General features: G+C 40.7%; 17 protein-coding genes, 1 long non-coding RNA gene and 1 other non-coding gene across 23 annotated transcripts in view; 8 read left to right on the top strand and 11 right to left on the bottom strand.

Annotated features, from left to right (window-relative positions):
- Nucleotides 1-2151, bottom strand: part of adam9a (ADAM metallopeptidase domain 9a) — a 42434-nt gene extending 40283 nt beyond the window's left edge. For both annotated transcript variants that reach the window (XM_070833684.1, XM_070833685.1), the window contains exon 1: nucleotides 1873-2151. In XM_070833684.1, coding sequence (XP_070689785.1) covers nucleotides 1873-1966 — 94 coding nt within the window. In that variant the 5' untranslated portion in view covers nucleotides 1967-2151. The remainder of the gene's footprint in view (nucleotides 1-1872) is intronic.
- Nucleotides 2152-5528: 3377 nt separating this feature from the next.
- Nucleotides 5529-12707, bottom strand: ercc6l (excision repair cross-complementation group 6-like). Its single transcript, XM_070834134.1, has 3 exons — nucleotides 12652-12707; nucleotides 11437-11481; nucleotides 5529-10079 (listed from the first exon to the last, which is right to left on the bottom strand). Exons 1-3 carry the CDS (start codon nucleotides 12705-12707, stop codon nucleotides 6182-6184), a joined length of 3999 nt encoding a protein of 1332 aa, XP_070690235.1. The 3' UTR covers nucleotides 5529-6181.
- Nucleotides 12708-16800: 4093 nt separating this feature from the next.
- Nucleotides 16801-18914, bottom strand: sdhaf1 (succinate dehydrogenase complex assembly factor 1). Of its 2 annotated transcripts, none has more exons than XM_070834246.1 (2): nucleotides 18745-18914; nucleotides 16801-17676 (listed from the first exon to the last, which is right to left on the bottom strand). In XM_070834246.1, the coding sequence occupies exon 2, from the start codon at nucleotides 17296-17298 to the stop codon at nucleotides 17050-17052; it is 249 nt and encodes an 82-aa protein (XP_070690347.1). In that variant the 5' UTR covers nucleotides 17299-17676; nucleotides 18745-18914; the 3' UTR covers nucleotides 16801-17049. The 2 variants fall into 2 exon arrangements, with proteins under 2 accessions (XP_070690347.1, XP_070690348.1); XM_070834247.1 differs by lacking the exon at nucleotides 18745-18914 and adding an exon at nucleotides 18410-18463.
- Nucleotides 18915-19249: 335 nt separating this feature from the next.
- nudt18 (nudix (nucleoside diphosphate linked moiety X)-type motif 18) lies at nucleotides 19250-23966 on the top strand. Its single transcript, XM_070834141.1, has 7 exons — nucleotides 19250-19300; nucleotides 20244-20416; nucleotides 21011-21121; nucleotides 21199-21301; nucleotides 21574-21697; nucleotides 22044-22168; nucleotides 22431-23966. The coding sequence occupies exons 2-7, from the start codon at nucleotides 20246-20248 to the stop codon at nucleotides 22811-22813; spliced, it is 1017 nt and encodes a 338-aa protein (XP_070690242.1). The 5' UTR covers nucleotides 19250-19300; nucleotides 20244-20245; the 3' UTR covers nucleotides 22814-23966.
- A 262-nt stretch (nucleotides 23967-24228) lies between these two features.
- On the bottom strand, nucleotides 24229-31162 carry LOC139204470 (protein FAM240B). The gene is made up of 3 exons (XM_070834504.1): nucleotides 31030-31162; nucleotides 29316-29437; nucleotides 24229-24395 (listed from the first exon to the last, which is right to left on the bottom strand). The coding sequence occupies exons 2-3, from the start codon at nucleotides 29435-29437 to the stop codon at nucleotides 24284-24286; spliced, it is 234 nt and encodes a 77-aa protein (XP_070690605.1). The 5' UTR covers nucleotides 31030-31162; the 3' UTR covers nucleotides 24229-24283.
- Nucleotides 31163-38484: 7322 nt separating this feature from the next.
- lrrc2 (leucine rich repeat containing 2) lies at nucleotides 38485-46664 on the top strand. 2 transcript variants are annotated; one of them, XM_070833835.1, is made up of 10 exons: nucleotides 38485-38560; nucleotides 40679-40823; nucleotides 41641-41756; nucleotides 41864-41952; nucleotides 42036-42192; nucleotides 42379-42515; nucleotides 42630-42775; nucleotides 43275-43427; nucleotides 44182-44369; nucleotides 44898-46664. In XM_070833835.1, the coding sequence occupies exons 2-10, from the start codon at nucleotides 40687-40689 to the stop codon at nucleotides 44945-44947; spliced, it is 1173 nt and encodes a 390-aa protein (XP_070689936.1). In that variant the 5' UTR covers nucleotides 38485-38560; nucleotides 40679-40686; the 3' UTR covers nucleotides 44948-46664. The 2 variants fall into 2 exon arrangements, with proteins under 2 accessions (XP_070689936.1, XP_070689935.1); XM_070833834.1 differs by having other exon boundaries at nucleotides 41861-41952.
- A 5054-nt stretch (nucleotides 46665-51718) lies between these two features.
- On the bottom strand, nucleotides 51719-65734 carry mfsd14bb (major facilitator superfamily domain containing 14Bb). The gene is made up of 12 exons (XM_070833367.1): nucleotides 65544-65734; nucleotides 63311-63403; nucleotides 60781-60843; nucleotides 60084-60211; nucleotides 57415-57529; nucleotides 56520-56738; nucleotides 55637-55750; nucleotides 55032-55103; nucleotides 53840-53952; nucleotides 53486-53583; nucleotides 53253-53395; nucleotides 51719-52247 (listed from the first exon to the last, which is right to left on the bottom strand). Exons 1-12 carry the CDS (start codon nucleotides 65598-65600, stop codon nucleotides 52017-52019), a joined length of 1446 nt encoding a protein of 481 aa, XP_070689468.1. The 5' UTR covers nucleotides 65601-65734; the 3' UTR covers nucleotides 51719-52016.
- A 1947-nt stretch (nucleotides 65735-67681) lies between these two features.
- On the top strand, nucleotides 67682-78202 carry spinb (spindlin b). The gene is made up of 7 exons (XM_070833792.1): nucleotides 67682-67766; nucleotides 74104-74459; nucleotides 75555-75603; nucleotides 75860-75954; nucleotides 76192-76347; nucleotides 76654-76887; nucleotides 77523-78202. Exons 2-7 carry the CDS (start codon nucleotides 74408-74410, stop codon nucleotides 77720-77722), a joined length of 786 nt encoding a protein of 261 aa, XP_070689893.1. The 5' UTR covers nucleotides 67682-67766; nucleotides 74104-74407; the 3' UTR covers nucleotides 77723-78202.
- Nucleotides 78203-83816: 5614 nt separating this feature from the next.
- Nucleotides 83817-83915, top strand: LOC139204548 (small nucleolar RNA U13). The gene has a single exon (XR_011584434.1). It is a non-coding gene; the product is annotated as a small nucleolar RNA U13 (small nucleolar RNA).
- Nucleotides 83916-84932: 1017 nt separating this feature from the next.
- mak16 (MAK16 homolog (S. cerevisiae)) lies at nucleotides 84933-91135 on the top strand. Its single transcript, XM_070833795.1, has 10 exons — nucleotides 84933-85098; nucleotides 85848-85897; nucleotides 86369-86478; nucleotides 86721-86785; nucleotides 87218-87369; nucleotides 88007-88061; nucleotides 88149-88223; nucleotides 88830-88937; nucleotides 89034-89099; nucleotides 90074-91135. The coding sequence occupies exons 1-10, from the start codon at nucleotides 85084-85086 to the stop codon at nucleotides 90320-90322; spliced, it is 945 nt and encodes a 314-aa protein (XP_070689896.1). The 5' UTR covers nucleotides 84933-85083; the 3' UTR covers nucleotides 90323-91135.
- A 7217-nt stretch (nucleotides 91136-98352) lies between these two features.
- Nucleotides 98353-104854, bottom strand: LOC139203804 (ras-related protein Rab-14-like). Of its 2 annotated transcripts, none has more exons than XM_070833690.1 (8): nucleotides 104740-104854; nucleotides 104186-104244; nucleotides 101992-102045; nucleotides 100818-100995; nucleotides 100631-100697; nucleotides 99766-99853; nucleotides 99602-99632; nucleotides 98353-98784 (listed from the first exon to the last, which is right to left on the bottom strand). In XM_070833690.1, exons 2-8 carry the CDS (start codon nucleotides 104235-104237, stop codon nucleotides 98607-98609), a joined length of 648 nt encoding a protein of 215 aa, XP_070689791.1. In that variant the 5' UTR covers nucleotides 104238-104244; nucleotides 104740-104854; the 3' UTR covers nucleotides 98353-98606. The 2 variants fall into 2 exon arrangements, with proteins under 2 accessions (XP_070689791.1, XP_070689792.1); XM_070833691.1 differs by having other exon boundaries at nucleotides 104186-104241.
- Nucleotides 104855-107358: 2504 nt separating this feature from the next.
- LOC139203559 (actin filament-associated protein 1-like 2) lies at nucleotides 107359-121713 on the bottom strand. Its single transcript, XM_070833365.1, has 16 exons — nucleotides 121698-121713; nucleotides 115486-115620; nucleotides 114109-114186; nucleotides 113847-113905; nucleotides 111972-112080; nucleotides 111671-111888; nucleotides 111340-111519; nucleotides 111047-111136; nucleotides 110113-110182; nucleotides 109760-110013; nucleotides 109576-109688; nucleotides 109326-109443; nucleotides 109151-109238; nucleotides 108190-108356; nucleotides 107906-108016; nucleotides 107359-107398 (listed from the first exon to the last, which is right to left on the bottom strand). Exons 1-16 carry the CDS (start codon nucleotides 121711-121713, stop codon nucleotides 107372-107374), a joined length of 1833 nt encoding a protein of 610 aa, XP_070689466.1. The 3' UTR covers nucleotides 107359-107371.
- Nucleotides 121714-122639: 926 nt separating this feature from the next.
- On the bottom strand, nucleotides 122640-124625 carry LOC139204123 (uncharacterized). The gene is made up of 2 exons (XR_011584416.1): nucleotides 122897-124625; nucleotides 122640-122852 (listed from the first exon to the last, which is right to left on the bottom strand). It is a non-coding gene; the product is annotated as an uncharacterized lncRNA (long non-coding RNA).
- Nucleotides 124626-128185: 3560 nt separating this feature from the next.
- LOC139204036 (dematin-like) lies at nucleotides 128186-156076 on the bottom strand. Its single transcript, XM_070833981.1, has 18 exons — nucleotides 156000-156076; nucleotides 141076-141129; nucleotides 137976-138031; nucleotides 136860-136894; nucleotides 136242-136325; nucleotides 135989-136117; nucleotides 134556-134600; nucleotides 133299-133491; nucleotides 132867-132911; nucleotides 132205-132357; nucleotides 131616-131725; nucleotides 131355-131460; nucleotides 130050-130108; nucleotides 129927-129969; nucleotides 129210-129217; nucleotides 129041-129097; nucleotides 128671-128751; nucleotides 128186-128540 (listed from the first exon to the last, which is right to left on the bottom strand). The coding sequence occupies exons 4-18, from the start codon at nucleotides 136869-136871 to the stop codon at nucleotides 128427-128429; spliced, it is 1239 nt and encodes a 412-aa protein (XP_070690082.1). The 5' UTR covers nucleotides 136872-136894; nucleotides 137976-138031; nucleotides 141076-141129; nucleotides 156000-156076; the 3' UTR covers nucleotides 128186-128426.
- Nucleotides 156077-156453: 377 nt separating this feature from the next.
- rsph14 (radial spoke head 14 homolog) lies at nucleotides 156454-162417 on the bottom strand. Its single transcript, XM_070834527.1, has 7 exons — nucleotides 162243-162417; nucleotides 161727-161829; nucleotides 160579-160697; nucleotides 160086-160332; nucleotides 159359-159495; nucleotides 158425-158798; nucleotides 156454-156552 (listed from the first exon to the last, which is right to left on the bottom strand). Exons 1-6 carry the CDS (start codon nucleotides 162415-162417, stop codon nucleotides 158491-158493), a joined length of 1089 nt encoding a protein of 362 aa, XP_070690628.1. The 3' UTR covers nucleotides 156454-156552; nucleotides 158425-158490.
- Nucleotides 162418-163576: 1159 nt separating this feature from the next.
- Nucleotides 163577-168203, bottom strand: srp19 (signal recognition particle 19). The gene is made up of 5 exons (XM_070833762.1): nucleotides 168015-168203; nucleotides 166040-166115; nucleotides 164720-164791; nucleotides 164530-164638; nucleotides 163577-164143 (listed from the first exon to the last, which is right to left on the bottom strand). Exons 1-5 carry the CDS (start codon nucleotides 168050-168052, stop codon nucleotides 164013-164015), a joined length of 426 nt encoding a protein of 141 aa, XP_070689863.1. The 5' UTR covers nucleotides 168053-168203; the 3' UTR covers nucleotides 163577-164012.
- A 1381-nt stretch (nucleotides 168204-169584) lies between these two features.
- LOC139203560 (serine/threonine-protein phosphatase 2A catalytic subunit beta isoform) lies at nucleotides 169585-183271 on the top strand. Its single transcript, XM_070833366.1, has 8 exons — nucleotides 169585-169996; nucleotides 171837-171875; nucleotides 174369-174539; nucleotides 178496-178669; nucleotides 178939-179028; nucleotides 179666-179827; nucleotides 181310-181428; nucleotides 182476-183271. The coding sequence occupies exons 1-8, from the start codon at nucleotides 169895-169897 to the stop codon at nucleotides 182546-182548; spliced, it is 930 nt and encodes a 309-aa protein (XP_070689467.1). The 5' UTR covers nucleotides 169585-169894; the 3' UTR covers nucleotides 182549-183271.
- A 924-nt stretch (nucleotides 183272-184195) lies between these two features.
- On the top strand, nucleotides 184196-188122 carry shld3 (shieldin complex subunit 3). The gene is made up of 3 exons (XM_070834213.1): nucleotides 184196-184266; nucleotides 185689-186459; nucleotides 187915-188122. The coding sequence occupies exons 2-3, from the start codon at nucleotides 185815-185817 to the stop codon at nucleotides 188116-188118; spliced, it is 849 nt and encodes a 282-aa protein (XP_070690314.1). The 5' UTR covers nucleotides 184196-184266; nucleotides 185689-185814; the 3' UTR covers nucleotides 188119-188122.
- Nucleotides 188123-189594: 1472 nt separating this feature from the next.
- On the top strand, nucleotides 189595-214060 carry LOC139204217 (phosphatidylinositol 3-kinase regulatory subunit alpha-like). The gene is made up of 17 exons (XM_070834198.1): nucleotides 189595-189769; nucleotides 191794-192285; nucleotides 193346-193475; nucleotides 195866-195958; nucleotides 197003-197074; nucleotides 198165-198281; nucleotides 198367-198565; nucleotides 199570-199652; nucleotides 204474-204579; nucleotides 206362-206460; nucleotides 207956-208136; nucleotides 208220-208345; nucleotides 209744-209886; nucleotides 211172-211348; nucleotides 211449-211523; nucleotides 212705-212875; nucleotides 213855-214060. Exons 2-17 carry the CDS (start codon nucleotides 192094-192096, stop codon nucleotides 214042-214044), a joined length of 2154 nt encoding a protein of 717 aa, XP_070690299.1. The 5' UTR covers nucleotides 189595-189769; nucleotides 191794-192093; the 3' UTR covers nucleotides 214045-214060.
- Nucleotides 214061-214404: the final 344 nt, after the last annotated feature.

Genomic DNA, 214404 nt, shown 5'->3' with positions numbered 1-214404 from the left:
TTGTAACAGAGATAAAGCATCAAAACTGTGGTGACATCTCATCCGTGAACCCACACAGTGACAATATAACAGGAAGCTCTAATAAAAGATGTTATCCAGGTGCATTATGGGAAATGTAGGATCCAGTGTTTTTTTTAAAAAAAAGTAAAAGTCAGGATTTCTTCAACAAAGAATCTCTAATAAAATCAATCAAAGACGGTGCATTACAAGCTGTGCTGATCGTGTGACACAGTCTTCACTTCCTGTATCCTGAGTGGGCGTGGTCGCCTCGTTCATCAATAATCCATCATTGAACAACAAACTACAACCTGTACTGAGCAACAGCTGCTTGGTGATTTAATATTCTTCTATTCTTTCATATTCTTACTCAGTGCCGTAGTTGGTTGTTGTTCAACGGTTGACAGACTGTCTAGAAACGACTGCTAGCCTGATGCTGTTGTTAGCTTACATGCTAACTAGCTTTGGACGACACTGGGTTGATAAAATAACTTAAAATAACCTGGATGAGCAGGTGCAGAGTGACAGCTTTCTATTTAAAACAGCTTCAAAGAACAGTGAGGACATTAGTTTGTCTTTGAGACGTGTTAAAACTCACAGTGGTTCTGTTTATTGTTATGGTTCGGAAACGATATCTGTGTCTCTGAGACAGAATCAGGTCTCAATAAAAGCTCATTTCCTCCTGATGTGTCCGTCTCAAAAATACCTTTTTAGTGTCACAGTGTTCAGAAGTTATGTGTCCTGTGAAAACTGGGTCCAATATTCACTTTACTGACGAACTGATCATAATCTGTGATCACGTTCACGTCCCCCATCAGGACTGAACAGACTCAGGACCTGGTGCTGGTCTCCTAAAGGGGGCGGGGCCGAGGACAGACCACCTGACACAGATACAGGAAGTGATTCCACCTCCGCTGCTCAGATTCAGTGTTTGTTTGTCTCTTTGTTTGTGTGTGAACATATTGTACTACATTTATTTGACAGCGTACTAATTATTATAAATTAAGAGTTTACATTAAAAAAACCAACATGTGATCAGATTAAAAAATACAATCTGTTAATAAAAATTAAACAAATTGCTGGTCTAGTTTGTCTCATGTGTCTGTGAGTTATTTGTGAGACTAAACTTTTCAGGTGGTTTCACTTGAATAATTCTAATATCACGAAAAGATCAATTTATCCATCATTTCACAAAAATAAAAGACAAAAAACCAAAATAAAAACAGATATTTGTTCTTCCTCTTTCCTTAAAACTACCTCCTCTGAATGCTACAAGCACATTGATTCATCAGTACCTTTTACTTCTCATACTACTAAACACATTTTGATTATACTTCTATAATACTTCTGTAACTTCAAGACTGTACTTTTAAGATTGTGAATTAAGTACTTTTACTTGTAATGGATAACTTATACATTGTAGTATTGATACTTTTACCAACACTGGTAACATGTTCGTTCTTAAGTTGTACTTTATGCAGTATTGTACAGTGTACTACATTAAAAAAAAGTAGTATGTAGTGTATAGTACAGTTTAGTACAGTACACTGTACTGTAGTAGTACGATGTACTACATTAAAATACTATGAAGTAGTAGTGTGCAGTACAGAGTAGTACAACACAGTAGTGTATGTAGTACTGTACTGTGTAGTGCACAGTACAGTACAGTACAGTGTAGTAATGTGTAGTACAGTTTAATGAAGTACTGCACAGAGCAAAGTGAAAAACCAGAGAAGAGGAGTGACTGAACCACACACACACACACACACACACACACACACACACACACACACACACACACACACACACAGATCTGTCCTGACCATCATCCTCACCCTCTGTGAGCTCTTCCTCACCCTCCTCACCCTCACTCACCTCTGCAGTGTGTGTCTCCGCTCAGCAGCAGCAGCAGCAGGCAGCAGATCTCCAGCAGCTCCACTCTTCCTCCCATCTTCTTCTTCATCATCATCTTCTTCTTCTTCTTCTTCTGCTGGAGAGAATAAATGTCACCGCGCTGCTCTCACACAGCCTGTCCTCCTCCTCTTCCTCCTCCTCCTCCCACTCTGTTTCTTCTTCTCTGTGTTGTTATTCTTGTAGTTTTCCTTGGTGTCTTCCAGCCGTTTCCCCCCGCAGAGCCTCATACTAAACACCCAGGAGTGGTTTTCTTCCTCGGCCGAGCCATTCCCGTCCCAGCCGATGATCCAGTCACAGCGGAGGGTTCAGGTTTTAGCAGTTAGCTAACGCTCGCATCCAAAAATGTCTCCCGCCGCGGTTTTAATAGTTAAATCTGTTGATTAAAACACAAAGTGTGGCTCTGGGTGTTTCCTCAGTTCCTCAGTCCTGTTGTTTGAGTCAAGTGTGTCCTCACCGTGTGGATTTCTCTCCTCGTAAACTCGCCTGGAATCTAAACCAGATCCAAGCTAGCGGAAATACACAGTACTTCCTGTGGCGCCCTTCAAAGTAAGAGTAACAAGAAGAAGAAGAAGAAGAAAGAAATATCTTTATATATCTAGCTGAAATATCTAGCACATAAAAAAAAAATCTGCAGTCAGCATCATCTTGACTTTATTTCAGGCACATTAGTTCATATCAATATAAAAAAAAATGCAATAAAATAAAACAATAATGAAGATAAATAGTCATTTAACGGTGATTAAAAACACAAACTAACAGACAAACTAGCCTGTCACTTTGTGGTGGCTCAGTTAAGACCATTATGATTACATTTTTTGAATCAGTTAGTCAACACATGATCTCACATGAAACTTCTTAAAGAGCATGAAAAGAGGGAACAATACTGTCACAAACACTTGTGCACATTGTCTCCTTTTCTTTTTCTATGTATCTAGTTTTTTAATCCTGAATTGGCACTGAAGGCGAGGGGGCAAAGCAAGAATGTCATTGTGCAGTAAAACTTGTTTTTATCTGTAGACATGACAATAAAACGATTGAATTGAATCTGACTGACGTGTGTGCCGTATGGAGAGGCCTCTAAAAAGGACAATTTTAACATCATCTGCACACATTTGAAGTTTGCATGCCAGCTGTATTATATATATTGGCTCGCACATACAGCACATTACTTTTTCTACCACGTTTAGCACTTGGTCCACCATAAAGAGAGATGGAAAACTCACTTCTGATCCTCTTTACTTCTCGCAATAATGACAACACTCTTCTTGGAGTTAAATTTGATTTAACGGTGAATAGTGGTGGAAAAGCAGCGTACATTTACATAAATACTGTAATTAAGAAAACTTACGAGGAATAACATTTGATTCTTTTCATTTTATGCTACTTTGTACTTCTGCTTCACTATATTTCAGAGGTAAATATTCTAAATAAATATAGAGTAGTAGTCTCCACCTGGAGCAGCTACAACAGTAACATGCTGCTCTGACATTAATGCATCAATATTAATCTAATAATCAGTCACAGGAGTCATTTTACAGCAGAACAGGCACTGACACCTCAGATGCATTAAATATTAAAGTATCATTATACTGTGAGCATACACTAAAAGTATAGTGAAGCTATATTATATATAATACTGTTGTATGTAAGTATTTTCATCTTCTTTAGCTGTATATTGCAGATATTTCTGCTTAAATTATGCATTATACACAAATTAGGCAAAGCAAAGCAGGGCAATTTTATTTATATAGCATCATTCAGACATAAGTCAACTCAAAGTGCTTTACAGGGGCATAAAAACACAATAAACACAAGTCACAGCAACATTAAAACTGCACATAAAGGACAGTAAAAGCACAAGCAGATAAACAGCTAAGTCAATAAAACAATAAAAGCATGCGGATGAATAGTTACCGATTAAAAGAAAGTTATTTAGCTCATTCACTGGAAAGCCACAGTTAAACAGTGATGTTTTAAGGCCTGATTTAAATGAGCAGATGGCTTAAGCAGAGCTCAGGTGTCCCACAGGTGAGGAAACGCTGCTTCACCCTGCTTGTTGTTGCACCAGATGACCTGAGACGTCTGGATGATTCATAGCAAGTAAATCAGAAATATATTTGGAAATATATCCTTTCACTAATACCAGTGAGGACACTTTTGCTGCTGTGAAGATAAATGCACTAATGAGTTTTTCTGTATCTTGTTTAGACAGAAATCCTTAAACTCTGGCTTTACTTTCCAGGTGGTTGTAGGCTGATTTGTTTGATTGTTTTATTGTGGCTGTTGATATTTAGGTCTGAGCCAAGAAGACTCTAGCTTTAATTAATGATAAGAATTAATAGTATATTCTCCAAATTAATATATACCGTTTAACACGTTGGTAGCTCCTTGATCTGCTGTTGCTGAAGTCTAGGAGCAGCGGGGACTTTTATTTTGAAGTCAAACTAGTTAAAGCGGAATCCGTTGGCTGTCGGTGTCTGTGACGTCACAACACTAATCTTCAGCTGGTCGAAAACGCTTCAACCGCGCACGCGCCGCTCGCTGGGCTGCACGGGGAGGAGAAGCGAGCGCTCCCTTGTTCACATCACAACTTTATTATAATTTTAGCAGCGGGACGAAGGTGAAGCTGCTCCGCTCAAAGCTCGACCTTCACCGAACACCTCCGGGAGGTCCGGGCGCGTTACTCAAACGCACCTTGGAGCCCGGAGCCAATCAAAGAAAAGAGTTTTTGAGCGTGATCGCTGATTGGCTGAAATTTAATCCCAATAAAGAAGATTGTGATGCGTTCAGGTGTTTCAGGTAAACAGTGCGTTTTCATTGTGATTCAAATTTAACAGACTTAAAGTAAATGTTATTTCCAAATAAACTTTATACTGAGGGATCTTATCAATTGATTGGTTATTGACAGCCATGTTAGAAGTTTATTGGCTCTTTTTTTAGCCATGTAAAGTGACTGACCTCTGCTGTTAGATGATGAGTTACACAGACTATTTGTTTTTACTGTTTAAATTCCCACTCAACTTTCTTTCAGATTTGCTATTACCAGTTCTGTTTTTAAATAATCAATAATTTAGTCTAAACAGCATATATTTTTATTTCTCCTCCTGCTTATATGAGTGTCCACTATTTATTTATTATTTATATTGTACTGAACGCTCTATTTCTGTCACCCACTGCTGCTGTAACATTCCCCCGTTATGGGTCTAATAAAGAAATATCTTATCTTATTTCAGAAAATAATGAAAAATTTACATTTTCATGACTTCTTGACCCTGTAAAAGTTCAAATAAGACTTATATTTGACTGTTAGAGCTGAAATTAGCTAATTTGAGAGAAAATTAATTGGCAATTACTGTAATAATAAAGTAATTTTTTTTAATTTTTCATGAAAAATATGCCAAACATTTTCTAAATTTTCTGCATCTCTTTTTTCGATTGCAGTAAACTGAATATATTTGTTTTTGGCAAAACAAGACATTTTAACACTTTTCTCTAATATTTGAGAGACAAAACAATTCATGACATCAATAGTTAAAGACGTCCCAACACAAAAAAACTCAGGAATTAAAACATTTTACTGGGAAAATTTCTTTTAAACTTTTTTCTGTAGGTTACAATATACACAACAAGTACAGGTTAGAAATAGAAAAGTATTTTCTGAAGGATAAGGAGAAATAAAATGGTTACAGTTTCATAATAATGGGCGAATTTTCCCAAAAATGAAATGTAACCAGGCAGCGTTCAATAAACAGGCATCACCACCACCCTGAACCCATTTAACAACCGTCCTGGGTTTATCATCACTGACAGAAACACAGACAGACACAGACGTGCTTTTTTTTTTTACATTTTTTTTTTTTTTTTTTAAAGAAAACATTGAGTCACCTTCAATACTTTCAGTTGCCGTTTTGTGCAAAGATTCAAGTACCTTGGTTTAACTTGTCTATTAGATCAAGTTGGTAGCTCAACATAAATACAAATGATTTGTTATAGTTTCTGAAACTTGGAAAAAGATTAAGGAAAAAAGTCTTTGTATTAGTGAGATGGTATTGATTATACCTTTTTCTTCCTGCCAACAAATCCCTCGTTCAAACCAAACAGATATTTTGTCCTAATATATCTTATTCCTCGGTGCCACAGGCAGGGTAGAGAAGTCAGAAAGCAGAGAGTCGGAGGAACACGTTGGTTTTGTCGTGCAGATTGAAGCTGTTGAACGCCTGATTGTCCACTCTAACAGCTGAAGTGCTGATTTCAGGATTGTTCAGAAGGGTTAACTCCTCTGACTCAGCTGCCGGTACAGTTGGATGGTCATGAGCTGAATTTCAGGATCTCCAGGTTTGATGTCGATGGCTCTCAGGAAGAAGCCCAGCGCGTCGTCCTGCTTCCCTTTGCCGTAGCACTCCTTCCCCCTGCTGACCAGGGAGTCGTAGCTCTCGTCCTCGGGCGCAACGCCGTCTTTCGCCCCGTTCGTCTTGACTCCGGCATCAACGGTGCACTGATCCATTCTCTCCGAGGAGGTTAGCTCAGGCTCGCTGGTCGATTCCTCCATGTTACTGCTCATTTCTCCTGACTCACTGACGGCATCAGCTGACTCAGAGAACTCCTCTTCCTCCTCCTCCTCCTCTTTTTCTTCTCCTTCTTCCTCTTCTTCTTCTTCCTCTTCTTCTTCTTCTCCTTCTTCTCCCTCTTCCTCCTCACCCTCTGTGTTTAATGTCTCTCCGACAGTTTCCTCCAGCTGAAACTCATCATGAGTTGGATCAATGATGTCCTCCTCTTCGGCCTCATCAGAACGCCTCTCTGAAATATCATCATCGTCGTCGTCGCCTTCATCTTCATCATCTTCATTCTGGTTGTGGTTCTCCATGTCTTCGATGATTGACTGGAGGAGCGACCGGCGTGAGGCCACAGAGGTGTTTCCTCCAACACTCTTTCTTGATCGTAGAGGGGTGGAGCCGGAGGTCACTGATTTAGGTGTGGAGGCCCCGAGAACCTGGAAGGAGTTGTCAAGTTTACTCCTCGTCAAATCCTCCATATCATCATCATCATCATCATCGTTATTGTCTTTGTCTTCTTCGCTGTCATAAATCACTGCTGCTCTTCTCCTCTTGGCAGCTACGATGGAATCGTTCGCTGACTCGTCCATTGCAGAGACATGGGTGTTGTTGAGGCTTTGGCCGAGTGCTTCTTTATGTTGTCTCTCAGAAAGAGATTTATTTACGTCAAAGCTCCCCTCCACCTGCAGCTGTGACAGCAGCTTACGCTCCTCTGCTTCGGTCTCCTGGTCATCCAGCACGTCATGGTCTGAGAACCCATCGCTGTCGTCCAGCTGCAGATTGAAGTTGCCTTCGAAGGACTCGAGCGTTGTGCTGACTCTGGATGATGTGTCTGCTTTGAAGCTCGACTGGGACGCTTGCAAGACAGAAAGCCTTTTGTTCTGCAGCGGTGTAACATGCGAAATATGCCCCAAGTCCGTCTTGGAGTTGTGTTTTGAGTCTGAAAATCCACTTAGCTGTTCTTCATCAGCTGCTGTAACATACGGCAGGCTGGCGTCACCGGCTGGAGAAACTGCAGCATCAATCATTAGAGACGTGTCCATTAGCTCATGAGCAGAGGCATCCGCCGCATCGCCTGCTGCAGCAGCAGAGGCCTCCAACATCACCAAAGACTCCTCAAGAACCTCCTGAGGAGAGATTGTTGCTTCTTCTGCGTAACTCTCTTGCTTGACAAACTGAGCTTTTGGGGAATACAGCTTCTGCTCAGAAAGCTCGTCTTGGCTTACTTGTACAACAGATTGTTCTTCTGTCGTGCTCCCATCTGCAGTTAGATCAATAACTTGATCACTCTGATTCTGTTGGCCATCGTCCTTGTCAGAACCAGACTGGTTCAACTCAACCACAACCAGTGACCTGTTGATGTTGCTGTCGCTGTCATTTTGTGGATAGGACGGACTTGGTCTTGGAGTTCTTGGTTTTTTCTCATGAGACCGCTCTCTGTTGTTGTTCTCCACTGGTTGTCTGAGCCAGGCCGGTTCGGTGCTCGACGCCATGCTCTCTGCCAGCTGCATCTGTAACTCTGCCTCTGCCCTCATCAGCTCCTGGGCCTTTTGGACCCTCCCTTCGATGTAGTGGTGCGCCTCCTGGTCCTCCGGGGCATCGTCGTTGTTGACGTCGAGGGAAAACATGAGGTCGTGGTCAGAGATCCCAAACATCTCCATGGCGTGGAGGTGGGCGATGTGCTCATCCAGCTCAGGGTCAGTCCGCCGGTGCTTGGAGTGCAAAGCCTGAAGCTGCATCTGCGTGGACGAGGACCGTGGGTCCTCCAGAATGAAGAGCTCCTTCAGCTCCTGCTTGCTGAAGTACCGAAAGGGGTTCTTCTTGTCCCCGGTATTCTGTCTGATGAGGGAGTCTTTGAAAACCTGCCGTCTGTAGATCTTCTCCTCCACTGTGCCGCAGGTGATCAGCCGGTAGATGACGACGTTTTCCGTCTGGCCGATGCGGTACGCCCTGTCGACAGCCTGGGCGTCTGTTGCTGGGTTCCAGCTGGGATCGTAGATCACAACTCTGTCTGCTGCCGTCAACGTGATGCCAACTCCTCCAACCTGGGTGGTCAGGAGGAAGACGGAGTAACGTTCATCCTTCTGGAACAGAGTAATGCGCCTCTCTCTCTCTGCAATCTGTGTTATTGTGCCGTCCAGTCTCATCACTTTGAAGCCTCTGTTGCACAGGATGCGTTCGATGATGTCAAGCACTTTCCTGTAATGAGCGAAGACGAGCGTTCGGTGTCCTTCCTCTCTGAGTCTTTCAAGAAGTGCAAACAGAAAGACGAGTTTCCCAGACTCTGATATTAAGGTGTGGTCAGGAATGTTGGCGATGCTGTGAGCGTCCGCCTCCCTGTCGTCATTCTGCTGACTTTCATGTGTGTTTTCCTCCAAGCCTAACTTGGCTATGGCTGCAGCAGAGAGCAGTCTCGGGTGGTCGCACAGCTTTTTCAAAATGGTTAATTCAGCTAGAGGTGACCTGCTGGTCATGAGCAGCTCCTTGATGTGGTCTAGTGAGATGAACTGCCTGTATATGTCTTCCTGAACAGGGCTCAGGTAGGTCCAGACAATCAGGTCATTCTTTCGCGTCAGTGTCGGCATGTCTGCGCCAGAGTCTTTTGGAGCAAGGACTTTGCTGTCCTTGCCGTCTGACTGTTCCTCTTCGCAGGGACGCGCGCCTTTCATTTTGTTTTTCTGCACTTCTGCTTTTGTCCTGCGGAGGAAGTAGGGTTTTATTATAGCCATGAGGTTCTCAGACATCCGGGACCCCAGAGCTTTTTCCCCCGGAGTGGAGTCCTTCTCTCTGGCGCGGGTGATGGGGTTCTCATATTCGCTTTTGAACGTTTTAGCTGTGCCGAGGAGCGTGCCTTGGCAAGCAAAGTCAAAGAGAGCCCACATTTCTTTCAGGTTGTTCTGGACTGGAGTGCCTGTGAGAAGGACTCGGTTTTTCGAAGGTATGGCATAGGCGCTTTTTGCTGTTTTGGTGGTCGCCGTTTTTATTTTGTGCGCCTCATCCAGGATCATGTAGTCCCATGTGAACTCCCGGTCGTGGTATGATGACAATTGCTGCCAGTTGTTTATAAGCATTGTGTACGTGGTGATGATGACGCCACCTCTCCTCTGAACTTTCACCAAATTCCTCGTCCGCTCTCCTTTGCTGGAACCATGAAATTCCTTCACCCTCATACCGGGAGTCCATTTGGCAAACTCCTTGGTCCAGTTAGTGATGAGTGAAGTTGGCATGACGAGCAGTGTGTGTTTAACCAGCTCGTTATCGTACATACCAGAGAGGAATGATATCACCTGGATGGTTTTACCAAGGCCCATGTCGTCAGCCAAGATCCCACCTTTATGACCATCTCTGTAGAGGCTGTACAGGAAGGCGACTCCATTTCTCTGGTAGTTATAAAGCTTGTCATACAAGTCTTTGAACAGCATTAAACCGCTGTTGTTCACATTGACAAACTCTTCTTCTTCATCCTCTGAGTCATTCTGAGAGAGAAGTTCTTCAATTTTGTTTATCCTGCTTTCCAGTTTTTGACTCTGGTGAATGTTGTACGCCAACTTGAAGAACTTCAGTGCTTTCTGCATGTCCCCTTGCCTGGCAACATCTTTACCATCCTGAATGAATCTGAAAGGGAAAAAAGGGAAACACAGGACATCAGTGTATTCTTAATAAAAACATTGCTGTAGTCTAAAGTAGTGCGGCTAAAGACGACCAGTTTCATTACTCTGATAATTATGGTCTTGATTAATCTTTTAGTCAATTTATCTGGTTTATAAGTTGAGAGAAAACAAAAAAACTGTTAAAAAAAATGTATGTATGTATGTATATATATATATATATATATATAACTAAATAAATAAATAACACAAAAAAAGCACAAATCCTCATATTTAATTTTTTTATAAGCTGGATCCATTGAATTTTGGGCGTTCCTGCTGTGAGAAAAAAAGAGAATCACTAAAAACAACCAATTAATTATCAAAAAGGTTGGATATTAATTTTTTGACAATCAACTAATCATCATCATTGCATCTCTAGTCCAAAGTGCAGAAACATGAAAAACCGTTTTGATTACTGATTATGATATTAAATTATTTGAATGTGAAGTTCAAATTCAAGTTCATCACAACACAAAACACAAATCTCCCAACTGTATCCTTTTACTAAAAGACTGAGGTCCTTTAATGATTCTTTTAACTCATTCTTCCTAAGAATCAGTTTTTAGAGTAAATTAGTATTTCACTAATTTGCTCTCTAGATAATTGGATGATGTGCTCATGTTATCGATGTCGCAACAGTTAATTCAGCTTTCTATTCAACCAACCACAACCCTCCTGGAGATTCATGCATATCGATACAAACACCACTTGTGTCTGGGGAAGTTCACCTGTACAATCTGCCCGACAGTGACCTCTCACCTGGTCTGAGATTACCTGTGTAGTTTGTGCACCTTCCTGCCAACATCACAGCAACTCAGATTTTATTCAAGACTTGTATTTGTCACGTTTATTCTGATGAATTTCATTTAGACTTCTCATCATCATCATCAGTTTCAAGACAGCTTAGACAGCAACAAGTCTGACGTCTGCTGGTCAAAATTAGTTACTACATAAGACAGTTGTGAGAAAACACTGCAATTGTGAGCAGAAACATTCTGTCATCCTTTGATAAAATAAAAAATACAGCATGCTTTACACCATGGGAACATGAGACTACATTAAAGTCCCTCTCAGATCCAGTGTTTCTGCCTCACTTGAAATAAAGAGCATCTCCACTACTGTCAGAAGAAATTATTTTTATTTAGCATAATTAGGTTAGTTGAGCTGCAGAAGAGAAGCCTCCACTAACCAATTTCTTGGGTAAATCTTGCCCTCATGGTAACTTTTCCAGTAATCATTCATGTAAAATTTAAATATCTTTGGAAAGCTAAAATTTTAACAACGTGGTAAGTGTGTTTCTGTATTTAATGTCGTTTAGTTACTTGTGGTAGGTTTCCATCTTGTCGTCTGTTTCCATGGACAAAGACCTGCGGAGACGAAATCACAGACAAAGTTAGAAATACTGTCACATGTACAGTCATCCAACGCACATCCTGTAACAACTAGCCAGCTAATTATCTAATTGCCTTTGTGCTCTGCATGAAAAATTATTTTTAAACCTCAAATTAGGGCGGTAAACACCATCTGATGTATCAAGAAAGAAAAAAATATATAGATATTTTGAACAAAGCACAACAACCAAACTAATATAGCACATTATAATAATACCATGAAAAACAACGTAGTGGTTTGAGGGAAGACTTTAATACAATAATAAAAAAAAGAAATACTCAAAATAATTCAAAATCATGATAATGTAAAGGTATTCTCAGTTGCAACTTTAAGTATGAGCAGCAAAGTGAAAGTGAAAGTACTTGTTCTGCAGAGAAACAGGTGTGGGATGATCAGTGAGAGAGGAAAGAGGAAACTGTGCATGTGAGTATGTAAATGTGCATAACTGAATACTTTGATCTCTTCAGTACAGTCATTACAATGAAATGAGCAATGTCTCTTTGGTGAAACTACAGACTTACATGCGTCTTGCTTTATTGTGTTTTATGTCCCTGTAAATCACTTTGAATGGCCTTGTGTCTGAATGGTGCTACAGAGATAAATTTGCCTTGCAGACGTCTCATAAACATCCAATAAGTGACGCTGAGACAGAACTACACACTGATTTTACATTAAAAGGTCACAGTTTTATCTTTGATAATACTTTTATAAGCTGATCATATGTTTTGTGCACTTAATTTAAAAAGCAACCAGTGACTGAGGCTGTCAGATAAATGTAGTGGAGTGTACAAGAACAATATTTCAGTCTGAAATGTGGTATAAAATGGTTCTCAAGTTAAGTACAAGTACATCACAAATATACTTAAATACAGTAACGTTACCTGAATAAATGTACTTAAGTAGTTTCCACAACTGGAGAATAATGACTAAGATCAGTACCAGGTGACACACTTGTTTCCAGTCCAGTTAAAAGTCAAGTATAGATTTATAATATAGTGATATATAGTGTTTTTCATCCCAAACACAAGTGAACACATCCGCCGTTAGCATACATGTGGCTAACCTTCAGTCATGTTAACCAGTGGGATGTTAGCACGGATGCTAATCGTTAGCCGTTCGCGACACTGACGTTAGTTGTTACTTACTTCTCCAGTTTCTCGGAAATCTCCGCAACTTTGCCGTTATGTTGAGAAACATCCATCCCGACAATGTTAGCTTCTCAGCGGCAGGAAAAACAAAACAAACCCCGGCGGATAAAAGTGTTTTCTTTGGTGGTAAAAAGCAAACAAACACACTCTAGTAGCTGAGGACTCACTGACTGGGAAGGTTGTGTGTTGTTCCATTTGAACCCGCAGCTTTTCCCCCCGCCATTTTTTCTCAGCGAATCAGAGAGGACGCTGTAGTGACGCCGCGACGAAGCTGTCCAATCAGACAAGCAGAAAAGTGTGGTGGGCGGGGCCAACATCAAACCACAGCCAATAAGGAGCGTTGCGTCAAGCAGGAAGAGGGAAGCTGCTGATGTTTTACAGAAGTCGTGGGAAAACTCTGTTCTCTTCATACATCCATAGAAAAGTCCCTAAATTTCAGCTTTGGGAAGTTACTGGAAAAAAATAGATCAAACAAAAGTAGGAATAAGAAGAAAACTGAAACCTCCATCCAAATTTATATATTGAATATCCTATTCAATATGTCTCCTCAAAGTAAATGTGTACATGATTTACATGCAGGGTTATAGATGAGTAATTACTTTGAGATTGCAAATGATATTTTTATGATGTTTGTTTAAGAATATAAATTTTAACAAGATTGCAAAAACCACCAAACTTGCAGACATACGTGTTCCTCAATGTAATCTAATAAATAATTTGTCTAAAATAATCTAATTAAATATTGACAAGAAAATAGTATCAATGTGTACAACAAAAAACATTCGAACCCTGTCAGTGTAAAGCTGGTATGGTTATGCTCTATACTGTATTGTACCGTAAAACTTTTCACTTTATTTTTTTCATAGTACATCATTTTCTTTCATTGTAGAAACACCTTTTGATGTAAAAAAAATAAAAAAATAAAAAAAATCAAATACTCATTTCAGAGCCTACCATGTGCAAAAAAACCCCCAGGAAAATCCCTACAATTAACTCAGCAGTGGTTTGTGGTTTGTATGCAACAGTACATGTCTTCACATGTCTCACCCTTTTCAGCTTTTATTTTGAAGAGTCAGATCAACACACAGCTTTAAGGCCACAACACAAAGGAAAACAGGGACATTGCAGAGCTTCTTCAACCTCATTAGACCAAATTCAAGCACTTTTCAACTGAAATTAACACTCGCTGATTTTCCAAATTATATCCTTCACATGTGCAGAGCTCCATTTCAGGATTTCTTCTCTGGATGAAAAGAATTAGTTAATTAATTAGTTAAGAAGCTTAAAACATACATTGAACAATTAGACAAACATACTGTATAATATAAAAGAAGTGTTTTAAAATGTAGGATTACAGCTGTAAAGATATAAAATGTGCCCACAGTGTCGAGGTTTTCAGACCTCTGATGTGTATTAAAGCGTGGAGCAGTTCAGAGTATTGGAGCCTTTTCCAGAGCTTTGACTTGAGCAGCGAAAAGCAGAACTCTTTTCTCCACTTCTGAGTTGATCTGGGCCTGCGACGCTCGCGGGTTGTCACGGATGAACTGTGAGATGGTCAGGATGCACTCTCTCTGAGGAAAAACACAGACGCTACATGAGACAGATTCCTGATTTCTGCTTTAAGCTCATTTTATAAAACTGAAATACATTCAGTGTTTTACCTGTTTATTATGAAGCCACTGCGACACCAATATTTAATATTCTGTTGCTTTGATACATCTATTTTTCTAAATACACAATTTTATTTTTTATTTTTTCCATACAGAAAACAGAATGATTTGTCACTATAAAACCTCTTTGCCTGTTAAGAAAATATCCATCCATTGTCTATACCGCTTATCCTTTAGAGTCACAGGGCAGATGGAGCCAATCACAGCTGACTTAAGAAAACATTTATAAATACTCAAAAGTTTCATGCTTTTTTCAATTGATGTGTTTGAAGCACATTTGATTAGTTTGTTATTATTATGTTTATAGATAATTTAATCTTTTATAATGTCCCTGATTCATTATTCTGCAACTGAAATGTGTTCCGTCATTCTTCTGTTCAGCTTATTTCAATAAAGTTGTTAACAGAAAATGACACTTCTGGGCTCCCTTACATGAATCTGAACCAAAGGCAGACTGGTACCTTGTAGGCGTCCACTTTGTCCTGGCCGGTAATCCGGTTCAGCAGCTCTCTGCCGACCTGGACGCCCGTCACTGCCATCAAAATCCCCCGGTCTGCCTCAGTCTGAGAGGACAGCCAGCGCAGCAGCGCCATCTGCAAACAGGAGGAAGACATTTCAAAATGATGAGCAGACTTTATGCTTTATATTCACTTTCAAAACAGCTGTTTTACAAGATGATGTTTTAGTGCTTGTCCTGATTGTTCCTCCAATCTTCTACCTTCTAGGTTCACTTTCCTGTAACTGGTCCAGTTTCTCTCTGCCACCCACATCCTTTTATACGTCCATTGTGTTTGCTGTTTCTCAGAATATTCAGTTCAGCGAGTTAACTCTAGAAAACTGTCCTTTACTTTGTTCTTAGTGACATTTGTTCTTTACATTTCATGTGGGTTCAATCAGTGGTGGAAGAAATATCAAGACTAGTAAAAGTACTAATACCCCAAAGTAAGAATACTCTGTTACATGTAATGTTGTTAAAGTATTCAAAGTAAAAGTACTGTTATTTATTCATCATTAGATTATTATTCATTTAAAAACAGGATTTTACTGTGTGAGTTGGTTGAGATGGAGCTCATTTTAGTATCAGACTGGAGCTAATGATTATTTTCATTATCGATTAATCTGCTCATTATTATCTCATTAGTCGATTGATTGTTTGCTCTGTTCAACTGTGAACACGTGAGCTCAGATAATGCATATTGATATAACACAAAGGTGATAATCTGCGCTGTCAGAACAGATTTATGAAGGTTTTCTGTCTCACCTGCTGAATTAGCTGAGCGTTGGTCATTTCTCCTCCTGAGTTCAGTGACCCCGACATGACTGCAAACCCGAAAAACGGGAGGAAATAACGCTAAAAACACAAACCAGAGGACAAAACTAAACCTCAAACCGTCCGCTGTGCTGAATAATTGAAGCTAAATTCGTTATTTTTACAGATATAGACAGAAAGAAGCTGTTCTGTCGCTAAAGGATGTAAAATGTCTTACTTCCTGTTTACATCCCTTCTTCTTCGTTTGTGTTTTTGTCGGTTGTCTCTGAATCAGACCGCTGCTGCCGCCCAGCGGTCAAAACAGGTACAACCAATATTTTACTGAATTAAAAGTACAAAAGTATTAACAATAAATTGAACTTAAAGCATTAAAGAAAAAGTACTAGCTGGGCCTATAGAGTATAAAGTATTATTACTGATGCAGCCTGTTATTGTCACAGCTGGTGGAGGTGGAGCACATTTTAATACTTTATTACTGTAATACTGTTGGGTAGAGTCATGTTTTGTTTGTAAAATCTTAATCTGTAAAGTAACCCATAACCCCGGCTGTCAGGTGAATGAAGCAGAGTAAAAAATACAATATTACCCTCCGGAAAGTTACACAGTAGACTTAGTTTAAAGGTATTAATTAGAATATTTCCATGTTTGATCGAAAATTCAACAATAAACTATTGGTACATGGGATATGTGGAGGCCTAAATAGAATGACCGGTCCATAGTAAGGTTTATTGATAAAACTGTAGCCTCAACAATTAAGTTTTTGCTTTCAACATGGCTTTAAACTGAAGAGACTCACTGTAAGATGATCACAAATAGTCTTTTTTTCATGAGAAAAGGTTTCATTTTGATCTTACAGGATGTGCAGTGTGGAGGTGTGACTCTGGGGGTGGCAGTGACAGTCGGTCCACCACTTTATTCCAGGATAAAATGCCTAAATATTTGAATCGACTGCCATGAAACTTTGTGCCGACATAACCAAATACCTGAAAGTATTTCCCATTAGCCTCAGCCGCTTAGACGGTAACCATGGTCACCATTATACCTGCTAAACATCAGTCAGCATGTTAGAAATCTGTCAGCACCACTGTGTCTAAGTACAGCGTCACTAGAGGATTTTATTTTATTTACATGAACGCAAGCTTTAACATGTTAATGACTCTATGATGCCGTATAAAAACTGCAATATGAATCTTTTCCACATCACTGAGTTTATTATTATCATTATGATCACGTGAAGTCTGAGCAAGTCTATTCATTTTCATGACTCTCAACAGTCACAGACAGTTTCACTTGCACATTTGCATTTAAAAGTCACACGTTTTCTTCATATTGAGCATGTATTTCCCCACTGGACTTGAATGCAGCATGTCAGCATGACATGTTGGCAGCAACAAAGTCTTTCAGAGGTATTTCTCTGTGTAATTCAGGGTCACGTGGCGTCGTGCAGGTCAGAGATCAGCTCTTCTCTTCGGGTTTGGAGAACGTGCCCAGCTGTTTGGTGTTGACGTCCTTCAGCTGCTCCAGCTGTCTCTGTGCCCGTCGGTACAGATACTCGATGTGCATCACGTCCGTCTTCTTGATGCGGGCGTTCTCTCTGAACTCGTCGCGGATGCGGGGGATGAAGCCCGGTTTGTCTTGGCCGGCCCGCAGGAACTGCCGGTACAGAGCCAGGACCTGCTTCTGCAGCTTACTGTGGCGCGCCATCGGACAAACTCACCCAGAAACCAACAGGAAACAGGCTGACGGTTCCTCCTGATGTCCACCAGACGCTGCTGTGGTCAGATCAGTGAAAACCTCCAACTTCTTCCGACGTTTTCAGCTCGCAGGAGGTCACTGATCACTGACACTGAAGGTGGTGCTGAACCCTGAATGTGTCATGAGTGTACAGCTGGAAGTACAGATTAAACACAGAGGACCCTAAATGCACCACGACTCTCTTCTTAGACTCCTACAAACAGCCTCGTCGCCTCATTCTTCTCCGACAGATGTCTCAGGGCTGAGGGGGTGCAGGGGGAGCTCTGATTGGCTGAGAAGATTTTCAGGTGTCGCTGCAGAGCGGACTGAAGAGGATCTGATGTTTGACTGTAGGAATAAAAACACACACTGAGGTCACATGATTGTTCAGAACAACATGATTCTCACTGATGTTGTGTTTTTTAATTTTCCCATTATGTCAGAAAAAGGGTCCAACACTGCAGTAAAAACCTGCAGGAACCAATAAAGATACAATAGCTGCAAAATATTTCCTCATTTAATCGATTAAACATTTTGACTTAAAAATTATAGAAAATTGTGGAAAATTCCTGTCACAAATCACAAAAAAGTGCAGGTGACATATTTGTATGTATTCAACATTCAAAAAGTCTGATATTTAAATAAAAACAACAACAACATAAATAAAGTTTTTTTCATTTTCACTCCCCAAACGCACCTGTTTAATATTCAGGTGAGAGGAGATTTTATTTTAGTTTTTTAAAGGGTTAACATACTTTAACAATCATAAAAATAATCAAGAAAAAAATTCACTTTTCTGTCTGTTCTGTTTTTTTTCTTGACTGTCTGCTGATCAACTGATCAATGAATGTTTATGATGTTAGAGCTCTAATAACACAGACGACACAGATTAGAAATAAAACGATTCATACAAGTATCAACAAGTTGTTGCCTAATTCAGTCACCCGGAGCACAATTTAATAATCTGAAGCAGTTTCAGAAACAAACCTGAACATGAACCTGATGACGGTAGAGTTCATTTTATTAATGATTAGATCCACAAATATGTATTACAAATCCATTTCTACACAGATTGACATACCCCTCTATAGTTCTGTGGATGTTTTCTGTCTTTCTGAGGTAGCCTGGCAGCAGATATGATGGTAGATGTAGGAGAACTATTAGAAGCAGCACAAAATACAGGTAACCTGTGAGTTTATGTGTTAATACGAGCCAGAAGTTTGAATAATGCAGAATTAGAGCAGGTAGTAAATATGGATATAAGATGGGTTTCAAAATGAAGTTAGAGGCGCACAGAAACTGTCAGCCAGCTGTCAGCATTTTAACTGAACCCACAGCAACAGACACACGTGTAATGTTGATGAAATCAGGGAGCTGGAGGGTAAAACAGCAAAGACATGAACCAGGTGAACTCACCTGAGGATTAGCAAAGCGATTCAAACCGTTTCAGCAGCGCAACACTGTTTGTTTCCGTCAGCAAACCATCAGTTAGTTAACTTCCCGAAATATAAATCTACAAATTGCTCTGCTTTGGTTTAAATGTGTGTTTTAGCTAATGAACGCAGCCTCTGTGCGACCTTTCTGCACGTTACGACACCACAGTGGAGCCGCTGACCACAAACACTGTGACATCCGGTGAGAGACTTCACAATAAAACGCTTATTAGGTCACAATAAGTTACAAAGGGCGTAAATGGGGAGATTTTATCGAAAATTGTAGCACACAGACCAATGTACTATTAGTCATGCAGATATGTTTTAGCATAGAGCGTGTTTATATATATTGAATCTTACCCATCGCCTAATCCGGGGCTACATATGTCCACTATGGCTTTTATTTCGAAAACCACGAACCGGAAGAGGAAGTGTATTTCCTGTTTAACTTGTAAGTGTCAAATGTCAAAACACGGCAGCAGCAGTCAACTGCAAAGTCACTGAATGGGAAACTAACACGGCAAAACAAATACTGACAGGTTCGCATTTTTATGAATTATGAATTTTATTTCTGAACTGCTGATTTCGGTTCCGAAGTTAGAAGCTAAAAGTGGAAAAACTTGTGTTTTTTCTCGATTTTCTAATGACATTAGCTAACGTTAGCTTCACTCTGTCGTCAGACTTCTCCAATTTTATTACATTATATAGCGTTATACATAAATAGATTAATTTATTGTTAAATGTTTTCAAAGTCGTGTCCAAAAACATGTAATCAATGTGCTTATTGAAGGATACAAAGTGAGTCTGCTGCACCAGACTCCATTCAGAAATTTGCCTATTTAAGAATCCAATGTCTGTAGTTTTTGTCCTCATTTAGTTTTAAAACATTTGCTACACATTTAATGCTGGATATCAGCCTGTCTGGATATTTTATCAGTTCACTGTCTCTCATTTAGTTTTCGAGCAAATGCTTTATATCATGATAATAAAACTAAACTACAACCTCCAAAATAAACAAAGCCATCTCCTCCATGACACAGTGGGAAGAAAAACTTTAAACTTCACAAACTTAAACTTCACGTTTGTACTCATTGTCCGGTTGTTGAGATGTTCATCCTACTGTATGGATGTAATGAACCAACCAGGCAGCCAAAGTACAACATGTCAACCTCTTTCATCACATTGTCACTTCATTATATTTAGATGCAGAAAATACTACATGTAATTGTACATTTTCCTTTCAATAGGCCCATAATTTAGTTTTCCCTGCTTCAAGCCCATTTAATTGTGTGATCCTGTAATGTACAGTGACAATAAAGGTGAACCTTGAACCCAATGTGTTTTTGATATAACCATAATCATTAGTTATATACTTTTAATCATGTCTGCTATTATCTGCAGTCTGTTACACACTCACATAACATTTACATCACAACTAAAACGTGTGAGGAATAAAGTGTGTTGTCCTGTGTGTCCCTGCAGACATGGAGGTGACGGAGGAGGAGCGGCGGCAGGTGGAGGAGCAGGTGGAGAGGCTGCTGAGCGGGCAGGGGTCAGAGGTCACCGGGTGTGACGTCGGCCTGGAGCAAAGCAAACCGGCAGCTCTGAGGAAGACTGTCACCTACATCGTCTGCGCCGTCATCTTCAACGACAAGGTTACCTGTCCTGACAGTTTCCTGTTTCTGAAACGTTAGACTGTAAGAGGAGTGATGTGTTAAGTTACACCTTCATATGTAGTATTACTGTATATGTAGTATTCACAGTTAATCATGTAACAGCACGCATCAGGAGTTTGGTTTCAGAAGGTGACTTAAATAGATGAATTGTTTTTACTTTTTAGTAGATTTAGTATTTAATTCATTGTTGGTTTTTAAAAAATCATACAATTTTGAGAGATGTGTCGATGTGGAGCTCATCAGACCTCTGCAGGCCCACTGCTCATCTCTGCTGCAGACTAGAGGCTTCAGGCTGTGTGTGTGTGTGTGTGTGTGTGTGTGTGTGGCCTGTATTGCTATATTTGTGAGGATTAATCCAACATAATGAGTTTATTTTCTGTCCCTCACTGTTCGAAATGACTGTTTGAAGGTTCAGAGTTAATTTTAAGGTTCAGGTTAGAATCAGGTTTAGTTCAGGGTTCAGATTAGGAATTTATTTATGATGATTAAGGTTTGGATGAATGAATAACTGGTGTGTCAATAAGGGTCCTCAGAGGAATAGAAAGACATTTTTATGGGTGTGTTGTTCATCAGGAGGAGGTGCTGATGGTGCAGGAGGCGAAGCAGGACTGCTATAAGCAGTGGTACCTGCCTGCAGGGAGGGTGGAGGTGGGGGAGAGCCTGGAGGAGGCACTGAAGAGGGAGGTGAGACACACACATTATTACACACACTCACACACACCTGTCCAGGTTACCTGAGGTAAAGCTCTGTTCATCTGCAGGTGAAGGAGGAGTCGGGCTTTGACTGTGAGCCAATCACCTTGCTGCTGATCCAGGAGCAGGGACCACAGTGGATCCGCTTCATCTTCCTGGCCAAAGTCACAGGTCAGAGGTCACACACACACACACTCACTCACATGACGACCATCATTGAGAGAATCCATTCCCAAACCCCCAACTCTAAACTGAACCTAAACCTGAGTCTGAACCCCCAAAAGCCTTTAAAAGAAATGAGGACCAGATAACATGTCCAGTTCTCACTCTGCAGACTATTTTGTCCCTCTTCAGTCAGAAACATGTTTTTTTTTAATACTCCTTCACTGTAAATTTGTCCACTTAGTTCTATCATCATCTCTTTTTGTCTCCCTGTGTGTCAGGTGGGAGTATAAAGACTCTGAATGCAGCAGATCAGGAGTCTCTTCAGGCCTCCTGGTGGGACAGACACTCTGCCCTCCCCCTGAGAGGACGGGACATCCTCCGACTCATCGACTGTGGACTCAAGTATGATTCCCTCAGCTCTGGAGCTTCTAGTCTCTGTTCTAAACTTGGCTAAACACATCTCTGCATTGGACCAACAAAAGTGATCTGAAACATCAGGAGAACACAAAGATTTAACTAAATCTCAGGCTTTTCCTACAGAACCCACCCTGGCTTTATTTTGTTGGTTATTAAGTTGAAGGCCAAGCAAAGTTTTTCATGTAATTCATCAAATTACGTTCATCTCTCTTAATGTAAGAGTTTTGGTCTTGACCTGCTCAAAAGTGTCTTGAGATAATGTTATTGATTGATTGATAATCAACATGGTCTACAACACTGACGCTGACTGTGGCTGCCGTGCTGCTTTCAGGTACCATCAGGATCCCTGGCATCCTGTCACGTTACCAGTAGACATGAGCTGCCGTCACGTGGTGCAGAGACTCGTCCTGGTCTTCACCAACGCCGAGGGGCAGATCTGGGTCCTGCTCATCAAAGGTAACTTATTGCTTATCAGATAAAAAACTAATTCTCTTCAGGTTTCTGGTGTATTTCAAGCCCCAATTTAGTCAAAATGTAACATTTGACAGCTTTGGCTTCTTTTGTTCAATGTTTAAAAAAAGATTTGTAGAAGTTTTTAACTCATCTTGAAGACAAAACAGTTTTTTATCTTTAAGATAAACTCCAGTCAGAATGAAAACTTCATGGACAATAACCTCCTCCATTTTACTAACTAACCCCCCTCCCCTGTGGCCTGCAGCCCCGGCGCTCCACCTCCCCACGGCGGCGGCGCTCAGGACCCATGCGGTGACCTGGGCGGCCAACATGGTGGTGCAGGAAGCCATGCCGTCGGTGTACTACGACCAAGACGTGAACACCCTGGGTGTCTTCAGCCTGCAGCACAATGGGCGGCAGCATGGAAAGACGGACGGCATATGCTTCAACTCGCTGGTGGCGCTGGTGCCCGACCACGTCCAACGCAACGAAGACGGGGTGAAGGTGCAGTGGACGGGGACGGGACGGCCTCCGCCCGTGGAAAACCCTCGATACATCTGGCTTGAGGTCCAGAAACAAACTCTGAGAGAGAAACTGCTGGAAAAGACCAAAAACACCTCGATCTTACCCGTCCACAGCATGTACTGACCAAATGATACCACACCTCTGGGATTTAACAAGAGCACTCTTATTGTGAAAAGAACCGTTAGCTTTAAGAAAGCAGCTTTTATTCTGAAAGAAATGTAATTTTAGTAAGAGTTTAAATGTCAATGGAGCAATAAAATACTAAAATCTGTTATTAGAATTAAGATTACGCTTTTAAAGGTGGAGTCAAATTCAGAGAATATCTCCTCACAGTGCGCTAGCTGACCGTTCTGTGTACTAAGGCTGCGTAAAAGAAGTGGACGTAGCCACCCACTGGTTTGTGGACCGCCTCTTTGAGGCCTCAAGTTTGGCTTTATGGTCATTGCCATCGTGGTTTCATGGCACAACGTAGCCCCACCCTAAATCCTCCCCTGCTTTATCATCTACTTTCCTCTAAACGGGATCATAATTTACTAAATGAACGTCCTGCTGTGTTGAAGAAGACTGTAAACTAGAGACTGAGACCAGAAACTCATCAGCAAAATGTTCACTGAGCTGATAAATGAGAAGTTGGCTCATTTCCTCATAGACTTCCATCCAATCAGACTTCAGTGGAGTCGCCCCCTGCTGGACATTAGAGAGAATCCAGGGGTTTTCAGCATCGGCTTCACTGAGATTACGTCCACTTCTCTTATATAGTCTATACAGCCATGGCTCTGGAAGTGGGCCTCAAACAAAGCGGCGCTGAACAAGTCACACAACACTAATCCAGCCAGTCAGCACCAGGAGGCACTCTGAGGAAGAGGAGGAGGAGGAAGAGGGACGGTAAATGTGGTGCATGCTGATTATGTAAACATGCTAAGCTGCTGCATATCAACAATGATTCTCCAAAATCACTGGCTCCATCTTTGAAACACTATAAATTAATACTTCTAGGAATTTATATTTATAATTTTTCAGATGTTCAGATGGATCTCAGCTTCGTGTCTGATGATCAACATGTCGTCTGAGAGGGTTTTCAGGACATTCAGGACAGTTTTTTTTGCATTTTTGCAATCAGTTTGCATGAATACGACGCCGAACTGTTTGTGACAGGAAATGTACCAACTGTTTGTTAGCTTTGAGTCAGCAGGAGCTTCAGTTCCATGTTCCTGTCATCTCTGCTTCATAATAATAATAATATGAATAATATTAATATTATTAATCATATTAAAATGATAATTTACAGGTTTTTGTCTCATCAAATGTGTTACAGCTCTGATCTCTTCATCATTAAAGTTTCCATGTTTGTTTTTCATCATGATTCACAAATCCAAACCTGTGCAAAACTGCAATTAGTCAAGAAAATAGAATTTATACCTTTAGTTTCAATATTTTGTGCATTGTTTCACAATTATTGCAAACAAGTCACTCACCTCAGCAGCGTTCAGTCTGCAGAATCAAATAAAAAACAAACATCAGAGTTTTAATCTCACACATGAAGCTGCAGCCACTTTATTTCTTAACATCAGGACGACACAGTGCGTCTTCAGCTCATGTCTGGTCAGCCGGCGTCTCCACCTTCACCTTCCTGACGTAGTTGTCTTTGAGGCTCTTCAGGTGTTTGGTTCGGTTCTCCAGGCGGACCAGCCACTCCCCCCTCAGCCTGAAAACACACACACACACACACACACAAAGGTTTTAGAGGAACACAGTAGACGGTCGGCCGCTTGTTCCGCAGCCTGCAGAGACGAAGCAGGTGAGTGAAGGGAGACGGGGGTTCGATCCCCAGCTCCTGGGGTGAATGATGTGTGAATGAGGATGTGATGTAAAAGCCTTTTGAGTAGTCGAAATGACTACAAAGGTGCTTCTAGACCATTTACCACTTATCATTAAGGGTCACAGGGTCACTGGGCGAGAGGCGGCGAACACCCTGGAGTGCGTGGCAGCCGATCACAGGGTCGCCACTTAGAGACGGACAACCAGAGTCACCAGTCAACTGTGGGAGGAAGCTGAAGAAAACCAATGCAAACTCCACACAGAAGGATTCAAGGCTCGAACCAGGAACCTTCTGCCAAACCAGCGCACAAAAAAAACATAAATCTCATAAAAGCAGACGAGCTGCATCCAACCAGATTAACTACCAGCACGTTTCCACCGGGCAGGTCGACACAAACACCAGCACAACTGGTGCAAGTGACACGAACACGAGTTCAAAATATGATAAATACTAAATTGAATCACAGACCCCCCCACTGTGGCCCGGTGAGGTCATATTTGGTGTTAAATGTGCTGCTGTGGTGTCCAGCAGGCAGATCTGGTGTCTTGGTGACAGCTGGAGTGTTATCGCCGTCACATCAGCGTTTCCCCTTCACCATCAGTCCAGCACACACACACACACACACACACACACATCAGTGTCACTGTGTTATAGTGTGTGTGTGTGTGTGTGTAAAATGTAAACGTGAAGAGACAGAAAGACAAAGGAATAGTGTACGTGAGTAAATGTGTGTGTGTGTGTGTGTGTGTGTGTGTGTGTGTGTAACCTAACCCTCACTGTCAGCTGTCCTCACCGTCGCTTCACCACCTTCCTGTCGAGTTTTCTGGATTATTCCATTTGTTCTCTCAGCTGCTGATAATCCTCCTGACCTCAGCAGAGACAGACAGACAGACAGACAGACAGAGAGACAGAGAGAGAGAGAGACAGACACAGAGAGACAGAGAGACAGACAGACACAGAGAGACAGAGAGACAGATAGACAGACAGTCTGCTCCTCTGCTCAGTGTTCATGCTGCCTTCAGTGTCTCTCTGATCATCATCACTGGGTCTTTATGCAGCTTGTTGTCGACTGAACAAAGAAGAAACTGTGCTTCACTCTCTGCTCACAAACATGTCGCCCAGCCGTCACCTGTAACCTGATAAAATCTTTATTTACGTCGTCTCCCAGAATCATAATTCCTGGTTAATGACGGCAGCTGTTGAAATTTAAAATGAGCGATCACAGAGAAAGTAACTCCTCCTGCTCCATCTTTCTGTAAACACGCCATTTAGATTTGGCTCCCTTTGTGATGTCATAAGGGGATGTGCTGATCATGTGACCTCCTCCAGCCCCGCAGCAGGCCGACTGTCCCCAAACATGGTTTTTACATTAAATCATGTAAACCTGCTCTTGTAGGACCTCAAAATACAAGTCGAGCTCGAAAATTGAGCAGAATATGGGACCTTTCATCCTGTCCGAATTAGGTTTAAAACATTTAATCAATTATCAAAGCCGTTGTATTGATTAATTGATTGCAGATCCACTAATTGTAGCAGCTCACTGAGAAAAGAGAGAGTAAAAATGTATGTTTGGTCCCAGCTTGAAGTGGAAACTTTCCCTTCCACGTTAGCCGATTAAGTCCTAATGTTATTATTTAGAGTTGAATATCTTCTAATTTCGGCCTCGGAGTATCTGAGCTTTCTGTCTGCGTGTCAGCCGGCCGCCATCCGTCATCGCTCTGTGATTATCACCTCCACTCTCCACAACACGTTTTTCCAGCCTCCAGCCGGGTCACACATAACATACACAATTAGCGGGGACTAGAGCCGGGGTTAGAGGCGACGGAGGGGCACATAGCTGCGGGGTTGGGGGGTACGCGGTAATAGATAGCTGGAGGATTAGAGGATACATGGTATTGATAGGCAGGGGATTATGGGTTCAGTGTAATGGATAGCAGGGGGATTAGGTGTGTTGGGCTGAAGAGGTGGTGTGAGGTTAAGGGGGATAGAGGAGGAGAGGACTGGAGTTAGGAGGGATAGGGCTAATAGCTGGTGTAACGCTAAGAGGTGAAGGTTTAATAGGAGGATCTATACCGTACGCCACAACATCCCATTATAATGTGATGACGGAGAACCGGCCTGCCGATAACTTCACTGTCACGCTGTGGCTTATCAACGTTTCCACAATGCAGATCAAAGTCTCACTGCACACACACAAGAAAAGGGTCAGCGGTTCTTATAGAACATCTCATCTGTTTACAAGAACCTGTTAAACTCCTATATGGTTCTTCGGAGTTTAGTTTAGTTGGATAAAGGTTTTCATTTTAAAAAGTTGTGATGCAGCACCTTTGAGGGGAGGTTCTATAGAGCATTTCAAGCCAAAGAAACACTTTTAGTGCTTTTTAGGACCATTTTTGTTTATTGTGTGGTGATAATCTATATGAACCATATCAAAAGTGACTGTATAAACATATTTTATTGACTACAGAAGCACCTTTTACTGACTTCATTATGTTTTGATGTATATTTTTATATTTATTGGCTCTATGTGAGGGACATTATTGCAAAATGAACTCTGACAGGATGATGCAGGACTCCCAACGCGAAGCGGAGGTCAAATCGTCTCATATCAAATCATCCTGAAGGAGTTCGTTTTGCAATAATGACACCGCTTATTTCACAGCTTCGTACTAAATAAACCAACAGCTTGACAGAAAATAAAATACTGACTTAAAAGCAATGTTATTGATTTAGAAATGGTTTTCTTGCTTTCCGCTATCAGACCTGCGTCTTAATTGACCAATCAGAATCAAGTATTCAACAAAGCCGTGTAATGAATATACATACATGTATTCACTGCTGTCATACCTCATTATCTCATATTCTGTTTTTACATTGATTTATAGATCTTTATTTTATATTTTCATATGTCTTTAAATACATCTGTAATGGGGAATTTCACACAGGTGCAACCGGAGTGACAATAAACATCAGAGGCAGAGCGGGTCATCCATCGATCAAAAGGTCGCTGGGTCGATCCCCGGCTGCTATGAGTCAGCGTGTCACAGTGTCCTTGAGCAAGACACTGAACCCCAACTTGCTACTGAAACAGCTTCAGTGTGTGAATGTGCGAGAAAGCAGAGTCTCCTCCAACTGAGATTCCTCCTGAACGAATGATGTGTGAACGGGTGAATGAGGATGTGATGTAAAAGCGCTTTGAGTCGTCGAAATGACCATTTATTATGAAATTAGTGAACATTAACAGTTGTCACACGACGTCTCTGTACTTTACAGAGTACATTTTCATGGTAAAGGATGTTTGGCAGAGAAAAGATAATTGTAAAGAATGTCTGACCACACACTGTGTGACGGCAGTTAAAACATCTGCGGATTATAAAACTCTGGACTATTGATGGTCACTTATTTTTTGTCAGTTTACAGGGTGAGATGAGCTCAGGTTACAGTCTGGCTGATGTTTCCTCTTATTAGTGATCATCATCACTGAGACCTTTAACAACCAGACTGTCTGCGAGGGTCGAGTGTGTGTGTGTGAGTGTGTGTGTGTGTGTGTGTGTGTGTGTTTGTCCTGGTATGTCCTCCAGCTCGCTGAGAGATGAGAGGCCGTTTGTAATGAGAGCATCTGTTTTTAGATGTGTCTATTTGCCAGACGGTCACATGTCCTCCACAACTGCGACCACATTCGCTCTGAGTTTGGTCACAGAGGCATTCAAAGTTCGCCGTCTTCAGGTAAAAAAAATAAAACTTTACCCAGAATAGAGTCTCCCTCTGAGCCTGGGAGGTAAACTTATAGGTGTGGGCCTGGTGGGTTTCCATCAGGAGGGGGTGTAATCCCAACAGAACCAGTTCATACGACATGAGATGTGATGCATTGTTCAAATGGGAAATAAAGACAAGGGCCGTCTCTCTCACCTCCACAACAGCGGCCCAATCACAGAGTAAAACAGGTGTGACTGGTGAATTGAATTGGTTTTGGAAAACCACCATCGATCCACCCGTCAGACAAGCACTCGGTCAGACCGTCGTGCTGGAGGAGTTTACTGTCCAGTCAAGGCTTCAATCCAGTCACACTGGATTGGACTGAATATTGATGAGGCCACTCATTAAACACGCCGGACTGTCTGGCAAAATACGGTGAACTTGGCTTAACTTTTACTGGAGCACAACACAACGTCATCCAAACATGGTTCTTAGAGAACACTAGAACACTGTAATGTGGACTCGTCTTCCACTTCCTGCTTGTTTCACACCAGCTTCTCCTTTTCTGTCTCTGAGGAGTTTTTTCAGTCCAGCAGGAGTTTTAAACACAAACATCACATCTGAGTTTTTTTACTCTTTTAAATCAGAGTTGGACATTCAGACTGGTTGTGTGTGTAACAGTATGAGTGTAAATGTGTGTGTCTAACAGTGTGTGTGTGTGTGTGTGTGTGTGTGTGTGTGTAAAAATTTGTGTGTAACTGTGTGTCTGTGACAGTGTGTATGTAAGTGTGTATGTGTAGCAGTGTGTGTCTAACAGTGTGTGTAATAGTGTGTATAGCTGTGTGTGTAACAGTGTGTGTGTGTAACATTGTGTATCTAACAGTGTGTGTGTAACAGTGTGCCCAACAGTGTGTGTGTAACATTGTGTCTAAAAGTGTGTCTAACAGTGTGTGTAACAGTGTGTATAGCTGTGTGTGTAACAGTGTGTGTGTGTGTAACATTGTGTGTCTAAAAGTGTGTGTAACAGTGTGTGTAGCTGTGTGTGTATAGCTGTGTGTGTGCGTGTAGCTGTGTGTGTAACAGTGTGTGTAACCGTGTGTTGTTTCTTACTTCCTCAGCTTGCTGCTCTTCATCCTCTGCTCCTCGCTCTCAGCATACTGACAATCACTGTTAATCCTCTTCTCCCAGAACGTCTTGATGTGCAGTCTGTCATGGATCAGAGCCAGATTCATCTGCAGCAACAAAACACTAATCAACACTGAACTTGTTGCACTGCACCTTTAACCTACACCCTCCAGGCCACTGACCGCAGCCTGGAGGAGTCAGAGACAACCAGCAGTGGAACAAGTACTGAGAACTTTTCCTTATTAAGTACATCTATTATTGGACTTTTATTCCTGAGATAAGGATCCTCTGAATGATAGATTTGGTAGTTTCATCTAAAACATGATCATATTTATAAAAGCTTTATGTGAAATGTAACTAAAGCTGTCAGATAAATGTAGTGACGTTAAAAGAACATTATTTCCCTCTTAAATGTAAAACCTTTAGGATCTTTTGTTGGACTTTTTAAGGGTTCAATCAATATCCCAAACTTTCTATCGCCTTAAATTAATAATCCTGCAGAATCACCATGATATGAAGCTAATTCAACAACCTAAATCTAAAACTCAGTCTAGTGTAGATTAAACTTGCACGTACTTATCATCAAAAAGTAGTTTCACCATATAAAAATCATTACTAAACACAATATAAATATTAGGCAACATTAGAAAAAATAAACTATTACAGCATAAAAAGGAAAAAGTAATATGAAATATTCAAGTACAGTAAAAGTAGCTCAACGTTTCTACTTAAGAATGTTAAATTTCCACCAAATGGCGAAAACACTTTCTTCTGTTGGTGTTAACTTGCACTTTATATCAAAACTCATCAGCAAGTATTAAGATCTTGTACTTCAGCACGAAAATACTCCATTACATTTAAAATGACAGCATTCAAAACTTAAATAAGAGTGCAGATAAACCGCTGATACTAATGCTGTTACTATAATACTGTTACATTATGATTAAAGATGGTCGTATAACACTTCTAACGAACTATAAATGAATGACATTTATCCAGAAGGTTTCATGTGCTGAATAATAATCCTATGAATGTACCATTTAATCCATCCGACCATATTAACTGTGCACAGCTGCTGCAGACGTGTTTCCAGCACTCTGATCATTTACTTCAGTGAAATAATAATACGACAGTGTGGAAATACTCTGTTATAATAATAAATATATATAATATAGAATATTTATATATAGAAATATTCTTAAAGTACCAAAAAAGTGAAATACTGCCTCTTATTTTGCAGCTGGTAAATGATTTTATCTGCTGCTTCGTTGCTTGTGAATTTTAACTAAGATGTCAGAAAGGTATTAGATTTATTATTTATTTATTTTATATCATTAATCTGACTCTGCAAAGTAACTTCAGTTATCAAATGAATATAAAGAAGGTAAAAAGTGTATTATTTCCCTCTGAGATGGTATAAAATAGCAGAAATGTTGATATAATATAAAAGTACTTGAGTAAATGTCATTAGTTACTTTACACCTCTGGTAAAACACATCTAATGAATAAAGGACTAATATTTTTAATTAATTTGATGCTTAAAATGCTGTTATTGAGGTATAAAGAAGCCAGTGACTATACGTGAGAGCAGCAGATAAATAAATCTGTTCTTCACTGAATCTGATTCTAATAAACGACCTGAAAAGTTAAAACATCATTTGACGACAAACTGGTGAAATATTAAACAACAAAAACAAACCTTTGTTCAGAGCTTCAGCTGAGCGTCCGCCAGCCTCACTGGGTGGATGGTGTGTGTGTGTGTGTGTGTGTGTGTGTGTGTGTGTAAGTGTGTGTGTATATGTGTGTGTAAGTGTGTGTGTGTATATGTGTGTGTGTGTGTGTGTGTGTGTGTCAGATCCCCCTCCCTGCAGAAATAAATGTTTTACATGTGAAGCAGCTTGTAAACCAGGATATGAAACCTCTCTCTCTCTCTCCCTCTGTGTCTCTCTCTCTCTCTCTCTCTCTCTCTCTCCCTCCCACCCAGTGAATTTACTGTACTGGTATCTGGGGTTTAACTGGGATTTAACCGATCTGCAGGGACACTCGGGGGGGTGAGAGACGGACATGAACAGAGAGCGAGTGAGAAACAGAGGATGGTGATGGAGGGAGAGCTCTGATGAATGAAAGAACATATTTATAGACGGCAGCCGGAGACGAGCTTTAGACCATTTACTTCAGTAACAGCAAAAAGTACAAAAGTACTGGCATCAAAATGCACTTTAAGTATATGAAGTAAAAGATATATATATAATATTTAATCAATAATAACACATCAACATATACCAGCATCAGCATCATTTATTTGTTGATATATTTATAAAAATGATAGTATTCATGTTTGTTTATGTTTTAGGAACAAAAGATCCCATGTGGAATTAAATCCTGCAGAATTAAAAACATTCCCATCAGCCTCGGCTGTACTTTGTGTTTACTGCTAATTAGCTAATGTTAGCATGCTAACCAAGATGGTGAACATTGTAAACGTCACACAGGCTAAACATCAACATGATTAGCACATCAATGTTAGCATTTAGCTGAAAGCAGGGCTGTGTCTAAGTGCGGCCTCTGTCAGGGCTCGTATTAGCTAGTAAACACGATTTAGCGTCGACACACAGAAGCTAACGTTAGCTAGCATAGTGTCAGCTAGCTGTATAACACACTCCCACAACGCCATTTTGATTTATAAATGTACGTTTCATACATGTATGTTACATGAACGTTATTCCTGCCACAGGCTGCCAAGCTGCTCTTTTAGTTAGTGTCAGACAATAAACGGTTAAATGTCACAGGGAGCTAAAGGCAACGGTGAAACAAACAAGAGTCTGACCGCAGTTTGTAGCTTCATGACGCAGCTTCCACTGACAGATGTAGTCGCTCATAGCGAGACCACGATCTTCAGCCGCAGCCGACTCAGGTGACATCACTCGAGTCAGACCTCACACAGCGTCACCCTGGAGACGCTAACGGTTTAAGGCCTCTAGAGGTAAATACAGTGGACGATGTAGTAAACAGGGAGTGAATCCAGCCATTTCATTTACCTGCACATTAGATGGTGACGTCTTATACGCACCTGAGTGTTCACCTAAACAATGAGCTCTTATCTTATCTTACCTTACCTTACCTTACCATATCTTATCTTATCTTATCTTATCTTACCTTACCTTACCTTACCTTACCATATCTTATCTTATCTTATCTTATCTTATCTTACCTTATCTTACCTTACCATATCTTATCTTATCTTATCTTATCTTACCTTACCTTACCTTACCTTACCATATCTTATCTTATCTTATCTTATCTTATCTTACCTTATCTTACCTTACCTTACCATATCTTATCTTATCTTATCTTACCTTACCTTACCATATCTTATCTTATCTTATCTTATCTTATCTTACCTTATCTTACCTTACCTTACCATATCTTATCTTATCTTATCTTATCTTACCTTACCATATCTTATCTTATCTTATCTTATCTTACCTTATCTTATCTTATCTTATCTTATCTTATCTTATCTTATCTTACCTTACCTTACCATATCTTATCTTATCTTATCTTATCTTATCTTACCTTATCTTATCTTATCTTATCTTATCTTATCTTATCTTATCTTACCTTACCTTACCTTACCTTACCATATCTTACCATATCTTATCTTATCTTATCTTACCTTACCTTACCTTACCTTACCATATCTTATCTTACCTTATCTTATCTTATCTTATCTTATCTTATCTTATCTTACCTTACCATATCTTACCATATCTTATCTTATCTTATCTTACCTTACCTTACCTTACCATATCTTATCTTATCTTATCTTATCTTATCTTATCTTATCTTATCTTACCTTATCTTATCTTATCTTACCTTACCTTACCATATCTTATCTTATCTTATCTTATCTTATCTTATCTTACCTTACCTTACCTTACCATATCTTATCTTATCTTATCTTATCTTACCTTACCTTACCTTACCATATCTTATCTTATCTTACCTTACCTTATCTTACCTTACCATATCTTATCTTACTTTACCTTATCTTACCATATCTTATCTTATCTTATCTTACCTTACCTTACCTTACCATATCTTATCTTATCTTACCTTATCTTATCTTACCTTACCTTACCTTACCATATCTTATCTTATCTTATCTTACCTTATCTTATCTTATCTTATCTTATCTTATCTTATCTTATCTTACCTTACCTTACCATATCTTATCTTATCTTATCTTATCTTATCTTACCTTACCTTACCTTACCATATCTTATCTTATCTTATCTTACCTTACCTTACCATATCTTATCTTATCTTATCTTACCTTATCTTATCTTATCTTATCTTATCTTATCTTATCTTATCTTATCTTACCTTACCTTACCATATCTTATCTTATCTTATCTTATCTTACCTTACCTTACCATATCTTATCTTATCTTATCTTATCTTACCTTACCTTACCTTACCATATCTTATCTTACCTTACCTTACCTTACCTTACCTTACCATATCTTATCTTATCTTACCTTATCTTATCTTACCTTATCTTACCTTATCTGACCTTACCTTATCTTATCTTACCTTACCCTATCTTATCTTACCTTACCATATCTTATCTTATCTTATCTTACCTTATCTTATCTTACCTTACCTTACCTTACCCTATCTTATCTTACCTTACCATATCTTATCTTATCTTATCTTATCTTACCTTATCTTATCTTATCTTACTTTACCTCTGCTGTCATTTCGGACCCCGTCACCGCCTCCTGACCTGCAGTAGCCCCTGTTCCTGCCATCTCCATCACCTGACGGCCCCACCCACCTGCTCACCTGCTCCCCATTCCCTCATCACCCCTGCATATAAATATTTATATATATAGAACTAATTTCCACTCATCCCCTGCCAGACTGCCTGTGTGGTATCTGAGCCCCCGTTTGCTGGAACCTGCTCGCTTTTCTCTTGTGAAGCTGCTCAGTGGTGCATGAAGCCAACAAAGTTTGACTTCAAGGGTTTAGAAGTACCCTCATCTTCAAGTTAGCCAGCTAGCCCTCCGCTAACTTGAATGGATATAAAATTATGTAATTATGGGGGCTCCTCCTTGACTTTCTAAATGTTATCGGACTGAATGGAAAAAAGTCTTTTTGACATCACATGACGGACGCCGGTGTTGTAAAGACACGGTTTGACCACTTCAAAGCCTGTTTCACTTCCTGGAGGCTTGTTTTCTCCACTTTTCTCCTGTTTCCTGTTTCCCACTCAGCTAATTCTGTGCAGATTTATGCTGCCTACAAATGTAACTTGTGAGCTTGTGGACGTATAAACAGACCTGGATACAGAGTTCCTATTAAAGTTGCTCAGTCAAAGTCAAAAATGTCTGATTTCTCAGACATAAAGTTTCTGATCTTCTGCACTGTTGGGCCCACAGAGTGTTCACACTTCCTGTTAGCCCTCCTGGAGCACTTCCTGGAGGCTTGGCTCGAGTGGTCACGTCGTAAGAACCTGCCTCGCACCCACCTGTCAGAGGTCTGGGTGCATTGTGGGTAATGTAGGCATCAGGTTATCAGGTTTCTTTCTTCTTATTTCTTTTTTGCCCCTGCCTATGTTGCTGCTGTAACATGTAAATTTCCCCCTATGGGGGATCAATAAAGTAAAAGTCAAAGTCTAAGGTTTTGACAAAGAAGAAGAATATACGGAATAAAAGAGCTGATGTCTCTGGTTCTGCTGCAGCAGTTTAGATGCTTTTTGTGCTCATAGAGTCTGACAGTGTCACAGATCAGATTAAATCAGGCAGAGTGAGCTGAGCTTTAACACTGAACTCAGTGCAGCGTCTCGGCTGGAGGCTGCTGAAGCTCGTTAAAGTTTACAGAAACCACAAAACGAGCTGAGGACACGACACCGACGGCAGAACCCTCAACACTCATATTTAAAAGACCTCACTGTTGGTTTTTATATGGTTTAGGTCGTTAACTGCAAATAATGTACCTGTAATACGACTTTTAATCCATCTATCGATGTCTAGATTTAATTTCTATGAAACTCAGCCAGAAGAGAGCTGAAAAGTTAAGTTTGTGTTTAATTTAATCTCCGTCGACGGAACAGTTTCAGCTCAAAGTCCATTTGGTAGCTGTTCAGGACCTTTCAGTCATGTCACATGATCACATGATCATCATCAGAGATGATGGACGTCTCCATCTGTTGATGAAGATCATGTGATTTAATTAAAGAAATGAGTTATCAGATGTCAATCATCTTAGACACACACACACACACACACACACACACACACACACTCTGTCATCACTCTGACAGCTGTCACATCCTGAGTCATTAAAGAAAATAACACACACACGTGTTTGAATCGTTCTGTGTGTGTGTGTGTGTGTGTTAGTACATTTACTCAACACTATGCAGGAAAACTGACCCGGGCATGTATACAATGATGTCATGTCAATTCACAACTCTCAATGTGTGTGTGTGTGTGTGTGTGTTGTAGACACATATATCCTGTAGACCATGAAGGCACGCTACGTGTGTAGAAACAGAAAGTGATCTTCTCTTACAATGATGTCATTCAGGACACATTTTATGAGTGTGTGTGTGTGTGTGTGTGTGTGTGTGAGGGAGAGAGTGTGTGTCTTTTGGGTGATAACACATGTTTGACATTTCAACCCTCTCGGGGCGTGATATGATGCTGTCCCAGGGTGTTAAATACACACACACACACACACACCGTCTGTTGTACTAATATAAACAGCTGTCTGTTATAATTCCAGCATCACATGGCTGCTGCTTTATGAACCAACAGGAAGTCGTCTTCTTCTCTTCCTCTGAGAGTTCAGATCGATTTGATGATCAGAGATCACACAGACTGTGGGTCCCTGCAGTGAGGCAGAAAATGTACAAATGAGGGGAAATCATCTGATTTAACAGAAGTAATGGATGTTAGCACTGTTATCAGGGTAAAAAAAGACTTTTAAATGATTAGAGCATCACAACACATCTCACCGGCACTTATTAAATAATACAAAAACAGAAAATATAAAAAATAGGAAATTAAAAGAAAATACATGGAGCTACAGACAGCAGCTTAGCTTAGCTTAGCATAAAGACTGGAAACAGAGGGAAACTGCTAGCCTGGTTCTGTCAAAAAGGAAACTAAATCCACCCCCAGCTCCTCTAAAGCTCATTGATTAAGAAGCCAATCACTCTGATCAGTCTGTGTGTGTTCGTCTGGGTTTGACTCCATAAATTTTCCTAAAACATCAAAAACACATTAAAATCCTGCTTTTGTATGACTGACGAGGAACAATAATGTAATGATAGAAACATTTTTAGTACTTAAAGAACATCTTCCTCATTATTCTCACACACTTTTACTTAACTTTTCTTACTTTGCTTTTGTTTGATGTGTTTTTACAGCCTGGTTTTAAAGTGATTTTTTCTTTAATAAGGGATCTGAATACTTCCTCCATCACATTTTATACTCTGCATGTTTACAGACTGCGTGTGTGTGTGTGTGTGTGTATGTGTGTGTGTGTGTGTGTGTGTGCAGCAGCGCTCTCGTGTGGAGGATCAGCAGACCTACAGCAGGCTGCTGCTGCTGCCCTTTGACCTGCAGACCAGGACTAAAGAAGCTGACTGACGACGTGATGCTGCTCTTATGGACTTTGTTTTTGAATAATCTTACACAAAAGTGAAGAATTTGACATTTATAAGTACCAAACTTTTCAAACAGTGGTGGAAAATAAAATGGATAAAACGTTGTTACTGTATCTGTAATTTTCAGTAACACAAGTGTTGTGTTATTCTACATTATCTGTGACTTTAAAAGATAAAGTAACGAGAGGAATCGGTAGAAGGTTCAACATTCAGTATATTAAGGAGGGGAGCTGCTGCCTCACAGTGGAGGAAAATAACAATGTGCATTTACTCAAATGCTGCATTTAAGTACTATTTTGACTTGAATTCTACTAGTAAGAGAGTATTTCTACACTGTGATATTAGTACTTTAAATACAAGAGTTTCTTCTTTCACCACTTGTGTTACAGGGAAATACTTTCAAAATAAAATTAATATGACAATTACTCACTAATTAGCTCCAGAAATGATTATAATCTGTAACGTGTCCATCAAAATCACATAAAGACACCATTTAAAATAAAGATTTTATGTATATGATGACCAAATTCCACATAATAATATTGAATCTTTTATCAGAACACCAATATTATATTGATTTATTCATTTATCTTAGTTTCCAGTGTGAATCTGTTTGACCAGAGATCTGGATTTTAAAAGAATTACTGCGTAAAAACTCTGAAAACTGATATATTTTAGAAGAAAAGCTGCAGTGTGTGTGTGTAAACTGCTGCTGGAGTTAAATAGCAGCTACTGTTTGTCGTACTGTAGTACAGACGGAGGTTTAACATACCGTCAGTATGTGAGCATGTATTTAAAGAAGGTGACACACGTGTTGTAAATATCTGCATAAATGTCACGCAGACGGATATTTTTAGATGAAACACAACACAAACGGTGTCGCTCACAGCTGTTTGGATACTTTTTGTACTTGAAACAAATATTTCATGACATTTGTGACCTTGAAACCTAAAACAATGAAATTATTATAATTTTGATATATATATATATATAATGTAATTAATATATTATATATAATTTAAAGTTTTAAAGTAGTCAAACCATCTGAACTGTTGGTATTATTCAACCGCACAATAATCTATAAGCTTAGTATAAACACTATAATAGAAAATCTATAAATTCAAGTTTCACTTTCAGAAACAGATATTGTGTTTTGGGGTCTTTACCTCCAGTCCAGGTAATACAGCCCAAATATCACAAATGTTCCTCAAATGGCTCCACAATCTGTAGAAAATACGACTCAGAGCCTCAATTCAGATTAAGAAAATTTCCCAGAAGAATGAACTTTAACAGAAAAAGGGATCTCCGTCAGTAGCCACAGTTTATATGTTGTTTTAAATGAGTTTTACACAAAAAAAAGAACATTATGTGAGTGCTCCAGATGAATGGGTCAATGTGAGGGATGTCATGTGACACACACAGCAGGGATCACATCTCTGCCGATAAAAATAGCATGTCGTGTCACACACACACACACACACACACACACACAGAGTCAGGTCTCAGTAAACAAGCTGGTGAAAGTGAGCAGGACGTTAGCAGGGATTCACAGGTAAGAGGACACAGGGATCTTTGTCTTTATCACAGCTGGATGTTGGTTTGGATTCACTGCAGGTTCTGATGGGGATCATGTACACAGGAAACACGGCAGGATAAAAGGAGGATTAGCAGCTCTTAAAGGGAAAAAGTTGTTTCATAAACAACACGACTGCAAACATGAGCGACGATTCGTGTTCCTCCCTCCTCAAATTTAACATGTTAGCATGTCAACATACTAACATTTAATACAACATGCTAACCTGTAGCATGCTGAGGATGACACCAACTTGATTTAGAGAAATTATGTCTTGATCTGAAGTCAGAGGATCAACAGAGTCATCGCGGTTCATCCTCTGGGGATCAGAAATGTCTGAAATCGCCGATACATCCAATAGTCTTTGGGACAGTTCACTCTAGATCAAGGTGTTGAATACATTAGTAAGTACATTAAATCTATGTGTCATCTCTAAATAGAAAAACATCACAAAGTGCTTCAAAAAAGAAACCAACCGGCATAAATACAGACTGAGGAAGAATAAAACACCCTGAAATAGAAATGCAGTCTCAACAAGTGGATTACTTTTTAAAAGTGTCCACAGATCTAAAGTCTAAAATTAAAGACCCACAATCTTAAAGTGTCCTTTAGTTTTCCGTCTGGATGGAGGAACAACCAACAAACCTGATCAGAGATTTGTTTGTCTACAGTAGATCTAATCTAATGTCGGCAGCCGTCTGACCGTACAGATCTCTACAATCAATCAAGATCAAGATCAAGACTTCCTGACCTGGATTTTGAGTTTGATGAGGAGTTAGTGAGGAGAAATCGATGCCACATAAGAGCTTTTGGAGAAGCTTTTGGTACTTTATACCTTTATTAGACAGTTAAGTCTGACAAACAGGAAGTGAGAGTTCTCCAGAGATGATGTGCAGAGGCAGGTGAAGGTGAAGTGGCAATAATCAAGGCAAGATGAGAAACATTTTCATTTCCATCTCTGCTTTGAGATTCATTGAGCCAGGGTTCAGTTTCTCAGTTGGAAGAAACAGGAATGAATCAAACATTTGGCCTGTTGCAGAGTCAGAGCCAAGTCCATAGTTACACCTGCACTTCAAAGAATTAAAAACAAAGAATTAAGCAAAAGGGGAAATAAAACCAAGACCCTCTGGAGCAGAAGTAAGAGCTTCTGTTTTGTGAGCATTGAGCTGTGGGGGTGTAGTTATTTGAAACTGATAATTTATCTACATTTTGATGCTTAAATGTATAGTTGGATATCATCTGCGTAGAAGTGACAGAAGACTTTAAAGAGTCTTATCTGTCCGAGCAGACTACAACGTTACCACTGAGAGTCAGTCGCTCTACATTTTGCGAAGGAAAAGTCCTGTTGTGAGTGAACTTCGCTGTGATGTTGGCAGACTCGTGGGAAACGTGAGCGACATCAGCAGCCTCCAGCAGCAGTCGTGTTTGTCATATTTATGTCTGCTGAGCGATGAGAGTCACTGCTGCATGTAGGTCAGAGAGCTGCACTGATACTGAGAGCTGCACAGCGGTGGAGGAAGTATTCAGGTCCTCTGCTCAACTAAAAGTACTAAGTAGGACACTAAAACACTCAACACTCAACAAGCAACGGTCCTGCAGGAAAAATGTTACTTAAGTAGAAGCATGTGTGAATAATAAGGAAAATGTAGTTCAAGTATTAAAAGCAAAAGTACTCGGTGCATCATTGGATTATTATTCCTCATACATTCATGTAAATGCAGGATTGTACTGTTTTAGTTTTCTTGATCAGTTCATTTAATGTTGAAATGGTGAGAAAGTCTAAAATGACCAATGACTGATCAGCTAATTGATTGTCCAACAAATTGTTTAAACTTAAATTGTTTTTACTGCTGCTATTTTGTAATTATTTGCTTTATGTGTGTTGTGTGCAAACTATTTATTTGAAAGTAACTTAAGCTGTCAGATAAATGTAGTGAAGCATGAAGTCCAATATTTCCCTCTGACATGTGGCGTAAGATACGATACTCCATACTTTTGTCAGGTAACAAGCTAACAAAGCAGGACCTTAATATTGATGAATAAAATCTTTGGATGATGGTCTCCTCCTCCTCCTCCTCCTCCTCCTCCTCTCTCCAGGAGCAGAGATGGGTTTGGGGAGGAAGGTGGACGTCCCGGTCTGCGATCTGTCCCTGTTGAAAGGAATCTGGGAGGTCCGAGAGAGGAAATACAAACAAAGACAGAAGAAGGAGCAGGAGAGGATCGAACAGAGCGCACTCACCAGGTGAGACGATCACAGCTGTCACGGTCAGTTATGGCGAAGACATTAGTACTCAAGTACTGTACTCACATCTTTTACTTAAGTTGAAGTAGCAGTAACACAGTGTAGAAATACTCACTTACAAGGTGGTGCCGTACCTAAAAAAACTAAAACAGAAAACTGATAATAATAAAAGAAAACTGAAATATATAAACTGACAAATAATTTGATACAATTTTCTATTGATTTCACTCAGGATTTGAATCCAGTTCTTCAGGGAGGAAAGTAAAACTATTCAGCCACCAACATCAATCTGAGGGGGGAATTTATGGTTCTTCATACTCATGACTGGACGGCGGGTAACAAGCCAAATAACGGCATTCTGGATATTTGCACATGGGTGAAAATAGATTAGATTTCCTTTAAATGCAAACAAACAACGTCATTTTCACAGTGTTACTAGCATGAAAAAGAAAAGAAATGCGTGCAAAAGTTAAGGCATTTTAACTTGAAATGTTTCTGTCATGACTATAAACTAGATTTAGTTTTCAGATCTTAACTCAGCTGTAAACAAATTCTGTGGAGTAAAAGTAAAACTGTTAGCTGACTGTTAGTCATGGACTATGAGCGTCAGGCCTGATTTTAGTAATATGAACACACAGACTGCTATTAATATCCCAACATCAGTGCTGCAGTCCAACAGTGACGGCAGGTCGGCGTCTGGCTTCCAGAGAGGAGAGAGGTCACGAGTTTGGAGAATGAAGGGGAACATCCAGTCTGCCTGAAAGCTAATGTGATGAAGCTGTAGATAATTCATCAACACGTCCGTTTGTGTGTGCAGGATCGACCAGCAGTGGCAGTATCGCATCTACTGTAAGACACTAAAGGCCGATGAACGTAACCTTCTGCATCATTACCTGCAGAGAGCTACACTGACTGATATACAGCCATGCACAGGTAAAGTGCACCTGTATTTGCTGATGATGTGTTGTGGTATATTTGCATTCGCTAATCATGTTGTTGTGCATTTGTTTATGTTATTGTTGTTGCTTACTTGTTAGAAGCAGAGCAGCAGGATCAGAAAGACCAACAGGATCACAATGATTTGGAGCAGAGCAAGCTGATCTTCCAGCTAGATGGAGATCGTTGGACGGTAAGCTAAGAAGAAGAATTCAAGATGGAGACACACAATCTACCTGTGAGAAAATAGCAGATAATAAGTGAATGTCTGTGCAGGACTTCCCCAGGGAGCTGCAGTGGATGACCTACCTGAGAGAGTGGCATGTCAGAGGGACAAAGATCCGTCAGCTGCCCGACTACCTGGCTCAGTTCACCCAGCTCACCGTGCTCGAGATCCCCAAAAACGCCATTGCCGAGCTTCCACCTGAGATTGGTGAGGATGAAGCACAAAATTTCCAACATGATAAAGACTCAGAGGTGAAAAATAGAGATAAAGTCACTGTGTTCCCTGCATACTTAAATGTAGGGTGTTTTTGTTCAGCCTCTTAAAATGAGTGGATAAAAAACCAAACAGAGCACACATGTAGCTGAAGAACACATTAGTCTTCTCTGTCCTCAGGTAAGCTGACGGCATTGAGGGAATTAAGCGTCAGCTACAACCGTCTGTCCAAAGTTCCTCCAGAGCTCGGAAACTGTGAGAACCTGCAAAGGCTCGAACTTGCAGGAAACAACAACCTGTTTGAGCTGCCGTTTGAGGTGAGACAGAGAAGAGGAACTTCCTGTGGTAGTGTCAGTACTTGGCTGATTTAATTATGCAAAACAGGTTTGGTTTTCACTGTGTTGCTGACGTCGCTCTCTGACCTTCATCAGCTGAGCAGCCTGAAGCAGCTGGTCCACCTGGACATTGCGGAGAACAGGTTTGTGTCGATCCCCATCTGTGCTCTGAGGATGAGCAGCCTGCAGCTGTTGGACCTGAGTAACAACAGTCTGACTGACCTGCCGCAGGACATGGACAGGTAAGCGATGACATCGTCCCCACCAGTAATCTGATTACCTGAGCAAAGACAGACTGATCCCGCATGTCCACCGGATATGGAAACACAACTTGTTAAACTGTGTCAGCAGAAACTTTGTGTCTGTGATTTACTTTTTTGATTGGCTGTGGTCATCACGCTGTCTGATCTTCTTTTATTCCCTGAGTATTGATTATTATGAGAAAGAAAACTCTTATTCTCCTCTCCCTCTATTTGTCTCTCTCTCATCAATTACAAAGTAGGAAAACTAGATTTTGCTTATTGTCAATAACAAATTACAGGCATCATTAAATATCAACTTTAAGTTGTCAATAATGAACATTTATATAAATCCAGAAGTGAATTTCAATTGCTAATCGTGTCTTGACGAACACAACATTATACTTTAGTTGTTGCATATTGCTAAACAAATATGCACTAAAATGACCACAAACTAATTGCATGTATAAATATAAATATAAAAATGTGTGTGTGTGTGCAGGTTGGAACAGCTGGTCACCCTGTTCGTCCATAAGAACAACCTGTCTTACCTCCCTCACTGTCTCACCAACATCTCCACGCTCAAGGTGATCGTCGTCAGCGGCAAGGAGCTCACCTGCATCCCGACCAAACTGTGCAGAAGCCCGAACATCAAGTAACCAAACACCACAGGACATCTTTGTAATTGTTGGCAGAATATGAAGCTGTGATGGAAAAAATCAGGGAGAAACAGTATTTTACCAGCCTGATAAATGAAAGGATGAAGGGGAAGAACATAAAAAAAACAATCTGTAATCGTCAGGGCTAAAGAATCATTCAAAAACTACATGTTTACCATAGAGTTTAGTGATCTGCATGACAATAACAACGACTATTGTGCCGGCCGATGATGATCTCTAGTGGCAGCATGTAAAAACTGAATAGAAGTGGTCCCAGAATTGAGGCTTGTGGAACTCCACATATAACTTTTGTTCATGAATCAAGAGATTCTGGATTAAAACTAAAGCAGATATCTGTCCTACTAAGAGGACTTTTATTCTAGCAGGTGTCAAAAGTCACAGTTTGGTCTTTTTATTTTATTTTAGGTACTTTTAAGATCAGTTACAAAGCAGTTATTTTGTCTAAGCAGCAACATTTCATGAGTATGAGTGTCGGAAATATAAACATGTGTGTTGTTCAAGTCATTTGTTTACAGCCACAAACTAAACTGTATTTATTTGTTAAATGCTGACGAAACATTGGTGAGACACAAAGATGTTTAAAACCTAAAACACCAAAACGCTCACAGCCTTCAGCTGCTATTTCTTACTTTGCCTGTAGGTGGCGACGAGAGACACAATCCCTTTTGATTGGCTCAGTAAACCTGCAGCAGTAGTAGCTCATTTTATCGGACTGTCCTCCTCCGACAGGTTTATCCGACTGTACGACAACCCGACGAGTGAAGAGAAGAAGAAGAAGAAAGAGGAGGAGGAGGAGGAGAAGAAAAAAGAGAAAAACAAGAGGAGGAAGTGGAGAGGGCCGAGAGAGGAGGAGGTGAAGAAGGATAGCAGAGAGAAGGAGTGCATCGAGGCGTACATCAGCACGCTGCAGGACAGAGGTGAGACTCTACGGAGAGACGGAGACAAAAAGCTTTGTTAATTATAACCAACTTACTGACGAGCAGGTGGACTGCAGCACCATTTATTAATATTCCTTATAATATATTTATATTATAGATTTATAGATTCCTATATGAGAACAAACTGTAGTTACACATTGAAAAATTTACAAACTATGATGCTAAAATACTTTTGTTTTTAATATTAAGTTGTGATTTTTGACAATATACTAGTGTTTAAGTATTAAAGTGGCAATAACTTGTAAATATGTGAATATTGTGAATTGACCTAATGCATTTTTTGTCTGTTTAGTTCTAGCTCTACAACCCAGTGATTATATTTATGTTAAATTATTAATTAGGTATATTTATACCTTCTGTAATCTTTAAGAAGTTTGCTGTAAAGTTTGTCCTGTGTGTAATAAAACAACATAAACTGCTCTGACTGTAAATCAATATTTTTTAGTTCTCATTTTAAACTGTAACTGATCAGATAAACCAGCTGACATGCTGTTTGTCCCACTCCAGACTCTGTTCCTGAATCCACCACCAAGGTCTCCATCGCCTGCCTGCTGTGAGGAAGATGACGAAGAGGACGATGAAGGTTGAGCTGAGAGTTTGCCACCTTATGAATGACTGAAAGATAATTTGAAGCAGCACTTATCACTTTTTTTTAGGTTAAAACCTTCGTAGTGTAAAAAATCAGAACACAAAGAATTGTAATTTAACTTGTTTACAGTTGAAGGTTTTTAGTGGAGGTCTATGGGCTCCCCTTAGAATGAAAAATAGAAAAACATATTTTTCCTCCAAAATATGTCAAATATTAAATGTTTTCTACACAGGAACAGCTGTAAGAATTTATCTTTTAAATAAAATAGTCTTTTTTTGATGGTGGAAACATTTACATACTCAAGTAAAATGGGGGACAGTAAATATGGTGCCTTCAAATGCGGTCATGTTTAGCAAGATAATGATAATAAGAGTCCGTATAAACGTCCTCGTCCACGAGTTGTGACGTGTTATTGACGTTTTCAGGTAATTATTCTGATGGCCTCAAATTTCCTGCACTAACGTTATGTTACCCGCTTGCTAGTTAGCTAAATCGTTAGCTCCTGCTTAGGAGTCTTTTTCCCCACATTGTAACCACAAGCGCAGTTGTTTTACTTGAAGGCAGTGATCTCATTTCACCAGGCTAACGTGCTAATGCTAGCTAATGCTCAGCTTTGACTCACTGAGGATGAAGAATCAGGAGCCGATTGTGTTTAGTAAAAAATATCGTCCGGAAGGTTTCAGAGAGCTTTAAGAAAAGTATTATTTGATTAGAGACGTATGGAAGTCTGTTTCCTCCATGATAGGAAAAAATAAGAAGTTGTTAAGTCTTGACATAGTTTTGACATAAATCAAAATGTTAAATTTGATTTTTATGTGTAATTTCTAACATTTTATCTGTTCTTTTATTGGCAGGAATGAACTTCTGTACTTTTCAGCTAATATTTGAGTTTTGTTTTTGACACATGGTGATATTTAATTTATTTCATGGATACCTGCCGACGTTTTGAATCTTTTTTGTATGTTTGAGCGTTTGTAAAATTAACTTTTCATTCCGAAATCTGATTTCCAACATTTAAAACATCAACTCAGACTCTGACGTATTGAATTCAGACAGTCCCATATTACAGATTTACTGTTTTAGAAATGTTGATTTTGAATATCAAGTATTTTGAATTCTTATGATGCATTATGGATCCATGCAGCGTGTGTGTGATCATTTCAATGTTTTTTTTCCTCCACATGAACTCAGACGTATTTGGGATGAACCTGATTTTATGGTTGAAGGTGTAAATGACCAAACAGAGACGAGGCTGAACTAAATAAATTGATTTGCGTGTTTAAAACAGAACGCACTGATTTCCTACATTTCATTAAAAACCTGCAGTATATTTATTGTTCATTGGACAAAGTTTGTGAATTTGGTCATTTTCTGTTTTACAGTTGAGCTGCAGCTTCAAACTTTGTAACAAATGTGGGAAAAAAATTGTATTTCGATTAATAATTCTGCAATAAAATGTAAATACAAATTATATTTCTAATACTTTTTCCACATTGAATGGTTTTATTCCTGATTTGGCCATGTCAGTTTCCTCAAAATGAAGACAAAAATATTTTTACTTTTATATTTTTTTTATTTGTTGCGTAACTTATTTCTTTGATGCAAGTTCCTGTGTGATGCTTTGATCGATGAGTGCGGTTGTGTCGGTTTTATTTTAATCTTAATAAATGTTTATAAAGACAGTATTTTTGATATTTAATTATCTTAGAAGCTACCTGCAAGCAAAAATCCTTAAATATTTCTAAAAATCTCATTTTAATTATTCAAACACACATATGTCCCACGTCACACTAATTCCATAAACTTTGTTTTTAATGTTTGTCTACTTTCTAATAAAATAATCTGAATTTTCTATAAAACAATCACATAATTAATGACTACACATTTCAAATTCCATACATTTCTCTTTATTATTCTTATTATTTTCATAGATATTATTCAAAATTATGTTCTTAACAAGATAAAAGAAAGCAACTTCAAATGCACAACACGTAGACGTCATTCAGCGTCTCTTTGTTTATGTATAAAAACAGATATGAACATGAAGAATGATTAGAGGCACACGTTCAGAGAAATTAAAGTGCAGCAATCAGCAAATGTTCTGCATCATGTACACAAGAGGAGGAGGGGTAATATTTGGAGATGTTTGACTGCATAAGTGACTTTATCTGTTCTAACAATTATCATCAGCTAAAATTAAAGTCGCATAGATTCATATTCAGCAACAAGTGTCGACGTACAAAAAGAGAGTTTGAAAAAGCTTCACCCGTCCGTTTACCCATCAGTCGTCATCAGCGGCGGCCATTGTTGTTGCTGCTGCTTCACGTCCCATCGGAAAGATCGTCAAATCAAAAGGAAATTAGTGCCGATATTCAATAATCGATCAATAAGTTTCAGTAACATAAAATGACTTAGTAATCTGACAAAATGTTTTTCTACAGAAGTTGTTAAATGTTAAAATTCAGAACTAAATTAAATACAGCTGGAAGATGTCAGATTTCAATCCATCAATACAACAAATCTTAATCGTGATTATAGTTTAATAATTCAAACAACCACAATAAGTTTAATAATTAGAAAACTAATTACAGAATAATCATAATAATATAAACCTGTTCTGACGAAATCAAACAGGGCGCAAAATAATCTTGAAATCCGAAGGAAGCAAACTGTTGGTGTCCACAAGCCCGACAGCATTTGACTCATGAAAAACTCCATCCAGTTGCATTATGGGACATGTAGTCAGTGTTTTTAGACTAAAAGTCAAGATGTCTCCACCACATTGCTGTGGGTCGCCTTCTTTAAATAATGTAGGGAGGACTCAGCCGGAGAGAAAAAAGGAACATTTTGTGTTTTACAGTAAATAAAAAAACTTCACGCTTTTGAATCAGCTACTAACATTTAAAGACCGAAGCGATTTATGGCCGACAAATTCTTTAACCACCTGTTTTTTCCCCCCTATTGTAACTAACGATTTATGAAATGTCGTTTAATTATCAAAATAGTTGTACAGTAACTTTCTTCCAGTCTAATCGCATTAATTGTTGCACAGACGCCAAATTATTTTAAGTCTAAAAAGGATCTGATCTCATTTTATTTTCAGTTTGAAAAATCTGTAGAAACTAAAAAAAATCTGGGGGAGTGACGACGCTTCAGAGAAACTTTCCAGTGGGACGCGAACGCAGCAGCAGCAGCATTAAGGCCAGAGAGAGAGGAGGGCAGTCCAGTATGAGACCATACAGGAAGTGGGTCATAACACTGTGGTGGATTCTGGGATATTGAGTAACAACTCTGCAGGGCTTCAGACTGACTGTAGAAAAATATAGGTCCAACCTCCTGTTTTTGACATCATCTTAAAGTGACGGAGAGAAAAATCAGACGTAAGACGAGAGTAAAGTCTCAGTCGAGTCCGAAAAGTTTGGTTCCGAAAAAAGAAAAGCCCAAAAAGTTTCACGAAATCTGAACGAGGAGGTGAAAACTTCTCTTAACAGTCTCCTGCTGTAATAAAAGGACGAAACCACTCTGGTTGTGACGTGATTGTGCTTCATGAAGCTTCACACCTTCATCCACCTCATCATCGGGACACTCAGGTGTTACAGCCGTGACGGCGTTAATGCTGCATTCACGTTATGTTGGAGGGGAAAAGAAGAAAAATAAAACTGGTGGTGGTGAAATACTGATTTGACACAATCCAACATGGAGACTGTAAAGTTTTTGGTTACATTTCATCAGTACCAAGAACTGCAACAGCGCCCATCCCCAGTCAGACACTGGTATTTACCACACATCAGCTGTAACCTGAATGCAGCACGTGCTTCATTTACAATAATTTGGATTTAGGACATGTGGTGACGGCAGTCAGTACTGTGGTTATTCTTAACTCTCACCACAGGCTCATCACCTGAAGGTTAAAACCCGTCAAGCTACAAAATAAGAGCTGGATTTTTTAAAGAGAATCAACAGCAAAAGAAGAACGACGATCTTCCTGATACGGCACAAGATCCTTTCAAACTCTGCAGTGTTTGTTTTCATGTTTGATCTATTCCTGCTGACCTTTCTCCAAAACCCTCCACTGCTTTTTAAGATTCAGCTCCTTTCTTTCAGGCAGCTGCTGGTTTCTGTCTGTTTCTACAAAAATAATCAACCTGCGGAGATTTCAAGTGATTAAGAGGACGTTTTAAGAGCTTTTACAGAGACCATGAGTCAGTGTGTCCTTGAATGCACCGCCAGAGACCCGTGTCCCACTTCTGTACGACACACTGACAGTGCACAGTGCATACAGTATATGCTACTGCTGATCTTTATAGTAGAAAGTAAATTTAATATTTTATTTTATACTAAAACAGGAAGTGATGTAAATAGTGACCTTAAAATGACGCTGCAAACATATTTTTCCAAAAAGTGTAAGTAGTGTTTTACTTTCTTTCTTTTTGAAGTCTCCTCAGACTGATGGTCTCAGAAATAAAAGTCAAACAAATGTCAAAAAAAAAAGAGGTGGATTTGAGAAATGATCAGCAGGAAGGTAAATTATACAGCTGGCATGAAAAAAAACAACAACAACCAAAGATGTAGTACTTTAAACATCACATCCATCCACTCTCTAAACCGCCTGTCTCATTCAGGGGACTACTGGGAGCCGAAGCCTTTCCCAGCATGCACTGGGTGAGAGGCGAGGTATCAAAACGGGTTATTTTATCTTTAACCAGAGAGGAACGCTGTCTGCCATTTTGTCTCAGCTTGTGCGCTTGTATCCATGGCAACAGGCTTGTTTCTGTATGAGTGGTGTCTGAAGAGGGGAGGGAGGATTATTTTGAAATGACATGGTTTGACCTCTTAAACATCTGGTGAACGAAGAAGGCAAGAGTAACGAATGAAATGACAGAAAATAAAAAAAGAAAATATGGCACGATTTGGTTCAGCGACCTGCCGTCTCTCAAACCTCTCTGTGATCCAAAGTTTCTGTGGCGTAAAAACCAAACTAACACAGATGAGGATCAGACCCGACTGGAAAATACATAAAGAAACTACATCAGTAACTGGGAACGCTTGATTTGTCCCACCTGGAGTGGATCAAGTGGCCTGAAAATAACCAACAGGCTCAACACATTTCAAGTATTTAAACACATGAAGAGCAGATGAGGGGAGGAGCTGTCGACAGATCTGATGCCGACAGCGACCCGGTGAGATCAAACAAACGTACGGAGCCTGCGGGTGGCGTGGAGCGAGAAAAAATAAATAAATAAAAAAATTAGTGTGCTTGATTTAGTCTGGTCTGGTCTTGTGTTATTTTCTCAAACATTCACTGGAGGAAATGATATAATGTGATATTAAATCATGATACATATATATTTTTTGCCTCCACGACACCTTCAGGCTCTGTAAGTGCGACTAAAAGCACTTGAGCCTCCTAAATACATCAGCGTGTGTCTGACTAGACACCGTTTGTCTCCTCAGCATTAAAAACACACTGCAGAGGAGGATGACGACATCACAGCCGGCCGGAGCTCGCACATGCTCAGTGCGAGTGACGGCCATGCCGGCTGTTGTCATGGTAACAGTTATCCACGAGCCATGTCATTCGCAGCCGGAAAATCCAGAGTATGAACCGTCGGTATGTGGAGACCGTTTGAGATTATATATATATATATATAAACAGCAACAACAGAAACGAACACGCTGCTCCTCGCAGGCGATGACGTCCCACAATCCCGAGCAGCTCTGACCTCACCTTCCTCTCCCCGTTTCTCCGTCCTGCTGAGAAGTTTAAAGTCCGTAGTTTTGGGGACACTTGTTGTCAGCTGACCTCCTCCTCCACCTCACCGCTGGTCCTATACAACTGGGAGCGTTTGATCTCCTGATCTCTGCAGATCTGACGGGTGGAGTTAGGCGCAGCAGACACACGCATACACACACACACACACAGGGGAAGGCAAACCAGAGTGTTCAGGCGGCAACCAGACTGACGGCTATGAAAAGTGATTTCAGGAAGTGGTCTGGAGGTCGGAGGTCAAACTGGGAGCAGATGTGACTCACAGACGTCTCAAAAGAGACACTAATGACCAAAACTAGCTCCCTGACATGGACACGGTGATGTTCTGGTGTTTGAGTGGTTCAGATACGCATCCTGTGACTGTGACGATCCTGGTTTGATCTCAGCCAGCAGCCCAGTTATCCTTCCCTCTTTCTCCCCGATTCCTGTCTATACACTGTCGTCCAGTCAAGAATAAAAAGGTAAAAATGCCATTAAAAAAGTGAGAATACACAGCTGAAACCCAGTGAATCTTTTCTGCGATAAGACATTTAGAGCAACACAATTTACTGGAACCCCTTGAGGAGATTATCCAGGTCTAAAATTGGCGTTACAGTGGAAAAACACAAACAACCAACTCTAGTAAATAGTTGATGTTGTTGTTAAAAGTCCTGAAAACATTTTCTCGTTCAGTTCGGTGATGAGTGACTGTATCTGACACGAACACGCTAATGTTTTCAGGTTTTTTTAACATTACCAGCTCTCACTTTGACCACACAGCACGTGTTAGTTTTGACGCGCAGACGTCCTGGTGGGTACTGAGGTACGTCCACACTGACGGTTCAAAGCCCTTTGGTTCTACCTGCCCAAACACACCCGGGCAAGGTGCTAAAAAATGGCTTTAGATGTATAAAGAACGATGCAGAACTTGATCACTATTAGAATAAAGGTTTGCATTATACTGATGATATAAACACTCTTATCTTTTTTTTTTATTATTTGCACCAGCTGGGAAGTGGGCGGGTGCATGAAAGTTAAGAATTGGCAGCTAAACTAATGAATGAACGTCTGTATATTCATCAACGTGAACAAATATCACCCATCATGTAAAGAAATAAAGCTCGTCAGTGTGTTTGCCGCCTAGCGTTACCTGACTCTTTGATCTGAACAGTCTGAATCTGAAGAAATAAAAAAATAAAAGCTGAAAATGGTCTAATCTGAAGGGGGGGCGGGACTAGCAGACAGGGCTCAGGGGCTCAGTGCCGTGATTGGCCGGGCCGGCTGTCAGTCACATGCTGCTGTCCTGTAGGAGCGGCTCGATGTCCTCTGCGTCGCTGGTGGGCGTGGCCAGAGGGCTGGTGGTCTGAGCGTGTGCGGTGGATGTGCTGCTGGACTTGCGGGCGGAGCAGGTCTTGACGTCGGCCATTCGGTGGTGGTCGGGGATGAAGATGGCGACTAGAAGAGCGAATAAGACGGCACACGCTCCGAACAGGAAGGGAGGACCGGGGATGAGCGACTTCTACAGACAAGGACAGAGAAATAATACATTCTGTAAAAAATGAAAACACTCAAGTAAAGTAGAAGAACCTCAAAGCTGTGTGTAAAGGATAACTCTGGTAAATGGCCCAGCAGATCGCCTCAGATCACCGCAGCCACAAATCAGTGCAATGGCTGTAACATAGTCATTAATGTAGTCAAATGATCAAAGTATGCCAACTAAAAGAGCTTGTTTTTGCCACTGACAGACTCAGATTATTACTATAAGTGTCTGACAACTTTACAGAAAGGATCCTTACAGAGACAGAAATGTAAGATCCTGGAAATGAGAGCGTGAGGAGAAGCTGGTCTGCTGCTGCCTCGATCAGTTAGTTTGTCACAGCAACTAGACGTGTTTTTGTCAATGGAGTCTGGTGTGTTGTCTGGTGAGAGCATCATAACATCTGTTTGTGGTTAAACCAAAAGGATCCTCCAAGTCCGTCTTTGTACGGATCCTTGACATAATGTTGTCAGACACTTAGAATAACAATCTGAGCCTGTCAGTGACAAGAACAAGCACTTTTAATGGAAATACTTAGATAAATTGACCACATTAATGACTGTTACAGCCATTGCACTCATTTGTGGCTGCGAACTGAGGCAATCTGCTGGACCATTTTTAGATCTATTAGTCATTTAGACACCAAAATATGTACAAATAAGATTCACATTGAAAAAAGAGCTCTTTAAAAAAATACTTCAGTAAATCTACTTTGTTGCTTTGGCAACATGTTTTTTTTTCTTTAATCAAAAAGATGCATTACTGAAGCTTCACTTCAGAGAAAGAGGCCAAAAAAGGTGAAGACTGAAGCCTCGTTTTTAAGACGAGAACCAACTGGAGCTGCCAAAACACTATATACTATATTTTTAATTCATTTTGACACACAGGTTAATGTAACACATCGGCTACACTTCATCTCTTTCCCCCCTCACAATGGGATTAATTTATCGAGTGAGTGTGTGTGTGTGTGTGTGTGTGTGTGTGTACCTCTGTGTTTTGTGTGGGTCTTCCTGCTGCCGGCTCCATGTCGTTCAGCTCCACGTTGAAGAGGAAGAAGATGAAGCCATAGAGAGCCGGACCCAAACCGTTACACAGCCCTCTGATACCTGTGATCATCCCCTGGGCCACACCTGAACAAACACACACAGTTAATAAATCTGTAAACATGCATCAACAAAGAAACTACACACGAACACGGAGGAGACGACAGGTGTACCGACCTTGCTGGTCAGGTGATGCGCTGTGTGACACCAGAGCAGAGACTGCTGGGAAGGTGATGGAGGACATGGCTGCTACAGTTCCTGCTGCCCACATCATCCTGGTGTAAATAAAGCACCAATGAGACAAACTGAACTGAGCTGTGAGAGCATCCAGCAGACCAACAACCCCGATACGAGCAGAAATAATGAGTTCGCTTCATTCAAATCTGAACATGATTTTAAGGCAGACAAGCTATTAACTGTCATGATTTCACATGAGGGAAAACAGACAGCACAATATCTATACTGCCAGGAATGAAAAATTCACAGCCAGCGAAATATTAATGACAACACAGGCACACTGGGAGTGCTCACCATGGTTCAGAGCCGAAGCCGTACCAGGCCAGCTGGAAGAGCTGAAAGCCCAGACCGAGAAGAACTGTGTTCTTATTGCCAATGGTCCTCATTAAAACACTGAGGAAGAGAGTCTGACAGAGAGGGAAGAGTGTACACGATGTAAAAAAGGCACAAATTCAGCAACACCATCAAACATACTTTGATTATACTCCAAATGCTAATATGAAACAGTGCTGTGCTGTTTTGAAATCCAGCTGAAATGTGAAAAAAAAACAAAAAAAAAAAACAGAGAAATTTATATACATTTTATACTTATATTTTATATTTCTTTTAGTTTCATCATGGCGCCCCCGTACCCAACAGTACCAGTTTATGGCTGCAAGACTTCATCCTTTAACTTGAATTGGTATTAATTTTTTTCTTATTGTGGTGAAAAAGCACACACACACACAAAAAAAAAAAAAAAAAATAGCTGAGCATTGTGTGGTACATCACGCTTTTATGACTCTTCCACTAGTCCTACTATAAAAACATAACTAAATAAAATCCCACTTTTGTTTCTTCAAAAGGCCTCAAATATATGATGGAAGACTGAACAGTGATCATTGTGTTTATATTTCATACATAATATATTATATTTCACCAGCAATAAAAAAAAAAAAAAACACGGTAGGCATCACATGACATATTACAGTTATAGTCACAACTCGCTCACGCTCCTCCGCTGACCCAATGATCAATAGATACGGCCACTAAAATAACCTCCCTCTCTGGCTCCAGCTAAAACTTTGTCAAACACAAAGATTCCCCTGTGAAAGCCGGCATATATTAAAGAAACTCAGACAGATTTTTACTGAACTCCAATGTGACACATAACTAAATATGGAGGAATAAAAATCACATCTACAGGCAGTTTCACTTTGGCTGTAAGTTAACAACATAACATAACAATGGCAGAATTTTAATTTTTAATCCTCTTTCTGTCCATGATGAGAATAAAGTCATGTTTTCAGAATCTATTAAAAAAACTGGCCAATGGGAAAATAATGTAATAGTATTTTCTAAAAACTCAGTATTCCTCTCAGGATTTAAGCCTGTTTGTTTTCCAACAACTCCACAAAAGCCAAAAAACAAAACAAAGCCAAAAAAACAGACGACCAGTTCTGTAACAAATCCTACAAGATGGTGCCAGCTGGTTGTTTTTCTGTACCTGAGCGACTATGGAGAGGATTCCCACCATGGCGATGAAGGCAGCGATGGCTGCAGGAGAAAACTCGATCACCTGAAACACAGAAAAACAGTCAAACAGTCAGCAGCTGAATACGTTTCACTGCCCCACCAACATGTTTTAATAAATAAACACCAATGGGGTTAAAATCAAAGATCATTTCATTATATCCCTTTATATTAAAAGGGATAGTTGAAGTAGGGTTGCAAGAAGTTTTATCCAGAGTCAGTGTATCACCTATAGCAGACGGCAGTCATCATGACCCTCATATACAAGTTCAGGTGACTGTGTGATTAAAATGTGATCATAACTGTGATAAAATGACGACTAAATGACTCACTGTTCTATTTTCATGTCCCAGTAAACCGGACAGTGTGAAGGTGAGACGACACGATCAATACCAGGACATCTTTTGCTTTTATTATTTACACCTGGGATTTTCTTACTGTGGCAAAATTGTCTGCTGGAAAAAAGCCCTATTTGGATGAGTATGGTGATAATATATTCATCAACTAAAGATTATGTTTATTACAAATTAATCATGATCAATACCTGTGTGTGTGTGTGTGTGTGTGTGTGTGTGTTACCTGTCTCAGGTAGAGGAAGAAGCTGGAGTACTGTCCAGCCTCAGGCAGGTAGGACAGGAACACTGTGACACAGATCAGCAGCACTGTGGTGTCTTTCCCCACACGACGCAGAGACTGAACACAAGAAAAAGAAAAAAAAACAATCAGCTGTCAATACAACTCATCAATACTTCTGTCATTAATCCATTTTTATCTCACTAGTTTATTTCCTGCTCCATCTGTAGCTCTGTTTTCTCAGACAGCTTTGAGGATCATCTTCTAAATCCTCCAAATTAAACAATTATTAATACGTCTACATTTGTTTAATTCCATTTTTAGACCACAAACCTATTCCCCACCACACGTGCCAGCGTATCTATCAACAAAGAGGCCAATTTTAAAGCCAGTTTCTCCTCTAGAGTCCCACTTATCCAACCGTGGGAATCATGTCCACATTTCATGCCTCAGCCTGTAAATTACAACACTCTTTGTGTTTATATACCCACTAAGCTTTTGTCCATAGTCGCTGTATTCACAGATGGCAGTAAAACACCCTGACAGTTTGGAGATGCAGGCAGGAGTCCCGGCACAGACGCTAAGCAATGAACTGCTGTGGACGAGGGCAGCAGGAAAGTGTGTTTTAGCCACCTAATAAAAGGCTTAGCTAAAATAAATAAATAAAATCAATATCAGTTATAGTGAGTGTGAAGTGAATCCACAGCAGTTCATTGCTTAGCGTCTGTGTCGTAACTCCAGTCTGTTACTGCAAAGCGTTTTCCTCTGGGGCTCAACCTCCTCTGACCTGCTGTGTGCTGAGGTCAGCTGGTCAAACAGACTAGACATGACCTTTGACCCCCCCCCCCGTGCTGTCACACTGTGGGGGCATTAGCGTCTCTGAACTCACTGCGAAGGGGTCGGCCTGCTCCCAGGAGATGGGGAAGCCCCAGGACGTCAGCCTCATCTTGTCCGGCAGCGACTCGGGGACGATGAAGAACACGAAGGCGATGTCAGCCACGGCGATCACCGTGGCAACCAGGACCACCAGGCTGTCGCCGTACTGTGCGGACAGGTAGGCCCCGATGGCCGGGCTCGTCACCAAACTGGCCGCGAAGGTCGCCGAGACCTGATGAGACACAAACACACAGCGAGTGAGAGGAGAACCAGGACCGCTACTGAGGTCGCCTCCACATCCAACCTGTTTGGTTCAGTTTGTTCAGGCTGGTGATGTGGACCTCAAGACCTCTGGGGCAAAGCAAAGAGTCAAAACTTAACAATCAGAGAGAAAACAGCGAGCAGGCACCTACAGCAGGGCGACATAGACCAGAATGCACTGCATCAGCTTAAATCTCTCATTTGTCCTCGCCATAACAATCTGTTGGCACGATTACTGTTGGTCTCTATACCTCAACATAAACCACGCAGACAACTCAAAGAGTCCATTTCACCCTGTACATCCTGTCCTGCCTGTGACCCTGGTTCACCGCAGATCTCCATAATGGCAGGAAACACCATGAACCAGCTCTGCGAGTACAGACAGGACCTCCATTATAGCACACACAATATGCTGTTCCAGTAAGCGCACAGTCTGCGGCGCGGCTCCATTATGTCGACATAATTATAGTCTGGCATCAAAGCTGTGATGTGCATCAGCACCAGCTTCATCTTCAAGCCTGCGACTTTCTAGTTGCTTTGGTTGTCGTCCGTCTGAGTCATGCAGCTCAGTGAGAGTTTTGTGCCACTTGCTGTAATAACGGACAACAGGCTGAGTGATAAAAACTGAAGTGTGCGGCTGTGGTTACCAGTCCGTAGGCTGTGCTCCTCTCGTGCTCCTCCGTAATGTCCGCGACGTAGGCGAAGATCACAGAGAAGGTCACGGCGAAAGTCCCCGAGACTGAGATGAGAGCAAAATACCACCTGCACACACAGACGGGAAACAGCAGCTCACATATACATGATCATACACACATTTAAAGCCAACAACATTTTCACAACATCTCAATTCTGTCACTTGGGTGAAAAACAGTCTTATCATTTTTCAGAATGAAAAGCACAGCTGCTGGGACATGGTGGTTTTATGTCAACAATGAGTCAGCTGGAGAGCTGATCATCACCAAAATGATGGTTAAACTGGCTAAACATCTACATCACCAAGTAACTGCTAAAAAAAACACTTCCCACAAGGTGAATTTCGTCCAAGACAATTCTGTCATTAACCATCTAACCTGTGATTTTGATAGAAATAACGTATAATAAGACTGAGCTTTTTATTTTGCATTTGCTTTTAAATTTGTGCCCTATGCTACAAGGAACCAGTCAGCACAAGATCCATCCAATCAAGTATACAGATTGCAATAAAGAGAGACAAGGACTACAATCAGCAGACAAGGTCATCACATACCGACACATGGATTACATTATTATCATCTATACTTCTTCCCTTTCCTTCCCTGATAACAAGATACACAGCAAACAAACATCATTACAAAGCTTATCGTTTACTTGTAAAAACAAAGGAAGAGCATCCCTTTGGTAGCAGACCAAGAAGGTCATCAGGAAGATAATGCCCTATGCTGTTTTATAAAGAGAAACACTGTCACTTACATAATTAATTAATCATTCAAGTCATTTTTCTAGTAAAAACACCAAACATTTGGTTCAAGACTCTCAAATGTGAGAATTTTCTGAAAAACAGTGAATATTTTTTTGTAATTTTGGCCTTTAAATCAGAATAGACATTTGATGGCATTGTGCTCTAGATGGGTCAACAGGAAAATAATTGTTGCAACCCTTCGGTCACTTTTAAGATTCACGCTAATGTTACATAAGCAGTGGTTCAGAACGTCTTTTTAACTAATGTCATTATGGCATCAAACTGGGAGCCAAAAAAAGGGTTTGTGAACCGCGATGCCCAAACCATGTGACTGATCTCAGGCTCAGCTGACCGGAGACTACAGCCTTGAGTGCGAGAGCTTCAATTACTTTAAAATTCAATAAAACGTCAGATGTTAGAGCTACTTTAACCATAAATGAAGACAGTAAAATCAATGTTTTCTGTCTGATAATAAACAATCTTTCTTTCAAAAGCAGCGATCTAGACTGTGTATGTGGTTTCTTTGTAATCCAGAGGTAATCAAAGGGATATTCAACACTCCTCTTCTGCTCATGTTTAAATAGTTTCTAAGAAGTACGTAGAGTGTACACACACACACACACACACGTGTACTTTCCATGAAGAACACTTGAACCCTGTGAGGCTGCGCTGGGCTCTGTGACACCAGCAGGGGAGGGAAGTGTGTTTTAAAGCTCTGGCTGTTTGCTGCCTCGCTGACTCTCTGCTCGGCAGCGTTCATGCTGATCCTCAGCCGCTCACATGAACAACATGTGACTGTTCAAACTCTAAGGGTTTGCCAAAAGGTTGCAGCAGACCCTCCAAATACTCTACCAACTGGGGCTGCAACTCTTCCTGCCGTTTACCCACTCGATTGATCAATTAGTAATTTATTCTGTCAAAAACATCAGAAAACAGACGAAAATGTCCAAAATGATGTAATCAAATGTCTTGTTTTGTTCGACTAACACAGAAAACAGAAAGGCACAGAGCTGCATCCAGGTTTAATAAAGTACTAAAAAACAATTCATGAATCATCACACTTCTTGCTGATATCAGTTGATGAACTAATCAATTAATTGTTGCAGCTCTAGATAAGAATCAGTGACACCAGCATGCCTCAAATCCACAGACTGATAAATATTCAGGAACAAACATCAGTGAACTTATTTCATTTTAAATTCCTCTGAGAGGCTGCTGCTTTAAACTGATCCTGCTGAATCCAAACTCCAGTCTGATGTTAAAATCATGTATTGGAAAATATTCTGTTCAAACACAGCAGAACTTTAGCAACCAACATTATCTAAAAAGATCACCAACTGTTCCTTTTCTCATTTTTATAGGAAATTAAATTCGATCTCTTTGGGTTTGTTGGTTTGACAAAAGATATCTGAAGACGTCAATAATGAAAATGACTGTTAGTCGCAAACACAGTCAAAAACGCGTCACCCTTCAGTGTCATTAGTAAACAGGAGACTTGCATTGTAACCTGACCGATTTAAATTGTTTTCAGGAACAAACCGACATAGGCAGAGCTCTGACAGAGAAGAGATGAAAACTAGCAGCAGTTAAAAAGAAAACATTGATTAAAGACTTCCTTGTTTTGCAGCGCTTTGATTGGCTCAAACCCTCTGATATCAGGTTTCTCCAGAAAAAGAGGATGAGTTGCTCTAGTTTGGGCAAACAAGCAAACAGAAGCTCTCAAAAATAATTCAAAGTTCAAACTAAATATTTAATAGCCAATATTTTGCTTGAAATCCTCCGTCTTCGTCGGGCTGTGCTGCCGTTTCCTACTGGCAGATAAATGCCACCTCACACTGCTCGAAAAGACTCAAAACTATAATTTATTTTGCATCTCACCATGGGCTGATGCGCATGAAGGGGATGGGAGCGCAGGTGAAGAAGACCGTCATGAGGAGGAAGGACTTCCTGCCCCAGATGTCTGACAGTGCGCCAATCAGAGGAGCCGACAGAAATGAGAGGAAGCCCTGAACAGGAACACAGAAAACCGTCAGTGACAGAACATAAAAAGAGTTTCCACACAATGTACAAAGTGGTCCTGTATGTGGTTGTGTGGGTGGGTGCACCTTGTTTTTTAAAAATCTTTTACAGCTGCAAAGATTTATCAATTAGCAGGAAGTTATGAAAAACAACTCAGTAGTTATTTTTAAGCAAAAATTACAGACATCTGATGGCTCCAAGTTCTCAACTGTGACCATTTTCCGCTTTTCTTGATCACATGAGGTGTTGATGTTACAGGTTTGATGATCAAAAGCCTTTTCAGTTCCTTAAATTCAAAGACAATTTTCTCAATAAACATTCTGACTATAAGTAATTTTATTTAGCATTTGGTTTCAGCACTACTGTATCATAAAGAAGAAGTACACTTTGAAGAATCACTTGGAGCTGCAACCATAAAAAAGGTAAGTCATAATATCACAGATTACAGAATGACAATTAAAAATAAAAAAAAAAACTGTCAGTATTTGCTGCTCTGACAGTCTGATAACTCTTTCAGAGCTTTATATTTGTGTTGGTGCTGTGAAAGAGGTCTTACCTTCACCCCCTGAACCAGGCCGTTCATCAGGAAGGTGTGCTGAGGAAACGTCTCATGGAGCACCTGAAACAACCCCAGAGAGGTCATATCCATGTTTTCATAACACTCTGAATTATTTAGCTCTCTATTTAGGCATCAACAGGTCTGTCAGTCTGTAACCTCTTACATTCACGCTTACTTGAGGGGCACAAATTGTGGCAAATGTGGCGCTTAAAGGGTGTCTTAATCACTGGGATGTTTGACTGATTAAGAAAATGTACCAAGCAAAGGCAATTTCTCATCATGCCTGTCACACTTGGCTGCTGCAGGACGAACAAATGGGGACAAAACAGGACAAGACGTCACCCTGACTGAGGTTCCTAAGTTAGCACAAAGACTGTAAGTGGGGGATTTCAAAGTTTATCCAGACAGAAACGAAAAGTGACATCGTCCAGCAAAAACAGAGCATCCGCTTATTAAATATGTGCAGGTCTAGATTCCTTATCAGAGCATGAAATTAGTCTGTGATAACTTCAAAAGATCCTGTCTGCGCAGTGTTTTGGTGACTTCCTGGATCAGATTTCATCATCACATGTGCACCTATGATTTTTTTGGATCAGACGTTGCTGTAATATAATCCAGTAAAACTGGATTGTTCATTAGATGAGTTGTTATGTTTCGCTTCAAAAAACAAATGACAGCCGATACATCTCACGAATATCTTTCATTTCTCTACAACGCCCAACGATAGATTTGCCGCTTCTGGACACAAACACCTGGTAAACAAATAACCACATGATATTTCATCATTAAAAATTCTGCAGAAAAGTCTAAATTCCACTATTTTGAAGAATGGTTGTGTTCCTCCTTGCGCTGCTGGCTTGTATTCACCTCAATCAATTAAAGGATAGCTTCACATTTTTTCAAGTGACAAAACAATACTCACATGCACATATGTACATTAAATAGAGTTATTGTTTACCGTTATCGTTTCTCCGGCTCAAACAGGCAAAGAGCACAAAGAGATTCCCTCTTTAAAGTAAATCCAATATAAGAAATTAAACACAAAATCCACAGCCGCTGTCCTGTTAGGGTTAGGGTTATATACATAAACATAAAATGGCTCCTACAGGTTGTCAAAAACAAATTTGGATGTTTTCCACTTGATTATCTATTAGAGCCATCTTTGCATTGCTGTCCCTCAGCAAGGAAACACTTGTGGAGGCACAAAGAGGGACGTTTGTATTACAAAGTGTAGTCTTAATGTCCTGTATACTCCCCTTGTCCTCCTTCACTAAATCAGTAAAATAAAGCAGCTTAATTGAATTTTTAAACCACAAATCTTTTATACGTTACGAAACAACCTGTGATTCATCAAAAACTTTGGTTTTCCCTCTTCACAGTGCAGAAAAACTGCATTTTACAGGTATCTTCTGCAACGAGGAATTCTGCTACAGAACACTAGTCATGTCCCATTTTTCGCCTCTGACCACATTCCCATAGTGAACTGTGCGTTTGAGAAATGTTTATTATGCCTGTTTTCTGCTTTAGTTTGTCTGTGTGCGTGTGTTGCAGCAGTACACCAGTTTCACTGCACACCATAGCATGAAAATTTACAGTTTTCATGTACCAGACTATCGAGTATCTGTCAACATTCGCCACACAAATCCACTGGAGAAAATGTCAGAGAGAAGGGAGACTGATATGAAATCAGCAGAGTGGGATTGCTTCAGATATCCCAAAAATGGGGGAGGAATGGGATGGAAGAACCAGGGGGTTATGCTGGAGGATGGATATCCAGTCTGTAAAAAATGTGGACATGAAGTGGCTGCCAAAGGAGTAAACGCATCAAAAGGTTTGTCCATCATCGAGAACACCATTCCTCTGTGCAGATCGAGGCGTGTGTCCCTTGTTTATAACTTTAAGCTCCAAGGGAAGAAAAACTTTTGAACGTTTGGCAGTTGATCGTGTGTGTGTGTGTGTGTGTGTGTGTGTGTGTGTGTGTGTGTGTGTGTGTGTGAGAGAGAGAGTCTGGATATGTGTCACTGTGCATCTTTGTGGCTTTTGTGGTGTGTACATGACTTTTTAACAGTTGGTTGTTTGTACACTGGTGGTATACAGCTATCATGATAATATAGGCCATGTCTCACTTTTTCCAGGTGGTTAGGTCACTGTGAGAAAAGCTACCAAAGTTCAAGCAGGAAAAAGGCTTTTCTCTGCTGTTAAACACTGTGGAAGAACATTTTTGAAACTTTCGACACCACAAGGATTTTCATTTTAGAGAATACCTACTTGATTTGGCAAAATCAGACTGCTGAAGACTTACATCAACAGTGCAAAAAGATAAAACTGACAAAGATGTGAAGTCGTCCTTTAATAAAGGAAGACTTAGAAAAGCAGGAGACTCAGTTCCCTCAGGGGGACGTGTAAACCAGGTGATGGACCTATTGACATCCAGCTGACTGGTAGAACAGCTGGCTAGAAACTGGCTGGTGAGTTTTATACTTTTAGAAGTGTGTGTTGATGTTGTTGTTCAGTTGTGTTTACTCACGGTCAGCATGGGCGTGGTCAGCAGCCCCCAAGCGAAGAACTCCAGGAAGATCACCACCACCGCATGAGTCACTCTGGCTCGGCCTCGGCCGTGCTGCGGCGGGAAGAGAGGCACGAACATTAACTATTCATCTGTGGGAACGAACCTCACTTCCTGTACAATCTGATCAAAGCTGTAATCTGATATCTCCTACTTATTATCTTATTATTTTAATTATACCCCTGACCTGTTCTCATTTTAGTGATCCAGAAATGTCTATGCTTTTTTATTGCTGATTTCACTTTACTTTACTTGTGTTACTTTACTTTCAATAAGAGGTTTAGAAAAGCACTTCAAAGCAACAGGAAACCACATCTAGAGTCTTGCTTTGCTGAAAGCAGATACAGGCTCATAAAGCACTTATCTATCATGTACTGCCATAAAGTCTAAAGTCACTAAAATCACTGTTAAAAGTTTATTCAGGTATTTCTGAGGAAAGGAAGGAAAGGTGGAAACTGTTTTACCGTTTCCGTTATAGGCATAATCTCAATAATTTACAAAATAAAAACACTAAATGGCTCTGGTTACTATAATGACATGATATTGGCTAATGTATCCTATAGCCAGGTAATGTAGGGCTGTGTCTGATGTCACTCCCTATTTACTATACAGTGCATTACATTTACTGTACACCGTTTCATTCTCAGCTCCAAATTCTAAGTGTAAATGAATCCACTTTGAACATTTACACAATTCAATGAAAACTTAGTGCCTATGGCACGTACAATAACTGCATGCTATGTGTAAAAATTAGATCTTAATGGAGATTTAAGTTGTGGTACTCTACAGCAGTCAGTGGTGAAGCAGAATGATGATGATGACGATTTCAGTTTCCTACTCACTACAGAGTAAACTGGGAGTGTTATACAAAGTGACTGAGGAGGCCATCTGGGACACAGCCTAATGTTAAGCCATAGCAGCTTTAATGAGTTCAACACCTTCAAACCCCAATTATTCCTACATGTTGTTGTGTTAAGACTCTGCTGGCACATCTGGCACTCCCCGTTTATCCCCACTGTCCCAAACAATTCATCATAATATCAACAATATGATATGGCTGCAGTAGTAAAGTCTGCTAGCAGTGTAAAAAATTTATTTGCCATTCTTGCATAAAGAGCTGCAGACCAAACTCAATTGAGATTACTATCAAATTAAGGTGAAGTCAAAGTGAAACTATTCTAGAGCTGAAGCGGACGTAAATGAATCTGAAACAATTTCTCAAGTGTGTTAGTGCTTTAACATGCAAACAAATACCTCAGTTTCTGGTTCCAGTTTATCCAATGTGAGAACACCTTGCTTGTCTCTGTTTTATATCGTTCTAGGAAGAATCTGTGTGTGTTTTACTTACAAACATCACCCTGGACTCTGGGAACTTGATTAATCAGATTAACTAAACTAATAGTTAATAGCTGTAGACTCTTTGGATGTGAAGCTGAATCGGGTGTTTGAATCTCACAGTGTGTCCAGAGGAAAGTCTTATTTGGATTTTACAGCTGGATGAATGAGATTATACCCACACATGGTTACTGTCATTTGCATGGTGCCAGTATCTCCTCTATAAACTTTACTTTACAAGATTATACATTCTGTGAACAAAACTGCACAGTTCCACCTTAAATGTCACTTTTTTTTTTACACTTGTGAGCAGCTGTAAAATGTTAAACCAACATTAAGGACCCACCGAGGAATCGATTACATGCGAATTAATCACAAGAAAATCGCCGGTATCGCACTTTTAGTCTTAGTATAAGCTAATCATGGGATTACCTTTGTAGAAAAACACAGCAGCATTTTAACTAGCAGATATTTACAGGTGTCAGACTGTCTTCAGGTAACATCCGAGTACTAAACATCCATTCAAGGACAGGAAATGAGCGGCAGCAGTGCAAGCTGTGGTTTATCCACAGTAAACATGAGCTAAAGACCTAGTTAGCTAGCTCAAGTTAACGATAACCTCTCATCCTAGCTAGCTAGCTAGCTAACTCTGATTGGGCTACTGGTGTTTACGTTAATCTACGGCTGGCAGCACTGACTAAACCACAGTGACACATCTATTGTTTCACATTCATCTATCCATCATTTTCCAGCAGTTGTCACCGGTTTAGCTTTATTTTAAGGGAGTGTTATGCTACGGGGGAGCGCTAGCTAACAGTGCTAACCAGGTGCTAACACGCTAACCGAGCGCCGCACTTACTGAGCTCCGGACCAACATGATGTCGTTGGCCTCGGTCGCCGTTTTCTCCCGGTTCATCTCACATCTTGCCGTGACGATTTTCACATCAAGTTCATGTCGCTCGGCACCCTCCTGAGGTTTCTCCGTCTCTTCCAGGGTGTCCCGCTGTGTGAGTTATACCAACGTTTTTCTGCGCTATCATGGGCTTCTGCTGGAGCGGAGCGGTACACTGTGGAGAGGGGCTCGGCTTTCGGTTTTCACCAAAAAATTCCTCTGCTCTGATTGTAATTTATCAGTTAGATGCTTCGTTTTACTCGTCGGGGCTCTCCGGGTGGGCGGTGCTGTCGTCTCATTTGTGAGTAAACCGTGTACATTTGGATAAGCACCGCCCTGCTGGGTAGTGATTTTACAACAAAACGAACGTCACCCGGTTCCGCCTCCAACGTATGTGACTGTAAACTGTTAGCTGCTTCCAGATCAGCTGCTATTCAGATTCAATTCTGCGTTACATCATTGATAGCTAACAGATCTGACCCCGGGTCAGCTCTTCCACTCACAGTCTGTTTAAACCCAGGAAAGAGCGCGCCGCCTGCTGTGCCGCCGGCCGCACTACAATGCAGAGGATGTTTTATTAATTTAGCAACGCAGAAAGCGAACGGTGTCGTTCAGTTTAAAATGTCAGCGCACATTTAAACGTGAATATTGATCAGGTTTAAGTGATTCTGCTGTTGCGGCTCCGTCTGTGCGGAAAACAGGTCAACGAGAATCTCAGTATTTGGCAGGAAGACGCGGCCGCTAACGGCGCAGCCAGTTTAACACGGCTCACTATTTAGCAAGAGGCAGAAAGGCGGGACTCGACGGTGGAATTTTTGACTTTAATGCAAACCTGCACAACAACCAGTGTTAAGACAGCCAGCATAACAAATTACACCTCCGGTCACAAAACTGTAGAATAAAACCTGCTCACATGCACCGACAGTAAAAACACATCCTGTGGGTTTAACTCCATCAGCAGGGAGACGTTTTACACAGGTATATATTCATTTTGCACATCTGTTCTTAAAATCTGTGCCAACAAAGTGACATTGGCCACATTTTGTAGGTAAAGATGGTTTTTAGCGGTGACCAGTTTTATATTTGTGTAAAAGTTAGTTTTCAATATATTAAAGTAGCTAACAATACTATTTCTCACTGATTAATGTCTCGATTATTTCCTGATGGTCTGTTAAATTTCAGAAAATACTTAAAATCTCACAGTTTCTTGACGTGCATGGTTGACATCTTCAAATTGCTTGTTTTCTATGACAGCCCCAAACCCCAAAAATCAATTAGTCACACGAAAAAATAAACGCAGCAAACTAATGTTTAATTGACTAATCATAATGTAACACAAATCAGATTTATATAGAAATGAGGTCATAAAATTATGGATAAAAGCTGTATTATAGTCATATAAAAGAAGAAAAAAAACATATATGGGACACTATAACAACATAAGAGCTGTTTAACACTATAAGACCAATGGAGAAAAATACCACAGTTTCTGCAGCAATAATTTGAATTCGAGTTGTGAAATTAAATTTTGCAATTTAAAAAAAATATTGTCGAAAGTACTGATTATAATTTAGTAATTTTAAATAATTTGCCAAATTATTGTATAAAGTTGTGATATAAAACGTATAATTGTGTGGTAAATATAAATAAATAAGTAACTTTTCCCTCACAGATGTCTTTATTTCGGTTGATATCAGGATTCTTTATTTCCTAAAATAAATTAATTTAAAAAAAAATCACATTGCACTTAAGTTCAGCTGTTTAAAACTACAAGACCAATGGAAAAAAATACCACATTCTCTGCAGCAATAATTTGAATTCAAGAGGTGAAATTAAATTGTGCAATTAAAAAATATATATTGCAGAAAGTGCTGATTATAATTTAGTAATTTGAAATAATTTGCTAAATGATAACATAAAGTTATGATATAACTTTCCCCTCACAAATGGGTTTATTTTGGTTGATATTGGGATTTTTTTTATTTACTGAAATTAATTAATAAAAAAGAAAAATCACATTACACTTAAACCGTCGCTTTTATTTTGAAGGGCGCGTCACCCCACTTCCGCCGTCCCTCCATTTTAGCGCAGCTAGCTTGACGCAGCGGAGCGCCAAACGGAGGCAGAGCGGATCAATTTGGAGCCGCGGCGGTTGATCGGGATTATGCGGCGACACTGATTGCTGCATCGGTAAGAAACTGCGGCCTCCGGCACCGCCGAAGGAGCCGGTTACCGGGCCGTTTGTCCGCTTTGACGTTTTACCGCAAACCAGCTAGCATAGCGCCTGTGTTTTTCTCCCTCACAGACCTCCCCTCTCCCTTTGTTCGATTGCGCCTTTTTTTTTTTTTTTTTTTGCACCGGTGCGGGTTTTGTAAATACTGGCGCAATATGGCTGCCGTCTGGGGGTTGAGCAATTATCTGTGCACATATTTTGATATGGTGGAGTGTGACCGTGGAGGAGGGGGGGCAGGTTTAGCGGCGGTTGGTTAATTAGGAGGCTAAAAACTGTGACCTCTGGCTGGACGTCTTCAAACGCAGAGAAAGTCTGGAAAAACACTGAGCTGAGGGAGGTGTGTGTGTGTTGTGTGTGTGTGTGTGTGTTGTGTTTTTTGGGTTCAGGAGACACGAAGTTCCACCTGAGTGTCCGCTGTCAGGTAAACTCAGGTGAGGTCAGCCTGTAGATCTGGGTGTTACTGACATGATGGACGCTGCTCATCACCACACACCACTGATGGTAGTTCAGTAGATGATCATAATGTCTTCTGGTCACTCCCATGATGCCACTGCAGTTATTCTCCTGGAGGCTCATGAATTAAACCGTCTGACTTCTTCCACTATGTTTCTAGGTGTGTGTGTGTGTGTGTGTGTGTGTGTGTGGTGTCGCACAACAAAGGTCATTTTTACTCCCAAAAACAAGTAAACAGACCACATGTGAAGCCAAGTTTGTCATCGAATGGGTTTGTCGCTGCACAGGAAATCAGATGTGGCAATTAGACTCAGTATTTTCATGATCTGTTACTTGGTTGGAGTGATTTTTAAAGGAGAACGCGGTCGTCGGGTGGATGCAGCGTTGGGGAAGTTCAGCTCCCCTTGTGATAAATCATGTTTGTTTACTAAAGCGACTGATCAAACTGACAACGTGCATCCATCCATTGTTCACACCGTTCATCATTAAGGGTTCACGGGGGGGGGGCTGGAGCCTATTCCAGCTGATTTTGGGCGAGAGGCGACCATTCACACTCACACAATTTAGAGGCACCATATAACCTGCATGTGTTTGGAGTGTGGGAGGAAGCCGGAGTACCCGGAGAGAACCCACACTAACACGGTGAGAACATGCAGACTCTGCACAGAAAGCTTCAAGGTTAAAACCACAAAGAAACTAGAGTCCAGGTGGGGGTGTCGCACCCAGCAGGATTACTCATGTGCTCCTTTTCCACCAAAGTGGAAGTGGTTGTTCAGGAGTGACGGTAAAATGGAGCACGAGAAGGACAGACGGTTGGTGCGGCGTCAGCAGTAATTCAGGCCGGTCCGTCGTAGTGAGGAGGGAGCTGAGCCAGAGGGCAAAGCTCTTGATTTACCAGTCGATCTCTGTTCCCACCCTCACCTGTGGTCGGGAGCTCTGGGTGATGACCGAAGATAGCGGACACAAGCGGCTGAAATGAGCTTCCTCCCTCCGTAGGGTGTCTGTGCTCAGCCTCAGAGAGAGGGTGAGGAGCTGCTCCTTCACATCAGGAGGAGCCAGTTGAGGTGTGTTGGGCATCTGGTTAGAGTGTCCCCAGGGTGCCTCTCTGAGGAGGGTTACTGGGCACGTCCCACCAGGAGGAGGCCCCCGAGGCAGATCCAGAACTCGCTAGAGGGATTGTACATCTCATTAAGCCTCGGGGTCCCCCAGGAGGAGCTGGAAAGCGTTGCTCGGGTGAAGGACGTCTGAAGTGATCCGTTACCACCACGACCCAAAATGGATGGATGGGTTTGTGTGGCGGGTCGTGCAGCTAATTTTTAACTGTTCAGAGCTTTTTGACGGATAAATGAATCCGATTGTTATCTGAAAAGTTGGTTCATAGTTGGGACCAAAAAAAATGGTACGCTCTCGTTGATTTGAAGGGCAAAGTGTGACAACAGCATCAGTGGGCGTGTCAGACCCTGTAGGCTGGAAAGAGAAGATGGAGAAGGCAGCGTTATGGTCCTCTGCATCTTCATTTCATCAGTAGCTGCTCCATGCTTGGTTATGTTGTTGGTTAAAACAAATATCTATGAATACAGAACAAAAGCTTGCAGGTAATCTGTGTTTTTACTTCTGTTGTGTATTGTGCAGCGCTCTGATGATGCACCCTGGATTGAAATGGTTCCGCTCAAAACTGTGTGAAATGCGAGAGGACTCGTTCTCTAGAATCCTGCACAGAACCGGAGCAAATGTAGGGTTCACTGTCGTGTATTTGCTGAAGCATGGCAGAGGCGATCCTACCTCAGGCTGAGGTTCGGCAGGTTTATCCGGGATGACGTTGTGTGAGCGCTGAGCGTCACCCACCCTGCAGCACATGCACTACACAAAGGTCAAGTGTGTGCGTGTGTGTGTGTGTGTGCGTGTGTGTGTGTGTGGCGGATGCCTGACGAACACATTTCCTGGGTGCCTCCTCGGTGGCCTCGATGAAAGAAAAAGAGGTCGGTTCAGTCAGAGGGGGTGCAGTTACCGTTTGTGGTTTCAGTAGTTAGCAACACAAACATGGCAAAAGAAGAAATTTAACAACGTAAATCATCATGCGAATATGAATGTAGCTGAAATCCCAGCAAGCTACTGCAGAGTGTAGTTACACTACTAGTTTAATTCACTACTCCTGCCTCACTGCTTGGATGTAGCTCCAGTTCTATGAGTACGTGTTGGTTGTGTTGTCTTCTGATTAAATGGCTGCCATCCGAATATGGATGTAAAGTTCATTATGACGACGTAGCAGCTTCTTCTTCTACTCTTTAGTGCTAAGATGTTCAGTGAATCACGATCGGATCAAAATCTGACACACCCCTTATTTCTTCTCCTCACTGGGTCTGTCAGGAGCTACTTTTAGTCTGAGTGATTACGACCCCTGGTGCCTCATCAATAAACCAGACTAATGATCAGTTTTGATCCTAAATATGGCTTAAACAGAAAACCATGTATAAGAAGTCATTGATGGAACCTTACTTTGACATGGAAGTGATCTTTTCATGTTGAGGTGGCCATGATCTCACCTCCCAAGTTGGCTCTTCTCTCTTAATTCCTGAACAAACCTGCATTATTGAAGGGAAACCGCTGATCGTTAGGCAGGTGCTGCTAAGTTTAAGTTAATTAGAGATTGATAGAGATGCACAGGTGTGTAAGTTACAAATGGGCTTGCGCTCAGTATCTTTTCTATGTTGAACATAAGAAAGAGTTCAAGTATAAACCTAACTATATTTTCATTAATGGGGCTTTTCCATGCCGTAGCATCCTGGTGTCTGTGGGATTACTGCAGCCAACATGTCCACAGGAGGGATTATCTGAAGCAGCTCACTCACAATTAATTCCTGAAACCAGGATTTGGTGTTTACATGTGTAATATTATAACCAGGATACTCCGGATAATAACCGGGCTACTAGTGAACGAGTAAACACTCAATGTCAGTGTCTTGTTTTGCTGTTACACTTCAAATATGTCCAGTTCACTGTCACAGAAAACAAAGAAAACTTGTAAACCTTCACACGTGAGAAGCTGGAATTAGCTGGAGTATTTTGGATTAAAAAAAAAAGACTTAAGTAATTAATTAGCACCATTTTTACATATTTATTTGTCTCTTGATTCACTAATGAAATAATCAGTAGAGCTGAAACAATTAGTTGATTATTAGGTGCAGCGATTAGTCAAGAATTCCTTGATTGTCTCGGTCTGATTGTAATCTGAATATCTTGGGGGTTTTTGAGTTCAAATGAGACATTTTAAAGACACCAGCTCGTCCTCTGTGGCACGAAGACGGACATTGTTTACTTTTTTCTGATGCTTTATAGACCAATAATGAAAATAATGGTTGGTTGCAGCCCTGTCTGTTTTGGACAGTCTTTGCTGTGGAAACGTTTCAGTCGCCACCAGTTCCCAAAAATATCCAGAAGTGAAGTAACCCGGTGCTGTAGGAAAAGTTCAGACGCAGTTTTGTGCTTTTTAATGATGTGTTGATGCTAAAAGCAGCAGCCCGTCTTCTGTCTACCTCTGGTCCTTTTTAGTTTTTAGTTTTACAGCCTCTGTCCTGAGCTCTAATCCCTCACATCAGATCTTCACCTCCTGCGGTGCTCCTGGCTTTCATCTTTCTCTCCGTGTCCTCGGCCTCGTCTGTTCTCGGCCTCATCCTGGTCTGATCTGCCGTATAGTGTTACTGCAGCGCTGCATGTGTGCGATCAGGCTGCTCATGTAGCAGCAGCAGCAGCAGCAGCAGCAGCAGCAGCAGCAGCGGCAGCAGGTCTGTGGTTTGTGTTGCAGTTGTTGTGGTTGTTGTTGTTGTGCAGCTTGCAGCTCTTCAGAACTCCTCTCTGCTTATCGCTGGTTTCATCACAGTAAAGCAGTTATCTGTAAAAACATCAGGAGTGTCTTTCTGTGCGTTTCACAGGGAATATCATCCCATTAATATGATCTCTGCAGCTTCCCAGCAGCACTGTCTGTGTTTTTGCTGCCAGCGTCTGTGACCTTGTAGACAGAATATATTTCTGGTTATCAGGGGATTTTCTTTCCGCTGCCAGTTGGATTAAAGTTCATCCTGATTTTTATCGACAGTTTGGTGTCTGTTTAGATACCAAATCATTGAGAACAGCTATTATTCCCATGGTCTGCTTTGTACCTTTTTTATGGTGACATTTTCTAATGCAAAATATCAGTTTTAATAGGCTCCAAATGAGGAATGTCACAGTTTTAGGTCAAGAACAATAGCACAGATCACTGCCACCCACATCCAAACACTATATATTGTAGATTATGGACAGCAGGTCTTTATGCAACTCTTCATAATTTGGAATTGATTATCCATTAATGGCAAAGCATGAAACAAAAGGGTAAATGAGATTTCAAACGGTGAAGGTGACTCAGACAAACCGACAGCTTCGCTCCTTATCACAACAAATATATTAGTCCATCCTCAAGTCATTTCAAGCAATAACGACAAACCAGCCTCCAGTGGGAGAATTCTCTGCTTTTCTTTGTCTTATTTCAGTACAAACTGAATTATCTTTGTGTTTTGGACTGTTAGCGGGACAAAAATGACATTTGATGATGACTCTTTGGACTCTAAGCTAAAGATTACTCTTATTATTGATTATTCTGTCAATTATTTTCTCGATAATTGATTATATCCTTGGTTTATGAAATGTCTGTCTCGGCCTCTCAGATCCTCGAGGTGACGTCTCCATGTGTCTTGTTTTGTTGGACCAGCATTCAAAAAGCCAAAGATATTTAGTTTATAATGATATGAAACAGAGAAGAGCAGCAAATCTTCACATTTGAGGAGCTGGAACCAGTTTTGTTTTTGGCGTTTTGGCTTGATAAGTACAATCATGTGATTATTATGTTTTCAAAATAGTTGCAGATTAATTTTTCGACCATCAGCTAACCGATTAATTGGCTAATCGTTTCAGCTCTAGACTCTAGCTAAAGAACTAAAATTGTGATTCTTCACAATCAATTGCAAAAAATATTCAGCAGATTAATCAATTATAAGAAAGTAAAATGTGGAGGTCCATGTTTTCTTGTGAGGAATGAAACATGCAGCAGGGTGGAGGACTCCCTGACCTTTGACCTCTGGTTGTGCCGAAGGGGTTAAACTTCTTTTGTAAAACAGTAATCGGGTTAGTCAGAGATCTCAAACTACGAGTTGAATTCCTGGTTTCCAGGTTTAAAGAGTCCGGAGCTTCTGTCGCAGTCAAAGATTCACTCCAGTTGAAACGTTGATCAGTGAGAGACTGAAGCTGGATGATTTTTAGCTGAGGGGGAAAGATGGCCGACGGCTGAAGGAAACATGAAGAGAAACCACTCGCTGCCGATTAGCTTGTTAAACGAATCGTGCACTTTCTCAGGCTCTCCGTCTAAGCTTTGTTACAGAGGAGTGAAGCTGGAGAGAGACCTCCCGTACAGTGTGTCTGTTTTTGAGGTTCTTTAATCTGGGGACACGCAGTAACTCTCTCACAGACCTTCAGGACATCTTATCAGTCAGATAACAGTCAGACCTTCAGCAGCCTGCACTCCAATAATGAGCGTTTGGCTTCATGACTGAGAGACTGTTTGTTTGTAACATGCTCACTCCTGACCTCTGCTCCGTAATGTCACTAAAAGTCGGAGCTGCCACGATTATTTGATTAATTGATTAGTTGATTGATTGAAAGGTAACCGGCTGGTTTACTGCTACACAATATCAGCCCGACCTAACAGACGTTGGGAGCAAAACCACAGATGTGCATTTCAAAATGTGCGCTAATAAAAACAAGAAGATTATACAAGCTTGATGTGTATGTCTCTCTGGTTTTCCTCCTCAGGCTGAACACGCTGTTCCCTCATCGAGTCCACCAGCTGTGACGTTGCATCAGTCTCCAGGCATTAGTCTGTACCCGGCCTGTATGCAGCCTGCGCTGGGCCCGGCCTAATTCCTGGTGCTCCTTCTTTCCCACCACCTCCTCCCTCCTTTCCCTACCCTCCTCCCCCCGCCCCCTCCATCCCCTCCATCCTCACCCCTCCACTCAGACACTCGCACCAACCCCCTGGCCTGGTGTCACACAGACTGACTCCCAGCGTTTAGCCTGTACCGGCGGCCCGGCTGGCTGCCCCCCTACAGGTGGATGAATGAAGACCCCATTCAAGAGCCCAGCCGCCCCGCGGCCCCGAGCAGACGGGGGTGAGTTACTACATACAAACACTAGAAATACTGATGGTGTCAGTTTGAGGTTTGAAATACTGGTTGGTACAAAATCTTTTGGAAATGGTCCAGTAGATCATCTCAGCTGGCAGCTGAGAACGGGCTACAGTGACTGTAATGTAATCCTGCGATGCAATGCAAATCATCAAAGTACGCCCACTAACAGTTATTGTTTTTGCCACTGACAGGCTCAGATAGTTATTCTAAGTGTCTGACAGCATTATGGAAAGGATCCCTACAGAGAGAGACCTGGAAGATCCTTTTGGTTTAACCACAAACAGCCACTAGATTGCTCTCTTTAAAACCACCAGACTACATTGACAAAAACACAAATTTTACTTTGCAGAACACAGGAGTTGCTGGTCTACCACTTCCTCAATCGGGTTAGTTTTTTTTTGTATTATTTTTTGTCTTTGTTTTTATTTCTGGGTTAATTCGCATCCAACACAATATTTTACTAATACACAATAATACAAACAGACTAACTGATTGAGGCAGCAGTAGACCAGCAACTTCCTTGTTCAGGGAGGTAAAATTACTACTTTTGTCAATGGAGTCTGGTGGCTTTGAAGAGAGCGATATCACTCCTTTTTCGGGATTAACTGAAGGATCTTACACTTAAACATCATTACACTTCAGTTCACTATTAGATTCTGGGTCTCTGACGGACATCTCTGTGTGCCTTCTTCTCCATGGCAACAGCAGCTGAGGCTCATGGGTAATGTAGTATTTAGAGCCATTCACCAAACTGAGAAAAAAAGCCTGATTAGTGAAATAACAGAACACAAACCTGTCGTAACATTAGTTTACCCAAAAGAGTCCTGTCTGAAATAAAATTGGGGGAATTTAGAAGGAAGGTAGATATTTCCGAAAAAGAGTGAAAAGAGTGTGTATTGATTAGCTCTGGTGTTAGAAAACTGATTCCAGAAGTCACACATAATCAAATATGGATGATGATGATGATGTGAATTTTAGCTGGTTTGCTCCCTTCTCCCTGATGTTAACCAGCGGAGGGTCCTTAAACGCATCACCAATCAGTATTGCAGATATTGAATGTTTGTGTTTGTGTTTCAGGACATTCAGGCGTGTCTGCAAACATGATGAAGAAAAAGAATTCACACAAGTAAGTGTGTAATGAATGTGTGGTGGAAAAAAAGGGTACTTTGGATTTAGTGATAAAAGTCAGATGAGATTATATAAATATAAGTCATCTGAAACCACTTAAGACCGTTTCCTCTTTATTTTGTCCTTTTTCAACCTCTTTTCTTCATTTTGTCTTTTTCTGACTTTACTTTGCTCTCATGAACATATTTTCTCTCCTCATCTCTTTTCTTCTTCTGCCTTCACCACTCTCTCATCTTTGTTTTCTCCCTCTGCAGGAAACAGAGGACCAGCGTTGGTCCCAGTAAGACTCTGGCTCAGCCCAGAAGGAACATAGTGGGCTGCAGGATCCAGCACATCTGGAAGGAGGGAAGTGAGTTGGGTTTAAAGAGACTCCTTTGGGGAACATGTTCAGCTTGTAATCAGTCAATTCAGCCTATTTGTGAACATGATTATGATGTGGGAGTATAGTTAGTTAGTTAGTTAGTTAGTTAGTTAGTTAGTGCTGACTACAGATCAACATACGTTATTCCATGAAACAGAAAACCTTGCGTCTCTTTCCTCCTGTTTGCTAAAAGAAATATGCGTGTTTGTCTCTGCTTCCTCGTAGGTAAGTCGTCCCAGTGGAAGGGGACGGTCCTGGACCAGGTCCCCGTTAACCCCTCCCTCTACCTGATCAAATACGACGGCTTTGACTGCATCTACGGCCTGGAGCTGTACAGCGACGAGCGGGTGGTGGGGCTGGAGGTCCTGCCCGACAGAGTGGGTGAGGAAGGACTGCACAGAGAGGAACTCCCTCCTTTTGACACTCTGTTAACCAAAAACTCTCCTGACTTTGACTGTGTGGAAGTGAATAGGAACCTCCTTAATTTGCTCATCAACTAAAAACAGAATCTGAGACCCTTTTCATTACGAAAATATTTGGCAATCAATATGGTGGTGTTTAATTGATGATAGTTTTAGCTCTAATCACAGTTTACGATGTTGATGAGGTTCACCGAAGGAATCTGAGCGCAGACATGCCGATGATGTCAGTATGAACTCCCTCTCTGCCTCTCTGTGATTGGTCCAGCTCCGGCCCGTGTGAGCGACTCGATGCTGGCGGAGACAATGATCGGGAAAGCGGTGGAGCACATGTTTGAGACGGAGGACGGGCCGAAGGAGGAGTGGAGGGGGATGGTGTTGGCTCGAGCTCCCATCATGACCTCCTGGTTCTACATCACGTATGAGAAGGACCCGGTCCTCTACATGTACCAGCTGCTGGACGACTACAAGGAGGGAGACCTGCGCATCATGCCCGACTCCAGTGAGTGAACACGGACTGAAGCTCTATTAGCTGTTTCAGCTGTGCTCGTATTCAATGTAACAAAACATCATGTTTTACAAGTTTTCTGGGCCAAAATGAGAAGTTTCCACACATATACCCAAAATATTAGTCATCAATCACACCAGGAAGAGACCGTTGTGTGAAGCAAACCTCTTGCGTCACTCTAGACCTTTTTAATATCAACGCCAGACTGAAACATGGAGTTGAAACTTGAATAAAAGCATACATTACTTATCAGAGATATTAAGAGTATATATCTGCTTGTATAAAGTTTCCCATTTCTGTGAATGTCTACAAATTGTTCAGTATTCAGACCAAACACTGTCACACAGCAGTATGTAAAAATCTTCATTTATAAAGTAACTAAAGCTGTAAGATAAATGTAGTGAAGTGAAAATTACAATATTTCCCTCTGAAATGTAGTAGATTAGAAGAAGTACAAGTACCTCACATTCCTACTCAAATACAGTACTTGAGTAGACGTTCTTAGTTAAATTAGACCACTGACGTCTCAGAAACCAGAGATTTTTGTAACTATTGTGCATCAGTTAGTAAAACTAAATGATTTCTACGCCTCACCTCTCTCTCTCTCTCTCTCGTCTTCTTCTTTGTAGACGACAGTGTGACGGCGGAGCGGGAGCCCGGCGAGGTGGTCGACAGTCTGGTCGGCAAACAGGTGGAGTACGCCAAAGAGGACGGCGGGAAGCGGTCGGGTATGGTCATCCACCAGGTGGAGGCCAAGCCCTCCGTCTACTTCATCAAGTTCGACGACGACTTCCACATCTACGTCTACGACCTGGTCAAGACCTCCTAAGACCAGAGACCCGGTCCAGGACCCCCAGAAAAGACTAACGGAGACCTGCCTAGACCCAACAAAATCCCCACCAAACCCCCCCCCAGTGAAGAAGAACTACGGCCAGGGTTTAAAACCTCCTGAGACTCACCACGATCTATGGAGACGCCTGAGACAGATGATATCCATTCTTCTCTTTCCTTTTATGAAGCGCCTTAAAGACAAGAAAACTACACGAATACGGAAGCCCCGCCCCTTCACCAGGACAGAAAAACTACAACCAGCTACAGGTCTTCAGGAGAGTGTTTCAAATGATTCATCATTCATCGTTTTTGTCCAGATTTCTCTTGTTTAGGATGTTTCCTCTGACACACAACGTTGGTTCAAGCTCCCTAAAGATGACCAGTGATCCAGGAGTATTTGGAATGACTAAAACTTAAAATATTACATTTGATTTTGATGACATTTGTGGCGGCAACACCTATAAAAACATGGCAAAAGAATCTGGTTTAGTTTGAAAACTCCATCTACAGCGTGAGAGCTCCAGGGATCTGTGAGGATACGATCCTGATCCCCCCCCACTAAAGTCAAAGCAGGTCTGAAACCATCCAAGTAAACGGAGAGACCTCCTGCCCCCCTTTCCTGAAACCCTGTCAGACTATTTTAGACTTCCGTTGTCAGAGGAGGGGGGTTGGACGGTTCTGAGTCTGCCGGGGTTAATGAAGGGATGGGACTTCAGGAACACAGGGCCCCCTTTTTTTTTTTTTTTTAGATGAAGTGAAAGCTGAACCGTCGTCTGGCTCCATCCGCATCCACAGAAGGTGTAAGTGGACACACAGGAGGAACGTGCGTCCAATCACAGAGCATTTTACCGACCCCGCCTCCCCGCAGGTCACCTGTTTACGAACAAAGACGCTGAGTGGAATAAAGTCTGAAGGACGCAGGGGGAAATCCAGAGGACACAGACTCTTTTCTTTTTCTGTTCTTTTTACCATTTGTCTTTTCCTGTTGCTGTTGATTCCTACATTACCCATAATGACTTTGGGTTTTACATCAGACGTTTGAAGAGGCTCAGGTGCTTAAAGAGAAACCTTCATGTTGGCTGCATCAGTTGGTCCAAAATGTGGCCTGTTAGCATCGTTAGCCGCCCTGAGGGAACGGGGCTAACAGCTAGCCACTGGTAGCGCTAGCGGTTGCTGCCCAGTTTGACTGGGAACGCTAACGATGCTAACAAGCTATTTCCAAGACGAATTAAAACTTGCCCTGCCTGTTGTGAATAATCCAAAATGAGCTCCGTTATTTGTCGCGGAAGTAGTTTTTGTGTTCAGCAGTTTTAGCTTTTCTTCTTGTTGATTAAAGAGTTTTTGGTTCAGCTTCAGTTCCCAAAATGTCAACAGGAGGGTTAGACTGATGTGGGTTTTTTTTTAAAGGCTGATTCTCCTCTGCTGATGTTTTACAGCTGTGTTCAAATTGTTTATATTTGTGCCAAAAATAATTTTCATAGAAGTATTGACTGGCCCTTTTTATAACCAGGATGATGATGATGATGATGATGTTCCCACTAATGAAATGCAATCGCACAAACTTGTCACGGACTCTGGTCCAGATGAGAAATGTTTCTGGTCAAAGAAATAACAGTATTTTGGGAAAATCCTCCAGTTTAAATCAGTATTGGTTATTGATCATGTGTGTCCAAGATGTGTTTAGAGTAACACTCTACTTTAACCCCCATTTAACATTTATAAGGAGTAATAAAATATACTCCTTTATAAATGTGTTAGATGCTTTATAACATAGTATAATGTGGTTATAAGCCGATAAGGGCAACAACTATAACTTCTTCTATGAAGGCATGTTTTATTTTATTATTGTTTTACTGTATTGTCATTTGTGTTTTTGAGTTATAGTTCAGTGCATAAATAAGCCCTTAGCTCTGCTTACAACTACATTATAGTGTGTCATAAACCATTTATTACACATTTATATGCTGCTTTTAAATGTTAAGTAAAGGGAGGTTTACCTTGGACCGACTGTCTGACTTCCCTCAGACAGCTGATTCATCATTTTTAAACCAAACACTTAAGCAGTCCCGAGTTTAATAAACCCAAAATGACGGCACAGCAAATCAGCAAACCTCCACATCACTAAACCTGCCTGAAGGTAAAACTAAACTGTCCAGCTGCTGGAAGTCGATTTATAGTGGATCTGTTTTTATCTGTTCCCCCTCTTCGCTCTTCTTCTGCGGTGGAGTTGGCAGCGTCTCTGCTTTCATTCGACACTCTTTTCTCCTTTCTTTGTCTATATGTTGATATCATCTGGCATTTACAGATTGCCTTGTTTTCTCTGTATATTATCTGTTCTTTGGTTTTATTTCACCTCCTTCCTGTCCTGTGTATACTGTATATTACCCAGTTAGCCGTAGGAAGCTTGTAGCTGTTCTTTGCTGGTTTGAAGTTCAGATTTCAGCCAAAATGACTCGAGGTTTAATCCCAACTGCAGCAGCATTGAATCTGGTTGGTGTGTAGGATCGGTTTTTTTTGTTTTTTTTTCTACAGCCGTTTGCTGACTGACAAATCTCTCCTTTCCTTTATCTGTTTTTTTTTTTTTTTCTCCATGGATCGGGGCGCTCTTCCCTCGCAATCATTGCACAGCTCCCTATAAAAGCACCCCTCCTTTTCAAGCAGTTAGAATTCAGTCGGGGTTTGCTGGAAGATACTTTCTCTTTCATCTCAGCTCCCACAGTCCTCTGCTCTTAGCTGATGTAGCACCGCCCACCACAGTTGGTGTGTAGACATTAATCTCTACCCATGACATTAACATAAGCATAAGCAGCCATGTTGCCTGATCCACATCTCATGTGCCTGAAGGGACACGAAGATCCGGAGCAAAACGTTTTAAAGAAAGTAAACGTTTCCAAACCAGCGGATGTCCAACTGTTTTCAATCTAGAACATCTGGTGAGAGTTCAGTAGTGTGTGTGTGTGTGTGTGTTCTAGAACATCTCATTCACCTGTGGAGTTCTCTTATTCTGCCTCTACAACCTAAAATCTATTGCACCTGCGTCAACATTCTAGAATCTGTTGTTCTGATACCGTGGAACACGCTCCAGCAGCCCTGCACATTCTAGAACGCGGAGATTCCGGAATGTTAAGGTTGATTCTGTGAAGTTTTGAAAACATGAATTCTCTGTTCGGGATGAATTCTCTCAGACGCTTCCAGAACATTTAGTGGCTCCGACACTTAAAGAATCGGTTGAGGATGTTGAAGGACGCACGAGGTGTTGTTCCTAATTGACAGGTTCAGCTTCTAGAACATGAAGACTCTTGTTTCATCATTGACTCCCACACATTCTGATCCTTAGAGCCTGGAGACTCCAGAATGTGACGCCACAAACAGAAGCTCTCATCATAAAACACACACACACACACACACGTTCTGATTCTTCATGGGATGTTTGTCCTCATTGGAGAGTCTGAAAACATCTTAATCACATTGAAATCACTTGTTCTGATTCTAGAATCTGGCACATTAGCAGATTCAGCGCTGCTCGAGAATCCGTTTGATTTTCTGGAACCTATTCTGTCAAAATATGAGCCATTTTTCTATAAAAACACTTAAAGGGTGAACACTTGTAATACGCCACTTTGGATTCTAGAGCATGGAGACTTTTGTTTTGAAAACTAATGAAAGCTGGTTTGGATAAGTGTAGATCTCAATCTAGAGTCTGGGATTCTAGAATATGCCATTTTTTTCCCACATTTGTCCTTGCTGTTCTAGAGTCAGTTTTTTAGATTTGATTTACAGAAAATACACAGCTTTACATTATTTTCATGTTGGAAGCCACACGTTCTGATGCTAAAACACTCGCTGAGACAAACTTTCTGTACTGAAAATCAGCTCACCTTCTCTGCCCCTGGAGGTTTTGGTTAGAGGACTTTGTGAGCCTTGACTTGTTTCTCCTCGTCTGTCTCTGGATTTTCTCCTTTTCGTGTATTTAACCTGTTTTAGACCCAAACTGACCCACTCCTGTCACCAAGAAAACTAATCCAGAAGGTGTCGGACCATCTGTGAGTCGACCGGCCGTCACTTTCAGCCCCGCTGAGCTCGTCTGGTGAAGCAGGGAAATCAGCTGGGGGGGAATCTGATGAACTGTCACCGTTAACCCGGATGTTTTGGGAGCATCACCCACAATGCACCTGGCTTCAGGCTGATAATGGGAGGTTTAGACTGTAGAGGGACTCCTGGATGGTGGTGGGAGGGGGAACAAAACCAGTGTCTGGGTGGATCTTCAGCCTCCATGATGTGGACATCAGTAGTCGTCTGTTCAGGAGCCGACACGCCGTTCGTATTTTACAGAAAAACATTGATCTGTAGTTTTTGTGTGAGTCTGTGTGAGTGTGTGTGTGTGTGTGTGTGCGTGTGTGTGTGTGCTGTCGATCAGCCCCTGTTCAGAGCAGTGTTGTTTTTGCATGCCTATATAGCTCAGTGTAAATCGATGTGAGTTGCATGTCTGTGTAGTTTTCAGTTGTTCGGCTGACTTCTGTCTGTTGTGGCTTTGGGTGCCTTTTAGTTTTTATTTCTGTTTTTTACTTTCCCTGTTTTATTTTGTACCGTGTGTCCCAGAGGCTGGTGTTTGTGGGATTATTGAGCAAAAAATAGAAAAATGAAAACAAAGAATATCCCCCCACAGACAGAACTGGCAGCAGTCATCAGGTTAAAGAGGTGATGACGGGTGTGACTTCTTGTTTTTGGGTGGATTGTCCCTTTAAAGAGTGCCAACTACAGATGCCAGTGTTGTACAGCAGTGAAAAGCTCACACTATTTACTAAAAATAAACCATTTCTCTGTTTTTTTCACTGATGAGTCTGTCGGTTCTTTGAATGGTGGAAGTCTTAAGGAGACGTCACAGCAACAAGCAGCTCCTCAGTTCAGAGTTTATGTTGATAAAAAATAAATGGAAATAAAAATTCACTCCATGCAGTTGAAACAAACACTTTCATTGTGGTTATATTTAATAATAATTATTTAATTAAATTATTATCAATATTTAATGCTGTGACAGTGGAAATGTTCCCCGTCGTGGGACTAATAAAAGAATATCTCATCTTAAATATCAGCCTGATGACCCTTCAGCAACATGAAAGTATTTTTCAAATTAAATATATAAATCAAATATGCAGTGGAAGCATCACAGAGCGGACAGGTCTGATAAAATAACACTAATGTACAAACTCACTTTAATAATATATAATATAATATCTGCAAAATATGTCAAGATAGATATGAAAAATAATAGAAACACGAGGTTCTTATTTCTGTACAACCTAAAGGAGGATTTCAGCATTTTGTCACAATATTAAAATCCCACATTCTGATAAACATAAGTGATTCTGATATACAAGCGTTCACAGTTGACTTTTCTTTTAGTCAATTCACTTTATGAATCTTTATCTGACAGCTGTAGGTTTTAGTTACTTTGCAGATTAAGATTTAACGTGCAAAACATGATCAATTTATAAAATATAGTATTGTGCTGTATAATAAATTTCTATAAAAAATTTAATTATTTTTGTACATCCACAAACATCATACAGGATAGTAAAACACTTTTTACTTGTGATACTTGCAGTAAATTTAGCTGATCATTCTTATTTGCAGGACTTTTACTTGTGAAAGATTATTTCCACAGTGTGGTGTTAGTAGTTTTCCTTCTTCCACCACTGTTGTTCGTTAAATTAAATAATATTTACTGACTCCAAAATAAATGACAGGTGAATTCTGCGCTCACAGGTTAATTGTAATAAAAATCAGATACAGAAGGTTTTTGATTTAATATTATGTGAGTGCAGTTCTCCTCCACGTCGCCGGGTGTCGCTGCTGCCACACTTTACCTTGCTCACTCCCATGATGCACCTCTGCAGACACGTTAGAAAACTAACTTTTCTCAGCTGTTAGTTCCGACAAACACGCGCGCAGACAGACTGATGTGATGTGTGGTGTAACGTGAGATTCATTAAAGGAGAGAACAGGAAATGATGAATGTTTAAGAGTTGACACCGTCAGTCAAAGCGCTGGAGACGTGGTACAGGCACTTTCAGCGCCATGTTTGATTTCTGATCCTTCGGTTCATGAGAATGATGATTGGTGCGTTCACGGACTATCCGTGAAAGGTGCAGCCCAACCTTGTTACGCTCTGCGCCTCAGCCCTTCTGATCCTGAACCGGACTCAAGCAAAGGAGTTTAAAGTAATGTCGAAAGATAAACTTAAATGAAGATGTAACAATTGTCACGGGAAACAACAAACATGTAAAAATAATGGCTCCAAATAAAATCACATGTATTTTTATAGCAAATGAAAGGAAACAACCGTTTTGTTGAAAAGTGAACAACAACACTTTTTGTCTCTTGACAATAATGTTACATGTAGTTTACCTGTTTTATTGTTAGTGTATCGTTGTTGTTGTTGTCATCTTATATTATTGCATGATGTTGTGTTCCAGTTTAATTTTCTATATTAGCCTCAGTCTTAGCTAATAATAATAATAATAATAATAATAATAATAATGATAATAATATAATGGCTTCAGGGTTTCAGTGTTTTCTATAATATTTACAATTGAACCCCTGTTATGTTATTTATTCAGTTCATTCAAAGTTTATAACATATATATAACAACGTGTAAAACAGAATTTAGATTTGTTCTCATGTAAGTTCAGTGTGTTCCAAGTTCTTTTATGAATCCCATTTCTCCAAATTATTTCATAATGTCAGTTTTGGGAATTTGGGGAATATTCTAAACTTTAGATATTGAATATTATTTAAGTTTAGTGAAGTGTTTTTTTTTCAGTGTAGAATATTTAATTGAATAGTGAAGAAATAGGAGGAATTAATAATTAACATAATAAATAACAGAACTATACATATAAGCACATAACATTCCTTTATGGCAGAATTCAATTAATTTTACCCATAAACATTTTTTTATCCACAGATAAAATGAAACAAGTGTTACCTTCAATTTTCATTAGTTTGTAAAACATTAATTCAATTGTTAAACATATTTAATAATATTTGAATATTATATATTTAATATTTATCAAGATTTAGTGAATTAACCTTTTTGTTAACAAAGGCATTATTAAAAAGTAAATCAAAACAGACCTGGGAAATTTATCAATATGAAGCATCGCGATACTTGCTCATGTTGACGTCACCGCTCCGAGATTCTGGCCATGCAAACAAAAATGGCAGCTGCCTGACCGTCCATGTGGCTTCGAAGACATAAAAACTGCTTCATAACTCCACATTATCTGATCTAATATATTTTAAACAAACAACAGACTCTGGGGTGAAGCTGCGAGCAGCTCTGCGAGGAACTAAAAATGCAACACGACGACGTAAGTATGAGAAATCAATTTGAAGCTGCTAACGTGCTGTGAGTCTCCATGCTAACGTTAGCTTACCGGTAACTGTCTAAAAACTGATAAATCTGGATTATTCTTCTATCGGTTACCTTTATTGTTCAGTTTACAGTTCAAACTAGTTTAACATGAGTCATCTCTTAATTAGATACGAATAGTAATATACAGTTAAAACACCCTTTTAGAAATTTTAACGCTCGGTGGACCGAGTTATTCTATGTAAGAGGTCACACCAAACTCTGTTATAAAAAAGTATTTTCTAAGGTTGTTTGGCTTTTCTCCTAAAAACCACAGCTGTTAGTACATAGTTAGACACACACATCTGTAGGGTGTTCTGGATACTTAACTTCGGCAATACGGTACCCATCCTCATCCTTTACTTACTGACAGGTATTTCTCTGACAAATATTCTGCCCAGTCTTTTCTGAATGGCTCAGGATGTGCACAGCTTATCAATAAGTGTTTTATAGCCTCTGGTTTTACATTGAAAATACACTAAACTACGAATGTAACAGTCAAAGAAGAGCTGAGTACAGCAGAGGTCTGTAGGTGTTCAAATACACAGCAAAGGACATTAATGTCATTAAAGGTTTTTAAAGTGAGTCATTTAAAATATGAAAATGATATACTATTACTATTCTAGTTTACCAGTGCTGTTACACATCAAGAGGCCTTTAATGACCGCCAGTGGATGTTTGTAATGTGGTTAAATGTGCTTCCTGCAGGTGATCTGGGACATTATTGGAAACCAACAGTTCTGCTCCTTCAAAGTCAAGTAAGTCTGAATGTTAATCAATAGCTAATTAGTCCATTCATTCATTCATTTGGTTATTTAGGACGACAGTTGTTTGATTAGCTTAACAGTAATGGTTGCAATGTACTTAAAATTATGGACTAAATTAAGTATGACGTGATGCCAAGATTGAAAAGGGGCTGATGGTGGTTTAATATCATGCTGATTTCAGTTTGTCTTGTGTGCTTTTATCACATTTAAGTCACACATCAGTCCTCAAAGAAGTGTATTTGTATTAAAATGAGAGAGGACACGTGATTGGATAGAAAATAAAGTCACAACATAACACAAAGAAATACCATCATCCTGTCCTGGTTGTCTTTTGATGAATATGAAACCAAATGGACCAAAATATTAAAATAGAACAAAGTCAATGTCGTCTCTCTGGTTGAAACAACAGAAAATCAACTTCCAGTTTCAGATGAATTAACTTCTTGTCTTTCTACCTCACAGGACGAAGAGTCAGAGCTTCTGTCGAAATGAATACAACATCACGGGGTTGTGTAACCGCTCGTCCTGTCCGCTGGCCAACAGTCAGTACGCCACCATCAGAGAGGAGAAAGGTGAAGACTTTACACACCCACATCAACCCTTTACCAGCTGGATGTCTTTTCCTGTTTCATGGATTTACATGTTGCATCTGGTTTGCATGATTAAAAATTAAGCTAAAGATAAAGGAAAGACAGCCTTTGGTTTTATGAATCTACAGCTAGCTACTGGTTAGCTTAGCTTAGCCTAGCTTAGCAGAAAGACTGGAATCAGAGAAACAGCTACTTTATGATAATGGTTGTGTTTTCTCTTGCAGGCCAGTGTTTCCTCTACATGAAGGTGATCGAGAGGGCGGCTTTTCCTTCGAGGATGTGGGAGAAGGTGAGCAGGAGGCTGCTGCTGTTTCTGGCCTTCATTTATTTTTCAGTTAACGCTGCTTCAGTTTGTGAAAACACATCTATAGCTGTAAGTTAGATTTAGATATAAGTTACAAGATGCTACAAGGAGCTGTGGGCAGTAAGTTGTGTTAACATCTTTGACGCTCTGCGAGAAAAGAAGTTTAAGTGTTTCTATCTGTTCTGAAGTTATTTGACCATCTGACCAGCAGCTCTGCTGACGCACATTTACAGGACAAACACATTATAAGCTTTTATCTCAGTTTTTATTTTAATTTTCATCAAATTAAGAACTTGTTCCTCTTGTTTTATGTTGGACAAATACAGTTGAAGGCTATCAGTGGAGGTAAAGTCAGAGGATATACTTTGTGTGTGTCTTTTGTACATTTAATCTTCGTGTGTGTGTGTGTGTGTGCAGGTGAAGCTCAGTAAGAACTACGAGAAAGCTCTGGAACAGATCGATGAGAATTTGATCTACTGGCCTCGGTTCCTCAGACATAAATGCAAACAGCGTTTCACCAAAATCACTCAGTACCTGATCCGCATGCGCAAGCTGGTCCTCAAGAGACAGTAAGTCCAGTTTACACACGACCACAAACCACAGGAAGAAAGACGCTCAAGTGAGAGTATTTTAGTCAGAAAAAAAAAAACAATTAGAAGGATATAGAATAAAAATTGAAACTATTCAAGAAGAAATTAAACTCAAAGTTACAAGATTGTCATTGTGTGTAATTAATAGCAGGTTAGAACAGAGTAAAGAGTGCAACAGAATAATATACTGTACAATATGATTAACTAATAATACTTCCTGTTTGTCTGAAGTGATAAAGAAACATAATATAGCTCAACATAATGAACTGTATTACTCTACAATAAAAAAACATCATATCATCAGCGTGTTACTCAAAAGCGGGAAGAGTTCCCCGCCAAAATAAGATGAGAATAGAAAATCATGAGAGAATTCATCTTTTAGTTTTATTTGCCAGAGATTTTCCCGTCATGAACTTCACTCCCCTACTTATCTGTTATTTTCCCTTTTTCAAAATAAATAAATAATGATTTTAAGCTGGATGTTTTCATATCTGTCTCGTCTTAAAATCACCACGGTGACGTAGAGGTCACGGCGTTCATTTGTCGCCTGTTCGAAGCTTCGTTTCTCTGCTGAAAGAGTTTAGTTTGACGTCGGCCTGTTTTTGTGTGTTTTCAGGAGGAAGCTGGTTCCCCTCAGCAGGAAGGTGGAGAGGAGGGAGAAGAGGAAAGAGGTGAGTCTTCCTCACGTGGATGAGCGCGTCGTTAACTCCAGACTCGAACAGTGAAGGAGTTTTAACCCGACCGTGTTGTGTTTGTAGGAGAAAGCTCTGATCGCCGCTCAGCTGGACAACGCCATCGAGAAGGAGCTGCTGGAGAGACTCAAGCAGGGAACGGTACGACGCTCCAAACATCCTCACAACACCAGGAAAACATGCATATTACATTTGAGAACATGTTTGAACTACAAAGTAGTGAGAGCATCAACACATGAACATCACACATCGATCCCCGGCTCCTCTGGTCGCATGTCCAAGAGTCCTTATTCACTATCAACCTATCAAATATCCAACCTGCTTCCTCAGTGTGGTTCAGTAGAACAGAAGAAGACAAAACTTAAAGGAACAAAGATTATCGACAATAAATAAAAAGATTTAAGCAAAAGTAAAACGAAAAGTAAGATTTATTATTATTATATAGTAGAAATACAGAAAAACAGTTGTTACAGTAAAGTTTTTATTTATTCTAGTGAGTATTCAACATCACAGTCTAATAAAGATAACTAACATCTTCCTGTTTTGCTTCAGTTTACACTTCGGTTCATGTCATCAAGTGATGTTTGGCACATTAATGTGAGCACGCTAACGTGCTAAATGTTACGTGACTGTTAGCGTGTTGTCGTGTGAGCTGATGTTAGCGTTTAGCTCAGACTGAATCTTCTGTCATCAGTTTTATAGCTCAGACGGAGCGAGTTAATCTGACGTGTGCGTTGTTTGTTTCAGTACGGAGACATTTACAACTTCCCGATCCACGCCTTCGACAGAGCTCTGGAGCAGCAGGACGAGGAGAGCGAGGAAGAGGAGGAGGATGAGGAGGAGGAGGATGACGAGGTGATGAAGGATGCTGTTGTTTCACGGTGTTTGAGTAGAGACGTGGAGTCGGAGGGTGTTTAGACGTGAATGTGTCTCCTCTCTCTCTCTCTGCAGGACGTTGGGAAGAGAGAGTTTGTAGCAGAAGAAGAAGTGGAGGAGAGCGACCTGAGCGACTTTGAGGTAAATCACCTCCCAGATTAGTAAACCACGTGGATGATTTATCCTTCTGTGTGCAGGGATTAGTGGAGGTTAAAGGACCAGTTCACATTTTTTCACGTCTGTCTGGAAACAGTCAGGCAGCGACATTAACATTCAAACAGGTTTTAGTTTCTGTAATCGTTCCTCCATTAAGAATCAGGAATCCATTTATTGTCAAATTGGATTTCACACGCAATGAATTTGCTTTGCACAACGATCACTATAAACAAAATAAGATCCCTTTTGTTTGATTATGAACGACCGTTAAGATAAGAGAGACTTTATTTATCCCACACCGGGGAAAGTCATCTTGTTACAGCAACAGAAGAGACAGTAAAGTTCTTTTAATCGCTGTCCTCAAAGCCACCAGACTTCATTGACAAAAACAGTAATTTTACCTCAGAGAACACTGAAGCTGCTGGTCCACTGCTGCCTTGATCGGTTAGTTTGATTGTGTTATTGTGTGACTTTGGTGTTTTTAAGAGTTAGTTTGGATCCAGAATAATGTGTGTTAAACACCAGAGTCACAGCAACTAGAACAGTAAATCTCATCTTCTGCAACGTAAAATTACTGTTTTTGTCAATGTAGTCTGGTGTGTGTGCAGAGAGCGATATAACGGCTGTTTGTGGTTAAACCAAAAGGATCTTCCAGGTCTCTCTCTGTAGGGATCCTTTCCATGATGCTGTCACACACTTAGAATAACACTCTGAGCCTGTCAGCAGTAACCATTTCCAAAACTTATTGTGGCTACCGGTCATTTTGAACCCAAAAAGCGTGAATTGAAGATTTAAAAAATGTAAATACCAGAGTTGTCCTGTACCACTCAGCAGAAAAACAAACTTTCTCTAACTGTGAAGTCACAACCATGATGGTGTTAAACACAGACAAGGATGGTGTGAACAAAACAAAAACATTTCTGGTTTCCCCGCTTTCATTCTTCCTCTTCTTCTCTCAGGACATGAACAAACTGCGGACGAGCAGCGACGAGGAGGAGCAGGATGAGGAAGAGGACGAGTCCAGCGAAGAAGAAGAATTAGTGGAGGATGAGGAGGATGAGCAAGAGATGGAGGTGGAGACGAAAGCCAAGTCAAAGTCCAAAGGCAAATCTCCAGCTAACGGCTCTGCGGCGAGGAAGAAGCGAGCGTACGTGGAGATCGAGTACGAGCAGGAGACAGAGCCCGCCTCCAAGAGCAGAGCGACGTAGTGATGTCACGGCCTCTGCTGCCAATCAAACTGTGAGGTCAGTCAGCGGACTCCCTGCTGAGGACACACTCCTCCGTTACGTAAACACACCCAGGATCATCAGTGTGTTCGCTGTCCATACTGAAGTCACCTGATCCCCTCTGGAGGCGTTTTTCCGTCAGTCTTTCTCAAACTGCAACACTCGGCTCTTCTGTTCATGTTCTAAGCGACACGTTAAGTTCTGACCTGGAGTTGAGTCGAGTCCTGTAAGCGCCGTAACAGAGGACAAGTAATTTAAAAACAGGAACTTTTATAAGAGCAGCCAAAAAATACTCAGCACGCTATTTAATGCAAAACAAAGCCAATAAACAAGTTTAGTGAAACTGATTTAGTGTCTATAATCCGGCTTTGCAGCTGCTTTTGTGGAAGTTGTTGGAGGGTAAAACTACAAACGGCGGTCTGCACTCTGTAAAACAATCAGCTGTGGATGTTACGATTTTTAACTGAGAATATGAACAGAAAAGTCCAGAGTCGTGTTTCAGCTTTTCAGAAAGACGGATGTGAGAAACACATTGAGGAACGGAGGAACAACAAACCCGCTGCTGTCAGCTGGTTCCCAGTTTGTTCACACGGACTTCAAATAGATGCTTTTGTATGTTGATGGAACCCATGTTTCCCTCTGACCTGGAATCAGATCCCTCCTCTGATTAAACCACCCAAAGTGACTTTAATGCTTCGTTGTCTGCTGAAAAAAACTGCCTTGTTATGTCTTTTGTTTTAATACAGAACACAACAACACATTAACAACACACGTGAATAAATCAGCTTTGGAAAAAATAAAACAACCTCTTGGCTACATTTTGTTGTTAAAACCTGCCGTTTTCCTGTAAAGTGACCAATTTGGAAATAATTTGCCAGAACAGTGTATTATATTAGGGCTAAAATTTAACTTCAGTTATTATCAACCTGTTTGTTTGGAGTCACGTGAGGTTAATGTCTCAGCTGTGGACCAGAGCATTTTATTGAGCTGAATAGTTCATTTTTAAGGTTAAGTTTATTAAAGGAAAACCTGGGCCCTGTTTTTTGGGGCTGCAACATAATCTGTCAAAGTAGGTCCACTAAAAGTGCTCATTTTATCTACCGACAGGCTCTGAGTGTTATTCTAAGTGTCTGACAGCATCATGGAAAGGATCCCTACAGAGAGAGACCTGGAAGATCCTTTTGGTTTAACCACAAACAGACGTTATATTAAAAGCCACCAGACTCCATTGACAAAAACAGTAATTTTTTCCATGAGAGTTCCTAGTTTACATCTGCCTTGATCAGTTAGTTAGTTAGTTTTATTGTGTGGTAAATGATATTTTGTTGGGTCTGAATTAACCCTTCAAAACACCAAAGTCACACTAACACAAACAAACTAACCAAATAGGCAGCAGTAGACCAACAACTCTTGTGGAAAATTGCTATTTTTGTCAATGGAGTCTGGTGGCTTTGAACCAAGCAACAAAGTGGCAGTTTTATGGGGTTTAGTGTTGAACTGTTTCTTAGTGAGGAACCGGCGGAGACTAAATTGAGTCGAGTTAGAGGCCTAGACGTGCTGTACCTGACTTTGGAGCACATAAGCGGAGTAGGTGCTAGGAATCCAACTAAAAAAGAAAAACCCCCAAAAAAGCTCGTTGATTTAGTTTCCCAACAGGCTCCAGATTAATTTGGGCTGAAGGTTCAGGTGAATCTAAGTCAGACAAACTCGACGCAGAGCCGTCAGAGTATATACAGTATATATACTTTATTTACAAATAACTGAATCCCCACGGTCGTACAATGAAAAGGTACAGCTGAAGAAAATCATTACAGATTTAGAATATAAATAGTCCAAAAAAAAAAAAAAATCATGAGAAGCATTTTTGTTACTTTAGCAGACAGAAAACAGACAAAACTGAAAGAAGATAAAATGTACAGAGTATGTTACAGCCGATGAGCGGAGATAAAACCAGATGTTTGTCGCAAACCTGCAGTTTGGGATTTATTTGCTTTGAATTAGTTTTTGTCCTTCAGCCTGATTGCAGCTCCTTTATATTTAAAAAGCTGTTTTTTCCGACACTTATAATAATTTAAAAACTCAGCAGCTCAGAAACGTGCAACACCGCTTTCTTCTTTACAAGCATTTATCGTTAGACAAAGAAATTCAGCTGTTGTTTATGTAAAGATGTTTCTGTCGTAGTGTCCTTCCAGATTTCCAATTAAACTTAAGACTTTGCAGCACAGTAATAAAAAAAAAACTAAAAAAACTTTATGCTGAATTCTTGAACGTGTTTTTTCCGTTTAAAAAGCGACTACGCTGCAACAACGCTGCCACCTTCAGTCCATCTCTCTTCTGTCGCGCTTTAATTCATTTTTTAATAATTTTTCTTAATTAAAAGCTCGTGTTTTCCTTTGGCGAGGGAAGCTTAAGGCAACGGTCACAACAGAACATTTAACTTTTAGGACTCCAGTGACTACCTGCTGACTTTTGTGACCCTTTGGTTCCTGGAAACTTTATAATATTTTGGAGTAAAAGCGTCAATGAGGAAACAAATTATCTTTGTCCCAACTTTAAATTAATTTAAAAAAACAAAGTTTTATCCCTGCGTGCAGATAGAGTGACAGAAAGCAACATGTGGAGGTGGTTTTTTACAGTGAGGGAGGGGCTTCATTCATAAATCAAGCATCACAGTTGAAGAAGGCTGCTGTCCCCCAATCAGAGGACGACGAAGAGTAAAATCACGCTGATCCACATTCAAACAGATGTGGACACAGTTAAAAACCAGATTCTGGGCACTGGCTTTACGATTCGTACATTTCTGACTGGATATGTACACGAGATCTGAATAAGACGGGCCACCGAACAGAGGACGGGGAGATCGAGGGCAGTCGGACAGCGGCTGCCTTTTCTAAACTGAACTTTCATTCGGAACGACAGCAACAGTACAGTACGGAGTCCCGGAGGAGACAAATGCCACCAAAACATCATCTGTTGAGCCAATAGTAAAACACAAACTACGCACAACAAAAGAAATGAAGATAATTTAAATCTATATTTTTCTTCCTTTACCTCTCATTGTTGGAACAAAAACTAATTACAAAAATACTGTGAGTATTAAATTAATATTAAAGAGGTAAATGTGTTTGTGCTAAATACTGCTAAAAATACTAAAGTCAAAAATTATGACACAAAAATCAACATTTTGACTTCTAAAAATTATAATTATGAGCAAGTATATCAGACGTTACATTTTCTCCCATAACTTTGGCTCATAAAGTAAATGTTTGATGTCGTATCTCTAATATCTACATTTTTCTAATTCTGAGTTTTATTTTATATTTTTTGCTGCCACACCAAAGCACAGTACATTTACCTTTTACTGACTTGGACTTAATTCATTTGCTTTACTTTGGTTTGATCATATTTTCAGTTTTACTATTCGTACATTTCTTATTTCTCATTTTTATAACAAGGAAAAACACACAAGTGACTGAACATGTTTGTACTGAGATGGCTGAGGAAAACAAAAACAAACAAAAAAACATAAATGCTGGAGTAAAATATGTAAACATTTAATTTATCAACTGATTTAAGGTAAATATAAGAATTATTTTAATCATTTTGACAAATTAATTAAGTATTATATGTAATAATTTATACTTTGATTGATCAGACAGCCTGTTGGTGACATTTGCTGCTTCTGGGACTCGTTTGGGTCTCGAGGAGGAAACAATTCTCAGGCTTTTAAAATCTCCAAATTCTTCCTGGTGTTTAAACTTAAATCGCTGAATATTATTTTTACAGCTTAAACACTGAACAGCTGATTAATTTAGTGTGAATCTGAGGTTCATCCATCAGAGAACAAAAACAGAATCATATCAGGTCAAAGCTGCATTCATCAGTTTCCTTTTAAAACACAATCAAATTACTGAAACACTTCATGTTAGACTGTGCGCGCAATTGTCAGCTTGTTTTGGTATTTTTTCTCTCTAGTGACCACAAAAATCAACGAATCTTCAACATATTTAAAATAGTAAAAAATAAAATAAAGTTTTGCAGAGCTACATCGTTGGTGTTTCTGGCGTCTTAACTTTTTCCAGCGTACTTCCGCCACAACGCTAATATGAAAGGATTTTACCGCGCTAACGCTATTGTTTTGCATGTCTGCTGAAAATGCAAAGAAAACAAAACTAACATTCACTAATTAGCTCACAACAAAAGTGTTTAACAGCATTGGCCACAACACCTGCGCCTCACTTCAAATTGGGGTAAATGACCTTAGCTAGCAAGCTTAGCAAGTTAGCAAGCTACTGTTAGCTAGCAGCATCTCTAATCAGAGACAAATCATTCTGTATTCATGCTAACACACAACAGAAAATGTGTCACTAAACATACAAAGAACTGTGTCTTTACTCGTGTCGCTATAAATATTAATACAATTATTGGTATCTTTCCTGATTAGCGATGTTAGCTAGCTAGCTTGCTAACCGCTACACTGATTCTAAGCTAATTTATCCTGTCACAGATATTTTAGCTATATATATTGTGAAATACTTATTTTGTGAACTAGCTAGGTAATGTTTTGCTTTCTTTGCCTTTTCAGCGGATGTGGAAAACAACAATTAGTTCAAATGAGCGCTGTCAGCTCAGAACGTGGTTATGGCAAACTTGCGTTGGGAAAAAAAATAGTGGTGCATTTCTGTTTTGTAGCTAATTAGCGCTGGAATGCTTTTTAAGGAACATAATCCTCGATAGTCGGGGATATCTGGTGCACGTAGCGCCAGCATCACACTCAAAACACCGTGAAGTAATATTACACTTGATCATCTAGTTGATGACTGACGGTTAGTGACAGTAGACGAAACTTTAAAGCACTTCAGGATATCAAGGCTCGGGCATTTTGAGTTGAACCTTAAAATCATACTTAAAGGAAAAGTCTGACATTTTGTTGGAAGGCATAATTAATCACATTTCATAAAATATCAGAATATTTCTTTAAGATATGGACTGTAATATATATATATTTTGTTACTCTTACACACAGATAATTTGCTTCATAACTTCTGCAGAGCTAACCAATATTTAGTTTCTACACGTACTATGGCGGAGTAAGACAGTGTAATCCCGGCCTGACGTTAAAAAGGAAGCCAAACAAAACAAACAGGCAAATAAATTAAAAGAATTTGCATTGCTTCCACTTTTTTCTTCCCTCAATATGCATTTAACCAGGAGGGACGCAAAAAAATGGCCATTAGGAGGAACTGTGATATATTTGGAAACACGTTAGAAAAAAAAAAATTTATATTAACAAGAACATTTTAATAAAAGTCTATCCTGAACTTATGATCCACTGAGGGACCAGTAGTGACATTCTGGTTCAGGTAAATCATTTTTTCTTCATCACCACCTTCATCAGCTCAGTTACTTTCTCTTCTCACAGAACAATTATTCAGAATACAGAATATTCAAAATCGCCTCAAATAAAGTTATTTGGTTAAGATACTATAGATTTTTTTAAAAAAGGCAAAGTGTGGAGTTGCAGCGATGGTGGGTTTGGGGTTCCTGTCTGTGAATATGTGATTGTTAGAGATCTTTAAGGGTCTGCTTGCTTCCCAATAAACACCCAGAACTGACCCAGGACCCACGTAAGGATGAGTCTAAATAACATTCAGGTAAATTTGGTCTGGTGGGGTCCTGGCGTTCAAGTCCATCTCTTTTTTCTGAATGCGCGTATTGATGTTCTGCATGTATAAAACTTATATTTGCATGTACATGTGTGTTTATATGTGGGTCTCTGTATACTGAGATCCTAACTCTGTCCTCACGTTATTTTTCAGTCTTTTCCGTTTACGTTCCTTCCTGCCGGGATTAAAGGGGCACTCAAGTGATTTAATTGTGGCTGAGCGAACACGTCATGCAAAATTATTTTCTGAAGTACATTAAGGCTTTTAGTTTTGCACTTCATAAAGTTGGGGAACTGGTGAGTGACATATTGAAGACAGGCTTATCAAAAGGCTAAGATATCCTAATTTTAGTGCATAATATGGGTCAAACTTTAAAATCTTAGCTTCTTTCGGTGGACCCATGGTGCCTGGCGAATGCCCTCGTCCTTTAAACTGTTGCAGACCTTAGAAAGCTCCTCCATCAATTAGCGGAGTGCCCCTTTAACCTACATTCCTAAAATTAAGTTAAATCACATCATCACCTCCAGGTGTGAATACACCTCCAGCGACGCATTTGACCACAAGAACAAGTTTCAAAAAGGTCCAGATCAACAACTACAGTGTAAATGTGTCTTCTGATCTAACATGGTGTAATGGTGCTCAGATGTCGAGGCCACTCTGTGTTAGAATTTATGATCTTTACGTATGAATTTTAAAAACTTTTTCAACAGAAAAACAAACGATAGTATAGCACACACATACAAGTACATATAAGTACGACTATAAATTCCAAAGTTCATATCAAAGGGTGAATGTCAGAACTGGGCGTTAGGACGATCTGGGTTTATAGCAGATCAGATTATAGCTAAATTTGATCCCATGGTCTAGATTTTAAGATCTGGAGAGCAGTCCAACTTGAGTCGAGACTGTAAATCTGTCCATAGGAATGTCTGGAGTTCGAACTTTGGTGATCTGCATTTTAGTGAAGTTGGCAGATGTGGTTGGTAGGTTTGTCCGAATTTCAGTATTTTAACTGGGACTTTTGGGATGAAGGTAGTTCCAAGTTTGCCTGCCTTGGGTCAATGGTTGTCTGCTGCTGGAATAGGCACCGTCCTATTCTGGGCTTAGTATGGTCCAGCTTGGTCTTCGTCTGGTCCAAGAAAGCCTGGATATGGGTAGAAGGCAGTGTCAAGGTGAACCAAGGACAGTCCATCTTGAGTCGTGGCTCTGGATTATGATGTCCCATTGGAATTAGGATGATCTGCATTTTGGGGAAGTCTAGATCAGATTCTGGCTGTAGGTTGGTCCAAATATGAGCCTTGTATCTGTATTTGTCTTCTTGAGTCATGGTTGTTTTGCGTTTGGGACAAGGGCAGTCCAAATTTGAGGGCCAACCAGATCTGAACTACCCGTCGAAAGGACTTCAGATTTGGAAGAGACTGGGTTTGGAGGGTGGTCCAGGCCTACCTTTGGGTCAAGTGTGCCTGGATGTGAGCTGAAAGCGGTCGAGGTGGTCAATCCTAAGCGTAGGCCTAAGATCTGTCCATTGCAATTTGAGTCTTGCATCTTCATTGGTCTGCTGGGTAATCTGTGTATCTCATTTGTGACCAGGGGCTCAAATTTGGACCCATTTTAGTCCATAAATGGAGGAAATGTGGTCCAAAAGGGAGTCCAGTCTTGGGGAAAGAAGGTATTCTGGGCTTGGGGCTGTTATATTCTGGGGTTAAAATCAGTCCAGACTGGCCATAGTTGGAGCCAAGCATGTCATTCTCTTAAAAAAAATAAAAATAAAAACGGGTCCCACAGACCCAAACACCATACAAGGGTTAATGTAGCCTAAATTTGGACTAGGTGTGGCCAAGCTTAAGCCAAGGCTGTGGATCTCCCATGTCCAGACTTAGAAGAGACAACCAGTTTTGGTGAAACCAAGATTTAGGTTCTAAACTAGTCCAAATTTGAGCCTTATATCTTATTTGCCACTTTAGAGATGGTTGCTTTGCATTCTGGAGGCGGTAGTCTAAAGGTGTTAGACAACCCTTGCTTAAATCTGGCCAACACCACTCCAGACTTGGAGTAGACAGGTCAGGTTTCTGTGTCAGGATTGGCATAGGTTTGCCCCAAACGTGCCTGGATGTGAGCAGAAGGAAGTCTGGATTGTGGCATGGTGAGCGAGTTGGAACGAGACCCAGCGTGATCCAAGCGTGGACCAAGAGTTGTTGGGATTTATGCTGAGGGAATTCTTTTGCTCAGACAGGTCTATGATGGTCCTGATCTGGGAATTATCCGACACTGTGCTGAATTTGAGACGGATCCAGAGGTCATCTAGATATTTGAGGGTTCTTGATTTGGTTGAGGGTGTCCTGATTTAACCAAAGCTGGTAAACGTTTGATTGGATGTAGGATATTTGACTCTTGTTTTTGATACTGAACTGAGATCTGGATTTGATAACAGGCGGTTGGACTGTGCCACTGTTATGTTAACTGTAATCCAGCTGATCCTGTTTGACGCACTCTTGCTAGACGATGCATGTTGGTGCCTGGTGGAGAGGTGGTGTGTACGAATCTGTCTGTCTCCGTCCGTCCGTCCGTCCGTGTGATGGGTCTGTAGTTTCCGTCTGACGTTAGCAGCTGCAACCCTCTTTGGCCGGCTGGCTGTCGGCATTGAGGCGGCCTCCCTGTGGCGCCGACGGTTTGTGCTGGACTCCCGACTCGGCAGCGTTCAGGTCCAGACTGCCATCTTGGATGTTCTGGTAAATTCTCTTTGCTGCTTCCAGGAAGGCCTCCTCCACGTTTTCCCCTCTGAGGAGAATGATTAAAGTGCAAATAAACAATAAGAACTGTTATACATGCATATGTTTTTAGGCAGATGCTATTTGCACCCGGGTGTCAGTAGTCAAGAACACCACTTCCTCCCGGGTGTAAGCAGCCGATGTGGCTATTTGATGGAAAGAGTTTATTTTGTGTTTAATGTATCCTAACATTTCTATTTGTAGTAGACTTAATCTTTTAGCCCAAATCATGATCTTTTCCTGATCTTACCCAAGTAGTTTCTGTGTCTAAACCTAACCAAACAGCGACTGAAAACTGATTATTTAAAGAGAAAAGAAACCTAAAATATATACATTTTCAAATAAAAAATGTCCTGTGACTAAACCATTTTATAGTGAGTGAACAGACCAGGCGTAAATAGCCAAATAGCGGCTATCTGGCTATTCAGGTGCAAGTAGACACTCCGCAGGTTTTAGGACTTTATTGTCATATGTACAAAGAACCTCAGGTCTATTCTGACAGGATCCAACTGCCCTCATGACCCTTTTTTCCTAAATTGGGTCAATTATTGTTTTGAAAATTAGACAAAGTTTTACAAGTTGGGTTCCGGTATGTTTTTAAAGGGTCTGTTTCAGATCAGGTACAAAATTTTGGACGCTAAGACCTCAAATGTGCAACATCTGTGGGTGTTTGTCACTTACTAGCATACTTTGTTTTTTAGTGTGTTTGTGTGATTTTCATCTGGTGATTTTCATCTGGTTTCATCATGGTGATGAAACTGGGAAACCATCCACCTCAGCTACACGACTGTGTGCGATGTTGATGGAAGCAGTCTGTGTGTACTTACGTCTTAGCGCTGGCCTCTAGAAACAGCAAACCTGCCAAACAACAAGAAACAGAGATCACAGTCAACCTGATGTGCTGCTTTTAGCCTAATTTATATTTTCACTTTTCTTTTTACTGTTTACACACACATTACATACAATATAATCACACACACACACTTCTCACCATTTTCTTCAGCAAACTGTTTGGCCTCCTCATACGTCACGTCTCTCTGAGCCTCCAGATCGGCCTTGTTACCAATCAGAATGATCACCTGGACAAACACACACACATATATATATGTGAGAAACTATACAGGACAAAGAGTCTACCGCTCAAACTATACTAGAGATTAAAATATGGAGATTTGTCAGCACAAATCATGCATACAGTTGAAAATAAATTACCTGAAATATCTAAAGGTTCTTTGAAATGAAACAAAGTCAACATGATTTTAACTTGCTGCCTCCAGTGATGATTTCAATGAGGCGATGACGGCAGAAGGGGAAGCATTTTTTAAAATTACAGTGGTAGAGGTATGAAGTGGTCGCCTGGCTTTGACCAACCAAAACAAAAAGAGGCAAAAAGGAGGTCAAAGAAGAGAGATGGAGGAGCTGATAATACATCCACGCTGATCATGTTGGTGCCCCAATACCTCAATACTACTTGCTGGTTGTAAAGAGCGAGCTGAAGCAGGCTTGCACAGCTGCTACTGTGGAAAATTGGACTGACTTGCAAAATGGTTGTACCAACTTAAGGTGGAAATAATGTGATGGTACACACCTTGAAGTTGTATGCAAGCCGCCATTTAAACAGAGAGAGAGGGTCACACCAACGCTGGGACAAAATTGGAGCCTTGGACCATTTTTTTGGAGAACACGCTTTCAGGTAGGTGTGCCAGGGCGGTCAAAAGACCTTAAATTAGCACCATCTGATGTCCTCTTGTGTGTGAAATCTCAAATGCTGCAGTGGTTTTAATTGACTATATCACGGACACTAGAAAAACCTGGCTGGATTGTGTGTGTGTGTGTGTGTGTGTGTGTTTACTCACTGTGTTTGGGTTGGTCAGGTTCCTGGCGTCTGTCAACCAGCTACTCAAGTGATTATAAGTGCTTCTCCTAAACACAAACAGAAGAAAAGATCAAACAAAAACAAAGTTATTCATCACAAAATTCGAAGTTGTATGAACATCATGCTCCATAAAACCCCCACCCCTCCCTCCTCGTCCTCGTCAGTACCTGGTGATATCGTACACCATGAGTGCCCCGGCGGCCCCTCTGTAATACGACCTGGTGACGGCCCTGAAGCGCTCCTGACCGGCCGTGTCCCAGATCTGCAGCTTCACCTTCTGACCGTGGACCTCCATGATCCTCGTCCCAAACTCCACCCCGATGGTGTGAGGACAGTCCGCCATGACTACACACATCATTATGGCAGTTAACATCAACACTGACACACAGCAGGAGGACAAATACACACACTTGGTACAGTCTAGGCTTTAAAAACCCTGATTCTGAATCTACTTTCTACCACCGTCATTCTGTCTTTGTCTCTGCTTCTGGATCTGAAGCTAAATTGTGACACAAACATGAAAAATTTAAATGATTGAATTTGAACGGAGCTGAAATAAATTTCCCAGAGGAACATTAAAATGGCAAAACAACTCAGACTACTTTTTCTTCGTGTTCTTTTGGTTTTGAAGTCAAGGTTCAGCTTTATTGTCATTATACAACACAGGATTGCACAATGAAACTTAGCTGTAGACTCTCCAAGTATCTACATTAGTATAGAATAAAAAAAATAAAATAGCCAATAAACTAGGACACAGACACAAAAGTCATTTTTTACTTTTTATGCTCCTTAACAAAACAGCTTTGAGTTCAGTGACAAGAGGATGGTGAGTTTGACTAACAAGCTGTTTGTCTTAAAGAAAATAGATGATGAAGAAGAGGAGGGGAGCAAAGGAAGAGGAAGAAGAGAATGACTATAAAAGGCTAAAACCCACCGAGAGCGTCTATATTTATTGTTTACATGTCAGGTCTATTTGTGATGGAAGCTGTGGCAGAGAGGAAGTCAGGCAAACAAACTCTGCTTTCAAAATAAAAGCTCCTGTGCAGACCACATCAATATTATTTTCTAATCGGTGGCAGACGTCAACTGGTCAGAGGGGTTTTTAACAACGTGGATGACAAGAGGTTTGTCTTGGACGTGGAGAAACACTTTAACTTTAATCCACTGTCTGTAGCTGCAGCACAACAAAGCTGTAAATACGTACAATTAAACACATTTCAATCAGACAAAATAAGAAACGTAGCCTGTTTGCTCAGATTTAAAGCAAAACCAGACCACAACTGTGGAGAAGAGAAGTGAGAGGTGGAGAACAGCAGGAGAGGTGAAGATGAAATGACTCACATTTCTTCTCTGTGAACTGGTGCAGCAGACAAGACTTCCCTACGCCCATATCACCTGGAGAGAGAGGGCGAGAAAACGTGAGGGTTTAAGTGAACAGGGACAGTTTGAGCCGCTCGTTTCAGGTCACACTTCTTACTCGTTACATCGGCTGTAAAAGGGCGACGTGAGAGGTGAGAGGAAGCCGTCGTCCTCACTGTAAAAACCCCGCTGATGGCGGTGGAAAGTAACTAAACACAAGAACAAGTTTGAGGTACTTGTACATCACTGGAGTCGGTTCATGCCACTTTATACTTCTGGTACATTTCAGAGGGAACTGTTGTGCTTCTTATTCCACTACATTTATCTGACATTAGATTACTTTACAAGATTTGAGTTTAAAAGACTTTAAAAAAAACATACAACATACAGTGTTTTTAGAGGTGTGCACAACATATGAAGAGTTTATGAAGTCTGTGTTCAAGATATCTACTGGATAACGTAATCGTCATACAGGTTCACGTTCTGACCTACAGTTTGAATAATTTCAACTTTGTCAGTTTGTGGGCTGGTTCTAAATACTACAATACCCATGAGCCTCAGCTGCTGTTGGTATGGTGAAGTAGGCCTCGATGCCAAAACGATCCAAAGCTGATCGAGAATCAGCGAGTGACCTGATTTAAACAGCTGGATGTTTCAACAACGATGTTTAGCTTCAGCTCAACGTTCACAGAGCGCAGATCAGAACGTGATTAGGTTTGTTTTTAGTGAAATGCACCCTGGGTGTTGTCCTTGACTTCTCTACAGTAGTTTTTATGTCCACAGGCTTATTATACCTTTGACTTTTAAATCACAGAATCCCATATTTTCTAAAACAGTTGTTAATATTCTGGTCTGATGATTCAACCAGGAGAGTTGGACAATGAAAAATGTAACTCTCTGAAATATTTCACTCTTCACGGCTCCTTGAGGGTTAACGGGCGAGCTAACACAAACAGCCTGTCATGGACTGGTCATCTGTGGAAAGTTTTAAGTCTCTGCAAATCAATTTTCACAGAATTAAACTCGAGCAAATAGCTGCCTGGAAGGAGGAAAATCAATTTAAAAACTAATGGTGTAATCTAGAAAATGGTGCCTGTAAAGTGCAGCATGCACAATTTGTAGTCATGCTGCTGTGATCTTATTAAAACAGATACCTCGAGTCGCCACAATTCCATAGATATTAGCTGTAGGTGTTAAATGTAATATATGCAGCAATGGTTGACGCAACAAAAGATTTGTGAGGCTGGAAAGTTGTCCAGGAGGAAATGTGTGAAATGTTGAGTTTAAAACATCCCTGTGCCTGAAATCAGACATGGTGCCTGAGATACTATGTACACATTCTTAGCTTGTTGTTTTTGTAGTTAATATACAAAAAATAAACATACTGTACTTTGACTGATGATGGAAAGTCGTAAAGACACGGCACAATATTTTTCTAAAAGTTTAATTGTTATATTCTGAGGTGTTTGAGGAGAATACAGCACACTGACTGAACTTTCTTTTGCAGCGGTGGAAAGTAACTAAGAACTGTAAGTATTTCCATTTTATCCAGTTTCATATCTTTAACTCCACCACATCTCAGATGGAAATATTGCACTTCATGCTGCACTAAATTTACTTAACAGCTTAAGACACTTTACAGATTACAATTTCCCACACTCTTCCTGTTCACTGAAAACCACGTATTACCAAATTTGGTGGTTTTATCAAGCCAGTGTTTGATCAACTGAAGAATAAAAAGGATGTTTTGTGGGCTAAAAATGTTCTTCCACTTCTTAATCTACATAAACTATCTAAAGCCCACTTAGATAAGCTGGAAAATACACAAAGTCACAAAGCGCAGGACAGCGATGCACCAAACATATAAACATATTGCTGCAGAATAAACTACCAAACAGGATATTAAGTAGTTAAAATCAGCTCAACCTTAAACATCCACAACAGGTAAATGCAACACAAACAATAATGTAGCAGTAATATTAATCCAAGAGCATCAAATATAACAGGACTTTTGCTTGTAGTGGAATATTTTCAGCACTTTTACTTAAAGGATCTTAATACTTCTCACATCACTGTCACAGTAGCACAGATGCAGATTATTCTGAGTATATAAAACAACCTGTGTGCCTGATGTTTCCACCATCAGACCTCATTCAGTGTCATAAATCAAACTCACCGATGATGATGTATTTGAAGATGTAGGAGTAGTTGTAAGGTGCGGCTGTCATCTTGCTACTGTGGGGAGAGAGAGAGAGAGCAGGAGGCCTGAATTAAACCAAACTTTGAGTTGAAACAGAGAGTCCACACCCTGTCTGAGGGTCTGAGCCGCACCAGCCTCAGTTAATTCACCTCTGCGGTGAAAGCGACCTGAACACGAACCGTCTCACTGGGCAGCAAACAAAAGGGAGCAGCCGGCTAAGCTAACGCACACAGCTAGGCTAAACACCGAGCTCCGCGCTGAGCAGGAGCAGCTTAGCACCATGACAGTCACGCAGGATGACAGCAAACACATTTAGCAGAAGTATCAGACGAAATCAGCTGACTTCCCCGTCTGAGGAAACCTGTGAATTCCTTCTGTTAGCTTAGCTCCGTAGCTAACCGGCTAACAGCTGCAGTTCTGTCTACTAACAGGCTAACAGCAGGAGGCCACTTTTAATCAACACTCAACAACAGCAACCATGAAATAATACAGCAGACAGACAGGGTGTGTTAGAAATCCTGTTGGTTTACCTTCGGTCCGGGTGTTTATCTAACCTATAAACCCGATTAAACTGCTGGTTAGACTGGTAGTTATCTTTGTTAGCTGGTTAGCCCGGTGCTCCGTCAGGAAACCTCTCCCCTCTTCCGCGATTCTTCTTCTGCAGCGAGAACAGAGGAAACATCGCGAGACTTCAAGTTGTCGACTGCCCCCAGTGGACGAGAGGAGCATAGTTACTATTATTTTATTTTTTAATGTATTTACTTTATTTACTTTTGACTGTTAACTTTATCCAACGGTGTTTTAGCACTAAAATATTTCTTAAAATCTTAAGTAAAAATACAAATACCACAATTTAAAAATAGTTAGTTGCAAGCAAAACTAATAATAATAATAATAATTAGAAGAAGAAGAAGAATTTTATTTCTAGAGCACCTTTAAAAAACCAGTTAAAGTTTGTTTCACAAAATATCATACAATGTAGGCAAAGATTGCAAACACAGAGAAATAAAGCAAACAAACAACAGAAAAACAAAGACAATCTAAAAAAAAAACCTTTGTATTTCTTCACTGCGGTATTAGTACTTTTACTTTTATTAAACATCTGGGTGTTTCTTCCCACTCTGCTTGTATCAACATTTCAAACAAGTAAAAAAGAAAAAAAAATTAGCAATAAAGGTAAAACTCAGTTTGTAATATTACAGTATAATTTTACAGTGTTTTGTCAAAGAAACATTCTCCTGAGATTATAAAAATCCAGTAAATATAAAAATGATTTTTTTAAAAAAAAAAGTGGTAATAAACATAAATCATCAATGATTTGTGGCCATTTGTTTATAATAACATTGTGCTGATCATAACAGATACGAGTTATAACCAGCGGTGGAAGAAGTGCATTTACTCCCCTCATTTAATGTTTTTCCATCTATGAAAACTGGAGAAAAGCTTTTGAAGTAAACTTTGTTTTTCACAGACAACAAAAAAGGATGAAATAATTCAAACAATAAAAAATGAAAAAACAAAAAATAGAATTTCTGCTATTTTTTTTCTGCAAAAACTTTTCGCTGGTGTTTATTAGAATGCTATTAAAAACTATATCTGTTGATAGAGTAGAGCGATCGGTTACTGATCAAAGGATCGTTGGAAGTCAAAGTAAAAGTATCACAACAACAAATACTGTGCAAAAGTAGCTTATTTTATGTCCAATCAAGTTCTTTTTTTTTTTTATTTTATCTGAAAAACAGCGACAAAAAATTACTGTAAAAACATTTTTTCTCTGGTTTTCAATGATGAAAAAATAAATAAAGAATTTAGAAACATTATCCTGGTAAAACTGTTGTTCTTAACAGCTGTTCTTAAGTCCTAAAAATGAGGAAACAGGAAGAAAACTGAAGATCAGACTGAAAAAAAAATGGATCACTAGATTTTTTTATCTCACTTACATTCAGTAAAATACAAAATACAGAGATATTAATTATCTATATATATTATAGATACTATTAATTAATTATAGATATTAATCTAAACACAGCAGATATAACAGGAAAACACTGACTTTTACTGCAACAGGAGTAGGATTTACTTTTCATACTTTTAATACTTTATTAGTATTAGTACTTTTACTGGAGTAAAGGGTCTGAATGTTTCTTCCACCACTGGTTATGACACACAGTTACGTCAAAGAAGATCACTTGTGAACAAATGTGCTGCCTGAAATTCACAACAATAAATCGTCGCACTGAAAACAGTGAAGTCGTGTTTTACACACAGCGGCACTAAAGGATCTCACTTCTTCACACCTCACAGACTCCATCTTCCTCCGAGCGGCCGTGAAGCAGGAAGTGATCGGCTCATTTGGAAAACAAACGTATGATCAGCATGTCGTCGTGTTGTTCCATCTCCTTCTTACAGGAAGAACACAGGATCCTTAAATACCAACATGTAGATGTTTTGACGTGTCCTCGTAGGAAAAGCACAGGTGTTAACAGAGGCCTGCACCCTGAAACCTAAGCAGCTAAATGGAATTCAGCCATCATTCATTTGATCATCTACACCTGAGCTTTTCCTCCCGCGACAAAGCAACATGTCCTCTGTGAAAAAGGTCCACCGCTGTGATTTATTGACACATAAAAGCCTTTAAATGGACAAAATTAACCAAAAACAAGAAATGTTAATGAAGAAAGTGTGAGTTCTTTTCCTTGTGTGTTCAGTTGGAGAGGAAACATCCAACATTTTGTGAGAAAAAGTCCAAAAACAGCCGCCCGTGTGCTTCTGTTTACACTAAATTAAGAGTATTTGCACCATTGTACACCTGATGACAATCTTTACGTCGTCCGACAGCCGAAAACATAAAGTAAGCTTCAACGTAACAACACAACACATCGGTTTTATTGATTTTGGTGGCATATTTGTTTAAATGTGGTCATTGCTCGGCTTTAATCCAACATAATCTAATAACTAATCATCTGGTGTAATAAATAACGGAGCGTTTTTCTGTTTGATCACTTCAGGTTGGATCACGGTGTTGTACATGTTAAAGTCACTGAGCAGTCAGAGAAAACACCACGGACATGTAGTTGGAGGAAACAGCTCAGAGTTTGTCACTTTGAATTAAATCTTCAGCTGAGAGGACGGTAGTTTGCAGACGGGACGGGACGATCGGGGTCAAGCAGCAGTTTTGGTTTCCCATTCCTGTGAAAACAGCCGCAGCTGATGAACTGGACAACAGATACAGTTTTCAACAACGTTCATCTGTCTTCTGTTAAAGTCATGTGTTAGATGTAAGCAGCTTGTTAAAGAGTAACTTAAGAAACCCCAAGTTCTACTTTACTAGATAAAATCTATTTTGCTTTTACTTTTCTTACTCATTTTCTCACCTGGGGAACCTTTTACATTGTATGATGTCAGTGACGTAGTGGAAGTGGTGGGAGTCCACTGCCTCATGCATGCTCTGTGCCACAGTTTACTGTAATAATTCACTATATTTACTATGATTTGCCCCAAAATAAAAAAAAATCTAGAGTCTTTTAACTAAACTTTGACTAAAACATGAAAGTGACTAAATGTTGACCCTCTGTCAGCTCTCTAAAAATGATCTGAGATCAGGAAACTGCACTTGAGTTGTTAGTTAATGGCTTAATGTAGTTAAAGAGAAGCTTTAGCAGGCAGCTAACATCAGTGTCTGTGTGAGAGTCTCACCTTCCTCCTCTGGAAAACCTTTCCATGCTCGATGAACAGTGCTGAAGGAGCTCGTCTCAGAGAGTTTTTAGCCGAGGCCGTCCGTCGCAGCAGAGGGTTCAGGAAACCCGCCTGGACCAGCAGAGACCAGTGAAACCAGTGAGCAGTCAAAAACCCAGTGTGGTGCACACAGTATATACAGGTGACTGATGGTCTTCATCTGTCTTAATGGGACTTTTGCTGCTTGTTCTATTTTCACATTGAGATGTTTGCACCAGAGAGCTACCTGTGACAGCTCTTCCTACCTGAGCGCGCTCAGTGCAGATGGCCAGCGACTGTCTGAAAGAGGTGCGTTTGTTTTGCTTCCCAGCTGACGCCAGGTTGGTCTCTGAACCCGCCCTCATCTGCACCGTCCTTTTCCCGGTCAGCTCCAACTTCTGAACGCCTCGCTCCACCTCCACTGACTTCCTGTCTGAAAACACAAAAACAATTATTGATTCAGTCATTTATCAGCTGTTTGGTGTTAAAACAGATAAAATAGCCCCCCAAAAATGTCCAACACAGTTTCCCAGAGCCCAGTGTGTCGTCATTTAATGTCTTGTTTTGTCCAGCTTTTAGCGTAGTCACATGAAAGATTTTGTGATTTGTTTCGGCTCTGGACTCATGATGGGGGGGGGGCACCGAAAGTTTAGATTTGTTGTACTTTGGCCTGAAGCTTTGCTGATCTGGACCGCTGCTTGAACTGAAACACAGACAAAAAACTAACGACAAATGTTTCTGAATTGTGTGATAATTTGCACTCTATATATTTGTACTCTTTTCTACTTTGTTCTGAACGCTATTATCTTATTTCAAAGTAAAAGTAGGCCTGTTTCAAATTAGTACTTTAGAAGACAATAACTTGTGTTTCTAGAAACGTGTGATAACAAACTGAACTCAGATCAGACCAGATATTTGCTCTGTGAAGAACCACAGAGTCTTAATAATTTAGTGATCATTATGAGTAATGAACATTAGCATTGACGCTAATTGTGTTCAGAGCGGTAAAGAGTGTGCCGACCGTCACACATCAACAGATATTCAGTTTGCAATAATATTAAAGTAAAGTTACTGACTCAAATGTTCATTTGATTATCAAAAGAGTTGCACGTTAATTTTCTGATATCTGACTAATTGTTTCTGATCCAAACAACCAATCAGGGAAGAGAAGGTTAGATTAAGGGAGTTTTATGTTAGAAAAGAGTTTCTGTATGCGCTGGGACTCACTGTGGCTGGTGAGGACGGTGTTGCTGTAGGTCACTGAGTGCTTGGAGAACACCGAGCTGTAGAGAATTGAATCCTGAGGGCCGTGGAGCTGAAAGATTGGACATCACAGAGATCCTTATTACTGTCATAACCTGTGGAGCACATCTTAAAACAGTTTAAAGGATGCGGAGCGTACCATGTGCTCCAGTATGGAGGTGTTGGAGTATATGGGCTGGTCCTGGCCTGTTCCACTCAGGTGGAAGGGGTCGTCCATGTAGGTGTTGGAGGTGGGAAACCTTCGAGTCTGAAGCCCACTGAGGAGAGAAAACAAAACCACCACAGAAGAAGAAGAAGATCAATCAGAGGTGGTTTGCGTCAAACGAATGGTTAGCTAGCATTTAGCGCAGCGCCGCCAGGAGGGTAAGATACTGTGGCGACCATCTTACCTGAGAGCTCCACCTGTGTGCTCCTGGCTGTTCTTGTTGTCATGGCGACTGTGATTGGCAGCACCGTCCTGCAGCAGCTTCAGCCATCGCTCCTTTTCCCCTGAACTACTTACCTGGAGGATGGATGGACACGTGAATGAATGAAAAAAACATGTTGTTTACATTTCCTGCTGTGTCCACTGACCTCCAGCACAGCCACCTGGTCACCGAGCGCGCTCAGTGTGATCCTGTAGGAGTGGTCCGTGTCGGGCCCGGCTCTGACCTCACACCCTCTGAGCTGGACGGTGTACTGAGGCGACCGCTCCCTCTTCACCTCCCCTCCTCCGTCGTCCTCCTCCTCCTCCTCCTCCTCCTCCTCTCCAAACATGTTGAGTAAACCGGCCTCCACCCGACACAGTAAACTCTGCCACTGACAGTTCATCAGCACGCTCAGGAAACCTGCCCGTCAAACACACCAGGGGTCACTTTACCAAACGGACGCCGCTGCAGAGAATCAGGGTCATAAAATGTTCCTTAAACACGTTAATCTTAACCCACCTTTGTCTTTGTTGAGGCTGCAGTGAGCCGAAGGTTTCTCCTCCTCAGAGTCGGTCTGGACTGTACAGGACTGAGGAGACACAACATGTAGAGAAACAACACATTCTGTGTTTTATAACCTTGTTTGAGTCCAATGAGATTCTGTCCAGCGGAGCAATGAACACGTTTGTGGTGGAAAAACACCTTAATGAGACACTTGTGTTGGTTTTTACTTTATTTTAAGGGTTCACAAACTTACTATATTGACAAGAATCCTCACTAATTTGGGGTTAGTACAAACATACAGTGTGTGTGTGTGTGTGTGTGTGTGTGTGTGTGTGTGTGTGTGTGTGTGTGTGCCATGTATTACGCATGTTGTGGGGACATAAATCTGTTTACAGACTCACATTGTGGGGACTCGCCTTCCCTTTTGGGACAAAATTAAAGTCCCCACAGCATAAATTATTACATTTTATGGTGAAGACTTAATTTAAGGTTATGTTTAAGTGGTTATGGTTAGAATAAGTCTATAGGACATGAATGTAGTATCCTCTGAAGTGAAACACAACTGTGTGTGTGTGTGTGTTCCTCTATTACTTACTTGAACTGTGTGAAAGTAAATCAGCAAGAAAGCATCAAAGCTTTATGATTTATTCACTTTTTGTGCTCGGCCTTGAACTAAAAGCTGCTTTTTCTCTGACTTCAGGTTCTTTGAGGTTCGTCTCCTGCTGTTGTACAATAATACTTTTTAATCTTTAACCGTCTTTGTTTCGTGCATTATTTCACATGTGTTGAGTTCTTCTGTCCTCACAGTCTCGGCCCCACAGAGAGAACAACGTTTATCTGAATTATGTTGTTTGTTACTGATGAAACAAAAAGTGTAAAAAAAAGGACAGCTTGGTGTTCTGGTGTGTGTGTGTGTGTGTGTGTGTGTGTGTGTGTGTGTGTGTCTCACCCTGCAGGACAGCCGCTGGTCTGATGGTTTGATCAGAGACGAGCAGCTCTGAGTCTCTGCTGCACCTCCAACACTCACCTCCTCTATCACCTGCAGGCACAAGCATGTAAAACACAATACTGTATCAGTCATTCTGCACTAATCGTCTCTAACGTCTCAATTCACGTTAAATAAAAAGTAAAACAAAGAAATACTTCAGTAAAGATGTAATTTAAATTGTCTGAGTAAATGTGAAGTTTGTAATGTGTGTGTGTGTGTGTGTGTGTGTGTGTGTGTGTGTGTGTGTGGCCGACCTTCCTCCACTCGTCGGCCTGCTGGAAGCTGCTGTAGCCCAGCACCAGTGTCTCTGAGCCCAGTAGGACCAGTTTGAGCTGGTGCTGGATCTTCCTGTTGCACTTGGACTTGTAGACGAGCTGACAGCCGAGCAGGTTCAGCTCCAGGTGAGGCAGCAGGTCCTGCACACACTTATAACACTGACACACACACACACACACACACAAGGGAGATATCAGTAAAGACAAATCCATGTTTCACCTCTGACTGTCGGACTCTCGTTGGTTTTTAAAGCACTACGATAGATAGATAGATAAGTGCAGTACTTGAGTAAAGGTACTTTGACCTCACCAGCAGCGAGTTGTTCCTGATGATGAAGAGCTGTTTGGTCCACTGTCCGAGCCACTTCCTCCTCCACAGGTAGCCACACAGGCGGGACTCGGGGGCGGGTCTCAGGCAGGGCTGGGAGGCGCTCCATTGGATGTAGTGAGCTCTGTCCTTCACAGGCTCTTCCTCCTCGTCTTCCTCGCCGTACGACTCGTAGTGACTGCTGTCTGAGTCCGCCTTCTCTGAGGGAGGACGAAGAAGTCTTTACAATCAGTTTTTACAACGTGTGTGTGTGTTTTTTGTGTGTGTGTGTGTGTGTGGATACCAGTGTTAGAGGTGGTCGTGTCGGCTACGTAAGGTTCAGCCTCCTCGTAGGTGTCTTCATCATCATCACCTCCAAGGCCGCCTGGAGGGAGGGGCGGCACCACGGGGCCCTGGGGGTAAATTCAGGACGTTGAACACATTCACTTCTGGATTTTGGTCTTTTGGTGGTGGAAGAAGTAAAACGTCTCCTGTGACTGATATGATTCTGACATTATTAGGTTATTGATACTGAATGAATCAATGTTAGAGCAGCGTGTTACTGTTGTAACTGCTGCAGGTGGAGACGGTTTAAACAACTTGATATACAGTCAGCTAGTTTAGTCCAGTGGTTCCCAACCTTTTTTACTTTTTACTGAAGAAACATTGTCACTGCACTCCGATCCAGCTTCCTTAATAAGTCCATTGTTTGGTTTCCGGCCTCCTTTGGACCAAATCATTCCTCATCATTAAGTCAGACGAACAAACACTTTGGTTCAGTTCATGGTTGAATATTGAAAAAGTCATCACTGACTTTAAGACTTAAACTGGACATTAATCAGAGCCTTTGTACACATTCACACACTGAAGTAAACTGGAGATAAACGCTGCCAGTGAACGCAACATAATGTGTAAATTAGTTGCATGTGAACAAAAAATCCCAAGAGACAGAATTTGCGTGTGTGTGTGTGTGTGTGTTTCTGTCCATCCATCACGTAGACCAGATGCTAATCAGCCGCCATCAGTGACCACTTCCTGCCTCTGCAGAGCTCTCAGCCAATCGGACGGCAGACAGAGGGGAGATGGCCTCATATGTAAACACTGAACATCCTGTCACTCCCTCACACACACACACACACACACACACACACACACACACACACACACACGCACAGAGTAACCCTGCCGTCTCCTCCCAAACCTCAGGAGGACTCAGTCTGTCATTACTGACCCACATCACAAACCAGCCTCCTCCTCCTCCTCCTCCTCCTCCTCCTCCTCCTCCTCCTCCTCTTATCTAAAAAAATGCCCTTTTTTCTCTCCCGACCACTTTTCTGTAACCATTGTGAGGTCAAGGAGTGCAGGAGAGCAAAAAAAACAACGTAAAGACCAGATATTTCTTGGTAAATTACTTTCCAACTTTTCCGCCTCGTGCCTTTTCACAGTGCAGCCTTTATTGATCGATAACCGGAACTTTCATCGTTTATTTACTGATGCACTTTTTCCTCCCGATCCAGCCACACACTCACTCCCATACAAACACTGCACACTGCCCTTTTTTCATAAAACCAGCAATGTGTTTATTGCTTGTTAGTTATTAATTCAGCTGCAAGAGCATCGACAGGGCAACCGTAAAGAAGTCACCGGTGATTTCCCTGAAATGTTACCAGGTCTTCAGGTGTGAATCTATTAGTTATTCACACACGACGACATGGAGAAAACGTTCCTGAGCAGTTCAGGGACGGACTGCATGTGTGAAAGGGGCTTTATAAAAACTATGCTGCATTGAAAAAGGTATTTAGATAAAAGTTTAATCAAGAAAATGTACTTAGTATCAAAAGTATACTACTAAATATTATATTATATTATATTATATTATATTATATTATATTATATTATATTATATTATATTATATTATATTATATTATATTATATATTACATTATATTATATTATATTATATTATATTATATTATATTATATTATATTATATTATATTATATTATATTATATTATATTATATTATATTATATTATATTGTTAACTTGACCTAAATAAAGCATTGCAGTTCATTCTTGACCTGTAGTTTGGCAAAACACCTTTCAGTACCTGTGCTTTACTTTAGTAATACTTTCTACTCCACCACTTAATACAGAAATGTGACCCTTTGTTGACTCACTATGTTTCTCAGCCAAGCAGACGAGTCCTGATTTAAGACCAGCTCAGAGGACCGGACACCTTCGGGGCAAACAGACAAACAGACAAACAAACCTTTATGTCTCACACAACAGGCCTCTGGGACACAGGTTTCATTTTCCAGCCCTTGAACGCATCACAATAACTCCTCCTGCACTTTAACATGTTTGTGTGTCTTAAACAAAAAAACTAAAATGTTGTAAAATGTTTTAAATGTTTCATCAGGAAGTGTTTCTGACCGTTACCTGTCCCAGGTGTGTCTGTCGGCTCGTTGCTAGGAGACGATGACGGACAGCTCATGATCATGTACTCAGCATCTTCCACTAGAAACACAGCAGACAAACCAGGTAAATTATATTTCAGTGCACTAACTGCATGCTGCTGCCACTTCAGCTGCGTTCAGTAACTATTTCAAATGTTTTAACTGTGAATATTTGCCAGATTAGAAAATAAATGTTTTGTTTTCAGGCGTACTAACAGCAGCCTACATATAACATTATTATTATTATTCTTTGATTTTGTTTTTATCTTGAGGGTCAGATTTGATTCAGAACCACATGTTAACCACATAAAGCACTTTGAGATTATTATTCTCAGTCTACACTGATGTGTAAACAAACCAACACACTGGTTTTGTCTGTAAAAAACAAACCATAATGTTGATGCACAGACCGTCTGCTGTGTTGATTGGCTGATCGTTAATCGATAAGACAACTGGCAGATGAGGTAAAAGTCTTTACTGGCAGATTCGGTATACACGGGTAGGCAGTCAGGGAGAAGGCAAACAAATCCAGGAGGGGCAACACAGAGGCAGAACCAGGAACACTGGGGGAGGCAGGTAACGACACACAGGTGGGAGAGGTGGAGACACAAGCAGTGGTGGTGGGAAAACACACAATGGGAGGAAGTGAATTTACCAGAAACGAGGGGGAAAAGGGTAAGAAACCAAAATAAAACAGGAAATAAAGAAGCAAGAACCCAAGGACGGGTCATGACAAAGGGTTAGATGTTTCATGTCAAAGTTAGTGGAGGATTAGTAGGATTCAAAGGTTTGGACCCAGTCAAAGTAACAGTAGTATCAGTTATATCTGTAGTATCAGTAGTAGTAGTAGTAGTAATAGTAGTATCAGTAATAGTAGTAGTATCAGTAGTAGTAGTAGTAGTAATAGTAGTATCAGTAGTAGTAGTAGTAGTAATAGTAGTATCAGTAGTATCAGTAGTAGTAGTGGTAGTAGTAGTATCAGTAGTAGTAGTAGTATCAGTAGTATCAGTAGTAGTGGTAGTAGTAGTAGTATCAGTAGTAGTAGTAGTAATAGTAGTAGTATCAGTAGTAGTAGTAGTAATAGTAGTAGTATCAGTAGTAGTAGTAGTAGTAGTATCAGTAGTAGTATCAGTAGTAGTAGTAGTAGTAGTATCAGTAGTAGTATCAGTAGTAGTAGTAGTAGTAGTATCAGTAGTAGTATCAGTAGTAGTAGTAGTAGTAGTATCAGTAGTAGTAGTATCAGTAGTGGTAGTAGTATCAGTAGTAGTAGTATCAGTAGTAGTAGTAGTATCAGTAGTAGTAGTAGTAGTAGTAGTATCAGTAGTAGTATCAGTAGTAGTAAAAGTATTAGTGTTACTACCTGGAGTGTCGTTGGTCTGCAGCTTGGACAGCAGCTCTGAGATGGATTTCTTCTGAGCCTGAGCGATGTAACTCAGGTTCTCTGAGTCCAGAACAGACAGGAAGGACTGCAGGTCCCAAATCAGCTTGGCCAGCACTGAAGACAGGTGGACAGACAGGTAGGACAGACAAGTAGGACAGACAGGTAGGACAGACAGGAGGACAGACAGGAGGACAGACAGGTAGGACAGACAGACAAACTAGATTCAGTGAATTAATCCTGACATGAAAAATCATCAGATCTGTGTGGAGCAGTAACCTTCCTCACATTAATACACAAAACAAACACAAATGTATTTTTAACTACTTGATCTTCGTCACATCAGGCCTCATCATCACTTTTTATCTTCTTTACAAACCAAAACAAGTTTAAAACTATAAAATAAATCAGTCAGATCAGTGTTTCTGTCTGTTTTTGGTTATTTCTGAGTGTCGTGTGACTCATGAACAGACAGAAACTGATGGGGGGTCGGTTTGTCGTCATCAGGTCGACAAACATGAAACGACCATAAAGTCAGTCGGTGTCCACGTCATGAATGAAGCTGCTGTCTCTCTCTTTCTGTGAATGAATACCGACTTTGTGTTTCAACTTCAGAAGAGTAAAGAGCTCAGATCACCGAAGACTGCGAGTCCTCCGTCACACACAGATAAGAACACAAAACCCTGTATTTTCCTCGTCCACACTTCATATTAACTTGTTTTCACTGTGGTTTTGCTTTCTGTCATTATTTACGATTAATACGATCTTATCAGGCCTTCGGTGTTTTTGGATAATTCTTCAGATTTGTTCTTCTCCTGCACAGACTTGTATTCATCTGTAATTCATCTCTATACATCAGGATCATTTTCATGTGATATTTGTCTGTTTCAAATCGAGCTGTTCTTGTTGTTCACTCTGTTAATGAGTGAATGAAAAAGGCCTGAACACTGAGCTGACTTCACCTGTTCAGGTATTCGCAGGTATCCAGATGCTCTGGCCTTCACATGTTACCTGATGTGAGAGGTTACACACTGATAAGATGCTAATGTTTAACACAGAATAAAGTGTGTGTGTGTGTGTGTGTGTGTGTGTGTGTGTGCGTGTGTGCGTGTGTGTGTGTGTGTGCGTGTGTGTGTGTGTGTGCGTGTGTGTGTGTGTTACATCATTCCATATATAAACAATGAGAAAAAGGAGGAAATGGATTAAAGCAGGAAATTTGTGGTTCACTTAATATGTACAGAACATAAAGCCCGACATGCAGTGTGTTGAGCCTCCAGAACATCTTCAGAGCTCTTGATCAGACGTTCTCCAACTGTGTGGAACGAGGAAACAATGTTTTGATGCTTGTGGTGGAGACCCTCCAGATCTCCTTAAGGCCCACTGGCATATCTTAAAGTACCACTAATCCTCTAAAACACATCAAGAACCATCTAAGGAACCTCCAGTGAAACCTAAAATACGAACTTCCTAAATGACTGCTAGAACCTCCTACACCATGACCAGATCCACCAAAGACCCTCAAAACCTCATCACTGACCACAAGAACTTCCTAAAAAATTCAACTTAAATGAAGCACTTCAAACTTAATTGAAAGTCCCTGACCATTAGAACCTCCTTAAGAAAACTAGAACCATCTAAAGGACCACTAGAACATCCTTAACCCTTTGAGGGTCTTCAGCACTTTCTAGTGTGTTATGATTTTTATTTTTAGCATATTTTATCAGTTTTTCATGCATATTGCTTATAATTTTGCAAGATGGTGAATTTTTCAGAGTTCTCAATTTTTTTCATGTATTTTTTGTGTATTTTAGACCATAAAATGATGCGCATCATGACAAAAACATGGCAATTTAAGGGTTAATTTTTTAAAAAACTAATTAAAATTTGATATGTATGATTAGGGCTGATGCTGGTCTAAAAAACTATTTAAAAAAAATTTTAAAAAAAGAAAGATTTTTAACATTTTTATGGCTTGTTTTTATGCATACACATTTATGTGTGTAAGGATCTTTAACGTGATTATTTCTGAGGACCTTCAAGGGGTTAATAAGCACTAAAACCACTTACAGCATAACTAGAACCATTTAACGAACACCTAGAACATCCTTAATAAGCACTAGAGCCTCTCACAGCATGACTAGAACCATCTAAAGAACCACTAGAACATCCTTAATGACTAAAACTTCTCACAGCATAACTAGAACCATCTAAAGAACCCATAGAGCAGCACTGTTGACCACTAGAACATCCTAAAACACAATACGTTTTGAAATATATTCCAAACTTATTTTCTCATCTCATATAATATTATTGACCCGGTTGGAGACGCAGACAACGGCGTCGATTATATCGGCTGAAACGTCTTCACAGTATTTCTGTTGTTTTCTGCTGCTGATTAAAACCAAACTTGAGTGAATGAGGCTGAAGGGGTTTGACTGAACTGGTCTCAGAACTGGTCTGAATTATCATGAGAAGGAGGGGAGAATGTAAAAAACGCAGAGGAAAACAGACGGTGATTGTCTCTGAGCTCCATTCAGACAGACAGAGCGAGTCCATTCACACTCTGAGCCGAGTGGGAGACGAAGGTTAAACGTGTCTGATTAACTCCTCTCTGCTGATTTTAAGGATCCTACCGCTCTGCTTATCGGCCCGCTGCTGTTTTAAACACTGAGCGGCACATAGCTCGCACACCCACAACACTTTAACCACAACAATAACAGCAACAGAGAGACTCTGTGTGCGGAGAGGAAAACACCTCGGAGACACCAAGACTGCTGCCGCAGGACGGAGAAATAAAGAGTTTGGGTTACTGAACGGTGCTTATCTGATCATCAATATTACTTCCTGTCTCTGGCTTTGATGCTGCAGCGCACACACACACACACACACACACACACACACACACACACACAGTAAATGAAGTCCACTGTCCATTTGAATGAAAAGCAGATGATCTAATTCTCGTAAAAAAAAACAGCATCTGCAGCCGAGAAATCAACAATTACAACATTAATAGCACATGAAGAGAATATATTATATGTATATTACATCTATTTCACTAAACACAGACAGAAACCTCTGTGTTTATGCCCATTCTTCATCTCTGTCCTCAGTTAAATGTCTTGTTTTGTTTTCAGTTCAAGACAACTTTAACCAACAAACTAACTAACTAGTGAACAGAAGGGCAAACAAACTAATAAACTGTCAAACTAACTCATCAACAAACAAATGAACAAACTGACAAACAAACAAGAAAAAGAAACAAACCGAAGAACAAACAACCGAATAAATGCACCAACTGCTCGAGATGCTGTCAGCAAGAGACCAGAATACTTTCATACTATTCTTCTATACTACTCACATCAACACATTTGACTGGTGGAGAGTGTGTGTGTGTGTGTGTGTGTGTGTGTGTGTGTGTGTGTGTGTGTGTGTGTGTGTGTGTGTGTGTGTGTGAACCATGTACTACTGGTGTTGTGGGGACATAAATCTGTTTACGCACTCACATTGTGGGGACTTAGTTTAAGGTTAGAGGTAGGATAAGTCAATGTAATGTCCTCCAAAGTGATGGAAACGAGCGTGTGTGTGTGTGTGTGTGTGTGTGTGTGTGTGTGTGTGTGTTGCAGGGTGTGGAGCAGCCTTCTCTTTCATCCTCTGGTTGGTATAAATAGAAAAAGCAGAAACATTTACGTTAGTGAGCTGCTGGTTCAGCCCTCCTCACCACTACACAGAGGACATGCAGCTGTAGGAGAAGAAGACATATGATGCACATATAACTACTAGCTGTACGCAGATGTAACTGTTTACTGATGCATCGGTGGCGGCTGCTGCACAAACAGATCACGAATGACAATACAGTAAAACACAGCTGTGATGTAAAATGTTTTCATTGGAGAAGATATGATTGCTGACAAATACTGTCCATTAATAAACATAATAAAATGTGTGTAGGTTGTTAATTAATTACACATTTATAAACCAAACACAGACGCATGCTATGCTAACAAACATTACTTCAACAGAAAAATGTGGTATTTCATCTTGATTAAGTGGTTTTTGCAGGACGGGCAAGTTTTATCTTTAAAGATTGGAAAAGTAATTAAAGCAGACTGAATAATACACTCACACAATATTGGATCAGTTAATTTGATGCATGTCAAGTACGACGGCAGAATTTAGTTTATTAGTTTGTATTTTTAACTTTTTGTAAAGTGTGGTTGAGTTTCTAACAAAGCTTTCTATAAATAGAATAAATCATTATTATTATTATTGTTAATTTACTATTCATATTTCTCCGTAGTTTGTATATTCGATCTCTCACCTTTGGAAAGCTAACATGTAAGTCTGCTTTGTGAACATTACTATCAGAATCCAGATCCTCCATCTGCTGTTGGACATGATGTCATCCGTCTAAATATGTGTCAATATATTTTAGCCCTATTTAGTTGTGCATGTTTTCCAGTGTAATGTTATGATGGTCATTATAAGAACGTATCTACAGTCACAGTCAGGAACGAGCTCTCCTGTGGGATTAATGTCAGGTTTAAGGCAAAGATTACGTTAACAAACAACTGCTACGGTTACGGTTTTGGCAGTTTATGGGTGAAAGTTTTTAGGGAGTCCCAAAGGTCTGTTAGCTTCAGCCCGATGGAAACACACTTAATGTCATTAGATGAGAGACAAAACAATAAATGGAGAAAAAAGCTAAAATAGTTGGTTTGGGGACTTCGTACACAGTCAGTCTGGATCTAAACAGTCGATTAGCTCGGTCTCCTGAGAGCAGCCGGAGGAGGAAGTGATGATGATGATGATGATGATGATGATGGAGGAGGAGGACGGACGGGTGTTTCCGATTGTCGTAGTTAACATACCACCAGAGTGATAACGACTCCACACGCAGCAGACACATGAGTCACCAGCTACCACCACAGATAGCAGGTGTTCACAGGTGATACTCTCACCAGCACACAGGTTCATCTCTTTGTCCTCCTTTGAAATGTCCTGATCTGATTCCTGCTCCCCAGAGGATGAACCCTAAAGCCCCCTGACCTTGTGTCAATGAATGTGTTTTTCAACAACAATAACTCCTCCTGTAGACATTCATAATTGGAAACTACTGAATAAACGGATAATAAATGATTTTACAGTAAAACACGGCTGTAATAATATAAAAAATATGTCTTTATAGGAGATTATAATTGTTGATTAATGCTTTACGTTATCAAACTCTTAAAAATGTCCTTATATCTGGTAACAGCTACATTATAGTGTGTGATAATTGATCTATTAAATGTTTATAAACGGCTAATAAATGTTAAGTGGAGGCACTTCATTTTTTATAGTGTGGTAAAAACACACACTGTACAAACTGTAAATAAAATAACAGAACAGTAGAAACCTCACAAAAAATTACATCATTTCTTATATAGAAAGATGTAAAGTTTTAAATTTCACAATGAACTCGCATTCACTTATGTTATAAATTATAAACTATAAAACAGTTGTTACTGTCCAAGATGGAGATTTGTATTGAATATTAATTTCTCGTCACGTTTCTATGAAATGTTAAAATCAAGAAAATAAACTTAGAACGGATGAAGAGTTCCTTTACGGGCTGAGAAGTTTCTCCTCCTTGATAAACGAATAAAAACCAAACACAATGGAAAAAACTGTTCTTCTTATTTCACTACATCCATCTGACAGATTTAGTTACTTTTCAGATTCCCGTCCAGTGAAAACTATGTTTCACCAGATTTGGTGATTTTGTTTGTGAAAAACTGACGGATAAAGAATTCCTTTATGGGCTGATACATTTTATCCTCCTTCTTAAGATGAATAAACTATTTAAAACCATCTTGGATCAGCGTCACACAGCACGGGACGGCGACGCTGCTACAAGCACATGATCATCTTATAGACCATGATGCACTGCTGTAGATTAAACTACCACACAGGATACACAGCAGTTAAAATGAGCTCAAGCTTCAACTGACACAGCAGAAAAAAGAAACATCCACATTCATGTAGCAGTGATATTAATCTGAGACATTCTTTCTGCATCATGAGCACTTTTACTTTGATACTTTATGTAAATGTTGCTGATAATACTCAACAATATCAGAGTAAATGACTTCCTGTGATGTGTGTATTTTCTTTTCTTATGATGTTACTGTATAATAGAGTGAACACAGTACCTTTCTGTTTGTCCATGTCTGTCTGTCTGTCTGTCGTCTCAGTGGCCGCTGATCTTCAGTCTCATGTCTCGGCTGAAGAGTCAAAAACATCAAAACAACTGACAGAAACAGAGGAAAAAGAGGAGATTTCCTCCCTGGTGAACTCCGTCTGTCTGTCTGTCTGTCTGTCTGTCTGTCTGTCTGCTCAGAGTGGGGCAGTTTCAGCTCTGACGGCCGAGTCCTGCCTCAGTCTGACATCAACACATGAGGGAGGAGAGAGAGGACGGGCCAGCACACTCATTATGTCATTAAGAGGGAGAGAGAGAGCGAAAAACAACATCCGCACTGAGCCAAACTCAGCTAACCAGGATTGTTGGCGTATCCAAAGCCTGATATCTCACTCCTCTCTGCCACAGAGCTCCACTGTGGTCCGAAAATCAGTGGTTGAATGTAAATAAGTCCATTTACTCAAGTACAATCTTGAGGTATTTTACTTGAGTATTTCTATTTAATGCAAAACTAAAATGACCACATCCATAATTAGAGTATGTGACTGCCCCCTAATACTGAATGACTCATTTGAGTATTTTTTATAAAAACTTTTTAGCCATTCAAGCAGCGTAAATCTATACATGGCAATAAAAATGATACGTGCAAAACATTAGCATGTCATCATCGTCACTGTAAGCATGTTAGCAATTAGCTCAAAGCATCACAGTGCCTATGTGCAGCTTAATCGATCGCACATTTTGTTGTTTTCTGGAGCGTCTCACCAGGAACAAGCTCACACAACAGCTCGGGAGGGAAATGGGGTTGCATAATTGGTCCAGCGTGGACCCTGTTGGTGCCTTTGGTCTGGTTGGTAAATGTAAGATTAATTCTGTGAACGATATTTCTACAGTGAAAAGTAAAAGTTTGTTTTGAATCACATGAATACAGAAATGTCGACACAGTCTCCACAAAGCAAATAGAAATGCTCTTTATTGTAACTCATGGTTAATCATTCACATCACCATTCATTTGTTACATCACCTGCATCCAGATATGAAAACAACAACAACAACAATTAAATTGTCATTCAGTGGTTCAGTATGTACAGCAGCAGGGCGGCTGGAGGACAGGTGGGTCACCGCCAACGACCTCTGACCTCAGTCTGACCTCTGACCTCAGTCTCACCTCCATTTAAATTCACTCTGGCCTCAATTTGACCTTAGTCTGACTTCAATTTGACCTCAGTCTGACCTCTGACCTCCACCTGACCTCAGTCTGACCTCCATTTAATTCAGTCTGAACTCAATTTGACCTCAGTCTGACCTCCATCTGACCTCTGACCTCAGCTTGACCTCAGTTTGTCCTCCATCTGACCTCAGTCTGGCCTAAATTCGACCTCAACTTGACCTTTGACCTCAGTCTGACCTTTGACCTCAGTCTGACCTTAGCATGCCCTCTGTCTGACCTCAGTCTGACCTCCATCTGACTTCAGATAAATCTGTTTAATTAAAGGTAAACTAAAAAATATGACATCATCGTCATGACATCATGCATGCAGCAGTTAAAACATCAGACACGTTGACGGTGACACGCCTCCACGAAGTCGCCCTCCGTGTCAAAATAATTTGATTTAAAAAAAAAAAAAAGAAAAGAAAAAAACAATTAAAAATGTACAAAAAGAAAGAAAAAAAAAAAAAAACGTGGAACAATCTTTGTGTCATCATGGTGTTAGTCACAGCAACCCACTTCCTGTTTCTAACTACACACGACCAATCAGAACAAAGCGTAAATCCTCTCAGTATCGTCAAACAGCGTCAGAATCATTCCTCAAAACAAAAAGAAAAGAAAGAATAAAGGAAATCATCTCAACATAAAGTGACCAATGCTCGCTCACTCCAACTGACAAATCATCCAGTGTTTGTTTTTCTTTTTATCTTTTTTTTTTCCCCCCAGTCTTTTTTTGTTGTTTTTTTTCCACAGATACAGGAAGCGTGTGGTGGCGAGGCAGACATGGTGGTGTGTGATGCAGGATGTGGCAGCGGTGATTTTGGCGTTTACAGTGAGAGTGAATTAATTCGGACTGACTCTACAGAGCTGAGTTTAAACCTCACGCAGGTCTTGAGCTGCTGAAATCTGAATTTTAAAGGCGCCGCGGCTCAAATTTTACCTTCAATAAATCACATTAATACAAAAACAACAGAGTAATGGCTGGAAACACTGACAGATCAGGTGGCAGAGCTGGTTGGCCGTTAATTATAAGAACCAATGAAGTTTCTTTGGACTAAAGTGTCAGCTGAATGAATTTAACATCATATTGTAAAATTATTGTAATAACAAACACAAGATAGCAGAGTTACGGCCTGGTTACGTCAGGAAGGAGCATAAACCTTCAGATAAAGACTCGTAAATGTCTCTAATTTGAATCTGAATCCAACCAAAAGCAAATAGCCAGATGACCACTACTCAGGTATTTACATCCAGTCTGGTTACGCAGTTTAAAGAACGATTAATTACTTATTTAGATTAACGTAGGTGTGGTGGCTGAATTGTTTAGCTGCAGGACTTAAATCCTGTGTCAGATCAACAGTAAATTACATTAATTTATTTGTTAACTTCTATATTTCAGTTTCCTTTTTATCATTATCAGTGTTCAGTCACATTCAGTCAAATCTACTTGGTCGAGATTTAGAATTAAAATAAAAAAGGTTAAAATAAAAAGTCAAATATACAAACATAAAAGTACAATAAACACAAAATGTCTTCTTTCCAACAAACACCTGAGCGAATAGTGTTGTGGACCACTGACAGCTGGGTGCAAACAGCATCTGCATGAACCAGGTCTGATCAACTAAAGACCTGGAGGCCTCATTTGTTTACAGTCATAATACGAAGCAATCTGTATTAGTTTGATTCGTTAAATGTAAAATCCTCCACGCGGCACCTTTAAATTGTCCATTCAGATCAAGGTTTAGTTTTAGATCAAAGCCAGTGTTGCTTTTAGTTCATTAAATGTGCAGCTCAGATTGAACTCATCAATGTTGGTGGAGATCCGATATGATGCTGATGTATATTAGTATTTCTTTTAGATATATAACTTGTGCTGAAGTCGTTACAGATGTACTGAAGTGTGTTAACGATGGAGACGATCGTCAGTTCAGTTCTCTTCAAGTTTGGTGTTGAGTTGAAAAATGTCCTCCAGTTATTTCCCATAATCCATCTGTCCTCCTTTGGGTTGGAAACCTCTGTAAAATCCTTTTTGTCTGTTTTCCATCACCCCGTCTTCAATGGTGAAAACTTGTGTATTGGTATAATTCACTTTTTAAAATGATTTTACATTTTCATTTAGATTTTAATAACAAACATGCCACTTTTCTATGTAGGTTAAAAAATAGCTGCACATCATTTGGTCACTAAGCAACACTAAATGTCTACAACCTGCTTATTGGAGAAACCAGAGCCGTATAGAGGCAGAGTTAAGCTGTGTTTCTGCTCCGAGCTCTGGGTTTAAGGTTATTATTGATCCTCTACGCTGGAACCATGTCTCAGAAGTGTGTTTTTGTATATCTGTGTGTGTGTGCAGTGTGTTTAGATAAAACAGGGCAGTGGCTTTTGCTGTATTACAAAGAAAAAACAAAGTGGAGACAGTTTCATCACAGCTGAAAAAAGCAGGTTTGATCTGCTCCATCCTGATATGAAATTTGATTTGAGTCCTCCAGACCACCTCTAATGTCTCATAGACACAACAAACCCACAAATAATTCCTCAAATTAACAATATATGAGCATGAATTTATAAATATATTATGTTGGATTGCTTCGGTTTATGTTGGTTTGTGTTTAGCACTGATTCACTAAAGTTAGCATGCTAACATGCTAAATCAAGATAGTGACCACGGTAAAGGCATGTTAGCATGTTAGCATGTTAGCATTGTCACGGTGAGCATGTTAGCATGTTGGGGTTAGCATTTGGCTACATAACGGAGCAGCTAACACGACTGCAGACTCTTTACACACTGCATGCTCTTAGCCCAGGGCTAACCCACTGCCTTATCACACACACATCATTAAGCTGTCGTAAGGGCTATACATCAGATCGGCACATCGGGGGAACTCAACCCAGCCCCATTACAACCTAGTCTCTATCATGCTAAACACTTTTATACAGTTAGTAGCTAGTCTGATTCTGCTAAAAGAACAAGTGCTCACATTGCCGATCTGATCTGTACGATTCACACTTCTAGGAGCTTTGGATTGTGTCCACTGGAACATGTGACTTTGATGTTTACATCCAGATGGTTGTGTGATTTCATTACTCTGTAACAATAAGACCTTGAATCCCATTGGTTACTTTAGCCCTGTTTCACACGAGCACCTTTTAGCCCTGTGCTTGTTGATTTTCAGGGGATAACAATGCTAAAGTCGGGGTTAGCCCACGTGGAATGTGCCAGGATAGTGTCAGTGTGAAAGCTACCTTAGCCCGGGGCTAAGGGAGCTGTTAGCCCCACGCTAAGTGCTAAATGCTAAGTGCTAAGTGGAAAGCCCTTGAATCTGGTTAGCTTAAAACTGGTCAAATTTATTGAACTGTACTGACCTTTATAGAGCTCAACTGTTTCATGCTAAAGATTCAAGCGGCGTTTGGACATTTTCACGTCAAACTCATGTTTAGCCGTCACAAAGGTGCTTTTTAAGGTTGTTCCTTTCAAAGAAACTAAATTTAATGTTGACAGTAACTATCTTTCCAGGAGGAAGACAGTAAATCAATAAAATAAATACATTTTGATGAGTTTAGCTTGTTTTTTTTAACACTTTTTCGAAATGTTAAACTGTGAACTTTAAAGACAAAGTTTGAGTGTTAGCTTCCTGCTACTGGATTCGATGTTGGACATCAGCCTGTGATCAAACTGTCTCCTTGTTTTTCTTTTCAGTGCTGGGAAACAATGCCGTCTTTATGACATCATAGCTGGCTAAGCCAATAGGAAAGATCCTTTTGAAACATCGCTAACAGGCATATTGCAACAGTCAGCGTCTAATCTGTGTTGAAGACTGACTCAGAGTCAGCAGGAATGTTGTTTTAAAGCCCGACTGCAGCTGGAAGCTCGATAATAAAATATTTGCTCCAGTACTTGATTTGAAATAAATCCAGTTTGATGGAAATAAATCTGAAACGTCAGAAATCGATCTGTCTGTAGCTTCATGAGCGTCATGATAAAATCAAGTCTAAACGCACCTACAGAAGCTGTGATGTTCAATATTTGATCTGATAAATGGGAAACTATTTAAATGTTGAAATTAGCAGGATTAACATGTAACCTCCAGTGAAGGTCAACAGTAGCATTAACTCCATTTCCCAGAATTCCCCCACCATCTGAGCTTCACATATAAAATGCTCTTTACCTCCACATCCTGGCTGCTTTTTCACAGTTCAGACAAAGTTTTTAGAAGCTTTTAGACAAATGAGAAGCTGATAGAGCCGACCAGGAAGTGTTGAGACGTCGTGCCGGGTCACACCAGTGATGACGAGTTCAGGCGATTCTACACGAAATACACCGAACTTGCAGTGGTGGAAAGTAACTACATATACTTGAGTATTGTGAGTCTACTTGTACTTTACTTGAATATTTCCATTTTCTGCTACTTTATATTTCTACTCCAGTACAACTTAGAGTGAAGCATAGTACTTTTACTCTATGATATGAATACAAATATCGTATTTGATCAATTTTGTTCCTTTGCAGATTCAGATTAATAATTAAAAATACAAATCAACTAATAAATGATGATGTATTATCGTAGATTAAAGCACTAAACTGTGTATAATCAGCTCCACATTTACCAGCTGCAGCATTAAAGTGATAAACACATGAATGCATTGATAATTATGATATATATTATTCTGAACTCAGTACTTTTACTTCAAGGTTATCTAGACGATATCTCAACATCCCAGACACCATTAAAGGATAGATGATTATCTTGCTGAACAAAACATGTAAATATCATAAACTTTAGTTTGCCAGAGAGTTGATTTTCTGCGATAATCCAGTGGGGGAAATCCCCATTGGCTTTTTGTTGAGGGAAGCGGGGCGAAGCTAACTTCCTGGTTAGAAATACGTCCTCCGTGCAGCACTCTGCGTGACCGGGGGATGTGATCGAAAAGGGTTCAAAAGGCATTTTTCATTTCAGCTTGTCCTTTAAAATGCTGGTGTGCCCGAACTTTATAGGGACGACTCTTAACTTCCAGGTTAGACCCTCTGGAGTTAAAAGGATCACAAATCCTGGAAGATGCCTAACTGCTCTTCTTCTTCTCTGGTGTGTTTAAATGTAGCTCTCTCTAAAACCTGCTCTGTGAACCCCACATTTTGACTTGCAGGTTGCTTGTTTGTGCTCGCTCTGCAGTTTGTTTGTTTGTTTTTTTTTGTTAATAACACATTTCCACAGACATCTAGAAAGTGAAGCTTATTAAACAGAAGTTCGGCAGCTCTGCTTTTAAACAGGTGGAGTTCACGTGTGCAGCGGAAATGTAAAATCTCTCTGTGTTTTCTCTTCAAACCTTCACTGTGAATCACATCAAACCTGAAGCCTGAGACGTCTCGCTGAGTGTCTCGCTGACAGTGAGCTGCTGCTGCTGCTGCTGCTGTGACGATGATGGCGGCGGCGGTGCTGATAATGACGTTTTGTTTTTAGAGTCCGTGTGGTTTCAGGATCCTGCAGCGATCCAGGAAGAGCAGGGGATTGTGGGAGATGCGGTGTCCCAGCGGCGTCAGAAGAGACAGACTTTCTTCTTCAGGTTGTTCCTCTTCCAGAGAGAGAGGCTGTCGAACTCCTCGATGGACATCCCGAAAACGCTGTAGAACTCCTCCTGAGAGAGGTGTCTCTGCAGGGGCGAGAGACATACAGACAGACAGGGACAGAGAGAGAGAGAGAGAGAGAGAGAGAGAGCATGTCACAAAGACAGACAGATTTCAGTGCAACATACCTCTATTAATCTATTTTTTTCCTTTTACCTCCAGTCTGGTTCTGTCCACACCGGGGGGCAGTTTGCTCCGTCCTCTGTGGGTCACCACCAGCAACTCATAGGGATAGATCTAAACAGGTCAATCAATCAGCCAATCAATCAACAACTAGCATTTTGTAATAATGACCACTGCTCGCTGTACATTATTACACAGCTTCATAGTAAAGGAATCAACAGTTGGAGACAAACTACTGATTTAAAAACAATATTATTGCTTTAGAATGATTTTATTGCTCCTGTTACCATAGCAACGGTCTGTTATATAGAAATTACAGTCACAAGGGACACAATTTGGGTGAACCGACCCCTAATACATAAATTATTAGTGTGTGTTATTATAACAAACACTCTGCTGTTACCTTTTGTTCCAACATGCTGGGGAGAGAGTTTCCTCTGTCCATCCTGGAGTCTCCATTCTGACAAACACACAAACAAACACACTCATATAATCACATTAAGATCAGTAACACAGACACTTCATCTATTAATGATTAGATAATATGTGAACATGAATGAATCAGACTGTACCTGAAGATCTGCAGGGAGAGAGAGACAGAGAGAATAAAAAATATATTATTTACAACCTCACAGTCAGAAAAGTACTGATCTCTTCTACGTAAGTAAAAGTACAAATAAAACAGTGTATAAATACTTTGTTTACTGGAGTAGAGCTACGAAAGAAACAGAAAGAGTAAAACTACTCATTTTTAGGGCTCAAGTATCAAAATCAGAATAATGAAAATAATTGAATGTTATTCAATAATGTGCTGATATGGCAATAAAAAGGGTCAAACAATCAAATGTACATATACAGCAAGGTTATCAGAGCTAACTAGAACTAAACTAAAAGCTAAAACTGGGTCTGAACAAAACATTACAAAGCATAAAAACTAGACTTAAGAAAAAACCCAAAACTAACTGAAATGATATTGTGGACTAAAGAAGACAGAAAATCTTTTATTCTTTGTCAATTTGATTAAATTTGTTAACACAACAAATATGATAATAGCCAATAGTGAAGATGTTGAACTAAAACTAATGAAGATTGAACAAAAACTAAGCATTTTTAAACAATAAAAAATAAACTGAAAGCAAACCCACAATGGAAACCAGCTGAAACTACACTGAATTTAAAAACACTAATAAAATACAAAATACAAAATAAAAACAATAATAACTCTGACATACAGTATATATATATACATGTATGTATATTTAAAATATACTAGTCGTGTGACTTCGTACCTGCAGGAGTTTTCTCAGACGAGCTGAACTCTGCCGACTGCAGCTGAAAACGAACACAGACGTGTTTTTATCACCGTCATCATTAAGCTGCGCTGTGATTGGTGTTCGGCTACAAACACTCACCCTGGACAGGCCGCTCTTAGAGGATGCTGGGAAATACACAGACTTTGAGGCGTTGGACCCTGCAGAGGAGGAAGTCCAAGATATGAGTTAAACAGAGAAGATTAACTCCTCTCATCACAAATCAATGACAGTAAAGGGCTGTCCACAAAAATAAAGACAACTATAACGATCGTTAAGAGAAATATGATGAACGATAGAAACACTGACAGCCGATCAAACTTACAGACTGTATAAAAGAAGTGGACCCAGAGCCATAAACCTACAGTCTTTCTAATGTCCAGCAGGGGGCGACTCTGCTGGCTCCAAACAGAAGTCTGATTGGAAGTCAATGAGAAAATGAGTCGACTTCTCTCCTGATTTATCAGCTCAGTGAGCATTTTACTGATGAGTTTCTGGTCTCAGTCTCTAGTTTACAGTCTTCTTCAGCACAGCAGGACGTTCATTTAGTAAATTATGGTCCCATTTAGAGGAAAATAGTCATTTCTGGCTCCAAAAAACCAAATAGAGTCCTGATTCATAAACGACGTGCAGCACAAAATCCTGCGCACATCTTGAGGTGAAATTAGGCTCCACAGTGACTCAGATTCATAAATCAGTGCGGATGCTTGTATCATCACCGTTATAGTTATCTGTCTCAGTGTGGACGACACTTTACTCTGTTATTCAGCTGGAGGAGTCTGATGGTGGAGGTCAGCGGAGATCAAACCAGTGATTAGTGATGTGGTGTGTAATGGTGATAATGAACATGAATGAAAGAGCGACATTATTTATCGACAAAAAGTTCTATAGGAAGTTGTTAAATTAATTTTTTTCTCTTGAGAAGCTTCATTTCAATTCAAACTTAGATAATTTTAAGATGCATTTTGTTCCTGTGATCTGTGTAATGATATTGAATGTACTGCAAACTTCACTTTATGTTGTCTGTTACCATCCCGACCACATGGTGTCACCAGAGCTGTGTGTGTGTGTGTGTGTGTGTGTGTGTGTGTGTGTGTGTGTGTGTGTGTGTGTGTGTGTGTATAGTTATGAGAACAGATTTTGGTTTTACACCAGTGTTATGAGGACATTTTGCCTGGTCCTCACAACAAAAGGCCATTTGAGGGATAAGACTTGTTTTTAAATGGTTAAACCTCAACAGTTAGAATTGGGTTAAGACATTTCAATTAATTACATTTCTTCTTATACTCTGTATTGTAAATATCTCCACTTATTCTTTATATCTTTATGTTTTATACTCCTGTCTCTGGCCCCACTGCACCAGGCCTCCTTGGCCATAAACCTGATTCAGATTCTGGTTTAACGCACCACCGTGTTGGCTGCGGTCCGGCAGCGAGCGAGTTTTCCTCCTCAGAGGAGCTGCAGATTTCTCCAGCTCCTCCTTCAGGATGATTTTCCCCAGATTAGACTGAATCTGTGGAGACAAAGAGGGAGATAAATGTTTTAATAACCAGCAGCGCAGAGCTTTGACATCCATGTCTGATACGCAGGTGTTTTCTTTACTGTAGATACTGTAGATGGATCAATCGATCAGTCCCCCCAGATCCTATAACAACAAGTAATCGGTACCTTGTTGAGTTCTTGTTTCTGAAGAGCTCTGAGTCCCCACAGCTCATCAGCCAGCTCTCCATCCTCCTCCTCATCTTCCTCTCTCTGCTCCTTCTTCCTCCACTCCTTCTCTACAGAGAGGAGAGGAGAGGAGAGGAGAGGAGAGGAGAGGAGAGGAGAGGAGAGGAGAGGAGGAGACAGTGTGATTAAAACATGACTGGACGCAGCTGAACAGGATTTTCTCATCAGAAACTTGAAAATCTTTCCAATGTGTTAGTGTTGGTGTGTGTTTTGTTTTCAGTTCATGCTGTGTTCAAACTGTTAAATGAACAGAAGGTCAAACAAACTAATAGACTGTCAAAGAAGAAAAGAAAACAAATGAAGAAACTGGCAAACAACAAGAAAAGGAAACAAACTGAAAAAACAAACAAATTAATGAACAAACAAGCTAATAAACGTACCAGCGTGTCTGTTCAAGACGCCCTGAGCAAGAAACCAGAATACTTTCATACCAAAAGCCAATAAAATGTTTAGCACTTGTGTTTTTACTTCTATATTATTAATAATTTTTGTTTGTGTGTGTGTGTGTGTGTGCTGGTCCGGGTCGTACCAATCACAGCCAGGGAGGGGGGGCAGGGCCAGTAGTCGGTCTCTATCTTGGAGGGCAGGTTGGGGTCCGGAGGCTGAGCGGCTGGAAACTTTGACGACTCGATGATCAGATCCTCGATGTGTTTCCCCTGAGGGACCTGAGAGGACGACATCTCTGTGCACAACACACACACACACACACACACACACACACACACAATAAAATAAAACAATAAAAAAATGTAGCTTCAGATTTCCTCACAACTCGCACTTTGGCAGTATTGCCTTTGTTACTTTATGCCAGTTGAGCAATTTGAATTGAAAATTGAAAATGACTGAGCTTAGCTTAGCTTAGCTTAGTTTAGCTTAGCTTAGCGGAGGGAAACAGCTAGCCTAGCGCTGTCCGAAGCTCAAACACACACCCAACAACACCTTCAAAAAACACCAAATAACACGAAGCATCTTGTTTGTTTGATCCATGAACAGAAATGTCAAAGCAACAGATTTAGGAGTTAAACGCAGGTATTTTTGGTCACGCCAGGCTTCATTACCAGTCTACCTATTAGTTAGCTAATTAGTTAGCATGCTAAACATGATCGGTGGTTAAAACCATATTTAATTCACATTCCCGTCCAGCACAGTAATTTACCTGGAAATGGTAAAGTGTATAACTGTGAAACACACCTTGTTTGTAGATGGGAGGCTTCCTGTATATGTTGGAGCCATTTTCTGAGAGAAAGACAAGAAGATATCAAGATGTAGGAAATAGAAGTAGAAGAAGAAGTAGAAGAGGAGAGCTAATGGTGGATATACTATGTTTTTTAAAAAAAACACAAAACATGAACAAATATTTTTGATGGCGATCCCTTAAATTTGGTCAATAAAGACAAACAGTAAACAAGACAAATATAAACCTGGCAGCACCCTCTCTCTCTGGATAAACAAAGTAATGATGAACCTGTTTCTGTTACTTATTGACCAAAATATACAGTGATACAGCTATATGATCAATAAGATAAAATAATATCATTAACACCAATGTATTGGTTACTAAATAAAAGTACAGAAGAGAAAAGTGAGAGAGGAGCAGAGGGAAAAGCATTAAAAGTTATTCACCAGGCCTGTGGAAGTGATGCACGCCGCTCTTGGAAGCAGAGGAGTGAGTGTGTGCTGTGTTTGGCGTGTTGGGTGTGTTTGGCGTGTTTGGCGTGGACGGTGTGTGTGTGCTGTGTGTTCTGCTGGTCTGGATGGTGGAGCAAGGGGAGGAATCTCCAGGAGACCGGTTCTCCAGCCACTCCCGGGACTCCTTCTGGAAACACAGAGGAACCCAGACAGACTCAGACAGACATCCCTGCATAACATATTTAACATTTTAATATTTGATCATATCATTTACATACATTTGACATATTTTGGTGTTTAAATGACTGGAGGGTACAAAAAGGTTTTGAAAATAGTCCAGTAGATCACCTCAGCCAGCAGCCACCAAACGGGCTGCAATGGCTGCAACATAATCCTTTGTGGCAACAGCACCTGATCACAGTAGGTCCACTAAAAGTGCTTGTTTGATCCACTGACAGGCTCAGAGTGTTATTCTAAGTGTGTGACAGCATCATGGAAAGGATCCCTACAGAGAGAGACCTGGAAGATCCTTTTGGTTTAACCACAAACAGCCTTTATGTCGCTCCTTTCAAACACACCAGACGCCATTGACAAAAACAGTAATTTTAACTTGCCGAACGCAGGAGATGCTGGTTTACTTCTGCCTCGATTTGTTAGTTTGTTTTGTTATTGTGTGATTTTGGTGTTTTAAACGATTCAGCTCAGAATTCAACACAATATTTGTGTAACAAAAAAAACTAGCCGATTCAGGAAAATCACTGTTTTTGTCACTGGAGTGTTTGAAAGGAGCGACATAAAGGCTGTTTGTGGTAAAGTAAAACTGATCTTCCAGGTCTCTCTCTGTAGGGATCCTTTCCATAATGCTGTCACACACTTATAGAATAACACTCTGAGCCTGTCAGTGGATAAAACAAGCACTTTTAGTGGATCTACTGTGATCAGGTGCTGTTGCCACAAAGGATTAAAGTTGCAGCCACTGAAGCCTGTTCATGACTGACTCGTGGCTCTGGTCTGGCTCTACTTTTGTACCTACCAGTCATTTAGACACAATAATTTGTGGAGCCAATTTCACTGTGAGCTTTGACCTTTGACCTGCTCACTAATGGCTGTAAAGTTGGTGATAGGAGCTAAATTTGCTGTTGAAGTCACAGCAGGTCTCTCTGGACGTGAACATAAACCAAAACCTTTAAGAATAGTTTGTCTTAATGATGATGTGTGGAGGGAGGGAGGGAGGGAGGGAGGGAGTCTTACCTCCGGGGAGGCAGGAGGGGAGATGGAGCGAGGAGACAAGGACCTCTGAGGAGGACAGAGCACAAAGATAGATTAAACACTCAAACATAGAAATAGATTCACAGAACGTGACCAGCGACCGCAGTTTGTGCATCATAAAGGTACTTTCTGCTTTTCCTTTCAATAAAACTGATGTATTTGTAATAATGTTGAGGTTTGGACTGTTGGTTGGATAAAATGAGTCACTTTGGGTCATTGTGACGACATTATTCTCTATTTGTAGAATTTTAGAAAGCAAACAATCAGCATCCATAATGAAAATAATCACTAGTTTCAGTCTGATACAAAATAGTTTGAAAGTAATTCACATTTTACTGCTTTTACTTTTAATACTTTAAGTATTGTGTTGTGTTAGTACTTTTACTGCAGTAAAGCATTTGAATACTTTTGTTCACTTGAGGAACATAAAATATTCTGGTTGTGTCCTTTAGATTCAGACGAAAGACGATTGATTTGTCTTTGAAAATCACTTTTTCCTGACGACAAAGTTCCTCAGCTGGACTCTCAGGGACATTTCAGTCACATGGTCACGAGTCTCTCGGTCACCAGGGCAGGTTTACTGAGGTGTAAATGTGTCGATACACACAAACACACACACACACACTGTATGTCGGCTTTTTAAGCACACACAGGCAGGCTGTCTATTATTATTCACACACACACACACACACACACACACTGGGTGTCAGCTGTGGTAACGAGCTGTCCGGCCTCTGAGCAGAAGATTGATGTCTCATGTCGCAGCCAGACGCAGAGCCAACCAACCGGCAAACTAACCGACTGCCAGACCAGCCGCCGTCTGCTTTCACACCAACTGCCTCTCTAACGCCTTGAAATCGAGCTAAGATAAGCTAAACACAACCTGGACCCACCTCTGTACACACAGAGGTGATGCTGACATCCAGCTGAAACGTCTTAAACAAGAGGAAATGTCGGACTGCTCCTTTAGGTCTTGAACAACAACGTCTTAGCCTCTCGGGACTTTTACTGTCCGTCACGTTGGCTCCTAATGACGATGTACATCTTTAAAAACAGCTCACATGTGTAGTAACATTTAAAAGCAAGACTCTGTCATTCAAATCAGTTTCAATTCAGAAAATAGTGGATTTGTTGGGGCCTATTTTCAGTGGCGGATTAATCCAGATTTGGTGATGTACTGAGTATTTATGGCGTGTGTGTGCGACTGAGTCAAAATAAACTACAGTGTGTGTGTGTGTGTGTACAAATATAAAAGTTAGTGTACATTAACCTAGAACTAACTAAATCAGGCTCTGATACACACACAGCTCTTATTAGTAGATATGTTCAGTGTTTGATTGATCTGCACATGAGATCTGATCAGACGTGTCAAACATCACCAGACTTCTATTGTAAAAACCCTCATTTTAAATCACCTCCAGTGGACTGTAGCTGTAGTGCGGCTGGTAGATCATCAGATCTGGTCTCTCTATATCCAGGATGGCTTTGTCTCTTGGTAACGCTGCCAAGTCCTTATAGCCGATAACCCCGTCCTCCACTCTGGCCTGGACGGGGGCAGGAGGAAGGGGGGAGGGGCAGAGACCCAGAGATTACAGATTACTGCCTCAAGATTAATCTGAAGGATAATATAACTTGATCTGTGTGTATGTGTGTGTGTGTGTGTTTTACCACAATGGCGGCAGCAGGGGATCCTGGGACACTGGACCCTCTCAGCGACAACACACTCCCTGGAGACGTCTGAGCCAGCTGCTGCTAACACACACACACCAGGTACAGAGGTCAGAGGTCAACCATAAACTGATATTCAGTTAAATGGAAGCAGACAACGGCTAACGAAGGAATCGGTGAAGATAATTTAGGTTTCTTCTCGGTGAAATCACCACTTTGAGGCTTTAATTTATCTGAACCTCAATCCAAAAAGCAGCCGCGTGAGGACAAACTATAAAGAAAAACAACATTATTGATAAAATAAAAATAAATATCTAAAATTGGCTCTTATTATCATCAGTTATGAAAACTGGATCGTTTATGTGTTATTTCTCATTGATTTTACTATTTGAATTCAGCCTATTTAGCTTAATGTCATTAGTTCTGCAGGTATTTGGTCATTAACCAAAGTATCGGACAGCGTCCTGATCAAGCTCATCCTTCAGTATCAATACTTCATTTTTTACTCCCAGGTTTGGTATTTATCAAGACTATTCTTCTCACACAGTCGACCATCACAAGCAGAAATGAGAGGAAACACTTTAAACTGTTCAATATCAAGTAAAAACAGCAGTTTACCTTTGGCATCATCCTGACTGCTGATTGGTCAGTTCCTGAGTGAGAGACACAAACGCAACACGGCGATATATTACAGATATACTGTTTGTGGCAATATATTTATTATATCACAGTATACTGCAAGTAAAACTGAACAAACTGGTAAGAGAAGAAGTTGGCCAGCATCTGACCGTGTGTGTGTGTGTGTGTGTGTGTGTGTGTGTGTGTGTAGTGAGTCAGCTGTAAAACAGAAATGTGCTGCAGAGGCTTTCTATGACGGACGGCTGCTGGACCAGAGCCCTGCATACATCAGAGTTCAGCCAGTTACAGGCTGAATAAAGTTTTTATAACTTTATTTATTTATTTATAATTAACTTGATTATGGGGCATCTCATTTAAGATTTAAATATTAATCATTAAATAGTATTACATATGATTAATTAGATATAATTATTATTATTAAATATCAAATATTGCCCACTATGACTGAAAAACTCTGACTGTGTTGAAGTGAAAAGGGAAAAAATCTAAATATCTTACTGCCAGTCAGGTTAAAAAGGTTGAAAATATGGACTTGAATATGAGGATGTTTTGGAGGAAGTTTTTCTACTTAAAATTTTAACAATTTTATGAACAAATTTAAAGGAGCAGTCCAACATTTTGGTTAAACTTCCTATTTTCTCCCCCCGCTTCCAGTCTTTGTGCTAAGCTACGCTAAACACCTGCTGTCCCCGTTGTGGTTCTGAGACATTTGAACAAGACAAATATTTGGAAAATGTATGTAAATGATGGAAGGATTGTTATTTTTTATCAGTTTATTTTGTGTATGTAAATCTCAGACAGTTAACACAACTGTCAGTGTACAGGGCTCTGCTGCAGCTGCTGGGTTGCCAGTTCTGCATTGTCTGATGTGACCGACAGACACAAAGGGATTATTCCAGAGTCCACAGCTTTGTCCAGCACACACACACACACACACACATAAATACACACAGGTGGAAGTCTGGGTAACATGCGGTCAGCAATGGGAAAAGCCCTGCACACACACACACACACACACACACACACACACAATGAAACACAGTGTGTGTGTGTGTGTGTGTGTGTGTAGGTGTGTAGGTGTGTGTGTGTTCATACCTCAGGGAGAATAAGGGATCATGTCTGTATGTGTTTGTCTTCAGCCTCATCAGAACCTGGAACACACACATACCTGCATTAAATCATTACAATTAAATACAATAACGTAATATAGAGATTTTTCCTGTTGTTCTATTCATTGCGACGTCTAAATTTTGAAATACAATGTGGCTGCAAACCTTTTTAAAGGCAACACATGCTTAAGTGTTTGTAATTTACATAAAACAATTACACATAATCTCCTAATAATGAATACACACATAATACCACGTACTTTATTGTAGTTTGGCATTAAAATTAAAGTTAAATTCAACTTTTCATTCAAATAAAAGATCAAATCAAACCCATGTAAATATTTACTCATTACTATTCTTTTATTAGAAACTTTATTCTTTATATTTGTTGAATTATTTGTGAACAAATGTCATATATCTGTATGTTCAGCTGACTAACATACTAACTAGGTTACACTTGCAGTTAATTGCCATTAATCAACTTTCATCTAAAATGAATACACAAGTACATATTCAGAAAGACGGACAGAGCCACAGTGCTGATATCAGAGTTTTGTTGTAATCTTTTCATATTTCTGTCTGCAGAGTTTCAGATTTTCTGCAGATTTGACAGATTCTGGTATAGATCCTGGTCTCTGACACTGCCCCCCCCCCTCCTGTATTGATCTCTGCTGGTGTCATGTGACTCTGAATAATTAATACGTTAATATGTGGTTCACTGGGAGCTGTGGTCACTTTTCTCCAGTAGGAAACAGAGAGCGCCAGACTATTTTCTACTAAAAGATCTAAACACGTTTCCGACTGACTTCAGTGCATTTTAAATTCTTTTGAACCTGTAAAATCTCTCTGAGAAGTTACATTTATAAAGTTCTAAATTGTTTTTTCCCAGTTACAAATCACTGTCTTGTTACAGTTCAGATGTCTATTACCTCTAGCAGAGACACATTTCACCTCTAAACTGTTTTCATTAGTGTTCAAATGATCCAGTAAATCACAAGAGTCCGAACACTGAGAGCATATTTTTATAGGACATCTTTGTTTTTCCTTCTTTACCCTCCCATTAATAATCTCACCCCTTCGTTGGGAACCACTGAACTTGTGTCCGTCTGTACATAAAGCACTTTAAACTGTCTCCACCTGGAGCAGCTACAGCAGCAGCATGTTATTTATCATAATTTAGCCACAGTGGCTTTTCCTGCAAAACAAGTGCCTCAACTTTGGATACTTACTTAATGCTTTTACTTAATTCTGATTTAAAATGCAGGATTTTTTACACGTCATCACCACGGATGTATTAATATAAGAGCTGGACACCAAACTGAAGATGGCGCCTGTTCTGTCCAATAAGAACTGTCTATCTTCCAGGTTAGGTGAATACTGAATATGTGCGGTGGTGTGTATCCCATCATGCCTCTGGCCCAGCCGGACCGGCTCGTCTCTCATCACGTGACACCATCGACCCCCGAAAGGCTTTTTTCCATCGACTCATATTGTGAAAGAGTCACTTGCGAAATGACCCGTTTCACCATCAGAACTCGATCCATTTGTTCCGATAACATTGGGAAAGTCTCGAAGAGCCGCACAGTTAAATCATTTTATCACCATTCAAGCTAGCAGGTCTCTTTATTCGTCCGTGGCACCACAGCGGTGACGTCATTTAAGATCACAGAAACATTAAACCTCTGTGGCTTTAAAATACACAATACAAAGACTGATAATTGACTATTGATAATTATACCCAGAGGCGTCCTGTCAACAGTTTTACAGACACCTCCATTACAGTGGTGGTCTGTGGGGAAAAGGCCTTTAGGGACACGGGGAATTACCGCAAGTGACCACATGGAGAGACTGGAAGCAAGGCTGAGCGGTGCGAAGGTATCCAGTTCTCATATGAGCCTACATCCATGATAATCCATTGTATTTTTGCATTCATATATTTAACTTAAAAGTCCCACATTATGCAAAATGCACTTTTTTATGGGATCAGCAGACCAACTAACTCCAGTTCACCTCGCTGTCCACCTTTGTTTTTCACCTCAATAACGGCTAGACTAAGAGTAAAGTTCCCAGTAACACAAAGACGTGTGTTCTAAAACAGGCTGAGCAGAAATGTTCCCTGAACATTAAACTATGTAAAACTGCTCTACACTGCTCTATACTCTCTGTTTTTATTTCTCGCTGTGTTACTTACTGGAGAATGTCGTTTTAAAAATGGCCGCCCTCACTGGGGGACAGACAGCAAAGTGCTCTTGTAGCCTAAACGCCAAAACAGTAGCCGCCTCCATTCACCGCTTCTTTGGACAGAGAGAGATCTCTGCGTGTCCCAAGAGAGAGATCAATTACAATCAAATGGCTCCCGGTGATCAATAATCTGATCAATAGACTGGAGGAATCAGGTATCAGTTCCTCCTCCCTGCAGCAGAGCAGTTTTGTACGTAAATACAATTCTGAGGTACTTGTACTTAATTTGAGTGTTTAATTTTCTACAACTCTGCTACAAATCATTTATTTGGCTGTAGTTAAATTACAAACAGAGAAAAAAAAATGTAGACAAAATATGAATCAACTAATAAATGTATTATCATGACACCTAGCAGTATATAAAATAGCTTCAACATCAAAGTGATGAACACATTAATGCATCAATAATACTAATCCAAACATATATTTATACAGTATATATATATATTATTGTGAAATTAGCTATTTTGCATAATGAGTACTTTTACTCTCGTTTATTTTGTAATACTAAAACTACTTTCTCTAAAATACTATCAGAGCTCTAATGCATCTAATGACTGCATTTTGTAACAGAATGTCTCAATAAATCAGTTATTTCTTAATTGTCAAACAGGCCACATTATTTTCAAAATAAAATGTGCCATACTACAACTTTTAGAGGAGGAGGAAGAACAAAAACACACTGTTGGGCAAGAAAAACTTAAAATAAGATTTCCAACAAAAATCCCACACAGTAAAAAGCTGAATTGAATCTCTGCTCTCATAGAACACAAAATAATAACGTCTCTTTGTGTGAAGTGAATGATGGATGATTTGGTCAGTGAAACAAAATCTGGTCCACTTACATCTTTGCACTCGATTTTCTCGCTGCAGCGCAGATTCTTCAGCTCAGCCGTCTGCTGAAAGGAAACCAAAGAAAGAGCTTTAGGAAGTCAGGAAGAGGAGATGAGAGCAGCAGACTGACTGACCAAACAGCTTAATCCTGCAGAATGAGAAGTAAAATCTGTGCAGCAGACAGGTGAGCTCAGTGCTGCTACAGTCCAGGTGAGATAAACCTGAGATTTAAGCAGAATCACAGCGGACGAGGAGCTCACGTGTCAGAGCAGGTTAAACATCTCTCATGTTTCACCATCAGACCCTCACAACGACTCTCCGTTAGAATCGGCAGATATTTGAATGGAGTTCTGCGCGGTGGCCCGAGCCATTCTCCTCTTGCTTGTTTGCTCTGCGTCTATTTTCAGATTCACGCTTCCTTTCCAGGAAGTCGACGCTGTTGCTAAGCGACAGTTCTGGCTGGAGATGAACGGCGTGAGTTTGGCCTGAAAATGAAATCTGCTCCAGTCTGACAAAATGACTGAAAACACAACGTTTCACCAGAGTTTAACTGTGACACTGACAGATATTTTAATAACGTGCCGCCATGTTGTAGGTGTAGAAACAGCCCATGAAGTCTGAAGTTTGGGATCTGCAGATCTGGGATCAGACATTAACATAAAACAGTGAGAGGCAAAGCCAAATATGTCTGTTATAAAAGAAAATCAAGATGTTGCCACAGTTTTAATGAGAAAACAGCTAACATGTCTGATGAGGGAATGACGGGAGACAAAATGGTGATTCAGTGTTGTGATTATGAGGCTGCTGTGGATATTTGGTTATTCTCTGTCCAAATTACCCTGAAAGGAGCCGCAACTGGCAGCCATTTTATACTAAATGTCTCTGTCAGTGATCTACGCTCTACTTAATAAAGGTCTAAGGATTTGATTTTGAATTATACTTTAGTTGTTTTTCTATTTCTGAAAAATGTGTCCGGTGCTTGTTTCGGTTTATGGTGTCTGTAACATGAGTAAATCACATGCTGAACACACCTGGGACGCGTTACTTATCGACGTTATTTTGTAGTTTATTAAGTAACTGAAGTCACCATTCGTTCTGTTCACGCTCTGATTGAATAATTCAGATATTATTTCAGACATTTGCTGTTAATGTTGCTCTTCTGCTGAGAACTCGCTCATGAATTTAGATCTAAATGACGTAATCAGAATATAAACTTCACCTTAAAAAACATGCAATATTAATTTATTCATATTAAGTGAATGCAGCTGTTTTCAATTAAGTTATTTCAGTCGTGTCCTGGTTGATTTGCAGCGTTCTCTGTTTTGTATGTATGCTTGTATGTATGTAACATGCTGTATATTCTGTCTACATCCACGGTCGTCTTAGGCTGCATCGTTCCACTCTGCATCACTGCACTACTGTCTTCACATCGTCTTTGATAGTTTTTACATATATACTTTTATACACATCTATATATTTGCATTGTGCACACAGGATAAATGTTTATGCTTCAGCTAAATGTGCTTTGTTCAGCTTGTTTCCCTGTTTGTCTGTTTATGTGTAAGTACATAAGAGTGGTGGAAAAAATCTGATTCCTTGTATGTGTTCACACACTTGGCGAATGAAGCTGATTCTGATTCATTTCTCACTTCAGCTGACCTTGCAGTCAGTTCCAAGTTTATTCGCAGGGATACCAGTGTTCACAGTTTATGTGGTGAAATCTGCAGAAAAACCCTTGAAAAAATAGCTGGCAGAAGACTGTCTCAGCTCTTTCAGTCTCCAGTGATTCGTTCCCTGAATGCACCACACAGTGAACATGAGTCCTGGGTGATAGCGAGCAGCTCAAACTGCTGGAATCAGGCCCAGCGAGATGAAAAGTAAAGCCGAACTGTCGATCAGTTAAAAACACTCAAAAGCCTTTAAAAACCACCGTTCATCTCCGATATTTGGTGAGGAAGCTTTAAAAATATTGATAATTATAAACAGAGTTTGGCGAGTTTATCAAAGCAGGAGCAGTTCCACTTCATGGATGAACTGATTAATGAACTGATTCTAGCGATTGTGGAAAGAACTGAACACTGAAAGAAAAGCTGCTTTGTATATCACCAGCTGAGCTCTCAGAGCCACCGTACATTTATGTATCAAAGCTGGAATTGATCACATTTGATCCTCCGGTGCCAAAACACAGCTGAATGTGCCGACAATCAGGAAACAAAAAGTTCCGACTCAACTAAACTTGTCGTTTCCAGGTATTTCAAACACACCTGTATTTATATAAATATATCTAAATCAGTGTTTGTTCTCGTTCAGCAGGTCTATGAGTCTGCCGGGACAGGAGATAACTCAGTGGAATGCTGGGAGATATCTGAAGGTTGCTAGGTTACCAAACCCAGCCGTCCAATCAGCTGGCAGGAATGTGGGAGAGACAAAGAGAGAGATGCTGCACTAAAATAGACCTCCCACCATCAGACCACCCCAACGCTGACAGGGTGTGTGTGTGTGTTTGTGTGTGTGTCCATCATATTGTTTCTGATACAACACACACACACACACACACACACACACACACACACACACACACACACACACACACACACACACACACACACAGTGCAGGGGTCACAATCTAAGGTAAACCCCACCCGACTGTCACGCCTGAGAGTTTAAATCAAACTTCCTCCTGCCCCACAGATGTGATGACACGTCGTCCTGACTAAGTTTTTGGGTGAACCCACGTCCTCTACAGCGGTCAGTGATCTCCTACATTTCCCAGAATTCCCTCCACAGACGCAGAGTGGAGGAACTCCAGCTCGGTGCTTTCAGCTGGTCGTGTGTAGGAGGAGAAAGTGATGGTTAAAGTGTGAGTCTCACTCCTGACTAAAAACACAAACCCTGAGCCAGAAATGATAAAAAATAAATTAAAAAAACAGCAGAATCTGTCTGTAGAAGAGGAGGATTTTTACAGCGTGTGCTGAAACTAAGTCACAGCAGAAATCCTGCATCAGTTTATAGGTAAAGATTTAAAGATTTGGCACCAGACACGACAAAATGATGACTTAAATAAGGAAATATCTGATTTAAAACCCGGCTCATGTATACTAAACATCATGGAGGAAGTATGTAAAATCTTTACTAAGGTAAAAGCTGAAACACCACACTTTAAACACGATGAATAATAATATAATAAACAAAACAGAATCACATGTTTGTAGCGTTGCTTCCTGTGAGATCATTAACTGTCTGTAAGAAGTAGACGGAGCCACCTCACTGGTTTATGGACCGCCATTTTGAAGCCTCGATTTTGGCTTTACAGGCGCCGCCATCTTTGATTTTTGGAGCCATAGGTGATGATTCGTTCCACATAAACCCCCTCTGATTGGTTATTCAGTCCCGTCTTAAAGCATAACCTCCTCTATCGTCTATTTTCCTCTGAATGGGACCATAATTCACCAAATGAACATCCTGCTGTGTTGAAGAAGACTGTAAACTAGCGACAGAGACCATAAACTCTGTTTCTAAAGCTGTCAGACAAACAGCAGAAGCACAAAGTAACAGTACTTCAGTAAATGTACTTAGTTACCTAACAGCAGGGGTGCGTTTACTGACTGTTAACTTTCCCGGGTGGCGTCTGTCTGTCTTCCTCTCTCTTTGTGTTCGCACGTAAATTATCTCGTTAATATCTCCGAGGGGGTCGTTAGTGCCGGTCACTGCTTTTTAACACAGAAAAGACACACTGAGGTCCTGAGAACGTGCAGACCTTTATTTACTGCTGCCACAGCACACACACACACACACACACACACACACACAGCTCTATAACTTGATGTTTGACTCTGTATACAAACAACCAGCAAAATTCACCTGAAGTCCTATTTCGTCCACTGATCTACTACATGTAAAGTTTTCATTCCTCTGTGGTGCGTTCAAGGACACTCTGACATCTGTAGACTGCCGTGGCCGAACAAATAACCAATTCTGATTCATATTTTTGAGCATTTCTTTTTACCATTTTAGTTGTGAATCTTTGCTGGATTCTTGGTTTTATCCTTTATTGTTCTGCTCTAGTTATTGATTATGAAAGAATTAGACATTTGGATTAAGTGTCTGGATTAAAGTGGACCATCTTCAGTCCACTGAGACCAAGATCCACAGCAGGAGAGGAGAGAGAGCTAAGCTAACCCAGCTAGCGCCCAACGCTGCTACTAGCTAATGTCTGGGCAGTGGCAAGATCACAGAGACCTGATCCACGACTTCACAGAGACCTGATCTACAGAGACCTGATCCACATCTTAACAAAGACCTGATCCACGTCTTTACAGAGACCTGATCCACATCTTAACAAAGACCTGATCTACAGAGACCTGATCCACGTCTTTACAGAGACCTGATCCACATCTTAACAAAGACCTGATCTACAGAGACCTGATCCACGTCTTTACAGAGACCTGATCCACATTTTTACAGAGACCTAATCCACGTTTTACAGAGACCTGATCCACATCTTTACAGAGACCTGATCCACGTCTTCACAGAGACCTGATCCACATCTTTACAGAGACCTGATCCACATCTTCACAGAGACCTGATCCACGTTTTACAGAGACCTGATCCACATCTTTACAGAGACCTGATCCACGTCTTCACAGAGACCTGATCCACATCTTTACAGAGACCTGATCCACGTCTTTACAGAGACCTGATCCACATCTTTACAGAGACCCGATCCACATCTTTACAGAGACCTGATCTACAGAGACCTAATCCAAGTCTTTACAGAGACCTGATCCACGTCTCAAAAGAGCCCTGATCCACGTCTTAACAAAGACCTGATTCATGTCTTAACAGAGACCTGATCTACAGAGACCTGATCCACGTCTTCACAGAGACCTGATCTACAGAGACCTGATCCAAGTCTTTACAGAGACCTGATCCACGTCTTCACAGAGACCTGATCTACAGAGACCTGATCCAAGTCTTTACAGAGACCTGATCTACAGAGACCTGATCCACATCTTTACAGAGACCTGATCCACATCTTAACAAAGACCTGATCCATGTCTTGACAGAGACCTGATCCATGTCGTCACAGAGAACTGATCCACATCTTTACAAAGACCTGATCCACATCTTATAGAGCCCTGATCCACATCTTAACAAAAACCTGATCCAAATCAGAGACCTGATCGACAGAGACCTGATCCACATCTTTACAGAGACCCGATCGACAGAGACCTGATCCACATCTTTACAGAGACCTGATCCACATCTTCACAGAGACCTGATCCACATCTTCACAGAGACCTGATCCACATCTTCACAGAGACCTGATCTACAGAGACCTGATCCACGTCTTCACAGAGACCTGAACCACATCTTCACAGAGACCTGATCCACATCTTCACAGAGACCTGATCCACATCTTCACAGAGACCTGATTTACAGAGACCTGAACCACATCTTCACAGAGACCTGATCTACAGAGACCTGATCCATGACTTTACAGAGACCTGATCTACAGAGACCTGATCCCCATCTTCACAGAGACCTGATCTACAGAGACCTGATCCACGTCTTCACAGAGACCTGATCCACGTCTTCACAGAGACCTGAACCACATCTTCACAGAGACCTGATCCACATCTTCACAGAGACCTGATCCACGTCTTCACAGAGACCTGATCTACAGAGACCTGATCCATGACTTCACAGAGACCTGATCTACATCTTAGGTGCAGTCATATAAACTATTCAATGTTTTATCATTTAATGATGATTTGAACATTTGAAAATTGTGACCGATCTCTAGTTTGTGCCAAATTTGAAAAAAATAAAACTCCCTCCAGGTGTTTCTGAGACGTCACAATCAAGTCTTTAACTGGGAGCATAAAATAAAGAAAACCACTGGACTGATGACTTTTATCATTGTCGTTTTGTTGTTGCTTAGAAAGGTTTCACGTTGAGCAGATGATTCTTCAGAATCAAATGAGTGTCCATTAACGGCAGAACTACACGACAAAACATAAAATGGCAACTAAAAGCACAGCAGAACCATTTAGGGCACAAACAAACACGTTTATCTGCAGCTCCAAGCTCAACATTTTCTGTCCTGTTTCCACCAGCGGGCTCGGAGCTGCACAAACGCTCCTCCTCTGAATGTTTTGTCCTGCTGGGTTTCGTGCTGTTTGTCTCATTAAGAGTTTTTGTTGAGTCGTGATGCAGTAAAATGTAAAACGTGTTGATGCCTCGAGCTGTAAGTGGGTCACAGACTGAAAACCGCTGAGTCACGGCTTCACAGCTCTGACTGATTACTCCCATTCTCACCCTCCAAACATCTACCGAGCTTTAAATGTTCCCTCCTGCAACATTTTCACACCAAAACGTGTTGGCATTTCCTGATTAGAGCGCTAGACGAAGAAGGCACAGACACAGATGATGAAGAGCTGCTTCATCAACAGCAGCAGTGATGGACAGAAACTGAATCAGTAGACATGCTAACATACTGAATGTTTACATATTACAGTAGCATACTAACATAAATCTACTGAATAGTCCTGAGGCTAAACTCTTACTGAAGTAAAAGTGCAGAGGTATAATCAGACAGATGTACCCAGAGTATCAGTAATGGCTCCTCTGTATCAATCGGAAATCCATAGGAAGGAGGGATGCTAACATGCTAACGTGCCGAATGTTAAGATGCTACACTAGCATGCTAAAAAACATGATGATAACATAAATCTACTCTATTGTCCTGAGGTTAAAATCCTACTTAAAGTAATGTCAGTAAGATGTACTCAAAGTATCTGTAATATAAGTACTTTGGTGTCCTCTGAATCATAGGGAACTCAAAAGCTCACGGGAAATGATGCTATTATTGTATGCTAATGCTAATATATTTGTATAGTCCTGAGGTTAAAATTCTACTGAAGTAAAAGTATTATCAGTAAGACATATTCAAAGTATCAGTAGTATAAATACTTTTGCAGTAAAATGCTTCATCTGTAACCCTGGGAAATCCATAGGAAGGAGGCATGCTAACATGCTAACATGCTGAATGTTGTCAACACTAGCATGCTAAAAAACATGATGCCAACGTAAATCTAACGTATAGTCCTGAGGTTAAAATCCTGAGTCCTGAGATGACTAATGGGAGAGGAAAGGAGCACAAACAAATGCAAATTGCAGCTTGTTTGTTGCAGATTTGGTGAACTGGCTTCCTTGTTCAGATCTGTAAAATGTTTCCTGGATTAATTATATAATTTGCTACTAATGGCGGTAGGTTGCTTTGCCGTTACGCGTGGCGCACAAAAATCCACTGTACTAGTTTAGATGATATTATACAAAAAAGGTATGAACATAAAATGACACTATATGTTTCTTTTTCAGTCCTGTGGATCAACTTTGCAACCAACATTTAACACACCAAGCTGACGCTACGGTTGTTAGTGCATTACCAGGTTAACTCCTCTAGAAGGTCCAGTAAAAGGCCGCTAAAGACGTGAATCATGGGAAGACAAGATGGACAAATCATCTTTTATGAAGGCGTCACTGCACACGAGCATTATCCCTCCTGACCAACAACAACTTTTGATTTTTGATACTCAATAAAAGCTATTTACATAACTGTGAGAGTTGACGAAAATCACTTCCACGGGGCATTCAGACAAGTTATTATGGATAATACTAATATAGGTTTGGATGAATCATTATTACGTAACAGACCTGTAATACAACACATCACCTCCTGTGGTCAGTGGGTGCATGCTAATAAACTACCATGCTAAATGTAGCGCCACATTCAGGCCAAACTTCATTCACACATTTTTCACAAACTACATCTTCCAAATACTGAAGGTCCTGGTTCAAAGACGTTCAAGACTGCAAAGCAGTGTGGCTGATTGGTCAGACGAAATAAATCACTCTCATTGATCAGTAATGTCATGGACAGTAAACACGACTGGCCGCAAGTCACCTTCATCTATTAAGTTTCGTTCTCACTCAGTTACAGGAAATCAAAAGACAGTTACAGCAGGCTGTGTGTGTGTGTGTGTGTGTGTGTGTGTGTGTGTGTGTGTTGGCAGGCTTTTATCTCTGCTCACAAACATGTGACCACACCCGGTCTGTCATCATTAAGGCTGCTGTTATTGGCTGACGGTGACGACATGACGGCGTCTGTGTAACGTCTTCGAGACGCTTGTGGTGACGCTCTGATTGACGGGAGCTGAAGGGACGATTATTGTGTTTCCACACTCCCTCATTTCTTTGCCTACCTCCTTTTTTCCTTTCCTATGCACTCATTTCTTTTTCCTCCTCCTTTCCTTGTCTTCCTCATGTTTCCTGTCCCCATCTCCTCCTTTGACAAGCTCCTTATTTCCTTTCTTTATTCCTTATCCCACACTTTCTTTCCCAACCTCCTCCTCTTTCTGCCTTTCTCTGAATCTGTGCATCAGTTCTCTGCCTCCCCGTCGTCCATTAATTCCTGATAATGGACACCTCGCCAGGAATTATCCTGTACTTACCCGCTTGCTAGCTAGCTTCATTATTAGCCTTGATGGCTTGATGGATCCATGTTGCCTGGCAACATTGCATAGGTTTAGGTTAGGTTATGGTTAGTACTTAGTAGAGGTGTTAAGTAACTAAGTTATCATAGCAGCTGCGGCTGATAGCTTATAATAAATCAACATTATTAACACTGAAGCATCAATATTAGAGCAGCATGCTTCTCTTGTAGCTGCTCCAGGTGGAGACAGGTGGTCAGAGGTCACCTGGCAGAGATCTGTACTCTACTCACTGCACGTTTCTGGTTGTAAATGTTGAGATTCTTTGCTTACATTGTGTTGCCTTTTCTGCATGAATTGTGAATTTAGTTTATTATTATTATTATTATTATTAATAATTTCTTTCTGTGCCTCCTTCACACCGTCCAGCTGTGTGTTAGGAACACACCTGTACTGTGTGATCAGCTGTAGTTGATCACACCTGTATCATGTGACTGCTACAGGGATGTTTCTGAGAGGTCTGTCACGTGACGGGGGGCTCGGAGGAAGGTGCATGAGGTGATGGTTGGATATCAGAGGAGAGAAGAAGGTGTTGTTCTGAATAAAGCACCTTCGTCTGTCATATCAGCAAACACACTCAACTTAAAATTCCTGCAGTGGAGAATCAACTGACAGAGTGGATGGCAGCCTGAACGCCTGCAGCCAAAACAACACCCCCCTACACACACACACACACACACACACACACACACACACACACACACACACACACACACACACACACACACACACACACACACACACACACACACACACACACACACCAGCAGCAGCAGCAGCACCACCAGCACTGGCTCTGCCCGTGGCCTCATTCCTGCGGCATCAACAACCCCCCCGCGGCCCCCCCTCAGCCCCCTGCTGCTCTCAGAGATAAGAGCCGAGGCCTCCGTCTGCTGCAGTAACAGACTGGATTCAACCCACACTGCTTATTAAAGGGACATTTAGCATTTTTTTCCCCCAACCTGTGGATTTAACAGTGCATCAGAACAATAACGTCTAAGCACCTGAAGCAGTGTCTCCCAACCTGGGGGGTCGTGGCCCTTAAAGGATCACAAAATAAATATGAGTCTTTAAGTTTGATTTATCTGTAATTTTAGTTTTTTGTGAATTATTTGTCTACTTCTTCTTCAGGACTCAAAAGTCCATCCATCCATTTTCTGACTCCAGAGACGTCCCTCTTCCAAACATCGTTTTCCGGCTCCTCCATGGGAATCCCGAGGTGTTCCCCCGGGCTAGTTAATGTGCCCAGAAAACCTCCAGAGGAGCATTTGTTGAACCTGAATCTCAACTGGCTCCTTTCAACATAAAGGAGCTGCCGAGCCAAAGGAGGAGCCTTGTTTCAGCTGCTTGTATCCGCGATCTTGTTCTTTCAGTCACGAAGCAAAGCTCGGACCGAGCAGTATCACCGCTTTACCGTTTTCCCCTCACTGTGAGCAAAATCTAGAGATACTTGAACTTCTCACTTGGGGCAGCAACTCAAGCCCAGCCCCTTTTGGTTAAACTGGTCACAAACTGTGACGAGGGCTCGCTTCAAGCCAGAAAGGCTCAGAACAAACGAGCTACAGGATGTCCGGACACACAGATTGATTGGTTAAGAGAGTGTGGACAGACTGATGACCTACTTTACTCTCTAATCGTTGATTCTAATGAGGAAAGATGCAGCACAGAATACACGTTTTGTTTTTGGGCCCTGACCTGATCTGAATCTGAATATTATTGAATATCTGCTGATCTGGATCAAACTACAAACTTAAAATTAGATCAGAAAGAACTAAGTTCATCCTGAAAGAAATGTTTACTGAGGTGTTAAAGAGTAAACTACTTCTGGGTCACTACGGTGCCACCCGTCCACCACCATACTCTATTTTCATGCACACGCCACTGTCATGTATAAACTACGGGTTCACATGCTTGGAATGATGTGACCAGTGGGATGCAGCTTCAGTGCACCATCAAAAAGTCAATGAAGTCATTACCGCCCGTCCGGCCCTGTCTCTGTGCTCTGTGGGAGGGCGTGCTGCGTTAGTGCTCTGGGACCTCACCGACCTGACCGGACCACCTGGTCCACTTCCTCTTTCCCCACACGTATTCGACATTCCCTGCACTCAGCGTGCACCCTCCGCTGCCCGTGAAGCCGCCCAGCACGGACTACGCTTTGAGATGAAAAAGAGGTAAAACGGGTCCAATAGGAAGATTGGCGGCTTGATCCACAGCTCCATGTCGAAATGTCCTTGTGGCTGATTATGATTTTATTATATTTATGGCTTTTATTTCACATTAACATGCAAGCAGCATTTACTTATTCTAATTTTACTCATTTTATAGACTGTCAGGTGGTTCAGTTTACTGTTTAGCAATGAATTGTGTTTAATTGAATTATCAATCCCATTATTTGTAAAGTAACTTTAGCTGTCAGGTAAATGTAGTGAAGTAGAAAGTAAGAGAGCAATATTTAAGTATAAAGTAGCATAAAATCTAAATAGTAGTACCAGTACCTAAAGCATAAGTACCTTAGAATTAAATACAGCGCTTAAGTAACCACATGAGCAGCCGACTAAAGAGGGATTCAAACTAGCAACCTCCCAGCAGCATCAGTCAGAGGACCTTCTCTACTCCTGCTTTCTATTTCTGCTGCAGTAGAGTCTCAGTGGAGAAAAGTTTCTATTGTATAACACGAGTGAAGATGACTCATGTGTCCAGAAATAGAGGAGAGCGCCCACGCAGCACTGAGACGTTCAGGGGCTGTACGAGTACAGGACATCTCCAAACTGTGAATGCTCCTTGAACGCTCAACATTTTATACATTAAAGGACAAAACAAATTGGGAGAGCAAGAGGTGACTGTTACGCAAAATGACCACAAAGAGACGCAAAAAGACCATAAAGAGACAAGAAATGACCATGAAGAGACGCAAAAAGACCACAAAGAGACAAGAAATGACCATAAAGAGATGCAAAAAGACCACAAAGAGACGCAAAAAGACCATAAAGAGACGCAAAAAGACCACAAAGAGACAAGAAAAGACCATAAAGAGACGCAAAAAGACCATAAAGAGACCCAAAATGACCATATAGAGACAAAAAATGACCATAAAGAGACACAAAAAGACCATAAAGAGACCCAAAACGACCATAAAGAGACAAGAAATTACCATAAAGAGATGCAAAAAGACCATAAAGAGACACAAAAAGACCATAAAGAGACGCAAAACGACCATAAAGAGACAAGAAATTATCATAAAGAGACCGAAAATTACCATAAAGAGACAAAAAATGACCATAAAGAGACGCAAAAAGACCATAAAGAGACCCAAAAAGACCATTAGACCCAAAACGACCATAAAGAGACAAGAAATTACCATAAAGAGATGCAAAAAGACCATAAAGAGACAAAAAATGACCATAAAGAGATGCAAAACAACCATAAAGAGACAAAAAATTATCATAAAGAGACCCAAAATTACCATAAAGAGACAAAAAATGACCATAAAGAGACGCAAAAAGACCATAAAGAGACGCAAAATGACCACAAAGAGACCAGAAATTACCATAAAGAGACAAAAAATGACCACGAAGAGACAAAAAAAATCACACAGACGCAAAATGACAACAAACCGATGCAAAATGACCACAAAGTGACAAAAAATTACTACAAAGAGACGCAAAACGACCATAAAGAGACAAGAAACGACCACAGAGAGAAAAAAAACTACAGGGAAATCTATCGATCTATCTATCTATCTATCTATCTATCTATCTATCTGGTATGTGTGTGTCCGCAGCTGATCTCTCAAACTAAAGCCAAATATCTTCTGTGCACATTTCTATCTGTTTGCTGAACCACTTCTCATTGTTGTGGGGATTAAATTCAGGTTTTGAACAACCTGTTTTATCGGCTGACTGACTGACTCCTCGCTCCTCTGAAGGCCACCAGTCATCAGCAGCTGCTTCAGTTTGACATCGCAGAGCAAAAAGCAAGCAAACAGGCCTCACCTCGTCTGTTTTGGCCTTTAACGGGGCTCAAAAACAGACATCAAGAGGAAAGTTTGAGCCTCTCCGACATGAATAAATCCCTGTTTCACCGCCGGTGTTAACAGCTGAAGTCTGTTCCCCCATCAGATAGTGTTTCCTGAAGTGCCCTCCACAGTTATATGGTTACTTATAGTTAAGTTTGGGTTAGTTATGGTTAGGTTAGTTTATGGTTAAGCACTTTTCCAGTTTTCATTATGGATTAATCTGCTGATTATTTCCGCCTTTAATCCATCGATTTAATCATTTAGTTTGTAAAAAGTCTGAAAACAGTGAAAAATGTCGTCCAACCAACTGTCCAAACCTCAATATTATTAAAAATACATTAAGATAATCATAATAATTAAAAGACTCAAGTAAATTAGAAACAAGTACCTCAGATTTAATGCATATGTAATAATAATCTGAGAGAGAATATAATATATAACAGCACAACAGTCATTGGACACTTTTCTGCCTTTTATACCTTTTAATACTATTTTCCTGATTATACTTACACACCTTTACCTTTTCAATACAGTACTTTTACCTTGTGGTATTAGTACGTATTAGTACTTCCTCCACCACTTTGTATTATTATATTTCTACAGTATTTCACATTAACAAAAGAGGCTCCTCATGTGTACTGAGGCTGAAATTAAAATCCTCAATATGGAGAGATTTAACTACAGCACAGTCTGCCACACACACACACACACACACACACACACACACACACACACACACACACACACACACACACACACACACACACACACACACACACACACACACACACACACACAGGTTCTTTCTAGCTCCCACAGGACTGCAAACCCATTATTCACAGCTACAGTAGGTTCAATAGGACGGAGAGTCATCAGTTAGTCTGCCTGTTACAGTTCACATTATGAGCTGTTTATGTGTGACCTCACATCTCAGGGGGGAGGGGGGGTCGTGACCTCTGACCTCCAATAATACATTTGGGAAAAAGACCAAAAAAGAAAAGAAAGTTGTATGTTTTGATGATTTAAATCAAATCCATCCATGAGCAAGAAGAGGCTCTGTTGTTCGGCGTTTCCATGACGACGACGCCTCCATCCCACGTCCCCGCTGAGTTCATATGAATCCACATAAATCGACGCAGCTCGTCCCTGCGGCTTCACCGCTTTCACTCACAACCAGAATATCTCCCTGAAACACTACCAGGTGTGTGTGTGTGTGTGTGGAGGGTAAACCCGGATGCGTGCACACACACACACACACACACACACACACACGTGAGCCCATGGAGGAAGTGCTCATGAACATTTTAGGGACAGAGTGCAGGTGTGGAGGCGGCGTGATGAAGCACTTTGACGTGTTTTTGACAGTAAAAAAGGGACTTTAATAAGAGACCCAGTCTGTATAAATAAAGATATATGAATATAAGAGATAAATAAAACAACAGTGTAAACTCATTATAAAATACCATAGATAGATAGATTTCCCTTTCTTCTAGGATATCATAGAGATATTTTAGATATCACAAGTATTATCCTGTGAAATAACAGGAACAGTTTAGAGATTTTATGGGACTATCATGGGGAGGATTTCAGAGAGGAGGCCGGCCGGCAGATGTTGTGATGCTGGGTGAGGAGGAGGAGGAGGAGGAGGAGGAGAGAGAGGGGGGGGGGAGTGTTACATAAAACCATCCTCTCCTTTTTAATCCTCCATCCTCCATCGTGCTCACTTTCCAGCAGCATCTTACATAACTTCAGCCCGCCGCGCAGAAACCTGAATCACACCTGATTATATCCCCACCAGCTGATAATTAAACGCTGTGTGTGTGTGAGTGTGTGTGTTTGTGTGTGTGTGTGTCGGGGGGGTTATGTTCTTTACGGTAACGCGGAGGGAGTGAGGGGGGACGTGAGAGCGTCTGTGCCCCGCTGCGGCGCACCGCAGCCCGGCGTGTCACCGCGCCGGCTCCCCCGGACAAGGTCGACCACAGCCGGCAGAGAGAGGTGCCGAACTCCCGCTAAAAAACCCGGCATTTTATTCCTACAACATCTTTATAGTAATATCTCTATTGTGTGCACGCCAGGAGGTTTATTTCAATCCTAACTTCACTTTGCAGTTTTGCTGGACACCACAACATCGATCGTACATCACTAGAATATTCCCATAATAATCCCACAGTGTATTTTACATGATGCGCGCATTATTTAACAAATACAGGATATTCAGGCGATGATATTTGTATAATCGTCTACATGAGGACTTGCAGGTTTGCTGGTCATTACAGGAGGGTTATTACAGGTGACATCTGCGGTCACATATGGAGACACATGTTAGATTTAAACCCACAGCAGGACAGCAGGAGGTGCATCTTACCTGAGTGCTTGTTGTTACCGGTGTTTGTCAGAAACATCCAGCAGCTCCGTCATCAACTGTTTCTCACTGCGCTCAGTCCCAAATATAGTCTGAGTGTGTGTGTGTGTGTGTGTGTGTGTGTGTGTGATAGCAGCAGTGTGCCTCTCTCTCTCTCTCTCTCTCTCTCTCTGCTGTTGCTGTTTCAGCCCATTACCTGTCTATGTCTCTCTACCTCTCTCTCTCTCTCTGGACCAGTCCATTTGCAGCAGTGGGGGGATTTAAACATGACAGTGCAACATGTCAGTGACAATAACTGTGTGTGTGTGTGTGTGTGTGTGTGTAAAAATGCCACATCATAAGTTACAGTAAAGTTTTGACCACATCAGTTTGACTTGGGAATAATATTTCTATAATATTCTTAATGTTTCAGTTCTGCTGTTTAATAATCAGGGTTATTACTGTAGTTTTTCAGTCACACACACTCAAAATGTTAAATTTCAAACCACAGGAGGCGTGTAAGGACCTACAAGTGAAAGGACCAGGACCATCGAGGGGTCAGGGGCGCCTCTGGTTTCTGTTGGAAAGCCAATGAAATCACTAATCATGCAACGCAATGCAAAACAACCACAATGAGACACAAACTGACCAAAATCAGAAATAAAGTGACGACAATGTGACATAAAATAACCACAAAGAGACTCAGTTTCCTCGTCTTTGCTGTTCTCATAATTCATAAACTCATAATTGTGACTTATTTGACGTCGTCTACTGTTGCTTCCTCAAAAACCTGTCAATCAATAGTGATCGCAGCTTCCAATCACGGGATTTGAATTTTGCTGCTGGGACTTAATGTTGGTTTCTATTCGGATCCCCGATCACACCTTTAAAAAGTGGTAATATCCTCTAATTAATTCATTCCAGTTATTTCATTCTTTATTATTCAGACGCTCTCTTGTTTTGATTCTAAATCAGACACTGATGTTTTTACAGGAGGACGTTTGGGAAAATAAGAGAAAGAAGTGGAAATAAATCTAGAAACTGACGGACGATTCAAACAGCAACCATCTACACTTTAGTCAGCATGAAATGTTGCTGTCTGATCAGATAATTCTTAATTAAAATCATCTTTTTGGCAGGTTTTTGCTTCAGTATTTACAGCTGAAGAAGATTTAACTTTAAACACCAACATAACAGTCAGTATTTTGGAGGAAAATGTCAATATTCCTCAAATTATTGGAAACAAATCCTCTCGCTCTCGGTCCTGAGACTCAGATATCGTATCATCGCGGATATTAAAGAATATGTTGTGGTGTGTTTTTCCTCTTCGTGTCAGCACCCCGGAGCAGGAATAAAAACTCAGACATAGTTTTCAATAAAGGAGCTCCGTTCACGCGCATCTGAGCTGATGGCCTTAATTTGACTGAAGAGCAGCTGCTTTCAGAGCAGCAGGTCAGAGAGGAAACTCCATTCAGCACAACTCCACTTTATTCAGGACAGACACACTGCTGATGGTGATTCTACTCAGAGGGACCGCAAACTGTGGCCTGCGGCCCTGCTGGGGTCACTCAGAGGCCTCCGCGGGCCCTCTGTGATACTAGACAGTCAGACCTCACTGTGCCGAGCCCAGATCCATCAAACTAAACGCTGTGATATGTTACATCAGGTTTGATCTCATCTATGAAGTGCAGCACAAAACTCCAGTGGTGGAATGTAACTAAGTACATTTATACTGAAGTACTTCCATTTCCTGCTACTTAAAATATTGATGTATGTATCTGACAGCTTTAGTTACATTCAGATCAATAAAACTAAATATAATCAACAAATAAATTCTGATGTATTATCATAGGTGAAGATAAAACTTAAACTCTCTCTGTAGGGATCCTTTCCGTAATCTAGTCACACACTTAGACTATCTGAGTCTGTCAGTGGCTGAAACAAGCACTTCTAGTCTATATATTCTGATCGGACACAGTTTCCCCAAAGGATTACATTGCAGCCTGTTTCGAGGCTGCCAGCTGAGTTGAGCTAAAGGACCAATTCCAAAACTTTTTGTACCCTCCAGTTATTTTAAAGCCAAAATATGTTTTTAAAAAATAAAAAAAAAAACTTTAATATCAGTTATGCATCCATACGTTTTGAATTAACAACCATAAGCTGCTGGCCACACCAGCAGTACCAGTTTGTGTGATTTCTTATTCTAATAATATAATAATATTTGTCCTTTCCTGTGATCTACTTCTAGTAAGTAAACACAGTCCTTCAGATTTAGAAAAGTGTGAACAGGGAAAAACATAAATCCTCCTTAAAGTTGTGTAATGTGGCCGACGGGAATGTCTTTAGTTCTGCAGGTATTTGGTCATAAACCAAAGTGTTGGACATGAATCTATAATCATGTCATATATAATTCATCTATTACATCATATAATGAATTATTAATAATTACCGTGGTTGTTTTTTATTTATTCGCAGGTTAACCCAGCAGGTCTGGAGGTCAGAGGTCATCGGTGTCTCAGGGGGTCCAGGTGACGACCCTGATGGCGGTCTGAGCGGCCCGCCGGATGTCCTGGTCCTCCTCTGCAGCCTCGCTCCTCCTTTGCAGCAGGGGAAGCTGCTCCAGCAGGAGGCGTCGGCCATCAGGAGCTTCAGCCAATGCGGTCAGAGCCCGCAGTGAGTACATGATGAGGGCCTTCCTCCTCCTCTTCCTCTCCTCATCCTCATCCTCCTCCTCCTCCTCCTCCGCCTCCTCCTCCTCCTTGTCCTTGGACACCAGGTTGAGGAGGACGGGGATGACGTCCAGATCCAGACACTGCTGCTTACCTGCAGGACGAGATTCAGTCAGTTCTGTCACATTTCTGTAGTGAAAACCTGATAAGTCAGCAGAAGAGGCACGGTCACATGGTCAGGTCACATGGTCAGGTCACATGGTCAGGTCACATGGGGCGCCCAACGTTCACACAGAGGTCACACTCTCCTGGTTAAATCATGACTAGCACAACTGTGTTCTTTGGTAGCAACTCACAGGTACAAGAAACCTGTAAACATAAAAACTGAAAGAGAGAAGTCAACTACAACTCCCAGGGTGCATTTCACTAATAAAACATCCAATCAAAGGGCTTCACATCCTGCAGTGTGTTTCGCTACAGTCAGCAGTTTAAATCAGTTCACTCCCTGGTTCAGGATCAGTTTGGGATCAATTCAGTAACCATAGCGACAGGTTTGATCACTAGCCTCTTCTACATAGAAACAGCAACTGGGGCTCATGGGTACTGTAGTCCACCAGAAAAACCTTAGTAAGTGTAAATTCTTTGGTCAGAACATAAACTGTATGAGGCAGATATTAAAGTGAGCCTGAAACAGACCCAGGTGTGTGTCTGTACCTGAGGTGATGATCACAGTGTACATGATGACTCCTGCAGCGTTGACCCGAACCTCTATGTCTTCGTCCTGCAGCAGGTCGACCAGGACAGGAAGTACCGCCTCCTCGCACACCTGCCGCTTCCCGTCCGCAGAAACGCTGAGACCGGCAGAGAGCAGTCAGAACAACAGCACACGTTTTGAATATGACTTTTCACCTGTTTTATTACATGGAGACTCAAATAAATACTGAAAAATTTCCATATCAATATCGTGATTGATTTACAGCAGATCGCTGAGCTCTGAGGGGCGTTTCTTCTGCTGTCTGAGGTGTTTTACATTTTCCTCGCTGAAGTCTTAAGAGCCACTGAATCTGCTTTCAGTGTGTGCAGATACTTTAAGTATGAAGTGTAAACACTGAGGTTAGTGATGAGGTTTCAATTTTTACCTGTAATAACTGAAAGAAGTTGGTGTGGGTTTACTTTATAGGCACTGAGTGAGGTTAACGTGAACTATTAAAAGGAGCTAGTTGAAGACTAAACACTTGAGGAGGCGTAAATGTCATCAGATCTGAGTTTTAGTTACATTAGTTTTAGAACATGCTGAAAGAAGCTGAAGTGTCAGTTTAGACTGTCTGTTAGACTGTCAGACTTTATCTGCTGAAGTCAAGAGCAACTTTAAGCCCTGAAAGGATTTGAAGTGTCACGGTGAGATATGTATCATCGCCGCACGCTTCCTTGCTCTATTAACCTGAGAGCCATCATGGCCGCTGCCGCCTCCCTGCGGATGTTCGTGGAGCGGTGCGAGAGCTTGCGGCCCAGCAGTGAGACGCCGTCAGAGGCCAGAGCCGGCAGGGCGTCCAGCCTGGAGCAGGAGCTGAGGGTGGACAGGAGCAGCACCTGCACCTCCTCCTCCTCCTCCTCCTCCTCCTCCTCCTCCTCTTCCTCCCTGAGCTTCAGCATCAGTTTAGGAACCAGAGTCAGGAGGGCGTCTGCACCTGCAGGACGACAAACGGTGATAAAGTATTTTATTTCTCATCGCCTGAGAGCTTGTGTTTCTCTCCAGATATGTTTCTCTGCATTCGAAAGTATCTACCGTCACCAAACGGAATCATAACATAATAATAATGATAATAATAATAATAATAGTTAAAAAACTGATAAAAGAGGAATATAAAAGCATAATAAAAGCCTTGAGTCTCCTAATCTCCATCTTAAAGCATTAAATCTAAGGTGATGGGTACCTGCGGGCAGCAGACTGAGGCGGTTCAGCACCCGGTGGACGTTCCTCCTGCAGGAGGCCGAGGAGTCGTCCAGCAGCTGAGAGAGAGGAGGGAGGAGGGAGGAGGAGAGCAGGGCCTGTCTGCAGGAGGACACGGCAGAAACACCAAGATACATATAACTATAACTAATAACACGCTGTTTATTAGGCTGCCATCGTCTGCACTGTTGTGTCACAGCAAGCTGCATTTAAGACTTTTTAATCCAACGTTTGATTGAATCTAAGGCCAATTTTGCAAGAAAATAAACATCAAATGTGAAAAATTAAATATGATATATGTACAGCAAAATATTCAGAACTTTATATATATAACATTTATAAAGACAATTTGTTGCAATACATTCATTAATATGAAAATAATCTATTTACCCTTAATGATGATAATCATTACAATTACAGTCATGATGTGCTCGAGACTATTTAATATATTTTCTCTTATTAGTAAATGTGATTTTTAAGACATTTTAAGACTTTGTTGGCCCTGCCTGAGGAACACGTCACTGTGGCGTCATACTGCCGCCTGCTGGTGGCGTCATAGAGCACAGCAGGAACAAACAGCTCATCAGGATCAGGCCCACAAGACGATTTCCTAAAGCCCACCACATATTTAGATTCTTTTCTCAAATCCGGCCCACAAATTCTTTTGTATATTTCCTCATTTAAGAGTGAACATCAGAGCATGAGTGTTGACCTGGTGCACAGACAGGCTCCAGAAAAGTAGACACATACTCTCCAGGAGCACAAGCTCAACACATGGAGGAGTAAAACTCAGTTTAAGATTGTATGTAGTTGAAATTTCATGTATATTTATTAGAGAAATTATCAGTCTGGCCGATGCCTCCAAGTTTGAGAGGCTTGATTCAGAGGAATCAGTCTGGTGATATTCTACATTCCTCTCGTGTGTCAAACCAACACTGACTATGTCTACTGATAAATACTGTGCACAGATCACAGCCTGGTCATAAAAGAAGTAGGTGTAGCCATGGTGATGTCACCTATTGGTTTGTGAATTAATCCGCCGCTGAAAATAGTCCCCCATTAAATGCACCAGTTCCTCCTGTTTGTTGGATGAAAACTGCAGTGAGCAGGTGTGTTTGTGAGTCTGTTCACCTGCCGATGTTGTGGGCGGTGACCTCGTGAAGCAGCTCGCAGGTTTTCGCTCTGACAGGTGGATCATCGTCCTTCAACAAAACCTCCAGCTGCTCCAGAAAACCTGCAGGAGAAGAAGAAGAAGAAGAAGAAGAAGACGAAGAAGAAGAAGATGTTAGCATGCTATAAAACATGCTAGTGGAGACTGAGCTAACTGAAAATCAGTAGTAAAACAGTACAATGGTATCATCTTCATTTATTTAGAGTATCAGTACCAAAGTATCATGGTGTTAAAGTATCACTAGTAATTAATTAATTAATTAATTAATTAATAGTAAAAGTTCTATCAGCTTCAAGTATTTTAAGTATCAGTAGTAGAAGTACACAAATGTTACCAGCTTCATGTACTATTATTAGTAAAAGTGTTGTTAGTCTTAAGTAGTTTACTTAAAAGTACTGAATCGTGTATCTTTATTTAAAAGGGGAACCATCTCTCCGGTCCGACCACCGGCCCTCCGGCCGACGGCCCGTTCTTACCCCCGGTGACGGTCTGGTAGAGCCGCTCCGGGTCGTGCATCAGGTCGCAGAGTGAAGCCAGAGCCCGCAGCCTCCTGCCGGCCTGCGGCTGCTGCAGCTCCTCGAACAGCTGCGGCACGGCCCGCCGGCCGAAGGCCACCGGAGCCCGGCTCGGGTCTACCAGGACGGCCGCCATCCGGGTCTCCAATCAAAAGGTGAAAACCCGGGGAGACGCTGAAAACACCGTTGCCTGGTAACCGCATTTATGGAACCGGCGTGCCAACGTCACTTCCGGTCTAACTTCCGTATCAACCTCCTAGTGAGGACAGTGTGATACTGTATAATATAATTAATACATATTTAAATGTAGCGTTTACATTCGTATTATTATGTTTGGATGATATTCTATCTATAATTAATACATATACACATTTGAATGTTGCATTTGAGCTCATATTATATTTTTGATTATACTGTATGGTTGCATTTACATATTATTGCCTGTCTATTGACAATATTCTATACAGCTTTGGCAATATATGTTTCTTTCATGCCAATAAAGAAAACCTGAATAGAATTGAAAAAAAGGGTAAATACACCTGCATCATATAGTCAGAATGTTACAGCGTCAACAAGTCAAACATCAAATGCATCCAAGATGTGTCAAATCTGAAACTAATCAATAACACTGAGGATACACTTAAGTTATAAAACTAGTGTAAATTATATTTAAAAAAAACATTGACTGACTTTTCACATTATATCAGAGCCAAAGCACACATCTTTTTAAATGTTTAAATTATTAGGGCTTAATTTCATGAAAATGTGGATTATTACTGTTAGATCTTATGTTGTTTTACGACAAATTATTTAAATATTTGGACAAACCAATGTCAAAAAGTGTCCAAAGTGATGACCGTAGGGCCTAATGCCATTTCAAATGTTGGCGATTCACCAAATTAGTGAAACACACGTAAAAAAAAAAAAAACATTTGCATAAAAATGTCATGAAAGGAAAAGCACAGGTGACAGAGAGCCAGCATCCTGAAACTAAAGCAGCTAAATTGACTTCAGCCATCTGATTATTTACAGCTGTGCTTTTCCTGCTGCAACGAAGCAAAATGTCTTCGGTAAAAAAGGTCCATCATTAAACACCTGAGCTTCAGGTGACCTCACAGCTGAACCTGGACTCGTTTGACAGAACCTTTGGGTCCAGATCAGTGTGGACAGGAATAAACTTCCAGATCGATGGTTATTACACATCAAAATTAACTCTAATTTATGGATATTTTCCTCCTTGTGTGCTCCGGACAACGTGTTTCTTTGATTTAATCTAAATCAAACTAACAAAAAGGTGAGAAAATGAAGTCTTTATTATTGAAAGAGACAAAGTGAGGATAACAGAATGTGGAGTAAAGGGGACGGGGTGTTAAACAGAAACAACGCTGCACATCTTCCTCCATCACTTCACACCTTCTCCACTTTGAACATTTTAAATAACATAGAAATAAGCTCCTTTCTCAGCTTCCGCTTGTGTGTTTGGAAACTACCTGATGAGCTGTGAGTCTGTTTCAGTCGGCCGCAGGTCGTAGAAACGTTCAGTAAAGAATTAAAAAGGGCAAACGGATGTATTTAAATGTTTGGAAACCTACAGCTGAATGAGTTTCTGAGGTCACAATGACAACAAACCCTTCAAAGAAAAAGTTCAGGGGTCGATTCTGACCGACACTCAGTGACTGTAAACTTAAAAATTCAGTTTAAAAAAGAAAAAAAAAAAAAAGGGTCATGTTTCTATTTCTTCTTCTTCTTGCTCTTCTTTCCTCCCTCTCCCTGCTGAGAGCTGGTGTCTCCTCCTCCGCTCTTCTGGGTCCGAGTCTTTAGTTTAGGAATCATCTCTGCAACGTAAAACATCACCTCTTTGCCTGTGGGAATAAAAAGCATTTAAATGAAAATTCAAACACCTTTCCCTGAGGAAATAAAAATGAAATAAAATAAATTAAAACATCTTTACCTGAGGAGAATAAAACTAAAATTACATTAAAATATCTTTCCTTGAGTGAATAAAACTAAATTAAGAATAAAACATATTTACCTAAGGAATAAAAACAAAAAGTAAAATAAAATAGCTTTTCTTGAGGGAATAAAAGGGAATCTTTAGCTAAGGAGTAAAAATAAAGTAAAATTAAATAAATTAAAATAAAATAAGACATAAAATGTTTACCTGGATGAATAAAAATACAATAAAGTAAAATAAATAGAAATAAAACATTGTTATCTGAGGATAAGACTGTGTGTGTGTGAGACTTACGTGAGGAGAACTTCTCCTGACACAAGCTGCCGTCAGCCTGCTTCACCTGAACTCTGACTCTTCCCCTGAACTGGACGTCCCTGTTCCACTCCCTGGGGTGCATTTTGTTCTGAAAAAAAACACACAGTTAGTTATGTCGTCATGTGTGATATTTGTCGTCAACTTCCTCGAGTGCCGATAAAGTTTTTACCTCCACGTAGACGGTGAGCCCAGCAGCTGTCAGGACGTCTCTGATCTCAGCGCAGGACGGATTCTCCACAGCCTGCAGACACAACATCAACCGTTTACATCCTCATTGGTTTGGTTACTACAATGTCGGCTTCCTGCACTTTTTCCAAAGTCAAATTCAAGGTGCATTCTTCAGCTTTTCCAGCCCCTTATGGCTGTGGTAAATAACATATGCATAGATCACTTACAATCTCTCTGAGGCAAACTAGTCAGTCAGATAGCAGTTTTCTACATTACTGTAATTAGAATTTCAAGCACTTTTCAAACCTTGAAAACACCACATAAGAATTCTGGCATTTTCAAAGGTTTCCAGCACCAGTACGAACCCTGTTACACCATATTTGTGCTTCACCGTTTGCATCCTGGGCGGCACAGTTAACTGAAATATGCCCATGATTCAGGCCAATGACGATCGCATTAACAGGGAGATCCACTGCATCAAAACGAACACACCTAATTTGACAAGTATTCATTATTTCCTGTGGCAAACTGCATAAGGCAGGACAGGACATCGGTGTCAGTAATACTAATATTTGAGAGACGCACAGGAGTGCAGAAGGTGAAAGAAAAAGCCTCCTCGAGGCAATAAAAGTGTGTCAGAATTGAGGAGGACAAGCGGCCGTGAGGAAGGACAAATAAATGAGAAAAATGCTGCGGTTGTACTGTAAAATGTTAAAAGTGACGATGGCAGTTGATTCTACTTTGCAACCGAATGTAAACGAGCAAAATACGACCGCCTGAAACGGCACAAAAAGGCAGGAAAACAGACAGAAAAACTAGGGACAAACTCTCCTCAGTGTCTCCTCACAGCTGTTGTGCTACCTGCTCAAATGCTGCACACTAACCATGAACAGTCTGAGTCTGCAGGACTGGAGCAGCTTCACCTGCTGGACTTTGGGGGTGTAAAAATGGTTTAGTAATGGTTGGGAAAGTTGTTTCCTTTGAGCCTTGAGTGTTTTGGGCCGTAGGCTACATTTGAACACAGAAATTTCAAAAAGTAGACCCAATACTTAGTTGGACATTCATAAACTCAGCTTTTCAGGATGGTAATGATCATTTTGATTATTCTGTACAAATATTCTTAAATCAAGAATTTGTGTCCTTAAAAATCATGATGTGATTTTGACCAGAATCGTGCAGCTCTAGTATCGTCATGGCAGAGCGTCCTTGAACGCACCAAACGGTCAGTGCAAAGTAACAACCAGCAGCTTCCTGGAGGGCAGAAAAATCGGCCAAAAAACAGTGAAACATCACGAAAACGGTGGAAAGTAGGAAGCTTCACCTTTTCTGTGGGGATCCTTCGTCCTTCAGCCAGCGTCTTCTTACTGTTTATGTAGACTGGATAGACGCAGATGAACCTGAAACACACACAGCGCACAGTTTTCTGTAAACAGACTAATCACAGGACGTCAAGATAACAAATTAAATGGTGCTTTTTAAAGCCGTCATCCTGAGGATATCAAACAGTGTTGATCAGATCAGGACGTAAACGTGTCATTATTTCAGGCTAAAAGATTTCTGTGCTTTTGTCAGTTTCTGTAATGAGTCGTTGCTCTCAGCCGGAAGACAAAGAGGAGAAAGAAACAATACTGAATCATGATGTTCCTCCACCTTTTAATATCTATTTTTAGCCTTATAGTCTCTTGAGATCCATGTAACCCAAAACGACAGCAGCTTACAGACGATGAAAAATTGTTTTCCGAATGCTGACATGTCACCAGAAAACTATTTTTTATGGAAATAATGAGGCAATGAAGTAGACAGAAAATAAACGGGCAAAAATTCTGATAATCAACTAAATGCTAATGTTTATTTTCAAAAAGGAAATGTGAACAAATCACCAGTTCCACTTTTATAAATGTAAATATATGCAGATTTTTCTTGTCTCCTACACTAGCACATGAAGATATTTGGGTTTTGGGCTGTTAGTTTGACAAAATAGGCACATAAATACTTCAACATGTGCTTGAGAAAACTATGATGAGCATTTTTCAGTACAGACCAAGCAATTAATCTGCTAATTGAAATTCTTGCTTTGCCCTTTCCCCTTCAATGCCGCTTCAGGGTTTAAAAAATAGATAAATAGAAAAAGAAGGGAGATAAATAAACAGCAGCTACACAATAAAAACTATATACAATTCAAGTAATAATTGCACATGGATATGTCCACTGCACAGAAAGAGCGGAGCACGGTGAACACCATCTTGCTAACATGACAAAATAGAAAAACGTGATTGAAAAGGTGCCTGTACTTCTGCTGCCTGTTCCCCAAAACTTGTAATAATTTATCTGATGAAATTCATGTTGCAACCTCGTTGATTTCTTCAAATTGTTATTAAAAATACATTTCTATAGACTCGCTTTTCTGGATTTTTTTATTTTTATCTGTCTCTTTTGTTGCTGTGTTTCTTCTGATATAGGGGAAGGTGTATTATTTAATATTTTGTTTTATTTGTGGAAAACTTTGGAACTGTATTGAAAGGTGCTATATGAATAGTTATCATTGTTGCTGTTAATAGTCTTTACTGTAAGCTGCCCAGAATTAATGGTTAACTGATTCTCATCAACAAACAGTTAATCTGTAAAATATCAGAATTAACACTTTTTACACTGTGAATATGATTGTCCTCTATGGTCTTCGGCCATAAAAAAAAACACAAATAACGTCGGTAGGATCAGTGTTTGACGCCCAAAAACTCAGGTTGAAGGACCTTTTTTTTAATACACGTCATGCTAGAGGGCTCCAATGCTAGCATGTCGCACAGATAAGAGTGACACACCAAACTTCATGTAAAAACTACCACATTTTAACATTAGCCACCGTTTCTGTCACAATTTCGTAAAACTTGACTTTGTTTCTAACTATTTGGAAACGATAAATCTGAAGTGGTGTAATGGTGAATGAGTTTTATTAAGCTAAACATTTTAACTCGGTTTAGCCGACTGTTAGCTGCTCCCACAACCCCTCATTTCACTACACCATCGAGGGCTGTAGTAATGAACCGTGTTGACCAAAAAAGTCGATTTTTGTTGATTAAAAACTAAAACCTGAATTATATCGATAGGCCGAATTGAAGAATGAATCTTCGAGGTCGTTACGTTTCATACAGTAAAGATTAATACGCAAGTTACGTTTACGGACACCCGAGTTGTCCTTAAATTCAAAATTCTTCTATGGGAGTTTTACATTGCGTGAGCGAAGGGCTAAGCAGCTTTAGTTTAGCTAGGCTAACATGCTAGCTCTCATAAGAACTCACCTCTCTTTATCAGCGGGGTTTTGGGTTAGATGGGCCATTGTTTGTTTGGTAGTTCGGCTGTTCTTCTGACCGCAGAGGGTCGAGTCTCGGTGGGTTACAGCGATTTACGACACGGTTTGATTTGTTCCGTGAAACAGGCCGCCATTCGGCCGCTCCGCACGCTCACCGGCTAACTGTTGACAACCAGGAGGAGCGCTTGATTTAATGTACCGAGTGAGCCGGAGATAAAGCGGTGACCTGCGGCACCGCCACAGCAGGATGACCCCATAGACCAGATAAAACAGAGACTCTCTAAAATATAGACTGTATAAACTATAGACTACAAAATACATAGTATGTGCATATTGTTTTATACAGTCTATGAATTTTCTTCACCATGTGTGACTCAACAGAAACAACAGTTAAAGACTGATACAGAAATAAATTGATCTTTCTATGAATTTCATCCTTAAACATGCTCCCGTTTATCTTTGTCTCCTAATTTAAAGCACAAACTTTGGACACATGTCAATGATTCCGTAGTTGACAAAAAGATTTTGTCTTTTTTTATGGAAATGCTATTTTTTTGCTGCTGACATGGGTGTAAATGCATTTTTTAAAAATCACCAATCAAAATTTTCTTCTCGCCAAATTCCAAATTGATTAATATAGATTAACAAAAGATAACTAATTTCTTTATATTTATGAAGGAAACCGAACAATTCAAAACTCCAAGAACAAACACTAAACATCCACCATTCCTACACATTATAAGTTATATTTTAGTGTACAAGTACAATTTTCCTCTAACATATAATATCATCATTGCCTCGTGTACATCTAAGCACATTGTTTATACTGTATATAGTGTACAAGCATATCACATCCATCTACAGCATGTATATAAAATATCATGTTAAATGAAGTATTCCATATTTATTCCAGCACCATTGCACTGTTATCTCCTTGTTTACAGGTTTCCTTACACCACAGTGGTGCACGTTTAAAAAAAAAACTTGTTTAAGTCCCTGTGTAGATGTATTTGTATGTATGTGTATATACTGTATATATACAGATTTATAGTTATTTCACCACTGTTTATAAGGTTTTAAACCACAATGACATCTACATTATGATTTACTTCAGTACTTAAATTTTGTATTTAATTCATATCATATATATTTTTCAACATTCAAACTATTCATGTCCTTGTCTTAGATTCTCATGTCTTCTTCTCATTTTACTTGTGTGATTTGCTTTTGTATATTTTATATAAACATTAGATGACATGAGTGAACCTGAGAACAAGAATTGCCTCACTGTAAATGTTGAACATATGACAAAAAAAATTACTTAAATAAAATAAATGTTTGAATTTCAATATTCAGCTTTGTTGTCCTTGTTTTTAGCTCAATGTTTTCTTTTTTCTGTGTGAGTTATTTTCACACACAAACACTTTGATCAATAAACCTGATTGTTGTTGTATAGTAATTCACCTTCTGGCCACGTGGTGTCGCCGGTGCGCTGAGTCTGCGCGCTGCTGAAATACCCGGATGTTATTGTAGCTAGCTCTTTTAGCAACTCGGCTAGCCGCTGCGACGCCGCTGCCTTTTGCCGCTTCGGTCTGTCGCATCGGGGACATTCGACCCTTTTGACTCCCCCGGCCAACATTAACTGTTTTTTAACGTCGGTAACTGAACATCGGTAATTTATCATGATAGAAGTTGACTGAAGGGCTCGTTAATTTAAGCGCTATCTCTGATTTTCCAACCGATTTGGCGGGACTAGATCGGGTTAACAATACGACGAGCTAAAGGCTAAAGCAGTTAGCGTCGAGACACAGGCCAGTTTGTTTTTTCAGGTAGCTAACACAGCTAGCTTAGCAAGCTACCGCAGCTGTCATGGAAGACAAATCTTTTACTAAAGAATTAGACCAATGGATCGAACAGCTAAATGAGTGTAAGCAGCTATCGGAAAACCAGGTCCGGACACTCTGCGAGAAGGTAAGTTAATCACAACAGCCCGGGTTTTGTTCTGACTCACATCGGCCTCGCTTTCAATGTGGCCTAGATCGTGAAAGCGGCGCCGACTAATTTCTGGAGTGAAGTCACGCCAAGGCGGCTAATTTCGCCCAGTTTTCGACCAGTCATCATGAGGCTGCCGATGTTTCGCAGCACGGTGGCAGTTAAATGATTTAGATTAGCTAATACTGTCGAAGACTGCACGCTTGGCTTCGTAAAACTGTTGCTTAAGCGACCGTTTATTCAGCAACCGTCGTCTCGGGACGGACAGGCCGAAAATTCTCATCTTTTACAGCATTACCAGCAAATAGACGGGGCCCATTTTACTGCCTGTATGTTAACAGGGCTGCATTTTCCGCACAGACCAGGACTCTGCTAATGTGCAGTTCTGTACTTTTACATGTTCTGTTGCAAGAAAACGTTAATCAATACGTGTAGGTGGTGTGATTCTTTTCTTTTCCCCCACCGCGCCCTGTCTTTATCGATCAGCCGTTTTATTGCATAAACCTGTCAAGCCTCTCAGTTTGCAGGCGTCACTTCGGGGCTGTTGCAGCATAAAAATAACTCGTTTTGTAGGTTTTCTGCATCGTCGACCTATTTAATGTGATCAAAACGCATTTAAAACAGCATGCTTAAACCATATTACAGAGAAGCTGACTGTTATCTCTTGAGGAGTCGTTTTGTTTGGTGTTCATGTGACTGAATGAATGAAAGAAAAGACGAAAACACCTTATTTTTCTCAGCACAACACTCAAAGTGTCAGCTGAGTTGTTTTGGGGATGATCAGCCTGATATTGATGAATTTGGGAAGTCGTTGTCAAACTTAGTATTAATAAGGTGGTTCAGGTAAGTAGAGTTCCTGGTGCCTGCTTTACAGAGCAACAGGCCCGTAAATAAGCTCTACTTTCATCTCAAAATCATTATGTAGCTACATGAAATGTCCAGAATCATGATGGATATCCATCACAAGTCGGATCTCTTGGTTATGAATTACTTTCTCAATAAGTCAATCAAGTGTAAAATGCTTCTGGTGTAAATCTTTTGAGTTTTTTTTTTACTTTTGGCTGGATATACTCATGATGAACATAACTGCTTTTAGACATTTAATTAACTAAACTATTAAATGGTTAAATAATCCAACCATACAGTGAAATCCAGTAGAACAGAAGCAGACCTGGATGGGCTACGAAGCTGCTCCCTTTGCAAGTCGATCACTCAAGAGTTGATAAACAGTTTGTCAGTCAAAGCGCTTTTAGCAATTATTTGTTTTTCATTTTTTGGCTGTTGTGCGGCTGAAGCTTGGAGTGAGTGCTACATCATCTTTCCCAAGGCTGAAATTTATGGGAGATTAAAAACATCAGAAAGACAAAAACATCCACAAAGTAGCAATGATCTGTGGCGCCTTTCTCTGCTGAAAATAGAATTCAGTTTGTTGTAAACATTTTTCACTTGAACTAAGTGAACTCTTATTTTCTCAGAAGCAGAAATCATCCATAGAAGAGCATTAGAAACGCATTGGTTAATGGGCGTTATTGTTTTGGATCATTCTCATCAGCAAATGCTCTGCTTTTCTGTCCACGGCCGAGTTATTTCCAACGCTAAGGTGTCCTGTGAGGTCACGCAGCCTTGACACCTCAAAATAACTCGTCTGTCCATCATGGAGGCTAAACGTGGACACGTATGACATGAGTTACTGTTTGTGTGTCTGTCTGAATAGTTTTCTTCTGTCTGCCCACGTGATCTGTTAACATCAGAGATCTGCACGTCTTTTATAAAGACCTCTAATTAAATAATAACGACTCTGTGTTTGTGTCTCCTCCAGGCCAAGGAGATCCTGACCAAGGAGTCCAACGTTCAGGAGGTAAGATTTCCCACCATTCCATGAATCTGTTCTCAAAACCACAAGAGAAAAAAAATCTAACCTTTACTGACTGATTTCCAATACGACACGGCTGTCTGGGCGACAGGCCGGCGCATCTCATTATAGAGCTGGAAGCCCAATATTAAAAGGATTAGACAAGGAAATAAAAGTCTAAGTGGAGGGGGAACCCCAAATGGCAAAATGTGGAGTTTGTGCTGAATTGATTGGTTGACTAGTCATTTATACTATTGGAGGACAATCAGTTGGAGGTTATTCCACATGTAAATGTTTGGACAGTTAATAACAGCATTAAATCGAACCATCTTCCATTTTTTTGCATTAAATAATCCAGTTGGAGGTGCTCTGATAACATCTGTTGGCCCGTCTGATCGTTTGTAGAATGTATTAATCAATCAGTGAATTGGATAATACAATCAATAGATAATTTAGTTATGAAAACGTGAGTTCCAGCTCTTCAGTCTGTTGGTGCTGATAAACCACACAAGCAAAATTATAGAGAATTTCTAAATATAAAGGAACAATAAAGTGGTGTAATCTATAATCTGCACAGGTGAGAGTAACAAAAACCCAACCTAACCTTTTTATTTTTATCTTGTCTAAAACAACAGTGTTTGTTTGTGTGCGTCCCCTCCTTTTCCAGAAATGAATTAAAACGACATGAAATATGAACATCAAGCAGAAACGCAGCACAAAGGAACAACAGGCTGTTCAGACTCAGATGTTGAAATCTTCAGATGCTGGAAGGTTTCCAAGCTGCACCAGAAAGGGAACTAAAATTAAAATGTAGTGCAGGAAGTGTCATTAATCTCTGGTACAAATGAACACATAAGTGAAGATCAGAGGATTGATGCTTTTTTAAATTAATACATTTTTGTTGTATTTGATCTATTTTTACAGTTTAGCAGTAAATGCATGTTCTTGTTTGACTAAGGCTGCTGTGTTTATATTGGAAGTGTTTTATAACATTGAAGGGAAAAAAAACCCAAGTGTTATGTGATCTCTGACTTTCATTGTTGTTCCCTGTGGCGTGTTTCGGAGCAGAATTCGACTGAGCCTCTGCAGTCTGAACAATATCGCACCTTGTTTACACCAAACACTGCGTCTCCTCTGAGCTGCAGGCTAACACACACTTTCCCTTTTTAAATGTCACGAAGTCTTTTTAGAAACAAAACTCTGCCAGCAAACACAAAATAACAATTATGTCCCGTTAATAAACACTGAACAAACACAGCATTGTATTTGTCTGAATAAGCTTCACAGTAGGTTACTGATTTAGGAGTTAGTTTGACCAAATTCAGCTGTTTTTATTGTGCCATTAAACGCCCTTTGTCTATTCACTGCTTCAGTCCTGTCAAAGTACTTCATCTCTAAAGAGGAAATAGTTTGAGGAAGCTGCACTGTGTTCATCTCAGAGGCTGATCTGTGATCCGTCAAAGTGTCTGTTTGTTCAGTGTATTAGTAATAGTTTTAATGTCCTGATGGCTGTCGAGAAAGTGGACACACCAACAGGTTTTACAACTAAAGACATGGAGGGAGCATCCCTAACTGGTAGGGAAGATTAGATTTGGTCTCAGTGGGGTTTTGCAGATGTTGTCGTTGAATCCTGACTCAAATTGTGACAAACATGCACTGAGACTGAGAGTAAATTCACAGAAAACTAATTGTCAACTAGTTCAATAATCAGCTAATTGTTTAAAATAAGAAGAAAAATGTGGTTGTTTTAAGTCCTCAAATGTAAAAATTTGCCGCCCAATGTTTTGCGTTATAATTAATATTATTATGTTTTGGTCTATTTGTCGGACGAACGAGTCATTAGCTGACAGTGATTTGGGCTGTAGAATATTGTAATAGACATTTTTCACTGTTTTCTAATGTTTTATAGACCAAAAGATTAATCAAGATTGAGATGAACGCCACAGAAGTAATGTTTTAATGTTTTAAACGATAAACATCACTGGAAATTTGTTTAGTAGGTTAATAAGTTTGTGGTTCTCAGCCTTTTGGCCTGTAACCCTTAGAAAAAACACAACTGTCGGTTGCGTATGTCTATTAATTACCATCTCAACCAAAACTGCTCAAAACTTACATGTGCAAATGGAACATAGGTTAAAAAATGAATGTGTTTGTATGATGAGAGCAGGAAAATCAAAAATCATGCTACACCATCATGTTACGACCTTTAGGAATCGTCTTCTGGCACTTTGTAGGGTCCCGACCCACAAGTTGGGAACCACTATTGCAAATAATTCTAAGCTCAAATTAATAATAAAAAAACTAATATTCAATATGAAACTGAAAATGGTAGCTTGACCTTTGCCTCCTCTTGATCTACACTGTGAGATGCAGGAAAAACTCTACACTAGAGTAGTGATTTATAGTGTGTGTGATGTTTTTATGCTAATGCTGCTGTGAGTTCACCCTCACGTCTGTTTGTCTGAGACGACCCAGTGACGCTGTTACCTGTGTGCTCAGGTGCGATGCCCGGTGACGGTGTGCGGCGACGTCCACGGTCAGTTCCACGACCTGATGGAGCTGTTTAAGATCGGAGGCAAGTCTCCCGACACCAACTACCTGTTCATGGGAGACTACGTCGACAGAGGCTACTACTCTGTGGAGACGGTCACGCTGCTCGTCACGTTAAAGGTAAACGTGTAGATGTCTGTGTTTAACTGTTCTCTTTCTAAGGTTTGAAATGTGCTTCATTTTGATTATACACCTTGAAAAATGCATGTTTTCCAACACAATCTGGTGTTTAATTGACACAATCAATCAGGCAAATAAAAAAAATCTTTTAAAATGTGAAATTAAATGATCACCTCGTCATATTCGTCTGTCTCCAGGAGTCTCACACCAGACTCTGAGCAGATTGGAGCTAGTTTTACAGCCATTAAATAAGTAAGATGCTGGCTGTGCATCATCCAGCTTATTACATGGCTTCGTACTACATAAATCAACAATTTGACACAAAACACCGACTTATAAATGATTTTATTGACTTGAAAGTTTTTGCTTCAATCAGAATTACGTCCATACGCCTCTAAAGTACAAGGGAGATTATGGTGACTGAGTGACACCTGCAGGAGGCTGTTGAATCCTTTTCTTGAAGTTTTATTTTTTTTGGGGCATTTCAGTGAATACTGCAGACTGTATAGTAACGTTTGTCCAACCGAGCTGCTGCTCCTCAGAGACCATAAACGGTGCATTTAGGCACCTCCTCTGCTAACAAATTTGGTTAAAATGTCCTTTTAAAGAGTCGTGAGGTATTTTACCAGCGATGATCCTGTTCCCCAAAACCCCGGCTGACATACTGTTGATCTACGAAGGTTTGCTGTGATTTAGAATTGTTTTTCAATTCAACGCTCCAAATGTCACACGCTGCTGAGGCTGGCTTTAATCTACGGCTCCGTCCTGCAAGTCAACAAAACACAGCAAATACCATCTGCACTGTAAACAGATTAATAAATTCACTTTTCACGTGACTGCTTGTTTCTATTTGAGTTCAAATAGAAAAGGTCCTGTGGAGCCTCTGCCAACATGAAAGTTACCTCCTGCGGCACCGCAGGACGGCAAAAAGGAGCTCAGCTGATTAACACCCGAACCAAAATATCACTTAATATTTCCCCGATGGGTCGACTGGGATCTCCTCAGCTCACACTCTAACAGCTGACAGGTGGATAATGAATTGTTGGATCTCGCCACCTAACACATCGTCTGCACAGCCTGTGTGTGAAAGCAGCTTCAGTCCGCCGTCTGTGCTGTAAAAGTACCGTTTAAACACAGGTGACCTACGCTCAGATACTGTCCCTGAACATATCGCACGGAGACAATTACCACAGTGATGTGTCTAAAACAGTGTGTCAACAGCTGGATTGATTGAAATAGAAAATCTGTTCTGTCAGACGTTGCTGAAAGGTCCCCTGAACGCATCGCTTATGTTCAGGAAGTTAAAAATGGATACTATGTTATTATACATTGTGGGGTTGTTTTTTCGTTTTTTTTGTCAGGAAACCATTTAAAGTTTTTACGTTTTGTTAAGAAAATTATGCAGTAAGGTTTTTGTTTTTATTTTACTGGACATTTGCCTGATAACAATCCTCATTTCTGTCACTGAGGTGTGATGAGTATCATCAGCATGTTCGGTTTCTCTTTATTTTTCTGTTTCTAACGTATGTTTAAGATAAAAATACAGCATTTATTACCAAATTAATCTGTTTAGAGAGGCAGCAAGTCACTTAATCATCCATCCTCCCCCCACATTTGATTCTCTGGATGTTTCCAGGCGTGAAGATCAAACTGGAGCTCAGTTTGGTTTGTTTAAGTCTGCAAGGCTACAAGCTTGCTGATATTTTATTGTGGTATTGTGACAAATCTGATAAGCAGAGCACTAAACCTGTTGATCCGGCTGCCTCGATGCATCTAAAAATAACCTGAAGTTGCTCTGAACTTCAGCGAAAGGCCCTCACTTTGTCCCTCTGAGCGGACACACACGCTCCTGTGATATTCAGTGTCTCCGTGTTGATAGTTTTACTGTCTGATAACTTTACTGTGTCGTTAACGTGCTCGTTACAACACGCCGCAGTGATGTGTGAGCTGATATCAGCTGGCGGTGAGGAGCGTACTGCTGTCTGAGAGGTCCGGTTAACCCTCGTCTCTCACAGAGTGGACAGTGATGCAGATACATGTTGTAGGGTCGAATATCAATTCAGATCTATTCAGCGGTGACACAAAAACAAAACATTTTCCTTTGAGTTTAATAAAAGAAGCTGTTAAATTGTTGTACCACATAAGAGCCTTGTCTGTTTCAGGCTGGATTTATTTAAACAAAATCAGACATTAAACTGTCTGATCAAAGAAGTTTTCAGTATTTTATAGTTTTCGATGCTGCTGACTTTTTCAGTCCATTTAAGGTTTGATACCCAGTTATGTGTTGAGGCTAAAACCCACCTGGGGGCGTCGGCGTCGCATTCGGCTGCGATGTGGCTGCCAGAGCTGATGGCGCCCACTCTAGTTAAACACTCTGAATCCCACCAGAAGCGCTGCGGCATGTTTCAGAAGCAACTCGCTGCTCTGCTCCGCGAAATATACGAGCCTGGTTTATTTTTAATGGCGGCCATGTCGAACAGCACAGAGCAGATGAAGCAGACAGGAAGTCAAACAAACGGCAAAGAGAATCTGGTCAGTTGTCAAAATAAAAGCCCCCGAGCAGACTTCCACCACCACATCAAAGTTATTTTATAATCAGTGGCACCAGGCCAGATGTTAACTCGGCAATTTCCTCACAGATTCTCAATCAATTAGTTGATCGGGTATAAATTGTGATTAAAGCTGGGCCAATCAATTAATTGACTATTTTGATAATCTATTTATCTTATAAATTGGATCAAACACTCTGATTTCAGCTTCTAAAATGTGAAAATTTAGTCTCTTTGTAACTGAATATCTTGGATTTTATGATGGGCATCCTTATCAACAGTACGATTAATCAGTCAGCGGGTTAATCAATAATGGAAATTACTGTTGGATTGATTACATGCTTTGTGAATCTTCAACTCACACTAAATTATTGACCCTGAGGAAATCTGTTTTTACAGCATTAATGTGCTGACAATGAGCAGCAGTTTGTAGTTCAAAAGTTTTAAAAAATAAATTTGTAATAAACATATTAAAGAATATCGGCAGGAGATCAATATCAAAGATAGAAATGCCACCACCTTCCTGTAGAAAAAAACAGTTTTGATTATTATATTCTTCCATTTTAACTGGTTATAACTTCACATTCAGCGATGAATCTAAAAAGTGAAATGTTTCCACTTGTTCTTCTTGTCTCGGTTGTTCTGCGTCAGCCGATTCTGGGACTTTATGACCTCGACTGTCTCGTTAAACTGACTGACTTCCCCTCAACGGTTACATAATACATCCGACATGTAGGCTGACGCATGAAAGTGTCAGAACTCAATCAAAATCAATAAATCAATCATTGGCTTGATATCACTTATGAGAAGTTTGGATGTGTAGTTTTTCTAATTGGGTCTTTTTACTTCATTTGTTTTACAACCAACTGCAACTTTCTTGACTTGTAAAATGAGCGTTTGCATTGACAAACATCATGTGTGTAATTGATCGAACACTTCAAACAGGATCATAAGTTTATGATCCTGTTTGAAATGTTCGATCAATTACATTTGTCTCGCTTTTTGGCGACCGTGCACCTTTTTTTTCTAAATTAAGGCCCCACAGTGATCCGAAAAAATGTGTAATTTGAGGGACGTCATCTCTGAAACTAATTGGAATTCGTAAAATGTTTTCCTGATATTTATAGACCAAAAAAGAAATAGATTATTTGAGAGAATAATTGGCAGATTCATCGATAATATCTATAAGGCTGCAACTAAATTATTATATCAATAGATCTGCTGATTGTTCTCTGGACTAATTGTTTCATCTGTAAAATGTTAGAAATAATGAAAATGGCTGTTTTCAGGATCACATAAGAGTTTTATCCCACGATCGACCCTCCGTTTCAGCTCCAAGTGAAATAATCGTTAAGTTGCAGCCCTAATAACAATAATTATATATGTTTTTATTGCTGTTGTGTTCAGGTTCGTTTCCAGGAGCGAATCACCATCCTGCGAGGGAACCACGAGTCGCGGCAGATCACGCAGGTCTACGGCTTCTACGACGAGTGCCTGAGGAAGTACGGCAACGCCAACGTCTGGAAGTACTTCACAGACCTGTTTGACTACCTGCCTCTCACCGCGCTGGTTGATGGACAGGTAGGAGGGTTAACTGGGAGGGAAGCCATGTTTGTTTGTGCAGTGAAACGGCATCGTGTGATGTATTTCCTCTAATGTGGGATCTCATAACGGCACACAGTCACTGTTCAAGATAAGAGTTTCCGAATGCCATTTTTAGCCTGTACCATATTTTATTTTGGTTTCCAGGAAACGATAAATGAAATCTTCATGATCTTAAAGCTGCAGATCTCCTCATGTTTCATAGTGCAGAATAACTCAAATTGGGGTCACTTATGTTTTTATTTCAGATCTTCTGTCTCCACGGAGGTTTGTCTCCCTCCATAGACACTCTGGATCACATACGAGCTCTGGACCGCCTGCAAGAAGTCCCACATGAGGTACAAACACACACAAATGTATCTAATTACTGAAGCACAGGGTGTCGACTCAAAGTGGATTTGATGTTTTAATTTACAGTTCAAGTTTTTTAGGTTTTATAGTACGTGAGGAACCAGAGCTTAGTCTTGTAAGCAGAGTTTCTGTCAGGATTCAATCTGAATTTTAGGCCTTTTGAAAAACACCTTAAATATGATTTTGGCAGGTTTTAAAAGTTTGGTGGTTTATGAAGTTAATGTTTCTTTTTTATAAAGTTGCATTAAGCACAACAGCCCGGCCAGAATTAATCGCAGTGCACACAGCTTGTGTGTCACGATGACGTGGTGTGAGAGCTAACGTGGCGTCAAAAAAAAAAAACAGTTACTACAAGGAGTCAGAAAACGCTCAAAGGCACTTTGTCAGTTTGGACCTGAAATTGAACAATAGTCTTTAAAAATGTGTCTAAAATTTAAGTTGTCAAAACCTGCAGAAACCCTGTGTAAGTCCTGCAGCCTCAGTCTCTCTCTCTCTCTCTCTCTCTCTCTCTCTCTCTCTCTCTCTCTCTCTCTCTCTCTCTCTCTCTCTCTCTCTGTCTCTCTCTCTGTCTCTCTCTCTGTCTCTCTCTCTCTCTCTCTCTCTGTCTCTCTCTCTCTCTCTCAGGGCCCGATGTGTGACCTGCTCTGGTCGGACCCTGACGATCGTGGTGGGTGGGGCATCTCCCCCCGAGGTGCCGGTTACACCTTCGGACAGGACATCTCTGAAACCTTCAACCACGCCAACGGCCTCACTCTGGTGTCCCGCGCCCATCAGCTGGTCATGGAGGTAAACCACTTAAAAACACACTCACACAAACTATTCTCCTATAGATCCTGGATAAATGTCCTTTTACTGTCAAGTGTTTTGCTTAAAACTGAAAACTTAACAAACACACACATGTAAGACTTTGTGAGTGTGTTTTAGTGGAGTTGGCACACACACTCAAACACAAGTGGACAGAAAAATCCTTAAAGCGCTCGTGTCTCCATGGCAACATGATAAAATGAAGTTTTTTTGGGGGTTCCTGTAGCCGCTCCACTCCCACTGAGTCTCCACCTGACGGATGGACTCAAACACACTTTTTGTTCAAATCTGCCAGCAGCAGCAACAAAATGAGGATTTAAACTACTTTTGTTATTTCTCAGAAAAGTGTAATTGAGAAACTGTTGGAAAATGAATGTTTGTGTTAAAAAATGTCTTTTTGAAGGTCTTCAAATATCTTAAATTCACATTTACATTTAAAAGTCCTTCAAAAGCATTATATAGTCTTTATCAGCCATTATATAATTTAATAATCGGCCAAATTGGTTCAGAGTTGAACCCAAACGTCTGTTATCCTGTTAGTTTTTCTACATCGAACGTGTAACGTACGCAAACCACTTTTTACACTCTCAAATTTTGTCCCCTGCCGACCACCGTAGCGTCCGTCTTGATGGCGTGGAGGAGCTCCACACTCCAGTTTGTGTGGCTTTACTCTCTGCATCATTTTAACCTTCTCTCCGTTGTTCTCGTTTAGTCTCCAGTATTTCAGAGCGAGTCCTGTTCACGCCATCGCTCTCCTCAACTTTTCACCAGTATTTCCGACTCAGAGTATAAATAAAAGGATCTGTACTGGCTAAATGTGTAGAAAACAGTGCCTCCAAAGCACATGAGGAAGATCAGTATACGACTATATGTCACAGAACAGGAAGCATTCACCTGCTTATTTAAAAATCTTGTATCAACAGTAAACCAAAGACCCTTAATAATGATGATGGTAATAAATACAGGGATCTAAATGACTCTCAGCAGATTAATATCATCAAGGACAAACATTTTCACACTAATAAATGTATTTGGACAAAAGTTTAATAGTGTGTCTATATTTTCACATTTGATTTTTGGTGTTTTGGTCTTGCTGATAGTTGTACACACCCTTTATTTAGTCAATGATTCTGATCTTTCACAATTATTGTGGATACCGTGTGTGAGATTTCCTTTTAAATTGGGCACATTCGCTTTGTTCATGCCATGACCTCATTATTTGTTGGCTTTTTATCTCTCGTCTATTAAGTTCAACAACTGAATTTAGTGTCGGATCAGAAGAGAAAATGAGAATATTTTCATAACCAGCAGACGTAGAAAAGTTTTATTCTACTTTTTGAATTTCTTTGCCAGTTAAATGTGATTTTTAAAAATAATTTCTCCGGTGTTGTCGTCGCTCTGCTGATGAATACAGGCACACAGTAAGGTCTTTGAAACGTCTAACACGTGTTCTCGTCCCTTCAGGGCTACAACTGGGGCCATGATAAGAATGTGGTGACCATCTTTAGTGCTCCAAACTACTGCTACCGCTGTGGAAACCAGGCAGCCATCATGGAACTGGACGACACTCTGAAATACTCTTTGTAAGTATCAAGACGTCGGCTGGGATTCAGAGGTGGACTGAATTTCTTGGATAAATTAGAAGTTTTGTTTTTCCTGGAAGTGCAGAAAGTCCCCATCATGTGTTTCCACATGCACGGAAAAGTTTATTTTCAGGCACAGTGAGCGGTCTTACAGTCGGGGGGGCGATCTGACACTTGAGCTGGTACACTTCTGGTATTTAGAAGAAGCCTCTGATGCTGACAGTCAGTCTGAGATAACCTGTATTTTATATTTTGAATATGCACAACACTGACAGCCACAGATGTGACAGTGTTTTATCATCACATTGGCCTAAACTGGGTGTGAATCATGTTTTTTTGTATTTTAAGATCATGAAATTGTTCTCAGTTTTAGAACATGGATTGTATGATCGGCCTCCTGTGCCTGATTGAATTTAGACTGAACGTTGGTCCGTCACTGTTAAAGGCTGGCGGCTTTAAAACGCATCACATGACTCACAACCCTCTTTTTATTGGTGTGTTTTTGGCGGCTGGGGCCCCAGAGACGATTACAAGTACATTTTCTGTACAAACTTTATGGTTATTATTATATAAAGGTTATGTAACTAGAAACGGGTGGAGATGGTTACACTATGTCCGCTCCTGTCTGTCGTAAAGGTGGATGAGTGTCCAAACATAAGACCGACAGTCATCAGATCATGCTTCTCTCACACTTTGCTTCTCACCAGGTGAACTTGGTCTAGTGACGACATGTTTATTCAACACATCACAAAACTAAAACTCTTCACACCACATGAACATAAAGATTGAAGGTGGTAAACTGATCAGATTATTAATTACACAAACAAGTCCCTCAAATTATAAAACGTTCCTCCAGTAACATCAGCCTGACCTGACCTCTCGCTATGAATGTGAAGCACAGATTTCTCCACATCAAAATAAAACAAAAGTATTATTTAAAATGCACTAATTGTTAAAATTGTCTTCCTTTTTCATTTTACAGATTGTTTGAATTTTTTTCTTGAGCACTTGGATGTTGTCGGTAACGAACCCTTTCTGTCTCCGCAGCCTTCAGTTTGATCCCGCCCCACGCCGCGGCGAGCCCCACGTGACCAGACGCACTCCTGACTACTTCCTGTGAATGTCCAAAGCCATCCCTGTCAATCAACCACAAAGCTCCACCCCCCCTTACCTCCTCTCCCCCTTACCTCCCACCCCACCCCTTCTCATTTTGGATGGAAAGAAGATATTAATAATAATAATACTGTACCAGGGAGAATAGAAACAAAACGATTGGCTGATGATCCAAGATTTTAACAAAAAGAAACTTAAAGAGCGGCCCCCTCTACAGTCTTGTTTTCAATATGCTGTCATTAATGCTGTGCTTCTGGGGAAAAACACGTACAACTATGATCCGTTTTCTTTATTTTTTTGTTTATTACATGTTTGAAAACGAGATAATAAAACTACCAACGTGGACCAAATGTGCCATATTCTGATCCTTTTACAACATGTACAACGCGCAATTGTTTTTGTTTTTCCTGTTTTCTTTTTTTTGTTTTGTTTTTTTCTTTTATTTTGTTTTTTTTTGTTTTTTTTAGACCAGCACTATAACCCTACCTACCTGACGTCACCACCACACCACACCACACCACACATCTCATGGCATATGTGCTTTTTTCTGTTGCAAGATAATTTTAAAAAAGAAGGAAAAAAAAAACGAAAAAAAAGTTTGCTTCAAGTAGTACAGCTGTCAGTTTTAGCTGTCCAGGCTGCAGCCGGTGGTCATCTCAGCAAGTATATTACTGTAATTTGAATAAAGACAACAGACGTATGAAATAAAAATGTCCTATTGACAAACTACTGGGCTGCGTCTGTCATTTCTTTAGCTCGATATACACTTTATTCAGCCGTTTCTGGTGAAGAAACCTGAATTTTTATGTATATTTTTATTTAAAAAATGAGGCAAACATGAAAGAAAATGATCATGAAGCAAAACCAGAAACACTTAACGAAGTTTTTCATTATCAAGGTACGTTTGTGCTCACAGCTTTGTTAGACTCGACTCTATAAAGCATTAAGTATGATGCTCTCTTTTTAAAGGCTGTTTAACCTCAACATCTTCTTTTGTTTTAGCTTCAGTTTCCTACTTGAAATTTCACAGTTTCAAGTATGAATATAGATTTTTTTGCAGTCAGACCAGCAACGCTATTTTGATATTAAATAATACACATACATTAAGCATTTTCATGTTCTAGGAGTCGATGTAACAGTCTTTAACAGTCTCTAACTAGATTTCTGTACACAGCCAAATACATGTTGCACAACAGATAATGTGCATTTTGCACAAAACACATAAAAGCGCCAATTAAACAAATAAATAATACAAAACCCAAGATGTTACATTGTGGTCAAAACACCAGAAAGTGTGTGTGACATAGTGTGATATATTTTCCCCAACTGGCTGATGTTTATCAGCTAATATAATAATATAATACTTTATTTCACCTGTAAAACAAAGTACTGAGGGTCTCTGATTTATATAAGTGAATGTGTATTTACTCATAGTTATGATGATATTGACCGTATCAGACATTTAATTGCAGAGGTTATCTTTGTCTATTAGAATTTGATGTGCATCAATTTCATTCAGCGCCCAGTCGGTAATTTTAAAGAGTCATTATAGTAAAATAATCATGAAAATAATTCGAAGTGTCTCAGTCTGCGCTTTGCCTCAAATATCGCGAGATTTTCCGAGAAGCGCACAACTTCCTGTCTCCATGTTAGCTTGGCAGTTTCCATTTAACTCCTCGGTGGCTGTTTTTTTTTAAAGAGGACCACAATCAGCGGATTTAAAAGGTGATATTTTGCGTGTTATTGAACTGTCCAGGTGGATGAGTTGTACTTGTCGGGCCTCTAGCGGCGCCATGTTGTTATTAACTCGTTAATTAGTTAGCTGTGTTTAGCTAACGACAGCTAGCCGCCGTCTGCTAGCATAACAAGCTAAAAACATTAGCTGCCGGTGAGGCGACTTTATAAACCAGTGTTTCTGTTTGATAAAACAGCTTTAACTTTTATTAAACTGTAAACTAGATCAAGAAAACATAGACGAGATGCTATCTGTTGATATTTAAAATGTAGTCGTGGATTTAACGCTACATTTAATCAGTTTTGACATTAAGTTAGAGGAGCTGATTTCTCCACATAACCGTTGTAATCTCAGCTCTTTAATTTAGCTCAGTTAGATGTTTGTTTTCATACTAATGTTACTGTGAACAACCACAAGCAGAAAAGTCTTAAGGAAATATTTCCCCCTAAATTCACTGTCGTGTTTTTGGCTCAAGGTGGCAGCAGCTTATTTAAGATAAGAGGAGATAAGATATTCCTTTGTTGGTCCCACAACAGGGATGTTTACAACCTTACAATAGACAGGAGGAGACATAGAAAAATAAGTACAGTTTAGACATAGGAAGTATGAAAATAGAACCAATATACATGGGGGGGAATATTAAAAAAGGATATATATATATATATATATATATATATATATAAAAAGTATTGTACATTGTGAAGTGAGGTATAAAGATAAATAAATATAGTGCTGTTATTGTCAGTGTTCTACTGGGATCAGTGCTGGTTACAGAGTCTGACAGGTTTGTTACTGTGCTTTAATGTCTGAAGATGCAGGATGTCATCAGCACACTGGTCTGATTTATTTAGCCTGGAAGCCCAAACGAGGGATGTTTTTAAGTCCCAACATCAGTTTATGTGAAAGATACGAAAATCTAAACAGACTTTTAAAAACTCTCCATGCTGCTCTGATATTCTGATCAGCAAAAAGTTATTTCTAGACATGAAGATAACAATTATTCACTGTGCCCTATGATTAAAAATACGTCTTCGTCTTACTTATGTCAACTAATATTTAATTATAATGATCAGTGACGTGATCAGATGTGATATTCTATATTACCTTTTTGATTGTCAGTCAGCTACAGTTTCACCTGTAGTTGGTGGGTGTATATATTTTGTAATGCAGCACTTGTAATCTTAAAATAAAATAAAGTTTGAGTTCAAGAAGAGCTGGTTCAACTATTTTGATTATCTATATTAACTAAATTAATTATTTTAACAGTTTTCTCCTCTCAGTTTAGTAGTGTTACAGGATATACACACAGGGTTTATACGCTCACGTTATAATCCTAATGATAACCTCTGGAAAATATAATATGTAACTGTAGACTTAATTAAATGCGCTGTAACCTAATTTAATCTCCACAGGCTCCTGTCATCTTCCCATCATCCATTGCATTGTGTAGCTGAGGCGACATCATGAGGAGGAAGATGATGAGGAGGAGGAGATGGAGGGTGGTGGTGCAGTCAGTCCTCTGATCTCCGTCCGTCTGTATGGAGGATGTGGTTCTGCACTATCATCCTGGATCAGCCGCTGGGCTCGGCGCTCTGTTAGAGACGACAGAGAAGCTTCTGGAGTCCTTCCCCTGTCGGACTCCCCCAGTTTTCACCCCCTGGTTCCCCACCGAGGCAGCCCGCCACCTGCCCATCAGACCTGCCAAACCAGCTCCCGTCATCACCTCGGCTGATCTACCCGTCTCTGGCAGCGGGCCGCACGCTCACACAGCTCAAAACAAACAATCAAAACTTGACGTTGACGGTTTTGTTGTTGAAAGACGTCATGATCATCCACACGCAGAGACGTCAAGAACAGCACCCGAACATCTACCAAAACTGGAAGATGGCGTCTACGTCTCAGAGACGCCAAACCATCTCCTCCCCTCCTCCCTCTTCAACAGGCCAGAGGGAGAGATCGCCAAACTGCGACCAGGAAAACACAAAGATGGCCTCAGTGCCACGGACTCACCGGTCAAACGGTCCTGGAGCGTCTTTACACAGAAGGGAGTCCAGCTCCAGACCTCCCAGACGCTGTCCAAGCAGTTCCATCACATGGTGTCCACACACAGGCTGCACCTCCGCCAGAGGGCCAAATGGATGATCAGTCAGCACAACTGTGGGGCGTCCAGGGACATCGAACAGGTCAGTAGATTATTCACAGAACAGGACTAACACACCACCTACGTCTACCTGTGTGTGTGTGTGTGTGACGGCCACACATGTAGTCTCGCTGTCTGCCAACCGGTCTGTGTCTCTGATAATAAAAGCCATCCATCAAATAAAAGCCTTGTGAACAAATGAAGGGCTCCTGTCCACAGAAACACCACAGGGCTTTTAATTTTAAACCACTACAGGAAGCGTTGAGTTCAACACATTTTCTTTTTTCATGTCTGTGTCACATTCTACAGGTGTAGACATCAGAACTGTAGTGAACGGTGTATAGTGTTGGTGGTATGATGTCAATATGACGGTCACAGGTAATTTTGACCGTATATTTGCTGTGAACTTTGCACATGTCGCAGAAAAAACAAGCAAGACTCCGACTCTCTGGGTGAGCAGTAGTGGAACTTTGAACTCAATAATAATATTATTATCACTGTTATTATATAATGTTTATTTGACGACCAGCAGAGAGAGACAGTAGGCATGTAGAGAGAGGAGTATGACCTATGCAACAAAGATCTCTTGGCTGGGAATCTTACTGTGGATGCAGGATTTAACGTTGAGATTCTTTGTCTGGCTCAGAAATCCACTTGGCTAAAGTTAGCTTTCACTTGTCCCCTTTAGAAGTTGTTTTTTATTTATTAACAATAAAGACTAGTTAGATAATAGTCATCGTCAGGAAAAAAGATTAAAAAATGTGTAGTTATAAGTGAGTTGCTAGACTTACTTGCCCTGGAAAGTGGGTGAGCCTTGTTATTGATCCATGGGATATTATGTTGGGATGGTTATGTGATATGTGCCATTAGGCTACCTAACATGCTCATAATGACAATGCTGACATCCTGCTGTTCAGATTGATTGATAGATGTACTTTATTGATCCCAGACTGGGAAATAGTGTCGTTACAGCATACAGTTTCACAGAGTGAAAAATCAAGGCTACAGTTTGAACTGGACATCAGTCGATGTAGAGAAAATGAATGTGCAGCTATTTTATTAACCAAAAAATCTCTGATTCCAGCTTCTCAAATGTGATTATTTGAGGCTTTTCTGTCACATGTGATAGTAAACTGAATATTTCCAGGTTTTTAACTGTTGGTTTAATAAAACAAACACTTGATTAAATCACTTTGAGCTGTGGGAAATTAAAACCAACATTTTTCTCTATTTTTTTTCAACATTTGTGCAAAATTTGATGCGACACTAAGTTCATGTCAACAAAAGAGGACGTACAACAAGTGCATTCCCCCCCATTATGTGTATTTATTATAATATGTGCTTTGTTAGTTTGATTTTGTCGTGTTATATTTCTGTGGTAACTGGAGTTTCTGCTTTTGTGAATCGTACAGAAATGTGACGGATTATCAGAAAAATACATTTGTGAATTCATAAATCACACCGTTACCTTGACCTCTGTGTCCCCTCCTCCCTGCAGGTGTGGCGGACTCTGAGCCGGTCCGTCCGGAGCTCCAGGCTGCCGTCGTGCAACGCCAACATCCAGCGGGAGCGGGCGGAGATCTGGGTGTTCTGCGACGTTCTCCACGCCGAGCAGGTGGGACGCTTCCTGAAGGACGAGCTGCAGCTGTCGGGGAGAATCGGCCTGTCGGTTCACAAGCTGGGAAACGTCTTCAGCATGTAGAGCCGAACCTCAGCCGGAAACACTCCGCGTGATCAGTCCACAGACGGCACGGAGTCTCCAACATGTCTCCAGAATTAGATTTGATCATTAAACTCAAACTGCTGCCTTAATTCTGATCCAGTTTACTTAATATTCTATCTCAACTTTGGGGAAACCACTGTCAGGTTTCCATTGAATTTGCTGTATGTATTTTTCTGGTGAATATAGTGGGCTGTATTCTGGTGCCAGGCCATGAGGAATGTGTTCAACACTGGTTTCTGAAAACAGGATATTACATGTGCAACACATAACCTGGATACTGGTGCGAATGTAAACACATTCAATGTGGAAACTTTGCTGCTACGTTATGGAACAAACTTGTAGTATTTTATCAGACATAAAAGCTAGAAACCACACAACATAATGAACTATATTCTACATTATCAGTGTTTTTTCTACATCTAACAATCTCTTTCTCACGATGATAATCCTCAAGTGCAGAACTTCATTCATATTTTATAAAGATCTACATCATGGATGAACTGAATCCTCAAGCAGATGTGTGTGTTTGTGCCAAATTCTGGTCTGTATTGTGTATTTATGAATTTTAGAGCAGATGCTCAAGATTGTATTTTTCTTATGGATTTTTTTTTTTATCACAGTTTGGTGTAAATAATTCAGCAGCATCTTGTCTTAAATAAAGGTTTTATATTTTTAATGAACTGTCTGCAGCAGTGGATGAATGGGTGCATGTGCAGCTTGTTCTGGAAAAGCCAGCAGCAGCAGCAGTCACATGATGTGGGAGTCATCCTGCTTTTAAATGACACAAAAAAAAACTAGTCCTCCATCTCACACACACACACACACACACACACACACACACACACACACTGCTTGTATAAGAGCTGAACAAATGAGGGCAGCATGAATACAGTACAACCCCCATCACACACACACACTCACACACTCTTTTGTTGCCATAGTCCCCTGTCTTGACAGCGCTGCACACTGCATTAAAATCTAGGTTACCGGATGTGACGTCAGTGCCCTGCCTCCCTGCCCAGCTGTGATCAATTGTAATCTCCTAAATCCGCGCGTGCCTCTTCACGCAACAAATATGCGATGTAAAAAAGAAGATTGTGGAAAAAACCCGACATTTTGTTACAAATTTTAAACATTCACCTTTGAAAAAATACCATTTGTTTGTCGCTGGAGGCGTGTAACGCACATGTCCGCCAGAGGTATTTTATTTTGAAAGCCAGCCGGAACTTGTCACTTTTGCTCTTTGCACTGTTATATAACGCACCTTAGCAGGTAGAATATACAGTTAAAGGGCATTCCTGAAGAAACAGTTAATGTGGGATTCATACTACTCATAATAGATCTACATTTCCCCTTAAAAGTAAACAGTTAGTTAAAGTTATTGATGATTTAAACCGTTAAACCTGTTTTACTTTGGTAGTCTGTACCGGAAGTCGTTGTGGCCGTTGCTAGCTTGACACCAGTGTAGCTGCTAACATCCCGACGGCTGAACCACGAGTGTCTTCATCTGGAAAATAATCGATAAAAAAAGTCGGAATATTTCAATTTGGGGAGCATCTGGACGTCGTGTCTCCGTAATGGCGCCCGCTGTTTGCTCTGCCGGAGGTTTTAATTGGTGAAAAATCAAAAGGTGAGAAATTGGAGCGACTGACACAAGCTAGCGGGCTAAGCTAGCGCTGGCATGCATTATCGTTTCCCGTTTCCTGGAGGGCTTCAGTGTGTCTGTGCTTCGTGTCTGGGATTTTGTGACACCGTTTTACAATGTTTTGGGGTTTTAACATAAAGTCCAAACCGCGGAGATGCAGTCCAGGATGACATGCTAACTCTTGCTCTGTTTGTTTTAGGCGGAAAATCGGAAAGTACCTGAAATTTTCAGTCTGATCCGTTTTTTCCTTGTTTGCTACTGTTTACTTAACGAAAGCCTGTTTAAAAAGCGGCATGTTTTGACCGAATTAAAGCTCAAATCAGAAAAACGCGAATATGGCAAAACTACTAATGGTGTTGTATGTTCTGTGATTTGATTTTATCTTTACGGCCATTTCAATATAGCCTAAAATTCCTCTGCATTATAATTACTCTGCTTACCAGTTATTGTCTCCTGACGGGACCTGATGGGTAAATATCAGTTTAAGTCTTAAAACTGAATTGAATATTGTTTATCATTATTATATACATATTTAACCTAAAATGACCAATTAATTATTTGTAGGTACATTTTGATGAATATGTCTATTATTCTGATTCCAGCTACTCCACTGTGAGGATTTGATCATTTTCCTCATTAATCTACAGCAGCAATTAATGATTACTGCAACTATCGATTAGTCTTTTTGCTCAACTAATCCAGGAGTTGTTCCAATGTCAGAAAGTAATAGATAATAAAAGTACCCATCACAAGGCTTTAAATCCTGGAGATGGCAGTTTTAAATGTCCTGTTTTGTCATATATTCGGTTTAATGTCACAAGACAATGAAAAGTGGGAAATCCTCCCAGCTGAGGTGCTGTCCCAGGTCACATTTGGCATTTTCCCCAAATGTAGTTGCTGATTAATCATCTGACCGTTTCAACTCCAGATTGACATGATTGTAAACTGATAATCTCGTGAGATCAGGTTTCCCTGCAGGGTTTTACAGCAGAGCTGAAACAAACCACTAGCCACGGGAGTCCTTTAAAAAACGAAAATACACAGCATCACATATATGTGATAAGTGTTTATGCTGTCATCCACTAGCTAAATTGATTGATTGATTTTAAACCTCAACAATGTTTTGGTTCAGACTGAAATGTGTCCACAGCAGCGATAATAACAAACTCAAAGATGATGTCCAATGTCTGTTCAGATTCACGATTTTATGGATTTCTCATTTGGTTGGATTTTTCCTGAATTGAAATAATCATTTTACCAGTTTTGTGACTGTGTTTTATTTGGATAAACTTCTTGAATGGCTGCATGTGGTCTGACAACATTTGATGTTTGACAACTTTGGCTTCTTTTGGTCAAATAATGAAGCTGAACAGTCCACCTACCACATGTGATGTTGTTAATACTCATTGCATATGTGCAGTATTTATTTATGTATTTTATATTTTGTGTGATTCAGTTTTAATATTCTTTGTTCCCATTTCCTACCATATGTATATATATTTTTTAGAATGTTGGACATTGAAATCCTGCCTCTGTCTTGATAAAGGTTGGAGGACTGTGGAAACATCGGGGACACATTAGATTGTTGTAAACATGTTGTTTTGGTAAATGTCAGGTAGCAATCGTCGATCAGTCTGATTCTTTTTTCAATAAATCATTTGGTCCATCTGAACGTCAGAGAATAATAACAAATGCCAAAGTCCATGATGAAGCCTTCAGTCTAAAAGCCAAAGATATCCAGATATATCAGATATATCAGATATCTGGTGAGATATAATATACATTTATTGTGATTATAAAAGGGAAAATCCTCACGTGAGAGAAGCCGGACTCTAAGAATGGTTGATGTTTATGCATCATAAATGATTTAAATGATTAACCAAAGTATTTGGCGCTATGTTTTCTGTCAGTCGACTAACTAATTAATTCACCAACAGTTTCCACCCTCCATGTGTCCTGTGACCATCTGCTGCGTTTCCTCTAAACTTTGACCTCCTCTCGTCTCTCAGGTTGATTCGTCGCCTCCCCAGATGTGGCCGCTACCTCTGCTGAGACTCCTGTTCATGAACGGCGAGGATGCTTTGAGTTGGCTGTGGCTCGGCCTGGAGGGATGACAGGACTTTAGCAGACATGGAGACAGGGGAGACACGCACACACATGGAAACGCCATATTTACTCACATGTAGTCTAGATTCTCCACATTAGATCGACTCAGGATAAGAGTGAACCCTATTTTTATACTTTTTACTCAGAGCTGTTTTTGTAAGTTATTATAAAGCCATACGCAGCCGTCGGCATCAGGCGTCACGATGAGCTCCGAGGGCTTTCAGTACCGAGCGCTGTACGACTATAAGAAGGAGCGGGAGGAGGACATCGACCTGCATGTTGGAGACATGCTGCTGGTCAGTAAAGGAGCGCTGCTGGCACTCGGCTGCAGCAACGGAGCCGAAGAACGACCGTCAGAGATCGGCTGGCTGCCGGGCTTCAACGAGACCACACAGGTACGCCGGCGCACTCGCTGATCAGACAGTTAGATTTAGTCAAGTCTGGTTTGTTCCAGTTAAAACAGACGCACTCTTGTCTGATAAACAACTACAAACGGTCCTCTGTGTTGAAGTTCATCGCAGATCAGAAGTATTGTCTTTGAGCTGGAGGAAAATCTGGGTGAAATGCTTCTAGAAACTGTACCGACGAGTTTTGTTTCATGTTGCTGCTTTAAGAGGAATCAGTCCACCCCCCTCCACCCTCCACCCTCCACCCTCCACCCCACAGCTCTTGGCTCAGGCAGTTTGATGTTATCACATTAAATGTCAAATGTTCCTCTCATTGTGCACATTAGATATTCTGCATGTTAAGTGATACCATCCCTCCCACTCAGCCAGCAAAGGAAGGTTCCTGCTTGAGTTATACCACAGCCAAGTGAACAGCGCCATGGATGCCCTGCAGTGTGGCCGTTATGCCCCCCTCTAAAGTTAACTACCCTCACTTAAAAGAACATACATATAAAACTACATATGATGCAACAAATACACAAACTGAGAGTCTCCATCATCATGTTGGACAACAGCAGCACCATATTTCTCCTACTATAGCAAACAGTTATATGTGTAACGTGTATGTTAACATAATTATAGTATAGGCAGCTAACCCGCTAGCTAACAGCAGCTGCAGTTATGTGATTCGCACAAGCAGCTAAACACTGTACAGCACCGAACCCCATTAGGCCTGTGGGCCAGGTCCAGCCTGTCAGTCCAAATGTCTAATCATCTGTCAGAACGTGTCACAACGCGTTAAACTATGTGCACAACATGTGAAATCAAGACCACAACAAGTGCTCGCTGTTCTATATTTATTTTGACCCCATCCCACACCGTACTCCTGACCTACAACACCGCACTGATCTTGTGAGATGTTGCAACACTTATACTCATACATCTGGTAGAATAGTGACCAGTATCATTGGTGTGTGTGACATTTATGATTAGTACCAATAACGCACATCACCACACAGTTTTTTTGACGTCTCTACACCTCTTTACTTGTTCTCTCTCGTGCCGACAGGAGAAAGGCGACTTCCCGGGGACGTACGTGGAGTTTGTTGGCAGAAAGAGGATGTCCCCGCCCACCCCGAAGCCCCGCCCACCCAGACCGCCGTCTGCAGCGTCAGTGAGGACCGACTCGGAGTCAGAGGGTGAGTACGACAAGATCGGTCAGACGTAAACGAGGGTGGTCAGGAACGTAAAAACTCCTTGAAATATTGTTTTCTGTTCTGAGGACATGAAATATTTGATGACACAAACCAGACTGAGGCATCTGCTGCAGCTGCTAACTTTAACTCTTGTGGCATCCCCTGAGGCTCCCGTAGTGGCTTTACACTGACTAACGATTATTTATCAATCAATAGATTAATTGTTTGGACCATAAAATGACAGAAAATCATCAGTGTTTCCCATTAAATCAATCACCAACTATTTTGATAGTCATTTAACATCTTTGAGTCATTTTGTTTGAGGAAAAAAGGCAAAATTCTCTGATTGCAGCTTCTTAAATGTGAATATTTTCTGGTGTCTTTCCTCCTTTGTGACAGTGAACTGAATATCTTTAAGCTGCGGACAAATTAAGACATTTAGGGCTTTGGTTGACATCTAATAGATGAATCGTTGCAGCTCTACTTTCCAATAACTCATTAAGGTGCTGAAGTCATCGGTCTTCCCAGCCGTGGGACTAATAAAGGATCTCATCTTAAATCGTCCTGTGTTTAAGTAGCTCATGACCTCCCAGAATATTATTACGATGTGTGTCAGTATTCGTGTTTTTATTCTAAATCATCTGGACGCTTCAGGTCGTCACTGAAAGTCTCTGTTTTTTGAGCCTGTTTTCTGCCTGAAAACTCAAACTCAAAGCTCACTGTGACTCACACTTGAGTTTCCTTCAGCTGCTTCCTCAGCAGCAGCGGTATGCACAATAAGGCACCTACACACACACACACACACAAACACACACACACCTACACACACACACACACACACACACAAAAGCAACAATTCCAGTGAAATAAGTGGCATTTCTTTGCACTCCATTGAGGACAAAGGACGATGAAAAACACATTATAGAAATCCTCAAGCGCTCGCAGACACACACAGCTGGTGTTTAGTCAGGGTTGTGGTTGCTGACTGAACAGATTTCAGCTCTGTTCTGTTGCCACGGGCCTTAGAGAACACAGGAAGTGTGTGTGTCTGATTTACTGTGTGTGTGTGTGTGTGTGTGTGTGTGTGTGTGTGTGTGTGTGTGTGTGGCTGGTAGGCAGCAGTGATCTTGCGGTTGTTGTTGTTGTTACCTTTCTGTTTCACACAACATATAAAATCCTCTCTGCTTCCTGCAGCTTTCGCCCTTATTAAAGTAAAAGCACTTGAAGCAGTTTGAGCTTCTGGTTTATGGAGCTGTTAAAATCGGAGGAACCGCTGGTTCCTGAAGTTATTTTACCAGCTGTGAATTTCCATTTCAGTATTTTGTTTTACTGATCTCCTTAATATTCACCAACAAAAGCCCCTTTTAGACTTAAAGCTACTGTGAAAAGTTTACAGAATTCCTTAATACCCACAGCGATCAATGTGTGTTGTCACTTTATTTTATCAGCTGTACGTATTAACTTTGTGTGCTTTGATCGTGATTATTATCTGGTGCGAGACAGTAAACAAATCCACCGACAGGCTCGTTTAATTGTGAATATAACAAGAATTCTGGGTTGTGTGAGTGATTGTGTTGATGAAACACCAGATTATGGTGAAAATCAATGTATCTACATATTAAAAGTCAAGCATTTTCCCAACCTTGAAAACATAACAGTTAAAAGTAAGCAGCTTTTACTCTCTGAAGACTTTCTATAAACCCTGACGTTAATCTGACGGCAAACTGAGCATGTTTTTAGGGCTTTGACAGCACGGATTTTTCCCTTTACAACATTGAAAAAGCATATGCCGTACCCCGGCGGTTTACCGCCAGTGACCACCCCCCTCCCTAGAAAAGTAAAAATACATTTTATTGGCCTTTACAGTCCATTTATTCTCCCTGTGTAAACTGCTGTGGACAGGGGTGGCAGCGAAACATAATTAAACCACCTAAAACGTTTGAATGGGCACTGTATTTAGAATATTTTCACTGTTTTGCCTCCTGTCAGACAGCCATTTTGTTTTGCATTGCATTTTCTCTTCTTTTGTATTCATACGCATGCTGTGCACTGTATTATGTCACAGATCAGCTGTTTGGGTTCGGTCATTCGGAGGAATATGGAGGATTTACGACTGAGAGAGTTTTGTTCCTCCAGAAGCCTGTGAGCAGAAGAGGCTTTAAAAACTTGAATTTGAAGCTCTGATTGGACGTTTGGTACTGAAATGCACCCTGGGAGTTGTAGTTAACGTGCCACCTTCAGTTTTTATGTCCACAGTCGTCTTTTTTTAATCAGAGAAGCAGATATTTTCTGTTTAATAGGAGAATTTAATGCGCCGCTTGTTGTCGTCGAGCTACAGAAGTTCTGTTTTGTTGTTATGTTGAATTGTTGGTGTTTATTGTGTTTGTTCTCAGGCTTCGTGCTGCCGGACCTCCCAGATCAGTTTGGACCTCCAGACACAGCCCCCCCGCTGCTCAGCAGACTGATGGAGGCCGTAGAGACCAAAGGTACCGATCTCACACCCTTACAAAGTACTGCTACACAACAGTTCATCTAAATCAACACAAAACATCCCAAAATCTATTTACATGAGTTTCCTCCCATCACATGTCTGTTGCACAGCCATGGAGATCTCACACGGAAATTTCAAAACTTGTGAACTTAAAATAAACGTAGAAACTTTGAGAAAGAACGTGGAACTAGTTTCCTGAAGAGTTCCTGTTGTTAAAGTCAGTTTTTCCAGTTGACAAACGCTCTTCATCTGATTGTTTAAACATCTGCATCAGCTGCTTGAAAGCACTAATAATACCATGTAAAAATACTCTCAAGTGAAAGTCCTGTATTGAAGGGGTTCAATAAAAGTATCTGAGTATAATCAGGAAACCCGAATTTCGAATATTAAAAGTACTCGGAGCAGTAACGTGTCCCCTGTGACTGTTGTACTGTTACATATTCTGGCATCAGATTATTATTTCTCATCACTGCAGTTGTTGAGATGGAGCTCACTTTAAACTATTTAGTTTTATATTTACTATTTAGATTGTTTCCATTATGGATTAATCTACTGATTCTTTTCTCCATCAATCGATTGATTGTTTTATTTGTAAAGAGAAATGTCGTGAGAATGACTCAGAGCCCAAAGTGACAAGGTTCAGTTTGTCTGAATATCACTTATCACCAAGAGAAGCAGCAAACCTGCACATTTGAGAAGCTTAAATTTAGGAAAGTTTTGTAAGAAAAAACAGGAATAAAATGATAACTAGTTATCAAAATGGGTGAAATAGTTTTCTTAAATGGACAGAAAAAGGTTAAACATGTTAATAAGCCCCAAAACTAAGATACTGAAAAGTTTTTTTTTTTTCTGAGGCATACTGCAGCATCATATCGGAACCAATATTCAACATGACACCAGAGACCCACTTCTGTTACGTCTGTATGTAACGTGGTTTTAGTTCCTCCTCAGCTGTTTATATCTGGTGCTTTAGACTGTGTTTGTTTTGTGTTGGGTCATGTGTTGTGTTGTTAATGTGTGTGTGTGTGTGTTGCTGCAGGTCTGGACAGCACAAGTGTGTATCGCAGTCTGAGCGGAGGAGGTCTGGACACCCGACAGCTGGCCGACGCTGGTGAGGAGCCTCCTCCTTCTTCTTCTTCTTCTTCTGTCAGACATGTTTGGCTGAAAGCGTTTGTGCCTTTATTAGATAGATCAGAGATGAAACGCAGACAGGAAGAGGTGACATAGAGAGAGAGAAGATGTTTTATCACCAGTTAGGAATATTTGTCACATTAACTGTGTTGAGTTTTTTAGAGGAATAACCGAACCTACAGTAGATCACATCTCTTTTTTTATCTAACCCTTTGAAGCCTGTAATTTAAATGGGCCGCCTGTGTTGGTATTTTTGCTTGTTGTGACATAATTTCTTGGCGTATCTTTAAAATGCTTCATATAAAGATAATACCACATAAGTCAGTAAACTAGAATAACTGAGAAAAGGGTTCAAACTGGGCCAAATGGAAAAAAATACAGAAATCAGACATGTTTTTCATCAAATGTGACTAAATAAAGACACAAAACATGTTGATCCAAAACAACAGTGAATGTAGGAACAAAAACTAAGTATCTGTGAACCCTCCAGAAGAGATTTGAGTTATTTCCATGTTTTAGTTTCTGAGCGAGGCTCGTTTTTATGAGCAGAGAGCAACGGAGATTTGACAGAACAGAAATATTTCCCCGGTGCCTACATCAGTATTTCTCCACTACACACTAACACTCTAACTATTGTACATACACTGTACACCACTGTATTTTTTTTACACCACACACTGAGTACCTGGAGGTCAGAGGTCAGCGGACCCTGTTGAAAATGGCTGTGCTAGTTTTTCCCTCGCTAAAATGTAGCCTGACTTTGGGACTTTATTTAGCTCCCTTGGCGACAAGCTATGCTGACGTGGTGATGAGGCGGTCGTCTAGTCTCGTATGATACCCTTATCTTTACTGAGTGTGGGTGGTGCCACTGCGCCGCATGTTGTCGCCATGTTTTGTACCGCTGGTGACGTAAATTAATGACGTCATCAACTTGCTCCATGAAGGGAAGAACGTCGAGATCGAAGTCTTAGCTTCCTGCTGCAAAGACAATCAGTTTGTGATTCAGATCAGTTCAAACAGGAACATGCAGACACCTTCATGGGGTTAAACTTGGGTGTGTTTGTTTTCAGACCTGGAGCAGCTGGAGGTGACGCCCCTGTGTGACGGGGTGGTCCGGTTCCTGCAGGATCTCCCCGGTCCCGTCCTCCCCTCCTCGCTGCAGGCCGACATGATTCACGCAGTGCAAGGTCAGGTTAAAGCAGCCCCTCCCGGCCCCGATGTGAGTGGTTGTTGGTAGCCTCAGCTTTTGCTAACAGTCCTGTTCGTCTGCAGAGGTCCGGGACCTGGAGGACTGCGCCCAGGTGCTGCGGGGGGTGGCCAGCTCGCCGGCCTACCCGGCCCAGTACGGCCTAACCCTGCTCAGCGTGGTCCGACACCTGGCCCGGCTCTGTTTGCACGGCCCCAGGAACCAGCTGAGCCCCCGAAACCTGGCAGAGAGCTTCAGCCCGCTGCTGTACAGACAGACTGCAGGGTCAGTGACAATAAGCCTGAGCCGTTCGTTTAAGTATTGAAATGTGCCATACGTTTTTTTTTTCCATCAAATTTGACTAAAATATATTGATCTAAAACAATTCTGATTGTAGAAAAATACTCTCTGCAGTGGTTTAAAGCTGAAATTTGTCCCCACAAAGACGACAATGCAAGCACACACACACACACACACACCTTACAGCAGCACTTGTTGTACATCACACAATATGAAAATACTCAATTTACTCAAGTACTGTAAAGTCATTAATGTAATTTTAATGTTATTTGATTAATGCTGACAGATTCTTTGAGCTAATTCTAAAATTGCTTGAATTTGATTTGATCTTTATTGCAGGTTATTACAGTAACAATGAACAAGTAACAAATATTTATAGAATTTATAGAAAGAAGTACAACACAATAATCATCTAAGATGATTTTACCACTTTACTGAGTTTGTTTCAGCAGTTTTACTCTACTGACCTCGAGATGCTACGGTGAGGAAATGTTCCCACCAGTGAATAAACTCATCACACCGAACATTTTACAGAAAATATTTTCTTAGATGACACTGGATTATCTGTAGAGCGCTTACTTTGGTCTTTAGATCCCCTCAAATTAATTCTTCTTAAATCCAAAATGTTGCCAAGTAGAAAACAGGAAACTTTAGTCTTTTGCTCTTACACCAACTCCTCCTCCATCGTCATGTCGGTCCGCTCTCCTTCCTCTGGTCACGTGATCAGTGAAATCTGACTCCTGCTGCTGCTGCTGCTTTACAGAGCAGAGTTTTATTTCTGTATGATTTAAAAAATGCAAATGACACTGGCAGCGATGGGCAGAGATGCTGAGAACTAAATTCTAATGACAACGAGGTCCCTGCTCTTAAATTACACCACAAGAATCATAATTTTCTGTCTTTTCAGTGCCGTAGCTGTCCGTCTATATGAATCCTGTGTATGTGAGTGTTGCTGTTGAGTCTGACTGTGGGTCTCTGTTCCTGTTCAGGTCTGAGTCTAGTCTGGATCCTCTGGTTCAGGTCCTGGAGGTCCTGATAACCAGCGAGCTCAACATGAACCAGGCTGCACCAGGTACGTGTGTGTTGTCATAGACTGTATATAAGAAGTGGACGTGGCCACCATGCCCATTTGTGGACCGCCGTTTTGAAGCCTTCAGTTTGGCTTCACAGGCGTCGCCATCTTGGTTTTTTGACGTCAGAATTGACATCTATTCCACGAAGATCTCCTTTGATTGGTTAGTCTCAATTTAGTCCTGTCGTTAAGCGTACTCTACTTTACCCTGCGTCTATTTTCCTCTAAATGGGACCATAATTTACTAAATGAACATCCTGCTGTGTTGTAAACTAGCGACTGAGACCATAAACTCATCGGGAAAATGTTCACTGAGCTGAGAAGTCGGCTCATTTTCTCATAGACGTCCATCCAATCAGATTTCCTGTTTGGAGCCAGTGGAGTCGCCCCCCTGCTGGACGGTAGAAAGAATGCAGGTTTATGGCTCCTCAGCATCGGCTTCACTGTTCAGAAGCAGAAGTTACGTCCACTTGTGGTGTTCATGGAGCTTCGCTAAGCTTGTCTCTTAGTTGCAAAGGCATCACTTAGTTTTGTTTTTGTTGGAGCAGTCGGTGTCAAACTGCTTTAAAATTACATTATTTTATTAATATTCTTTCTTGTCTAATGAGTGTTCATTTTGGACCCTGTCTTTGTGTGGCTGTGTTGGTCATGCTGTTGCAATGGCAGAGGGCTCAGCGGTCGATGACTGTCATGCATGTGGTCATTTTATTTGAGCTATTTATTCACTGAAATTACAGAAAATCACGACATGTATCTGGATATGAAATGACCATATATGGACATGAAACTGTGGTCATATCGCACAAACCTAATTAAAAGCCATTACGCCATCCAGTCAGCTGTTAATGCGTAGTGAGAACAAAGACTTGAAGCACCGTAACAAGAAAACCCAAGATGGAAAAGTACCGCGCCCACTGTACAGGAAAGCTGCTCAGGTGTAACAGGCGGAAACGGTTTTGTGTCCTGAGTCCTCGATTGTGACTTTCAGTTCCTCTCAACTGCCACGAAGCAGCGTCACACTGGTTCTGTGTCACTGTCACAAGTCACAGCTGTCAGCAGCAACCAGCAGCAAGCTGAAAGGTTAAATGTCAGATGTTTGTCACAGTTTTCCATCCAGATGAGATTATGGAGGGACAGAAGAGCAAATCTGAGAAGTAAAAACTGTGATTTCCTGGCTGCATTTGTCGATACAGCCTGTTTATTTAGACCTGAGTATCTTTTGTTTGTTTGTTTGTGTCCAACACAGAGTATAAAAAGCAGTCAGATTTAAATTTTTATTTTTTTGACCTCATAGATCCTGATTTAAATCAGACATTTTCCAGTTTTAGACTTAGAGTTTTAGTGATGATATGAAGTCAGGGATGGTTTTCACAAGTTTAATATGAAATATTGCTTATGTTCTTCAATGTAGGCTATAAATGAACATGGTTCCCAGTCTGTTGACAATAATATTGATGATATTTTGTGGATCTAGGCTGCAACTGTTTCACCCATTTGGAAAACTGTTTTTAGCTCTCAGTTGTAAACCTGTTTGTGGCATCACTGTAGGGACGAAAGTGTTGGATTGGCACAAAATGTTCTACAAGCATTCCTGTTTCTCAGAGGATGAATCCTAATGACGCCACCATGAGGTTTAAATTGGTGTATTTTTTAATGAAATATCTATTCTATAATCTATATCTATATATCTGACTGTAAAATGTCCACCAAAAAAAAGAGGAAGTTGTGAGAAGACAAGATTTTCCAGAACCTTTTTTAGAAATGTTGTCAGACTTCAACACAACCAGATTAAGATTGTGGAATAGCCTGAGCTGTAGTTTGCTAATTAGCATGCTAACAGCTCAAAGTACCACAGTGTCTAAGTGCAGCCTGTCAGAGCTGCTAGCATGGCTGCAGACTCTTATTGTGGTCGACACTTTATAGACTGAATAAGTGACGACTAATCAAAAAAAAAAGAAATCTTCTTCTATCAGTCATTTGCCTGTCGATGTGCAGCAGCTGGTGATTGATTCGTCCAGTCACTGAGTCAGTATGTTGATCAGTCAAGTCAATCAGACTGAACGGCAGCTGAAACGATGACATCATCCGTCCACAGACTGAAAGATGCAGCAGAGGAGACGAGGGGAGGGGAGGGAGGTGTTGCCTCGGTGATATCACTGCCGTCCCAGGATTGGCTGGGGGCGGCGGTGATGTCACACATCTCCAAGCTGCTCTCCTGAGCTTTGAACTGAGGCTGCCTTTCAGAGAGGAGGAGAGACGGAGAGAAAGTTGCGTCGTTTTAAATCTCTTAAAACACTGAAGGCGGCTGCAGAAATCGGATAAATGCATTAAGAAATGTTTCTCCAGGCTGTTAGTTTCTCTGTAGATGAGTCTCGGCAAAGGTGAAAATGTAAAAGATCCGCCTGCAGGTGCAGAGAGAGAGAGAGAGCAGTGAAGGAGAATATCCTGCAGATTTCAGTTTTCAGAGCAGTAGAAAGCGTCTTTGTAAAAGATTGATAGCCGGAAAGACCGAAAAAATCGAGCTCAGTAAGGAGAATGTAGCCCGGACCTGCTTCCTTTGAGATGACGTCAGTTTTTTCGAGGCAGGATCAGAGCGCTCGGCTGTAGGCAGGACATCATGAGATCCAGAACAGGAGGATCCGGGTTTGGTTTCACCTCTGAGGCGTCGTGGAGGTGGGTGACGGTTTAGAGGCCGACATGGAGCGGCAGGAGGGAGGCCGGGCCGAGGCCGAGCCGGTGAGAGGACGAGACAAGATCCTCTGCTACATTAACATGCAGAGTCCAGGTAGGAGCTCAAACCTGAACCTGGAGGGGGGACGAACACCTGGTGGCAGTCTGACTCAGTCGGGATATCGTGGCTGTTGTAGGTGTCCTGCTGATTGTGCTGCGCCATTCTGTAAAATAGTGCTTTTGGTCAGATTTGATCTTAATTATCATGCGTTTCTGCATTTAGTGTATTTTATTTAACAGGTTATTGTGTTGCGTTATGCTGCTCCAAAGATGCATCTAAACGTCTTTGCAACCCTACGCAGAGAGGGGTGTTATGGGTAAAAATCGGTTACAAAGGAGCCAACACTCGCACCTCCCAACTCTCTATGCGGCCCTGCGCGTCGAGCAAGCTGATTGGTTGATCCAACAGCCTCATGTGGTCTTCTAGCCGAGGAGAGGAAACTAAATCTAAAAACTCGATTTTTATTTAATTTTCAACAATATATGCAAATTGTTGAATACTTTTTTTTTCGCCGTATGAAACATTCTCACACATACTCTAATATTAAATAGGCCGCATGCATTTATAATTAAATAGGTCAAATATATGAATTAAAAAAGATGGAAGTTCTCCATCATTTATGCTGATAAATCCAGATTCTTTCACGGTTTGGTTTGCAGGTTTTATGATTTTTTTGTTTGAGTGAACGTCGTCTCTGTTTCCTGATTTCTTCTATGAGCTCTTTGTTTTCTACGTACGTTATACAACACAAGTACAAAAGAAGCCAAGACTGATTTGGACTTGTGGAGCCGATACCGATAGTGAAAAAGTGGATTTCTGTACTAACAGTTTACAAACGATGTAGAAACAACAGATTATTTTGCTCGTTGTCAGGGGTTGGCAAGATAACGGCAGTCACTCTCAGGGCGGACGTTACTTCCAGCGCTGCATCTTTCCAACTAGGTAACAACGTAGGTAAAGTCAGCAGACTCAAACCACCGCAGCACCGTCTGCTGAGCTGCTGAATGAACGGGAAGTGATGCGTTTGCCGCTTACCGTTCAATCTGCTAATTTACTGACTGTAGTAATATACACATACAAGCTACAGCTGGCTAGCTACCTCGCTAACATAACAAACAAAAGTCATAAGCTCGAGTGACATGAAAGTTTTCCGGGGACATGGTTATGTTTAGTTATGTTGAAAAGAGGAAACTGTGGGGTCACTGTTTATTAACTCTTCGGCAATGTGTTTCTCAAGCAAGTTAACGACTAGTGCTATGATGAAGATGCTGCTTGTCCAAACCATGTGATTACACATTACAGTTTAATGCTACGTGCAATTTAATGTTTCTGTGTCTTGTTTTTATTGTGTTTAATGTTCCTGTAAAGCACTTTGAATTGCCTTGTGTCTGAAAGGCACTAGATTAATATATTTGCTTTGCCTTACACCATTTGTTAATACCCCAAGCTTCTTTCTCTGCATTATGCACTGAGAACTAAAGTGCTCATGTAGGACGGCGTATAAGTGTATATAGCTGATGCTTAAATACGCCGATCTGTCTTTGTTAGGCCACTAATGTCTGAACGACACTCCACGTGCTGTACAATCACCACCAGGAGAAGCATAATTACACCTTTTTATTGAGACTGCATGTGAGTGAATGTGCTGCAGGGAGCGTTGTGGGACTGCAGGTGTGCATCAGCTGAATTTGTTGTCTGCTAGTTGTTAGCAGTGACAAAAATGGTGGCTCCAGCGCAGATGCTACTAAAGCATCAGTTTTTCTTCACTGACAGAAGAGCAAAGAACGGCTCTCATCCCAACTGGCTTCAGCAAGAGTTTTAACTGAGTGATTCGGTTTGTTGATCCGACTGTTTGACGGAAGCCTTTGTTAGACGCTGATAGACAGATGATTCATCCAGTGCTGCCTCTTTACAAACAGTCTCCATGCACGACTTCCCAGATGGTTCTGTGCAACAAACCATCTGGTGCGTCACTCACTCTGGGAATCTGTTTGAAGATGACCGATGTAGAAGATTAAAAACTGATCCTGTGTTCTCGAAACTATTAAATCTTAAATGTGTGTCTCTCTCTCTCTCTGTCTCTGTTGCAGCTTTGCCTCCTAAACCTGTCAAGTCCTCGACTCCAGTAGCTTCTAGTAGTTTTAACAACAGTATGGCCCTGCAGGACGCCGAGTGGTACTGGGGAGACATCTCCAGGTAACTAACACACACACACACACAATAATGGATAACAAGACAGTCCAGCTAAAACAACTAAGACTGAAGTAAAAAACTATTTCTAGTGTCACTCATAGTAAAAAACAACAACATTACAAAGGATGTGCAATGAGATTATAATCCAGGCAGCCAGTTTGGCTTTGTTTCACTCAGAGTCACTGAGAATATGCTGTCACATTCACCAGAGTTTATTTGTACAGGGATGAGTCTAAATCAGGGGTCACCAACCTTTATGAAACTGAGAGCTACTTCATGGGTACTGAGTCATACGAAGGGCTACCAGTTTGCCACACTCCTCTGAAATAACAAATTAGCTCAGTTTGCCTTTAGTTATATATTATTATTATTATTAATGATTAATGATACACATCTATGTGAAGACACTGATCACGTTAGTGATTCCTCACAATAATTATTAACAATGACTTAACAAGGTGGGAAACAGATAAAATCAATATTACACATTTAATTTCTATTCATCTCAGCAACTGTTTAAATTTTCAGATGATCACTTCTACAACATTTCATAGAAACAATGTTCCATTTTCACTGCCCACTGACAAAGAGCCTTTAAACACATCATCAACTATGTTTGTAAAAGTGATCAATTAAATAATGTTTAAGAAAAATCAACTTTCATAATTCTAAATAAATCTTATCACATTTTAAACTAATGAACAAACCTGCGGCATTTTTAACAAAATGATACCTGTTTACATTTCATGAACACACTTTTGAATTGAACACAATTAAAAATCAATATTTTTATTTAACGTTGCCATGACACCGCCGTGTTGCCCCTGACAACATCTGGTATCTGTTTGAAAATGTGGAGCTCTAAACGAGGCTTCGGCTGCTTTTTGGGACTTTTCCTCCGGCCTGGTGAAAACAGACTGCTGCTTACCCAAAGCTGCCTTCAGCTCACGGGCTGTTTCTGCCTGTAGCTTCCCGGTGGGCAGTTAGCATGCTAGTTAGCATGGCAGTTAGCATGCTAGCTCTGTGACCCGTAGTGAAGCGTCTTTCTACATTGTGCCGGTTTGTCGTCGCCCCGCAAATGAGACACACGCAGTTTTCTTTCACAGTAGTAACAAAGAACTCTTCCTCCCACTCACTGTGAAAATGATGAGCTTCCTTTCTTTTTTCTGCCATGTTTTTTGGGTTAGAAACCGCATTCAGCTCCTTCATCTCCGCTGCGCCCGCTAGCTTACTCTGCACGAGCGGCAAAGTTTTGTCATGCGCACAACACTGACCTTTGACCTTTGAACTCGAAGAGGTCAGAGGTCACCTAAAACTATCTAAACTAATTCTTTTATTTTTAAGATATTGTCATTTTCAAATATATATAAATGCAAGTGTGATTAAAAAAGAATAGCAACAGAAAAAAAATTAATTTTAGACGCAGCTCACTGATGAGTTGTGCTATTTTTAGAACAGGCCTGCAGGGGCAACTCATGTGGTCTTTTGGGGGCGACCTGGTGCCCACGGGCACTGTGTTGGTGACCCCTGGTCTAAAGCATGAAACAACAGCACATGTCACAGCCTAGTTTGCAAAGTTTTGCGTTTAAAATACACAAAAATACAAAACCGATACGCAAAACACAGCTTGCAAACATCCTAAAAATCAGCGACAAGCACCTTTTTACTTTTTTCTTTTTTACTACATGACTGATTTCTCTTTTTCTTAAATGGGCTATAAGATGAGCCCAGTCAGCATCCAGTTTAATGGAGCTGGTGTGTGTGTGTGTGTGTGTGTGTTTGCAGAGAGGAGGTGAATGAGAAGCTGAGAGACACGGCTGACGGTACATTCCTGGTTCGAGATGCCTCCACCAAGATGCACGGAGATTACACTCTGACTCTCAGGTAAACATCATCACACAGACCGTGTCAGTGTCTCCTGAGGCACGACCAGGTCTCTAGGTCCCAAAAACGGACTTCTGGATGATAGAAGGAATTACTAAACACGTACACAGTACACAGTGTGATTATGACCTGCTGAAATTTAACTAGAGGATATTTTAATGTCATTAACGTTATTGATGTTTTATACTGTTCTAATAGTGTTTTATGTTTTGATGCTTCCTGCCAATGAAGCCAGATGAATTGAAGTACTGAAGTAATTGTAATAAAGTAATACATTTCCTTAATAAATCTTAAATCTTATTTTAGGAATATCTTAATTGATGATGTTTTAGTCAAGTAAAACTAGCAGTAAAGTAGTAAGTAAATGCCATGCAATCATAAGTAAAAGTACAAAAATATTAGCATCAAAATGTACTTAAAGTAAAAAATACCCATTGTGCAGAACAATATACAATATTAATGATATTTATTGATGCACTAATGTGTTCATCATTATAATGTTGCAGCTGGAAAAGTGACTTTATATACTGCTGATTAGTTAAACGTATAATAATACTTCATGATTTATTAGTTAATTCATATTTTTTATTCATATTTGTATTAATATTTGTATTAATAATCTGAATCTGTACAGTAACTAGAAGCCAGTTAAGGTTATTTTAATCTGGGGTAGAAATAGAAAGTAACATAAAATTGAAATACTAGAGTTAAATCCAGATTGTGATTGTGCACACTAGTGGAAAAACTTTATTCTACACTTAAACTTCAACTGTCTAAATGTTGTCTTGTAGATTCAAGGCCTTGAATAGCCTTAAAAACAAGGACATGCAGCATTAAATTCAGTCTAAAGATAAAATCAGTTTTTTTTTTAAACAGAGTGGTAATTTTTAATTTGACTCCTCTGCAGTAAACAGGGCGGCTGCAGCTGTCCCTAAAAAATCCCTTAAAATGTCTTGAATCCACATTTACTAATAAAAGGCCTTAAAATAGCCTGTTTTGGTTCAGAGTCGACTTCAAATGTCTCTGTCATCCTGTTACAGTTCGGCTGCATTAAACAGACTGTAAGACAGCTGAAGTGATTAATGTTATTAAGGACAAATGCATTTTTTTCATATTAATACATTTATTGCAGAAAATGTTCTTTAACTGAACCCGTTCTTGTCATTTTGCCAAATTTATACTTTTGAACAGCATGAATTTGTATGACTATTTTCATAATCGGTGTTTATTTTTCATCACGAAATTAGCCTTAAATTTAACTAAACGGTGGATAAAGTCTTACATTCAGCCTCCTGATACATTCAGATGCTCTGGTAAAATAGATTTAAGGTAAAACACTGGAAATAATGTAAAGAGTATTTATAAAATCAAAAACCTCAATAGACACTGGTGGTATAAGTGATAGTACAGTCCCAGTCTGCAGCACAATGGTCGACCACTATAACATCGTCTGCTGCTTTGGTTTAACGGTCGAATCTTCTCTGACCACCTTCAGGAAAGGCGGCAACAACAAACTGATAAAGATCTTCCACCGGGAGGGAAAATACGGCTTCTCCGACCCTTTAACCTTCAGCTCGGTGGTGGAGCTGATCAACCATTACCGCCACGAGTCCCTCGCCCAGTACAACCCCAAGCTGGACGTCAAGCTGCTCTACCCGGTCTCCAAACACCAGCAGGTCTGTAGACCGTCCGATGGTCGCTGGGCGTGTTTGTTTAAGCCGAGCTCGTCTGATCGGACTTTGTTGTTGCCGTTGTTCAGGACCAGGTGGTGAAGGAGGACAGTATTGAAGCTGTGGGGAAGAAGCTCCACGAGTATCACCTGCAGTACCAGGAGAAGAACCGAGAGTACGACAGACTGTACGAAGAGTACACCAGAACCTCACAGGTACACCACGGCACGGGGATAAATACACCAAATACCCCAATAATGGTCACACACACTCTGGAAATAACTGCTCCGGTTATTAACACATCACGAACATCAAACGCATCCATTTAACAGGACCAAAGCCGAGCACATTCAGCCAGACCAAAGAGGACGATAATTTAAGCAAATAATCTGAAAAAGTCAAAAAGTTTTGTTCAAACAGAGGCGGCTTCATCAGAGGGTCTTTGGTTTGAAGCAAAGGAGGAGAAAGTCGTTTCTCTACGTTATTACCAACAGGTCTGCAGTAGAGTTTCTGCTGACAGTCTATAAACTTTGCTTCAGACTTTATAAAAGCCATTTTATAATATCAGTCTTAAAGATCAGTGGTGGAAGAACACACACACACACACACACACACACACACACACACACACACACAGAATAGCCATACACTTGCATTCTTTCTTATGTCCAACAGAGGGCGACTTCTCTCCTGGTTCATCAGCTCAGTGAACATTTTCCTGATGAGTTTCTGCTCTCAGTCTCTAGTTTACAGTCTTCTTCAGCACAGCAGGATGTTCATTTAGTAAATGATGGCCCCATTTAGAGGAAAATAAATGAAAAGGCAGGTTTGGCTTTAGTGTGGGACTATGTGACACCCGTAAAACCAAATTCAAGGCTTCAAAACGGAGGCTGCTTCCACTTCTTTCTAAATCGTTTATGAGAGGAATGGAGAAATGAAAAGGGGCCATTTTCTGCTCTGTGTGAAGCCACCATCATGGTCATGTGGACTTAATTTTCCCAACTGCATTTAGATTCACAGGAACATTTCATATATGACGATAAAGTCTTTGAGGGTTTGGAAATTTTTGTTTCACTACCTTAAAGTGCTTGAAAAGGGACTTTATTTTACTCTTAAAAAGCTGTGTGAACCCTGAAGAACACAATGAATATAGTAGGAAAGTAAAGGTGTCAAATGTCACCTCAAGTCCACCTACTAATACAGACGGTTCCAGCTCAGGTGTAGTTTTTACTGCCACCTGTTGTAATAACAGACAAACAACACAGGGTGGAGCCTGAACTAGCCAGAGATTAAATACAATTCACATCGATCCATCGATCTTTATTTATATAGTGCCAGTTCCTCGAGACACTTTTTATTAAGAGCAGGTCTAGACCAGACTCTTTAGATAAGAGAGACCCAACAAAACTCAGAATTAAGGATTCATGAATCCTCACAGGAGGAAGAACGAGGAGACGATGAGGAAAAACTCCCCTTTAACAGGAAGAAACCTCAGACAGAATCCAACACAACAGATTTTCTTCCTTCCCCCTCGTTTTCCCATCATTGCCCTCGTCTCTCTTTTTTTAAATCCTCCACTCCTCTGACGTTTTTTTCTTCTTCTCCTCCCTCAGGAGATCCAGATGAAGCGCACGGCCATCGAGGCGTTCAACGAGACCATAAAGATCTTCGAGGAGCAGTGCCAGACTCAGGAGCGCTTCAGCAAAGAGTACATCGAGAAGTTTCGTCGGGAGGGCAACGACAAGGAGATCCAGAGGTAGGGTGTTACCATGGCAACTGTGACGGAGACTTTTAAAACACACACACACACACACACACACACACACACACTGGTACAAATGTGAAGGAGTTCTTGTTGCCATGGCATCAGAGCCTGCAGGAAGGAATCACCTGCTGGTAAATTTAGTCTGAAGGAGAAAAGCTTCGTCGGTCAGACCGATTTTCTGGACTCGCTTTAAGTTTTAAAGTTGTAACGGAGTCGAGTTAAAATACATTTTCACTGCTAAAACTGGTGTTTTTTTTGATAGAAGTCTGGTTTGTGGCTCCATCCGTCACCAAGGACTCTGTAGAAACAAGAGGAGTTGTGTTAGTTACATGTTGAGGATTTCTAAACCAAAAACACTTTTCTCTTCTTGTGAAACTTTCAGGTTTTTTTCATGACTCTTTCTGTACTCAGGGACATAATAATTAGCTCATACGACATGTTTGACGACCACACCAGCAGACAAAAGTGTTTATATCTGATCTGGACGTCCACACTGAAAGAGAGAGAGTGAAAAACCGGCCGCCATTTAATTATGGAGATAACGGAGCACATGTTCAGTCTCTCCCAGCAGACTTTCATAGTTTTGACCTCAGTTTTTGAAATTTGAAAGTTCATGAAAAAATTTAATTCCAGTCCATATCATCGCTCGTGCTTCTTCATCATACTCAGATGTTTTGGCCAGTGTGAGAGGACACAAGTTAATTAAATTGAATTGCATTCTGTCTAGTCTTAAATTTAACCAGTCTGTTAATATGTGTTCAGGCAGGTTTGCTTTTAAGGGCAAAAACGATCCAGTAAAGAGTCTGACGTCCATTTTGCCCTTTTTGAGCTCTTAATTAATAAACCAGCAGCTGTAAGGCAGGACTGTGGAGCCAAACTGGCTTTAAAGGACAGATTAACTCTATTTTCTTTAACCGATTATCAAAATAGTTGGTGATTCATGAACAACAAAGTAAAAATTCTCTGATTGCAGCTTCTTAAATGTGAATATTTTCAGGTTTCTTTACTCCTCTTTGACAATAAACTGAATATTTTTGGGTTGTGGACAAAACGAGACATTTGAGGACCTCGTTTGGGGAAACACTGATGGACATTTTTTTTTTTTTATCATTTTGTGACAGCTAATTGATTAATCAAGAAAATAATCAACAGATTTCTCAACATTGAAAGTAATAACCAGTTGCAGCCTGAACAACCAGCAACCACTCAACTATGAAACTATGGTGAACTGAAAGTGTTGAGAGTTTAACCCTCTCATCTCTCTGTTTTTTAAAAGGATCATGGAGAACTACGACAAGCTGAAGTCTCGGATCAGTGAGATCGTTGACAGTAAACACCACCTGGAGGTGGACCTGAAGAAACAGGCGGCGGACTACAGAGAGATCGACAAGAAGATGAACAGCATCAAGCCAGACCTGATCCAGCTCCGCAAGACCAGGGACCAGTACCTCATGTAAGGCTCACTCACACACACACACACACACACACACACACACACACAGATCTCATCAAAGCCGTCTCACTGACCGCTGTGAACGCTGTGTGTCTCTCAGGTGGCTGACCCAGAAGGGAGTTCGCCAGAGGAAACTGAACGAGTGGCTCGGCCTGAAGAACGAGACCACAGAGGAGTAAGTTTCAAGCCGGCTCTTAATATCAGACCTGTCTGGTTGGGGATTTAAAGAATATCAGGTTGTAGCATCAGGCCCCGCAGGTGAGGCTGAACTGTACCCGTTTCCACGAAGCTCTGAATGTGCTGGATTGGATGGATGGACGTCTCAGGGGCCGTTTTAGACTCTCACAGTCTTCCTCAGTGTTGTCACACTGAGGAAGACTGTGATTGTGTTCGAAATCAATCACTCTTTAACTCGTCAATCACTCATTACTCACTATCCAGCCAGTTCAGTGTAGGTGATCATACAGCGAGCTGCAAAACGAACCCCGACACGACTTCAGACCAAAGAAACCAATACAGTGACACAAAACACTGACTTAAAAATGATAAATAATGTTATCGTCCATAGCAACGGCCTGTTATTCAGAAACAACAGGTAGTAAAGTGCTGATCAATACCTTTGGACTCTTCTCACTGTGCAGTTAATTACCTCCATCTTCTTTCCCTGCGATGCTTGGTGGTATATAATACTTGATTAGTGACCATCTTGTCACAATGCATTGTGGGATATTTTGAGTCCAATATAGTAATATATGATAAGTGTAATATTTCTGGACACAGCTCGGCACAAGTTAAAACCACAAGTTACAACATTTGCTGTCAAAGTTAATGTTTGATAAGTTTGAAATATTTAAGGAGTTATAAGAAATTAGCAGCTGCTTTTTATTTCCTTTCCGTTTTGTGTCGAGTTCTGCTGCTGTTAATCCAAACAGTGTAATTCATGTTTCAGTTATAAAGCCAGAAAAGAACAGATTACATCACAAATCTAGTTTCTCTTCAAGCTCACGGTCCTTCCCCTCAGGAGCTCAGTTAAACAATAAAAGAGGCTATTAAACAATAATAACAGTAAACAATTATATTCATACTTTATTTGTGTCGATTCTACATTAATTCTGCAATTTTACATTTTAGTATAACTTCAGTCTTAAGGAAGGAAAAAAGTCATGAATAGTTATTATTTACAACAAATTGTTTGATTTATTAGTTAAATCTTCTGACAGCTTTTGTCAAACAGACGTCTTTGGTTTTGACACTTAATAGATTATAGACTATTGGTTGCTGTTATTTGAGTGCTACCATGGAAACAGCCACCAGGGGGCGTCTCTCAGCTGTTTAACATGAACTCCTCCTCCTCAGTGAGTACAGCATGGTGGAGGATGAGGAGGACCTTCCTCACCACGACGAGCGTCTGTGGCGTCTGGGGAACATCAACCGCAGTCAGGCCGAGTCGCTGCTGCGCGGGAAGAGAGACGGGACGTTCCTGGTCCGAGACAGCAGCAAGCCGGGCTGCTACGCCTGCTCTGTGGTGTAAGACTCACCTGTCTGTCTGTCTGTGTGTCCGCCCCCTCACCTGTCTGTGTGTTCGCCCCCTCACCTGTCTGTCTGTCTGTCTGTCCGCCCCCTCACCTGTCTATCTGTCTGTCTACTTCCTCACCTGTCTGTCTGTCCACCCCGCTCACCTCTCTGTCTATCTGTTCACCTCCTTGCCTGTCTGTCTATCTGTTCACCTCCTCACCTGTCTGTCTGTCCACCTCCTCGCCTGTCTGTCTGTCTGTCTGTCCACCTCCCCGCCTGTCTGCCCACCTCCTCGTCTGTCTGTCTGTCTGTCTGTCTGTCCACCTCCCCGCCTGTCTGTCTATCTGTTCACCTCCTCACCTGTCTGTCTGTCCACCTCCTCGCCTATCTGCCCACCTCCTCGCCTGTCTGTCTGTCTGTCTGTCTGTGTGTCCGCCCCCTCACCTGTCTGTCTGTCTGTCTGTCTGCCCCCTCACCTGTCTATCTGTCTGTCTACTTCCTCACCTGTCTGTCTGTCCACCCCGCTCACCTCTCTGTCTATCTGTTCACCTCCTTGCCTGTCTGTCTGTCTGCCTACCTCCTCACCTGTCTGTCTGTCCACCTCCTCGTCTGTCTGTCCACCTCCTCGTCTGTCTGTCCACCTCCTCGTCTGTCTGTCCACCTCCTCGTCTGTCTGCCCACCTCCTCACCTGTCTGTCTGTCCACCTCCTCATCTGTCTGTCCACCTCCTCGTCTGTCTGTCTGTCCACCCCGCTCACCTCTCTGTCTATCTGTTCACCTCCTTGCCTGTCTGTCTATCTGTTCACCTCCTCGCCTGTCTGTCTATCTGTTCACCTCCTCACCTGTCTGTCTGTCCACCTCCTCGCCTATCTGCCCACCTCCTCGCCTGTCTGTCTGTCTGTCTGTCTGTCTGCCCACCTCCTCACCTGTCTGTCCACCTCTCCTGTCTCTCTCCCAGTCTGATCTAATCTGTCTGTCTGTCCCCCCCCAGTGTGGACGGAGAGGTGAAACACTGCGTCATCAACAAGACGGGCACCGGTTACGGCTTCGCTGAGCCCTACAACCTGTACGGCTCCCTGAAGGAGCTGGTGCTGCACTACCAGCACACCTCGCTGGTCCAACACAACGACTCGCTCAACGTCACGCTGGCCTTCCCCGTCTACAGCCAGCAGAGACGGTGACCCGGCCGGCCCTCCCGGTTCATGCCCTCATCTCAGACCTACGGGAGCCCTCGTTTACATGCTCGACGCTCAACACTTGCACACCACATGACGCATTTATCGTTCAAAGCTCAATACCGACACCCTGGACAACATTTTTAGAGACGATGAACCGTCACGGTGCTGCAGATCATCAGAAAACATGCGTACAAGCCAGTACACTGACGATGAAGCTTTATGTTCAGTTCAACTCTTCGTTACTTCAACACTGAAAGTAAAAAAACAGACATTTTGATGTGAAAGTCGTCACACGGAGCTTTAACTTCCTGTGAGGGGAAAAACTCAGCTCCACCTGATCCTCCGTAAAGATTAAAAAAGACT

This window comes from Pempheris klunzingeri, chromosome 7, assembly GCF_042242105.1.
Source record: "Pempheris klunzingeri isolate RE-2024b chromosome 7, fPemKlu1.hap1, whole genome shotgun sequence".
Classification (NCBI taxonomy): domain Eukaryota; kingdom Metazoa; phylum Chordata; class Actinopteri; order Acropomatiformes; family Pempheridae; genus Pempheris; species Pempheris klunzingeri.
This window is presented reverse-complemented; position numbering and strand designations above follow the sequence as displayed.

Coding starts and splice junctions, on each gene's coding strand:
- LOC139203560 (XM_070833366.1), top strand. CDS start 169,895: ATGGAAGACAAATCTTTTACTAAAGAATTAGACCAATGGATCGAACAG. Junction 178,670..178,938: donor CCGCGCTGGTTGATGGACAG/GTAGGAGGGTTA, acceptor TTTTTATTTCAG/ATCTTCTGTCTCCACGGAGG. Junction 181,429..182,475: donor GACACTCTGAAATACTCTTT/GTAAGTATCAAG, acceptor CTGTCTCCGCAG/CCTTCAGTTTGATCCCGCCC.
- mak16 (XM_070833795.1), top strand. Junction 88,224..88,829: donor AGAGACTCAAGCAGGGAACG/GTACGACGCTCC, acceptor TGTTTGTTTCAG/TACGGAGACATTTACAACTT. Junction 88,938..89,033: donor AGGAGGAGGAGGATGACGAG/GTGATGAAGGAT, acceptor CTCTCTCTGCAG/GACGTTGGGAAGAGAGAGTT.
- srp19 (XM_070833762.1), bottom strand. CDS start 168,052: ATGGCCCATCTAACCCAAAACCCCGCTGATAAAGAGAG. Junction 164,639..164,719: donor GGCTCACCGTCTACGTGGAG/GTAAAAACTTTA, acceptor GTTTTTTTTCAG/AACAAAATGCACCCCAGGGA. Junction 164,144..164,529: donor TCAGGAGAAGTTCTCCTCAC/GTAAGTCTCACA, acceptor TTATTCCCACAG/GCAAAGAGGTGATGTTTTAC.
- LOC139204036 (XM_070833981.1), bottom strand. Junction 132,912..133,298: donor GCATCACTTCCACAGGCCTG/GTGAATAACTTT, acceptor TCTTTCTCTCAG/AAAATGGCTCCAACATATAC. Junction 131,726..132,204: donor CCCCTCCCTGGCTGTGATTG/GTACGACCCGGA, acceptor TCCTCTCTGTAG/AGAAGGAGTGGAGGAAGAAG.
- sdhaf1 (XM_070834246.1), bottom strand. CDS start 17,298: ATGGCGCGCCACAGTAAGCTGCAGAAGCAGGTCCTGGCTCTGTACCGG.
- LOC139203804 (XM_070833690.1), bottom strand. CDS start 104,237: ATGACAGCCGCACCTTACAACTACTCCTACATCTTCAAATACATCATC. Junction 100,996..101,991: donor CCAGTTCACAGAGAAGAAAT/GTGAGTCATTTC, acceptor TGATGTGTGTAG/TCATGGCGGACTGTCCTCAC. Junction 99,854..100,630: donor ACCTGACCAACCCAAACACA/GTGAGTAAACAC, acceptor GTGTTTGTCCAG/GTGATCATTCTGATTGGTAA.
- lrrc2 (XM_070833834.1), top strand. CDS start 40,687: ATGGGTTTGGGGAGGAAGGTGGACGTCCCGGTCTGCGATCTGTCCCTG. Junction 42,776..43,274: donor CTGCCGCAGGACATGGACAG/GTAAGCGATGAC, acceptor GTGTGTGTGCAG/GTTGGAACAGCTGGTCACCC. Junction 43,428..44,181: donor TGCAGAAGCCCGAACATCAA/GTAACCAAACAC, acceptor CTCCTCCGACAG/GTTTATCCGACTGTACGACA.
- LOC139204470 (XM_070834504.1), bottom strand. CDS start 29,437: ATGAATCTGGCTCTGATCCATGACAGACTGCACATCAAGACGTTCTGG. Junction 24,396..29,315: donor AAGAGCAGCAAGCTGAGGAA/GTAAGAAACAAC, acceptor GTGTGTTTTCAG/GCTGAGGGGGGAGTGGCTGG.
- nudt18 (XM_070834141.1), top strand. CDS start 20,246: ATGGAGGTGACGGAGGAGGAGCGGCGGCAGGTGGAGGAGCAGGTGGAG. Junction 21,122..21,198: donor AGGAGGCACTGAAGAGGGAG/GTGAGACACACA, acceptor GTTCATCTGCAG/GTGAAGGAGGAGTCGGGCTT. Junction 21,302..21,573: donor CTTCCTGGCCAAAGTCACAG/GTCAGAGGTCAC, acceptor CCTGTGTGTCAG/GTGGGAGTATAAAGACTCTG.
- spinb (XM_070833792.1), top strand. CDS start 74,408: ATGAAGACCCCATTCAAGAGCCCAGCCGCCCCGCGGCCCCGAGCAGAC. Junction 75,604..75,859: donor AAGAAAAAGAATTCACACAA/GTAAGTGTGTAA, acceptor CTCCCTCTGCAG/GAAACAGAGGACCAGCGTTG. Junction 76,888..77,522: donor GCGCATCATGCCCGACTCCA/GTGAGTGAACAC, acceptor TCTTCTTTGTAG/ACGACAGTGTGACGGCGGAG.
- ercc6l (XM_070834134.1), bottom strand. CDS start 12,707: ATGGATGTTTCTCAACATAACGGCAAAGTTGCGGAGATTTCCGAGAAA. Junction 11,482..12,651: donor ATTTCCGAGAAACTGGAGAA/GTAAGTAACAAC, acceptor TCGTCTCCGCAG/GTCTTTGTCCATGGAAACAG. Junction 10,080..11,436: donor AAGATGGAAACCTACCACAA/GTAACTAAACGA, acceptor TTTCCCTTTCAG/ATTCATTCAGGATGGTAAAG.
- LOC139203559 (XM_070833365.1), bottom strand. Junction 109,239..109,325: donor CCTCCATACTGGAGCACATG/GTACGCTCCGCA, acceptor CCAATCTTTCAG/CTCCACGGCCCTCAGGATTC. Junction 108,357..109,150: donor CACCGTCCTCACCAGCCACA/GTGAGTCCCAGC, acceptor TTGTGTTTTCAG/ACAGGAAGTCAGTGGAGGTG.
- shld3 (XM_070834213.1), top strand. CDS start 185,815: ATGGAGGATGTGGTTCTGCACTATCATCCTGGATCAGCCGCTGGGCTC. Junction 186,460..187,914: donor CGTCCAGGGACATCGAACAG/GTCAGTAGATTA, acceptor TCCTCCCTGCAG/GTGTGGCGGACTCTGAGCCG.
- mfsd14bb (XM_070833367.1), bottom strand. CDS start 65,600: ATGAACCGGGAGAAAACGGCGACCGAGGCCAACGACATCATGTTGGTC. Junction 60,844..63,310: donor TGACCACGCCCATGCTGACC/GTGAGTAAACAC, acceptor GGGTTGTTTCAG/GTGCTCCATGAGACGTTTCC. Junction 53,396..53,485: donor CGCATCACCTGACCAGCAAG/GTCGGTACACCT, acceptor GTGTTTGTTCAG/GTGTGGCCCAGGGGATGATC.
- LOC139204217 (XM_070834198.1), top strand. CDS start 192,094: ATGAGCTCCGAGGGCTTTCAGTACCGAGCGCTGTACGACTATAAGAAG. Junction 209,887..211,171: donor AACGACAAGGAGATCCAGAG/GTAGGGTGTTAC, acceptor GTTTTTTAAAAG/GATCATGGAGAACTACGACA. Junction 211,349..211,448: donor ACCAGGGACCAGTACCTCAT/GTAAGGCTCACT, acceptor TGTGTCTCTCAG/GTGGCTGACCCAGAAGGGAG.
- rsph14 (XM_070834527.1), bottom strand. CDS start 162,417: ATGGCGGCCGTCCTGGTAGACCCGAGCCGGGCTCCGGTGGCCTTCGGC. Junction 161,830..162,242: donor CTACCAGACCGTCACCGGGG/GTAAGAACGGGC, acceptor CTTCTCCTGCAG/GTTTTCTGGAGCAGCTGGAG. Junction 158,799..159,358: donor CACTGTGATCATCACCTCAG/GTACAGACACAC, acceptor CTCGTCCTGCAG/GTAAGCAGCAGTGTCTGGAT.